Source organism: Mustelus asterias, chromosome 8 (genome assembly GCF_964213995.1).
Source record: "Mustelus asterias chromosome 8, sMusAst1.hap1.1, whole genome shotgun sequence".
Taxonomy (NCBI): domain Eukaryota; kingdom Metazoa; phylum Chordata; class Chondrichthyes; order Carcharhiniformes; family Triakidae; genus Mustelus; species Mustelus asterias.
This window is the reverse complement of record NC_135808.1, coordinates 41,205,498-41,449,290: the sequence shown is the minus strand read 5'-3', so window position 1 is coordinate 41,449,290 and position 243,793 is coordinate 41,205,498. Positions and strand designations below refer to the sequence as shown.

The 243,793-nt window shown below is 46.8% G+C and overlaps 3 protein-coding genes across 3 annotated transcripts; 2 read left to right on the top strand and 1 right to left on the bottom strand.

Annotated features, from left to right (window-relative positions):
• The first annotated feature begins 3,776 nt into the window (after positions 1-3,776).
• Positions 3,777-82,907, top strand: LOC144497107 (antigen peptide transporter 2-like). The gene is made up of 11 exons (XM_078217887.1): positions 3,777-4,553; positions 5,624-5,738; positions 8,338-8,468; positions 26,913-27,118; positions 37,827-38,024; positions 50,137-50,265; positions 51,468-51,659; positions 56,337-56,510; positions 60,259-60,418; positions 75,200-75,336; positions 82,453-82,907. The coding sequence occupies exons 1-11, from the start codon at positions 4,007-4,009 to the stop codon at positions 82,666-82,668; spliced, it is 2,205 nt and encodes a 734-aa protein (XP_078074013.1). The 5' UTR covers positions 3,777-4,006; the 3' UTR covers positions 82,669-82,907.
• A 10,087-nt stretch (positions 82,908-92,994) lies between these two features.
• Positions 92,995-116,771, bottom strand: LOC144497117 (proteasome subunit beta type-9-like). The gene is made up of 7 exons (XM_078217907.1): positions 116,680-116,771; positions 116,388-116,563; positions 107,449-107,516; positions 105,261-105,392; positions 103,083-103,212; positions 96,719-96,860; positions 92,995-93,160 (listed from the first exon to the last, which is right to left on the bottom strand). The coding sequence occupies exons 2-7, from the start codon at positions 116,439-116,441 to the stop codon at positions 93,033-93,035; spliced, it is 654 nt and encodes a 217-aa protein (XP_078074033.1). The 5' UTR covers positions 116,442-116,563; positions 116,680-116,771; the 3' UTR covers positions 92,995-93,032.
• A 36,704-nt stretch (positions 116,772-153,475) lies between these two features.
• Positions 153,476-174,404, top strand: LOC144497872 (proteasome subunit beta type-8-like). The gene is made up of 6 exons (XM_078219309.1): positions 153,476-153,687; positions 155,559-155,703; positions 158,199-158,310; positions 164,143-164,272; positions 166,781-166,985; positions 174,118-174,404. Exons 1-6 carry the CDS (start codon positions 153,544-153,546, stop codon positions 174,216-174,218), a joined length of 837 nt encoding a protein of 278 aa, XP_078075435.1. The 5' UTR covers positions 153,476-153,543; the 3' UTR covers positions 174,219-174,404.
• The last annotated feature ends 69,389 nt before the right edge of the window (positions 174,405-243,793 follow it).

The following is a 243,793-nucleotide window of genomic DNA, read 5'->3' as shown; positions in this document are numbered from 1 at the left end:
ATGTGATTGCACTGGAGAGGGTGCAGAGGAGATTCACCAGGAGGTTGCCAGGGATGGAACATTTGAGTTATGAAAAGAGACTGGATAGGCTGGGGTTGTTTTCTTTAGAGCAGAGAAGACTGAGGTCGGACCTGCTTAAGATGTATAAGATTATGATGGGGTATAGAAAGGTGGGTAGGAAAGCAGCTGTTCCCGTTAGTTAACGGGTTAAGAACGAGGGGGCACAACTTAAAGTCATAAAGTCATAGAGGTTTACAGCATGGAAACAGGCCCTTCGGCCCAACTTGTCCATGCCGCCCTTTTTTTTTTAAAACCCTTAAGCTAATCCCAATTGCCCGCACTTGGCCCATATCCCTCAATAGCCATCTTACCCATGTAACTATCTAAATGCTTTTTAAAAGACAAAATTGTACCCGCCTCTACTACTACCTCTGGCAGCTTGTTCCAGACACTCACCACCCTCTGTGTGAAAGAATTGCCCCTCAGGACACTTTTGTATCGCTCCCCTCTCATCTTAAACCTATGCCCTCTAGTTTTAGACTCCCCTACCTTTGGGAAAATATATTGACTGTCTAGCTGATCTGTGCCCCTCATTATTTTATAGGCCTCTATAAGATCACCCCTCAGCCTCCTGCGCTCCAGAGAAAAAAGTCCCAGTCTATCCAGCCTCTCTTTATAACTCAATCCATCAAGTCCCGGTAGCATCCTAGTAAATCTTTTCTGCACTCTTTCTAGTTTAATAATATCCTTTCTATAATAGGGTGACCAGAATTGCACACAATATTCCAAATGTGGCCTTACCAATGTCTTGTACAACTTCAACAAGACATTCCAACTCCTGTATTCAATGTTCTGACCGATGAAACCAAGCATGCCGAATGCCTTCTTCACCACTCAGTCCACCGGTGACTCCACTTTCAAGGAGCTATAAACATGTACCCCGGGACCTTGGTGAGACCACATTTGGAATATTGTGTGCAGTTCTGGTCACCTCACTATAAGAAGGATGTGGAAGCGCTGGAAAGAGTGCAGAGGAGATTTACCAGGATGCTGCCTGGTTTGGAGGGTAGGTCTTATGAGGAAAGGTTGAGGGAGCTAGGGCTGTTCTCTCTGGAGCGGAGGAGGCTGAGGGGAGACTTAATAGAGGTTTATAAAATGATGAAGGGGATAGAGTGAACGTTCAAAGACTATTTCCTCGGGTGGATGGAGCTATTACAAGGGGGCATAACTATAGGGTTCATGGTGGGAGATATAGGAAGGATATCAGAGGTAGGTTCTTTACTCAGAGAGTGCTTGGGATGTGGAATGGACTGCCTGCAGTGATAGTGGAGTCAGACACTTTAGGAACATTTAAGCGGTATTGGATAGGCACATGGTGCACACCAGGATGATAGGGAGTGGGATAGCTTGATCTTGGTTTCAGATAAAGCTCGGCACAACATCGTGGGCCGTAGGGCCTGTTCTGTGCTGTACTGTTCTATGAGATCCCTTTGTTCTGTAACTCTCCCCAACACCCTACCATTAACTGAGTAAGTCCTGCCCTGTTTCAATCTACCAAAATGCATCACCTCACATTTATCTAAATTAAACTCCATCTGCCATTCGTCAGCCCACTGGCCCAATTGATCAACTTTAAGCTGAGGTGCAGGAGGTTTAGGGGGGATTTGAGGAAATGTTTTTTTCACCCAGTAGGTGGGGAAGTCTGGTAGTAGAAGCAGGAAACCTCACAACCTTTAAAAAGTACATGGATGAGCACTCGAAATGTCATAACATTTAAGGCTATGGGTCAAGTGTTGGAAGTGGGATTAGGTTATATTTAGTACAGCATTGTCAGTGCAGGCTTGATGGGCCGAAAGGCTTCTTCTGTACTGTACGACTATGACTCTACAAATTTAGGATTGATGAACAATCTCTATTTCTATATCTTTTTCATCTCTATATGTTATATATTTCTATTTGGTTGTATGTCATATATATTTTCTATTCTTTCTCTCTGTATATATACTGTTGCATATTTCTAGGATATATATAATCTATCTAAACTGTATATTTATATTTGCTCTGCTTCCTCTATATATAATCCATAATATTTTTCTCTATGTGGGTTCTGTATAATTTATATTTCCTTTAAAAGTTTATTTATTAGTCACAAGTAAAGCTTACATTAACACTGCAATGAAGTTACTGTGTAATTCCCCTAGTCGCCACACTCTGGTGCCTGTTTAGGTCAATGCACCTAACCAGCACGTCTTTCAGAGTGTGGGAGGAAACCAAAGCACTCGGAGCAAACCCATGCAGACACAGGGAGAACGTGCAAACTCCGCAAGACAGTGACCCAAGACGGGAATCGAACCTGGGTCCCTGGCACTGTGAGGCAGCAGTATTAACTACTGTGTCACCGTGCTGCCCCATCTTTCTCTCTATATATAATCTATATCATTGTTTCACTCTATGTGGACTGTATATAATTTATATTTTCTATTATTTATCTTTCTGTATCTCTAAGGTATATTGCTGTTTCTCTCCATCTGGGCTGTATATAATTTATATTTTCTATTATTTCCCTCTATATAAATCTATATTGTTGTACAATCATTTTTATGTGGGCTGTCTATGTATTTATATTTATCTCTCTATATCTAAATATATATATATATACATTTATTTATATTCTCTCTGTATATAATCAATATTGTTTATATTTATCTCTATACTTTCTTCCCCTCTGGGGTGTGTCTCTGTATATAATCTATATATTTATATTTATCTATATTGTCTTTCTGTATATAATCTACATTGAATATATTTTTCTATATGTCTCGGCATATATCTCTATATTCTCTCTCTATATATAATCTGTATAATTTAACTATTGTCTCTATATATGTCATCTATAGATATAATTTATATATATTTATTTTTACTCTATATAATCTATATTATATATACTTATCTATATATCTCAGCATATCATATTTATCTCTATAATTCTCTGTAATCTATATAATTTATATCTGTGTCCCCCCCGTATATAATCTATCCATAATCTCTATACATTGAGGGCCGAAGGGCCTGTACTGCGCTGTAATGTTCTATGTTCTATGAATATATTTATCTACATAATATATTTATCTCTATATTCTCCATATGTAATTTGTATTGTATACATTTATATCTCTGTATATTGTTATGTTTATCTATTCTTTCTGGCTATATGTAATCTGTATTATCTATATATGTATCTATCTCTATACTATTCGTCTCTATATATAAATCAATATTTTATATTCATATTTCTGTATATATTTATCTATACCCTCTCTCTATACGTATTCTATATTTTCTGTACATGATATATTTATCCCAATACTATTTATCTATATATAATCTGTCTGGTACATATTGGTATATATTTTTGTATATATTTATCTATACCCTCTCTCTATATGCTGGGCGGCACGGTAGCACAGTGGTTAGCACTGCTGCTTCACAGCTCCAAGGTCCCGGGTTCGATGCTCGGGTCACTGTCTGTGTGGAGTTTGCACATTCTCCTCGTGTCTGCGTGGGTTTCCTCCGGGTGCTCTGGTTTCCTCCCACAGTCCAAAGATGTGCGGGTTAGGTTGATTGGCCAGGTTAAAAAAAAATTGCCCCTTAGAGTCCTGAGATGCGTAGGTTAGAGGGATTAGCGGGTAAATATGTGGGGGTAGGGCCTGGGTGGGATTGTGGTTGGTGCAGACTCGATGGGCCGAATGGCCTCCTTCTGCACTGTAGGGTTTCTATGATTCTATATTTTCTGTACATGATATATTTATCTCTACTATTTATCTATATATAGAGTAATAGAGGTTTACAGCATGGAATATATATACTCTATATTGTACATATTTGTATATACATTGCTCTGTATATTAATCTACACTTTCTGTCTCTCTGGGCGGGCCTCTCTGGCAGTGAAACTGAAAGCTGTGGCCGGCCTGGGTCACTCTGCTCTGGCTCTTTCAGGAAGATGGTGTCCCGGTCCAGCCGGCTCAGTCAGGGGGTTCCCTCCCCGGCTTCAGAGCGCTGCCCCCGGGCGCTGGCGCTCTCTCTGCTCCCCGCTCTGCTGCACCTGGCGCTGCCGCCGCTGCTGCCGGCTGTCCCGGGGCCGCTGCTGCCGGCTGTGGCGGTGCTCGGGGCCCTGACCCTGGGGCTGCTGCTGGGCCCCCGGCTGGGCTGCCTGCGGGGCCCGGTGCTGCTGTACACGGCCTGCTCCAGCCTACTGCTGCCGCTGCGGCGCCTGGTGCTGGGGGCCCGCGGCCCCGGCCTCTCCTGGCCGCTGCTGCTGCTCTCGCACTCGGCCTCGGGGCTGGCGGCCGGGCTGCTGGAGAGGCTGCTGCCGAGCCCGCGGGGAGAGGGTCCGGGGGAAGAGGCACCGGGCCCGCGGGGAGAGGCACCGGGCCCGGCACGCACCCCCATCCCCGGAGCCACCATCGGCCGCCGCCTCCTCACCCTGTCCCGGCCCGATCTCCTCCCGCTGAGCGGAGCCTTCACCTTCCTCACACTGGCTGTGATCGGTAAGTGGGAGGAGGAGGGGAATCCGGAGTGAAACCAGAGTGAGGGGAGTGTGGAGGGGGAGGGCTGCATGGGTCTGGAGTGAATCTGGAATCCGGGGGGGGGGGGGGGTCTGGAGTGAGGAGAATGCGGAGTAAAGGCTGTGAATCCGGGGGGTGGGATCTTGAGCGTGGGAAACCTGGAATAGGTGGGGAGGGAATCTGGAGTAAGGGGGAGGGAATCTGGAGTAAGGGGAGAGGGAATCCCGAGTGAGGAGAATCAGGCCTAAGGGGGAATGAATTTGGGGTAACGGAGAGGCAATTCACAGCGAGTGGAGAGGTCTGGAGTGAGGGGAATCTGGGGTAAGTGGGAGTGAATCCCGAATGAGGGGATCTGGAATGAAAGGAATTTGGAGTGAGGGGAATCTGGAGTAAGAGGGAGTGAATCCAGATTGAGGGGAGCGGTCTGAAGTGAGAGGAAAACGAGTAAGTGGTGGAGTGAATCCAGAGTGTGGGAAGCAGTTTGGAGTGAGGGGAATCTGGAGTAAGGGGGGAGAAAATCCAGAGCGAGGGAGGGATCTGGAATGAGAAGAATCTGGAGTAAGAGGGGTTTCTAATCTGGAGTGGGAGGGAGAGCCTGGAAAAAGGAGAATCTGGAGTAAGGGGAATCTGGAGTAAGAGGGAAGTGAATCCGGAGCGAGGGGGATGGAGTGAGTGATTGAAACCCGAGTGTGTGAGATGTAGGTTAAAGGAGGAGTGATGATAAAGACGGAGAGCAGGGTATCTGCAAATCAGGGGAGTGAGTGAGAGGTACACCCATTATATAGCAGGGGTAGTAGATGATTCCTCCTTGCCCTCCTACCCTTTTTTTGCCCAACCTCCTTCTCTCCCTCTTTCCCCATTCTGTTTTGCACATACGTCCCTCTCTCCGGATTCACTTCCCTCTTACTCCATTTCACTGACCTATCCTGTTCCCCCTCACTCTGCCCAGTCCATTTCTCTCTTGTTTCTCACCCTCACCTCCCCCATACCATCCTCCCACCATCCCCTCTGTGGTTTAATTTGACGTAATGGCTCTCTTTGTTTGATTCTAGGGGAGATGTTTGTCCCCTATTATGCGGGGAAAGTGATTGATTTGCTCAACTTTCGCTATGACCATCGAGCGTTCCTCATTGCCATATTCTACATGTTTATGACCTCCATGGTAAGGTGAGTGTCCTTTCCTGAGAACCCTACCCCCTTCAGTTTGCCTCCTTCCTTATATCTGATGTGTGTCCCTCTCAGGAATAGGGATGGAGAGCGTCAGAGCAGAGTGGGGTTGGAGTGAGGATTTGATGAAGTTGATTCTTTCATAGGATAAAGATAGCTCGTGGAAGGTGGGTTGGGGGGATGTTAATGTGGGGTGGGTTTGCATTGTAATTGAGATGGGATTATGGTGTGGTTAGGTTGGGGTGAGATTCGGGCAGTGTCTCTCAAGGAATGGCGTATGATAGGGGATGGTCAGGGATAAGGTTTTATTTGTTCATTTAGGAGATGTGGGCTAGGCCAGCATTCATTGCCCATTCCTAATTGCCCTTAAGATGGTGGTGAGCTGCCTCCTTGAACTGCGACAGTCTATGAGGTTGAAGTGCTGTTAAGAAGTTCCAGGCTTTGGACCCAGTGACAGTGAAGGAACAGTGATATATTTCCAAGTCAGAGTGGTGTGGCTTGGAGGGCACTCTCCAGGTGGTGGTGTTCCCAAGTATCTGCTGCTTTTCTCCTTCTGGATGGTAATGGTTGTGAGTTTGGAAGGTGCTGCCGAAGGGACCTTGGTAAGTTCCTGCAGTGCATCTTGGAGATGGTACACACTACTGCCAGTGTTTGTTGCTGATGGAGGGAGTAAATATTTGTGGATGGGGTACTGATCAAGCCAGCTGCTTTGTCCTGAATTGTGTCGAACTTCCTCACTGTTGTTGGAGCTGTACTTATCCAGGCAAGTGGGGAGTATTCCAACACACACCTGACTTGTGCCTTGTCGATGGTGGACAGGCTTTGAAGAATCAGGAGGTGAGTTACTCACCATGAGATTCCTTGACTGCAACTAGCAGAGTGTATTTCCCTCTGATGCTATTGGCTCCTGTTTTGATAAGGCACCTTGAATTGACACACAGTCAAATGCTGCCTTGATGTCAAGGGCTGTCACTCTCATCTCACCTCTAAAATTCAGCTCTTTTGTCCATGTTTGAATCAAGGCTGTAATGGGGAAGCGATAGCCTACTGGTATTATTGCTATTATTGCAGAAACTCAGCTGATGTTCTCAGGACCTGAGTTCAAAACCTGCCACAACAGGTGGTGCAATTTGAACTCAATAAAAAAAAAATCTGGAACTAAGAATCTACTGATGACCATGAAACCATTATCGATTGTCAGGAGAGCCCATCTGGTTCACTAATGTCCTTTAGGGAAGGAAATCTGCCATCCTTACCTGGTCTGACCTACATGTGATTCCAGAGCCACAGCAATGTGGTTGACTCTCAAATGCCCTCCAATGGTAACTAGGGATGGGCAATAAATTCTGGCCGGCCAGCGATGTCCATGTCTCATGAATATTAAAAAAAAATGAGGTCAGGAGCTGAGTGACTCTGGCGGAACCCAAACTGAGCGTTCATATGCAAGGTATTCTTGGAAAAGGATCAGAGGGCACAGATTTAAAGTGATTCACAAAATTAGCAAACATGATGTTGTGTGAAAAAGTTTTTTCTCGTGAGTGGTTCAGGTCTGGAGTGTACCAACTGGAAGTGTGGTGGAGACGGATTCAATTGAGCAATTTGGCAGGGCATTAGGTGATTACTTAAATAAAAACAACGTGTAGGGTATTGGGAAAAGATAGGGGGATGGCACGAAGCCATGATGCTCATTTGGAGAGATGGTGCAGACACGATGGGCTGAATGACCTCCTTCTGCACTTTAACAATTCCATTCATAATTCTAAGTGCACTAGATAGCACTGTTGATGGCCCCTTCTATCACTTTGCTGATGATCAAGAGTAGGCTGATGGGACAGTAATTGGTCTGCTTGGACTTGTCCTGTTTCTTGTGTACAGGACATACCTGGGCAATTCTCCACATTGCCGGGGAGATGCCAGTGTTGTAGCTGTACTGGAAGAGCTTGGCTAGGGGAGTTGCAAATTCTTGAGCACAATCACTATTGCCAGAATATTGTCAAGGCCTCTGCTGTACCCAGTGCCTTTAGCCATTTCTTGATATCGTGTGGAGTGAATCGAATTGGCTGGAGACTGACATCTGAAATGCTGGGGACCTCCAGAGGAGGCTGGGATGGATCATCCACTCAGCATTTCTGGCTGAAAATTAGTGTGAATGTGTCAGCCTTATCTTTTTCACTGATGTATTGGGGAAGGTTGGTGGGTGTCAGGTAAGCTCATGGTCACTCTGTTCTGAATGGTCAGCTGCTTACACTATCGCAATCATGACGTGCTGATACTGATAAGTCAGTTCAGGCAAGAGCTGTGTGAGATCCACCTCAGTTATTACTGACCTTGGACATTCGATAACCCTCGGTCCTGCCCTTTAGTCAGGGAAAGGTTAATCTGACTAGCTGAAACCAGAGCTATGTGCTAGTAGGTTTTGAGGTAAAGATGCTGGAGACTATGGAATATTCCACGTGTACAGACTCTATTTAATAGACCATTCCAGTATTCTGATGGGAAGCTCAAATACAGGAATTCCAGGGGAATGTGCAGAGTCTAGCGCAGGAACTCCTATCCTGCTAACGTTAAACCTTTCTGACTGAGGGAATTGCTCTTCCAGCTCCATCTCAGCAGGTCTCCGGGGAGGACTTTTCATGTTCACAATGTACAGACTCAATAAACGGGTTCGAAATCAGCTCTTCTCTTCCCTGGTACAGCAGGAAATTGGCTTCTTTGAGGCAACTCAAACTGGTAAGGGCAAAAACACAGCCTTTTAATATTCAAACAACTATTCAGGATGAAATCCTAATTCTGTTGGAAACATGAATGTTAGTAAGAGAAATTACAATCGGTTACAGCTATGCTTTAATGTTTTCATCAAATAATAACTGCACTGTAATATTACTGTTCATAATGAACATACTGTAATATTACTGTTTGAGTGAACACACTGTAATATTACTGTTTGTAATAAACACACTGTTATTACTACGCAAAAACAGAAAATGCTGGAAAACTCAGCAGGTCTGACAGCATCTGCAATTTTTGTTTCAGATTCCAGCATCCGCAGTATTTTGCCTTCACACTATTATTACTGTTTATAGAGTCATAGAGGTTTACAGCGTGGAAACAGGCCCTTCGGCCCAACTTGTCCATGCCGCCCCTTTTTTAACCCCTAGTTCCAATTGCCCGTGTTTGGCCCATATCCCTCTATACCCATCTTACCCATGTAACTGTCTAAACGCTTTTTAAAAGACAAAATTGTACGCACCTTTACTACTACTTTTGGCAGCTTGTTCCAGACACTCACCACCCTCTGTGTGAAAAAATTGCCCCTCTGGATCTTTTGTATCTCTCCCCGCTCACCTTAAACCTATGCCCTCTAGTTTTAGACTCCCCTACCTTCGGGAAAGGATATTGACTATCTAACTGATCTACCCCTCATTATTTTATTGATCTCTATAAGATCACTCCTGAGCCTCTTACGCTCCAGAGAAAAAAGTCACAGTCTATCCAGCCTCTTCTTATAACTCAAACCATCAAGTCCCGGTAGCATCCTAGTAAATCTTTTCTGCACTCTTTTTATAGTTTAATAATATCCTTTCTATAATAGGGTGATCAGAATTACATACAGTATTCCAAGTGTGGCCTTACCAATGTCTTGTACAGCTTCAACAAGACGTCCCAACTCCTGTATTCAATGTTCTGACCAATGAAACCAAGCATGCCGAATGCCGCCTTCACCTCTCTGTCCACCTGTGACTCCACTTGCAAGGAGCTATGAACCTGTACCCCTAAATCTCTTTGTTCTGTAACTCTCCCCAATGCCCTACCATTAACTGAGTAAGTCCTGCCTTGGTTTGATCTACAAAATGCATCACCTCGCATTTGTATAAATTAAACTCCATCTGCCATTTGTTTGTAATAAATACACTATAAATATTGCTGTTTATAATTAACATCTTGTAATACTATTGTTTGTAGTTAAAACAGTGCAATATTACTGTTTGTAATGAACACACTAATATTAATGCTTGTAATGCACACTAATATTAGTGCTCGTAATGAATACATAAGGACATAAGAACTAGGAGCAGGAGTAGGCCATCTGGCCCCTCAAGCCTGCTCCGCCATTCAATAAGATCATGGCTGATCTTTTCGTGGACTCAGCGCCACTTACCCGCCCACTCACCGTAACCCTTAATTCCTTTACTGTTCAAAAATTTATCTATCCTTGCCTTAAAAACATTCAATGAGGTAGCCTCAACTGCTTCACTGGGCAGGGAATTCCACAGATTCACAACCCTTTAGAACATAGAAAAGCTACAGCACAAACATACCCTTCGGCCCACAAGTTGCAACGAACATGTCCCTACCTACTAGGCTTACCTATAACCCTCTATCTTACTAACTTCCATGAACTTATCCAAAAGTTTCTTAAAAGACCCTACCGAATCCGCCTCCACCACCACTACTGGCAGCCGATTCCACGCACCCACCACCCTCTGAGTGAAAAACGTACCCCTAACATCTCCTCTGTACCTACTCCCCAGCACCCTAAACCTGTGACCTCTTGTGGCAACCATTTCAGCCCTGGGTAAAAGCCTCTGAGAATCCACTCTGTCAATACCTCTCAACATCTTATACACCTCTATCAGGTCACCTCTCATCCTTCGCCTCCCCAAGGAAAAAAGACCTAGCTCTCTCAACCTATCCTCATAAGGCATGCCACCTAATCCAGGCAACATCCTTGTAAATCTCCTCTGCACCCTTTCTGTGGCTTCCACATCCTTTCTGTAATGAGGCGACCAGAACTGGGCATAGTAATCCAGGTGGGGTCTGACCAGGGTCCTATACAGCTGCAGCATTATCTCCCGATTTCTAAACTCAATTCCTCTATTGATGAAGGCCAGTATTCCATACGCCTTCTTAACCACAGCCTCTACCTGTGATGCTGCTTTGAGCGTTCTCTGAACCCAAACCCCAAAATCCTTCTGATCTTCCACACTGCCAAACGTCTTTCCCTTAATATTATATTCTATTCGACCTGCCAAAATGAACCACCACACACTTATCTGGGTTGAAGTCCATCTGCCACTTCTCTGCCCAGTCTTGCATCTTATCTATGTCTCGTTGCAACTGCTGACATCCCTCTACACTATCCACAACACCACCAACCTTAGTGTCATCAGCAAACTTGCCAACGCATCCTTCCACTTCCTCATCCAGGTCATTTATAAAAATCACAAAGAGCAAGGGTCCCAGAACAGATCCCTGGGGCACTCCACTGGTGACCGACCTCCATGCTGAAAAAGACCCATCTACAACCACTCTTTGCCTTCTGTGGGCAAGCCAGTTCTGAATCCACAAAGCAATGCCCCTTGTATCCCATGCCCCTTCACTTTCTCAATAAGCCTTGCACGGGGCACCTTATCAAACGCCTTGCTGAAATCCATATAAACTACATCTACTGCTTTCCCTCGTCTATGTGTATAGTTACATCTTCAAAAAATTCAATTAGGCTCGTAAGGCATGATCTGCCTTGGACAAAGCCATGCTGAGCCTCTGGCGATGATCTTTGCGTCATGAATGAAGACAGGAGAGGTTCTGGAGGATTGGAGGATTTCGGATGTGGTTCCGTTATTCAAGAAAGGGAGAACAGATAGCCCAGGAAATTATAGACCAGTGAGTCTAACCTCAGTGGTTGGTAAGTTAGAGCATAGAACATAGAAAAGCTACAGCACAAACAGGCCCTTCGGCCCACAAGTTGCGCCGAACAATCTCCTTACCTTCCAGGCTCATCTATAACCCTCTATCTTACTAACCTCCATGAATCTATCCAAAACTCTCTTAAAAGACTCAATCGAATCCGCTTCCACCACCTCTACCGACAGCCGATTCCACGCACCCACCACCCTCTGAGTGAAAAACTTACCCCTAACATCTCCTCTGTACCTACTCCCCAGCACCCTAAACCTGTGACCTCTTGTGACAACCATTTCAGCCCTAGGTAAAAGCCTCTGAGAATCCACTCTTATCAATACCTCTCAACATCTTATATACCTCTATCAGGTCACCTCTCATCCTTTGCCTCTCCAAGGAGAATAGACCTAGCTCTCTCAACCTATCCTCATAAGGCATACCACTTAATCCCGGCAGCATCCTCATAAATCTCCTCTGCACACCCGTTCTATGGCTTCCACATCCTTTCTGTAATGAGGCGACCAGAACTGGGCACAGTACTCCAGGTGGGGTCTGACCAGGGTCCTATACAGCTGCAGCATTATCTCCCGATTTCTAAACTCAATTCGTCTATTGATGAAGGCCAGCATTCCATACGCCTTCTTAACCACAGCCTCTACCTGCGACACTGCTTTGAGCGTCCTATGAACCTGGACCCCAAGATCCCTCTGTTCTTCCACACTGCCAAGTGTCTTACCCTTAATATTATGTTCTTCCATCCTATTCGACCTGCCAAAATGAACCACCACACACTTATCTGGGTTGACGTCCATCTGCCACTTCTCCGCCCAGTCTTGCACCTTATCTATGTCTCGTTGCAACTGCTGACATCCCTCTACACTATCCACAACACCTCCAACCTTTGTGTCATCAGCAAACTTGCCAACCCATCCTTCCATTTCCTCATCAAGGTCATATATAAAAATCACAAAGAGCAAGGGTCCCAGAACAGATCCCTGGGGCACCCCACTGGTGACCGACCTCCACTCTGAAAAAGACCCATCTGCAACCACTCTTTGCCTTCTGTGGGCAAGCCAGTTCTGAATCCACAAAGCAACGTCCCTGTGTATCCCATGCCCCTTCACTTTCTCAATAAGCCTTGCACGGGGCACCTTATCAAACGCCTTGCTGAAATCCATATAAACTACATCTACCGCTCTTCCCTCGTCTATGTGTCTAGTTACATCTTCAAAAAATTCAATTAATTTGTAAGGCATGATCTACCTTGGACAAAGCCGTGCTGGCTATTTCTGATCATCCTATTCCTCTCCAGATGTTCATAAATCCTGCCTCTCAGGATCTTCTCCATCAACTTGAACTGGTTGAAATAGCAGAGGTATTCAATGAATACTTTGCTTCAGTATTCACAGTAGAAAAGGATCTTGGTAGTTGCAGTGCAGCCTTGCAGTGGACTGAGAAGATTGAGCATGTGGACATTAGGGGAGAGGATGCGTTGGAGCTTTTGAAAAGCATCAAGTTAGATAAATCGCTGGAACCGGATGGGATGTACCCCAGGTTACTGTGGGAGGCGAGGGAAGAGATTGCTGAGCCTCTGGCGATGATCTTTGTGTTGTTAATGGAGACGGGAGAGGTTCCGGAGGATTGGAGGATGGTGGAAGTTGTTCCGTTATTCAAGAAAGAGAAGAGATAGCCCAGGAAATTATAGACCGGTGAGTCTAACCTCTGGTAGGTAAGTTGATGGAGAAGATCCTGAGAGGCAGGATTTATGAACATTTGGAAAGGAATAACCCTGACAAATGCGAGGTGATTCATTTTGGTCGGACAAATTTAAATGTGGATTACAGGGTCAAAGGTAGGGTTCTGAAGAATGTGGAGGAACAGAGAGATCTTGGTGTTCATATCCATAGATCTCTGAAGGTTGCCACTCAAGTGGATAGAGCCGTGAAGAAGGCCTATAGTGTGTTGGCGTTCATTAACAGGGGGTTTGAGTATAAGAGCCGTGGAGTTATGCTGCAACTGTACAGGACCTTGGTGAGACCACATTTGGAATATTGTGTGCAGTTCTGGTCACCTCACTACAAGAAGGATGTGGAGACACTGGAAAGAGCGCAAAGGAGATTTACCAGGATGCTGCCTGGTTTGGAGGGTAGGTCTTATGAGGAAAGGTTGAGGGAACTTGGGCTTTTTTCTTTGGAGCGGAGGAGGTTGAGAGGAGACTTGATAGAGGTTTATAAGATGATGAGGGGGATAGATAGAGTGAACGTTCAAAGACTATTTCCTTAGGTGAATGGAGTGGTAACTAGGGGGTTCATGGTGGGAGATATAGGAAGGATGTCCGAGGTAGGTTTTTTACTCAGAGAGTGGTTGGGGTGTGGAATGGACTGCCTGCAGTGATAGTGGAGTCAGAAAGTTTAGGAACATTTAAGAAGCTATTGGATAGGCACATGGAGTACTTTGGGATGATAGGGAGGAAATAGCTTGATCTGGGTTTCAGACAAAGCTCGGCACTACATCGTGGGCCGAAGGGCCTGTTCTGTGCTGTACTGTTCTATGTTCTATGTTCTACAAGAGGTCACAGGTTTAGGGTGCTGGGGAGTAGGTACAGAGGGGATGTTAGGGGTAAGTTTTTCACTCAGAGGGTGGTGGGTGTGTGGAATCGGCTGCCAGTAGTGGTAGTGGAGGCGGATTCGATAGGGTCTTTTAAGAGACTTTTGGATAAGTTCATGGAAGTTAGTAAGATGGAGGGTTATAGGTAAGCCTAGTAGATAGGGACATGTTCGGCGCAACTTGTGGGCCGAAGGGCCTGTTTGTGCTGTAGCTTTTCTATGTTCTATCTTCTCCATCAACTTACCAACCACTGAGGTTAGACTCACTGGTCTATAATTTCCCGGGCTATCTCTTCTCCCTTTCTTGAATAACAGAACCACATCCGCAATCCTCCAATCCTCCGGATCCTCTCCCTTCTCCATTGATGACGCAAAGATCATCGCCAGAGGCTCAGCAATCTCTTCCCTCGCCTCCCACAGTAACCTGGGGTACATCCCATCCAGTCCCGGCGATTTATCTAACTTGATGCTTTTCAAAAGCTCCAACACATCCTCTTTCCTAATGTCCACATGCTCAATCTTCTCAGTCCACTGCAAGGCTGCACTGCAACTACCAAGATTCATTTCCACTGTGAATACTGAAGCAAAGTATTCATTGAGTACCTCTGCCACTTCTACCGGTTCTATACAGACTTTCCCACTGTCACATTTGATAGGTCCTACTGCTTCATATCTTATCCTCTTGCTCTTAACATACTTGTAGAATGCCTTGGGGTTTTCCTTTATCCTGTCTGCCAAGGCCTTCTCATGACCCCTTCTTGCTCTTCTAATTTTCCTCAAGTTCCTTCCTACTAGTCGTATACTCTTCTAGATTACTAACATTACCTAGCTCCCTGAACATTTTGTAGGCTTTTCTTTTCTTCTTGAATAAATTCGTTCCAGCTTTCATGCACCATGGTTCCTGTGACCTACCATAACTCCCCTGTCTCATTGGAATGTTGCTGTGTAGAGCTCCAGACAAATTTTCCTTGTGTGAAGAAGTTCCTCCTCAACTCAGTCCTAAATCTGCTTCCCTTTATTTTGAGGCTATGCCCCCTAGTTCTAGTTTCACCCGTCAGTGGAAAGAACTTCCCTGCTTCTATCTTATCTATTCTCTTCATAATCTTATATGTTTCTATAAGATCTCCCCTCATTCTTCTGAATTCCAATGAATGTAGCCCCAGTCTACTCAGTCTCTCCTCATAAGCCAACCCTCTCCACTCGGGAATCAACCTAGTGAATCTCCTCTGCACCCCCTCCAGTGCCAATATATCCTTTCTCAAGTAAGAAGACCAAAACTGTACACAGTACTCCAGGTGTGGCCTCACCTGCAGCAACATAACCTTGCTGTTTTTAAACTGCATCCCTCTAGCAATGAAGGACAAAATTTCATTTGCCTTCTTAATTATCTGCTGCACCTGCATACCAACTCCTTGAGATTCCTGCACAAGGACACCCAGGTCCCTCTGCACAGCAGCATGCTGCATTTTTTTACCATTTAAATAATAGTCCATTTTGCTGTTATTCCTACTAAAATGGATGACCTCACATTTACCAACATTGTACTCCATCTGCCAGACCCTTGCCCACTCACTTAGACTATCTATATCTCTTTCCAGACTTTGTGTCCTCTGCACACGTTGCTCTGCAACTTATCTTAGTGTCATCTGCAAATTTTGAGATACTATACTATACACAATACTCCAAATCATCTATGTAAATCGTAAACTATTGCAGTCCCAACACTGATCCCTGAGGCACAACACTAGCCAACCAGAAAAACACCCATTTACCCCCACTCTTTGCTTTCTGTTAGTTAACCAATCCTCTATCCATGCTAATACATTACCCGTAACACCGTGCACCTTTATCTTATGTAGCAGTCTTTGGTGCGGCACCTTCTCAAATGCCTTCTGGAAATCCAGATACACCACATCTACAGGTTCCCTATTGTCCACTGCACATGTAACGTTCTCAAAGAATTCCACCAAGCTAGTCAAACATGACCTTCCCTTCATGAACCCATGCTGCGTCTTACCAATGGGACAATTTATATCCAGATGTCGCATCTTCCTTGATGATAGATTCAAGCATTTTCCCTAACTACAGAAGTTAAGCTAACCGGCCTATAGTTACCTGCCTTTTGTCTCCTTTTTTAAACAGTGGCGTCACATTTGCTGTTTTCCAATCTGTGGGAACCACCCCAGAGTCCAGCGAATTTTGGTAAATTACAACTCATGCATTTGCTATTTCTCCCGCCATCTATTTTAGTACTCTGGGATGCATTCCATCAGGACCAGGAGACTTGTCTACCTTTAGCCCCATTAACTTGCCCAACACTACCTCTTTCGTGATAATGATAGTTTCTAGTTTCTCACCTTCCTGTCATCAATTTTTGGCATGTTATTTGTGTCTTCCACTGTGAAGACCGACACAAAATACCTGTTCAATGCCTCAGCCATTTTCACATTTCCAGTTAGTACATCCCCTTCTCATCCTCTAAAGGACCAATGTTTACTTCAGCCACTCGTTTTCATTTCATATATTTGTAGAAACTTTTGCTATCTGTTCTTATATTCTGATCTAATTTACTCTCATAATCCATCTTACTTTTCTTTATACCTTTTTAACAGTGTAGTTTACAGTGTAATACCATTTGTAGTGAATATTATTGTTTGTGATGAACACACTGTAATATTAACATTTGTGATGAACAGTGTAATAATACTCAAAAGAAGCAGAATATTGCAGATGCTGGAAACCTGAAATAAAAACAGGAAATGCTAGGTAAACTCAGTAGGCTTGACAGCATCCATGCTGTAAACCTCTATGACTCTATGAGCATCTGTGCAGAGAAACAGAGTTAATGTTTTGGATCCAAGTAAGTTCTGTGAAAGGGTTATTTGGACCAGTGCTAGGGCTTTGTAAGTTGTGCCTATAAAAACAAGGCCTGGCTCTGAGGAGTGCTTTTCGAGTTGGGTGGAAACAGGGAGTTAGGTGAAATAGGCATCAGAGGCCACAAGGTAGAGTGCTGATTGATTGGTCAGCAAGGGAGAGTGCTGATTGATTGGTCAGCAAGGGAGAGTGCTGATTGATTGGTCAGCAAGGGAGAGTGCTGATTGGTCAGCACGGGAGAGTGCTGATTGGTCAGCACGGGAGAGTGCTGATTGGTCAGCAAGGGAGAGTGCTGATTGGTCAGCAAGGGAGAGTGCTGATTGGTCAGCAAGGGAGAGTGCTGATTGGTCAGTAAGTGCTACCCTTGATTCTCTGAAACTGACAGAGTTCGGATGAAAAACACTTAAAACTGACAGCTCAGGAGGGCTGTGATCTGATTGGCTAACAGGGAGCTGTGGTAAATTTGAAAATCCATTTAAATTACTGGTTAGAAATTGCGTTGAGACTGAGGTAATAAGGAGATATATAATAGAAAAATTTTAAACCCAAATTAAAACCTAATTAAACAAAATAGAGATGGAAGGTCAGGTGATGTATTGTTCATGCAAGTTGGTGGAACCAATTGTGGTTCCCAGTGAGCATGTCTGTAGTAGGTGTTGGTTGGTTGAGGAATTCCGGCTCAGAGTGGATGAGCTGGAGTCTGAGCTTTGGACGCTGCGACACATCAGGGAGGGGGAGAGATACCTGGACACTGTGTTCCAGGAGGCAGTCACACCTCTTAGATTAAATACCTTGAATTCGGCCAGTGGACAGGGACAGGAGGGTGTGGCTGCGAGTGAGGCAGGTAGAGGGATCCAGGAGGTAGGGTTGCAGGAGCCTCAGTCCCTGAACTTGTCCAACAGGTTCGAGATTCTTGCTCCCTGTGTGGATGGGAATGGGTTCTGCAGGGAGGATGAGCAAACTGACAACAGCACCGTGGTACAGGGAGCCGTTCAAAAGAAATGCAGTCATAATTGGGGATAGTATAGTTAGGAACATTGACACAGTTCTCTGTGACCAGGATTGAGAGTCCCAAAGGTTGTGTTGCCTGCCTGGTGCTCGGGTTCGGGATATCTCATCTGGGCTGCAGAGGAACTTGGAATGGGAGGGTAAAGATCCAGTTGTTGTGGTCCACATAGGTACCAATGACATAGGTAGAACAGGAACAAAGATTCTGCTGAGGGAATCGGAACAGCTCGGAGCTAAATTAAAAAGCAGAACCAAAAAGGTAATAATCTCTGGATTATTGCCTGAGCCACGAACTAATTGGCACAGGGTCGATAAGATTAAGGAGGTAAATGTATGGTTCAAAGATTGGTGTGGGAGGAATGGGTTTGAATTTATGGGACATTGGCACCAGTATTGGGGAAGAGGGGACCTGTTCCAATGGGACAGTCTTCATCTGAATCATGCTGGGACCAGAGTCCTGGCGAATCGTATAACTAGGGCTGTAGGTAGGGCTTTAAACTAAATAGTGAGCGGAGGATTCAGTTGTATGGAGAATTAGAAAATCAAAGTTATAGGAGAGGGTACAAGTGCCAGTTAATGATGAGGACTTTCAAATAGTTAAAGGAGCCAAGGGCTCAGGAGAGGTTAATAAAGTTTCAAGACCACATAATAGAGCAGAGTATAGAAGGTGGTAGGAATCTAACCTTAGGCAGAGCAAAAAAGGTGACAAGTATGAGAAGGGAGGTAGTCAATGCAGGACTGAGGGTGTTGTACCTAAATGCGCGCAGTATACAATGTTGTGGGCATCACAAAGGCATGGCTGCAAGGGGATCAGGGCTGGGATCTATCCAAGGATACGTGTCCTATCGAAAGGATAGGCAGATGGGCAAAGGGGGCGGGGTTACATTCTTAGTAAGGAATGAAGTTAAATCAATAGCAAGAAGTGATGTAGGATCAGGAGGCATAGAACCTCTGTGGGTAGAGTTGAGGAATTGTAAAGCTAAAATGACCCTGATGGGAGTTATGTACAGGCCCCCTAGCAGTAGTCAGGATGTGGGGCAGAAAATAAATCAGGAAATAGAAAAGGCATATAAAAAAGGCAATATTGCAATAATCATGGGGGACTTCAATATACAGGTGGACGGGAAAATCAGGCAGGTAGTGGATCCCAAAAAAAGGAATTTGTGGAATATCTAAGAGATGGTTTTTGGAGCAGCTTGTGACAGAGCCTACTCGGGAACAGGCTATTCTGGATTTGATGATTTGCAATGAGGCAGACTTGATTAGGAAACTTAAGGTGTAGGAACCCTTAGGGAGCAGTGACCACAATATGATAGAATTTACCCTGCAGTTTGAGAGGGAGAAGCTGGATTCAGATGTAATAGTATTGCAATTAAATAAAGGTACCTACAAAGACATGAGGGAGTTGATTGGAAAGGGAGCCGAGCAGGGAAGACTGTGGAACAGCAATGGCAGGAGTCTTTGGGGGTTATTCGGGAGGCACAACAGAAATTCATCCCAAGAAGGAGGAAACATGCTAAGGGGAGAATGAGGCATTGATGGCTGGCGAGGGACAGCATAAAAGTATACAAAATGGTGAGGATTAGTGGGAAGGCCAGAGGACTGGGAAACCTTTAAAAGCAAGCAGAGGACAACTAAAAAAGCAATAAGGGGGAGAAGATGAATTATGAGTGTAAGCTAGCTAGCAATATAAAAGAAGATAGGAAGAGTTTTTTTCAATATATAAAAGGTAAGAGAGAGGCAAAAGTAGACATTGGACCACTGGAAAATGAGGCTGGAGAAGTAATAATAGGAAACAAAGAAATGGCAGAGGAACTGAATAGTTACTTTGCATCAGTCTTCACGGTGGAAGACACCAGTGAGATGCCAGAGCTCCAGGAGAATCAGGGGGCACAGGTGAGTGTAGTGGCAATCACTAAGGAGAAGGTTCTGGGGAAACTGAAAGGTCTGAAGGTGGATAAATCACCTGGACCGGATGGACTACACCCCAGGATTCTGAAAGAGATAGCTGAGGAAGTCGTGGAGGCATTGGTGGTGATCTTTCAGGAATCACTGGAGGCAGGGAGGATCCCAGAGGACTGGAAAGCTGCTAATGTAACATTGCTGTTTAAGAAGGGAGGAAGGCAGCAAACGGGAAATTATAGGCCGGTTAGCCTGACTTCAATCATTGGCAAGATTTTAGAGTCCATTATTAAAGATGAGATCACAGAGTACTTGGAAGTGTGTGATAAAATAGGACTGAGTCAGCACAACTTCATCAAGGGGAGGTCATGTCTGACAAATCTGTTAGAGTTCTTTGAGGAGGTAGCAAGGAAGTTAGATAAAGGAGATCCAGTGGATGTGATTTATTTAGATTTTCAGATGGCCTTTGACAAGTTGCTACATAGGAGACTGTTAAATAAGTTAAGTGCCCATGATGTTAATGGAAAGATCCTGGCATGGATAGAGGATTGGCTGACTGGCAGAATGATGTGGAGATACATCGATGACATTTTCTTCCTTTGGACTCATGGTGAACAATCACTGAAACAACTCTATGATGACATCAACAAGTTCCATCCCACCATCAGACTCACCATAGACTACTCTCCGGAATCGGTTGCATTCTTGGACACACGCATCTCCATCAAGGACGGTCACCTCAGCACCTCACTGTACCGCAAGCCCACGGATAACCTCACGATGCTCCACTTCTCCAGCTTCCACCCGAAACACGTTAAAGAAGCCATCCCCTATGGACAAGCCCTCCGTATACACAGGATCTGCTCGGATGAGGAGGATCGCAACAGACACCTCCAGACGCTGAAAGATGCCCTCATAAGAACAGGATATGGCGCTCGACTCATTGATCAACAGTTCCAACGCGCCACAGCGAAAAACCGCACCGACCTCCTCAGAAGACAAACACGGGACACAGTGGACAGAGTACCCTTCGTTGTCCAGTACTTCCCCGGAGCGGAGAAGCTACGGCATCTCCTCCGGAGCCTTCAACATGTCATTGATGAAGACGAACATCTCGTCAAGGCCATCCCCACACCCTCACTTCTTGCCTTCAAACAACCGCACAACCTCAAACAGACCATTGTCCGCAGCAAACTACCCAGCCTTCAGGAGAACAGTGACCATGACACCACACAACCCTGCCACAGCAACCTCTGCAAGACGTGCCGGATCATCGACACAGATGCCATCATCTCACGTGAGAACACCATCCACCAGGTACACGGTACATACTCTTGCAATTCGGCCAACGTTGTCTCCCTGATACGCTGCAAGAAAGGATGTCCCGAGACATGGTACATTGGGGAAACTATGCAGACGCTGCGACAACGGATGAATGAACACCGCTCGACAATCACCAGGCAAGACTGTTCTCTTCCTGTTGGGGAGCACTTCAGCGGTCACGGGCATTCGGCCTCTGATATTCGGGTAAGCGTTCTCCAAGGCAGCCTTTGCGACACACGACAGCGTAGAGTCGCTGAGCAGAAACGGATAGCCAAGTTCCGCACACACGAGGACGGCCTCAACCGGGATATTGGGTTCATGTCACACTATTTGTAACCCCCACAGTTGCGTGGACCTGCAGAGTTTCACTGGCTGTCTTGTCTGGAGACAATACACATCTTTTTAGCCTGTCTTGATGCTCTCTCCACTCACATTGTTTTGTTTCTTAAAGACTTGATTAGTTGTAAGTATTCGCATTCCAACCATTATTCATGTAAATTGAGTTTGTGTCTTTATAAGCTCTGTTTGTGAACAGAATTCCCACTCACCTGAAGAAGGGGCTTGCAGCTCCGAAAGCTTGTGTGGCTTTTGCTACCAAATAAACCTGTTGGACTTTAACCTGGTGTTGTTAAACTTCTTGAGGAAGGAGAAAGCTCGGGTGATGGTGAGCACCCCGGTGGATGTGCCCCTTAATAATAAGTACTCCTGTCTGAGTACTACTGGGGTGGACAGCCCACCTGGGGGAAGCAGCGGTGGCAGTGTCTCTGGAGCTGAGCCTGGCCCAGTAGTGCAAAGGGGTAAGGAAAGGAGGGTAGTGCTAATTGGGGACTCTACGGTGAGAGGGTCAGATAGGCGTTTTTGCGGACACAGACGGGACTCTCGGATGGTGGTTTGCCTCCCTGGTGCAGGGGTCCGGGATGTCTCTGGTCGAGTCCCAGAAATCCTGAAGGGGGAGGGAGAGGAGCCCAAGGTCGTGATGCATATAGGTACTGCTGACATAGGTAGGAAGAGGGAAGGGGTCATGAAAAGAGAATATAGGGAGTTGGGTAGACAGCTGAGAAAGAGGAATGCAAAGGTAGTAATCTCGGGATTGCTGCCTGTGCCGCGGGAGAGTGAGAACAGGAATCGGTGGAGAATTAATGCGTGGCTGAGGGACTGGAGCAAGGGACAAGGATTTGGGTACTTGGATCATTGGGACCTCTTTAGGGGCAGGTGTGACCTGTTTAAAAAAGACGGGTGGCACTTGAATCCCAGGGGGACCAATATCCTGGCGGGAAGGTTGGCTAAGGCTACTGGTGAGACTTTAAACTAGAAAGGTTGGGGGGAGGGAATCGAAATGAGGGGACTGAGAGCGAGGAGGTTAGCTCGCAAACAGATAAGGAATGTAGACAGGGTAAGAGGGAGGTTAGACGAGTGAGGGAGAAGGGAAGTGCTCAGGCTGAAGGTCTGAGATGTGTCTATTTTAATGCCAGGAGTGTAGTGAATAAAGTGGATGAGCTTGGAGCGTGGATTGCTGCTTCGAATTGTGATGTGGTGGCCATTACGGAGACTTGGATGTCTCAGGGACAGGACTGGGTGCTTCAGGTGCCGGGTTTTAGATGTTTCAGGAAGGACAGGGAGGGAGGCAAGAGAGGGAGGGGAGTGGCACTGTTGATCAGGGATAGTGTCACGGCTGTAGAGAAGGTGGACGCCGTGGAGGGACTGACTACGGAATCTCTGTGGGTGGAGGTTAGGAACAGGAAGGGGTCGGTAACTTTGCTGGGTGTTTTCTATAGGCCGCCCAATAGTAACAGAGATGTTGAGGAGCAGATGGGGAAACAGATCCTGGAGAGATGTAGGAATAACAGAGTTGTCGTGATGGGAGATTTTAATTTCCCAAACATAGATTGGAATATCCCTAGGGCTAGGGGTTTGGATGGAGAGGAGTTTGTTAGGTGTGTCCAGGAGAGTTTCCTGACACAGTATGTGGATAAGCCTACTAGAGGAGAGGCTGTTCTTGATCTGGTGCTGGCTAATGAACCTGGACAGGTGGAGGATCTCTCGGTGGGTGAGCATCTTGGGGATAGCGATCATAATTCTATCTCCTTCACGATAGCATTGGAAAGAGATAGGGTCAGGCAGGCTAGGAAAGTGTTTCTCTGGAGTAAAGGGAAATACAGTGTCATCAGGGAGGAAATTAGACGGGTAAATTGGAAGGAGGCATTCTTGGGGAAAAGTACCGAAGGAAAGTGGAGGATTTTCAAGGAATGTTTGTCTGGAGCTCTGCATGACAACGTTCCGATGAGACAGGGGGGTGTTGGTAGGGTACGGGAACCGTGGTGCACGAAGGTTGTGATGAACCTGGTGAATAAGAAAAGAGAGGCGTACAGAAGGTTCAGAGAGCTAGGAGGTGTTAAGGATTTAGAGGAGTATACGCGATGTAGGAAGGAGCTTAAGAAGGAAATTAGGAGAGCGAGAAGGGGTCATGAGAAGACCTTGGCGGGTAAGATTAAGGAGAATCCCAAGGCTTTCTACAAATATGTCAAGAGTAAAAGGATGAGATGTGAAGGCATAGGACCCTTAAAAGGTGAAGGGGGAAAAGTTTGTGCGGAACCGTTAGAAATGGCGGAGCTGCTTAATGAATACTTTACCTCGGTATTCACGGTGGAAAGGGATCTGGGTGGTTGTACTGCTGGATTGCGGAGGACAGAAAGGATCGAGCATGTGGACATAAAGAAAGAGGATGTGTTGGAACTATTGAATGGCATCAAGGTTGGTAAGTCGCCGGGACCGGATGGGATGTACCCCAGGTTACTGTGGGAGGCGAGGGAGGAGATTGCGGAGCCTTTGGCGATGATCTTTGCATCGTCGATGGAGACGGGAGAGGTTCCGGAGGATTGGAGGATTGCGGATGTGGTCCCTATATTCAAGAAAGGGAACAGGGACAGCCCGGGAAATTACCGACCGGTGAGTCTAACCTCAGTGGTTGGTAAGTTGATGGAGAGGATCCTGAGAGACAGGATTTATGATCATCTAGAGAAGTTTAGTATGATCAAAAGTAGTCAGCACGGCTTTGTCAGGGGCAGGTCGTGCCTTACGAGCCTGGTTGAGTTCTTTGAAAATGTGACCAAGCACATTGACGAAGGAAGAGCGGTGGATGTGGTCTATATGGACTTCAGCAAAGCGTTCGATAAGGTCCCCCATGCAAGACTTCTTGAGAAAGTGAGAGGGCATGGGATCCAAGGGGCTGTTGCCTTGTGGATCCAGAACTGGCTTGCCTGCAGAAGGCAGAGAGTGGCTGTGGAGGGGTCTTTCTCTGCATGGAGGTCAGTGACCAGTGGAGTGCCCCAGGGATCTGTTCTGGGACCCTTGCTGTTTGTCATTTTCATAAATGACCTGGATGAGGAAGTGGAGGGATGGGTTGGTAAGTTTGCTGACGACACCAAGGTAGGTGGTGTTGTGGATAGTTTGGAGGGATGTCAGAAGTTGCAGCGAGACATAGATAGAATGCAAGACTGGGCGGAGAAGTGGCAGATGGACTTCAACCCGGATAAGTGTGTGGTGATCCATTTTGGCAGATCCAATGGGATGGAGCAGCAGTATAAAATGAAGGGTACCATTCTTAGCAGTGTAGAGGATCAGAAGGACCTTGGGGTCCGGGTCCATAGGACTCTTAAATCGGCCTCGCAGGTGGAGGATGCGGTCAAGAAGGCGTATGGCGTACTAGCCTTCATTAATCGAGGGATTGAGTTTAGGAGTCGGGAGATAATGCTGCAGCTTTATAGGACCCTGGTTAGACCCCACTTGGAGTACTGCGCGCAGTTCTGGTCACCTCATTACAGGAAAGATGTTGAAGCCATTGAAAGGGTGCAGAGGAGATTTGCAAGGATGTTGCCTGGATTGGGGGGCATGCCTTATGAGGATAGGTTGAGGGAGCTTGGTCTCTTCTCCCTGGAGAGACGAAGGATGAGAGGTGACCTGATAGAGGTTTACAAGATGTTGAGGGGTCTGGATAGGGTGGACTCTCAGAGGCTATTTCCAAGGGCTGAAATGGTTGCTACGAGAGGACACAGGTTTAAGGTGCTGGGGGGTAGGTACAGGGGGGATGTCAGGGGTAAGTTTTTCACTCAGAGGGTGGTGGGTGAGTGGAATCGGCTGACGTCGGTGGTGGTGGAGGCAAACTCGTTGGGGTCTTTTAAGAGACTTCTGGATGAGTACATGGGATTTAATGGGATTGAGGGCTATAGATAGGCCTAGAGGTGGGGATGTGATCGGCGCAACTTGTGGGCCGAAGGGCCTGTTTGTGCTGTGGCTTTCTATGTTCTATGTTCTTACTGTGACTGGCAGAAGGCAGAGAGTGGGGATAAAGGGGTCTTTTTCAGGATGGCAGCCAGTGACGAGTGATGTGCCTCAGGGGTCAGTGCTGGGACCACAACTTTTCACAATATACATTAACGATTTGGAGGAAGGAACTGAAGGCACTGTTACTAAGTTTGCAGATGATACAAAGATATGTAGAGGGACAGGTAGTATTGAGGAAGCAGGAGGGCTGCAGAAGGACTTGGACAGGTTAGGAGAGTGGGCAAAGAAGTGGCAGATGGAATACAATGTGGAAAAGTGTGAGGTTATGCACTTTGGAAGGAGGAATGGAGGCACAGACTATTTTCTAAATGGGAAATGCTTAGGAAATCAGCAACACAAAGGGACTTGGGAGTCCTTGTTCAAAATTCTCTTAAGGTTAACGTGCAGGTTCAGTCGGCAGTTAGGAAGGCAAATGCTATGTTAGCATTCATGTCGAAAGGGTTAGAATACAAGAGCAGGGATGTACGTCTGGGGCTGTCTGAGGCTCTGGTCAGACCCCATTTGGAGTATTGTGAGCAGTTTTGGGCCCCATATCTAAGGAAGGATATACTGGCCTTGGAAAGGGTCCAGTAGAGGTTCACAAGAATGATCCCTGGAATGAAGAGCTTGTCGTATAAGGAACGGTTGGGGATTTGTTGGAGTTTAGAAGGATGAGGGGGGAAGTTATTGAAACTTACAGGATACTGCGAGGCCTGGATAGAGTGGACGTGGAGAGGATATCTCCACTTGTAGGAAAAACTAGAGCCAGAGGGCACAACCTCAGGCTAAAGGGATGATCCTTTAAAACAGAGATGAGGAATTTCTTCAGCCAGAGAGTGGTGAATCTGTGGAACTCTTTGCCGCAGGAGGCTGTGGAGGCCAGGTCATTGAGTGTCTTGAAGACTGAGATAGATAGGTTCTTGATGAATACGAGGATCAGGGGTGATGGGGAAAAGGCAGGAGAAGGGGGGAGGGTGAAAAAGATCAGCCATGATTGAATGGCGGAGCAGACTCGATGGGCCAAGCGGCCTAATTCTGCTCCTATGTCTTATGGTCTTGAAATGTTAACTCTGTTTCTTTCCACAGATCCTCCCGTTGCCAGACCTACTAAGTTTATCCAGCGTTTTCTGTTTTCTTCACTGTAATATTACTATTTGCCCTGAACAGTCTGTAACGTTATGGTTAGGACCACCCTCGTGATGCAGTGGTAGCGCCCCTACCGCTCGACATGAAGCTCCAGGTTCAAGTCTTATGCCAGGACTTGTTGGCCATGGTAGTAGCGTTCAATATACTTCAATGGGCTGATAATCAGTTCAGAAATCCTTTGATCATTTCCTGCACTATTCTCCAAAGGATTAAAAACCATATAGGTCTGAAAATACACTAAACAAACAAACAACTATCCTTGTCAATATTGAACACACAATAATGCATGTTTATATTGTATTTTATCCCACAGGTGATATCACCTCCCGCCTCTCCACTGACACCGCACTCATGAGCCGTTCCATCGCAGCCAATGTGAATATCTTCTTGCGTAGTTTGGTGAAGACAGTCGGGATCCTTTTCTTCATGTTCTCCCTGTCATGGCAGCTCACCTTGTTAATGTTTATCGAGTCTCCTCTCACCATAGTCATTCAGAAGCTTTATAACAAGTATCACATGGTAGGTACACACCCAGCAATGCAACAGGCTGCAGTTACTCCAGGCGCTTTCTTTAGGCTTTTATTAATTTGTTTCTACTTTTAAAGATTGGTGTATCTGGAACATAAAGTCTCTCTATTTCTTTACTACCTTTACCATTGAGTGTATATTTCCCCTCTTTGTTTAGTTTTTTAATGTGCCACTTCAGATTTTGTCCCATCAAATTTCATCTGAAATATATCTGCTGACATAGAACCATAGAATCCCTACAATGCAGAAAGAGGCCATTTGGCCCATCGAGTCTGCACCAACCACAATCACAGCTAGCTCCTATCCCCGTAACCCCACATATTTACTCTGCCAATCCCCATGACACTAGGGTCAATTTAGCATGGCCAATCAATCTAACCCGCACATCTTTGGACTGTGGGAGGAAACCGGAGCACCCAGAGGAAACTCGTGCAGACACGGGGAGAATGTGCAAACTCCAGACAGTGACCCAAGGCCGGGATTGAACCTGGGTCCCTGTGCTAACCACCGTGCCGCCCCAAATCTCTGACTATATTTGTGTCCGTGAGTGTCTCGGTGTGTATCTGTTTGTGTATGTGTCTTTGTGTACCTGTGTCTATGTCCACGTGTGTTTATATGTCTGTATCCATATATGAGTCAATGTATGTGTGTGTCTCTGTGTGCGTCTTGGAAAAGCGTCCTGCAGTCAGCATCGCAGTGATGCAGTCTGGGACAGTGTCCTGCAGTCAGCGTTGCAGTGAAGCAGTCTGGGACAGTGTCCTGCAGTCAGCATCGCAGTGAAGCAGTCTGGGACAGTGTCCTGCAGTCAGCATCGCAGTGAAGCAGTCTGGGACAGTGTCCTGCAGTCAGCGTTGCAGTGATGCAGTCTGGGATAGTGTCCTGCAGTCAGCATCGCAGTGAAGCAGTCTGGGACAGTGTCCTGCAGTCAGCATCGCAGTGATGCAGTCTGGGATAGTGTCCTGCAGTCAGCATTGCAGTGATGCAGTCTGGGACAGTGTCCTGCAGTCAGCGTTGCAGTGAAGCAGTCTGGGACAGTGTCCTGCAGTCAGCATCGCAGTGATGCAGTCTGGGACAATGTCCTGCAGTCAGCATTGCAGTGATGCAGTCTGGGACAGTGTCCTGCAGTCAGCATCGCAGTGAAGCAGTCTGGGACAGTGTCCTGCTGTCAGCATCGCAGTGAAGCAGTCTGGGACAGTGTCCTGCAGTCAGCATTGCAGTGATGCAGTCTGGGACAATGTCCTGCAGTCAGCATCGCAGTGAAGCAGTCTGGGACAGTGTCCTGCAGTCAGCATCGCAGTGATGCAGTCTGGGACAATGTCCTGCAGTCAGCATCGCAGTGAAGCAGTCTGGGACAGTGTCCTGCAGTCAGCATTGCAGTGAAGCAGTCTGGGACAGTGTCCTGCAGTCAGCATCGCAGTGAAGCAGTCTGGGACAGTGTCCTGCAGTCAGCATCGCAGTGATGCAGTCTGGGACAGTGTCCTGCTGTCAGCATTGCAGTGAAGCAGTCTGGGACAGTGTCCTGCAGTCAGCATTGCAGTGAAGCAGTCTGGGACAGTGTCCTGCTGTCAGCATTGCAGTGAAGCAGTCTGGGACAGTGTCCTGCAGTCAGCATTGCAGTGAAGCAGTCTGGGACAGTGTCCTGCAGTCAGCATTGCAGTGAAGCAGTCTGGGACAGTGTCCTGCAGTCAGCATCGCAGTGATGCAGTCTGGGACAGTGTCCTGCTGTCAGCATTGCAGTGAAGCAGTCTGGGACAGTGTCCTGCAGTCAGCATTGCAGTGATGCAGTCTGGGACAGTGTCCTGCAGTCAGCATTGCAGTGAAGCAGTCTGGGACAGTGTCCTGCTGTCAGCATTGCAGTGAAGCAGTCTGGGACAGTGTCCTGCAGTCAGCATTGCAGTGATGCAGTCTGGGACAGTGTCCTGCAGTCAGCATCGCAGTGATGCAGTCTGGGACAGTGTCCTGCTGTCAGCATTGCAGTGATGCAGTCTGGGACAGTGTCCTGCAGTCAGCGTTGCAGTGATGCAGTCTGGGACAGTGTCCTGCAGTCAGCATCGCAGTGATGCAGTCTGGGACAGTGTCCTGCAGTCAGCGTTGCAGTGATGCAGTCTGGGACAGTGTCCTGCAGTCAGCATTGCAGTGATGCAGTCTGGGACAGTGTCCTGCAGTCAGCATCGCAGTGATGCAGTCTGGGACAGTGTCCTGCTGTCAGCATTGCAGTGATGCAGTCTGGGACAGTGTCCTGCAGTCAGCGTTGCAGTGATGCAGTCTGGGACAGTGTCCTGCAGTCAGCATTGCAGTGATGCAGTCTGGGACAGTGTCCTGCAGTCAGCATTGCAGTGATGCAGTCTGGGACAGTGTCCTGCTGTCAGCATCGCAGTGAAGCAGTCTGGGACAGTGTCCTGCAGTCAGCATCGCAGTGATGCAGTCTGGGACAGTGTCCTGCAGTCAGCATTGCAGTGATGCAGTCTGGGACAGTGTCCTGCTGTCAGCATCGCAGTGCAGCAGTCTGGGACAGTGTCCTGCAGTCAGCATCGCAGTGATGCAGTCTGGGACAGTGTCCTGCAGTCAGCATCGCAGTGATGCAGTCTGGGATAGTGTCCTGCAGTCAGCATTGCAGTGAAGCAGTCTGGGACAGTGTCCTGCAGTCAGCATCGCAGTGATGCAGTCTGGGATAGTGTCCTGCAGTCAGCATTGCAGTGAAGCAGTCTGGGACAGTGTCCTGCAGTCAGCATCGCAGTGATGCAGTCTGGGACAATGTCCTGCAGTCAGCATCGCAGTGATGCAGTCTGGGATAGTGTCCTGCAGTCAGCATTGCAGTGAAGCAGTCTGGGACAGTGTCCTGCCGTCAGCATTGCAGTGATGCAGTCTGGGATAGTGTCCTGCAGTCAGCATTGCAGTGATGCAGTCTGAGATAGTGTCCTGCAGTCAGCATTGCAGTGATGCAGTCTGGGACAGTGTCCTGCAGTCAGCATCGCAGTGATGCAGTCTGGGATAGTGTCCTGCAGTCAGCATTGCAGTGAAGCAGTCTGGGACAGTGTCCTGCAGTCAGCATCGCAGTGATGCAGTCTGGGACAATGTCCTGCAGTCAGCATCGCAGTGATGCAGTCTGGGACAATGTCCTGCAGTCAGCATCGCAGTGATGCAGTCTGGGACAGTGTCCTGCAGTCAGCATCGCAGTGATGCAGTCTGGGACAATGTCCTGCAGTCAGCATCGCAGTGATGCAGTCTGGGACAGTGTCCTGCAGTCAGCGTTGCAGTGATGCAGTCTGGGACAGTGTCCTGCAGTCAGCATCGCAGTGAAGCAGTCTGGGACAGTGTCCTGCAGTCAGCATTGCAGTGATGCAGTCTGGGACAATGTCCTGCAGTCAGCATTGCAGTGATGCAGTCTGGGACAGTGTCCTGCAGTCAGCATCGCAGTGAAGCAGTCTGGGACAGTGTCCTGCAGTCAGCATCGCAGTGAAGCAGTCTGGGACAGTGTCCTGCAGTCAGCGTTGCAGTGATGCAGTCTGGGACAGTGTCCTGCAGTCAGCATCGCAGTGAAGCAGTCTGGGACAGTGTCCTGCAGTCAGCATCGCAGTGAAGCAGTCTGGGACAGTGTCCTGCAGTCAGCATCGCAGTGATGCAGTCTGGGACAGTGTCCTGCAGTCAGCGTTGCAGTGATGCAGTCTGGGACAGTGTCCTGCAGTCAGCATCGCAGTGAAGCAGTCTGGGACAGTGTCCTGCAGTCAGCGTTGCAGTGATGCAGTCTGGGACAGTGTCCTGCAGTCAGCATCGCAGTGATGCAGTCTGGGACAGTGTCCTGCAGTCAGCATCGCAGTGATGCAGTCTGGGACAGTGTCCTGCAGTCAGCATCGCAGTGAAGCAGTCTGGGACAGTGTCCTGCAGTCAGCATCGCAGTGATGCAGTCTGGGATAGTGTCCTGCAGTCAGCATCGCAGTGATGCAGTCTGGGACAGTGTCATGCAGTCAGCATCGCAGTGATGCAGTCTGGGACAGTGTCCTGCAGTCAGCATCGCAGTGATGCAGTCTGGGACAGTGTCCTGCAGTCAGCATTGCAGTGATGCAGTCTGGGACAGTGTCCTGCAGTCAGCATCGCAGTGATGCAGTCTGGGACAGTGTCCTGCAGTCAGCGTTGCAGTGAAGCAGTCTGGGACAGTGTCCTGCAGTCAGCATCGCAGTGAAGCAGTCTGGGACAGTGTCCTGCAGTCAGCATCGCAGTGATGCAGTCTGGGACAGTGTCCTGCAGTCAGCATTGCAGTGAAGCAGTCTGGGACAGTGTCCTGCAGTCAGCGTTGCAGTGAAGCAGTCTGGGACAGTGTCCTGCAGTCAGCATCGCAGTGATGCAGTCTGGGACAGTGTCCTGCAGTCAGCATTGAAGTGATGCAGTCTGGGACAGTGTCCTGCAGTCAGCGTTGCAGTGAAGCAGTCTGGGACAGTGTCCTGCAGTCAGCGTTGCAGTGAAGCAGTCTGGGACAGTGTCCTGCAGTCAGCATTGCAGTGATGCAGTCTGGGACAGTGTCCTGCTGTCAGCATTGCAGTGATGCAGTCTGGGACAGTGTCCTGCAGTCAGCATCGCAGTGATGCAGTCTGGGACAGTGTCCTGCAGTCAGCATCGCAGTGATGCAGTCTGGGACAGTGTCCTGCAGTCAGCATTGCAGTGATGCAGTCTGGGACAGTGTCCTGCAGTCAGCATTGCAGTGATGCAGTCTGGGACAGTGTCCTGCAGTCAGCATCGCAGTGATGCAGTCTGGGACAGTGTCCTGCAGTCAGCATCGCAGTGAAGCAGTCTGGGACAGTGTCCTGCAGTCAGCGTTGCAGTGAAGCAGTCTGGGACAGTGTCCTGCAGTCAGCATCGCAGTGATGCAGTCTGGGACAGTGTCCTGCAGTCAGCATTGCAGTGATGCAGTCTGGGACAGTGTCCTGCAGTCAGCATCGCAGTGATGCAGTCTGGGACAGTGTCCTGCAGTCAGCATCGCAGTGATGCAGTCTGGGACAGTGTCCTGCAGTCAGCATTGCAGTGATGCAGTCTGGGACAGTGTCCTGCAGTCAGCATTGCAGTGATGCAGTCTGGGACAGTGTCCTGCTGTCAGCATTGCAGTGATGCAGTCTGGACAGTGTCCTGCAGTCAGCATTGCAGTGATGCAGTCTGGGACAGTGTCCTGCAGTCAGCATCGCAGTGATGCAGTCTGGGACAGTGTCCTGCAGTCAGCATTGCAGTGATGCAGTCTGGGACAGTGTCCTGCAGTCAGCATCGCAGTGATGCAGTCTGGGACAGTGTCCTGCAGTCAGCATCGCAGTGAAGCAGTCTGGGACAGTGTCTTGCAGTCAGCATCGCAGTGAAGCAGTCTGGGACAGTGTCCTGCAGTCAGCATCGCAGTGAAGCAGTCTGGGACAGTGTCCTGCAGTCAGCATCGCAGTGAAGCAGTCTGGGACAGTGTCCTGCAGTCAGCATCGCAGTGAAGCAGTCTGGGATAGTGTTCTGCAGTCAGCATCGCAGTGATGCAGTCTGGGACAGTGTCCTGCAGTCAGTTATTCCGGTAAGAAGGGACAATATCTTGGAAGGGTCTTCAAATGAGGCTTTGCAGATAAAACTTAGGAATAAAACGGGGGCAGTCACATTGCTGGGAGTGTATTTTAGGTCCCCAAAGAGTCTGCGGAAAAGAGGAGCAGATATAGAACAAAGATGAAAGAAAATTACAGCACAGGAACAGGCCCTTCGGCCCTCCAAGCCTGCACCGACCATGCTGCCCGACTGAACTAAAACCCCCGACCCTTCCGGGGACCATATCCCTTTATTCCCATCCTATTCATGTATTTGTCAAGACGCCCCTTAAAAGTCACTACCGTGTCCGCTTCCACTACCTCCCCCGGCAACAAGTTCCAGGCACCCATCACCCTCTGTGTAAAAAAATCTGCCTCGTACATCTCCTTTAAACCTTGCCCCTCGCATCTTAAACCTGTGCCCCCGAGTAATTGACTCTTCCATCCTGGGGAAAAGCTTCTGATTATCCACTCTGTCCATGCCTCTCATAATCTTGTAGACTTCTATCAGGTCAACCCTCAACCTCCGTCGTTCCAGTGAGAACAAACCAAGTTTCTCCAACCTCTCCTCATAGCTAATGCCCTCCATACCAGGCAACGTCCTGGTAAATCTTTTCTGTCCCCTCTCCAAAGCCTCCACATCCTTCTGGTAGTGTGGCGACTATATTGAACACTATATTCCAGCTTAACTAAGGTTCTATAAAGCTGCAACATGACTTGCCAATTTTTAAAATTAATGCCCTGGCTGATGAAGGCAAGCATGCCGTATGCCTTCTTGACTACCTTCTCCACCTGCATTGCCACTTTCAGTGACCTGTGTACGTGTACACCCAGATCCCTTTGCCTATCAATACTCTTAAGGGTTCTGCCATTTACTGTATATTTCCTATCTGTATTAGACCTTCCAAAATGCATTACCTCACATTTGTTCGGATTAAATTCCATCTGCCATCTCTCCGTCCAAGTCTCCAACTGATCTATATCCTGCTGTATCCTCTGATGATCCTCATCGCTATCCGCAAATCCATCAACCTTTGTGTCGTCTGCAAACTTACTAATCAAACCAGTTACATTTTCCTCCAAATCTTTTATATATATTACAAACAGCAAAGGTCCCAGCACTGATCCTGAGGAATGTCACTTGTCACAGCCCTCCATTCAGAAACGCATCCTTCCACTGCTACCCTCTGTCTTCTTTGACTGAGCCAATTTTGTATCCACCTTGCCAGCTCACCTCTGATCCCATGTGACTTCACCTTCTGCACCAGTCTGCCATGAGGGACCTTGTCAAAAGCCTTACTGAAGTCAATTGAGACAACATCCACTGCCCTACCCTCATCAATCATCTTCGTCACTTCCTCGAAAAACTCGATCAAGTTAGTGAGACACGACCCCCCGCTTCACAAAACCATGTTGCCTCTCACTAATACGTCCACTTATTTCTAAGTGGGAGTAAATCCTGTCTCGAAGAATCCTCTCCAATAATTTTCCTACCACTGATGTAAGGCTCACTGGCCTGTAATTACCTGGATTATTCTTGCTACCCTTCTTAAACAAAGGAACAACATTGGCTATTCTCCAATCCTCTGGGACCTCCCCTGTAGCCAGTGAGGATACAAAGATTTCTCTCAAGGCCCCAGCAATTTCCTCCCTTGCCACCCTCAGTATTCTGGGGTATATCCCATCAGGCCCTGGAGACTTGTCTACCTTAATGTTTCTCAAGAACCCCAATACCACCTCCTTTTTGATCTCAATATCTCTTGTTATCCAAGGTTCCCAAAACTTGCCATACTTATCGATACTTATATATAGACAATTCACTGAGGTGTGTAATAATGGGATAATTATATTAGAAGATTTCAATTTCCCACATTAATTTGGCTAGTGATACTGTCAAGGGTTTAGAGGGAGCAGATTTCTTGAAATGTATTGAGGACGGATTTTTACGTCAATATGTAGAAGGTACAACAAGGGACATCGCAGTGCTGGATCTAATTCTGTGAAACAAAGCCAAATAGATGTTTGAGGATGCATTGGGAGAGCATTTTAGTGATAGTGACCACAACACATTATGGTTTAAGTTTGTTATTGAAAATGAAAAAGATGATCTGTTAGAATGGTCTTGGATTGGGGGAAGGCAGATTTTATTAAAATAAGGCAGTATCTGGCCAAAATAGACTGGGAACAGCTTCTTGTAGGAAAGTCTACAGCGGAAAAGTGGGGTGCATTCAAAAAGGAAATGGGGAAAGTACAGGTCCAACATGTTCCCAATAGAGTGAACTGTTGGAGTAACAAGGTCAGAGAACTCTGGATGTCTCGGAATATTCAGGACTGGATAAAGAAGAAAAGAGAGACTTTTAGCAGGTATAAAGGGAGCAAATCAGTGGAGTCCTTAGTGGAGCATAGAAAGTGCAGGATGGATCTAAGAAAGCAGTGAGGAGAGCAAAGAGAGGGGTAGGATTAGGGAGATTCCCAAGATATTCTACAAGTATATTGAGGGGAAGAGGATAAGCAGGGAAAGAGTAGGGCCCATGAGGGACCAAGGGGCCAATCTATGGATGGAGCCAGAGGACATTGGTCGGGTAAAAGCAAATTACTGCGGATGCTGGAATCTGAAACCAAAAGAGAAAATACTGGAAAATCTCAGCAGGTCTGGCAGCATCTGTAAGGAGAGAAAAGAGCTGACGTTTCGAGTCCAGACGACCCTTTGTCACAGCTTTGACAAAGGGCCACCTGGACTCAAAATATCAGCTCTTTTCTCTCCTTACAGATGCTGCCAGACCTGCTGAGATTTTCCAGTATTTTCCCTGACATTGGTTGGGTGTTAAATGAGTACTTCACATTTGTCTTCATTCGTGAAAAGAGGATGTCAGGACAGAATTTGGGGAGACGGACTGTGAAGTCTTGAACAGTTTGACATAGGGACTGTAGAAGTGAACGCATTATTTGGTTTCATAGAACATAGAAAGCCACAGCACAAACAGGCCCTTCGGCCCACAAGTTGCGCTGATCATATCCCTACCTCTAGGCCTATCTATAGCCCTCAATCCCATTAAATCCCATGTACTCATCCAGAAGTCTCTTAAAAGACCCCAACGAGTTTGCCTCCACCACCACCGACGTCAGCCGATTCCACTCACCCACCACCCTCTGAGTGAAAAACTTACCCCTGACATCTCCTCTGTACCTACCCCCCAGCACCTTAAACCTGTGTCCTCTCGTAGCAACCATTTCAGCCCTTGGAAATAGCCTCTGAGAGTCTACCCTATCCAGACCTCTCAACATCTTGTAAACCTCTATCAGGTCACCTCTCATCCTTCGTCTCTCCAGGGAGAAGAGACCAAGCTCCCTCAACCTATCCTCATAAGGCATGCCCCCCAATCCAGGCAACATCCTTGTAAATCTCCTCTGCACCCTTTCAATGGCTTCAACATCTTTCCTGTAATGAGGTGACCAGAACTGCGCGCAGTACTCCAAGTGGGGTCTAACCAGGGTCCTATAAAGCTGCAGCATTATCTCCCGACTCCTAAACTCAATCCCTCGATTAATGAAGGCCAGTACGCCGTATGCCCTCTTGACCGCATCCTCCACCTGCGAGGCCGATTTAAGAGTCCTATGGACCCGGACCCCAAGGTCCTTCTGATCCTCTACACTGCTAAGAATGGTACCCTTCATATTATACTGCTGCTTCATCCCATTGGATCTGCCAAAATGGATCACTACACACTTATCCGGGTTGAAGTCCATCTGCCACTTCTCCGCCCAGTCTTGCATTCTATCTATGTCTCGCTGCAACTTCTGACATCCCTCCAAACTATCCACAACACCACCTACCTTGGTGTCGTCAGCAAACTTACCAACCCATCCCTCCACTTCCTCATCCAGGTCATTTATGAAAATGACAAACAGCAAGGGTCCCAGAACAGATCCCTGGGGCACTCCACTGGTCACTGACCTCCATGCAGAGAAAGACCCCTCCACAGCCACTCTCTGCCTTCTGCAGGCAAGCCAGTTCTGGATCCACAAGGCAACAGCCCCTTGGATCCCATGCCCTCTCACTTTCTCAAGAAGTCTTGCATGGGGGACCTTATCGAACGCCTTACTGAAGTCCATATAGACCACATCCACCGCTCTTCCTTCGTCAATGTGTTTGGTCACATTTTCAAAGAACTCAACCAGGCTCGTAAGGCACGACCTGCCCTTGACAAAGCCGTACTGACTACTTTTGATCATACTAAACTTCTCTAGATGATCATAAATCCTGTCTCTCAGGATCCTCTCCATCAACTTACCAACCACTGAGGTTAGACTCACCGGTCGGTAATTTCCCGGGCTGTCCCTGTTCCCTTTCTTGAATATAGGGACCACATCTGCAATCCTCCAATCCTCCGGAACCTCTCCCGTCTCCATCGACGATGCAAAGATCATCGCCAAAGGCTCCGCAATCTCCTCCCTCGCCTCCCACAGTAACCTGGGGTACATCCCATCCGGTCCCGGCGACTTACCAACCTTGATGCCATTCAATAGTTCCAACACATCCTCTTTCTTTATGTCCACATGCTCGATCCTTTCTGTCCACCGCAAACCAGCAGTACAACCACCCAGATCCCTTTCCACCGTGAATACCGAGGTAAAGTATTCATTAAGCACCTCCGCCATTTCTAACGGTTCCGCACAAACTTTTCCCCCTTCACCTTTTAAGGGTCCTATGCCTTCACATCTCATCCTTTTACTCTTGACATATTTGTAGAAAGCCTTGGGATTCTCCTTAATCTTACCCGCCAAGGTCTTCTCATGACCCCTTCTCGCTCTCCTAATTTCCTTCTTAAGCTCCTTCCTACATCCCGTATACTCCTCTAAATCCTTAACACCTCCTAGCTCTCTGAACCTTCTGTACGCCTCTCTTTTCTTATTCACCAGGTTCATCACAACCTTCGTGCACCACGGTTCCCGTACCCTACCCGTTTCCTTGTGGCTTTGTTAATTTGCACTGCCACTTTGTACATTGTATCTCCAGATCCCCCTCTCTACCTCAACCAAATATTAACTCTTCACACTTAAGTTAGACTGAAATTCACTCACTATTTAGACAGCCTATGATACGTCACGGCCTGTAAGAATTGTGCTGGGAATGATTGTTGTGTTTTGTTTTGGGACAGAAACTGGTTCAGGAGGTGCAGGATTCCATCGCCAAGTCAAACCAACTGGCCGGAGAGATTATTTCAGGGATCAGAATGGTCAGGAGTTTTGCCACTGAGAATGAAGAGTCAGAACTGTTCGAAGAGAAGCTCCAAGCAACTCACCAACTCAAGACCAAACGGGATATTGTTAGAGCGGTGTATCTAGTGTGTCACAGGGTAAGTGACAGGGCAATCCCGCTCGCTGTGTATTTCCCAGCGACTTCACCCAGCAACAATCAGCTCCTAATCTGAGCATTGACCCATGTTGCCTTTATCTCAACACATTAAAATGGTGTATTACTTTAAAACATCAGCATGAAAACTCAGGCACATTGCAGTGAAATGTCTACAGGTGTTCCATAAGACCATAAGACATAGGAGCGGAAGTAAGGCCATTCGGCCCATCGAGTCCACTCCACCATTCAATCATGGTTGATTTCAACTCCATTTACCCGCTCTCTCCCCATAGCCCTTAATTCCTCGAGAAATCAAGAATTTATCAATTTCTGTCTTGAAGACACTTAACGTCTCGGCCTCCACAGCCCTCTGTGGCAATGAATTCCACAGACCTACCACTCTCTGGCTGAAGAAATTTCTCCTCATCTCTGTTCTAAAGTGACTCCCTTTTATTCTAAGGCTGTGCCCCCGCGTCCTAGTCTCCCCTGCTAATGGAAACAACTTCCCTACGTCCATCCTATCTAAGCCGTTCATTATCTTGTAAGTTTCTATTAGATCTCCCCTCAACCTCCTAAACTCCAATGAATACAATCCCACGATCCTCAGACGTTCATCGTATGTCAGGCCTACCATTCCCGGGATCATCCGTGTGAATCTCCGCTGGACCCGCTCCAGTGCCAGTATGTCCTTCCTGAGGTGTGGGGCCCAAAATTGCTCACAGTACTCCAAATGGGGCCTAACCAGTGCTTTATAAAGCCTCAGAAGTACATCCCTGCTTTTGTATTCCAAGCCTTCCGCGTTCACTGTGGCCGGAATATTCCCAAAATTTGTCTGAGTGTCATTTTTGTTGTGAAAATGGGAGTGAATCCGGTCAGCCCTGTCAGTGTAATCTAGACTGGAGTTGTTGGACACTTTGAAAAAAAAGTTTTTTTATGGGACTAATGCAGTTCCTGTGTCGCAGTGTTTGAATTGGCCTCCCTGGGGTTATCTGAGCACTTCAATTAAAGGGGTGCTACATTTAAGCAGCTCCACAGTACTTCCTCAGTCCTGCCAAGAGAATGGCAGCAAGAAAAGCCAGTTCCAAGGTGCACGGTGGGTTCCCTGACATGGATGGTGGATGCTGTGGAGGAGAGGAGGGAAATCATTTACCCGTAGGCAGGCAGGAGATCCTGTGAGTGTCCAGTCCATCAGACTCACCCTTTCCAGACAGCAATGGCAACTCTGCTAGTCAGGATGCATTCAGATTTGCCAGTTCCGTTCCCTCTATGCGATGTTGTCATCTCCGTGCATGTGTTGCCCTCACACTGACGGGACTCAGTAATGATACAGGGAATCCTCTAACTGAACCCCAAGCCCCTCGAGATAGCACCAGGAGAGATGACAGACTCGGAGCATCAGCGCTCTGAAATGAGCCAAGCCACAGGGAGTCTGCGAGCTGCCAGCAGCCAGACATTCACACTGTCTCTGAGGAGTCTCGCAGCCCTTTCCTCACTGCAGGTCTTGATCACCCTCCTACACTGAATGGTCAGTGAGCATTGGTGACTTAACATTAATAGCTCCCTGAGTAGTTCTCCCGAGAGTCCATGGTGCGCAGGAGGGGCACATCCAGAAGGGATATCCAAATGTCCTCTGTAAGTCTGGACCTCCTACAGCTGTGTTGCAATGAGGACACCTCCTACCCACATGTATGTGACCACTGAGGGCTTATTCAGCAGTGACTTGGGTTTCCTGGACGTGTCTGAGGCTCACATTTGGACAGTAAGGTGGGAAATGGGATGGGGAGGGGAATCCAATAGAATCGCTAATGGAGGAGCTGGGAGCCCTGAGGAGAGTTGTTACTGAGGCACCAGGTTTGCCAACCGTCTCTCCAAAAACAGGCTTAGTCCCGGATGGAGCGCTGTGGGCAGCTGGTAGTGCGTCTGTCACTCTCTGTGTACAGGGTGTTGTTCAGTATCTCTGTGCACAGGGTGTTGTTCAAAATCTCCCTTTCTCTGTGTACAGGGTGCTGTTCAGTATCTCTCTCTCTCTCTGTACAGGGTGTTGTTCAGTATCTCTCTCTCTCTCTGTACAGGGTGTTGTTCAGTATCTCTCTCTCTGTGTACAGGGTGTTGTTCAGTATCTCTCTCTCTCTCTGTACAGGGTATTGTTCAGTATCTCTCTGTGTACAGTTTGTTCAGTATCGCTCTCTCTCTCTGTGTACAGGGTGTTGTTCAGTATCTCTCTCTCTCTGTGTACAGGGTGTTGTTCAGTATCTCTCTCTCTCTCTGTGTACAGGGTATTGTTCAGTATCCCTCTCTCCGTGTACAGGGTGTTGTTCAGTATCTCTCTCTCTCTCCGTGTACAGGCTGTTGTTCAGTATCTCTCTCTCTCTCTGTACAGGGTGTTGTTCAGTATCTTTTTCTCTCTGTGTACAGGGTATTGTTCAGTATCTCTCTGTGTACAGTTTGTTCAGTATCTCTCTCTCTCTGTGTACAGTTTGTTCAGTATCTCTCTCTCTCTGTGTACAGTTTGTTCAGTATCTCTCTCTCTCTCTGTGTACAGGGTGTTGTTCAGTATCTCTCTCTCTGTGTACAGTTTGTTCAGTATCTCTCTCTCTCTGTGTACAGGGTGTTGTTCAGTATCTCTCTCTCTCTCTGTGTACAGGGTGTTGTTCAGTATCTCTCTCTCTCTCTGTGTACAGGGTATTGTTCAGTATCCCTCTCTCCGTGTACAGGCTGTTGTTCAGTATCTCTCTCTCTGTGTACAGTTTGTTCAGTATCTCTCTCTCTCTGTGTACAGGTTGTTGTTCAGTATCTTTCTCTCTGTGTACAGTTTATTCAGTATCTCTCTCTCTCTGTGTACAGGGTGTTGTTCAAATCTCTCTCTCTGTACAGGGTGTTGTTCAGTATCTCTCTCTCTCTGTGTACAGGGTGTTGTTCAGTATCTCTCTCTCTCTGTGTACAGGGTGTTGTTCAGTATCTCTCTCTCTCTCTGTGTACAGGGTGTTGTTCAGTATCTCTCTCTCTCTCTGTGTACAGGGTATTGTTCAGTATCCCTCTCTCCGTGTACAGGCTGTTGTTCAGTATCTCTCTCTCTGTGTACAGTTTGTTCAGTATCTCTCTCTCTCTGTGTACAGGTTGTTGTTCAGTATCTTTCTCTCTGTGTACAGTTTATTCAGTATCTCTCTCTCTCTGTGTACAGGGTGTTGTTCAAATCTCTCTCTCTGTACAGGGTGTTGTTCAGTATCTCTCTCTCTCTGTGTACAGGGTGTTGTTCAGTATCTCTCTCTCTCTGTGTACAGGGTGTTGTTCAGTATCTCTCTCTCTCTCTGTGTACAGGGTGTTGTTCAGTATCTCTCTCTCTCTCTGTGTACAGGGTGTTGTTCAGTATCTCTCCCTCTGTGTACAGGGTATTGTTCAGTATCCCTCTCTCCGTGTCCAGGCTGTTGTTCAGTATCTTTTTCTCTCTGTGTACAGGGTATTGTTCAGTATCTCTCTCTCTCTGTGTACAGGGTGTTGTTCAGTATCTCTCTCTCTCTCTGTGTACAGGGTGTTGTTCAGTATCTCTCTCTCTGTGTACAGGGTGTTGTTCAGTATCTCTCTCTCTCTCTCTGTGTACAGGTTATTGTTCAGTATCTTTCTCTCTGTGTACAGTTTATTCAGTATCTCTCTCTGTGTACAGGTTGTTGTTCAGTATCTCTCTCTCTGTACAGGTTGTTGTTCAGTATCTCTCTCTCTGTACAGGTTGTTGTTCAGTATCTTTCTCTCTGTGTACAGTTTATTCAATATCTCTCTCTCTCTCTGTGTACAGGGTGTTGTTCAGTATCTCTCTCTCTGTGTACAGGGTGTTGTTCAGTATCTCTCTCTCTGTGTACAGGGTGTTGTTCAGTATCTCTCTCTCTCTGTGTACAGGTTGTTGTTCAGTATCTCTCTCTCTGTACAGGTTGTTCAGTATCTCTCTCTCTCTGTGTACAGGGTGTTGTTCAGTATCTCTCTCTCTCTCTCTGTGTCCAGGGTGTTGTTCAGTGTCACACTCTCTGTGTACAGGGTGTTGTTCAGTATCTCTCTCTCTCTCTGTGTACAGGGTGTTGTTCAGTATCTTTCTCTCTCTGTGTACAGGGTGTTGTTCAGTATCTTTCTCTCTCTGTGTACAGGGTGTTGTTCAGTATCTCTCTCTCTCTGTACGGGTGTTGTTCAGTATCTCTCTCTCTGTGTACAGGGTGTTGTTCAGTATCTTTCTCTCTCTGTGTACAGGGTGTTGTTCAGTATCTCTCTCTCTCTGTACGGGTGTTGTTCAGTATCTCTCTCTCTGTGTCCAGGGTGTTGTTCAGTATCTTTCTCTCTCTGTGTACAGGTTGTTGTTCAGTATCTCTCTCTCTCTGTGTACAGGGTGTTGTTCAGTATCTCTCTCTCTGTGTACAGGGTGTTGTTCAGTATCTCTCTCTCTGTGTACAGGGTGTTGTTCAGTATCTCTCTCTCTCTGTGTACAGGTTGTTGTTCAGTATCTCTCTCTCTGTACAGGTTGTTCAGTATCTCTCTCTCTCTGTGTACAGGGTGTTGGTCAGTATCTCTCTCTCTCTGTACGGGTGTTGTTCAGTATCTCTCTCTCTGTGTACAGGGTGTTGTTCAGTATCTCTCTCTCTCTGTACGGGTGTTGTTCAGTATCTCTCTCTCTGTGTACAGGGTGTTGTTCAGTATCTCTCTCTCTCTGTGTACAGGGTGTTGTTCAGTATCTTTCTCTCTCTGTGTACAGGGTGTTGTTCAGTATCTTTCTCTCTCTGTGTACAGGGTGTTGTTCAGTATCTCTCTCTCTCTGTACGGGTGTTGTTCAGTATCTCTCTCTCTGTGTACAGGGTGTTGTTCAGTATCTTTCTCTCTCTGTGTACAGGGTGTTGTTCAGTATCTCTCTCTCTCTGTACGGGTGTTGTTCAGTATCTCTCTCTCTGTGTACAGGGTGTTGTTCAGTATCTTTCTCTCTCTGTGTACAGGTTGTTGTTCAGTATCTCTCTCTCTGTGTACAGTTGTTCAGTATCTCTCTCTCTGTACAGGTTGTTGTTCAGTATCTCTCTCTCTCTGTGTACAGGGTGTTATTCAGTATCTCTCTGTGTACAGGGTGGTGTTCAATATCTCTCTCTCTATACAGGGTGTTTTTCAGTATCTCTCTCTCTCTCTCTGTGTACAGGGTGTTGTTCAGTATCTCTCTCTCTCTGTGTACAGTTTGTTCAGTATCTCTCTCTGTGTACAGTTTGTTCAGTATCTCTCTCTCTCTCTGTGTACAGGGTGTTGTTCAGTATCTCTCTCTCTGTGTACAGTTTGTTCAGTATCTCTCTCTGTGTACAGGTTGTTGTTCAGTATCTCTCTCTCTGTACAGGTTGTTGTTCAGTATCTCTCTCTCTGTGTACAGGGTGTTGTTCAGTATCTCTCTCTCTCTGTGTACAGGTTGTTGTTCAGTATCTTTCTCTCTGTGTACAGTTTATTCAGTATCTCTCTCTGTGTACAGGTTGTTGTTCAGTATCTCTCTCTCTGTACAGGTTGTTGTTCAGTATCTCTCTCTCTCTGTGTACAGGTTGTTGTTCAGTATCTTTCTCTCTGTGTACAGTTTATTCAGTATCTCTCTCTCTCTCTCTGTGTACAGTTGTTCAGTATCTCTCTCTCTCTGTACAGTTGTTCAGTATCTCTCTCTCTGTACAGGTTGTTGTTCAGTATCTCTCTCTCTCTGTGTACAGGGTGTTGTTCAGTATCTCTCTCTCTGTGTACAGGGTGTTGTTCAGTATCTCTCTGTGTACAGGGTGGTGTTCAATATCTCTCTCTCTATACAGGGTGTTTTTCAGTATCTCTCTCTCTCTGTGTACAGGGTGTTGTTCAGTATCTCTCTCTCTGTGTACAGGGTGTTGTTCAGTATCTCTCTCTCTCTGTACAGGGTGGTGTTCAATATCTCTCTCTCTACAGGGTGTTTTTCAGTATCTCTCTCTCTCTCTCTGTGCACAGGGTGTTGTTCAGTATCTCTCTGTGTGCAGGGTGTTGTTCAGTATCTCTCTCTGTGTACAGGGTGTTGTTCAGTATCTCTCTCTCTCTGTGTACAGGGTGTTGTTCAGTATCTCTCTCTGTGTACAGGGTGTTGTTCAGTATCTCTCTCTCTCTGTGTACAGTTTGTTCAGTATCTCTCTCTGTGTACAGTTTGTTCAGTATCTCTCTCTCTCTCTGTGTACAGGGTGTTGTTCAGTATCTCTCTCTCTGTGTACAGTTTGTTCAGTATCTCTCTCTCTCTCTCTGTGTACAGGTTGTTGTTCAGTATCTTTCTCTCTGTGTACAGTTTATTCAGTATCTCTCTCTGTGTACAGGTTGTTGTTCAGTATCTCTCTCTCTGTACAGGTTGTTGTTCAGTATCTCTCTCTCTGTGTACAGGGTGTTGTTCAGTATCTCTCTCTCTCTGTGTACAGGTTATTGTTCAGTATCTTTCTCTGTGTACAGTTTATTCAGTATCTCTCTCTGTGTACAGGTTGTTGTTCAGTATCTCTCTCTCTGTACAGGTTGTTGTTCAGTATCTCTCTCTCTCTGTGTACAGGTTGTTGTTCCGTATCTTTCTCTCTGTGTACAGTTTATTCAGTATCTCTCTCTCTCTCTCTCTGTGTACAGGCTGTTGTTCAGTATCTCTCTCTCTGTACAGGTTGTTGTTCAGTATCTCTCTCTCTGTGTACAGGTTGTTGTTCAGTATCTTTCTCTCTGTGTACAGTTTATTCAGTATCTCTCTCTCTCTCTCTGTGTACAGGGTGTTGTTCAGTATCTCTCTCTCTCTGTGTACAGGGTGTTGTTCAGTATCTCTCTCTCTGTGTACAGGGTGTTGTTCAGTATCTCTCTCTCTCTGTGTACAGGTTGTTGTTCAGTATCTCTCTGTACAGGTTGTTCAGTATCTCTCTCTCTGTGTGTACAGGGTGTTGTTCAGTATCTCTCTCTCTCTCTCTCTCTGTGTCCAGGGTGTTGTTCAGTATCACACTCTCTGTGTACAGGGTGTTGTTCAGTATCTCTCTCTCTCTCTGTGTACAGGGTGTTGTTCAGTATCTCTCTCTCTGTGTACAGTTTGTTCAGTATCTCTCTCTCTCTCTCTCTGTGTACAGGGTGTTGTTCAGTATCTCTCTCTCTGTGTACAGGGTGGTGTTCAATATCTCTCTCTCTATACAGGGTGTTTTTCAGTATCTCTCTCTCTCTCTCTCTGTGTACAGGGTGTTGTTCAGTATCTCTCTGTGTGCAGGGTGTTGTTCAGTATCTCTCTCTCTGTGTGCAGGGTGTTGTTCAGTATCTCTCTCTCTGTGTACAGGGTGTTGTTCAGTATCTCTCTGTGTACAGGGTGTTGTTCAGTATCTCTCTCTCTGTGTACAGGGTGTTGTTCAGTATCTCTCTCTCTCTCTCTGTGTACAGGGTGTTGTTCAGTATCTTTCTCTCTCTCTGTGTACAGGGTGTTGTTCAGTATCTCTCTCTCTGTGTACAGTTTGTTCAGTATCTCTCTCTCTCTCTCTCTGTGTACAGGGTGTTGTTCAGTATCTCTCTCTCTGTGTACAGGGTGGTGTTCAATATCTCTCTCTCTATACAGGGTGTTTTTCAGTATCTCTCTCTCTCTCTCTCTCTGTGTACAGGGTGTTGTTCAGTATCTCTCTGTGTGCAGGGTGTTGTTCAGTATCTCTCTCTCTGTGTACAGGGTGTTGTTCAGTATCTCTCTCTCTGTGTACAGGGTGTTGTTCAGTATCTCTCTGTGTACAGGGTGTTGTTCAGTATCTCTCTCTCTGTGTACAGGGTGTTGTTCAGTATCTCTCTCTCTCTGTGTACACGGTGTTGTTCAGTATCTCTCTCTCTGTGTACAGGGTGTTGTTCAGTATCTCTCTCTCTGTGTACAGGGTGTTGTTCAGTATCTCTCTCTCTCTGTGTACAGGTTGTTGTTCAGTATCTCTCTCTCTGTACAGGTTGTTCAGTATCTCTCTCTCTCTGTGTACAGGGTGTTGTTCAGTATCTCTCTCTCTCTCTCTGTGTCCAGGGTGTTGTTCAGTGTCACACTCTCTGTGTACAGGGTGTTGTTCAGTATCTCTCTCTCTCTCTGTGTACAGGGTGTTGTTCAGTATCTTTCTCTCTCTGTGTACAGGGTGTTGTTCAGTATCTTTCTCTCTCTGTGTACAGGGTGTTGTTCAGTATCTCTCTCTCTCTGTACGGGTGTTGTTCAGTATCTCTCTCTCTGTGTACAGGGTGTTGTTCAGTATCTTTCTCTCTCTGTGTACAGGGTGTTGTTCAGTATCTCTCTCTCTCTGTACGGGTGTTGTTCAGTATCTCTCTCTCTGTGTCCAGGGTGTTGTTCAGTATCTTTCTCTCTCTGTGTACAGGTTGTTGTTCAGTATCTCTCTCTCTCTGTGTACAGGGTGTTGTTCAGTATCTCTCTCTCTGTGTACAGGGTGTTGTTCAGTATCTCTCTCTCTGTGTACAGGGTGTTGTTCAGTATCTCTCTCTCTCTGTGTACAGGTTGTTGTTCAGTATCTCTCTCTCTGTACAGGTTGTTCAGTATCTCTCTCTCTCTGTGTACAGGGTGTTGGTCAGTATCTCTCTCTCTCTGTACGGGTGTTGTTCAGTATCTCTCTCTCTGTGTACAGGGTGTTGTTCAGTATCTCTCTCTCTCTGTACGGGTGTTGTTCAGTATCTCTCTCTCTGTGTACAGGGTGTTGTTCAGTATCTCTCTCTCTCTGTGTACAGGGTGTTGTTCAGTATCTTTCTCTCTCTGTGTACAGGGTGTTGTTCAGTATCTTTCTCTCTCTGTGTACAGGGTGTTGTTCAGTATCTCTCTCTCTCTGTACGGGTGTTGTTCAGTATCTCTCTCTCTGTGTACAGGGTGTTGTTCAGTATCTTTCTCTCTCTGTGTACAGGGTGTTGTTCAGTATCTCTCTCTCTCTGTACGGGTGTTGTTCAGTATCTCTCTCTCTGTGTACAGGGTGTTGTTCAGTATCTTTCTCTCTCTGTGTACAGGTTGTTGTTCAGTATCTCTCTCTCTGTGTACAGTTGTTCAGTATCTCTCTCTCTGTACAGGTTGTTGTTCAGTATCTCTCTCTCTCTGTGTACAGGGTGTTATTCAGTATCTCTCTGTGTACAGGGTGGTGTTCAATATCTCTCTCTCTATACAGGGTGTTTTTCAGTATCTCTCTCTCTCTCTCTGTGTACAGGGTGTTGTTCAGTATCTCTCTCTCTCTGTGTACAGTTTGTTCAGTATCTCTCTCTGTGTACAGTTTGTTCAGTATCTCTCTCTCTCTCTGTGTACAGGGTGTTGTTCAGTATCTCTCTCTCTGTGTACAGTTTGTTCAGTATCTCTCTCTGTGTACAGGTTGTTGTTCAGTATCTCTCTCTCTGTACAGGTTGTTGTTCAGTATCTCTCTCTCTGTGTACAGGGTGTTGTTCAGTATCTCTCTCTCTCTGTGTACAGGTTGTTGTTCAGTATCTTTCTCTCTGTGTACAGTTTATTCAGTATCTCTCTCTGTGTACAGGTTGTTGTTCAGTATCTCTCTCTCTGTACAGGTTGTTGTTCAGTATCTCTCTCTCTCTGTGTACAGGTTGTTGTTCAGTATCTTTCTCTCTGTGTACAGTTTATTCAGTATCTCTCTCTCTCTCTCTGTGTACAGTTGTTCAGTATCTCTCTCTCTCTGTACAGTTGTTCAGTATCTCTCTCTCTGTACAGGTTGTTGTTCAGTATCTCTCTCTCTCTGTGTACAGGGTGTTGTTCAGTATCTCTCTCTCTGTGTACAGGGTGTTGTTCAGTATCTCTCTGTGTACAGGGTGGTGTTCAATATCTCTCTCTCTATACAGGGTGTTTTTCAGTATCTCTCTCTCTCTGTGTACAGGGTGTTGTTCAGTATCTCTCTCTCTGTGTACAGGGTGTTGTTCAGTATCTCTCTCTCTCTGTACAGGGTGGTGTTCAATATCTCTCTCTCTACAGGGTGTTTTTCAGTATCTCTCTCTCTCTCTCTGTGCACAGGGTGTTGTTCAGTATCTCTCTGTGTGCAGGGTGTTGTTCAGTATCTCTCTCTGTGTACAGGGTGTTGTTCAGTATCTCTCTCTCTCTGTGTACAGGGTGTTGTTCAGTATCTCTCTCTGTGTACAGGGTGTTGTTCAGTATCTCTCTCTCTCTGTGTACAGTTTGTTCAGTATCTCTCTCTGTGTACAGTTTGTTCAGTATCTCTCTCTCTCTCTGTGTACAGGGTGTTGTTCAGTATCTCTCTCTCTGTGTACAGTTTGTTCAGTATCTCTCTCTCTCTCTCTGTGTACAGGTTGTTGTTCAGTATCTTTCTCTCTGTGTACAGTTTATTCAGTATCTCTCTCTGTGTACAGGTTGTTGTTCAGTATCTCTCTCTCTGTACAGGTTGTTGTTCAGTATCTCTCTCTCTGTGTACAGGGTGTTGTTCAGTATCTCTCTCTCTCTGTGTACAGGTTATTGTTCAGTATCTTTCTCTCTGTGTACAGTTTATTCAGTATCTCTCTCTGTGTACAGGTTGTTGTTCAGTATCTCTCTCTCTGTACAGGTTGTTGTTCAGTATCTCTCTCTCTCTGTGTACAGGTTGTTGTTCCGTATCTTTCTCTCTGTGTACAGTTTATTCAGTATCTCTCTCTCTCTCTCTCTGTGTACAGGCTGTTGTTCAGTATCTCTCTCTCTGTACAGGTTGTTGTTCAGTATCTCTCTCTCTGTGTACAGGTTGTTGTTCAGTATCTTTCTCTCTGTGTACAGTTTATTCAGTATCTCTCTCTCTCTCTGTGTGTACAGGGTGTTGTTCAGTATCTCTCTCTCTCTGTGTACAGGGTGTTGTTCAGTATCTCTCTCTCTGTGTACAGGGTGTTGTTCAGTATCTCTCTCTCTCTGTGTACAGGTTGTTGTTCAGTATCTCTCTGTACAGGTTGTTCAGTATCTCTCTCTCTGTGTGTACAGGGTGTTGTTCAGTATCTCTCTCTCTCTCTCTCTCTGTGTCCAGGGTGTTGTTCAGTATCACACTCTCTGTGTACAGGGTGTTGTTCAGTATCTCTCTCTCTCTCTGTGTACAGGGTGTTGTTCAGTATCTCTCTCTCTGTGTACAGTTTGTTCAGTATCTCTCTCTCTCTCTCTCTGTGTACAGGGTGTTGTTCAGTATCTCTCTCTCTGTGTACAGGGTGGTGTTCAATATCTCTCTCTCTATACAGGGTGTTTTTCAGTATCTCTCTCTCTCTCTCTCTGTGTACAGGGTGTTGTTCAGTATCTCTCTGTGTGCAGGGTGTTGTTCAGTATCTCTCTCTCTGTGTGCAGGGTGTTGTTCAGTATCTCTCTCTCTGTGTACAGGGTGTTGTTCAGTATCTCTCTGTGTACAGGGTGTTGTTCAGTATCTCTCTCTCTGTGTACAGGGTGTTGTTCAGTATCTCTCTCTCTCTCTCTGTGTACAGGGTGTTGTTCAGTATCTTTCTCTCTCTCTGTGTACAGGGTGTTGTTCAGTATCTCTCTCTCTGTGTACAGTTTGTTCAGTATCTCTCTCTCTCTCTCTCTGTGTACAGGGTGTTGTTCAGTATCTCTCTCTCTGTGTACAGGGTGGTGTTCAATATCTCTCTCTCTATACAGGGTGTTTTTCAGTATCTCTCTCTCTCTCTCTCTGTGTACAGGGTGTTGTTCAGTATCTCTCTGTGTGCAGGGTGTTGTTCAGTATCTCTCTCTCTGTGTACAGGGTGTTGTTCAGTATCTCTCTCTCTGTGTACAGGGTGTTGTTCAGTATCTCTCTGTGTACAGGGTGTTGTTCAGTATCTCTCTCTCTCTGTGTACAGGGTGTTGTTCAGTATCTCTCTCTCTCTGTGTACACGGTGTTGTTCAGTATCTCTCTCTCTGTGTACAGGGTGTTGTTCAGTATCTCTCTCTCTGTGTGCAGGGTGTTGTTCAGTATCTCTCTGTGTACAGGGTGTTGTTCAGTATCTCTCTCTCTGTGTACAGGGTGTTGTTCAGTATCTCTCTCTCTCTGTGTACAGGGTGTTGTTCAGTATCTCTCTCTCTGTGTACAGGGTGGTGTTCAATATCTGATCTGTAATCTTTTAGGGATCCACTGTAACATTACCATTAATAACTGGTCCATCCTGATCCTTTTCTCACTATTTCTCTGCAGCATGTACAGCTTGCGATGCAGTTGATGATGTTGTACTGTGGACAGTACCTGATACACACTGGACAGATGAGCAGTGGGAATCTTGTTGCTTTCATAATATATCAGATGGATTTTGGAATGTACGTGCGGGTAAGTGTAACCCCAGTCCCTCCTTTCTCTCTCGTTGTAATGTTGGTCTCTTGATTGAATTGTTTGTGTCCTGCGTTTGTCTCTCAGGTAGTCCTCCAGACTGCTCGCGCTATCCATTCCCTTCTTAACCTCAGCATGTTGATCATAGAATCCTTACAGTGCAGAAGGAGGCCATTTGGCCCATGAAGTCTGCGTTGACCCTCTGAAGAGCATCCCACCTTGGCCCAACCCCCTTCCTCATCCCTGGAACCCAGCGCATCCACCATAGCTAATCCACCTCACCTACACACTAGAGGAAATTTATTTTGACCAATCCACCTAATCTGCACATCTTTTAACTGTGGGAGGAAACCGAAGCACCTGGAAGAAACCCACGCAGACACAGGGAGAACATGTAAACCCCACACCGACCGTTACCCAAGGCAAGAATTGAACCCAGGTCCCTGGCGCTGTGAGGCAGCAGTGCTAACCACTGTTCCTCTGTCGCCCATGGACTGTGGAACACCAAATTACTCCAGAGCTGATGTTGAAGCCTTCAATACGAGCTGGAAATAAATCCAGTTTTCTCTAATGGCATCTTAGCTTTTTTCCATCCCTGTACATTCCCAATCCCATTACCCTTAACCCCATCCGATCTCTCAGAATCCTACCGAATTCCTGTCTGATATGTCCCTGTGCCTTCTCATCCAATACACGCACATTTCCCTGCTGTTGGCGCTGCACCCATCCAGACAAGTGGGAAATATTCCATCACACTCCTGACTTGTGCCTTGTAGACGATGGGCTGGCTCTGGGGAGTCAGGAGTTGAGTTAATCACTGCAGGATTCCTTGCCTTTGACTTACTCTGGTAGCCACAGTATTTACATGGCTACTTGTATGGTCCAGTTCAGTTTCTGGTCAATGGTAACCCCCAGGATACTGATAGTGGGAAGATTCAAAGATGGGAATGCCATAGCATGTCAAGGGGTGATGGTTAGATCCTCCCTTGTTGGAGATGGTCATTGCCTGGCACTTGTGTGACAGGAATGTTTCTGCTACTTGTGCCAAGTGTTTCTGGAATATTTGGATGTTTGTGTTGTCTGTGTTTCCATGTGTTGTTGGTGTGTGTATTTTTCTGTGTTCCCCTGTGTTGTGGAATGCGTATGCACATGTTTTTGTTCTGGTTTTCCCTGATCATGCTGATTTCTCTCAATTTGAACAGAGTTTGGTTCACATGTACTCTGAGATGATTCATTCAGTGGGAGCAGCAGAGAAAGTCTTTGAATATCTAGACCGGAAATCTTCCCATCTTCCCGCTGATGGGAAGTTGAAAGTTGGGAAAATGAAAGGAGATGTGAAATTCCAGAATGTATCCTTCTGCTACCCAACGAGACCTGATGTGCAGGTCTTAAAGGTAAGCTTATAATTGAATTAAACCCAATATATCCCCAAGATCAGTTATTAATGGTAATATTACAGTGGATCCCTAAAAGATTACAGATCAGATATTGACAGTAATTTTGGAATCTGATGAATCTGCATGTCACTGGCTAGATCAGCATTTATTGCCCATCCCTGGTTGCCATTCAGAAGGTGGTGGTGAGTTGCCTTCTTGACCTTCTGCAGTTTATGTGGTGTAGGCATATCCACGATGCTGTTAGGAAGGGAATTCCAGGATTTTGACCCAGTGACAGTGAAGGAACGGCGATATATTTGCAAGTTAGGATGGTGAGCGATTGACTTGGAGGGGAACCTCCAGGTGGTGGTGTTCCCAGTATATGCTGCTCTTATCCTTCTAGATGGAAGTGGTCGTGGGATTGGAAGGTGCTGCCGAAGGAACTTTGGTGAATTTCTGCAGTGTATCTTGTAGATGGTACTCATGGCTGCTAGTGAGTAACTCACCTCCTGGCCCCCCGCAAAGCCTGTTTGTCAGTGGTGGAGGGATTGAATGTTTGTGGAAGGGGTGCCAATCAAGCGGGCTGTGTTGTCCTGGATGGTGTCGAGCTTCTTGTGTTGTTGGAGTTGCACTCATCCAGGCAAGTGGGGAATATTCCATCACGCTCCTGACTTGTGCCATGTAGGTGGTGGACAGGCTTTGGGAGGGTCAGGGGGTGAGTTACTCGCTGCAGGATTTCTCGCCTTTGATCTGCTCTGGTAGCCACAGTATTTATGACTTGTTCAGTTTCTGGTCAATGATAGCCCCCAGGATGTTAATAAGACCATAAGACATAGGAGCGGAAGTAAGGCCATTCGGCCCATCGAGTCCACTCCACCATTCAATCATGGTTGATTTCAACTCCATTTACCCGCTCTCTCCCCATAGCCCTTAATTCCTCGAGAAATCAAGAATTTATCAATTTCTGTCTTGAAGACGCTCAACGTCTCGGCCTCCACAGCCCTCTGTGGCAATGAATTCCACAGACCCACCACTCTCTGGCTGAAGAAATTTCTCCTCCTCTCTGTTCTAAAGTGACTCCCTTTTATTCTAAGGCTAATGGAAGATTCAGTGACAGTAATACCATTGAGAGTCAAGGGGCAATAATTAGATCCCCTGTTGTTCTAGATCATTTCCAGGCACTTGTGTGACATGTATGTTACTTGTTAGCCCAAGCCTGAATTGCTGCATTTGGACATGGACTACTTCAGGACTATCTGAGGTGTCATGAACAGTACTGGACATTTGTGCTGTCATCAGCAAACATCTCCACGTCTGACCTTATAGAAATATAGAGACATTGAAACTAGGAGCAGAAGTCGGCCTTTCGGCCTTCGGCGCCTGCTCCACCATTCATTGTGCTCATGGATAATCCTCTATCTCAACTCCATACTCCTGTATTCTTCCCATACCCCTTGACACCTTTAGAGTCTAGAAATCTATTTCCTCCTCAAATGTAATCAGTGATTTGACCTCTACAGCCATCTGTGGTAGAGAATTCCACAAGTTCGCCACCTCTGAGAAGAAATTTCTGCTAATCTGTGATAAATGGCCTCCCCCGTATACTGTGACCCTTTGTTCTAGACCCTCAGCCAGAGGAAACAACATCCCTGCACCCAGTCTGTCCAGTCCGATCAGAATTTTATATGTTTCAATGTGATCCCCTCTCATTCTTCTGAGCTCCAGTGAATATCGGCCAAATTGATTCAATCTTTCCTCCTACAACAATCCTGTATCCCTGGAATCACTCTGGTGACCCTTCACTGCACTCCCTCAACGGAAAATATATCCTTTCTTAAATGAGACCAAAACTGCAAACAATACTCCAGATGTGGCCTCACCAAGGCTCTGTACAGCTCCAGTAATGATGTGGAGATGCCGGCGTTGGACTGGGGTAAACACAGTAAGAAGTTTAACACCAGGTTAAAGTCCAACAGGTTTATTTGGTAGCAAAAGCCACACAGCTCCAGTAAGACATCCTTGTTCCTATATTCAAGTCCTCTTACAGCGAAGGTCAACATACCGTTTGCCTTGCTAACTGCTTGTTGTGCCTGCATGCCTGCTTTCAATAACTGGTGTACTGGGACACCAAGGTCCCTTTGTACATCAAAATTTCCCAATCCCATTTAAATTATTCTCTGCTATTCTCTTTTTCCTTCCAAAATGGAGAACTCCACATTTATCCTGTTACCTTGCATCTGTCATCAATATTTGACACCAAAACATTGAATGTATTCAACAGGCGGCTAGATATAGCACTTGGGACGAATGGGATCAAAGTTTATGGGAAAAAAGCGGCATTAGGCTATTGGGTTGGATGATCAGTCATGATTGCAATGAATGGCGAGGAGGCTCGAAGGGCCAATTGGCCTCCTGCTCCTATCTTCAATGTTTCTATGTTTCTATGTTTCTGTCATGTATTTGTCCACTAACTCAACTTGTCTAAATCACCTTGAAGCCTTTTAACACCCTCCTCACCACTCACATTTCCACCAAGTTGTATGTTGTCAGAAATGTGGAAATCTTACATTTGATTCCCCCATTCGAATCACTGGTGTATATTGTGAATAGCTGGGGCCCAATCACTAATCCCTGTGGGACCCCACTAGTCACTGCCTGCCGCTTCGAAAAAGACACATTTATTCCTATGATGACCCATCCTCCTGTGATCGAAGAAAGGTCATTGATAAAGATGGTTGGGCCCAGAACATTGTCCCAAGGAACTACTGTCCTGGAGCTGGGATTATTGACCTCCAACCACCACAAACCATCTTTCTATGTGTCAAGTATGACTCCAACCAGTGGGGCATTTTCCGTTTCAATTGATTCCAGTTTTGCTAGGGCTCCTTGATGCCACACTCAGTCGAATGCAGCCTTGATGTCAAGGGCTGTCACTCTCACCTCACCTCTGGAATTCAGCTCTCTTGTCTGTTTGAACCAAGGCTGGAATGAGGTCAGGAGCTGAGTGACCCCGGTGAAACCCAAATGGGGCATCGCTGAGCAGGTTATTGCTGAGCAGGTGCTGCTTGATAGCACTGTTGATGACCCCTTCCATCACTTTACTGATGATTGAGAGTGGACTGGGGCGGTAATTGGCTGGGCTGGATTTGTCCTGCTTTTTGTGTACAGGAGATACCTCGATTTGATTTATTATTGTCACATGTATTAGTATACCGTGAAAAATATTGCTTCTTGCACGCTATACAGACAAAGCATACCATTCATAGAGAAGGAAAGGAGAGTGTGCAGAATGTAGTGTTACAGTCATAGCTAGGGTTTAGAGAAAGATCAACTTAATGTGAGGTAGGTCCATTCAAAAATCTGATGGCAGCAGGGAAGAAACTGTTTTTGAGTCAGTTGGTACTTGTCCTCAGACTTTTGTATCTTTTTCCCGATGGAAGAAGGTGGCAAAGAGTATGTCCGGGGTTGCTTGGGATCCTTGATTATGCTGGCTGCTTTTCCGAGGCAATGGGAAGTGTAGACAGTGTCAATGGATGGGTGGCTGGTTTGAGTGATGGACTGGGCTTCGTTCATGACCCTTTGTAGTTTCTTGCAGTCTTGGACAGAGCAGGAACTATACCAAGCTGTGATACAATCTGGAAGAATGCTTTCTATGGTGCATCTGTAGAAGTTGGTGAGAGTTGTAGTGGACATACCAAATTTCCTTGGTCTCCTGAGAAAGTAGAGGCGTTGGTGGGCTTTCTTAACTATAGCATCGGCATGGAGGGCCGAGGACAGGTGGTTGATGATCTGGATGCCTAAAAACTTGAAGCTCTCGACCGTTTCAACTTCATCCCCATTCCTGGACAATTTTCCACATTGTCAGTAGATGCCAGTGTTGTTACTGTACTGGAAGAGCTTGGCTAGCGTCATGGCATTTCTGGAGCACAAGTCTTCAGTACTATTATTGGAATGTTATCCGGGCCCATTACCTTTGCAGTATCCAGTGTCTCCAACTGTTTCTTGATATCACGTGGAGTGAATCGAATTAGATGGAGACTGGCATCTGCGATGCTGGGGACCATTGGAAGAGGCCGAGATGGATTATCCACATGCCACTTCTGGCTGAAGATTGTGGCAAATGCTTCAGCCTTATCTTTTGTACTGATGTGCTGGGCTCCTCCATCATTGAGGATGGGGATGTTTGTGGAGCCTCCTCCTCCAGTGAATTGTTTAATTGTCCACCGCCACTCATGACTGGATGTGGCAGGACTGCAGAGCTTCGATCTGACCCGTTGGTTGTGGGATCGCATTGCTCTGTCTATCACTTGCTGTTTAAGCTGTTTGGCATGCAAGTAGTCCTGTGTTGTAGCTTCAGGTTGACACCTCATTTTTAGGTACGCTTGGTGCTGCTTCTGGCATGCCCTCCTGCACTCTTCATTGAACAATTCCCTCGGTTTTCCGTGTTTAAGCTGTTGTTGGCCACTTGTCCAAGTCCTCTCCATCCTCCTCCTAGTCTTTTTGTTCCTCACTCACTATCTTAGTCTGAGGAACAAACATTGATCTCCAATCTTTTGTACCAGATTTCAGCCTCCTTCAAGGGATGGATTCACCCCTGAGTGGTGACAAGATGTCTGTCCTTTGCCAGTTACAGACCACGTTTCCTGTCTTGCTTCAAACTGAAGTGCTACTCAAGACTAATTTATTTCTTTTCAGAACGTGTCCTTTGAGCTGAAGTGTGGTGAGATCACAGCCCTGGTCGGCCCCTCTGGTGGGGGGAAGACCACCTGTGTGGCTCTGCTGGAGAGGTTTTATCAACCCCAGTCCGGAGAGATTCTGCTCGACGGAAAACCCATCGAGGAATACGAACACAAATATTATCACAACAAGGTGAGGAACAGAGTGTAATGTACACAGGGACAGAGTGTAATGTACACAGGGACAGAGTGTAATGTACACGGGGACAGAGTGTAACACACACCGGGACGGGGTCTGATATGCACAGGGGGAGTGTGATACGCACTGCGACAGAGTGTGATAGGCACGCACAGGAATAAAGTGCACCGGGTGCAGTATCCCCAGGGACAGAAACAGAGACACACCTCCTTCCATTAAAAGAGTTGTCAGGGAGAAAATCGGACCTCTCGGACAAAGGAGGGGAATTATGCTTAGAACCCAAGGGAATAGGGGAGATCCTAAATGAATACTTCGTATCAGTCTTCACGAAGGAGAGGGACATGTTAACCGGGAGTGTCTCGGAGGGAGGTGTTGACCCGTTAGAGAGAATCTCCATTACAAGGGAGGAAGTGTTAGGTTTTTTAGGGAACATTAAAACTGACAAATCCCCAGGGCCTGATAGCATCTATCCTAGACTGCTCAGGGAGACGAGAGATGAAATTCTGGGCCTCTGACGGAAATCTTTGTTGCTTCTTTGGACACAGGTGAGGTCCCTGAGGATTGGAGGATAGCGAATGTGGTCCCGTTGTTTAAGAAGGGTAGCAGGGATAACCCAGGATATTATAGGCCGGTGAGCTTGACGTCCGTGGTAGGGAAGTTGTTGGAGAGGATTCTTAGAGACGGGATGTATGTGCATTTAGAACGGAACAATCTCATTAGTGACAGACAGCATGGTTTTGTAAGAGGGAGGTCGTGCCTTAAAAATTTGGTGGAGTTTTTTGAGGAAGTGACAAAAACGGTTGATGAAGGAAGGGCCGTGGATGTCGTCTATATGGATTTCAGTAAGGCATTTGACAAAATCCCTCATGGCATGTTGGTTAAGAAGGTTAAGGCACATGGGATACAAGGAGAAGTGGCTGGATGGGTGGAGAACTGGCTTGGCCATAGGAGAGAGAGGGTAGCGGTCGAAGGGTCTTTTTCCAGCTGGAGGTCTGTGACCAGTGGTGTTCCGCAGGGCTCTGTACTGGGACCTCTGCTATTTGTGATATATATAAATGATTTGGAAGAAGGTGTAACTGGTGTTATCAGCAAGTTTGCGGATGACGCGAAGGTGGCTGGACTTGCGGATAGCGATGAGCATTGTCGGGCAATACAGCAGGATATAGATAGGCTGGAAAATTGGGCGGAGAGGTGGCAGATGGAATTTAATCCAGATAAATGCGAAGTGATGCATTTTGGAAGAAATAATGTAGGGAGGAGTTATACAATAAATGGTAGAGCCATCAAGAGTATAGAAACAGAGGGACCTAGGTGTGCAAGTCCACAAATCCTTGAAGGTGGCAACACAGGTGGAGAAGATGGTGAAGAAGGCATATGGTATGCTTGTCTTTATAGGACAGGGTATAGAGTATAAAAGCTGGAGTTTGATGATGCAGCTGTATAGAACGCTGGTTAGGCCACATTTGGAGTACTGCGTCCAGTTCTGGTCACCGCACTACCAGAAGGACGAGGAGGCGTTGGAGAGAGTGCAGAGAAGGTTTACCAGGATGTTGCCTGGTATGGAGGGTCTTAGCTATGAAGAGAGATTGGGTAAACCGGGGTTGTTCTCCCTGGAAAGATGGAGAATGAGGGGAGATCTAATAGAGGTGTACAAGATTATGAAGGGATAGATAGGGTGAACGGTGGGAAGCTTTTTCCCAGATCAGAAGTGACGATCACGAGGGGTCACGGGCTCAAGGTGAGAGGGGCGAAGTATAACTCCGATATTAGAGGGATGTTTTTTACACAGAGGGTGGTGGGGGCCTGGAATGCGCTGCCAAGTAGGGTGGTGGAGGCAGACATGCTGACATCGTTTAAGACTTACCTGGATAGTCACATGAGCAGCCTGGGAATGGAGGGATACAAACGATTGGTCTAGTTGGACCAATGAGCGGCACAGGCTTAGAGGGCCGAAGGGCCTGTTTCCTGTGCCGTGCTGTTCTTTGTTCCTTGTTCTTTGTAAAAAGAAATGAACCAACAATATGAAAAGATGGCTTCATTTTTCAAAATGTCTAGTTTTCACAATATTAGTACTCTATAAGGTGTGTATCTAATTACCTTTAAGCATGCAAACTTAACAATGCTATAGCCCAGTCCAGAGTCCTAACCACTCGCTGTATGAACCTGCCTCCACCACACTCTCAGACAGTGCATTCCAGATCCTGACCCCTCACTGTGTGAAGGGGTTTTTCCTCATGTCTCCATTGCTTCTTTTGCCAACAACCTTAAATCTGTTCCCTCTGATTCTTGACCTTTCCACCAATGGGAACAGTTTCTCTCTATCGACTCAGTTCCGACCTCTCGTGATTTTGAATTCCTCAATCAAATCTGTTCTTGATCTTCTCTTCTCCAAGGTACACAGTCCCAACTTCTCTAATCTATCGACATAACTGAAGTTCCTCATCTGGAACCATTCTCGTGAATCTTTTCTGCATTGCCTTCACACCTTTCTATTTAGATCTCTCTATTACAGAAACACGAGGAAGCTGTTCAGCCCCTTTATGCACGGTCTACTATCAAACTGGATCATATCTGATTCAGGTGTCCACACTATCTACCCATTTTGCTTCCATCCCCCTTGATAAATTAAAATCTATCAATTTCCGACTTTAAATCAACTGACTCCTTCCTCAACAGCCTTAGTGGGGAGAGAGGGTTTCAGATTTTCATTCCACCAGCACTCTTACTTTATTTCTCCCAGTTTCTGACTCACTTGAGTGTGAAGATTCATTTCCCTCAATCTCTCTAATAATTATGGAGCAATCCCTGTGTCAGAAGAAAAGAGCCTTTGTTTTCCAAGTTTCCCATCATGATGCAACTCTGGGGTCTTCTGAGTGAGAAGATCCTGCTCCTTCTCCAGTCTCCCAGATGAGATGTGAAATCTCTGCTCTCTCTCATTCATTTTCTTAATTTATTCATTCATGGGACATGGGCGTTGCTGGCTGGCCAGCATTTATTGCCCATTCCTAGTTGCCGGAGGGCAGTTGAGAGTCAACCACATTGCTGTGGCTCTGGAGTCACATGTAGGCCAGACCAGGTTAGGACAACAGATTTCCTTCCCCAAAGGGCATTAGTAAACCGGATGTATTTTTCCGACAATTGACAATGGTTTCATGGTCATCAGTAGATTCTTAATTCCAGATGTTTTGTGTTGAATTTAAATTCCACCACCTGCCATGGTGGGATTCGAACCCAGGTCCCCAGAACATTAGCTGAGTTTCTGGATTAATAGTCTAGCGATAATACCACGAGGCCATTGCCTCCTATTTTGCCGAAGAGCCGGGGGGTTTATTCCTCAAAGCAACATCACAAACACACTGGTTATCTGGTCAGTGGCACCTTGTTGTTTGTGGGACATTTTTAATGGATACACAGGAGGATGGATGTTATTGACAAGGCCATCAGTTATTATCCATCCCTAATTATCCATAATAACCCTGTGTCAAATCAAGTAAGTTATTTCCTTACATTACAGTATTGACTATACTTCACAACATGCTTTGGGACAATCTGAAATATATTCTTCCTTTCTGTCTATTCATTCCCCTCTCTCTCACATAGTTTCAGCCCAGTGGAGAACAGTTTCAAAGCAATTGCTACCCTCCCCGAATACACTCTCATTGGCACCATTCTGTAACCGTACTGTATTCTGTGAATCTGCTGGTGATTTTGAACTAAGCTGGTGTGTTTTTGTTCTTCCCAGTTGGGTCTAGTAGGCCAGGAGCCTGTGCTGTTCGCACTCTCTATCCAGGAGAATATCTGCTACGGCCTCCCGAAATGTCCAATGAGCTCCGTCATTGCAGCAGCTCAAAGAGCCAATGCCCATGTGTTCATCAAGAGACTGGAGCACGGATACGACACAGGTATCATTGTACACCATCGCATGAGACATAGAATCTGGGAGCATGAGTAGGCCATTCGGCCCTTTGAGCCTGCCCCACCATTCAATATAATCATGGCTGATCCTAATTTCAGTGCCATGTTCCTGCTCTCTCCTCACACCATTAAAATCTAAATCTTTTTCTTGAATACATTCAATGACTTGACCTTCAATGCTTTCTGTGGTAGAGAATTCCAATGGTTCACTACCCCTTGCGTGAAGAAATTTCTCCTCATCTCAGTCCTAAATAGTCTAATCTGTATCCAGAGACTGTGTCCCCTGGTTCTGGGCTCCCCAACCAGGGAAGACATTCTCCCTGCATCAATGTGAGAAAAGCCCCATTAGAATTTTATACTTTTCTCACATCATCCCTGTAGTGCAGAAGGAGGCCATTCAGCCCATCATGTCTGCACCATCTCTTCCCAGGCCCTTTCCGCACCCGATTCCCATAACCCATGCCAATCCACCTAACCTGCACATCTTTGGACGCTTAAGGTGCAATTTAGCATGGCCAATGTACCTAACCTGCACATCTTTGGAGTGCAGGAGGAAACCTGAGCATCTGGGGGAAACCCACGCAGATACGGGGAGAATATGCAAACTCCGCATAGTCACGCAAGGCTAGAATTGAACCCAGGTTCCTGGTACTGTGAGGCAGCAGTGTTAACCACTATGCTGCCTTATGTTTCAATGAGATCCCTCTCATTCTTCTAAATTCCAGTAAATATAGACTGGAAATCGCTGAGGGCAGGGACTCTGGATGGGGAGGAATTTGTAAAATGTGTACAGGAGGGTTCGTTGGAACAATATGTAGACAGCCCGACTAGAGAGGGGGCTATACTGGACCTGGTACTGGGGAATGAGCCCGGTCAGGTCTTCAAAGTTTTGGTAGGGGAACATGTGGCAAATAGTGACCACAATTCTGTTAGCTTTAGGATAGTGATGGAAAAGGATGAGTGGTGTCCCAAGGGTAAGGTGTTGGATTGAGGGAAGGCTAACTTTAGTGGGATTAGGCAGAAATTGGCAGCTCTTGATTGGGAGAGGCTGTTTGAGGGTAAATCCACATCTGGTATGTGGCAGTCTTTTAAGGAACAGTTGTTAGGGCTACAGGACAAGCATGTGCCTGTAAAAAAAGAAGGATAGGAAGGGTAAGATTAGAGAACCGTGGATAACCAGGGAAATTGAGGGACTGGTCAAAAAGAAAAGAGAGGCGTATGTTAGGTCCAATCAGTTAAAAACGGAGGGAGCTCTGGAGGAGTACAAAGAAAGTAGGAAAGTACTCAAACGGGGAATTAGAAGAGCAAAAAGGGGTCACGAAATGTTCTTGGCAGACAGGATTAAGGAGAATCCCAAGGCATTTTATTCATACGTTAGGAACAAAAGGGTTGTTAGGGAAAATATCGGACCTCTCAGGGACAAAAGTGGGGACTTATGCTTGGAGCCCAAAGAAGTAGGGGAGATCCTAAATGAATACTTTGCGTCGGTATTCACAAAGGAGAGGGATGTGTTGACTGGGAGTGTCTCGGAGGGGAGTGTTGAACCGTTGGAGAAAATCTCCATTACAAAGGAGGAAGTGTTAGGTTTGTTAGAGAATATAAAGACTGACAAATCCCCAGGGCCTGATGGAATCTATCCAAGGGAGACGAGAGGTGAAATCGTTGGGCCTCTGACGCAAATCTTTGTCTCGTCACTGGACGCAGGTGAGGTCCCAGAGGATTGGAGGATAGCCAATGTGGTCCCATTATTTAAGAAGGGTAGGAAGGATAACCCGGGTAATTATAGGTCAGTGAGCTTGACGTCCGTGGTGGGGAAGTTGTTGGAGAAGATTCTTAGAGATAGGATGTATGCGCATTTAGAAAAGAATAAACTCATTAACGATAGTCAGCATGGTTTTGTGAGAGGGAGGTCATGCCTCACTAACCTGGTGATGTTTTTTGAAGAAGTGACCAGAATGGTTGACGAAGGAAGGGCCGTGGATGTTGTCTATATGGACTTTAGTAAAGCGTTTGACAAAGTCCCTCATTTTTTTTTTTTTTTTTTTCTTGCTGGTAATGGCTTCAGGGATGGCAGTTCAGGCAGTATGCTGCATCTCCTGTGGGATGTATGTGGTGAGGAAATCCAGTAGTGTTTCAGGAGATTTTAGTTGTAAGAAGTGCATTAGATTGCAGCTTCTGGAGGAGCGTGTAAAGGAGCTGGAAGGGGAGGTAGAGGAACTCCGCATAATTCGGGAGGCGGAGGTGGAAGTTGATAGGAGTTATAGAGAAATAGTAACTCCTAGAAATGAGGCTTGGGTCAATGCCAGGAGGAGGGGTAAGAAGCAATCGGGAAGACAATCCCCTGGGGCGGTTCCCCTCCATAATAGGTTTTCGGTGCTGGAGGCTACAGTTGAGGAGGAATCAACTGAGCATAGAGAGCAGATCTCTGGGGGTGAGCCGAGTGAGAAAGCTCAGGTGGTTAGGGGCTGTAAAAGACTGGGCCTTGTGATTGGGGACTCCACAATTAAGGGGACAGATAGGAGGGTCGGAACTAAAGGTAGGGACTCAGGGTTGGTGTGTTGCCTACCAGGGGCTGGGGTCCGGGATGTGTCTGACAGGGTATTCAGGACTCTTAGGGGGGAGGGAGATAAACCACAAGTTATTGTACATGTGGGGACACACGACATAGGGAGGATAGGGGAAGGGGATATTAGGCAGGGATTTATGGAGTTGGGGTGGAAACTAAAGGCCAAGACTGACAGAGTGGTTATCTCTGGACTCTTGCCTGTACCACGGGATAGTTTAGAGAGGAATAGGGAGAGGGAAGGTTTGAATTCATGGCTGAGGGGATGGTGCAGGAGGGAGGGGTTCAGGTACTTAAGCAATTGGGGCTCGTACTGGGGAAGGTGTGACCTCTATGAGAAGGATGGTCTACACCTTAATCAGAAGGGGACCAATATCCTGGGGGGTAAATTTGCTAAGGCCATGCAGGGAGGTTTAAACTGATTCGGGGGGGGGGAGGGATCCTGAGTAGTGGGGCTGAAAGTGAGGGATGCATGGATGGGGACTGCAATGCACGGCATTGCAGAGGTGGGGTGGAGCAGGGTTTGAAATGTGTATACTTCAATGCCAGGAGTATTCGCAATAAAGTGGGTGAACTTGCAGCGTGGATCAGTACCTGGGACTTCGATGTTGTGGCTATTTCAGAGACATGGATAGAGCAGGGGCAGGAATGGATGCTGCAGGTCCCGGGGTTCAAATGTTTTAGTCGAAGTAGGGAAGGAGGTAGAAGAGGGGGAGGGGTAGCATTATTGGTCAGAGATTGTATCACAGTGTCAGAGAGGAGGTTTGATGAGGACTTATCTGTTGAGGTAGTATGGGCGGAGATTAGAAATAGGAGAGGAGAGGTCACCCTGTTGGGAGTCTTTTATAGACCTCCTAAAAGTTCTAGAGAGGTTGAGGAAAGGATTGCGGAGTCAATCCTGCTTAGGAGTGAAAGTAATAGGGCAATTGTTATGGGGGATTTTAACTTGACTAATATTGACTGGAATTGTTATAGCTCTAGCTCGTTAGAGGGGTCAGTTTTTGTTCAAAGCGTGCAGGAAGGTTTTTTGACTCAGTATGTAGACAGGCCAACTAGAGGTGAGGCTATATTGGATCTGGTGCTGGGAAATGAGCCAGACCAGGTGCTAGACTTGGAAGTTGGTGTGCATTTTGGTGATAGTGACCACAATTCGGTTACGTTCACCTTAGTGATGGAAAGGGATAGGCATGAACCTCGGGCCAGTGGTTTTAGCTGGGGGAAGGGTAATTATGAGGCTATTAGGAGAGAATTAGGAAACATAGGTTGGACTAGGAGATTACAGGGACTGGGAACGTCCGACATGTGGAGTTTTTTCAAGGAGCAGCTACTGCGAGTCTGTGATAGGTATGTCCCTGTCAGGCAAGGAGGAATTGGTAGGGCTAGGGAACCGTGGTGCACCAAAAAAGTTTCTTTGTTGGTTAAAAAGAAAAAGGAGGCTTATGTTCGGATGAGACGTGAGCACTCGGGTAGTGCACTAGAAAGCTTTAGATTGGCTAAGAGGGAGTTGAAGAGCGAGCTTAGAAGGGCTAAAAGGGGACATGAGAAGACTTTGGCGGATAGGGTTAAAGAGAATCCTAAGGCGTTCTATAGGTATGTCAAGAACAGAAGGTTGGTTAGGGCAAGTTTAGGGCCAGTTATAGATGGCAGAGGGAAGTTATGTGTGGAACCGGAGGAGATTGGTGAAGCATTGAACCAATATTTCTCTTCGGTGTTCACGCAAGGGGACATGAATATAGCTGAGGAGGACACTGGGTTGCAAGGGAGTAGAATAGACAGTATTACAGTTGATAAGAAGGATGTGCAGGATATTCTGGAGGGTCTGAAAATAGATAAATCCCCTGGTCCGGATGGGATTTATCCAAGGATTCTCTGGGAGGCAAGAGAAGTGATTGCAGAGCCTCTGGCTCTGATCTTCAGGTCGTCGTTGGCCTCTGGTATAGTACCAGAAGATTGGAGGTTAGCGAATGTTGTCCCATTGTTTAAGAAGGGGAACAGAGACTTCCCCGGGAATTATAGACCGGTGAGTCTCACTTCTGTTGTCGGCAAGATGTTGGAAAAAATTATAAGGGATAGGATTTATAGTTATTTGGAGAGTAATGAATTGATAGGTGATAGTCAGCATGGTTTTGTGGCAGGTAGGTCGTGCCTTACTAACCTTATTGAGTTTTTTGTGAAAGTGACCAAGGAGGTGGATGGGGGCAAGGCAGTGGACGTGGTATATATGGATTTTAGTAAGGCGTTTGATAAGGTTCACCATGGTAGGCTTCTGCAGAAAATGCAGATGTATGGGATTGGGGGTGATCTAGGAAATTGGATCAGGAATTGGCTAGCGGATAGGAAACAGAGGGTGGTGGTTGATAGTAAATATTCATCATGGAGTGCGGTTACAAGTGGTGCACCTCAGGGATCTGTTTTGGGGCCACTGCTGTTTGTAATATTTATTAATGATCTGGATGAGGGTATAGTTGGGTGGATTAGCAAATTTGCTGATGACACCAAAGTCGGTGGTGTGGTAGACAGTGAGGAAGGGTGTCGTAGTTTGCAGGAAGACTTAGACAGGTTGCAAAGTTGGGCCGAGAGGTGGCGGATGGAGTTTAATGCGGAGAAGTGTGAGGTAATTCACTTTGGTAGGAATAACAGATGTGTTGAGTATAGGGCTAACGGGAGGACTTTGAATAGTGTGGAGGAGCAGAGGGATCTAGGTGTATGTGTGCATAGATCCCTGAAAGTTGGGAATCAAGTAGATAAGGTTGTTAAGAAGGCATATGGTGTCTTGGCGTTTATTGGTAGGGGGATTGAATTTAGGAGTCGTAGCGTTATGTTGCAACTGTACACAACTCTGGTGCGGCCGCACTTGGAGTACTGTGTGCAGTTCTGGTCCCCACATTACAGGAAGGATGTGGAGGCTTTGGAGAGGGTGCAGAGGAGGTTTACCAGGATGTTGCCTGGTATGGAGGGGAGATCCTATGAGGAGAGGCTGAGGGATTTGGGATTGTTTTCGCTGGAAAGGCGGCGGCTAAGAGGGGATCTTATTGAAACATATAAGATGATTAGAGGTTTAGATAGGGTGGATAGTGATAGCCTTTTTCCTCTGATGGAGAAATCCAGCACGAGGGGGCATGGCTTTAAATTGAGGGGGGGTAGTTATAGAACCGATGTCAGGGGTAGGTTCTTTACCCAGAGGGTGGTGAGGGATTGGAATGCCCTGCCAGCATCAGTAGTAAATGCGCCTAGTTTGGGGGCGTTTAAGAGATCCTTAGATAGGTTCATGGACGAAAAGAAATTGGTTTAGGTTGGAGGGTCACAGTTTTTTTTTTAACTGGTCGGTGCAACATCGTGGGCCGAAGGGCCTGTTCTGCGCTGTAATGTTCTATGTTCTATGTTCTATGGTAGGCTAGTGAAAAAGATTGGATCTCATGGGATAAAGGGGGAGGTGGCTAGATGGGTGGAGAACTGGCTTGGTCATAGAAGACAGAGGGTGGTAGTGGAAGGGTCTTTTTCCGGCTGGAGGCCTGTGACTAGTGGTGTTCCGCAGGGCTCTGTATTGGGACCTCTGCTGTTTGTGATTTATATAAATGATCTGGAAGAAGGAGTAACTGGGGTGATCAGTAAGTTTGCGGACGACACAAAACTGGCAGGACTTGCAGATAGTGAGGAACATTGTCAGAGGCTACAGAAGGATATAGATAGGCTGGAAATTTGGGCAAAGAAATGGCAGATGGAGTTCAATCCTGATAAATGCGAAGTGATGCATTTTGGTGGGAATAATGTAGGGAGGAGCTACACGATAAATGGAAGAACCATAAAGGGTGTAGAGACGCAGAGGGACCTGGGTGTGCAAGTCCACAGATCTTTGAAGGTGACGTCACAGGTGGAGAAGGTGGTGAAGAAGGCACATGGCATGCTTGCCTTTATAGGACGGGGCATAGAGTATAAAAGTTGGGGTCTGATGTTGCAGATGTATAGAACGTTGGTTCGGCCGCATTTGGAATACTGCGTCCAGTTCTGGTCGCCACACTACCAGAAGGACGTGGAGGCTTTGGAGAGAGTACAGAGGAGGTTTACCAGGATGTTGCCTGGTATGGAGGGGCTTGGTTAAGAGGAGAGATTGGGGAAACTGGGGTTGTTCTCCTTGGAAAGACGGAGGATGAGGGGAGACTTAATAGAGGTGTATAAAATTATGAAAGGCATAGATAGGGTGAACGGTGGGAAGCTTTTCCCCGGGTCGGTGGTGACGTTCACGAGGGGTCATAGGTTCAAGGTGAAGGGGGGGAGGTTTAACACAGATATCAGAAGGACATATTTTACACAGAGGGTCGTGGGGGCCTGGAATGTGTTGCCGGGCAAGGTGGTGGAGGCGGACACACTGGGAACGTTTAAGACTTATCTAGACAGCTATATGAACGGAGTGGGAATGGAGGGATACAAAAGAGTGGTCTAGTTTGGACCAGGGAGCGGCGCGGGCTAATTGTTCTTTGTTTCTCGTTTCAAGTCTTCATTCTATGATCATCTTGCTGGTGCCAGTACAGAGCGAGACTACGGATAGTTGGGAACCTGTCTCGGGGGCAGGGAATTCAGATGGTGTTCGTAAAGCAGAAGTGGAAATGAATAGGGTTGGGAAGCATTTTCTGATCAGGGCCAGTGTGATCTCCTGGACTCGTTTCGATCGCCTCAGGGGGTCGGAGAGGAATTTCCCAGATTTTTTTTCCCCATATTGGCCCTGGGGTTTTCACTCTGGGTTTTCGCCTCTCCCTGGTGATCACATGGTCTGGAATGGGGGGGTGAGGGTGAGTTAATAGGTTGTGATGAACAAAGCATCGTAGCTGTGAGGGACAGCTCGGTGGATAGGATATTAGGATGTAGATAGGCTGGAAAATTGGGCAGGGAGCCTGGATTCAGGATTCAATCCTGGACCGGGGAGTGGCGCGGGCTTGGAGGGCCGAAGGGCCTGTTCTTGTGCTGTATTGTTCTTTGTTCTTTGTTCTTTGTAAATCTAGGCCCAGTTGAACCATTCTGTCCTTATAGGACAGTCCCATCAACCTCATTATAAACCTGGTGAACAGCTGCTGCACTCCCTCTTTGGCAAGTATATGCTTTCTTAGGGAGACCAAAACTGCATTCAATATGACAGATGTGTCTCACCAGGGCCCCGTATAACTGCAGTAAGACATCCCTACTTCTGAACTCTCACCCTTTTGCAATGAAGGCCAACATACTATTTGCTTTCCAAATTGCTTGCTGCACTTGCTCCTCCACTCTCATTGACTAGTGTACAAGGACACCCAGATCTCTGTGCATCTACACTTCCCAATGTATCCCTATTTAATACTCGCTCCGTTTTTTCATACCAAAGTGTATAACTTCATATTTATCCACATTATACTGCATCCACCATGTTTGCTCACTCATTCAAATTGTCTAGATCACCTTGAAGCCTCCTTGCATCTTCCCCAAAACTCTCAATTCCGCCCAGTTTTGTCGTCAGCAAATTGGTTGTCGTTACATTTGGTTCCCTCATCCAGGTGATTTATATATATTGTGAACAGCTGGGGCCCAAGATCTGATCGCTGCGGTAACTCACTAGTCGCTGCCTGCTGCTCAGAAAAAGATCCATTTATTCCCACTTTGTCTTCTGTCTGTCAAGCAATTCTCGACCCATACCAATACACTGCCCATATCATAGAATCATAGAACCCCCACAGTGCAGGACGAGGCCATTTGACCCGTTGTGTCTGCACCGACCACAATCCCACCCAGGCCCTATTCCTGTAAACCCCACATATTTACCCTTCTAATCCCCTGACACAAGGATCAATTTAGCATGGCCAATCAACCTAACCCGCACATCTTTGGACTGTGGGAGGAAACCGGGGGACCCGGAGGAAACCCACGCAGACACGGGGAGAATGTGCAAATTCCGCACAGACAGTGACCCGAGGCCGGAATTGCTGAGGCAACCACTGTGCCACCGTGCCAGCCTGTGTGGTTTAATTTTTCACACTAACCTCAGATGAGGGACCTTATCAAAAGCCTTCTGAAGATCCAATACACTGCATCCTCTATCTAATCTACCAGTTACATCCTCAAAAAACTTCAGTAGATTTGTTAAGCATGAGTTTCCTTTCGTAACCCCATGATGGCTTTGTCCAGTCCCACTAATGCTTTCTGAATGTTCTGTTATCATGTCTTTTATAACAGACTCCAGCATCTTCCCACTACTGATGTCAGGCTCACTGGTCTGTCATTCTCCCTATTGTCTCTCACTCTCTTTTTAAATAGTGGGGTTACATTTGCCACCCTCCAGTCTGTAGGAACAGCTCCAGTCTATAGAATTTTGGAAGATGACCATTAATGCACCCAATAATTCCAGGATCATTTCCTTTAATCCTCTGGGATGCAGATTATCAGGCCCTGGTGATTTATTAGCCTTTAACCACATTAATTTCCCCAGCACCATTTTCTTACTAATACCGATTTCCTTCAGTCTTCCCCCCTCATTAGACCCCTGGTTCCCTAACATTTTTGGGAGGCTTTTGTGCTCTCTTTTGTGAAGACAGAACCAAAGTATGTGTCCAATTCTTCTGTCATTTCTTTGTTGCCCATTATAATTTCCCTGGCTACTGGTTGTAAGGGACCTACATTTGTATTTACTAATCTTTCTCTCTCCACATATTTATAGAAGGTTTTAGAGTCAGTTTCTATGTTCCGACCTTGGGTTCACTGGCTGTGTGGAGTTTACACATTCTCCCCATGTCTGGGTTTCCTCCAGGTGCTCAGGTTTCCTCCCACAGTTCAAAGATGTGTGGGTTAGGTTGATTGGCCATGCTAAATTGATCTTACTGTCAGGGGATTAGCGGAGTAAATATGTGGGTTGCGGGAATAGGGCCTGGGTGGGATTGTGTTCAGTGCAGACTCGATGGGCTGAATGGCCTCCTTCTGCATTGTAGGGATTTTATGATTCTATGACTGCCTGCAAGCCAGTAGTGACATTGGAACTGGCCATTTATAATTGGGGGTGACTCTGAAACTGAGAGTGACTGCTGGTGACTCCAGAACTGGAGTAACCGTGAGTGATCTCCATACCAGGAGTGACTGCGAGTGACCCTGCCACTGCCAGTGACTGACTGACTCCACAGCTGGGCATGACCAAGATGTATGGTCAATAAGCACAATTTCAGGATTATTAATCACCAGAGTATGACCACTTCAGTCACAGAATTATTACAGTGCAGAAGGAGGTCATTTGACCCGTCGTGTCTGCACACTCTCAAAACAAGCATCATGACTTAGTGCCATTTCCCTACCTTTTCCCCAATACCCCTGCTGATGGTTTCTATTCCGATAATCATTGAACACACTCTTGAATGTCGCGACTAAAGCTGCCTCCACCACCCTTCCAGGCAGTGCATTCTACGTCCCGACCACTCGCTGGGGGAAGCAGGTTTTTCTCACGTCAGTTTCTTTTGTAAATCATTTTAAATCTGTGCCCTCTTGTTGATCTTTTTACGAGAGGGAACAGTTTCTCCCTATCTACTCTGTCCAGCCCCCTCATGATTTTGACCATCTCTATCAAATTTCTCCTCAGCTGCCTTCTCTCCCAGGAGAACAATCCCAACCTCTCCAATATATCCTCACAACTGAAGTTTCACTGGAACCATTTTTGTAAACCTCTTCTGCACACTCCAATGCGTTCACATCTTTCCTATAGTGTGGCAGCCAGAACTGTACACAATATTCCAGCTGAGGTCTAACCAGTGTCACATATAAATTCAGCATAACCCCCTTGCTCTTGTACTTTATGTCCCTCTTGATAAAGCTCAGAATACTATATGCTTTATTAACTGCTCTTGCTACCTGTCCTGCCACTTTCAATGATCTGTGTACACATACATCCAAGCCCCTCTGCTCCTGCACCCCTCTTAAGAATGTTCCACCTAATTTTATACTGTCTCTGCATGTTCTTCCTACCAAAATAATCTCCTCACTTAGAACATAGAACATAGAAAAGCTACAGCACAAGTTGCGCCAAACATGTCCCTATCTACTAGGCTTAACTATAACCCTCTATCTTACTAACTTCCATGGACGTATCCAAAAGTCTCTTAAAAGACCCTATCGAATCTGCCTCCACCACCACTATCGGCAGCCGATTCCACGCACCCACCACCCTCTGAGTGAAAAACTTATCCCTAACATCCCCTCTGTACCTACTCCCCAGCACCCTAAACCTGTGACCTTTTGTGGCAACCATTTCAGCCCTGGGTAAAAGCCTCTGAGAATCCACTCTATCAATACCTCTCAACATCTTATACACCTCTATCAGGTCACCTCTCATCCTTCGCCTCTCCAAGAAGAATAGACCTAGCTCTCTCAACCTATCCTCATAAGGCATGCCACCTAATCCAGGCAACATCCTTGTAAATCTGCTCTGCACCTTTTCTGTGGCTTCCACATCCTTTCTGTAATGAGGCGACCAGAACTGGGCACAGTACTCCAGGTGGGGTCTGACCGGGGTCCTATACAGCTGCAGCATTATCTCCCGATTTCTAAACTCAATTCCTCTATTGATGAAGGCCAGTATTCCATACGCCTTCTTAACCACAGCCTCTACCTGTGACGCAGCTTTGAGCGTCCTATGAACCCGGACTCCAAGATCCTTCTGATCTTCCACACTGCCAAGCGTCTTACCCTCAATATTATATTCTTTCATCCTATTCGACCTGCCAAAATGAACCACCACACACTTATCTGGGTTGAAGTCCATCTGCCACTTCTCTGCCCAGTCTTGCATCTTATCTATGTCTCGTTGCAACTGCTGACATCCCTCCACACTATCCACAACACCACCAACCTTAGTGTCATCAGCAAACTTGCCAACCCATCCTTCCACTTCCTCATCCAGGTCATTTATAAAAATCACAAAGAGCAAGGGTCCCAGAACAGATCCCTGGGGCACTCCACTGGTGACCGACCTCCATGCTGAAAAAGACTCATCGACAACCACTCTTTGCCTTCTGTGGGCAAGCCAGTTCTGAATCCACAAAGCAATGTCCCCTTGTATCCCATGCCCCTTTCACTTTCTCAATAAGCCTTGCACAGGGCACCTTATCAAATGCCTTGCTGAAATCCATATAAACTACATCTACCACTCTTCCCTCGCCTGTGTCGAGTTACATCTTCAAAAAATTTAATTAGGCTCGTAAGGCATGATCTGCCTTGGACAAAGCTATGCTGGCTATTTCTGATCATACTATTCCTCTCCAGATGTTCATAAATCCTGCCTCTCAGGATCATCTCCATCAACTTACCAACCACTGAGGTTAGACTCACTGGTCTATAATTTCCCAGGCTGTCTCTTCTCCCTTTCTTGAATAACGGAACCACATCCGCAATCTTCCGGAACTTCTCCCATCTCCATTGATGACGCAAAGATCATCACCAGAGGCTCAGCAATCTCTTCCCTTGTCTCCCACAGTAACCTGGGGTACATCCCATCTGCTCCCGGCCATTTATCTAACTTGATGCTTTTCAAAAACTCCAACACATCCTCTTTCCTAATGTCCACATGCTCAATCTTCTCAGTCCACTGCAAGTCTGCACTGCAACTACAAAGATCCTTTTCCACTGTGAATACTGAAATAAAGTATTCATTGAGTACCTCTGCTATTTCTACCGGTTCTATACAGACTTTCCCACCGTCACATTTGATAGGTCCTAATCCTTCACATTTTATCCTCTTGCTCTTAACATACTTATTAAATGCCTTGGGGATCCTGTCTGCCAAGGACTTCTCATGACCCCTTCTTGCTCTTCTAATTTCCCTCAAGTTCCTTCCTCCTCGTCGTATCCTCTTTTAGATCTCTAACGTTACCCAGCTCCCTGAACCTTTTGTAAGCTTTTCTTCTTGACTAAGTTCGTTACAGCTTTCGTGCACCATGGTTCAAAGAACAAAGAACAGTACAGCACAGGAAACAGGCCCTTCGGTCCTCCAAGCCTGTGCCGCTCCTTGGTCCAACTAGACCAATCGTTTGTATCCCTCCATTCCCAGGCTGCTCATGTGACTATCCAGGTAAGTCTTAAACGATGTCAGCGTGCCTGCCTCCACCACCCTACTTGGCAGCGCATTCCAGGCCCCCACCACCCTCTGTGTAAAAAACGTCCCTCTGATGTCTGAGTTATACTTCGCCCCTCTCAGCTTGAGCCCGTGACCCCTTGTGATCGTCACCTCCGACCTGGGAAAAAGCTTCCCACTGTTCACCCTATCTATACCCTTCATAATCTTGTACACCTCTATTAGATCTCCCCTCATTCTCCGTCTTTCCAAGGAGAACAACCCCAGTCTACCCAATCTCTCCTCATAGCTAAGACCCTCCATACCAGGCAACATCCTGGTAAACCTTCTCTGCACTCTCTCCAACGCCTCCATGTCCTTCTGGTAGTGCGGCGACCAGAACTGGACGCAGTACTCCAAATGTGGCCTAACCAGCGTTCTATACAGCTGCATCATCAGACTCCAGCTTTTATACTCTATACCCCGTCCTATAAAGGCCAGCATACCATATGCCTTCTTCACCACCTTCTCCACCTGTGTTGCCACCTTCAAGGATTTGTGGACTTGCACACCTAGGTCCCTCTGTGTTTCTATACTCCTGATGACCTACCATAACTCCCCTGTCTCATTGGAACGTTGCTGTGCAGGGCTCCAGACAAATTTTCCTTGAAAATTTACCACGTTTCTTCTGTACATTTCCCTGAGAAAACCTCCCAATTTATGCCTCTAATTTCCTGCCTAATAGCCTCATAATTGCCTTTACTCCAAATAAACACTTTCCTAGCTTGACTGATCCTATCTCTCTCCAATGCTAATGTAAAGGAGATAGAGTTATGATCACTATCCCCAAAATGCTCTCCCACTGAGAGATCTGACACCTGCCCAGGTTCATTCCCTAATACCAAATCAAGTACAGCCTCTCCTCTTGTAGGCTTATCCACATACTGTGTCAGGAAGCCCTCCTGAACACACCTAACAAACTCCTCCCCATCTAAACCCCTTAACTCCCTACCTACCTCCCTATATTCTCTCATAACCCCTTCCCCTTTCCTGCCTATGTCAGTGGTACCAGTCTGCACCACGACCTCTGGCTCCTCTCCCTCCCACTTCAGGATTTCTTGGATACGGTCAGAAACATCCCTGATCCTGGCACCAGGGAGGCAAACCACCACCCGCGTTTCTCCACGGGATGGGATGTACCCCAGGTTACTGTGGGAGGTGAGGGAAGAGATTGCTGAACCTCTGGCGATGATCTTTACGTCATCAATGGAGACGGGAGAGGTTCCTGAGGATTGCGGATGTGGTTCCGTTATTCAAGAAAGGGAGAAGAGAGAGCCTGGGAAATTATAGACCAGTGAGTCTAACCTCAGTGGTTGGTAAGTTGATGGAGAAGATCCTGAGAGAAGACAGGCGTTTCTCCACAAAAACGCCTGTCTGACCCCCTCACTGTAGAGTCCCCTATCACCACTGCCTTCCTACTCCTTTCCTTACCCTTCTGTGCTACAAGGCCGGACTCTGCGCCGGAGGCACGACCACTGCTGCTTCCACCAGGTGGGCTGTCCACCCCAACAGTACTCAAACAAGAGTACTTATTTTTAAGGGGCACAATCACTGGGGTACTCTCTACCACCTGACTTTTCCCTTTCCTGACTGTGACCCACTTGCCTGCTTCTTGTGGCTCCGGTGTGACCACCTGCCTAAAACTTCTCCGCATTGAACTTCATCTGTCACCTATCTGCCCAATCCACCAATTTATCTACATCCTTTTGAAGCTCCACGCTGTTATCTTCACAGTTTACAATATTTCCAAATTTTGTGCCATCTGCAAACTTGAAAACTGCATCCTGTACCCCAGATCTAGATCATTAATATATATCACTAACTCCCCCCTCCGTCATCCTGGCTGGGAAATCCCAGCCAATTACTGGTGAGGATTCTAATGGGTTTCTGCTAAGGATACCCAGTTCATTTCTGTGTGGCTTCCAGTGTATTACTGCCAGGGATTGCAGTGAGTTATTGTGGGGGGGGGGGGGGGGGGATTTCGGTGAGTTACTGCCTGGATTTGTGTATTATTGTGGGGTATTGCAGTGTGGATTGTCTCTTCCACCATTGACAGTATTTGACCATCACTGAGGCACATGTTGTTCTGTTCAGATGTAGGCGAGGCAGGTGGACAGCTCTCTGCCGGGGAGAAGCAGAGAATAGCCATCGCCCGGGCACTCATCCGACAGCCACAGATACTCTTGCTGGACGAGGCCACCAGTTCCCTGGACGTGGAGAGTGAGCACACGGTAAGCTGGTCCCTGATTAATAGACACAAAAACAGAAATTGCTGGATAAACTCAGCAGGTCTGACAGCATCAGTGCAGAGAGAAGAAAGAGTTAATGGTTCGCTTCCATATGACTAAAGAGCTAAACAGAGGCAGAATTATGATGGACTTAATACTGTAGAAGAGGGGGTGGAGCAGACTAAGATTAGTGATTGCTGAGAGAGATTGCAACAAAGATGTGTAGGGCACAAGACAGGAAGTGTTAATGGTAGTGTGAAGATGCTAGCAGTAGCATAAAGATATCAGAATATGTTACAGTAAATGGCAGAACCCTTAAGAATATTGATAGGCAGAGGGATCTGGATATACTAGTACACAGGTCACAAAGTGGCAATGCAGGTGGAGAAGGTAGTCAAGAAGACATACGGAATGCTTGCCTTCATCGGCTGGGGCATTGAGTTTAAAAATTGGCAAGTCATGTTGCAGCTTTATCGAACCTTTAGTTAGGCCGCACTTAGAATATAGTGTTCAATTCTGGTCGCCACACCGCCAGAAGGATGTGAAGGCTTTGGAGGGGGTACAGAAAAGATTGACCAGGACATTGCCTGGTATGGTGTGTATTAGCTATGAGGAGAGGTTGGAGAAACTTGGTTTGTTCTCACTGGAACGACGGCGGTTGAGGGGCAACTGATAGAAATCTACAAGATTGAGGGGCATGGACAGAGTGGATAATCAGAAGCTTTTTCCCAGGGTGGAAGAGTCAATTACTAGGGGGCACAGGTTTAAAGTGCGAGGGGCAAGTTTTAAGGGAGATGTACGAGGTAAGTTTTTTAGGGTGGTGGGTCCCTGGAACTCGTGGCCAGGAGAGGTAGCAGAAGCAGATGTGATAGAGTTTTAAGGGGTGTCTGGACAAATACATGAATAGGATGGGAATAGCGGGTATGATCCCCGGAAGGGGAGGGGGTTTTAGTTCAGTCGGGCAGCATGGTTGGTGCAGGTTTGGAGGGCCGAAGGGCTGTAATTTTCTTTGTTCTTTGTTAATGGGAACAGAAAGACCAGTGCTCAGTGAAAGCAAACTTAGGAATCACAATATCATGGCACAGAAGGAGGCCATTTGGCCCATTGAGTCTGCACCGGCTCTCCAAATGAACATCATGACTTAGTGCCATCCCCCTGCCTTTTCCCTGTCCCCCTGTACATTGTTTCTTTTCAAATATGATGTGAAGATGCTGGCATTGGACTGGGGTGGGCACAGTAAGAAGTATCACAACACCAGGTTAAAATCCAAAAGGTTTATTTGGTATCATGAGCTTTCAGAGCACTGCTCCTTAGGTGAGTGGAGAGTTGGGTTCACAAACACAGCATATGTATAGACAGACTCAGTTGCAAGATAATGGTTAGAATGCGAGACTTAACAGGTTATAGAATCATAGAATCCTACAGTGCAGAAAGAGGCCACTCGGCCCATCGAGTCTGCACTGACAACAATCCCACCCAGGCCCTATCCACATATCCCTACATATTTACCCACTAACCCCTCTAACCTATGCATCCCAGGACACTCGGGCAATTTAGAATGGCCAATCAACCTAACCCACACATCTTTGGACTGAGGGGGGAAACCGGAGCACCCGGAGGAAACCCACGTAGACACGGAGAATGTGCAAACTCCACACAGACAGCGACCCGAGCTGGGATTCGAACCCAGGTCCCTGGAGCTGTGAAGCAGCAGTGCAAACCACTGTGCTGCCGTGCCACCCCACGGTAATCAAGTCTTTACAAGTACCGACAATGCGAGTTACACATAGTGTGACATGAACCGCACGCATGAGGATGGCCTCAACTGGGGATCTTGGGTTCATGTCACACTGTGTAACCCCCACCATTTGGCCTGGGCTTGCAAAATCCTACTAACTGTCTTGGCTTGAGACAATTCACACCTCTGGAAGGGTAGAGTGTGGTGGAAATAATTTTTTGAGGTGTGTCTATTTCAATGCCAGGAGTATTGTGGGGAAGGCAGATGAGCTGAAGGCGTGGATAGACACATGGAAATATGACATTATAGCCATTAGTGAAACTTGGCTACAGGAGGGGCAGGACTGGCAGCTCAATGTTCCAGGGTTCCAATGTTTCAGGCGGGATAGAGGCAGAGGGATAAAGGTGGGGGGGTGGCATTGTTGGTCAGGGAAAATGTTACAGCGGTACTCAGGCAGGATAGATTAGGGAGCTTGTCTACAGAGGCCCTATGGGTGGAGCTGAGAAACAGGAAAGGTATGACCACATTAATGGGCTTGTATTATAGACCACCCAATAGTCAGCGAGAATTGGAGGAGCAAATCAGCGGAGAGATAGCTGACAACTGCAAGAAATACAAAGTTGTGATAGTTGGGATTTTAATTTTCCACATATAGATTGGGACTCGCATAATGTTAAAAGGTTTAGACGGGGTAGAGTTTGTAAAATGTGTTCAGGAGAATTTTCTACATCAGTATACAGAGGTGCCAACTAGAGAGGATGCGATATTGGATCTCCTATTGGGAAATGAGTTAGGGCAGGTGATGGATGTGAGTGTGAGGGAACACTTTGGATCCAGTGATCATAATGCCATTAGTTTCAACCTGATCGTGGATAAGGATAGATCTGGTCCTCGGGTTGAAGTTCTGAACTGGATAAAGGCCAAATTTGATGAAATGAGAAGGGATCTGGGAAGTGTGGATTGGCACAGGCTGTTCTCTGGTAAGGATGTAAATGGAAAGTGGGAGGCCTTCAAAGGAGAAATTTTGAGAGTGCAGAGTTTGTATGTTCCTGTCAGGATTAAAGGCAAAGTAAATAGGAATAAGGAACCTTGGTTCTCGAGGGAGATTGTAACACTGATTAAGAGGAAGAGAGAGTTGTATGAAATGTACAGGCAGCAAGGAACACATCAGATGCTCGAGAAGTATAAAAAGTGCAAGAAGCTACTTAAGAGGGAAATCAGGAGGGCTAAAAGAAGACATGAGGTTGCTTTGGCAGACAGAGTGAAGGAAAATCCAAAGAGTCACTGTCTGTGTGGAGTTTGCACATTCTCCTCGTGTCTGCGTGGGTTTCCTCCGGGTGCTCCGGTTTCCTCCCACAGTCCAAAGATGTGCGGGTTAGGTTGATTGGCAAGGTTAAAAATTGCCCCTTAGAGTCCTGAGATGTGTAGGTTAGAGGGATTAGCAGGTAAATATGTGGGGGTAGGGGCTGGGTGGGATTGTGGTCGGTGCAGACTCGATGGGCTGAATGGCCTCCTTCTGCACTGTAGGGTTTCTATGATTTCTATAAGCTTCTATAGGTATGTTAGGAGCAAAAGGATAGCGAGGGATAAAATTGGTCCTCTTGAAGGCCAGAGTGGTACACTGTGTATGGAACCAAAAGAGATGGGGGAGATACTAAATGGTTTTTTTGCATCCGTATTTACTGAGGAAACGGGCATGGAGTCTACGGAAATAGGGCAAACTGGTAGGGAGGCCATGGAACCTTTACAGATTAAAGGGGAGGAGGTGCTCGCTGTCTTGAGGCAAATCAGAGTGGATAAATCCCCAGGACCGGACAGGGTATTCCCACGGACCTTGAGGGAAGCTAGTGTTGAACTTGCAGGGGCCCTGGCAGACATATTTAAAATGTCAGTATTCACGGGGGAGGTGCCGGATGATTGGAGGGTGGCTCATGTTGTTCCGTTGTTTAAAAAAGGTTCCAAAAGAAATCCGGGAAATTATCGGCCAGTAAGTTTGACGTCGGTGGTGGGCAAGTTATTGGAAGGTGTGATAAGGGATAGGATCTACAAATATTTGGATAGACAGGGACTTATTAGGGAGAGTCAACATGGCTTTGTGCGTGGTAGGTCATGTTTGACCAATCTATTAGAGTTTTTCGAGGAGGTTACCAGGAAAGTGGATGAAGGGAAGGCGGTGGATGTTGTCTACCTGGATTTCAGCAAGGCCTTTGACAAGGTCCCTCATGGGAGGTTAGTTAGGAAGGTTCAGTCGCTAGGTATACATGGGGAGGTAGTAAATTGGATAAGACACTGGCTCAATGGAAGAAGCCAGAGAGTGGTTGTGGAGGATTGCTTCTCTGAGTGGAGGCCTGTGACTAGTGGTGTGCCGCAGGGATCGGTGTTGGGTCCATTGTTGTTTGTCATCTATATCAATGATCTGGATGATAATGTGGTCAATTGGATCAGCAAGTTTGCTGATGATACAAAGATTGAAGGTGTAGTGGACAGTGAGGAAGGTTTTCAAAGCTTGCAGAGGGATTTGGACCAACTAGAAAAATGGGCTGAAAAATGGCAAATGGAATATAACGCAGACAAGTGTGAGATATTGCACTTTGGAAGGACAAACCAAAGAAGAACGTACAGGGTAAATGGTAGGACTCTGAAGAGTGCAGTTGAACAGAGGGATCTGGGAATACAGGTACAGAATTCCCTAAAAGTGACGTCACAGGTGGATAGGGTCGTAAAGAGTGCCTTTGGTACATTGGCCTTTATAAATCGGAGTATCGAGTATAAAAGTTGGAGTGTTATGGTAAGGTTATATAAGGCACTGCTGAGGCCGAATTTGGAGTATTGTGTACAGTTTTGGTCACCTAGTTACAGGAAGGATGTAAATAAGATTGAAAGAGTGCAGAGAAGGTTCACAAGGATGTTGCCGGGACTTGAGAAGCTGAGTTACAGAGAGAGATTGAATAGGTTGGGACTTTATTCCCTGGAGTTTAGAAGATTGAGGGGAGATTTGATAGAGGTGTATAAGATTTTGATGGGTATAGATAGAGTGAATGCAAGCAGGCTTTTTCCGCTGAGGCTAGGGGAGAAAAAAACCAGAGGGCATGGGTTAAGGGTGAAAGGAGAAAAGTTTAAAGGGAATATTAGGGGGGGCTTCTTCACGCAGAGAGTGGTGGGAGTGTGGAATGAGCTGCCGGATAAAGTGGTAAATGCGGGGTCACTTTTAACATTTAAGAAAAACTTGGACGGGTTCATGGATGAGAGGGGTGTGGAGGGATATGGTCCTAGTGCAGGTCAGTGGGACTAGGCATAAAATGGTTCGGCACAGACAAGAAGGGCCAAAAGGCCTGTTTCTGAGCTGTAATTTTCTATGGTTCTATGGTTCTTTAACTTGTCATTATCCTTCTCTCCACTCACATTGTCTGTACCTGTAAAGACTTGCAATCCAACCATTATCTTGCAATTGAGTCTGTGTCTATATATGCCCTGTTTGTGACCCCAACTCTCCACTCAGCTGATGAAGGGCAGTGCTCTGAAAGCTCGTGATACCAAATAAACCTGTTGGACTTTAACCTGGTGTTGTGAGACTTCGTACTCCATTCAAATAATCATCTACTCTCCTCTTGAATGCCTCGATTGAACCTGCCTCCACCACACTTTCAGGCAGTGCATTCCAGGCCCAAACCACTCACTGTGTGAAAAAGTTTTTTCTCACATCACATTTGCTTCTTTTGCAAATCAGTTTAAGTCTGTGTTCTCTTGTTCTCGATCATTTTACGAGCAGGAATAGTTTTTCCTCCTCTCTTCTGTCCAGCCCCCTCATGATTTTAAACATTTGGGGTGGCACGGTAGCACAGTGGTTAGTACTGCTGCTTCACAGCTCCAGGGACCTGGGTTCGATTCCCGGCTTGGGTCACTGTCTGTGTGGTTTGCATATTCTCCTCGTGTCTGCGTGGGTTTCCTCCGGGTGCTCCGGTTTCCTCCCACAGTCCAAAAGATGTGCGGGTTAGGTTGATTGGCCATGCTAAAATTGCCCCTTAGTGTCATGGGGTGCGTAGGTTAGAGGGATTAGCGGGTAAAAATATGTAGGGATATGGGGGTAGGGCCTGGGTGGGATTGTGGTCGGTGCAGACTCGATGGGCCGAATGGCCTCTTCCTGCACTGTAGGATTTCTATGATTCTATGACCTCTATCACATCTCCACTCAGCCTCCAACCTCTCTAATCTATCCTCCTAACTGAAGTTTCTCATTCCTGGGACCATTCTTATAAACCTCTTCTGCACTCTCTCCAGTGCGTTCACACCCTTCCTATAGTGTGCCACCCAGAACTGTACACAATATTCCAGCTGAAGTCCAACTAGTTTCTTATAAATTCAGCATAATCTCCTTGTTCTTGTACTCTGTGCCCCTATTAATAAAGCCCAGAATACTATATGCTTTATTATCTGCTCTCTCCATCAATCCTGTCACCTTCAATGGTTTATGCACATATACTCCCAGCTCATGCTGCTCCTGCACACCTTTAAGAATTTTATCCCTTATCGACTTTCCACTTCGTACCAAACTGCATTGCCCCATTGTACTCTGCATTAAACTTCATGTGCCACTTATCTGCCCAATCCACCAACAAATGATGGATGGCCCAATGGGGGAGAGGGAGTAGGTGGGGATTTTCTTTACGACAATTTTGATTAATAGTGTTTTATTGCTGCCATAACAGGGCTTTAATACAATGTCGCAGCGTGTAGATTGCTTGGGTTTATTATTGATGTAACCGAGTGTAACGCGGTGTAATAGAGAACCCGCTGGGGGAGTGCAGGTGGAGAAGACATGACCAGCATTGTCACAGATTGAGTTACATTGATCCAGTGTGTTTAATATGAGGTGTTCAGGAACACCTGAGAATGGGGAGAATCACCAGTTCAAAGTGATTGAAAAGTAAGATTCGGTGCGAAGCAGTATTGCACCCATCAATATCCCTTCGAAGGGCTGAGAGAGGTTAGAATTGCCCCTATTCGTGGGTGGATAATTGTGCCCCAGCATAATTAAGGACCCCTCGCACCCCGACCAGACTCTGTTCCATCTTCTTCCATCGGGATTAAGATACAAAAGTTTGAGATTGCGTACCTACCAACTCAAGAACAGCTTCTTCCGTGCTGCCATCAGACTTTTGAACGGACCTACCTCATGTTAAGTTGATGTTTCTCTGCACCCTAGCTATGACTGTAACGTTACATTCTGCACTCTCACGTTTCCTTCTCTATGAACAGTATGTTTTGTCTGTATAACGCGCAAGAAACAATACTTTTCACTGTATTCTAATACATGTGACAATAAATCAAATCAAAATCGGTGTCACTGTCCACTGTGCTGAAATATTCTGCTCTCTCCCCAGATCCAACAGGCCTTATCCAGGGACACCGGGCAAACCATTCTGGTGATTGCCCATCGGCTGAAGACTGTGGAAAAAGCGGATAAGATCGTTGTGATTGACAATGGGAGGGTGGTGGAAGAGGGAAAACATGAGCAACTAATGAAGCAAGAAGGCTACTATTTCCGCCTGCTGCAGAAACTGTCTCATAGCGGAGAGCAGGACACTGCTGTGTTTTAATCACGCTGGAAGAATAACACTGAGAAGGACAATTTAGAGGACCTCAGTGCCGAGAGAGGAGGATGTTTGAACGAAACCACACCTCTCGCAAATCCATACACCCTTTGTTTTACTGTTTCGTTCCCTTGTGTTTTACTTCTGTACATTTTAAACTGCTGTACATTTCCAACACTGTAAAAGTTTGAAATTAAACATTGAAAATTAAATTGTGTTTGAATTAAAGCACTTGGTATTCCCAATTCACACTCTTTTCTTTAATCTTTGGGAAGAAATATGATGTGGAGATGCCAGTGTTGGACTGGGGTAAGCACAGTAAGAAGTCTCAACACCAGGTTAAAGTCCACCAGGTTTGTTTGGAATTATGAGCTTCTGGAGTGCTGCTCCTTCCTCAGGTGAGTGCCTGACTCATGTGAGCAAGGAGCAGCGCTCCGAAAGCTCATGATTCCACATAAACCTGTCGTACTTTAATCTGGTATTGAGAAACTTCTTATTGGGAAATATGACATTAGTGCCCCACACTATAATTTCAGTGTCACACGATACACGTTTTCATACAGACTCTCACGGTGACTGGGGTCACGCGGTGTGACGCACGGTGACTGGGGTCACGCGGTGTGACGCACGGTGACTGGGGTCACGCGGTGTGACGCACGGTGACTGGGGTCACGCGGTGTGACGCACGGTGACTGGGGTCACGCGGTGTGACGCACGGTGACTGGGGTCACGCGGTGTGACGCACGGTGACTGGGGTCACGCGGTGTGACGCACGGTGACTGGGGTCACGCGGTGTGACGCACGGTGACTGGGGTCACGCGGTGTGACGCACGGTGACTGGGGTCACGCGGTGTGACGCACGGTGACTGGGGTCACGCGGTGTGACGCACGGTGACTGGGGTCACGCGGTGTGACGCACGGTGACTGGGGTCACGCGGTGTGACGCACGGTGACTGGGGTCACGCGGTGTGACGCACGGTGACTGGGGTCACGCGGTGTGACGCACGGTGACTGGGGTCACGCGGTGTGACGCACGGTGACTGGGGTCACGCGGTGTGACGCACGGTGACTGGGGTCACGCGGTGTGACGCACGGTGACTGGGGTCACGCGGTGTGAGGCACGGTGACTGGGGTCACGCGGTGTGACGCACGGTGACTGGGGTCACGAGGTGTGACGCACGGTGACTGGGGTCACGCGGTGTGACGCACGGTGACTGGGGTCACGCGGTGTGACGCACGGTGACTGGGGTCACGCGGTGTGACGCACGGTGACTGGGGTCACGCGGTGTGACGCACGGTGACTGGGGTCACGCGGTGTGACGCACGGTGACTGGGGTCACGCGGTGTGACGCACGGTGACTGATTACTGATAAGGTTAGATGGAGTTACGGGAATAAAGCAGGGGAGAAACCTGGGTAAGATTCCGAGTCGGTGATGATTGATGGGCTCAATGACCTCTTCTGCACTGTCGGGGTTTTATGAACAGTTGGATTCTCTCTCCTCCATTCTCTCTCTCTCTCTGACCTGCCCCCACTCTCTGTAATCCTCCACCTCTCTCTGCGATGTTACACTCAGCCTCTTCCTGATAAACATTCCCTGGTATTTCCCCTGCATTAAATGGATTTCACTTTCATAATAAGGTCAATCAAACAAAAGGAGGGGGACTAGGCCATTTAGTCCATCGACCTGCTTCACATTGTCAGATCATATCTGATCCACTCCACTTGTCTACCTCCCCTCTGGAACGCCTGATTGAATTTGTTACAAAACAGTCAAACTCAGCATTGAGTATATTCAATGATCCCGTCCCCTCTGATCTATGGGACAAAGAATTCAGAGATTGACAACTACCTGAGAGAAATGATTGCCAGTCCCAGTGTGGGGAACCCCCTTCCCCCAGTATGTGTGTGGGGAACCCCCCCTTCCCCCAGTCTGTGTGTGGGGAACCCCCCCTTCCCCCAGTCTGTGTGTGGGGAACCCCCCCTTCCCCCAGTCTGTGTGTGGGGAACCCCCCCTTCCCCCAGTCTGTGTGTGGGGAACCCCCCCTTCCCCCAGTCTGTGTGTGGGGAACCTCCCCTTCCCCCAGTCTGTGTGTGGGGAACCCCCCCTTCCCCCAGTCTGTGTGTGGGGAACCCCCCCTTCCCCCAGTCTGTGTGTGGGGAACCCCCCCCCTTCCCCCAGTCTGTGTGTGGGGAACCCCCCCTTCCCCCAGTCTGTGTGTGGGGAACCCCCCCTTCCCCCAGTCTGTGTGTGGGGACCACCCCTTCCCCCAGTCTCTGTTTGGGAACCCTCTCTCTTTCGCATGGAGACCCCCCCCTCCCTGAATTCCTCCTTCCCATAGCCTGACCAGTTATTTCTGGGATGTTACTCGTGCCCTCTATAGTGAAGGCTGATGAAAAATCCCTGTTTAATTCCTGCGCCACAACCATGCTTTCCATTACCAATTTCCCAGATGCAATCTCCTCTCAAAAAACTGGGATATGTTCTTTCTGGACCGGATCTCCACATCACATTAAACATTGCCAGATTTCTGTACCTTACCTAGTGTTCTGACAATCACCTCATTTATCGTTGCTTTGGTAAATATACATGTTTTTTTTATTTGTCCATGGAATGAGTGTGTCATTGGCTAGGCCCATCCCTAATTGCCTCTTGAGAATGTGTTGATGAATTGGCTTCTTGAGCTGCTGCAGTCCCTGGGGTGTAGGTACACCCATTGTGCTGTTAGGGAGGGAGTTCCAGTATTTTGACCCAGCAGCGGTGAAGGAATGGTGATATATTTCCAAGTCAGGATGGTGAGTGACTTAGAGGTGAATCTCCAGGTCGTGTTCCCAGGTATCTGCTGCTCTTCTAAATGGTAGTGGGCTTGGAAGATGCTGCCGAAGGAATCTTGGTGAGTTCTTGCAGTGCATCTTGTAGACGGTGCTCACGGCTGGCGCTGTGCATCAAAGTGGTGGAGGAGTTGAATGTTTGTCGAAGGGATGGCTGCTTTGTCCTGGATTGTGTTGAGCTTCATGTGTGTTGTTGCAAGTGGAGAGTATTCCATTACACTCCTGACTTGTGCCTTGTAGATGGTGGACAGGCTTTGGGGAGTCAGGAGATGAGTTACGTTGCAGAAATCCCAGCCTCTTATGTGCTTGTAGCCATATGGCTGGATCAGCTCAGTTTCGGATCAATGGTAACCCCCAGGTGTATTCAATGATGGTAAAGTTATTGAATATCACGGGGTGATGGTTAGATCCTCTCTTGTTGCAGACGATCATGTTTTGGTAATTGGTAAAAAATTGATGAAAAGCGCTCCTTTAGGACCTATAGCCCGAGCCCTGCATTCACCAATAGATCCTCATTTGTACTTGAATTTGTTCCACCATTCTCCTGACAATCTCTGACTGGTGATGGAAATGTAGAAGAGCTTTATATTTCCAATGGCTACAGCCTGAGGGTATTGGGAGTGAGAGTGGATGTAGGTGTTGTGGGGTAGATGGGTGGGGGTGTAGGTGTGAGTGGGGGAGGGGGAGCGTGGGTGGGGGTGTGGATGGGGGGAATCCACTGTCACAGGCTCGGGGGATGAGAGTATTTTGGGACATTTCGATGTTTGGAGCATTTTCCATTAATGGAGCCTTCAGGCTGCCAGTTAACTGCAAACCACAGACTGTGAGAAAAACAACACAAAACAGAAAGTAAAAGAGTTCTCACTTTGGAAACTGCAGCAACAAACTGAACATTGCGGCAGTAACAAACCACAGACTAACAAATGCTCAGAAAAATCACAGAGAGCAAAGATCAGGAAAGGTCAAGAGTTTGTAAAAATAATATAAAGATGTTTGAAGATGATGTGCAGCAAATATCGAAATGAAAGTTTAAAAATAGAGGAGGAATTTCTTGGGTATTTACTCCTTCCTCAGAGCAGAAAGCTGATCAATCTACACACTGAACTCGAGCCCATAATTATCAGTGTTGTTTAGGGGAATTCTGCTGCAATGAAATAAAATCTTTAATAACTTTCGTATCAGTTTCTGTTGCTGCTGTTGGCATTAGTAATTGGGCAATTTTCCCCAAATGGATAAGAATCTGACAAAATTGTTCTTGTAGCTTCCGGCTGGCCCTGATGTTGTGTTTGAGACAACACACAGTTTGTTCATTACAAAGAGTAATATTCATATTATAGAATCACATAGTGCAGAAGAGGCCCTTCAGCCCATCAAGTCTGCACCGACACACAAGAAACACCTGACCTCCCACCTAATCATATCTATCATCACTTGGCCCATAGCCTTGAATGTTATGATGGGCCAAGTGCTTATCCAGGTACTTTTTAAAGGATGAGGCAACCTGCCTCTACCACCCTCCAAGGCAGCGCATTCCAGACTGTCATCACCCTCTGGGTAAAAATTATTATCCTCACATCCCCCCCAAAACCACCTCCAGGTCACTTTGAACCTATGTCCCCTTTTGACTGACCCTTCAACTAAGGAGAACAGCTGCTTCTGATCCACTCTGTCCATGTCCCACATAATCTTGTACACCTCAATCAGCTCATCCCTCAGTCTTCTCTGTTCAATGTGTTCATTGAGAATCCATTGTGGGGACCCCCTCTCCACAAGGCTCTCTCTGTGTGGGGACCCCACTCTTCCAGACACACACTCTGTGTGGGGACCTTATTCTCTCTGAGGTTCTCTCTGTGTGGAATCCTCTCCCCACCAGTCTGTGTTTGGGGTCTCCTTTCCTGCCAGGTTTGATTTACAGCTCTAGTCCCTGGTGTGTGTGTGTGTGAGAGAGATACTGAGTATCTCATTCTCTGCAGATATTAATTACCTTAATTGCCACACTCTGATTAGCCCCGAGGGTATCTTCTATCTCTGGATTGTAGCTTGTGTCTCTGACTGTAGGAATAGACACAATGACTTGTTCATCGTCTCTGCCATTTCCTCATTCCTTGTGATGATGTCTCCTGCCTCCAGCCTCTATGCACAGCCCCTTGCACTGACGCATAGAAGGAGGCCATTCAACCATCATGTTGATGCTGGCTGTCATCAAGAATAACTCACTCTACCATACTCCCCCTGCCTTTACCCTGCAATGTTTTACTGTGGATATATAGTTACCCAGTTCTCTTTTGAAAGCATGAATTGAATCTGCTTCCATCACACTCATGAGTAGTGCATTCCAGACATCACTTCTGCATCTTTTGCCAATCATTATAAGTTAGTGCCCTCTCCTTCTTACACCATCCAGTAATCACAGAATTGTTATCATGCTGAAGGAGGCCATTCAGTCCATCGTGTCTGCACTGGCTCTTCGATGAGACTTTAATGTCATTCCCTTGCCTTTTCCCCGTACCTCTGCACATTGTTTCTATTCAAATAATCATCTAATGTCCTCTTGAATGTCTCGATTGAAGCTGCCTCCACCACACTTCCAGACATGAGCCAGTCGCTGGGGGAGAAAGTTTCTTCTCACATCTCATTTACTTCTTTTATAAATTACTTTAAATCTGTGCCTTCTTGTTACTGATTATTTTATGAGGTGGAACAGTTTCTCTCTACCTACTCTGTCCAGTCTCCTCATGATTTAGAACATCTCTATCAAATCTCCTATCTGCCCCTTCTCTTCAAGGAGAACATTCCCAAACCTCTCCAATCTATCCTCATAACTGAAGTTTCTCATCCCTGGGACCATTCTTGTAAACCTCTTCTGCACTCTCTCCAATTTGTTCACATCCTTCCTATAGAGTGGCACCCAGAACTGTACACAATACTCTAGTTGAGGTCTAACTAGTACCTTCATAATCATAGAAACCCTACAGTGCAGAAGGAGGCCATTCGGCCCATCGAGTCTGCACCGACCACAATCCCACCCAGGCCCTACCCCCACATATTTTACCCACTAATCCCTCTAACCTACGCATCCCAGGACTCTAAGGGGCAATTTTTTTAACCTGGCCAATCAACCTAACCCGCACATCTTTGGACTGTGGGAGGAAACCGGAGCACCCGGAGGAAACCCACGCAGACACGAGGAGAATGTGCAAACTCCACACAGACAGTGACCCGAGCCGGGAATCGAACCCGGGACCCTGGAGCTGTGAAGCAGCAGTGCTAGCCACTGTGCTACCGTGCCGCCCTGTACCTTGTATAAGTTCAGTATCACCTCCTTGCTCTTGTACTCTGTGCCCCTATTAATAAAGCCCAGAATATTACATGCTTTATTAACTCTTCTCCTATCCTGGCAACTTTAATGGTCAATGTACATTTACACCCAACTCCCTCTGCTCCTGTACCCATCTTTCTGGGAATTTCTTCTCTGTGTGCTGTTTGAGTTGATTACTGAACTGTTAGAATGTTCAACACGCACCAGAATAAATTTTAAAATCCCACTGTCTGACATGGAGAGGACATTGTGTTTTCCCTGGGAGAAATTTGGATGGACATTGGAAGGTGTGGACATAATACTCCAGCAGAGACTGAACCAGAGTTTATCGAGGTGTCTCATAACCTCCTTTTTGTACTCTGTGTCTCTATAATTCCCAGAATCTTGTGTGCTTTATGAACCATTCTTTCAACCTGTCAATGATTTCTCCCCCTGCTCCTGAAGCCCCTTTACAATAAGATTGGGGTGTTTATCTCTCTCTCCCTCCCACTATCAGTCCTGTCCTGTCTCTCTATTCGCCAGCCACTGTAGATCCTCCTCTCTGCACAGGGGGCGGCAGAGGTTGTTCCTTTGCTCGGCTGACTGGAAGCAACCTGAATTCTCAGACTCTGCCCAGCAACAGATGATTCACACCAGCTCTTTATTCTCAATGGTCTATCTCTCTCGTGAGAACACCATCCACCAGGTACACGGTATATACTCTTGCAACTCGGCCAACGTTGTCTACCTGACACGCTGCAAGAAAGGATGTCCCGAGGCATGGTACATTGGGGAGACCATGCAGACGCTACGACAATGGATGAATGAACACCGCTCGACAATCACCAGGCTAGAGTGTTCTCTTCCTGTTGGGGAACACTTCAGCGGTCACAGGCATTCAGCCTCTGATCTTCGGGTAAGCGTTCTCCAAGGCGGCCTTCACGGCACATGACAACGCAGAGTCGCTGAGCAGAGACTGATAGCCAAGTTCCGCACACATGAGGACGGCCTCAACCGGGATCTTGGGTTCATGTCACACTATCTGTAATCCCCACGACTTGCCTGGTCTTGCAAAATCTCACTAACTGTCCTGTCTGGAGACAATACACATCTCTTTAACCTGTGCTTAACCCTCTCTCCACTCACATTGTCTGCACCTGTAAAGACTCGCATTCCAACCATTATTTTGTAAATTGAGTTTGTGTCTTTATGTGCCCTATTTGTGAACAGAACTCCAACTTACCTGACGAAGGAGCAGCGCTCCGAAAGCTAGTGGCTTTTGTTACCAAATAAACCTGTTTGACTTTAACCTGGTGTTTGTGAGACTTCTTACTGTCTCTCTGTCAGTGCTGGATTGAGCTGCACGAACTGTGTGTATCAGGGGGTTGTGAGCTGTTGGTGCAGACTCAATGGGCCGAATGGCCTCTTTCTGCACTGCAGGGATTCTATGGTTCTCTTGTTTTTACTTTCAGATGGCTGTTTACCTGCTGTGGGCACACTTTTTGTTGCTCTTCTTGCCACATTGCCACTCTCTCTGGCACAGTGAGACAGACTCTCCCATCATTAAATCTCTCCTGGCATCCACCCTGTAACACACCCTCCCAGCTCTCCTGTCCCCCCACTCCCCAACTTGCTTCACATCTATAACCTGTCTTAGCTTTCTCCCAGTCCCAATGATAGGTCACAGACCTGGAAATGTTAACTCTACTTCCCTTTCTCTCCAGGTGCTGACAGACTGGGTGAGCATACCCAGTGATTTCAGCAGCCCCCTGACACCAGCCGTTCTCTGGCTAACTCCGACATAGCCAGGAGATGAGGTGTGTCAACCGAGGTATCGTTCCTCGTGTGTGCCTGCTGGCACAGTGAGCAGCAGGCTATTCGACTGCAGATGAATCGCAGAGCAGCCTGAACCCCTCTCTGGAACAACCCTGAAGTACACACTTAGCCCGTGCAGCAGGAGGTGAATCAGGATGTGGCACCAGTCAGCTGATAATGGGGAACATTGACAATCGTTTTCTCCAGAGACTGGGATACGGGGGAATGGTGGGCATGTTGGGGGGAAGCACAGGGAGCGATTAGAAGGTCACAAGGTCAAAAGAAATAGGAGCAGGAGCGGGCCAGTCAGTCCATCAAGCCTGCCCTGCCACTCAGTAAGATCATGGGTGATTTGATTGTGGCCTTAATTTCCTTTTTCTGCCATCCCCGCCCCATGAACATTCATAGGATAGAATCCCTACATTACAGAAGGAGGCCATTCAGCCCATCGAGTCTACACCGACTGCAATCCCACTCAGGCCCCAATCCCGCAACCCCACACATTTACCCTGCTGATTCCCCGACACTAGGGTCAATTTAGCACGGCCAATCAATGTAGCCCACACATTTTTGGTCTGTGGGAGGAAACCTGAGCACCCGGAGGAAACCCACGCAGACACGGGGAGAGCGTGCAAACTCCACACAGACAGTGACCGAAGCTGGAATTGAACTTGGGTCCCTGGTGCTGTGAGGTGGCAGTGCTAACCACTGCGCCACTGTGCCGCCCCAACATTGACACCTTTGTCAAGTGGGGGCGGCGATTAAACATAGAAAAATAAACATAGAATCCTGCAGTGCAGAAGGAGGCCATTCAGCCCATCGAGTCTGTACCGACTACAATATCACCTAGGCCCTATCCCCATTACACCATGCATTTACCCTAGCTAGTCCCCGACACTAAAGGGCAATTTAGCATAGCCAATCCACCTAACCCACACATCTTTGGACTGTGGGAGGAAACCGGAGCACCCGGAGGAAACCCACGCAGAGACAAAGAACAAAGAACAAAGTAAATTAAAACACAGGAACAGGCCCTCCAAGCCTGCACCGACCATGCTGCCCGACTGAACTAAAACCCCTACCCTTCCTGGGACCATATCCCTCTATTCCCATCCTATTCATGTATTTGTCAAGATGTCCCTTAAAAGTCACTACCGTATCCGCTTCCACTACCTCTCCCGGCAACGAGTTCCAGGCACCCACTACTCTCTGTGTAAAACATCTGCCTCGTATATCTCCTTTAAACCTTGCCCCTCACACCTTAAACCTATGCCCCCTAGTAATTAACTCTTCCACCCCGGGAAAAGGCTTCCCACGGGGAGAACGTGCAAACTCCACACAGACAGTGACCCAACCGGAAATTGAACCCAGGTCCCTGGCGCTGTGAGGCAACAGTGCTAACCACTGTGCCACCATGTCACCGATTGCAGGACTCAATAAAATTATACAGCGCAGTTCTCAATAGAATGATACATAAGAACTAGGAGCAGGAGTAGGCCATCTGGCCCCTCGAGTCTGCTCCGCCATTCAATAAGATCATGGCTGATCTTTTTGTGGACTCAGTCCACCTACCCGCCCGCTCACCATAACCCTTAATTCCTTTACTGTTCAAAAATTCATCTATCCTTGCCTTAAAAACATTCAATGAGGTAGCCTCAACTGCTTCACTGGACAGGGAATTCCACAGATTCATAACCCTTTGTGTGAAGAGGTTCCTCCTCAACTCAGTCCTAAATCTGCTTCCCCTTATTTTGAGGCTATGCCCCCTAGTTCTAGTTTCACCCGTCAGTGGAAAGAGCTTCCCTGCTTCTATCTTATCTATTTCCTTCATAATCTTATATGTTTCTATAAGATCTCCCCTCAATTCTTCTGAATTCCAATGTGTATAGCCCCAGTCTACTCAGTCTCTCCTCATAAGCCAACACTCTCAACTCCGGAATCAACCTAGTGAATCTCCTCTGCACTCCCTCCAGTTCCAGTATATCCTTTCTCAAGTGAGGAGACCAAAACTGTACACAGTACTCCAGGTGTGGCCTCACCAGCACCTTATACAGCTGCAACATACGGCGCAGAATGAGGCTATTTGCCCATCAGACTGTGTTGGCTCTTTGAAGGAGCGAGCCAACTAGTCCCACTCTGCCTGGCTTTCCCTTTTATGGATTGCTCAGTCTGAGTCCTCCACCCTCTCAGACACCTCAAATCCACGGTCTTTCCACTGAGTGGCAAAATGAAAACCAACTGTGTCCTAAGTGATGTTTGGGCAGTGGGTCGAGTGGTGATGTCCTGACTTTATGATCTCGCTTTCCACCAGTAATCTTAGCAAATTCTGATTTCAGTGATGATTCCATGCTTGCATTAACGCACTGAGTGAGGACACTGGGCTTTCAGTGTGGAAACAATTTATTGCAAAATGAAAACACATGCAGTCACTCATCGTGGAACTGAGGTAACTCATTGCCCAGAATGACTTTGTGCTCTGTTCCTTTCTCTGTAATCGTCGTGAGGTACACAACTCCCCCACTGGAACCATCTCTCCCAATGGCCAGGGCAATAGCTGTAACACAAAGAGGAAGAGAGAATAATCAGTGAGGTTCCTGCACTCCAGAGCATCAACACTGGACAGAAGCGTCTGCACAAACATACAGCATTGTTCCCCATTGGCCCACAGCCTCTCTCCCTGACACAGATCATGGAGAGATACTCTCTGCTACTGAGGAGGGTGAGGGGACTATCTGCTCCCTGAGTCATAAGAGTTTTACAGCACAGAAAAAAGCCCTTCTGCACATCATGTCCTGAGGATTCCTAGTTGTCCTTCAGAAGATGGTGGTGAGTTCCTTCTTGAACCGCTTCAGTCCCTGAGGTGTAGTTACACCCATAGTGCTGTTAGGGAGGGAATTCCAGGATTTTGACCCAGCGACAGTGAAGGAACAGCAATATTTATCCAAGTCAGGATAATGAGTGGCTTGGAGGGGAACTTGCAGGTGGTGGTGTTCCCCAGGTATCTGCTGCTCTTGTCCTTCTCGATGATTGTGATTTTGTGTTTGGAAGGTGCTGCATAAGGATCTTTGGTGAATTGCTGCAGAACATCTTGTAGATAGTACACACTGTTGCTACCGAGCATCGGTGGTGGAGGGATTGAATATTTGTGGATGTGGTGCCAATCAAGTGTGCTGCTTTGTCCTGGATGTTGTTGAGCTTCTTGAGTGTTGCTGAAGCTGCACTCATCAAAGCAAGTGGGGAGTATTCCATCACACTCCCGACGTGTGTCTTGTAGATGGAGGGCAGACTTTGGGGCGTTACGAGATGAGTTACTCGCCACAGGATTCCTCGTCTCTGACCTCCCCTGCTAGCCACTGTGTTTATATGGCTAGGCCGAAGGCCGTGCTGGTTAGGTGCATTGGCCATGCTAAATTCTCCCTCAGTGTACCCAAACGGACGCTGGAGTGTGACGACTCGGGGATTTTCACAGTAATCTCTTTGCAGTGGTAATGTAAGCCTATTTGTGACACTAATAAATAAACTAAACTAAAACAATGCCTTCTCCAAGAATATAATTCATTACATAAGACCATAAGACATAGGAGCGGAAGTAAGGCCATTCGGCCCATCGAGTCCACTCCACCATTCAATCATGGTTGATTTCAACTCCATTTACCCGCTCTCTCCCCATAGCCCTTAATTCCTCGAGAAATCAAGAATTTATCAATTTCTGTCTTGAAGACGCTCAACGTCTCGGCCTCCACAGCCCTCTGTGGCAATGAATTCCACAGACCCACCACTCTCTGGCTGAAGAAATTTCTCCTCATCTCTGTTCTAAAGTGACTCCCTTTTATTCTAAGGCTGTGCCCCCGCGTCCTAGTCTCCCCTGTTAATGGAAACAACTTCCCTACGTCCATCCTATCTAAGCCGTTCATTATTGGGGTTACCTTGGGGTTACCATTGACCAGAAACTCAACTGGACTCGCCACATAAACACAGTGGCTTCAAGAGCAGGTCAGAGGCGAGGAATACTGCGGCAAGTAACTCACCTCCTGACTCTACAAAATCTATCCATTATCTACAAAGCACAAGTTAGGAGTGTGATAGAATACTCCCTCGATGAGTGCAGCTCCAACAGCACTCAAGAAGCTTGACACCATCTAGGACAAAGCAGCCACTTGAATGGCACCACATCCACAAACTGGGGATGGGCAATAAATTCTGATGTGGAGATGCTGGTGTTGGACTGGAGTAAGCACAGTAAGAAGTCTCACAACACCAGGTTAAAGTCCAACGGGTTTATTTGGTAGCACAAGCCACTAGCTTTCGGAGCACTGCCCCTTCATCAGGTGAGTGGGAGTTGTGTTCACAAACAGGGCATATATAGACACAAACTCAATTTACAAGATAATGGTTGGAATGCGAGTTTTTACAAGTAATCAAGACTTAAAGGTACAGACAATGTGAGTGGAGAGAGGGTTAAGCACAGGTTAAAGAGATGTATGTTGTCTCCAGCCAGGACAGTTAGTGAGATTTTGCAAGCCCAGGCAAGTCGTGGAGGTTACAGATAGTGTGACATGAACCCAAGACCCCAGTTGAGGCTGTCCTCATGTGTGCGGAACTTGACTATCAGTCTCTGCTCAGCGATTCTGCGCTGTTGTGTGTCGTGAAGGCCGCCTTGGAGAACGCTTACCCAAAGATCAGAGGATGAATGCCCGTGACTGCTGAAGTGCTCCCCAACAGGAAGAGAACACTCCTGCCTGGTGATTGTCGAGCGGTGTTCATTCATCCGTTGTCGTAGCGTCTGCATGGTCTCCCCAATGTACAATGCCTCGGGACATCCTTTCCTGCAGCGTATCAGGTAGATAACATTGGCCGAATTGCAAGAGTATGTACCGTGTACCTTCAACCATCCACCAGGTTCTCCAAGGCAGCCTTCACGACACACGACAACGCAGAGTCACTGAGCAGAGACTGATAGCCAAGTTCCGCACACATGAGGACGGCCTCAACCGGGATCTTGGGTTCATGGCACACGATCTGTAACCCCCACGACTTGCCTGGGCTTGCAAAATCTCACTAACTGTCCTATCTGGAGACAAGACACATCTCTTTAACCTGTGCTTAACCCTCTCGCCGCTCACAATGTCTGTACCTTTAAGACTTGATTACCTGTAAAGACTCGCATTCCAACCATTATTTTGTAAATTGAGTTTGTGTCTTTATATGCCCCGTTTGTGAACACAACTCCCACTCACCTGATGAAGGGGCAGCGCACTGAAAGCTAGTGGCTTGTGCTACCAAATAAACCTGTTGGACTTTAACCTGATTTTGTGACAATAAATTCTGGCCAGCTAGTGACACCCACATCCCGTGAATGGGATGCCTGTCCCTTTTCATTTCTGTTGAAGGGTCATATAGAGTAGAAAGATTAAATCTGTTTCTTTCTCCACACATGCTGATTTTTCAGCTTTTTCTTTTTCTATTTTAGATTTCCAACATCCACAATTTTTTGCTTTTATTTCAATATTCCCATGGCTTTTGAGTGTTATTTCAGACTGTGGCTTTTAAAATGGGAGAAGGATTCATTCAATCCACAATGGAGGTGGCCCAGAGGAGGGGGTTTACTGGATTGATACCTGGAATGAACAGGTTGTCTTATGAGGATAGGTTGGACAGACAGGGCTTGTTCCCACTGGAGTTTAGAAGAGTGAGGGGTGACTTGATCGAAGTATGTAAGATCCTGAACAGTATTGAGAAGGTGGATGTGGAAAGAATTTTCCTCTTGTGGAAGAGTCCAAAACCAGAGGACAGTGTTTTAAAATGAGGACTATCCTTATAGGACAGAGATGAGAAGAATTTTTTCTCTGAGCATTGTGAGGCTTTGGAACTCTCTGCCTTAGAAGGCAGTGGATATGTGGGGTTACTGAACAGTTTTAACGCAGAGGTAGATAGATTCCAGTTAGGTTATTGGGGCTTGATGGGAATGTGGAACTCAACACAAAAAAATCAGCCATGATCTTACAGAATGGCAGAGCAGGTTCAAGGGGCTGAGTGGCCTCCTCCTGCTCTAAATTTGTATGTTGGTAAATGATTTTGTCAACTAAGCTCCCACCAGGCCACATGTCCTCACCATTGGTTACAAACTGCAAGCACTCGTCTTTGCTCATTCCAGCCTTATAAGCAGCATCAACATATCCATAAATATAGACGCTCCCGGAGCCCCCGATAGAGAAAGGCTGTCGGACCAGCATTCCTCCCAGAGTGGCGTAGACCTGGATAAAGAATATACACAGCACAGCTTAACAATTATTCCAAATATCCAGATTAGTGAATGACTAAACGTGTCTGACAAACTGGGGTGATTACTGTTCTGTAAAGGAAACTGATGAGCGTAATGGAGCTGGTGTGGGACAGGTGAACTTTGACAGGTTGATGAGCCACACGAGAGCCCACACAATTGCTGGAACAGGAACAACATGGATACCATGTGACAGGACACAGAGAACATATGAACATATAAATTAGGTGCAGAAGACGGCCATTTGCCCCTTGAGCCTGCTCGACCATTCAATGCAATCATTACTGATTTGATTGTGACCTCAACCCCACATTCTTGCCTACCCCCAGTAACCCTTCACCCTCGTGCAAAGAAGGTTCACCAGGATACTGCCTGGTCTCGAGGGTATTGACTATGAGGAGAGGTTGAATAAACTAATGTTTTCACTGGAAAGACAGAGGCTGAGGGGAGACCTTATAGAGGTCTACAAAATTATGAGAGGCATAGTGAGGGTGGATAGTCAGAGGCTTTTTCCCAGGGTGGAAGTGTCAATTACAAGGGGGCACATGTTCAAGGTGAGCGGAGAAAAGTTTAGGGGAGATGTGCGGGGAAGTTTTTCACGCAGAGTGGTGGGTGCCTGGAATGCGCTGCCAGACCAGGTGGTGGACACAGGCACATTAGCAACATTTAAGAGGCATCTGGATGGGTACATGAATAGGGAGGGAATAGAGGGATGCGTACTGAGTAAGTGCAAAAGGTTTTTTTTAGCTTAGTTAGGGCATCATGATCGGCACAGGCTTGGAGGGCTGAAGGGCCTGTTCCTGTGCCGTACTTTTCTTTGTTCTTTGTTAATCAAGAATCTATCTAGCTCTGCCTTGAAAATATTCAAAGACTCTACTTCTGCAGCCGTTGAGGAAGAGAGTTCCAGAGACTCACCACCCTCTGAGAGGAACAATTCTCCTCATCTCCACCTTAAATGAGCGACCCTTTATTTTTAACATGTGACCCCCTAGTTCTAGATTCTCCCATAAGAGGAAACATTCTCTCCACGTCCACCCTGTCACTAACCCTCAGATACTCTTCTAAACTCTAATGGATACAAACCTAACCTCTCCAACCTTTCCTTATAAGAAAACACCCCCATTCCTGGTATTAGACTGGTAAGCCTTCTCTGAACTGCTTCTAATGCATTTACATCTTTCCTTAAATAAGGAGATCAATGGTGCACACAGTACTCCAGATGTGGTCTTATCAATGCCTTGTACAACTGAAGCATAACCTCCCTACTTTTGTAATCAATTCCCCTCACAATAAATGATAATGTCTATTCATTTTCCTAATTACTTGCTGTACAGTATACCACTCTTTTGTGATTCATGCACTAGGGCACCCAGATCCTTCTGCATCTCAGAGTTCTGCAATCCCTCACCATTTAGATAATAAGCTTCTTTTTTATTCATCCTGCCAAAACAGACAATTTCACATCTGCCCACATTATACTCCATTTACCAGATTTCTGGCCACTCAATTAATCTATTTATGTCCCCTTTAACTCCCTTACTTCCTTTATTTACTTTCCTCTATTTTTCTATCATCAGCAAATTCATCAACCATACCTTGAATCCCTTCATCCAAGTCATTTATATAAATTGTAAACAGTTGAGGCCCCAGCACTGATCCCTGTGGCACACCACATCCTGCTCACCAGAAAAAGACCCATTTGCAAACAGTTGTTTATCAACCTGAAGGAAGGTTGGGATTCCCCCGGGGTGAGCCTTGGGTCCCCTGACTGCTCATGACACACATTGATGACCGATCCTTTACTGTATGAGGGATTATTTCAAAATCTGGGGATGATGCCAAACTTGTTATTGCAAAGTGTGCAGAGGATAGTGCAGAGAACTTCAAAAAGGATGTCGAGAGGCTGCTGGAATGAGTGGGTGAAATTAAACTCAGAGAAGTGGGGATTGAGAGAGTTTGGAAGGAATACGGAGGAGAGGCAATTGAAGATAAAAAGAAGCTTCAGGAGCAGGGAATCCTGGGAGTATATGTGGAGAAATCAAACTGACAGGTTGAGAGGGTGGTTAATAAAGCACACGGGATTCTGGACTTTATTGCGGAGGCATAGTGGTCACCACTGCTGCCTCACAGTGCCAGGGACCTGGGTTCGATTCCGGCCTTGGGTGACTGTGTGGAATTTCCACATTCTCCCCGTGTCTGCGTGGGTTTCCTCTGGGTGCACCAGTTTCCTCCCATAGTCCAAAGATGTGCAGGTTAGGTTGAATGGCCATGCTCAATTGCCCTTTATTGTCCCTTCATAGAAAACATAGAAACTCTACAGTACAGAAAGAGGCCATTCGGCCCATCGAGTCTGCACTGACCACAATCCCACCCAGGCCCTACCCCCATATCCCTACATATTTACCCACTAATCCCTCTAACCTACGCATCTCAGGACACTAAGGGGCAATTTTTAACCTGGCCAATCAACCTAACCCGCACATCTTTGGACTGTGGGAGGAAACCGGAACACCCGGAGGAAACCCATGCAGACACGAGGAGAATGTGCAAACTCCACACAGACAGTGACCCAAGCTGGGAATCGAACCTAGGTCCCTGGAGCTGTGAAGCAGCAGTGCTAACCACTGTGCTACCGTGCCGCCCATCCTTAGGTTAGGTGGATCAACTATTGTAAATGTGTGGGGTTATGGGGATCGGGTTGGGAGAGCGGGCCTGGGTAAGATGCTCTGTCGGAAGTCGGCGCAGAGACGATGGATTGAATGGCCTCCTTCTGCACTAGAGATTCTATGGTTCGAATGCAAACAAAGGGTGGGATTTTACAGTCTTATTGTGATGGGGGTGGGGTCTGAATACGTGGCCAGCTGTTCAAATGTCCATTGACTTCAGCGGGACTGGAAAATTGCACCCATAGTGTACAAAATCAAGGAAGTGATGAGAGGCTTGTCGGAAACACTGACACTGCCTCAGTTGGAGAGTTGAATAACTAACTAGCGATTGGGCTACACAGTCCCCTGATACATTCTGTATGGAGGGAATTGTCTGATTGAAAATCCTGATTGCTCTCAAAATCATCAGATCTGACAAAATCAGAAATCACAAAAGTAATAAGTCCTCGGAGGCAGAAGTGCCTTCAAGAAAATCCCTTTATCCCGGAAAGGGAAGAGAGGGGTTAGGAGAGCGATAGTGGTGGGGGATGCGTCAGTTAGAGGGACAGACAGGCGATTCTGTGGGGGCGAACGGGACTCCAGGATGGTAGTCTGCCTACCTGGTGCTGGGGTCACGGATGTCTCCGAGCGGATAGGAGGCATTTTAAAAGGGGAAGATAAAGAAACGGATGTCATTATACACATTGGTGGAAATGACGTAGATAGGAAGAGTAGGGGGGTCCTAAGGGAGCAATTCAGGGAGTTGGGAAATAGGTTAAAAAGTAGGGTCACTAGGGTGGCCATCTCTGGGCTGCTCCCAATGCCTCGTGCCAGTGAGGATAAGAATAGGGAGTTGGTTCAAATGAATGCCTGGCTAAAGGACTGGTCCAGGAGGGAGGGCTTTATTTTCATAGACCAATGGGAGGTTTTCAGGAGAGGATGGCACCTGTACAAGAGGGAGGGGTCACAACTAAGTTGGAAGGGCACAAATATCCTGGCTGGGAGCTTTGCTAATGCAGTTCGGGGGGGTTTAAACTAGTGTGGCAGGGGGGTGGGGATCAAACTATTAGGTCTATAAGTGTGGTGGCTGGGGACGAGCTTGGGGCTGGGACAAGGCTGGCAAAGAAGAAGAGCACTATGGGGGAGGACGACCTCACTGAGCCTGGGGGTCTGGAGTGCTTATACTTCAATGCAAGGAGCGTAGCAGGTAAAACAGACGAACTTGGGGCCTTAATGCGCACGAGGAATTTGGATGTGGTTGCGGTGACGGAAACTTGGTTGAAAGAGGGACAGGACTGGCAGCTGAATATTCCAGGGTACAAGTGTTTTAGGCGAGACAGAGGAGGGGCCAAAAGAGGTGGGGGAGTAGCGGTATTGGTTGGAGAGCATATTACAGCGGTGCAGAGGGAGGACAATTCGGAGGAGTCGTGTAGCGAGTCACTCTGGGTGGAGCTTAGAAACAGGAAAGGCGCAGTCACTATGTTGGGGGTGTACTACAGGCCCCCCAACAGCCCAAGGGAAGTGGAAGAATGGATATGTCAGGAGATACTGGATAGGTGCAGGAAATATAGGGTTGTTGTAGTGGGAGACTTCAATTTCCCTGGTATAGACTGGAAATCGCTGAGGGCAGGGACTCTGGATGGTGAGGCATTTGTAAAATGTGTACAGGAGGGTTCGTTGGAACAATATGTGGACAGCCCAACTAGAGAGGGGGCTATACTGGACCTGGTGCTGGGGAATGAACCCGGTCAGGTCTTCAAAGTTTTGGTCGGGGAACATGTGGCAAATAGTGACCACAATTCTGTTAGCTTTAGGATAGTGATGGAAAAGGATGAGTGGTGTCCCAAGGGTAAGGTGTTGGATTGGGGGAAGGCTAACTTTATTGGGATCAGGCAGAAATTGGCAGCTCTTGATTGGGAGAGGCTGTTTGAGGGTAAATCCACATCTGGTATGTGGCAGTCTTTTAAGGAATGGTTGTTAGGGCTACAGGACAAGCATGTGCCTGTAAAAAAGAAGGATAGGAAGGGTAGGATTAGAGAACCGTGGATAACCAGGGAAATTGAGGGACTGGTCAAAAGGAAAAGAGAGGCGTATGTTAGGTCCAAGCAGCTAAAAACGGAGGGAGCTCTGGAAGAGTATAATGAAAGTAGGAAAATACTCAAACGGGGAATTAGAAGAGCAAAAAGGGGTCACGAAATGTTCTTGGCAGACAGGATTAAGGAGAATCCCAAGGCATTTTATTCATACGTTAGGAACAAAAGGGTTGTAAGGGAAAAAATCGGACCTCTCAGGGACAAAAGTGGGGACTTATGCTTGGAGCCCAAAGAGGTAGGGGAGATCCTAAATGAATACTTTGCGTCGGTATTGCCGGGCAAGGTGGTGGAGGCGGACACACTGGGAACGTTTAAGACTTATCTAGACAGCTATATGAACGGAGTGGGAATGGAGGGATACAAAAGAGTGATCTAGTTTGGACCAGGGAGCGGCGCGGGCTAATTGTTCCTGGTTTCTCGTTTCAAGGCTTCATTCTACGATCATCTTGCTGGTGCCAGTACAGAGTGAGACTGCGGATAGTTGGGAACCTGTCTCGGGGGCAGGGGATTCATATGGTGTTCGTGGGAGTGGAAATGACTAGGGTTGGGAAGCATTTTCCAATCGGGGCCATTGTGATCTCCTGGACTCGTTTCGATCGCCTCAGGGGGTCGGAGAGGAATTTCCCAGATTTTTTTTTCCCCATATTGGCCCTGGGGTTTTTCACTCTGGGTTTTCGCCTCTCCCTGGAGATCACATGGTCTGGAATGGGGGGGTGGGGGTAAGTTAATAGGTTGTAATGAACAAAGCATCGTAGCTGTGAGGGACAGCTCGGTGGATAGGATATTGGTATGTAGATAGGCTGGAAAATTGGGTGGGGATCCTGGATTCAGGATTCAATCCTGGACCGGGGAGCGGCGCGGGCTTGGAGGGCCGAAGGGCCTGTTCCTGTGCTGTATTGTTCTTTGTTCTTTGTTCTTTGTTTATTTACAAGTCTGACAACAGCATACAGAGTGCTTTCAGTTAGCAGGAGGCCCAGAGGAACTGACACTCCTGGTTAAGTACAAAACAAGAGGCTTCCTAATTCCCCATCAATTAGGCCGGCTGTCCATATTTGAAAAGGCCCACCTCGTTGCCGGATTAAAATTGTTACAACAGACCACCAACTATGACCAAAAGGCTTCTGAGTCTGATTGAGGTGCCCAACACCAACACCCATTTCCAGGAATGACCTCTCACACCCTGCATAATTTCTGAGGCACATTCTCTGGCAATGCGGCACAGGGTCAAACCAAAATCCTGGTCATTGTCACGGCGTAGACACAAACCCCAGTTTCTTTAGCCTCCAGACAGGGAGGAGTGAAGAAACACTCAGACCTGGACTGGGGTGTATATTACAAACATATCAATCAGAAATCACGGTAGAGATAGGGTGGGATTTATCACAAAGATTTGTGTTAAGAGCTGCTCTAAACGGTAAACACAGACTGCCAGTGTAATTGCAGTTAATGGACAGGTACCTGGCCTTTTAGCTTCCTGTCCCAGCCAGCTACGATCAGGTGAGCTGATAACTCCTCCTTATACTTGTAGCTGATGTTTTTGACCATGGTGGCAGCCGCTTGAACCAATGGAGCATCTTCAATTTCAACACTGATTGACAGAAATGTGAAAACCGCGTTAGATTAAACACAATCATCTGTTCACCGTCTCTGCGAGCGTTACACTCCCCCGGTGTGTCCCACATTACAGTCCCACATTTCGACTAGGCAAGCAGTCAAAGACTCTAACCCCTGTGGATACAAACCAGAATCTATACATTGTCCAAGGTCACACTTTTATATTGGTTTTTCGGCTGTCAGTACAATGTTACACTGCCACCTGTACAGATAGGTAAGATACGCAGTGTGAGTAATCTGTACAGATAGGTAAGATACGCAGTGTGAGTAATCTGTACAGATAGGTAAGATACGCAGTGTGAGTAATCTGTACAGATAGGTAAGATACGCAGTGTGAGTAATCTGTACAGATAGGTAAGATACGCAGTGTGAGTAATCTGTACAGATAGGTAAGATACGCAGTGTGAGTAATCTGTACAGATAGGTAAGATACGCAGTGTGAGTAATCTGTACAGATAGGTAAGATACGCAGTGTGAGTAATCTGTACAGATAGGTAAGATACGCAGTGTGAGTAATCTGTACAGATAGGTAAGATACGCAGTGTGAGTAATCTGTACAGATAGGTAAGATACGCAGTGTGAGTAATCTGTACAGATAGGTAAGATACGCAGTGCGAGTAATCTGTACAGATAGGTAAGATACGCAGTGCGAGTAATCTGTACAGATAGGTAAGATACGCAGTGCGAGTAATCTGTACAGATAGGTAAGATACGCAGTGCGAGTAATCTGTACAGATAGGTAAGATACGCAGTGCGAGTAATCTGTACAGATAGGTAAGATACGCAGTGCGAGTAATCTGTACAGATAGGTAAGATACGCAGTGTGAGTAATCTGTACAGATAGGTAAGATACGCAGTGTGAGTAATCTGTACAGATAGGTAAGATACGCAGTGTGAGTAATCTGTACAGATAGGTAAGATACGCAGTGTGAGTAATCTGTACAGATAGGTAAGATACGCAGTGTGAGTAATCTGTACAGATAGGTAAGATACGCAGTGTGAGTAATCTGTACAGATAGGTAAGATACGCAGTGTGAGTAATCTGTACAGATAGGTAAGATACGCAGTGTGAGTAATCTGTACAGATAGGTAAGATACGCAGTGTGAGTAATCTGTACAGATAGGTAAGATACGCAGTGTGAGTAATCTGTACAGATAGGTAAGATACGCAGTGTGAGTAATCTGTACAGATAGGTAAGATACGCAGTGTGAGTAATCTGTACAGATAGGTAAGATACGCAGTGTGAGTAATCTGTACAGATAGGTAAGATACGCAGTGTGAGTAATCTGTACAGATAGGTAAGATACGCAGTGTGAGTAATCTGTACAGATAGGTAAGATACGCAGTGTGAGTAATCTGTACAGATAGGTAAGATACGCAGTGTGAGTAATCTGTACAGATAGGTAAGATACGCAGTGTGAGTAATCTGCTGACTGTCAGTGGATTCCTCTACGTCAGGGCCTATCAACAGATAACTGGATCTGTACAGCATCCTGCAACTGGAGAGGAACTTAGACCTCTGCTGGTCCCAGTGGGGAGTGTCTGCTGGTCCCAGTGGGGAATCTCTGCTGATTGCTGTGGAGAGTGTCCACTGGTCCAAGTGGGCAGTGTCTGCTGGTCCCAATGGGCAGTGTCTGCTGGTTCCAGTGGGCAGTGTCTGCTGGTTCCAGTGGGCAGTGTCTGCTGGTTCCAGTGGGCAGTGTCTGCTGGTCCCAGTGGTGAATCTCTGCTGGTTCAAGTGAGGACTATGTGCCAGTCCAAGTAGGCAGTGTCTACTGGTCCCAGTGGGGAGTGCCCTGCTGATCCCAGCAGGGAGTGTCTGCTGGTTGAAGCCATTTCTCCAGCTGGAGCCCCCTATACTATTCCTTGCAGTTAATCCAGTGATAAGAGAAATGTGGGTCTTGTCCTGTGATTTGTGGTTGGACCCGCTCTGTGTTCAAAGCAATGCCTCAGCACATTCCACCTACCATTTTCCCTGCTGATTTGGGGCGAATCTGTTGGAGAGAGACTGAGCTGCTTACCTGTGTAATTCCAGCTGGTAATTAACAATGTCAGCTATGGCCTGAGCATCAGCTGCTGAACCAGACAAGGCGCAGTAAATCCGTTCATGGAGCGGGGACAACTTGTTCATCACTCGGTTACATACCGATTGCCTACAGATACACAGGAAACATCATTAAGCCTCTTCCCCCTGAAACAGCGACTGCAAATAGCACAGAATGAAACTGCAGGTCCTCGATACTGTATTGTGAAACATACTGATTCCTGACTGATTCCTGGGATGGTGGGACTGACGTATGAAGATTGAATTGGTTAGGATTGTATTTGATGGAGTTTAGAGGAACGAGGGGGATCTCTGAGATACCTATAAAATTCTAACAGGACTAGACAGGATAGATGCAGGAAGGATGTTCTTAATGGTGGGGGTGTCCAGAACCAGGGGTCACAGCCTGAGGATATGGGGTTGATGGTTTAGGACAGTGAAGGTATGAATGGCTAGGCCATTTGCAATTGCTGTTCACCATCCACTCCACGGAGTTGGGGAGTGGGGAAGGGCATGGGGGTAACAGGAAAACAAGAGCACTACTTCCCGCTCTATCCAGGAATTGCAGAGTTTTGACAATAAGGGAAACCATTAAACTACAGAGCCAGGAGACAGGCCAAAGGAAGAGTGTAGAATCTCACCAAGGTTGAGATAATTAGGAATGGTTGATTCATCAACACCAGGCTGATTGTCATACAGTGAGAGAAAACCGAAGGAGGCCTTTTGGCCCATCGGGGCAGCACGGTGGCACAGTAGTTAGCACTGCTGCCTCACAGCACCAGGGACATGGGTTCAATTCCAGCCTCGGGTCACTGCCTGTATGGAGTTTACACATTCTCCCCATGTCTGCTTGGGCTTCCTCCGGGTGCTCCGGTTTCCTCCTACTGTCCAAAGATGCACGGTGGCACAGTGGTTAGCACTGCTGCCTCACAGTGCAAGGGATCCGGGTTCGATTCCTGACTTGGCTCACCGTCTGTGTGGAGTTTGTGCATTCGCGTGGGTTTCTTCTGGATGCTCCAGTTTCCTCCCACAGTCCAAAGATGTGTGCGGGTAGGTGGATTGGCCATGCTAAATTACCCATTAGTGTCAGGGGGACTAGTTAAGGTAAATGCATGTGGTTTTTGGGATAGGGGCTGGGTGGGATTGTGGTCAGTGCAGACTCGAGGGGCCGATTGGCCTCCTTCTGCACTGCAGGATTCTTTGTCTATGTGCGGGTTAGGTGATTGGCCATGCTAAATTGACCCTAGTGTCAGGCGGATTAGCAGGGTAAATTTGTGGGGTTGTTGGGATAGGGCCTGGGTGGGATTGTGGTCGGTGCAGACTTGATGGGCCAAATGGCCTCATTCTGCGCTGTAGGGATTCTATAGATTCTATGTATCTGTGTCTGCCCTTTAAAAGGGCTGCCTTCAATCCCACTACCCTGCTCTTTCATCATTATCCTGTGACACTTTCCTTATTCAGTCTAATTCTCTGCAAAAGTTAGAATTCAATCTGCTCCCACAGCCCTTTAAGACATAGAAGCAGAATTAGGCCATTTGGCCCATCGAGTCTCTGGAGTTTAGAAGAATGAGAGATGATTTCATTGAATTCTGAGGGGGATTGATAGGGTGGATGTTGAGGGATTGTTTCCACTGGCGGGTAATCTAAAACATGAGGGCACAGTCTCAGGATAAGGGGCCAATTATTTACGATTGAGATGAGGAGAAATTATTTCACTCAAAGGTTGTGAAATTTTGGAGTTCTCTACCCTTGGGGGGGGGGGGGGGGGGGATGGTGGGGTGGGGGGAAAGCTCCATCACGTGAGACTGGGATAGACAGATTTTTGCTCAACATGGAGTGAGGGATGTGGGGAGGGAGTGGGAAAATGGGGTTGGGCCTGGGATCAGCCATGATCGTATGAAATAGGCCCAATGGTCTGTTCCTGCTCCTGTGCCTTGTGTTCCTGTGTATGAGTTAGCAGAACTCCACCTGTCTTTGTGGGCTGATATCGATCCTTTGATCACCATCACTATTTGTGGGACTTTTCTGTGCACATTGGCTGATATGTTGGAGCCTACTCATTGGCTGTGAACCACTTTGTGTAAGGTGCTATACAAGTCCAGAGACAGACAATTTGAACAGAAGGACAGAGTAATGATGAGAGAATCAATGCAGTAAAATCTTACCCGGCAGAAACGCGGGAATCGGAGCCAATGATCACTCCGCCATCAAACTCGACTGCAATGATGGTGGTCTGGAACAAAGACATTTCAAAAAGGTTAATCAATTTGGAGCCACAACAGGATTGGAGCTCGTCTACTGATAATGCTAATATACGTTTTAGAGATATAGTGATAACGTCACTGGGCTAGTAATCCAGAAATCCAGACTAATGCTCTGGAGACATGGATTCAAATCCCGCCATGGTACTTGGTGGAATTTTAATTCAGTTAAAATAATTAAAAGTTAGTCTCAGTAATGGTGAACATGAAACCATTGTCGACTGTTGTAAAAACCTAATATGTCCCTTTAGGGAAGGAAATCTGTAGTCCTTACCCGGTCTGGTCTACATGTGATTCCAGACACACAGCAGTGTGGTTGATTCCTTAACTGCCTCTCTGAAATGGTGTGGCAAACCACTTGGTTCAAGGACATTCATGGTGGGTAACAAATGTTGACCTTGCCAGGCGACATCCACATCCCATGGAAGAATGAATGATAAAAGGTGTCACATGTAGTGTGAAAAATTAAATTATCTGATTGATGTAAAAAGCTCCCATGGCACTATTTGAAGATCATAAGATATCAGAGCAGAAATAGGCAATTCGGTCCATCGAGTCTGGTCCATCATTCAATGAGATCCTGACTGATCTGATGTGATCATCTTCAATTCCATCTTGTCCCCATGACCTGTGATTCCCTTACTGATTAATAATCTGTCTGGTTCAGTAGCACCACTGAGCATAGTTAATGGCCCACCATATACAGCCCTTTGCAGTAAAGAATTCCACAGATTTACCACCCTCTGAGAGAAGAGTCTGAAAGGGTAACCCCCTTACTCTGAGATTATGGATCCTAGACTGTCCTACAAGGGGAAACAACCTCGCAGCCTGTGAAACCCCCGGAGAATCCTATATGTCTCAGTGAGATCACATCTCATTCTTCTAAACCCCAATGAATACAGGCCCAACCTACTCAACCTCTCCTCAAAAGAACATCCCTCCATACGCGGGATCAACCTAGTGAACATTCTCTGGACTGCCTCCAATGCCAGGGGTGTGTCAGGGAGTTCACCTCGATATCTCAGCCAATTTGTACCCCTCAGCCAACATCTGGACATTGTTGCATTACTATTGGTGGGATCTTGCTGTGCTCCATTCATGGAATTAAGTAAGATTGGTTAAGCCAGAGATCAGTGTTCGTGTGTATGAGCTAGCAGAACTCCGCCTATCTTTGTGGCCAATGACTTCTCCAGCTTGTAGAGCTGGAGAGAGGCTAACCTCAGGGATCAGTGCTGGGTCCACTATTATTTGTCATTTATATTAATGATTTGGATGAGAACATTTATAGGATTTATAATCACCTAGAAAGGAATAATTTGATTAGGGATAGTCAGCACGGTTTTGTGAAGGGTAGGTCATGCCTCACAAACATTCTTGAGTTCTTTGAGAAGGTGACCAAAGAGGTGGATGAGGGTAAAGCAGTTGATGTGGTGTACATGGATTTCAGCAAAGCGTTTGATAAGGTTCCCCATGGTAAGCTTTTGCAGAAAATACGGACATATGGGATTGAGGGTGATTTAGTGGTTTGGATCAGGAATTGGCTAGCTGTAAGAAAACAGAGGGTGGTGGTTGATGGGAAATATTCATCCTGGAGTTCAGTTACTAGTGGTGTACCACAAGGATCTGTTTTGGGGCCACTGCTGTTTGTCATTTTTATTAATGACCTGGATGAGGGCGTAGAAGGATGGATTAGTAAATTTGTGGATGACACTAAAGTCAGTGGAGTTGTAGACAGTGCAGAGAGAAGTGGCAGGTTACAGAGGGACATAGATAAGCTGCAGAGCTGGGCTGAGAGGTGGCAAATGGAGTTTAATGCGGAAAAGTGTGAGGTGGTTCACTTTGGAAGGAGTAAAGGAATACAGAGTACTGGACTAATGGTAAGATACTTGGTAGTGTGGATGAACAGAGGGATCTGGGTGTCCATGTGCATAGATCCCTGAAAGTTGGCACCCAGGTTGATAGGGTTGTTAAGAAGGCGTACGGTGTGTTAGCTTTTATTGGTAGAGGGATTGAGTTTCGGAGCCAGGAGGTCATGATGCAGCTGTACAAAACTCTGGTGCGGCCGCACTTGGAGTATTGCGTACAGTTCTGGTTGCCGCATTATAGGAAAGATGTGGAAGTGTTGGAAAGTGTGCAGAGGAGATTTACCAGGATGTTGCCTGGTATGTTGGGAAGATCGTATGAGGAAAGGCTGAGGGACTTGAGGTTGTTTTCATTAGAGAGAAGAAGGTTAAGAGGTGACTTAATAGAGGCACACACGATGATCAGAGGATTAGATAGGGTGGATAGTGAGAGCCTTTTTCCTCGGATGGCTAACACGAGGGGACATAGCTTTAAATTGAGGAGTGAGAGATATAGGACAGATGTTAGAGGTATATATTTCCTGCCAAATCTACTTAACCCTTGCTCCCCTTGTGTCAATCAAAATTCTTAAGGGGGTGGAGGAGCAGAGGGAGCTGGGTTTATATTTGCATAAACAATTGAAGGTTGCAGGACAGGTGGAGAGAGCAGATAATAAAGTATATAGTAGTCTGGGCTTTATAATAGGGGCTCAGAGTACAAGAGCAAGAAGGTTATGCTGAACTTACACAAGATACTAGTTAGACCTCAGCTGGTGTATAGTCCTGGGTGTCACACTACATAAAGGATGTGAACACATTGCAGAGAGTGCAGAAGACGTTTATAAGAATAGTTCCAATGATGAGAAACTTCAGTTATGAGGATAGATTGGAGTGGTTAGCACTGCTGCCTCACAGCGCCAGGAACCCAGGTTTGATTCCCTGCTTGTGTCACTGCCTGTGTGGAGTTTGCACATTCTCCTCGTGTCTGCGTGGGTTTCCTCCGGGTGCTCCGGTTTCCTCCCACAGTCCAAAGATGAGCGAGTTAGGATGAATGGTCATGCTAAATTGCCCCTTAGTGTCAGAGGGACTAGCTAGGGTAAATGCATGGGGTTATGGGGATAGGGTCTGGGTGGGATTGTGGTCAGTGTAGACTCGATGGGCTGAATGGCCTCCTTCTGCACTGTAGGATTCTCTGATTCTCGGCTGGAACTGTTCTCCTTGGAGAGAAGAATGCTGAGAGGTGATATGATAGAGGTGTTCAAAATCATGAGGGTGCTGGACAGAGTAAATAGGGAGAAACTGTTCCCTCTTGCCAAATGATCAAGAATGAGAGAACACAGATTGAAAGTGATTTGCAAAAGAAGCAAATGTGACATGAGAAAAAACGTTTTCCTCCAGCGAGTGGTTGGGGTCTGGAATGTTCTGCCTGGAAATGTGGTGGAGGCAGCTTCAGTTGAGGCATTCAAGAAGACATTTGATGATTATTTGAATAGAAATAATGGGTAATGGGAAAAGCACAGGAATGGCACTAAGTCATAATGCTCATTTGGACACAATGGGCCAAATGGCCTCCTTCTGCACCGTAACAATTCTGTGATTCTGTGAGGAAACTGAATTATAACTCAGCCTTGAAAATATTCAAGGATCCAGTCTCCACTGCGCTCTGGGGAAGAGCATTCCACTGATTATTGACTCTGAGTGCAGAAATGCCCCCTCATCTCAATCCTAAATGGGAAAGTCCCTTATTTTAAAACTGTCCCCCCTATTGTTCTAGATTCTCTCCTGTGAGAGGAAACATCCTCTAGGTAACTACCCTGTCAAGTCACCTTCCGAATTCAAAATGTCCAATGGACTCGATCTTTCCTCTTAAGACACACCCATTCATCCCAAGAATCAGCCGAGTGAACCATCTCTCAACTGCTTCCAATACAAGTGTAATTCTCCTTTAATAAGGATTCTAAGCTACGGAATCAAGAGAGAGAGAGAGAGAGACAGACCTGCAGAAACAGAACCCTTGGCTGACAGGTTAAGGCAAACAATACACCCATTGGCGGACAGCACGGTGGCTAACATTGCCTCACAGCAGCAGGGACCCAGGTTCAATTCTAGGCCTTGGGTGACTGTATGAGTTTGCACATGCTCCCCGTGTCTGCATGGGTTTACTCCGGGTGCTCCGGTTTCCTCCCACAATCCAAAGATGTGCAAGTTAGGTGGATTGGTCATGCTATATTGCCCATTAGTGTCCCAAGATGTGTAGATTAGGGGAATTAGCTGGGTAAATACGTGGGGTTTCAGAGCTAGGGCCAGGATAAGATCCTCTGTCGGAGAGGTGATGGGGACTCGATGGGCCAAATGGCCTCCTCCTACACAGTAAGGGTTCTATGATTTGGAGAGTTGGTGCAGACTTGATGGACTGAATGGCCTCCATCTGCACTGTAGGGATGAGATCCCATGTGCTGAATAAAATTTGATCACTTCATTTATTTCTGATGGTTTGGGAATTTTATCTATCGGTGGGGGAAATGTGCAGAACTTTCACTTCTGAAACAAAACATGGAAGTGTTTGGAGTGGGATTTATAATCAATGTCCACCAACCCCCACCACCCACTACCCCCCATCCCCCCCCCTCAATCCTCCATTATTGGTAATCTTTAGCACAACTGCAAGCAGAAAGTAAATGAGTTAGCGAATGAAGACCACAATTTAACATGAACACACAGAGCATCATGGCAATGGTTCCACAACGCAAAATAAAACCATTTTTCTCCAGAACTTCAATATTCTGCTCCGGGGTTTAAGTTGGGATGTGTCAGAGAAATACTGTACAGAATCAAGATTCCTTTATAGCCTGATATAGTCACACCGACAGAGTATCATACCATACTGAAAATTCCCCAGGCACCACCATTACAGTTCCTCGGTATGTCCTGTCTCACTGGCAGCACAGACCCAGCAGAGGTGGCAACACAGTGATGTTCGGTCAGAAGGGAGTTGCCCTGGGAGTCCTCAACATCAACTCTGAACGCCATGAAGTCTCTGAAGGTGGCTCAGGTTAAACATGGACAAGGAAACCTCCTGTGGACTAAAGGGCACACTCTCAGAATAAAGGAGTACTAATTTAAGGCTGAGATGAGGAGGAATTTCTACTCTCAGAGGGTTGTGAGTCTTTGGAACTCTTTGCCACAGAGAGTTATGGGGCAGAGTCATTGTGTATATTTAAGTCTGAGATAGATAGATTTTTGATCAGTAAGGGAATCAAGGATCACGGGGAAAGGATAGGAAAGTGGACGTGAGGAATTTGTCGGATCAGCCATGATCCTATTGAGTGGCAGAGCAGGCTCAAAAGGTCGAATGGCTTACTCCCATTTCTATTTCTTATGGTTTTATGGTCTCAGCTGATGAACCAGTTCTCCTCCATGTTGAACAGCACTGAGGGTGACAAGGGTGAAGAATGTACTCTGGTGGGATTAATGGTCCATCACCAAGTGTGGCTTGGTGGTACCACCACAGGCCGAGCTGGCCTGGTGCTAAAGGACATAACTGGGACTGCAGCAGATAGTGAGGAAACTAACAAGAGGTGAAAACATACTCAACCTCATCCTCACTAACCTGCCTGCTGCAGATGCATCTGTCAAATGACAGCATCAGTAGGAGTGACCACCTCACAGTCCTTGTGGAGACCAAGTCCCAGTCCATTCTTCATGTTGAGGGTACCTTCCATTGTGTTGTGTGGCATTACCACCATGCTAAATGGGATAGATTTTGAACAGATCTAGCAACTCAAAACTGGGCATCCATGAGGTGTTGTGTGCCATCAACAGCAGTGGGACTGTACTACAGCACGATCTGCAACCTCATGGCCTGGCCCGGCATCCCCCACGCAACCATTACCATCAAACCAGTGATCAACCCTGGTTTAATGGAAAGTGCAGGAGGACATTGGGCCGCACGGTAGCACAGTGGTTAGCACTGCTGCTTCACAGCTCCAGGGTCCTGGGTTCGATTCCCAGCTCGGGTCACTGTCTATGTGGAGTTTGCACATTCTCCTCGTGTCTGCGTGGGTTTCCTCCGGGTGCTCCGGTTTCCTCCCACAGTCCAAAGATGTGTGGGTTAGGTTGATTGGCCAGGTTAAAAATTGCCCCTTAGAGTCCTGAGATGCGTAGGTTAGAGGGATTAGCGGGTAAATATGTGGGGGTAGGGCCTGGGTGGGATTGTGGTCGGTGCAGACTCGATGGGCCGAATGGCCTCCTTCTGCACTGTAGGGTTTCTATGATTTCTATGCTTTCTTTGACATGCCAGGAGTAGCACCAGGCATACCTAAGAGCATTGAGCACACCAGGCATACCTAAAAATGTGGCAGCAATCAACCTGGTGAAGCTACCAAACAGAACTACCTGCATTCAAACAGCAGAAGCAGCAAGTAATAGACAAAGCAAAGCGATCCCACAACCAATGGATCAGATCTAAGCTCTCCAGCCCTGCCACATCCAGTCATGAATGGTGGTGGACAATTAAACAATTCACTGAATGAGGAGGCTCCACAAACATCCCCATCCCCAGTGATGGAGGAGCCCAGCAGATCAGTACAAAAGATAAGGCCAAAGCATTCGTAGCAATCTTCAGCTAGATGTGCCGAGTGGATGATCCATCTCGGCTCCTCCAGTGGTCCCCAGCATCTCAGATGCCAGTCTCCAACCAATTCAATTCGCTCCACGTGATATCAAGAAACAGTTGGAGGCACTGGATACTGCAACGGTAATGGGCCTTGATAACATTCCCACAAGAGTGCTGAAGACTTGTGCTCCAGAACTTGCCGCTCCCCCAGTCAAGCTCTTCTAGTACAGTTACAACACTGGCATCTACCTGGCAATGTGAAAATTTGCCCAGGGTATTTCCTGTACACAAAAAGCGGGACAAATCCAACCCGACCAATTACCGCCCCATCTGTCCACTCTCGATCATCAGTCAAGTGATGGAAGGGGTCATCAACCATGTTATCAAGCAGCACCTGCTCAGCAATAACCTGCTCAGTGACGCCCAGTTTGGGTTTCGCCAGGGTCACTCAGCTCCTGACCTCATTACAGCCTTGGTTCAATCATGAACAAAAGAGCTGAATTCCAGAGGTGAGGTGAGAGTGACAGCCCTTGACATCAAGGCTGCATTCGACTGAGTGTGGCATCAAGGAGCCCTAGCAAAACTGGAATCATTGCAACTCCGTTATTGGAGTCATACCTGGCACAAAGGAAGATGGTTGTTGTTGTTGGAGCACAGTCATCTCAGCTCCAGGACATCACTGCAGATGTTTTTATTTCTTCATGGGACAAATGCTTATTGCCCATTCCAGAGGGCATTTAAGAGCCAACCACACACTACTGTGGGTCTGGAGTCACAAGTAAGTTTTAAGTTTATTTATTAGTGTTACAAGTAGACTTACATTAACACTGCAATGAAGTTTTTGATTTGATTTAATTTGATTTAATTAGATTTATTATTGTCACATGTATTAACATACAGTGAAAAGTATTGTTTCCTGAATTGTAATGAAGTATTGTTACTGTGAAAATCCCCTAGTAGCCACATTCCGGCGCCTGTTCGGGTACACTGAGGGAGAATTTAGCATGGCCAATACACCTAACCAGCACATCTTTCGGACTGTGGGAGGAAACCGGAGTACCCGGAGGAAACCCATGCACACATGGGAAGAATGTGCAGACTCCACACAGATAGTGACTAAAGCCGCAAATCAAACCCAGGTCCCTGGCACTGTGAGACAGTAGGGCCAACCACTGTGCCACCGTGCAGACCAGACCATGTAAGTATATTTAAATTTCACCACGTACCATGGTGGGATTTGAACCCTGGTCCCAGAACATTGCCCTGGGTCTCTGGATTACTAGTCCACCGACAATACCACTACATCACTGTCTCCCCCCCATAGTGTCCTTGGCCCAACCATCTTCAGTTGCTTTATCAATGGCCTTCCTTCCATCATAAGGTCAGAATTGGTGACTGCACAATGTTCAGCACCATTCGCAACTCCTCAAGATACTGAAACAGTCCATGTCCAAATGCAGCAAGGCCTGGACAATATCCAGGCTTGGGCTGACAAGTGGCAAGCAACATTAGTACTGGAATATCCATACTGTGGCTGTGTACTGTGGCTACCAGAGCAGGTCAAAGGCTAGGAATCCTGACTCTCCAAGTCCTGTCCACCATCTACAAGGCACAAATCAGGAGTGTGATGGAATATTCTCCACTTGCCCGAATGGGTGCAGCTCCAACAACACTCAAGAAGCTCAACACCATCCAGGACAAAGCAGCCCTGATTCATTGCTACCCTTTCCACAAACATTCACTCCATCCACCACCGATGTACAGTGGCAGCCATGTATACCATCTACAAGATGTACTCATCAACATTCCTTAGGCAGCACCTCCCAAACCCATGACCACTACCATTGAGAAGGACAAGGGCAGCTGATAGCTGGGAACACCACCACCTGGAGGTTCCCTTCAAAGCCACACCATCCTGAAAATATATCATCGTTCCTTCACTGTCACTGGGTCAAAATCCTGGAACTCCCTCCCTAACTGCAGTGTGGGTGTACCTACACCACATGGACGGCAATGGTTCAAGAAGGCAGTTCAGTGCCGCCTGCTTGAGAGGCAATTAGGGGTGGGTAATAAAGATAATAAATAAATCACCGAGCCAGTGATGGCCACATCCAGTGAATGCATTAAGTAAAGTCTCCATTTGCAGTGTTAACTCTGCTGTGTTAGGTAATAGGAGCTGCTCACACACCCTGCACCCACCACATAGTAATTCCACCTGGTGTGGAACAGTGTCCCCAGTGCCCACTGCACCCAAAATTCTGCAATTCCTCATTGGGGGGAATTCCACAGGGATATTCTAGCCGGTGGGGAGGGTTTTCAGTTCCCGATTACTGTGTGTGTGCTGCAGGCTGTGAGGCGCCTGATTCGACCTGTGCAAGCTCACTTACCCCTGTTCTGACTTCTGCTGAGGTGTAGCCCAGGTTCTCAGGATGATGGGGCATCTTCTCGATCCTCACTCACTCCTCCCGCTGAAATCTGGGACCTGTACCCTGGGAAGATGAGGCTGTACTCGGAGCGTGAATGGAAAGCTGCTACAGCTTCGAGTCCTTCAGAGGGGTGCTTCCTGGTGAGAATGAAAGAGAAACTAAATCTTAAGTGTTTAACCGAATAATTTGATTGCTTTCTATAAACAATGGCAAAACAATTTTTGAGAGACTGATAAATCATTTAATCTAAAACCTTTAATTAACCCTCAGGAAATTTTAGTCAGACTGATTTCTATCACTCTTAATGAGCCAGACATTCATTTATCACTGAATCTATTCGACTGAAACCGGCTATGTGAATTTCACAAGCTCCTGGGTTTGAATTTTGAACCTCACACCCCATCTTGTGGTCAGGGCCAGTCTAACAGACATGTTTCGGATCAGGGCGGCAGCTCGGTGTAAGGCAATCAGCACTGAGCTTTGAGGCTGTGTCACTTGTTGGGAGGCAGTCAGACTCGGTGAAGCTTTGTTTCTGATCTTTCCCACTGCCAGCTTCTGCTCACAAGGTGCAGGGGCCTCACACAGAGGCTGCCTGTTGAAGCAGGCCAACAGATAAACACACTGTTACTGAGGCCAAACACACCCCAACCAGGGGTGGGAGGCAAAGGGCCCAAGCAAATGTCTTCATAGAATCTACAGTAGGAGGAGGCCCATCGAGTCTGCACCAACTACCATTCCACCCAGGCCCTATCCCCGTAACCCCACATATTTACCCTCCTAATCCCCCTGACACTAAGGGACATTTTAGCATGGCCAATCAACCTAACCCACACATCTTTGGACTGTGGGAGGAAACTGGAGCACCCGGAGGAAACCCACGCAGACACGGGGAGAACGTGCTGACTCAACACAGACAGTCAACCGATGCTGGAATTGAACCCGGGTCCCTGGCGCTGTGAGGCAGCAATGCTAACCTCTGTGCCACCATGCCACCCTAAATGTCCTCTCAAACAGGAAGCCCCTGCACTGAGACTGTCTGAGAATGGACACCTTTGTGATCTCGCATGACAAACACAACTCAAAAAATGCCAGACAAAGCACTTCAGATTATAAAAATTAAACTCAGAACAGAAATACTCAGCACACACCAAACTCAGGACAGAAATAAATTAAACTCAGTAAGGAAATATGCAGAGGGTTCAACTCCAGCCAAAGAGCACAGAGATGATGGGTGAATGGGAATTGGTGCAAATTAGCAGAGTCAAGTTTTTGGCTGAGTGTTCAGGAAGTGTAAGGTTAAAGGCTACTTACAAGAACATTGCAAGAGTCACGTCTGGAGGTCACAGCAACAGAAGACTTGATCATTTTCCTGGTTGTGGAAACATTTTACAGAACAGGGCAGGTTGTCTTTATATTCATTTACAGGATGTGGGTGTTGCTGGCTAGGCTCCAATTTATTGCCCATCCTTGGGTGCGCTTCAGAAGATGGTAGTGAGCTGCCTTTTTGAATCGCTGCAGTCCATGAGGTGTAGGTACATCCACAGTGCTATTAGGGAGGGAATTCCAGGATTTTGACCCAGTGACAGTGAAGAAATGGTGATATATTTCCAAGTCAGGATGGTGAGTGCATTGGAGGGGAACTTCCATTTTGTGGTGTTCCCAGGTATCTGCTGCTCTTGTCCTTCTAGAGGGTCGTGGCTGTGGGTTTGGAAGGTGCTGCCTAAGGAGCTTTGGTGAGTTATTACAGTGCATCTTGTAGATGGTACACACGGCTGTCACTGTGCATCAGTGGAGGAATGATTGAATGCGGGTGGAAAGGGTAGGAATAAAGCGGGCTGCTTTGTCCTGGATGGTGTTGAGCTTCTTGAGTGTTGTTGGAGCTCCACCAATTCAGACAAGTGGGGACTATTCCATCACACTCCTGACTTGTGCCTTGTCGGTGCTGGACAGGATCATAGAAATCATAAAAATCATAGAAACCCTACAGTACAGAAAGAGGCCATTTGGCCCATCGAGTCTGCACTGACCACAATCCTACCCAGGCCCTACCCCCATATCCCTACATATTTTACCCACTAATCCCTCTAATCTACGCATCCCAGGACACTAAGGGGCAATTTTAGCATGGCCAATCAACCTAACCCGCACATCTTTGGACTGTGGGAGGAAACCGGAGCACCCAAAGGAAACCCATGCAGACACAAGGAGAATGTGCAAACTCCACACAGACATTGACCCAAGCCGTGGGATGTGGGGAATCAGGAGGTAAGTTAGTCGCCACAAGATTCTTAATCTTTGACCTGCTCTTGTAGCCACTGTAATCGTATGGCTAGTCCAGTTCAGTTTCTGGTCTGTTGTAACCCTCAGGATGTTATGATCCACATATCCCTTAATTCTCCTAATAGCCAATAAGCTACCAACCTCAACCTGAACTCTGGGACTGAGCACCCCTGTAACTCTCTGGGGGAGGGAATTACCCTTGAGGAAAGAAATTTCTCTTCATCTCAGTCCTAAATGATCGGCCCCTCATCCTGTGAATGTGCCCCTGAATTCTAGATCCCCCAGCCTGAGGGAAACAACCCCTCAGTGTCAATCCTGTTCAGCTCCTTCTGAATCTTGCATATTTCAATGAGATCACCTCTCATTCCTCTGAGCTCCAGAGAATATAAACCAAGTCTACTCAATCTTTTCTCATCGGACACTTCTCTGAACCCGAGAGAAGCTCAGAAAGAGGCCATACAGCCCAAGAAACATAGAAACATAGAAACCCTACAGTACAGAAGGAGGCCATTCGGCCCATCGAGTCTGCACCGACCACAATCCCACCCAGGCCCTACGCCCACATATTTTACCCGCTAATCCCTCTAACCTACGCATCCCAGGACTCTAAGGGACAATTTTTAACCTGGCCAATCAACCTAACCCGCACATCTTTGGACTGTGGGAGGAAACCGGAGCGCCCGGAGGAAACCCACGCAGACACGAGGAGAATGTGCAAACTCCACACAGACAGTGACCCGAGCCGGGAATCGAACCCGGGACCCTGGAGCTGTGAAGCAGCAGTGCTAACCACTGTGCTACCGTGCCGCCCTACTGTGCTACCGTGCCGCCCAAGGTATCTGCTCTGGCCAAAAAGACAATAAAGAAACTAGCTGCTAATTTTAATCCTATTTTCCAGCACCTGGTCCATAGCTTTGCAGGTTCCAGCATTTCAGATGCAAATCCAGCTACCTTTTAAATGAGTTGAGCATTTCAGCCTCAACCAGTCACTGACCACCCTGGGGGCAAAAATGTTTTTCCTCATGTCCCCCCTAATCCTTCCACCAATCATCTTAAACCTCTGCCCTTGGTAATTGACCCCTTAGTCAGGGGAAACAAGTCTTTCCTGTCTCGGCTGTCTTGGCCCCTCATTATTTTGTGCACCTCAATTAGGTCACCCCTCAGCTGCCTCTGTTCTAAGGAAAACAACCCCAGCCTCTCCAATCTCTCCTCATAGCTGCAATTTTCAAGTCCTGGCAACATTTTTGTAAATCTCCTCTGCACTCACTTCAGAGCAATTATGTCCTTCCTTTAAATGTGGTGATCCCAGGAATCTGTTGAGTGAATCTTTATTGCACTCTCTCTAGGGCAAGAGTGTCCCTCCTTAGATAAAGAGACCAAAACTGCACACAGTACTCCAGGTGAGGGCTCACTAATGCCCTGTATAATTGTGGTAAAACCTGTGGGTGGCTTGGTGGCACAATGGTTAGCACTGTTGTCTCACAGCACCAGGGACTTGGGTTCAATTCTGGCCTTGGGTGATCGTCTGTGTGGAGTTTGCATGTTCTCCCTGTGTCTGTGTGGGTTTCCTCCGGGTGCTCCAGTTTCCTCCCACAGTCCAAAGATGTGCAGATTAGGTGGATAAGCCATAGTAAATGCGCGGGCTATGGGATAGGGTGCAGAGGTGAACCTGGGTGGGATGCTGTCATAGAATCATAGAATCATAGAAACCCTACAGGACAGAAAGAGGCCATTCGGCCCGTCGAGTCTGCACCGACCACAATTCCACCCAGGCCCTACTCCCATATTCCTACATATTTTACCCACTAATCCCTCTAATCTACGCATCTTAAGACACTAAGGGGCAATTTTAGCATGGCCAATCAACCTAACCCGCACATCTTTGGACAAAAGGGTCCTTTTGTCTCTCTGTTGGAGAGTCGGTGCAGACTCGATGGGTTGAATGGTCTCTTTCTGCATTGCAGGGATTCGATGATTCTATAATTTCTTTGCTTTTATAGAGTCTTAGAGTCATAGAGGTTTACAGCATCAAAACAGGCCCTTCGACCCAACTCGTCCATGCCGCCCTTTTTTTTAACCCCTAAGCTGGTCCCAATTGCCCGCATTTGGCCCATATCCCTCTATACCCATCTTACTCATGTAACTGTCTATTTCCTTTTTAAAAGAGAAATTTGTACCCACCTCTACTACTCCCTCTGGCAGCTTGTTCCAGACACTCACCACCCTCTGTGTGAAAAAACTGCCCCTCTGGACCCTTTTGAATCTCTTCCCCTCTGACCTTAAATCTATGCCCTCTAGTTTCAGACTCCCCTATCTTTAGGAAAAGACATTGACTATCTAACTGATCTATGCCCCTCATTATTTTATAGACCTCTATACGATCACCCGTAAGCCTTCTATGCTCCAGAGAAAAAAGGTCGCAGTCTATCCAGCCTATCCTTATAACTCAAACCATCAAGTCCCGGTAGCATCCTAGTAAATCTTTTCTGCACTCTTTGTAGTTTAATAATATCCTTTCTATAATAGGGTGACTAGAACTGTACACAGTATTCCAAGTGTGGCCTTACTAATGTCTTGTACAACTTCAACAAGATGTCAGCTCCTGTATTCAATGTTCTGACCAATGAAGCCAAGCATGCTGAATGCCTTCTTCACCACTCTGTACACCTGTGACTCCACTTTCAAGGAGCTATGAATCTTTACCCCTAGATCTCTTTGTTCTATAACTCTCCCCTTCGCCCTACCATTTACTGAGTAAGACCTGCCCTGGTTCGATCTACCAAAATGCATAACCTCGCATTTATCTAAATTAAACTCCATCTGCCATTCGTCAGCCCACTGGCCCAATTGGTCAAGATCCCGTTGCAATCCTAGACAACCTTCTTCACTCTTCACTATATCACATCTGTCATATAGACCAACATACCACTTACCTTCTTAATTACTCATACCAACACATAAATTAGGAGCAGGAATAGGCCACTCAGCCTCTCAAACCTGCTCTGTCATTGATGCGATCATGGCTGATTTGATTATAACCTCAACCCCACATTCCTGTTTATCCCCATAACCTTTCACCCCTTTGTTAATCAAGAATCAATCCAGCTCTGCCTTAAAATATTTAAAGATTCTGCTTCCTCTGCCTTTTGAGGAAGAGAGTTCCAGACACTCTCCACCCTCTGAGAGAAAACAATTCTCCACATCTCTGACTTAAACGAGCGACCCCTAATTTTTAAGCAGTGACCCCTAGTTCTAATCAGCAAATTTAGCAACTATACCTTCAGTCTATTAAACCGTGTCATTGATCTGAATTGTAAAAAAGTTGAGGTCCCAGCATTGATTCCTGTGGCACATCACTCATCACATCCTGTGTGCTAACTTTCTATGTTTCCTGTTTAAGGACACCCAACACTATAACCAACATACCCGAGTTAATCCTCATTCAAAAAATATTCCTGGTTTGGATCTTTCTGTGATTGTGGCTGATGTCATGGCTTTCCCCATTGCATAGTGTCTATCATCTACTGTGGTGAACCATCGTTGGTTCCCACTGGATAGTACTGAGCCAGGGCTGGCCAGCACTACAGGAATGTATATAGGTTACTGTGGGATTGTACTAATGTTGCTGTTGGGTTAGGGTGGGATTGATACACCTGTGTTTGTTACTGTTGTGGCACATCCCAGTCGGGCTCCGCCTCCTGGGAGAGGTATAAGACTCCCTGCTCGGACGGGACCCCTTCAGTCTGGGATAGTGTGTTAAAGTTCTGATAGCTCCATTGTTAGTTAATAAAAGCCTTCTTTTACTGAAGCTTCGAGCCTCGTGTCCAATTGATGCGCATCAAGGTCGAATAGTTCGGATGGGGCAGTTTTTGTGCAGTGTGTGCAGGAGGGGTTCCTGACACAATATGTGGATAAGCCGACAAGAGGTGGGGCCACATTGGATTTGGTAATGGGAAATGAACCGGGCCAAGTGTTGGATTTGGTTGTGGGAGAGCACTTTGGAGATAGTGACCACAATTCGGTGTCTTTTGTTATTGCAATGGAGAGGGAGAGGGCCATGCGGCAGGGCATAGTTTACAATTGGGGGAGAGGTAATTATGATGCAATCAGGCGGGAATTAGGAAGCATAGGATGGGAACAAAAATTGTCAGGGAAAGGCACTAATGAAAAGTGGAACTTTTTCAAGGAACAAATACTGCGTGTCCTTGATAGATATGTCCCTGCCAGGCAGAGAGGAAATGGCCGAGTGAGGGAACCATGGTTCACAAAAGAGGTGGAATGTCTTGTCAAGAGGAAGAAGGAAGCGTATGTAAGGTTGAGAAAACAAGATTCAGTTGGCTCGATGGAGGGTTACAAGTTAGCAAGAAATGAGCTGAAAAAGGGGCTGAGGAGAGCTAGGAGGGGGCATGAGAAGTCCTTGGCGGGTCGGATCAAGGAAAACCCCAAGGCTTTTTACTCTTATGTGAGGAATAAAAGAATGACCAGGGTGAGGCTGGGGCCGGTCAAGGACGGCAGTGGGAATTTCTGCATGGAGTCAGAAGAGATAGGAGAGGTGATGAATGAATACTTTTCTTCGGTGTTCACCAAGGAGAGGGACCATGTTTTTGAGGAAGAGAGGGTGTCACAGGCTGATAGGCTGGAGGAAGTAGATGTTCGGAGGGAAGATGTACTAGCAATTTTGAAGAAACTGAAAGTTGATAAGTCCCCTGGGCCTGATGACATATATCCTAGGAGTCTTTGGGAGGCAAGGGATGAGATAGCAGAGCCTTTGGCATTGATCTTTGCATCCTCACTGTCCACGGGGGTGGTGCCAGAGGACTGGAGAGTGGCGAATGTGGTTCCTCTGTTTAAGAAAGGGAATAGAAATGACCCTGGTAATTATAGGCCGGTTAGTCCTACTTCGGTGGTCGGTAAGTTGCTGGAAAAGGTCCTCAGGGATAGGATTTACGACCATTTAGAAAGATACACCTTAATCCGGGATAGTCAGCACGGATTTGTGAAGGGCAAGTCTTGCCTCACAAATTTGATGGAATTTTTTGAGGAGGTAACTAAGTATGTAGATGAAGGTAGTGCAGTTGATGTCATATACATGGATTTTAGTAAGGCGTTTGATAAAGTCCCCCAAGGTCGGCTTATGAAGAAAGTAAGGATGTGTGGGATAGAGGGAAGTTTGGCCGATTGGATAGGTAACTGGCTATCTAACAGAAGACAGAGGGTGGTGGTGGATGGAAAATATTCAGACTGGAAACCGGTTACCAGCGGAGTGCCACAGGGATCAGTGCTTGGTCCTCTGCTATTTGTCATTTTTATAAATGACTTGGAGGAGGGGGCTGAAGGGTGGATCAGTAAATTTGCTGATGACACCAAGATTGGTGGAGTAGTGGATGAGGTGGAGGGCTGTTGTAGGCTGCAAAGAGATATAGATAGGATGCAGAGCTGGGCTGAAAAATGGCAAATGGAGTTTAACCCTGACAAATGCGAGGTGATTCATTTTGGTAGGACAAATTTAAATGTGGATTACAGGGTCAAAGGTAGGGTTCTGAAGAATGTGGAGGAACAGAGAGACCTTGGGGTTCATATCCATAGATCTCTGAAGGTTGCCACTCAAGTGGATAGAGCCGTGAAGAAGGCCTATAGTGTGTTGGCATTCATTAACAGGGGGTTTGAGTTTAAGAGCCGTGGGGTTATGCTGCAACTGTACAGGACCTTGGTGAGACCACATTTGGAATATTGTGTGCAGTTCTGGTCACCTCACTATAAGAAGGATGTGGAGACACTGGAAAGAGTGCAAAGGAGATTTACCAGGATGCTGCCTGGTTTGGAGGGTAGGAATATGGAGGAAAGGTTGAGGGAACTTGGGCTTTTCTCTTTGGAGCGGAGGAGGTTGAGAGGAGACTTGATAGAGGTTTATAAGATGTTGAGGGGGATAGATAGAGTGAACGTTCAAAGACTATTTCCTCGGGTGAATGGAGTGGTAACTAGGGGGCATAACTATGGGGTTCATGGTGGGAGATATAGGAAAGATGTCCGAGGTAGGTTTTTTACTCAGAGAGTGGTTGGGGTGTGGAATGGACTGCCTGCAGTGATAGTGGAGTCAGAAACTTTAGGAACATTTAAGAAGCTATTGGATAGGCACATGGAGTACTTCGGGATGATAGGGAGGAAATAGCTTGATTTGGGTTTCAGACAAAGCTCGGCACAACATCGTGGGCCGAAGGGCCTGTTCTGTGCTGTACTGTTCTATGTTCTATGTAGTCAGCCATCCTGACCTGTTCCCCACACCCGGGGACATACACTCCGATAGTATGTATGTCTGCAACAGTTTAACAGACTTCATGCCCCTATGGGAAGCTAGGGGATTCATATCTGCAGGTGGGAAACCTCTACCATCAGCCCCACTGTTAAGATTTATTTTCCAGGTTGCCCAAGACCGGGAGTATGGCATAATTAAAGTAAAGGCCCACCACCGCACCTCCCCACTTGGGAACATAAGGGCGGATGAATTAGCCAAACAGGGTGCTAGAGACGGGGAATTTTGGCAACCAATAGTTACAGAGCGAATTGAAGCTGTGACTGTTAGCCAGACCAAGGTTGAAGACCTAAAACAAGCCCAGAGCAGTGACCAGGACCTGAAACAAATTCAGGAAGGGGCAAACCCCGCCTCCTTTGAAAAATGGCGAGACGCAACATCGGTACAGGGTGGGCTTGTCCTTAAGGACGGCCTATATGTGGTCCCAACCAGGGACCGTAACCAAATCATTTTCCAAACCCACGATGTCCAGGGCCATCAAGGGGCAGGAACCACAAGTGAGCGAATCAAAGGATTGTGTTCGTGGCCAAACCTAGAACAGGATGTGCTGCATTACATCGATAATTGTATCATCTGTGCACAGAACAATCCTGATAAATTTGCCCACAAAGGGGAACTGAGGCAGACTCACCCTGTGGAAGGTCCCTGGACAAATCTCCAGATTGACTATATTGGTCCCCTACCGCCCGGAGTGGGAGGTTACAAATACATCCTGGTCATCGTAGACACTTTTAGTAAATGGGTGGAAGCTTTTCCAACGCGCACTAACACAGCCAAGGTCACGGCTGACATCCTAGTGCAGCACATATTCACTAGGTGGGGCCTTCCCCGCAGCATCAACTCGGACCAGGGCACTCACTTCACTGCCCAGGTAATGCAACGCGTAATGGAATTGTTCGGGATAAAGCAATAATTCCACATTGCTTACCACCCCCAATCTAGCGGTGTAGGAGAGAGGATGAACCGTACCGTCAAAGACATGATCCGTAAGACCGTTCAGCAGAACAATCACTCCTGGAACAAAGTCCTTCCCTTCATATTAATGATAGTGCGCAATTCCGTATCTAGTTCCACTGGATTCAAAGAACAAAGAACAATACAGCACAGGAACAGGCCCTTCGGCCCTCCAAGCCCGTGCTGCTCCCTGGTCCAAACTAGACCATTCTTTTGTATCCCTCCATTCCCACTCCGTTCATATGGCTATCTAGATAAGTCTTAAACATTCCCAGGGTGTCCGCCTCCACCACCTTGCTTGGCAGCGCATTCCAGGCCCCCACCACTCTCTGTGTAAAATATGTCCTTCTGATATCTGTGTTAAACCTCCCCCCCTTCACCTTGAACCTATGACCCCTCGTGAACATCACCATCGACCTGGGGAAAAGCTTCCCACCGTTCACCCTATCTATGCCTTTCATAATTTTATACACCTCTATTAAGTCTCCCCTCATCCTCTGTCTTTCCAGGGAGAACAACCCCAGTTTACCCAATCTCTCCTCATAACTAAGCCCCTCCATACCAGGCAACATCCTGGTAAACCTCCTGTGTACTCTCTCCAAAGCCTCCACGTCTTTCTGGTAGTGTGGCGACCAGAACTGGATGCAGTATTCCAAATGCGGCCGAACCAACGTTCTATACATCTGCAACATCAGACCCCAACTTTTATACTCTATGCCCCGTCCTATAAAGGCAAGCATGCCATATGCCTTCTTCACCACCTTCTCCACCTGTGACGTCACCTTCAAGGATCTGTGGACTTGCACACCCAGGTCCCTCTGTGTATCTACACCCTTTATGGTTCTGCCATTTATCGTATAGCTCATCCCTACATTATTTCTACCAACATTCATCACTTCGCATTTATCAGGATTGAACTCCATCTGCCATTTCTTTGCCCAAATTTCCAGCCTATCTATATCCTTCTGTAGCCTCTGACAATGCTCCTCACTATCTGCAAGTCCTGCCAATTTTGTGTCGTCCGCAAACTTACTGATCACCCCAGTTACACCTTCTTCCAGATCGTTTATATAAATCACAAACAGCAGAGGTCCCAATACAGAGCCCTGCGGAACACCACTAGTCACAGGCCTTCAGCCGGAAAAAGACCCTTCCACTACCACCCTCTGTCTTCTGTGACCAAGCCAGTTCTCCACCCATCTAGCTACCTCCCCCTTTATCCCATGAGATCCAACCTTTTTCACCAGCCTACCATGAGGGACTTTGTCAAACGCTTTACTAAAGTCCATATAGACGACATCCACGGCCCTTCCCTCGTCAACCATTCTAGTCACTTCTTCAAAAAATTCCACCAGCTTAGTGAGGCATGACCTCCCTCTCACAAAACCATGCTGACTATCGTTAATGAGTTTATTCCTTTCTAAGTGCGCATACATCCTATCTCTAAGAATCTTCTCCAACAACTTCCCCACCACGGATGTCAAGCTCACCGACCTATAATTACCTGGGTTATCCTTTCTACCCTTACAAAGAAAGTAGGAAAGTACTCAAACGGGGAATTAGAAGAGCAAAAAGGGGTCACGAAATGTTCTTGGCAGACAGGATTAAGGAGAATCCCAAGACATTTTATTCATACGTTAGGAACAAAAGGGTTGTTAGGGAAAAAATCGGACCTCTCAGGGACAAAAGTGGGGACTTATGCTTGGAGCCCAAAGAAGTAGGGGAGATCCTAAATGAATACGTTGCGTCGGTATTCACAAAGGAGAGGGATGTGTTGACTGGGAGTGTCTCGGAGGGGAGTGTTGAACCGTTGGAGAAAATCTCCATTACAAAGGAGGAAGTGTTAGGTTTGTTAGAGAATATAAAGACTGACAAATCCCCAGGGCCTGATGGAATCTATCCAAGGCTGCTCAGGGAGACGAGAGGTGAAATCGTTGGGCCTCTGACGCAAATCTTTGTCTCGTCACTGGACGCAGGTGAGGTCCCAGAGGATTGGAGGATAGCTAATGTGGTCCCGTTATTTAAGAAGGGTAGGAAGGATAACCCGGGTAATTATAGGCCGGTGAGCTTGACGTCCGTGGTGGGGAAGTTGTTGGAGAAGATTCTTAGAGATAGGATGTATGCGCATTTAGAAAGGAATAAACTCATTAACGATAGTCAGCATGGTTTTGTGAGAGGGAGGTCATGCCTCACTAACCTGGTGGTGTTTTTTGAAGAAGTGACCAGAATGGTTGACGAAGGAAGGGCCGTGGATGTTGTCTATATGGACTTTAGTAAAGCGTTTGACAAAGTCCCTCATGGTAGGCTAGTGAAAAAGGTTGGATCTCATGGGATAAAGGGGGAGGTGGCTAGATGGGTGGAGAACTGGCTTGGTCACAGAAGACAGAGGGTGGTAGTAGAAGGGTCTTTTTCCAGCTGGAGGCCTGTGACTAGTGGTGTTCCGCAGGGCTCTGTATTGGGACCTCTGCTGTTTGTGATTTATATAAATGATCTGGAAGAAGGAGTAACTGGGGTGATCAGTAAGTTTGCGGATGACACAAAACTGGCAGGACTTGCAGATAGTGAGGAACATTGTCAGAGGCTACAGAAGGATATAGATAGGCTGGAAATTTGGGCAAAGAAATGGCAGATGGAGTTCAATCCTGATAAATGCGAAGTGATGCATTTTGGTGGGAATAATGTAGGGAGGAGCTACATGATAAATGGAAGAACCATAAAGGGTGTAGAGACGCAGAGGGACCTGGGTGTGCAAGTCCACAGATCTTTGAAGGTGACGTCACAGGTGGAGAAGGTGGTGAAGAAGGCATATGGCATGCTTGCCTTTATAGGACGGGGCATAGAGTATAAAAGTTGGGGTCTGATGTTGCAGATGTATAGAACGTTGGTTCGGCCGCATTTGGAATACTGCATCCAGTCTGGTCGCCACACTACCAGAAGGACGTGGAGGCTTTGGAGAGAGTACAGAGGAGGTTTACCAGGATGTTGCCTGGTATGGAGGGGCTTGGTTAAGAGGAGAGATTGGGGAAACTGGGGTTGTTCTCCTTGGAAAGACGGAGGATGAGGGGAGACTTAATAGAGGTGTATAAAATTATGAAAGGCATAGATAGGGTGAACGGTGGGAAGCTTTTCCCCGGGTTGGTGGTGACGTTCACGAGGGGTCATAGGTTCAAGGTGAAGGGGGGGAGGTTTAACACAGATATCAGAAGGACATATTTTACACAGAGGGTCGTGGGGGCCTGGAATGTGTTGCCGGGCAAGGTGGTGGAGGCGGACACACTGGGAACGTTTAAGACTTATCTAGACAACTATATGAACGGAGTGGGAATGGAGGGATACAAAAGAGTGGTCTAGTTTGGACCAGGGAGCGGCGCGGGCTAATTGTTCTTTGTTTCTCGTTTCAAGTCTTCATTCTATGATCATCTTGCTGGTGCCAGTACAGAGCGAGACTGCGGATAGTTGGGAACCTGTCTCGGGGGCAGGGAATTCAGATGGTGTTCGTAAAGCAGAAGTGGAAATGAATAGGGTTGGGAAGCATTTTCTGATCAGGGCCAGTGTGATCTCCTGGACTCGTTTCGATCGCCTCAGGGGGTCGGAGAGGAATTTCCCAGATTTTTTTTTCCCCATATTGGCCGTGGGGTTTTCACTCTGGGTTTTCGCCTCTCCCTGGAGATCACATGGTCTGGAATGGGGGGGTGGGGGTGAGTTAATAGGTTGTGATGAACAAAGCATCGTAGCTGTGAGGGACAGCTCGGTGGATAGGATATTAGGATGTAGATAGGCTGCAAAATTGGGCGGGGATCCTGGATTCAGGATTCAATCCTGGACCGGGGAGCGGCGCGAGCTTGGAGTGCCGAAGGGCCTGTTCCTGTGCTGTATTGTTCTTTGTTCTTTGTTCTTAAATAACGGGACCACATTAGCTATCCTCCAATCCTCTGGGACCTCACCAGTGTCCAGTGACGAGACAAAGATTTGCGTCAGAGGCCCAGCGATTTCATCTCTCGTCTCCCTGAGCAGCCTTGGATAGATTCCATCAGGCCCTGGGGATTTGTCAGTCTTTATATTCTCTAACAAACCTAACACGTCCTCCCTTGTAATGGAGATTTTCTCCAACGGTTCAACACTCCCCTCTGAGACACTCCCAGTCAACACATCCCTCTCCTTTGTGAATACCGACACAAAGTATTCATTTAGGATCTCCCCTACTTCTTTGGGCTCCAAGCATAATTCCCCACTTTTGTCCCTGAGAGGTTCGATTTTTTTCCCTGACAACGCTTTTGTTCCTAATGTATGAATAAAATGCCTTGGGATTCTCCTTAATCCTGTCTGCCAAGGACATTTCGTAACCCCTTTTTGCTCTTCTAATTCCCCGTTCACCCCCCATGTCCTCATGACCGGGCGACCTATGCGAGGAATTGAACCTTTACTCGGGCTGGATCTTCCGGGCCCGAAGTCACTGCCCACACCCATGAAAATGCCGTGAGAGCCATCCTAGAAAACATACAGGCCGCACAATAGGCTGCAGCCGTTAAGATAGGCAAACGGAAGCAGCAAAGTAAGGCCTATTTTGATGGGAAGGTAAAACCCATCGAATATGAGGTTGGGCAACAGATAATGCTCAGAGTCTTCCAGCCTGGAACGTTCTTCTCCCCCAAATATGCCGGACCCTATCCAGTGGTAGATAAGGCCAGCCCCTCGGTATACAAGGTCATGGTAAACCACAAGAAAGCCGGGTGGTATCATGTGAACCAAATGAAGGCATTCGGCTCCCAGCAAAATTTTCACCAATACCATGTCACCCTGGAAGGAGCCTTTGAGTCACAAGGAAGCCCCAACCCTCACCCCACAGCACCGGACCTAAACCACGCTCCACAACCTGTACCCCAGGTTATCAACCCTCACCCAGTATCCCCAGGACCAGCACACGCACCCTCGGTTCCCGCCCCAATTTACAGGGCTTCAGGAATAAAACCTCGGCCCAGGGGACCCCGACGGAAAGGATGGGGAACCCGCAAACCTTACCTCCTATGGCGCCCCTGGTACTGGGACTCCCAGAACCGTTTGACCCGGCGCTCACTACCAGAGGTGGTAATGCAGTGGGTACCTGGCAGCCAAAGCCCACCCACATAGGTTCCCTCCACTAGGAAAGAATCAGGACATCACAGTCCAGATTGTAAATAGCTTTATCCATCCACTCCACACATCACCCAATTGAAAAGGGTTTCTTATCTGCCCACATTATACTGCGTCATAATCTTCCGACACACCACAGTTTGGTTGTGGGATGAAGAATCTATTGTTATACTGTGCCATAGTCCTCCAACAACAAGGACACCTGCCACATACCCAACATTTTATTTTCACGCTCTGTAAACTCCTTGCCCCACTCAACCCCATTAACACTGATTGCCGACCAACCCTTCGTGTGACACTATTGGGCCTTTATTATTCATTCACTTATTCCTTTGGGTTTTTTTTGAAAAAAAGAGGGGAGTCATACGACATTCGAGTAAAGAAAAGGAAAAGAGAATCAGGTATTAATAAGAATTAACAGGTGCTACCTTGATCTCCCCCAGAATGAACTACATATTTCTCTGCTATCTGGGACTCCTCGTCTCAGACCGAACCACAGACACCACATCAACCAAAGACCAGAAGATCAGCCTACGATACCCCGGATATATGTGGTTCACCCCACGCCCGATGGAAGTACACTCGTCAGAGGTCAACCTTTTGGCACCCCTTAGAAACTTTCTGGAAGGGGACTACAGAACAATATCTAAAGAACGTAAACTCTTGCAGAATAAAAGACTTGATTTAAATGCAGCAAAAACAAGACTGAAGAAGGCAAAGGTCTCAGAGGCCCGTTCAGCAGCAGAACAGGAAATGTGAATTACACAAAGTGAATTTGATCGCCAGGCAGAGATCACAAGAGTTTTGCTCGAAGGAATTGCAGTACACATGCTCATCACCTTCATTGCCTGCATGACTATGTTGATGCCCAGTTGTCCTACTATGCTCAGTGTTACCAGTATATGGTTGATTTACAGAAGCAACTTGGAAGTTTTCCAACCATGTTTTCTTCCAACAACAATCAGACTGCTCCGGCTGCCCTATCGTCCTAAGGAATTTCTGCAAAAACTTGGACTTGGCAAGGGCCATCCGACATCGGGAGAGGCTCTACAATCAAGAGCCTTGATACTCTCCCATATTGCTTTGTTTTGTATATACCCGATTGATGTATTGTTTCTTCTGGTTTTTAAAAATTATTTCACTTCATTTAAATTTGTTGGTACTATTGTGGGTTAGGGATGATACTGTCAACCCCAGATTCGGGGTACTTGCTTGTTGAGATGGTTTGCTGAGAATTGTGTGATCCGGTTCGCTGACGCTCATTGGATCAAGAGGAGGGAATGTGGTGATATAAACAGGGCCTAGTTTTAAGGCTGATAAAATTGGATATCCTAAATTAAAGAATTGGGCATATTAAAATCAAACACAGCCAAACCTCAGGCAGGCCAATTGTACAAATACACAAACGTGTCTGCGCCTGACCCATCAACCACCCATCAAAGGTCGTTACAATCTATCGAGACTTAGCAGGAGATCATTGCACCTCATTGAAATGCACTGGTCTATTGTTAGAAGCCCAGATTGGGCCAGAATTTCTGTCACCAAGAGTTCCTGTAGATACGGTACGGTATCCTGGGCGGCACGGTAGCACAGTGGTTAGCACTGCTGCTTCACAGCTCCAGGGTCCCGGGTTCGATTCCCGGCTCGGGTCACTGTCTGTGTGGAGTTTGCACATTCTCCTCGTGTCTGCGTGGGTTTCCTCCGGGTGCTCCGGTTTCCTCCCACAGGCCAAAGATGTGCGGGTTAGGTTGATTGGCCAGGTTAAAATTGCCCCTGAGATGTGTAGGTTAGAAGGATTAGCGGGTAAATATGTGGGGGTAGGGCCTGGGTGGGATTGTGGTCGGTGCAGACTCGATGGGCCGAATGGCCTCCTTCTGCACTGTAGGGTTTCTATGATTTCTATGATTTCTATACCTTATCTGATAACAGGTTACATGTAAGCAACAGCATGGAGATGGACACCTGGGGGCGGACCCCGGTGTCCTGTCAGGCAGACATCAAGAAACCCACTGGGTATTGGAACCCCCTCCTGGAACCTCATTGGCCGGAAGCCAGAGAAGTTTCTGGAAAGGCAAGCAGGCAGGGGGATAAAGGAACACATTTTCAGACAGACCAGCAGTGAAGACTTGACGAGGGAAGCAGTCTTGACCATTCGGAAGACTGACCAGAGAAGGAAGGAAGGAAGAAGCTGCCATCGAAACTCACCTTCGTGACGACGGACCAGAGGGACTCAGAGAATCGAGCCTGCAGTTTAACCAAACCATCTTTACAGGTAGTATACTTGAATCTGGGGTATCCTCTTGTTTTATGTGGGTAATTTAAGGGTTAATAGTGTTGTTATTAATAAACTTGTTGAACCTTTACTTGTGTTTGTCCTTTGTCCATCTTGCAAATAAGGACACCGGGGTAAAACCTTGGAGTAAGCAAACTGGTCGAAAGTATCTGAGAATTAACAGGTACAACAATGTTCCCGATGTTGTGGAAGTCCAGAAATAGGGGTCACAGACTGAGAATAAGGGCAAGCCACTCAGGACTGAGGTGAGGAAGAAATTCCTCACTCAGAGAGTTCATAGAATCATAGAATCCCTACAGTACAGAAAGAGACCATTTGGCCCATCAAGTCTGTAACGACAACAATCCCACCCTATCCCCGTAACTCCACATATTTACCCTGCTAATCCCCCTGAAACTAGGGTCAATTTAGCATGGCCAATCACCTAACCCGCACATCTTTGGACTGTAGGAGGAAACCGGAGCACCCGGAGGAAGCCCATGCAGACACGGGGAGAATGTGCAAACTCCACACAGACAGTGACCCAAGCTGGGAATCGAACCCGTGACCTTGGTGCTCTGAGGCAGCAGTGCTAACCACTGTGCTACCGTGCCGCCCGTTGTTAACCTGTGGAATTCTTTATCACAGAAAGCTGTTGGGGCCAGTTCATTCGATATGTTCAAGAGGGAGCTGGACGTGGCCCTTGCGGCTAAAGGGATCAAGGAGTCTGGAGAGAAAGCAGGAGTGGAATACTGAAAGTGCATGAATAGCCATGTTCATATTGAATGGTGGTGCAGGTTTGAAGGGCCAAATGGCCTACTCCTGTAGCTATTTTCTATGTTTCTATGAGAGAGAGAAGAACTGGGAGAAAGAAAGAGAGAAGAAACAAATGGTGGTGGGGGGAGAAAAGGACAAACTGGTATAGCGAAAAACTGGGTGCGAGAATGTCAGAGAAACTGGGAGAGAGAGAGAGAGGAAGAAAAGTGGGAAGAGATAGAAAAGAACAGATTGGAAAGAGGGAGAGGGAGAGACTGAGAGAGAGGAAGAGAGAGAGAAAGAGAAACTGGGAGAGTGAGAGAAACTGTGAGAGGAAGAGAGAGAGAGAAAGACGAACTGGGAGAGTGAGAAAAACAGAGAGAGAGATAAACTGGGAGAGAGAAATACAAACGAGGTGGGGGGAGGGGGAGAGAAAGACAAACTGGTATAGAGGAAAACTGGGAAAGAGAAACTGGGAAAAAGAGTGAAAGAAACTTGGAGTGAGCGAGAGAGAGAAAGAAAAAGAGAGAGAAACTGGGAAAGAGGGAAACACAATCTGGGGGAGAGAAAGATTTAAAAGCAAAATACTGTAGATGCTGGAATCAGAAACAAAAACAAAAAATGCTGGAAAATCTCAGCAGGTCTGACAGCATCTGTGGAGAGAGTAGGGCCAATCAATTTTGAGTCAGGATGACCCTTTGATTTTCCAGCATTTTCTGTTTATATGTGGGGGAGAAAGAGAAACTGGGAGAGAGAGCAAGACAAACTAAGAGAGAGATAGAAAGACTAGGAGAGCGAGAGAGAGAGGGAGAGAGATACTGGGAGGTAGAAACTGGGAGAGAGAGAGAGAGAGGAACTGAGAGATAAAGAAATTGAAAGAGAGAGAGAGAATGCAAAACTTGGAACAGTGTGATAGAGAAAGACAAACTGAGAGAGAGAAATGCTGAGGGGAGAGAGAGAGAACCACATATAGACTTGGAGCAGGGCTACTGACTGGGAATATAGGATTAGGAAAGGGACTCGAAACTGACATGCAGAATCATAGAAACCCTACAGTGCAGAAGGAGGCCATTCAGCCCATCGAGTCTGCACCGACCACAATCCCACCCAGGCCCTACCCCCACATATTTTACCCGCTAATCCCTCTAACCTACGCATCTCAGGGGCAATTTTAACCTGGCCAATCAACCTAACCCGCACATCTTTGGACTGTGGGAGGAAACCGGAGCACCCGGAGGAAACCCACGCAGACACGAGGAGAATGTGCAAACTCCACACAGACAGTGACCCGAGCCAGGAATCGAACCCGGGACCCTGGAGCTGTGAAGCAGCAGTGCTAACCACTGTGCTATCGTGCGCGAAGTTCATGTTTCCTCACCCTGTGATCATAGTTCAGCCATAAATGCAAATTCCACTGGAAAAGTTGATGAAATCTATCTCAATTCTATTCTGAGTTCAGTGCTGGAGATGCTCACACCCTGTATTGCACAGCTTCTGGACTGAATCCAATAGCTACCAGAAGACCGCGAGAAAATTCTCAAAAGTCATTCAGATTTCAAATAGACAAAATTTTCATTGTGCTTAATTGAAACAGTAACATGTCTTTAATAGAGCGTAAAATATAAACAGCCAATGAGAACTCAGTGTTTTATATATATCATCAGTATCTGGTTAAACTCTCTCTAGTAAGAAGTTTAACAACACCAGGTTAAAGTCCAACAGGTTTATTTGGTAGCAAAGGCCGCACCTTTTGGTATCTTGTCTGCTTTCTTGCATCTTTGTAGAAATTTGATGTCTGTGTCGATATGCATGATCTTCTTGGAGATCCTTTCCACTTGGAGCCGGCAGTTTGCGGTGTCGATGGTAGTCATGATGTGGAGATGCCAGCGTTGGACTGGGGTAAACACAGTAAGAAGTTTAACACCAGGTTAAAGTCCAACAGGTTTATTTGGTAGCAAAAGCCACACATCATAAACTCTCTCTATGCAGGTTACCTTCAGGTAACTGATTGAAACACTGTCTGTCCAATAGGAAACACCAACATTATATACAGTTTAAATTACAATTCAGCATATACCTCCAGGAGTCAGCTGTAAAGGAACAGTGCTTTTATTGCACAACATCAAGTAAACAAAAATCACAAGGCTGTGGTAAATACAATAGGTCCCAATCGGACTAAAAGAAACAGACCGCCTCGGGGCCTGCTTTAATTCTTCCACTTCAACTCGGGAAGTGAAGGCTTATCCTGATCCCGATGCACCTGCCCATTAGTAACTCTGCTGGGGCTAATCCTGTCATTATGCATGGCATCATCCTGTAATTGAAAAGAAATGGTGTCATTTTAGAGCCTACAGACTGCCTGGTATGTTTCTTCATTCCCCTTTCAAAGACTTGGACTGCTCGTTCCGCTCATCTGTTTGATTTGATTTAATTTATTATTGTCACATGTATTAACATACAGTGAAAAGTATTGTTTCTTGCGCACTATACAGACAAAGCATGCCGTTCATAGAGAAGGAAACGAGAGAGTGCAAAATGTAGTGTTACAGTCATAGCTAGGGTGTAGAGAAAGATCAACTTAATGTAAGGTAAGTCCATTCAAAAGTCACACAGCAGCAGGGAAGAAGCTGCTCTTGAGTCGGTTGGTACGTGACCTCAGACTGTTGTATCTTTTTTCCAAAAGAAGAAGGTGGAAGAGAGAATTTCCGGGGTGCATGGGGTCATTAATTCTGCTGGCTGCTGCTGGCTGAAGTTCCCGATATAAGGTAGAGGACGAGGGTTGAAAGGGGGTGGTGTTTAGTGAAGTTAAGTGTGATAGGACTGTGTAAAAGTAAGAATTTACGTTGTGCCGATAGTGTTTCCTCCCATAGAAAATAGTTTAAAGTATAAGCTTTATTATTGTATGGTGTGGTGTTGGGAAGGTTGATTTGCTGTTTGAATAAATTATTGTAACTTTGAAACCCGTTTGGAGCTCGTCTTGCTTTTCTGTTCTCTCATCGTGTACTCTGGCGGGGTCACAATTTCAAGAGCTCTCACCGTAAATCCGGAGTCTAGAACCAAGGGTGATCTGAGCGCCTCGAAAACGCTCACTCGGGGGAAACGACTGGTCAGAGATAAACAGTGCTGTTTCCCTCTTTCTCTCTCTCGTGGAAACTACCTGAGTGAGGTGGTTACAGGGTGGCCGTTTGCTCCACCAACGAGAGAGAGAGAATCACCCAGGCGTTGGTGGTGGTCAGGATACCTGGTGTGGAATAAGGTCCAGGTCACTGGTTAGGTATAAACAGTGAGCCTGGCCCAGCGCTCTCTCTCCGGCGGAAACTGTCCCAGTGCGGCATTCCTCGGTTTTGAAGTTTCAGAGCCCGCTGGAAAGAGACCCCACAGGTACTGCTGCACACCGATACCAGCCTGTGCGTGGAGTAAAGGAAACAGACCCGCGACTAACCCCATGCTGTACCTATCCTGGGAATGTTTGATGGGGTAACCAGTTTGCCCCCCAGTCCAACGCCAGCATCTCCACATAATGTTTGATGGGGACAGTGTAGAGGGAGCCTTACTATGTATCTAACCCCGTGCTGTACCTTCCTGGACGTGTTTGACCGGACAGTGTAGACGGAGCTTTACTATGTATCTAACCCCATGCTATACCTGCCCTGGAAGTGTTTGCCGGGGCCAGTGTCATCAGTTTAAATCATAGAATCATAGAAACCCTACAGCACAGAAAGAGGCCACTCGGCCCATCGAGTCTGCACCGACCACAATCCCACCCAGGCCCTACCCCCATATCCCTACATATTTTACCCATTAATCCCTCTAACCTACACATCTCAGGACACTAAAGGGCAATTTTAGCATGGCCAATCAACCTAACCCGCACATCTTTGGACTGTGTAGAAGGAGCTTTACTATGAATCTAACTCCGTGCTGGGTGTGCTTGACAGCGACAGTTAGAGGGAGATTTACTCCATATCTAACCTTGTGAAGTATGGGTCCTGGCCATGTATGATGCTGTCATTCTACAAGGAGCTTTCGTCTATATCTGACATCATGCAGTACCTGTCCTGTCATAAAGTCATAAAGGTATACAGAGATGAAAAGGGCCTTCAGCCCATCCAATCTGCACTGACAATAACTGCCACTAAAGGCACACCATCATCCCGGTACCTAAGAAAAGCCAAACAGCGTGCCTTAATGACTATCGGCCGGTGGCTCTGACATCCATCATTATGAAGCGTTTCAAAAGGCTAGTTATGGCACGAATCAATTCCAGCCTCCCGGACTACCTGGATCCACTACAATTTGCCGACCGCCGCAACAAGTCCACAGCAGATGCCATCTGCCTGACCCTGCACTCAACCCTGGAACACCTAGATAACAAGAACACCTATGTCAAACTCCTATTTATTGATTATAGCTCAGCCTTCAACACTACTATTCCCAAAAAACTCATCTCCAAACTCCGTGGCCTGGGCCTCGGCACCTCCCTCTGCGACTGAACTTCCTAACTCACAGACCACAATCAGTAAGGATAGGCAACAACACCTCCTCCATGATCATCCTCAACACCGGTGCCCCACAAGGCTGTGTTCTCAGCCCCCTACTATACTCCTTATACACCTATGACTCTGTGGCCAAATTCCCCTCCAATTCAATTTTCAAGTTTGCTGACGACATCACCATTGTGGGTTGGATCTCAAACAATGATGAGACAGAGTACAGGAATGAGATAGAGAACCTGGTGAACTGGAGCAGCAACAATAATCTCTCCCTCAATGTCAACAAAACAAGGAAATTGTCATCAACTTCGGGAAGCATAAAGGAGAACATGCCCCTGTCGACATCAATGGGGATGAAGTAGAAAGAGTCGAGAGCTTCAAGTTTTTAGCTGTCCAGATCACCAACAACATGTCCTGGTCCCCCCATGCCGACACTATAGTTACAAAAGCCCAACAATGCCTCTACTTTCTTAGAAGACAAAGGAAATGTCAGCTACGACTCTCACCAACTTTTACAGATGCACCACAGAAAGCATTCTTTCTGGTTGTATCACAGCTTGGTATGGCTCCTGCTCTGCCCAAGACCACAAGGAACTACAAAAGGTCATGAATGTAGCCCAATCCATCACACAAACCAGCCTCCCATCCATTGACTCTGTCTACACTTCCCGCTGCCTCGGCAAAGCAGCCAGCATAATTAACGCACCCCAGACATTCTCTCTTCCACCTTCTTCTGTCGGGAAAAAGATACAAAAGTCTGAGGTCACGTACTATTCGAATCAAGAACAGCTTCTTCCCTGCTGCTGTCAGACTTTTGAATGGACCTACCTCGCGTTAAGTTGATATTTCTCTGCACACTAGCTATGACTGTGACACTACATTCTACACACTCCCCTTTCCTTCTCGGTGAACAGTATGCTTTGCCTATATAGCATGCAAGAAACAATACTTTTCACTGTATACTAATACATGTGACAATGATAAATAAATAAAAAACTTTCCTGCACTTATCCCATATCCTTGAGTGTTCTGATATTTCAAGTGCTCATCCGACTACTTTTAAAGGTTGTATGGTTTCTGGCCTTGACTACCTTCCCAAGCAGTGCATCTCAGATTCCCACCACCCTCTGAGTGAAAAATGCTTTTCTCAAATCAACTCTGAATCTTCTGCTCCTTACCCTAAAACTATGTCCCCTTGACATTGACCCCTCAACCAAGGGGAACAGCTGCTCCTTAATCACCCTGTCCATACCCCTCATAATCTTATACACTTCAATCATGTTCGCCCTTAGCTTTCTGTGCCCTGAGAAAACAATCCAAGCTTATCCTGTCTCTCCTTATAGCTCAAATGCTCCATCCCAGGCAACATCCTGGTGAATCGCCTCTGTACCCCCTCTAGTGTTATCACATCTTTCCTATAGTAAAGTGACCAGAACTGCATACAGTACTCCAGCTGTGGCCTAACCAATGCTCTACCTCCCAGCTCTGATACTCTATGCCTACTGATAAAAGCAAGTCTTAACTAGCCTATTGGAGGGATACAAAAGAATGGTCTAGTTTGGACCAGGGAGCGGCGCGGGCTTGGAGGGCCGAAGGGCCTGTTCCTGTGCTGTATTGTTCTTTGTTCTGTTGTTCTTATTCAAGGGTTCTGTCGACTTCAGGGATCTGTGAATAATTACCCCAAGATCTTTCTGTTCCTCTGAGCCACCCAGTGTCCTGCCATTCATTAAATACTCCCTTGTCTTGTTTCTTCTTCCAAAGTGCATCACCTCGCACTTATCAGGGTTAAATACCATCTGCCACTGCTCTGCCCATCTGACCAACACATCTATATCTTCCTGTAATCTACAACCTTCTTCTTCACTATTAACCACCCTGCCAATCTTAGTGTCATCTGCAAACTTGCTTAACATTCCTCCCACATTTTCAACAATATAATTTATGTACATAACAAACAATATGGGTCCTAGCACTGATCCTTGTAGTACGTCACTGGTCATCCGCCTCCAGTCACTCGGACAGCCTTCTACCACTACCCTTTGTGTCCTAATACTAAGAAAATTTCCGATCCATCTCACCAAGTTTTCTTGAATTTCATGTCTACTCAATCAATCTCCCATGTGGGACCTTGTCAAAAGCTTTGCTAAAATCCATATAAACTACATCAATTGAATTTCCCTTATCCATAATTTGATCATATTTTCAGAAAATTCTAACAAATTTGTTAGGCATGACCTACCTCTGACAAAGCCAAAGTGTTTTATGGGGACAGTTTAGAGGGAGCTTTGCTCTGTATATAACCTGCACTGTCCTTGCCCTGGGAATGTTTGACGTGGACAGTGTGGAGGGAGCTTTACTCCATACCTAACCCTGTGCTGTATGTGTCCTGGGAGTGTTTGTCGACTTGACATGTATGCCCAAGCCGTCAGGAGGTGCGTCAACACCAAATTCATCAGCTGCACTCACAAGACAGCACCGAACATCACCCAAGCACAACACAACGCCATCCGCGCTCTCAAGACCAACCGCAACATTGTCATCAAACCAGCAGACAAAGGAGGGGCCATCGTCATACTGAACAGAACGGATTACTGCAAAGAAGTGTACTGACAACTAAACAACGAGGAACACTACAGACAGTTACCTGCAGATCCGACCAAAGAACACACCCGTCAACTCAACACTCTGATCAAGACCTTTTGATCCGGACCTTCAGAGCACCCTCCGTGCTCTCATCCCACGTACTCCCCGTGTTGGAGATCTCTACTGCCTCCCAAAGATACACAAGGCAAAAACACCCGGCCGTCCCATCGTATCGGGCAATGGGACCCTGTGCGAGAACCTCTCCGGCTATGTCGAGGGCATCCTGAAACCCATTGTACAAAGAACCCCCAGCTTTTGTCGCGACACGACGGACTTCCTACAGAAACTCGGCACACATGGAGCAGTTGAACCAGGAGCACTCCTCGTCACAATGGATGTCTCGGCACTCTACACCAGCATCCCCCATGACGATGGCATTGCTGCAACAGCCTCAGTGCTCAACGCCGACAACTGCCAATTTTCAGATGCAATTTTACAACTCATCCGCTTCATCCTGGACCACAATATCTTCACCTTCAACAACCAGTTCTTCATCCAGACACACGGAACAGCCATGGGGACCAAATTCACACCTCAATATGCCAACACCTTCATCCACAGATTCGAACAAGACTTCTTCACCGCACAGGACCTTCAACCGATGCTATACACTAGATACATCGATGACATTTTCTTCCTTTGGACTCATGGTGAGCAATCACTGAAACAACTCTATGATGACATCAACAAGTTCCATCCCACCATCAGACTCACCATGGACTACTCTCCGGAATCAGTTGCATTCTTGGACACACGCATCTCCATTAAGGACGGTCACCTCAGCACCTCACTGTACCGCAAGCCCACGGATAACCTCACGATGCTCCACTTCTCCAGCTTCCACCCTAAACACATTAAAGAAGCCATTCCCGACGGACAAGCCCTCCTTATACACAGGATCTGCTCAGATGAGGAGAATCGCAACAGATACCTCCAGACGCTGAAAGATGCCCTCATAAGAACAGGATATGGCGCTCGACTCATCGATCGACAGTTCCGACGCGCCACAGCGAAAAACCGCACCGACCTCCTCAGAAGACAAACACAGGACACGGTGGACAGAGTACCCTTCGTCGTCCAGTCCTTCCCCGGAGCGGAGAAGCTATGGCATCTCCTCCGGAGCCTTCAACATGTCATTATGAAGACGAACATCTCGCCAAGGCCATCCCCACACCCCCACTTCTTGCCTTCAAACAACCGCACAACCTCAAACAGACCATTGTCCGCAGCAAACTATTCAGCCTTCAGGAGAACAGTGACCACGACACCACACAACCCAGCCGCAGCAACCTCTGCAAGACGTGCCGGATCATTGACACGAATGCCATCATCTCACATGAGAACACCATCCACCAGGTACACGGTACATACTCTTGCAACTCGGTCAACATTGTCTACCTGATACGCTGCAGGAAAGGATGTCCCGAGGCATGGTACATTGGGAAAACCTTGCAGACGCTGCGACAACGGATGAATGAACACCCCAACCGACAATCACCAGGCAAGACTGTTCTCTTCCTGTTTGGGAGCACTTCAGCGGTCACGGGCATTCGGCCTCTGATACTCAGGTAAGCGTTCTCCAAGGTGGTCTTCACGACACACGACGGCGCAGAGTCGCTGAGCAGAGACTGATAGCCAAGTTCTGCACACATGAGGACGGCCTCAACCGGGATATTGGGTTCATGTCACACTATCTGTAATTCCCACAGCTTGCCTGGACCTTCAGAGTCTCACTGGCTCTCCTGTCTGGAGACAATACATATCTCTTTAACCTGTCTTAATGCTCTCTCCACTCACATTGTTTGTATCTTAAAGACTTGGTTAGCTGTAAGTATTCGCATTCCAACCATTATTCTGTAAATTGAGTTTGTGTCTTTATATGTCCTGTTTGTGAACAGAATTCCCACTCACCTGAAGAAGGGGCTTAAGGCTCCGAAAGCTTGTGGCTTTTGCTACCAAATAAACCTGTTGGACTTTAACCTGGTGTTGTTAAACTTCTTACTGTGTTTCCCCCAGTCCAACGCCGGCATCTCCACATCGTGTTTGTTGCGGACAGTGTAGAGGGAGCTTTACTCTGTATCTACCCTGTGCTGTATATGTCCTGGGAGTGTTTGCGGGGGACAGTGTCGAGGGAGCTTTACTCTGTATCTAGTCCTGTGCTGTATGTGTCCTGGGAGTGTTTGCTGGGGACAGTGCAGGGGGAGTTTACTCTGTATCTAACCCCAGGCTGCCCCTGTCCTGGGAGTGTTTGATGGGGACAGTATGGAGGGGCTTTACTCAGTCTCTAACCCCGTGATGTACCTTTCCAGAGAATGTTTGAACATGTCTTGTTGATGTTTTCTTGAGCTGATTATGAACAAACAATCTGGAAGTTAAAGGTACAGAATTGATCAAAAATTCTTTCCATCAGATGGAATGATAAAGTTTGCTTTGGAAATTTGAACTGTATATAATGTTGGCGTTTCCTATTGGACAGTGTTTCAATCAGTTACCTGAAGGTAACCTGCATAGAGAGAGTTTACCCAGATACTGATGATATATATTAAATAGTGAGTTCTCATTGGCTGTTTATATTTTACTCTCTGAAAGAGGAATTGCTAACTGTTTCAATTAAACACAGTGAAAATTTTGTCTCTTTGAAATCTAGATGACTTTTGAGAATATTCTCACGGTCTTCAAACCCCAGCGTGTGTTAGCTACTGGGTTCAGTCCGGAAGCTGGGCATTCAGGGGTGTGAGTATCTCCAGGAGTGAGCATAGGAACATAGGACAGAGGAGCTGGAGAATGCCATTTGACCTTTCGAGCCATGACTGATCTGGATGTGGTCTCAGCTCCATTTTGCTGTCTGCCCCCTCACTCACCACCTCCCCACCCCCATAACTCGACTCCCTTATCTATTAGATATGTATCTATCTCAGCCTTCAATTTATTTGATGATCCAGCCTCTACTGCTCCCTGGTGTTTTCACGGACTAACAACTCTCTGAGAGAAATAAAGTCTCTGCATTTCCATGTTAAAAGAGAGAGATCTCTTATTCTTAAATGTCTCTTGGTTCTCCAAAGTGTAGAGCAAAGAACAGTACAGCGCAGGAACAGGCTCTTGAGCTACACTGGCATAAGACACCTTTCTAAACTAAAGGGCCGGAATTTTACCGGCATCCACCCCGATTCCGGGGCAGACGAGGCTCGGAGAATGGCATTCTCCATTGGCCTTGGGCAGGATCGTACGGACCGCAGGCGGACGTGCTGTAAAAATTCCGCCCATGATGTTTTGTCTCTATGCGGTCCATATCCCTCTATTCTCCACTTATTCACGTATCTGTCAAAATGCTTTTTAAACGTTGCTGTTTAATCTGCTTCTACCACCTCCTCTGGCAGAACATTCCAGGCACTTACTGTCCTCTGTGTAAAAAAACTTGCTCCTTTTACCTTAAACCTATGTCCCCTAGTAATTGATATCACTGCCCTGGGAAAAAGACTACAGCTGGACCTCTATAATTTTGTAAACTTCTATCAGGTCGCCCCCTCAGCCTCCAACGTTCTAGTAAAAACAGACCAAGTTTGTCCAATCTCTCCTTGCCAGGCAACATCCTGGTAAACATTTTCTGTACCCTTGCCAAAGCCTCCACATCCTTCTGGTAGTGTGGCAACCAAAACTGCATGCAGTATTTCAAATACGGCCTAACTAATTTTCTGTGCAGCTGCAACTTAACTTGCCAATTTGTATACTGTATGCCTCCACCGATGAAGGCAAGGATGCCATATGCCTTGTTGACCACCTTATCCACTTGTGTTGCCACGTTCGGGGAACTATGGACGTGTATACCTAGATCCCTCTGTATGTTAATGCTTCGAAGGGTTCTTTTCAAAATGCATCACCTCATTTATCTGGATTAAATTCCATCTGCCATTTCACCGCCCAAGTATCCAGTCTATCTATATCTTGCTGTATCATCTGGCAATCCTCCTCATTTTCCGCAGTTCCCCCTATCTTTGTGTCATCCACAAACTTACTAATCAGAGCACCTAACGTTCTCCTCCAAATCATTTATATACATTATAAACAACAGGGGTCCCCTACGCCGTTTTGAGCAAGAGGTCAGCGACCTCTTAAAATTCAACAGTAAAATTCCTAGAAAGGAATAAACTCATTAACGATAGTCAGCATGGTTTTGTGAGAGGGAGGTCATGCCTCACTAACCTGGAAGAGTTTTTTGAAGAAGTGACCAGAATGGTTGATGAAGGAAGGGCCGTGGATGTTGTCTATATGGACTTTAGTAAAGCGTTTGACAAAGTCCCTCATGGTAGGCCGGTGAAAAAGGTTGGATCTCATGGGATAAAGGGGGAGGTGGCTCGATGGGTGGAGAACTGGCTTGGTCACAGAAGACAGAGGGTGGTAGTGGAAGGGTCTTTTTCCAGCTGGAGGCCTGTGACTAATGGTGTTCCGCAGGGCTCTGTATTGGGACCTCTGCTGTTTGTGAATTATATAAACGATCTGGAAGAAGGTGTGACTTGGGTGATCAGTAAGTTTGCGGACGACACAAAATTGGCAGGACTTGCAGATAGTGAGGAGCATTGTCAGAAGCTACAGAAGGATATAGATAGGCTGGAAATTTGGGCAAAGAAATGGCAGATGGAGTTCAATCCTGATGAATGCAAAGTGATGCATTTTGGTAGAAATAATGGAGGGAGGAGCTATACGATAAATGGCAGAACCATAAAGGGTGTAGATACGCAGAGGGACTGGGTGTGCAAGTCCACAGATCCTTGAAGGTGACGTCACAGGTGGAGAAGGTGGTGAAGAAGGCATATGGCATGCTTGCCTTTATAGGCCGGGGCATAGAGTATAAAAGTTGGGGTCTGATGTTGCAGCTGTATAGAACGTTGGTTCGGCCCCATTTGGAATACTGCGTCCAGTTCTGGTCGCCACACTACCAGAAGGACATGGAGGCTTTGGAGAGAGTACAGAGGAGGTTTACCAGGATGTTGCCTGGTATGGAGGGGCTTAGTTATGAGGAGAGATTGGGTAAACTGGGGTTGTTCTCCCTGGAAAGACGGAGGATGAGGGGAGACTTAATAGAGGTGTATAAAATTATGAAAGGCATAGATAGGGTGAACGGTGGGAAGCTTTTCCCCAGGTCGGTGGTGACGTTCACGAGGGGTCATAGGTTCAAGGTGAAGGGGGGGAGGTTTAACACAGATATCAGAAGGACATATTTTACACAGAGGGTGGTGGGGGCCTGGAATGCGCTGCCAGGCAAGGTGGTGGAGGCGGACACACTGGGAACGTTTAAGACTTATCTAGACAGCTATATGAACGGAGTGGGAATGGAGGGAGACAAAAGGATGGTCTAGTTTGGACCAGGGAGTGGCACGGGCTTGGAGGGCCGAAGGGCCTGTTCCTGTGCTGTATTGTTCTTTGTTCTTTGACAGCATGCCCTCCACCCTGGAAGCCCTGCATGAACCTGTATCTGGGGTCACCATTGAAGATGTCAGAGCAGCCTTCTCGAAGGTCAGTCCACGGAAAGCAACTGGACCAGATGGGGTACCCGGACGAGCACTCAGATCCTGGGTGGAGCTGGCGGGGTATTCGCAGACAGCTTCTCTTTACACCAACCTGAGGTCTCTATCTGCTTCAAGAAGACGACCATCATTCCAGTACCAAAGAAAAGCCAAGCAGCGTGCCTTAATCCATCTTTATTAAAGGCTTTGAAAGGCTAGTCATGGAACTTGCCTGGTCTCCCAGATTGCGTGGACCCACGACAGTTCACCTATCGCTGCAACAGGTCCACAGCAGACACCATCTCCCTGGTCCTGCACTCAACCCTGGAACACCTAGATAACAAAGACACTTATGTCAGACTCCTATTTATTGACCACAGCTCAGCCTTCAACAACACTATTCCTACGAAACTCATCTCCAAACCCCATGGCCTGGGGCTCAGCTCCTCCCTCTGTAACTGGATCCCGAACTTCGTAACCCACAGATCGCAATCAGAAAGGATAGGCAACAACACCTCCTCCACAATCCTCCTCAACACCGGTGCCCCACAAGGCTGTGTGCTAACACTACTATTGTGGGCTGGATCTCAAACAATGATGAGACAGAGTAGAGGAATGAGATGGAGAATGTGGTGAACTAGTGCAGCGACAATAACGGGGACGAGGTAGTAATGGTTGAGAACTTCAAGTTTTTAGGTCTCCAGATCACCAACAACCTGTCCTGGTCACTCCATGCCGACACTATAGTTAAGAAAGCCCACCAACGCTTCAACTTTCTCAGAAGACTAAGGAAATTTGGCGACTTTCACCAACTTCTACAGATACTCCATAGAAAGCAACCTTTCTGGTTTTATCACAGCTTGGTGTGGCTCCTGCTCTGCCCAAGACCACAAGAAACTACAAAGGGTTGTGAACAAAGCCCAGTCCATCACGCAAATCAGCCTCCCATCCATTGACTCTGTCTACACTTCCCGCTGCCTCGGAAAAGCAGCCAGCAGAATTAAGGACCACATGCACCCTGGACATACTCTCTTCCACCTTCTTCCATTGGGAAAAAGATACAAAAGTCTGAGGACAGGTACCAACCGACCCAAGAACAGCTTCTTTCCTGCTGCTGTCAGACTTTTGAATGGACCTACCTCACAAAACTTGATCTTTCTCTGCACCCGAGCTATGACTGTAACACTACATTCTGCTGTTGTACTGTTAATTCTCAGATACTTTCGACCAGTTTGCTTACTCCAAGGTTTTACCCTGGTGTCCTTATTTGCAAGGTGGACAAAGGACAAACACAAGTAAAAGGTTCAACAAGTTTATTAATAACAACACTATTAACCCTTAAATTACCCACATAAAACACGAGGATACCCCAGATTCAAGTATACTACCCGCAAAGATAGTTTGGTTAAACTGCAGGCCTGATTATCTGAGTCCCTCTGGTCCGTCGTCACGAAGGTGAGTCTCGATGGCAGCTTCTTCCTTCCTTCTTTCTCTGGTCAGTCTTCCGGATGGTCAAGGTCGTCTCCCTCGTCGAGTCTTCGCTCCTGTGTGCCTCAAAGTGTGTCCCTTTATCCCCCAGCCTGCTTGCCTTTCCAGAAACTTCTCTGGCTTCCGGCCAATGAGGTCCCAGGAGGGGTTCCAATACCCAGTGGGTTTCTTGATGTCTGCCTGACAGGACACCAGGGTCCGCCCCCAGGTATCCATCTCCATGTTGTTGCTTACATGTAACCTGTTATCAGATAAGGTAACTGCAGGAACTCTCGGTGACAGAAAGTCTGGCCCAATCTGGGCTTCTAACAATAGGCCGGTGCATTTCAATGGTGTGCAGTGATCTCCTGCTAAGTATCAGTAGAGTGCAGCGACCTTTGATGGGTGATTGATGGGTCAGGCCCAGACATGTTTGTGTATTTGGACAATTGGCCTGCCCGAGGTTTGACTGTGTTTGATTTTAATATGCCCAATTCTTTAATTTAGGATATCCAATTTTATCAGCCTTAAAACTAGGCCCTGTTTATATTACCACACTGCACTCTCTCCTTTCCTTCTCTATGAACGGGATGTTTTGTCTGTATAGTGCGCAAGAAACATGTATGCTAATAATGTGACAAAAATAAATCAAATCAAATCAACCCTCGCATCCAAGTGTGAACCCTCAGAATCCTCGAATCCAGTATGATCCCTCAGTCTTCCCTATTCCAGTGTGATTCCTCAGTCCCCTGTCCCAGTGTGATTCCTCAGTCCCCTGTCCCAGTGTGATTCCTCAGTCCCCTGTCCCAGTGTGATTCCTCAGTCCCCTGTCCCAGTGCGATCCCTCAGTCCCCTGTCCCAGTGCAATCCCTCAGTCCCCTGTCCCAGTGTGAACCCTCAGTCCCCTGTCCCAGTGTGATCCCTCAGTCCCCTGTCCCAGTGTGATTCCTCAGTCCCCTGTCCCAGTGCGATCCCTCAGTCCCCTGTCCCAGTGCAATCCCTCAGTCCCCTGTCCCAGTGTGAACCCTCAGTCCCCTGTCCCAGTGTGATCCCTCAGTCCCCTGTCCCAGTGTGATTCCTCAGTCCCCTGTCCCAGTGTGATTCCTCAGTCCCCTGTCCCAGTGTGATTCCTCAGTCCCCTGTCCCAGTGCGATCCCTCAGTCCCCTGTCCCAGTGCAATCCCTCAGTCCCCTGTCCCAGTGTGAACCCTCAGTCCCCTGTCCCAGTGTGATCCCTCAGTCCCCTGTCCCAGTGTGATTCCTCAGTCCCCTGTCCCAGTGCAATCCCTCAGTCCCCTGTCCCAGTGCAATCCCTCAGTCCCCTGTCCCAGTGTGAACCCTCAGTCCCCTGTCCCAGTGCAATCCCTCAGTCCCCTGTCCCAGTGTGATCCCTCAGTCCCCTGTCCCAGTGTGAACCATGATGTGGAGATGCAGGCATTGGACTGGGGTAAACACAACAAGAAGTCTCACAACACCAGGTTAAAGTCCAACAGGTTTATTTGGTAGCACAAGCCACTGACTTTCAGAGCGCTGCTCCTTCGTCAGGTAAGTAGGAGTTCTGTTCACAAACAGGGCACATAAAGACACAAACGCAATTTACAAAATAATGGTTGGAATGCGCAAATGTATGTGTGAACCCTCAGTCCCCTGTCCCAAAGTGATCCCTCAATTCTCATCCCAGTGTGAACCCTCAACCCTCATCCCAGTGTGAGCCCTCAATCTTAGTCCCAGTGTGAACCCTCAGTCCCCTGTCCCAGTGTGATCCTTCAGTCCCCTGTCCCAGTGTGATCCCTCAATCCCCTGTCCCAGTGTGAACCCTCAGTCCCCTGTCCCAGTGTGAACCCTCAGTCCCCTGTCCCAGTGTGAACCCTCAGTCCCCTGTCCCAGTGTGATCCCTCAGTCCCCTGTCCCAGTGCGATCCCTCAGTCCCCTGTCCCACTGTGAACCCCCAGTCCCCTGTCCCAGTGTGAACCCTCAGTCCCCTGTCCCAGTGTGATCCCTCAATCCCCTGTCCCAGTGTGATCCCTCAGTCCCCTGTCCCAGTGTGAACCCTCAGTCCCCTGTCCCAGTGTGAACCCCCAGTCCCCTGTCCCAGTGTGAACCCTCAGTCCCCTGTCCCAGTGTGATCCTTCAGTCCCCTGTCCCAGTGTGAGCCCTCAGTCCCCTGTCCCAGTGTGAACCCTCAGTCCCCTGTCCCAGTGTGATCCCTCAGTCCCCTGTCCCACTGTGATCCCTCAGTCCCCTGTCCCAGTGTGATCCTTCAGTCCCCTGTCCCAGTGTGATCCTTCAGTCCCCTGTCCCAGTGTGAACCCTCAGTCCCCTGTCCCAGTGTGATCCCTCAGTCCCCTGTCCCAGTGTGAACCCTCAGTCCCCTGTCCCAGTGTGAACCCCCAGTCCCCTGTCCCAGTGTGATCCTTCAGTCCCCTGTCCCAGTGTGAACCCTCAGTCCCCTGTCCCAGTGTGAACCCTCAGTCCCCTGTCCCAGTGTGATCCTTCAGTCCCCTGTCCCAGTGTGAACCCTCAGTCCCCTGTCCCACTGTGATCCCTCAGTCCCCTGTCCCACTGTGATCCCTCAGTCCCCTGTCCCAGTGTGATCCTTCAGTCCCCTGTCCCAGTGTGATCCTTCAGTCCCCTGTCCCAGTGTGAACCCTCAGTCCCCTGTCCCAGTGTGAACCCCCAGTCCCCTGTCCCAGTGTGATCCTTCAGTCCCCTGTCCCAGTGTGATCCCTCAGTCCCCTGTCCCAGTGTGAACCCTCAGTCCCCTGTCCCAGTGTGATCCCTCAGTCCCCTGTCCCAGTGTGATCCTTCAGTCCCCTGTCCCAGTGTGAACCCTCAGTCCCCTGTCCCAGTGTGTTCCCTCAGTCCCCTGTCCCAGTGTGAACCCCCAGTCCCCTGTCCCAGTGTGAACCCTCAGTCCCCTGTCCCAGTGTGTTCCCTCAGTCCCCTGTCCCAGTGTGAACCCCCAGTCCCCTGTCCCAGTGTGAACCCTCAGTCCCCTGTCCCAGTGTGTTCCCTCAGTCCCCTGTCCCAGTGTGATCCCTCAGTCCCCTGTCCCAGTGTGATCCCTCAGTCCCCTGTCCCAGTGTGAACCCCCAGTCCCCTGTCCCAGTGTGAACCCTCAGTCCCCTGTCCCAGTGTGAACCCTCAGTCCCCTGTCCCAGTGTGAACACTCAGTCCCCTGTCCCAGTGTGATCCCTCAGTCCCCTGTCCCAGTGTGATCCCTCAGTCCCCTGTCCCAGTGTGTTCCCTCAATCCCCTGTCCCAGTGTGATCCCTCAGTCCCCTGTCCCAGTGTGAACCCCCAGTCCCCTGTCCCAGTGTGAACCCTCAGTCCCCTGTCCCAGTGTGAACCCTCAGTCCCCTGTCCCAGTGTGAACCCTCAGTCCCCTGTCCCAGTGTGAACACTCAGTCCCCTGTCCCAGTGTGATCCCTCAGTCCCCTGTCCCAGTGTGATCCTTCAGTCCCCTGTCCCAGTGTGATCCCTCAGTCCCCTGTCGCAGTGTGATCCCTCAGTCCCCTGTCCCAGTGTGAACCCTCAGTCCCCTGTCCCAGTGTGATCCCTCAGTCCCCTGTCCCAGTGTGATCCCTCAGTCCCCTGTCCCAGTGTAATCCCTCAGTCCCCTGTCCCAGTGTGATCCCTCAGTCCCCTGTCCCAGTGTGAACCCTCAGTCCCCTGTCCCAGTGTGAGCCTTCAGTCCCCTGCGCCAGTGTGAACCCTCAGTCCCCTGTCCCAGTGTGAACCCTCAGTCCCCAGTCCCAGTGTGATCCCTCAGTCCCGTCCCAGTGTGATCTCTCAGTCCCCTGTCCCAGTGTGAACCCTCAGTCCCCTGTCCCAGTGTGAACCCTCAGTCCCCTGTCCCAGTGTGATCCCTCAGTCCCCTGTCCCAGTGTGAACCCTCAGTCCCCTGTCCCAGTGTGAACACTCAGTTCCGTGTCCCAGTGTGATCCCTCAGTCCCCTGTCCCAGTGTGATCCCTCAGTCCCCTGTCCCAGTGTGATCCCTCAGTCCCCTGTCCCAGTGTGATCCCTCAGTCCCCTGTCCCAGTGTGATCCCTCAGTCCCCTGTCCCAGTGTGAACCCTCAATCCCCTGTCGCAGTGTGATCCCTCAGCCCCCTGTCCCAGTGTGAACCCTCAGTCCCCTGTCCCAGTGTGAACCCTCAATCCCCTGTCGCAGTGTGATCCCTCAGCCCCCTGTCCCAGTGTGATCCCTCAGTCCCCTGTCCCAGTGTGATCCCTCAGTCCCCTGTCCCAGTGTGAACCCTCAGTCCCCTGTCCCAGTGTGAACCCTCAGTCCCCTGTCCCAGTGTGAACCCTCAGTTCCGTGTCCCAGTGTGAACCCTCAGTCCCTCAGTCCCCTGTCCCAGTGTGAACCCTCAGTTTCGTGTCCCAGTGTGATCCCTCAGTCCCCTGTCCCAGTGTGATCCCACAGTCCCCTGTCCCAGTGTGATCCCTCAGTTCCGTGTCCCAGTGTAAACCCTCAGTCCCTCAGTCCCCTGTCCCAGTGTGAACCCTCAGTTTCGTGTCCCAGTGTGATCCCTCAGTCCCCTGTCCCAGTGTGAACCCTCAGTCCCCTGTCCCAGTGTGATCCCTCAGTCCCCTGTCCCAGTGTGATCCCTCAGTCCCCTGTCCCAGTGTGAACCCTCAGTCCCCTGTCCCAGTGTGATCCCTCAGTCCCCTGTCCCAGTGTGAGCCCTCAGTCCCCTGTCCCAGTGTGAACCCTCAGTCCCCTGTCCCAGTGCGATCCCTCAGTCCCCTGTCCCATTGTGAACCCTCAGTCCCCTGTCCCAGTGTGAACACTCAGTTCCGTGTCCCAGTGTGAACCCTCAGTCCCCTGTCCCAGTGTGAACCCTCAGTCCCCTGTCCCAGTGTGAACCCTCAGTCCCCTGTCCCAGTGTGAACCCTCAGTCCCCTGTCCCAGTGTGAACCCTCAGTCCCCTGTCCCAGTGCGATCCCTCAGTCCCCTGTCCCATTGTGAACCCTCAGTCCCCTGTCCCAGTGTGAACACTCAGTTCCGTGTCCCAGTGTGATCCCCCAGTCCCCTGTCCCAGTGTGATCCCTCAGTCCCCTGTCCCAGTGTGAACCCCCAGTCCCCTGTCCCAGTGTGAACCCTCAGTCCCCTGTCCCAGTGTGATCCCTCAGTCCCCTGTCCCAGTGTGAACACTCAGTCCCCTGTCCCAGTGTGAACACTCAGTCCCCTGTCCCAGTGTGAACCCTCAGTTCCCTTTCCGGCTTGATGTTCAGTTTCACTTGCTGTGATCTGAAATTACTTTCGGTTCCACTTTCAGCGCTTGCTTGAGGAAGAGATCGTCGGTCATGGCGCTCGTGGACGTGTGCGGGTTTCAGGACTGGAATCAGGAAGAATTCCCCCTCGGGATACGGAAACGGTTTCTGGATAAAGGACATGACTTTACTTTCGGTGTCAGGAACCGGGAGTTATCCGTGCCGCTGGGTCTGGATGTGAGTAATTGGAGTTTGACATTGGCTGAACCGGTCCCGCGCTGTTCGGTCCTGTCCCAGTCTGTGTAAATCCCAATAGAAAACTGTACATCAGAAAGAGAATGAGCAAAGGCAGTGAGAAACCCAGAGAGCCATTGGCTGGGGAAATCTGAGTGAGAGATAGTCCTGGGGTAGTTAGAACTGTATGAAAAAGAGACAGAAATGTGGGCGTTAAAGAGAGAGAGGACTAAGTGTGGAAGTGAGAGAAAGCTGCGAGTATAAAAGAGGGGGAGAGGGGGCTATGTAAGTAGGAAAGCGGTTGTGAGAGAGGGAGACAGTGAAGATGAGATTGTAGGTTGTTGTGTGTGAGGCTTCTACCTTTGCCTAATATTGTGTAACTAGGAATGTTATGTTTATGAAACATCTCTGTCATTACCATCATATTTAATCATTCATGTGACGCCCTTTTTACCGCCCCGAAGCGGGCAGAGGTGGACAAGGGCGGGATTTTACAGTTTCGGGACGACCGAGGTCGTAAAATCCCGCCGGTGTCTACAGCTCACCAGCTCTATGTACCAGACTGTATACATGTTTCTATGTTCGTAAACCTATCTTAATCGGTCTTGGATTTTCTCCCTGTTGATCCGCCCTATTCCTGGACTATCCAATATTCCAACACTCCATCTCTCCCAGTCCTTCCGGGAATTCTGTCTGTGAATTCGGATGCTTCATTCACCTGATTCGCACTGCCCAATGAATTTAAACTCTCTCCCTCAGCGCTAGTTAACTTCCCCGTGAGGAGCCTGATTCAAGCTATAATAAGATACAACCAGTCCATCTCGCACCAGGGACGACCCTCCAGCTGTAGAACAGGTCTCAATGCCCCAGAAAGGTGAAACCCGCCCTCCGACATCATTTCGCCAGGCATGCATTAACCTGCCTCACCCCGTTATTTCAACACTCACTAATTTCGGCACTGGAAAGTAATCCAGACATTACGACATTTTAGCTTCTTGCTAAGATCCTGGAACTCTGCAAGATCTTAATTCAATACTTACCCACCGTCCCATTTTCATCGCGACCTCTGGAGTTTCCTGTCTGCACCTCAGCATAAAGTGTTAATTCCTCATTTTGGGTGATAACCTCATTGGTGTCAATTATTATGTGGCAATCGGGTGCATGCATTTATAATATTTAATATTTTTAGTTTAATTCATATTTCAATGATATAATCAGCCACTCTTTAAACGCAGGTTACTTCATATTATTTGCACGATTAAATAGGTGGGGAGAGTTCGGGCTGGGGAGACTGTACATGGGGCAGTGAGAGGGGATTAAGTGGGTGAACAGAAGCATAAGAATTAGTTGCCCCTAGAGCCTGTTCCACCATTCAACAGGGTCAAGGCTGATCTGTTCTCAACTCCACTTTGCTCTCTGCCCCCATAACTCCCTTGTTAATCAGAAATCTATCTAATTCCGCCTTTAACATCTTCAATGATCCAGCTCCCCTACTGCTCTTTGGGACAGAGAATTCCAACCCTTGGAGAGAAAAATATTTCTCCTCATCTCAATCTTAAATGAGGGACCTCCCCCCTCCAGTGAGGTGTGGATTCTCCATTACATGAGGCTATGATAGACAGATTTCTGATCTCTCAGGGAATTAAGTGATATCGTGAGTTATTCTTGTCTTTTTGTGTGTTCCTAAAATGATGTTGAAGTAAAATTACCTTATGAACTGAACAACATTATAATTGGTGCAGACTGGCAAACAATAATTATAATATTTGCATCTATTTCTTTATCTAATTATTGCTTTGACAACAACAGTCAATACTTTAGGCTGTCCATTATAAAGCATTGTAAGTCATTATATTCACATTACATTCCTTCAGCCAGTGGAATTCCTGAAGCCATACAGTGAAGGTGAAGAAGCGGTGAGAATAAATCTTCAACATGGAACAACCACTTTGGCCTTTAAGTTTGAGCATGGTGTGATTGTAGCAGTGGACTCCAGAGCATCTGCAGGGAATTACCTTGGTGAGTCAATTTCCAAAGAAGCATTTCCAATTTTCTCTAAAAACATGCAAGAGAGAATATGTAGATGAAATAGATACAGTGATTTAACACAGCCTCTTTATGAAGTCTGCGTCTTCATTGAAAATATCTTCTAATGTATCTATATAATGTTTAATAGATTAAAATTCTTGCACGTGGCATGCATTTCCTGCTCACATTAGTTAATTTCCAGTATTGTTATTTTATGTCAACATTTGATACCTGTAAAACCCAAAGCCTCAAAGTCCTGACCAATCCTCATAGAGTGGGGGACAGGGAGGGTAAGGGATAAGGGACGAGAAGGTCTATGATGTTGTTCCTGTTCCACAATCCCCAGGCCAATGTCTCTGATTTAATGGGAAGTGGTGGTGTAGTGGCATTGTCGCAGGACTAGTAATCCTGAGACTCAGAGTAATGCTCTAGAGACCTGAGTTCAAATCCTACCACAACAGATGGCGACAGATGGTAAAAATCTGAATTTAAAAGTCTAATGATGACCATGAAACAATTGTTGATTGTCATAAAAACCTATCTAGTTCATTAATGTCCTTGCTTTTGAAGTTCATCATTTTGGGAACATTCCCACACAATAAACTCTGTCCAGGTACAAGTGCCAGACCCAGGAAATGAAATCTGCCATTCTTACCCAGTCTGGCCTATATGTGACTCCAGACCCACTGAAAGACTCACCTCCATCTTCAACTATCAACCCCCAACAACAAATTCACCCATGGCCCTTCCAACCTTACCCACAACGCAACACCACATCTCCCAACTAGCTTCCTCACACCAATAGTGAGTGCAAGGAGACTGTGGCCTCACTCTAACCCTAGCCCCCTATCTTACCAACTGTCTTTCTGTCCTCTCCATCATCCTATCCATTTTTTTCCATTCCCTCCAAACAACTAACTGCCCTGGAACCCATATTGCTTTATATTGTTAGCAGTACCTTCGCATGAGGTATTTTTCCCCTTCCCCTTCAATATGCCAACCCCTTAAGAAATCACCCTTGACCCTCACTACTCTTGAAAACTACATTCCACCTGCTATCTCCCTTTCCCTCCAAATTGAATGTACTACAACCTTGCAAATCCATTCCCATCTTCCCCAGAACTTGAAGTTTATTTCCTCTTATCAAGTTTCAGCCTCCATCACAATACAAAAGCAGCTCTTATCAAAGTTACAAACCACATCTTATGTGATTGTGACATTTCCTCCTCACCCTCTCACCCTGTCTGCAGCCTTTGACATGTTGACCACACCATCCTCCTCCAACACCTCTCCATTGTTTTCCAGCTGGGTGGGACTGCTCTCCCCTGCTTCCATTCTTATCCAGCCTGTTACAGACAGAGAATCACTGACAATGGCTTCTCTTGCTGTTTCTGCACTGTTACCTCTGGAGTTCCCCACGGATCTATCCTTTGCCTCTCATCTACATGCTGCCACACAGCGACATCATCCAAGTACAAAATGTTAGTTTCCACATGTACACTGACAACACTTATTTTGTTTACAGTCATTCAATGATATTGCCATCACTGAATCCCCCACTATCAACATCTTGGGGGTTACTATTGACCAGAAACTGAATTGGACTAGCCATATAAATACTGTGGCTACAAGAGCAGGCCAAAGGCTAGGAATACTGCAGCAAGTAACTCACCTCCTGACTCCCCAAAGCCTGTTCGTGCTCTACAAGGCACAATTCAGGAGTGATGGAATACTCCCCACTTGTCTGGATGGGTGCAACTCCAACAACACTCAAGAAGCTTGACACCATCCAGGTCAAAGCAACCCATTTGATTGCCTTCTCTTTCACAACATTCAATCTCTCCATCACTGATGAACACTGGCAGCTGTGCAAAATGCACTGCAGGAACTCACCAAGGTTCAATAGCACTTTCACAACCACGACCATTTAGAAGGATAGGAGCAGCCGATACCTGGAAACATCACCACCTGGATGTTTCCCTCCAAGTCCCTCATCATCCTGACTTGGAAATATATCACCATTCCTTCACTGTCACTGGGTCAAAATCCTGGAACTCCCTCCCTACCAGCTCTGTGGGTGTACCTACACCTCAGGGACTGCAGTGGTTCAAGAAGGCAGCTCGTCACCACCTTCTCAAAGGGCAATTGACGATGGGCAATAAATGCTGGACTAGCTAGCCACACCCACATCCCATGAATGAATTAAAAAAACAAGTGTAGTGCATCACAGACAGCAAAATGACTGCTTCTCCAAGTCCCCCAGCAAGTATTGTCACGATATTGTGATTCCTCGGGTTGAATTCCCTGTCTGCGCCGGTATAAATGCTGGAAATCCCCACTGACGGTCAATGGGTCTTCACATTTTCCAAAACCCGCCGCTACAATTGCAGCGGCTGGCGAAGTGGGAGAATTCCGGCGCTCCTCTGTCCGAAACCTAACTACAAAAACACATTGATGTAAGTGTTAACTATTGTGTATTCCAATAGCTTCTGTGGATGCAAACAAGGTGATTGAAATAAACCCTTACTTGCTGGGCACCATGTCGGGAAGTGCTGCTGATTGCCAATACTGGGAGAGATTGCTGGCCAAGCAGTGCAGGTATGACCATGAATGTCTCACTTTTCACACTTTTTCTATAACCTCTAAATATCTATTATATATTAAAAATATAAAACTGACTTTGACACCAACGTTATCAGATCAGCCACATGTTATATACTTCTTTGCCCACTTACATTTCTTTTGAAGTTAATGGGAATGAAAATCTGACAAAGGTGCACAATTGGTGATTGGTCTGATAGCACCCTGCCAATACTGCTCCACATGGGTAATGTTATGAAAATCAGTCACTTACATACTGTAATAACTGTCACTGGCTGTAATTAAACATACACTTAGCAGCAAACTAAGGGGGGTTCACCACAAATTCAAAAGATTCCAGTTCAAAGCTCAATACAGATGATCAGCCCCTAATGGAATTTCAAAAACTCTTTGAATATCTGCAGCTTAACTTCTAAATGTATCTATACCATTTGCCTTATCAGATTAATCCTGTATCCAAAGTGACAGCATGCCAAGTGACAATTTCTATCCTGGTTATAACTATCAGGAAAGATTGAACAGGCTGGATCTGTTTCCCCCAGTAAAGGTAAGACTAGGAGAATCGTAGAGTCCTATAGTGCAAAGGAGGCCATTCGGCCCATCGAGTCTGCACTGACGACAATCCCACCCAAGCCCTATCCCCATTACCCCATGCATTTACCCTAAGCTAGTCCCCCTGACACTAAGACACAATTTAGCATGGCCAATTCACCTAATCCGCACATCTTTGGACTGTGGGAGGAAACCGGAGCACCCGGAGGAAACCCACGCAGACACGGGGAGAATGTGCAAACTCCACACAGAAAGTGACCCAAGCTGGGAATCGAACCCGGGTCCCTGGCGCTGTGAGGCAGCAGTGCTAACCACTGTGCCGAGAAGGCTGGATAGAAATCTTCAAAATGATGAAGGAGGTTTAACTGGGTAGACAGAGCAGATGTTTTCACTTGTGGGCGAGACCAGATCTAATGGCCATAAATATAAGCGGCGAACTGCCTAAGAGAATGTCCTTTGCTCATTTCTCCAGGTCTTGTGGTCTTGTGCTTTCCTCCAGTTGCTCATAGGAACCTCCCATTTTTAAACTTCAATGAGCAACAAGACTACATGAAGATGGTTTTCTCTTGTCTTCCATATGTATGCTTAAAGGGAACACAATTCCTCTTTCTTCCGCCATTGTCATTGCCATTGCCCCCAAGGTTCTCGTTCTTCCACCATCACCACCGAAGATTTACTGGTTCTGCCATATTATGAAGTCTCACAACACCAGGTTAAAGTCCAACAGGTTTATTTGGTAGCACAAGCTTTCAGACTCTTGCTTCTTCTTCAGGTGCGTGAAGAGTTGTGTTCACAAACAGGACATGTATAGACACAGACTCAATTTACAAGATAATGGTTGGAATGCGAATCTTTACAGGTACAATGTGAGTGGAGAGAGGGTTAAGCACAGGTTAAAGAGGTGTGTATTGTCTCCAGCCAGGACAGTTAGTGAGATTTTGCAAGCCCAGGCAAGTCGTGGGGGTTACAGATCGTGTGCCATGAACCCAAGATCCCGGTTGAGGCCGTCCTCATGTGTGCGGAACTTGGCTATCAGTTTTTGCTCAGCGATTCTGCGTTGTTGTGTGTCATTGAGGCCGCCTTGGAGAATGCTTACCTGAAGATCAGAGGCTGAATGCCCTTGACTGCTGAAGTGTTCCCCGACAGGAAAGGAACACGCTTGCCTGATGATTGTCGAGCGGTGTTCATTCATCCATTGTCGTAGTGTCTGCATGGTCTCCCCAATGTACCATGCCTCGGGACATCCTTTCCTGCAGCGTATCAGGTAGACAACATTGGCTGAGTCAAAGAGTATGTCCCATGTACCTGATGGATGGTGTTCTCATGTGAGATGATGACATCCGTGTCGATGATCCGGCATGTCTTGCAGAGGTTGCTGTGGCAGGGTTGTGTGGTGTCGTGGTCACGGGTACACGGTACACGGTACATACTCTTGCGACTCGGCCAACAATATCTTAATCCTCTCTCCACTCACATTGTCTGTACCTGTAAAGACTCGCATTCCAACAATTATCTTGTAAATTGAGTCAGTATCTATATATGCCCTGTTTGTGAACACAACTCTTCACTTACCTGAAGAAGGAGCAAGACTCTGGAAGCTTGTGCTACCAAATAAACCTGTTGGACTTTAACCTGGTGTTGTGAGACTTCTTACTGTGCTTACCCAGTCCGACGCCAGCATCTCCACATGTCTGCCATGGTTCCTAACCCTGAGCATGGGACACTTACCTGGGTCTGGGTTCGACTCGCAAAACAACAAGGATAACCATCTGCTGAGGTCTCAAATGACCCTGCCACTGTAAAATATTGTACATCACTGGTAAATCCAACAAGAATTCAGGGGGAACATCTTTATCCAGAGAGTTTTTAGTTTATTTATTAGTGTCACAAGTAGGCTTACATTAACATTGCAATGAAGTTACTGTGAAAATCCCCTGGTCGCCACACTCCGGCGCTTGTTCGGGTACACTGAGGAAGAATTTAACATGGGCAATGCAACTAACAATCACATCTTTCGGACTGTGGGAGAAAACCGGAGCATCCGGAGGAAACCCACGCAGACACGGGGAGAACATGCAGACTTTGCACAGACAGTAGCCCAAACCGGGTCCCTGGTGCTGTGAGGCAGCAGTGCTAACCACTGTGCCATGCCACCATTTTAGAATTCACCACTACAGAGTTATGAGGCAAATGGTATAAATATATTTAAAGGGAAGTGAGAAATGCACTGGATTTCTACCACCTGCTGGCCACAGAATCGGAGCGAGCAAGAGGCGGACAACAGAAATGTCAGTTTACCTCAGGTGCGGATTTCCGGACTCGCTCGAGTGAGGCCATAAAATCCCGCTGAAGGTTTGAGTGAAGGGAGAAGGATATATTGCTGAGATTATTAGAAGTGTGGGAGAAGGCTCATACAGAACATAAAGATGGACATGGATCTGTGCCCTATTCTGTGTTTCAGACACTACATTATTCTAAGCAATTAAGCAGTCCTGGCTTGGGTCACTGTCTGCGCGGGTTTCCTCCGGGTGCTCCGGTTTCCTCCCACAGTCCAAAAGATGTGCGGGTTAGGTTGATTGGCCATGCTAAAATTGCCCCTTAGTGTCATGGGATATGTAGATTAGAGGGATTAGCGGGTAAAATATGTAGGGATATGGGAGAAGGGCCTGGGTGGGATTATGGTCGGTGCAGACTCGATGGGCCAAATGGCCTCTTTCTGTACTGTAGGGTTTCTATGATTTCTATGTGTTGCTTTTCAACAGCGCAGTCCCACATTGAGCACTGTCCAGTGCAGTCCCACATTGAGCACTGTGTCCAGTGTAGTCCCACATTGAGCACTGTGTCCAGTGCAGTCCCACATTGAGCACTGTGTCCAGTGCAGTCCCACATTGGGCACTGTGTCCAGTGCAGTCCCACATTGGGCACTGTGTCCAGTGCAGTCCCACATTGAGCACTGTCTAGTGCAGTCCCACATTGAGCACTGTGTCCAGTGTAGTCCCACATTGAGCACTGTGTCCAGTGTAGTCCCACATTGAGCACTGTGTCCAGTGCAGTCCCACATTGAGCACTGTGTCCCATGTAGTCCCACATTGAGCACTGTGTCCAGTGCAGTCCCACATTGAGCACTGTGTCCAGTGCAGTCCCACATTGAGCACTGTGTCCAGTGCAGTCCCACATTGAGCACTGTGTCCAGTGCAGTCCCACATTGAGCACTGTGTCCAGTGCAGTCCCACATTGAGCACTGTGTCCAGTGTAGTCCCACATTGAGCACTGTGTCCAGTGCAGTCCCACATTGAGCACTGTGTCCAGTGCAGTCCCACATTGAGCACTGTGTCCAGTGCAGTCCCACATTGAGCACTGTGTCCAGTGCAGTCCCACATTGAGCACTGTGTCCAGTGCAGTCCCACATTGAGCACTGTGTCCAGTGCAGTCCCACATTGAGCACTGTGTCCAGTGCAGTCCCACATTGGGCACTGTGTCCAGTGCAGTCCCACATTGGGCACTGTGTCCAGTGCAGTCCCACATTGAGCACTGTCTAGTGCAGTCCCACATTGAGCACTGTGTCCAGTGTAGTCCCACATTGAGCACTGTGTCCAGTGCAGTCCCACATTGAGCACTGTGTCCAGTGCAGTCCCACATTGGGCACTGTGTCCAGTGCAGTCCCACATTGGGCACTGTGTCCAGTGCAGTCCCACATTGAGCACTGTCTAGTGCAGTCCCACATTGAGCACTGTGTCCAGTGTAGTCCCACATTGAGCACTGTGTCCAGTGTAGTCCCACATTGAGCACTGTGTCCAGTGCAGTCCCACATTGAGCACTGTGTCCCATGTAGTCCCACATTGAGCACTGTGTCCAGTGCAGTCCCACATTGAGCACTGTGTCCAGTGCAGTCCCACATTGAGCACTGTGTCCAGTGCAGTCCCACATTGAGCACTGTGTCCAGTGCAGTCCCACATTGAGCACTGTGTCCAGTGCAGTCCCACATTGAGCACTGTGTCCAGTGTAGTCCCACATTGAGCACTGTGTCCAGTGCAGTCCCACATTGAGCACTGTGTCCAGTGCAGTCCCACATTGAGCACTGTGTCCAGTGCAGTCCCACATTGAGCACTGTGTCCAGTGCAGTCCCACATTGAGCACTGTGTCCAGTGCAGTCCCACATTGAGCACTGTGTCCAGTGCAGTCCCACATTGAGCACTGTGTCCAGTGCAGTCCCACATTGAGCACTGTGTCCAGTGCAGTCCCACATTGAGCACTGTGTCCAGTGCAGTCCCACATTGAGCACTGTGTCCAGTGCAGTCCCACATTGAGCACTGTGTCCAGTGCAGTCCCACATTGAGCACTGTGTCCAGTGCAGTCCCACATTGAGCACTGTGTCCAGTGCAGTCCCACATTGGGCACTGTGTCCAGTCAGTCCTACATTGGGCACTGTGTCCGTTCAAGCATAGAATATGCATGAGGACTGATAAATGGATCAGTGTCTGATGAAGACATGGGATGTTCAACATAGGAGGGATGATTTTGGAGAAAGTTATGAAATCTGTGTCTGAGAGGTGGTCCTATAGAATGTGTAAGACATTTATCTCTGATGTGATGTCATACAGGTGTATATAATTGCTCAGTAAATCAATGTAATTAACCCAGAACCATTGATTAAACTGTAGCATAGGACAAAGTGCCATAGAATCAACCCATAAAGCGACATTTTAGGTCTCTCAGCAAATACTTAATGTGGAAAATAATCAACACTTGGAATAAACTCTGGGCAGAACAATGGGGCAAAGAAACCTGGTACCATTTGAGAAAGACTTAGAGATTTTTAAAAGTTTATTTATTAGTGTCACAAGTAGGCTTGCATTAACACTACAATGAAGTTACTGTGAAAATCCTCTAGTTGCCACATTCCAGCGACTGTTCAGGTACATTGAGGGAGAATTTAGCATGGCCAATACACCTAAACAGCACATTTTTCAGATTGTGGGAGGAAACCAGAGCACCTGGAGTAAACCCACGCAGACACGGGGAGACTGTACAAACTCCACATAGACAGTGACCCAAGCTGGGAATCGAACTTGGATCCCTGATGCTCTGAGGCAGCATTGCTAACCACTATGCCACCCCGTGACACCGTGCTGCCCCTTGAATGCTCCAATGGGTTTGCTTGGAGGACTGAATGGAGGTGAACAAAATGTACTCCCTCCTCAGTAATTAACCTCTGATCACATTCAACCAATATTTTTTTAATGTTCTAACATTCATATGGAAATGTTATTTCAACAGGTTGTACAAACTGCGAAATAAACAGCGCATCTCAGTATCAGCTGCTTCCAAACTGCTGAGTAATATGATGTGTGAATACAGAGGGATGGGTCTGTCAATGGGGAGCATGATCTGTGGCTGGGATAAGAAGGTACAGTATCAAATGACAGCCCAATTCTATCACGCAAAGCTTTGCAGTTTAGACATTTCAAAATTATTTGATGAAATTCCACTCAGAAAATCAAAGCTATGATCAGAAATTGGCTGAAAGTTAGAAAGAACTAATTTATCTTCAGAATGTAGGGTTAATTTGGTTGATGTCAATTTTATCTCAATGGCCAATCCTATTCCAGATTGGCACTACATTGCAAGACTGAGGGAATACTGCATTGACAATGGTGCAAAATTATAGTCATAAAGTCATAAGAGTTTTACAGCACAGAAAGAGGCCCTTCAGCCCATTGTGTCTACACCAGCCATCAAACACTAATCCCACTTCTCAGAACTTGGTCTGTAGCCTTGTATCGTATGGCATTTCAAGTGCTCATCTAAATGCTTCTTAAATTGTGAGGGTTCCCATTTCTCCTACCCTTTCAGGCAGTGAGACCCAGATTCTCACCACCCTTTGGGTGAAAACGATTTTCCTAAAATTCCCCTCTGAATCTCCTGCTCCTTATCTTAAATCTATGCCCCCAAGTTATTGATGCCTGTACTAAGGGGAATAGTTTCTTCCTATCTACCCTACCTATGTCCCTCATCATTTTGTATACCTCAATCAGGTTCCCCCCTCAGCCTTCTCAGCTCTAAGGTAAACAGTCTATCCAGCCGTTCATCATAGGTGAAACACTACAGCCCAGGCAACATCCTGTTAAATCTCGTCTGCACCCTTTCCAGTGCAATCACATCCTTCCTCGAGTATGTGACGAGAACTGCACACAGTGCTCGAGCTGTGGCCTGACGAGTGTTATACAGCTCCATCATAACCTCCCAATTCTTATATTCTATGCCTCAGCTAATAAAGAAAGGAATCCCATATGCACCTGATCTATCTGTCCAATTGTCTTCAGGGATCTTTGAACTTTTACCCTAAGGTCCCTCTGGTCCTCTGTATTTCCTCACATCCTACCATTCATTGTGCATTCCCTTGCCTTGATAGTCCTCCTAAAATGCATCATTCTACACTGTTCAGGGTTAAATCCATTTGCCACTGTTCCGCCCAACTAACCAGCCCATCTTTTGGATGAACTGTTACATCGAGGCACTATCTGCCTCTCAGGCAAATGTAAGATCCCACAAGATTACTTGAAGGAACACAGGAGAGTTCTTTCTGGTATTCTGTGTTGTATTTATCCCTCAGCCAACACCTAAAACAGATTATCTGGTCATTACCATATTGTTGTTTGTGGGAGCTTGCTATGTACAAGTTTGCTGTTTTATCGAAACTCTAACAGCAACTACTCTTCAAAAATGTTTTCAATGGTTGTGTAGTGCTTTGGGATGTTCTGAGGTTATGAAACATAGAAACATAGAAAATAGGAGCATAAGTAGGCTATTTGGCCCTTCGAGCCTGCTCTTCCCTTCATTTTGATCATGGCTAATCATCCAACTCAGCAGCCTAATCCCAGCTGCCCCCATATCCTTTGATCCCCTTCACCCCAAGTACCGTATCAAACTCCTTGAAAATATACAATGTTTTGGTCTCAACTGCTTTCTGTGGTAGCGAATTCCACAGAGTCACCACTCTCTGGGTGAAGACGTTTCTCCTCATCTCAGTCTTAAAAGGTTTACGCTGTATCCTTGGACTGTGACCCCAGGTTCTAGACTTGCCCACCATTGGGAACATCCTTCCTGCATCTCCCCTGTCTAGTCAAAGAACAAAAAAAATTACAGCACAGGAACAGGCCCTTCGGCTCTCCAAGCCTGCACCGACCATGCTGCCTGACTGAACTAAAACCCCCTACCCTTCCGGGGACCATATCCCTCCACTCCCATCTTATTCATGTATTTGTCAAGACACCCTTAAAAGTCACTATTGTATCTGCTTCCACTACCTCCCCCGGCAGCGAGTTCCAGGCACCCACCACCCTCTGTGTAAAAAAAAACTTGCCTCGTACATCTCCTTTAAACCTTGCCCCTCGCACCTTAAACCTGTGCCCCCTAGTAATTGACTGTTCCACCCTGGGAAACCGCTTCTGACTATCCACTCTGTCCATACCCTGTCCTGTTAGAATTTTAAAGGTTTCTATGATATTCCCCTCATTCTTCTAAACTCCAGCGAATATAATCCTAACCGACTCAATCCCTCATCATACATCAGTCCTGCCAGAAATCAGTCTGGTAAACTTTCTCTGCACTCCTCTAGAGCAAGAACATTCTTCCTCAGATATGGAGGCCCAAACTGCACACAATATTCCAGGTGTGGCCTCACAAAGGCCCTGTATAATTGCAGCAAGACGTCGCTGCTCCTGCACTCAAATGAAATGAAAGGTGCTGTATAAATGGAAAATGTTCTACAAGAAAGCAACATTAACATTAGTGCTAAAATAAACCATACTTATTCTTCAAATATCTGATGTAGATTAATTTCATGCTGTTCATCTGGGTTTTTGATAGCTAAATTGCCAATCATTTGTTTTTCTTAATGTGATTTATTAAATAGGGGCCAGGACTGTACTATGTGGATGACAATGGGACCAGGCTCTCTGGGAACATGTTCTCGACTGGATGTGGCAATTGTTACGCCTATGGTGTTGTTGACAGTGGCTACAGATATGACCTGGGAGTGGAAGACGCATGTGACCTGGCACGTCGTGCTATTTACCACGCCACTCACCGTGATGCATACACTGGAGGCTTTGTCAACAGTAAGACTCTCCCTTTAAATGAAAAATACTGCAATTTATTCTGTTGTGGTGAAATAGGATCTGGAGCATTCTTGCCACATTTTCTGGTTTCTGCATTCAAATGTTCGTTCAGATCCAGCATCTCTTCCATAAGTGGACCTAATTTTCTCAAAATGTATCATCTACCTCATTGCAATTTGCTTCAGTCTAGAAAGAATTAGAGGCTTTGCCATGTGTCTTGTACAACACATGAGGCAGGCAATTGGTTACATCTTTTCCCATGGTTAGTCTTTCCTGGAACAATAAGTCGTCTCAAAACACCAGGTTAAAGTCCAACAGGTTTATTTGGTAGCACAAGCTTTCGGAGCACTGCCCCTTCATCAGGTGAGTGAAGAGTTCAGTTTACAAACAGGGCATATATAGACACAAACTCAATTTACAAGATAATGGTTGGAATGCGAGTCTTAGCAATCAAGTCTTAAAGGTACAGACAATGTGAGTGGAGAGAGGGTTAAGCACAGGTTAAAGAGATGTGTATCGTCTCCAGCCGGGACAGTTAGTGAGATTTTGCAAGCCCAGGCAAGTCGTGGGGGTTACAGATAGTGTGACATGAACCCAAGATCCCGGTTGAGACCGTCCTCATGTGTGCGGAACTTGGCTATCAGTTTCTGCTCAGCGACTCTGCGTTGTTGTGTGTCGTGAAGGCCGCCTTGGAGAACACTTACCCGAAGATCAGAGGCTGAATGCCCTTGACTGCTGAAGTGTTCCCCGACAGGAAGGGAACACTCCTGCCTGGTGATTGTCAAGCAGTGTCCATTCATTTGTTGTCATAGCATCTGCATGGTCTCCCCAATGTACCATGCCTCGGGACATCCTTTCCTGCAGCGTATCAGGTAGACAACGTTGGCCGAGTTGCAAGAGTATGTCCCATGTACCTGGTCGTTGGTGTTCTCATGTGAGATGATGGCATCCGTGTCAATGATCCGGCACTTCTTGCAGAGGTTGCTGTGGCAGGGTTGTGTGGTGTCGTGGTCACTGTTCTCCTGAAGGCTGGGTAGCTTGCTGTGTACAATGATCTGTTTCAGGTTGCGCGGTTGTTTGAAGGCAAGTAGTGGAGGTGTGGGGATGGCCTTGGCAAGATGTTCATCTTCATCGATCACATGTTGAAGGCTCCAGAGAAGATGTTGTAGCTTCCCCGCTCCGGGGAAGTACTGGACGACGAAGGTACTCTGTCCGCCGTGTCCCGTGTTTGTCTTCTGAGGAGGTCGGTGCGGTTTTTCACTGTGGCGCGTCGGAACTGTCGATCGATGAGTTGAGCCCCATATCCTGTTCTTATGAGGGCATCTTTCAGCATCTGCAGGTGACTGTTGCGATCCTCCTCATCCGAGCAGATCCTGTGTATACGGAGGGCTTGTCCGTAGGGGATGGCTTCTTTAACGTGTTTAGGGTGGAAGCTGGAGAAGTGGAGCATCGTGAGGTTATCCTTGGGCTTGTGGTACAGTGAAGTGCTGAGGTGACCGCCCTTGATGGAAATGCGTGTGTCCAAGAATGCAACCGATTCTGGAGAGTTGTCCATGGCGAGTCTGATGGTGGGATGGAACTTGTTGATGTCATCATATAGTTGTTTCAGTGATTGTTTACCATGAGTCCAAAGGAAGAAAATGTCATCAATGTATCTTGTGAAGGTCCTGTGCGGTGAAGAAGTCTTGTTCAAACCTGTGCATGAACATGTTGGCATATTGAGGTCCCCATGGCTGTTCCATGTGTCTGGATGAAGAACTGGTTGTTGAAGGTGAAGACGTTGTGGTCCAGGATGAAGCGAATGAGTTGTAGAATTGCGACTGGAAATTGGCAGTTGTTGGCGTTGAGTACTGAGGCAGTTGCAGCAATGCCGTCATTGTGGGGGATGCTGGTGTAGGGTGCCAAGACATCCATTGTGACGAGGAGTGCTCCTGGTTCAACTGCTCCATGGGTGCTGAGTTTCTATAAGAAGTCCGTAGTGTCACGACAAAAGCTGGGGGTTCTTTGTACGATGGGTTTCAGGATGCCCTCGATGTAACCAGAGAGGTTCTCGCACAGGGTCCCATTGCCTGATACGATGGGACAGCCCAGCTGTGTTGGCCTTGTGTATTTTCGGGAGGCAGTTGAGATCTCCAACACGGGGAGTACGTGGGATGAGAGCACAGAGGGTGCTCTGAAGGTCCGGATCGAAAGTCTTGATCAGTCTATTGAGTTGGCGGGTGTGTTCTTTGGCTGGATCTGTGGGTAACTGTCTGTAGTGTTCTTCATTGTTCAGTTGTCGGTACACTTCTTTGCAATAATCCATTCTGTTCAGTATGACAGTGGCTCCTCCTTTGTCTGGTGATTTGATGACAATGTTGAGGTTGGTCTTGAGAGCGTGGATGGCGTTGCGTTGTGCTTGGGTGACATTCGGGGCTGTCTTGAATGTGGCTGATGAATCTGGCATTGACGCACCTCCTGACGGCTTGGGAATACATGTCAAGTCGAGGGCAGCGGCCTTCCGGAGGAGTCCAATTCGACTCTTTCCTCTTTCGGTTGCTGCACCACGGATCTCTCTATCGGCTGTTCCGGTTCATTGGCTGTCTCATTGTGTTCACTGTTGGCCTCTTGGGGTTTGTGGAAGAACTCCCTCAGCCTCATTCGCCTGATGAATTCCTCAGTGTCTGCTGCGAGACTGATGGGGTCTATTTTGGTGGTGGGGCAGAAATTGAGCCCTCGGCTGAGAACTTTGATTTCATCTGGTTGAAGTGCGTAGTCCGACAAGTTGACAATGGACTTCCCTGCAGTGGTACTGTTTTCTATTGTGGTACCGGGGGAGGCTTGGTTGCTGCTGGTGGTGATGCCAAGTTTCTCAAGTTTCCTGTTCTTGGTGTGCATGTAGATGGTGTAGTTCCGTTGTCTCGTCTGCTTGGTAGTGTTTCGCAGCTGGTCTGCGTCCAGAGCGCAAGTTGAGAATATGGACTTTATCTTGGTTGCCAGGTTGCGGCGTCTGCTGTCGAGCTGGTGTGTGAGGTGGTTGAGGAGTGCGAGAGAGGTGCAACAGCAAAGTCTCTCAGCGTAGTCTGTGTACAGGTCACCAGCCTATTGCCAGAGTGTGCATTTTAAAAAGTATATCAGCAACAACTCTTAAAGGATGTAAAGCAGAACTCCTAAAAGCAGCTGCGCCATTGTTTATCTGACTAATCAGACCACGATACGTGCACTATGTAATTTTTCCTTTTCAAAGTTCAAAATTCAAAGTTATTGAATCATACAAAGAACCACTTGGCCCATTGCATTCATTCAAGCTGTTTGGCTGTCCAGTTAAGGCCAGTGCCCTGCTTAATCCAAAAAGCAATGCAGCTTTTTTCCTGTATGTATCCAAATTCCTTTTGAAACTTCCTATCACCTTTTCAAGTCAGTGCATTTCAGATCAGAATGACTTTCTGTGAAGAAAAAAGAATTCCTTCTCGTCTCCTCCTCTGGTTTCTTTTTGCTAATTACCTTGTTTGGAATTTTACATTGCTCAGGCAGGTGCGCGCTCCACCCAAAAGTGCACAAAATCACACGAAAAGACGTTGTTCACTCATCCGAATGTTGTCATGCATCCAGGAACATTGCAGCCGGCGGGAGAGTAGGAAGTGCACCCACTGACAATCAATTTTTTTCCTCAGAGCTGTGGAAACGAGTCTTTAAATATTTTTAACACTGAGTTAGATAGATGCTTAATTAACAAGGAAGTCAAAGGTTAATGGGGTAGGAAGGAATGTGGGTTTGAGGTTTCAATCAGATCAGCCATGACTACTACTCCTCCATGTTTGTGTCATTTTGAACACCTCGATAAAATCTCGATAAAATAGACGGAGGATGAGGGGTGACCTAATAGAGGTGTATAAAATTATGAAAGGCATAGATAGGGTGAACGGTGGGAAACTATCCCAGGTCAGTGGTGACGTTCACGAGGGGTCATAGGTTCAAGGTGAGGGGGGGAGGTTTAACACAGATATCAGAAGGACATATTTTACACAGAGGGTGGTGGGGGCCTGGAATGCGCTGCCAGGCAAGGTGGTGGAGGTGGACACACTGGGAACGTTTAAGACTTATCTAGATAGCCACATCAATGGAGTGGGAATGGAGGGATACAAAAGAATGGTCTAGTTTGGACCAGGGAGCGGCGTGGGCTTGGAGGGCTGAAGGACCTGTTCCTGCGCTGTATTGTTCTTTGTTCTCTTTGTTCTTTGTTCTCTTAACTTCTCATCTCTAAGAAGAACCGTCCTGACTTCTTAAGTCTCCCAATTAACTGAAATCGCTCAAGCCTGATGTTATTTATTGAATGTCCACTGTACCCTCTCCAATGTCTTGACATCCTGCCTCTTGTGTGGTGCCCAGAATTGGACACAGTATTACAGGTGGCATCTCGCCACTGTTGTCCAGAGCTTCAGCATTTTAATTTTAATGCCAACAATCCCAGATGCCTTTTTAAACAGTTTTTTATCAACTTGGCTGTCACTTTCCAAGATTTGGGGACCCCCGGTCACTCTTCTCCTCCATCCCCTTTAAACTGTAACATTTGTTTTGTATAGGGAGCAGTGGTTTTTCAAAAAATCAATTTAAGGAATGTGGGAGTCGCTGGCTAGACCAGCATTTATTGCCCATCCCTAGTTGCCACTTCAGAAGGCGGTGGTGAGCTGCCTTCTTGAACCTCTGTAGGTACACCCACAATGCTGTTATGGAGGGAGTTCCAGGATTTTGACCCAGTGACAGTGAAGGAACGGGGATATATTTCCAAGTCAAGATGGTGAGTGACTTGGAGGGGAACCTCCAGGTAGTAGTGTTCCACTGTATTTGCTGCTCTTTTCTTTCTATATGGTGGAGGTCGTGGGCTTGGAAGGTGCTGCCTAAGCAACCTTTATGAGTGCCTGCCATGCATCTTATAGATGGCACTCACGGTTGCCACTGGGCGTCAGTGGGGGAGTGAGTGAATATTTGTGGAAGGGGTAGCAATCATGCGGGCTTTGTCCTGTATGGAGTTAAGCTTCTTGAGTGTTCTTGGAGCTCCACTCATCCAGGCAAGTGGAGAGTATTCCATCACACTCCTGACTTGTGTCTTGTAGATGGCAAACAGGCTTTCGGGAGTCTGGAGATGAGTTACTCAGCACAGGATTCCTAGCCCTTGATCAGCTCTGGTAGCCACAATTTATGGCTAGTCCGGTTGAGTTTCTGGTCAATGGTAACCTCTGGATGTTGATAGAGGGGGATTCCCATGATGGTAATTACATGGCACAGTGGTATTGCCACTGTAATCCAGAGACCCAGGGCAATACTCTGGGGACCCAAGTTCAAATCCCACCACGCAGATGATGAAATTTGAATTCCAATAAAAATCTGGAATTAGAAGTCTACTGATGACCATGAAACCATTGTTGGTTGTTGGAAAAACCCATCAGGTTCATTAATGTCCTTTAGGGAAGGAAATCTGCCATACTTACCTGGTCTGGCCTACATGTGACTCCAGAGCCACAGCAATGTGGTTGATTCTTGGATGGCCCAGCAAACCATTCAGTTCAAGGGCTATTAGGGATGAGCAATAAATTCTGACCCAGCCAGCAACACCCACATCCCATGAAAGAATTAAAAATTGCATCTTCTCATTCTTCCCACCGAAATGAATCACTTCACACTTCCCTGTGTTGAATTTTACAGACCGATTTTCCCACAAAAAAGCTAAGTGCCCAACAGGCAGGAAAATGGGAGATTTTCCCACCTGTTTTTTGGGTGCACTCTGTGCTTCATAGAGTTCGCCAGGGGATTCACACCTGTGATGGGGGTTGGGGGGCGGTGGAGGAGGCAGGGCCTAACCCTACCTGAGAGGCCGGCATGAGCGCGCTGAGCGGGCCACTGTCAGGTATGGTGATTGGCGCATGCGCACTGGCCCCACTGGACACCCCCCCTCCTCCCCACACCCCCCATTGCAGGCCTCTCGATCACCAGCCTTCCGACGTCATCCTCAACCCCCCTCCTGATCGACTGCTTCCCCGATTGCTTCCCATAACACTGCCCACTCCCTCAGTCGGTGGGCAGTGCCAGGGTGCTGGCTGGCACTGCCCCAGGGGCACCCTCCCCACCTCCCCCCGACCTCCAGGGGGGACCCTCAATGCCTCTGTCCCCACTAGCAAGGTGTTAATGCATGGTCCCCTTTGATGAGGACCAGCTTTAATCCCCACTGTTGGGAACCTCTCCTGGCCCAGGGGGGAAATCATTACTGAGCTAGATAATGCCGTACCGGGATCACGAACTGGAATTCCCATATGGTAATCAAACAAGGCCAATTATATTTTTTAAAATGGCCTGGGAATGTCGCAGTTGGCTGGATGCTGGCCGTGACTCCCCCTACAGGACTCCCTGTACTCTAGCAGCGCAGTGGGCCAGGAAAACCACACCCCATGTGTCTTCCCATTCCACCAGTTGTCTATGTCCTCTTGAAATCTGTACTATCCTCATTGTTGTTCACTATCTTTCAAGAATTGTTTCATCGGCAAATTTTTAAATTATACCCTCGATATCAAAGTGCAAAAAGTGATCCGAATATCGACCCCTGGGGAACCAAATGCTTCATTTATTTACTGCCCTTTAATCCCATGATCTTCAATCTTGATAATAATCTATCAAGTGAATCTTGTTTTATTTGTTCATGGGATGTGGGTGTTGCTGGATGGGCGAACGTTTATTGCCCATCCCTAATTGCCCATCTCTAATTGCCCTTGAACTGAGTGGCTTGCTAGATCAGTTCAGAGGGCATTTTAAGAGTTAACCACTCTAGAGTTACATGTCAGCCAGACCGGGTAAGAACAGCAAATTTCCTTCCCTAAAGGACATTGGTGAATAGGTTTTTACAAAATAGTTTCATGGTCATCATTAAACTTCTAAATTCCAGATTTTTATTGAATTCAAATTTCACGACCTCTGGATTAATAGTCCAGTGATGATACCACCACGTCACCACCTCCCCTTAAAAATTCATCAAAAGCCTTTTGAAAGTCCACCTACACAACATCATGTGTTTAACTCTTATCAACCTTTATTTTCCTGATAAGCACAGAACTATTAATCAAATAAAGGAGTGTATTTATGAATCTAATTTTTTGTTCTTCAGTGTATCACATGCGTGAAGATGGGTGGATCAAAGTGTCCAAGGATAATGTTGGTGAGCTTCACTATAAGTATGCAGCAGAGAAACAGAATCTGGCCCAGTGAGGGGTCAACAATGGAAGTTGGCCTGTTTCAACGCTGTCTCATCTCACTCAAATCCACAACATATACCAGTCAAAAGGATAAATGGTGTGCTGTATTTTCCCGTATCACAAAGCAAATAAACTCTTTTGAAATGACATTCTCTGTCAGACTGAAACCACTGAGTGTAATAAAAATTGAATCAACTTTTTTCCTTTTGTCACCTTGGTTTTGAATCAATCCTTTGCCTCAAGTCTCTCTTGTGATTCACAGACATATTGGAGGCAGTTTTAAGACCGCTGAATGAGAGATGAGGGTTGAATTCTTTAAAAAAAAACCAGAACGACGAGCCTAACTAATTGTGAATGTGCTCGTTTTGGGATTAACCATGGGGGGGTGAGAGCTCAGGAGAGTTGTCTGGCCTCTGGCTTAATTTATCTTGGTTCTGAGAGGAAATTACCAACTGGGTTGTGCCATGTGCGCGCATCTCCGAGCGCCAGATATCTGGCCCGGTTGGGACAATGCTAGAAACCAGCGGGACCAGCAAGTAAGTCATTTTAATCTAATTTTAACATTATTTGAATGTCATTCACCAGTACTGATGTCTCCGGGCCCTATAGCTTCTCCCACCCCGCTAGTACAATTTCACTCTGGTGAGGTTGAGGGTAGCTCCCCACTTCGGAGAACTAGCAGGAGATCCCGCTGGAGTGAAGGGGAGGCAATCGGGGCCTCCCAGGGGGTCGGGCGGCAGGGGGGGTGGTGCCCCCTGGGCATGGGCATCCTGGTAATGCCAGCCTGTGCCCCCTGGCACTGCCCAAGGGGCAAAGTGCCCATGCCTAGGAGGCACCTTGGCACTGCTCAAGAAGCATTGGGTAGTGCCCTGGGGGCAGGGCCTAGGGACGACGGGTGGGTGTTCCCGCCGCCACTCTGCCATTGGGATCATTCAGGGGATTGTCACTGCTGGTGGGGGGGAGGGGGGCGGTGCAGGAGATCGGGGCACTCTGGGCCGGGGAGAGAGGGTGAGGCGAGGGCGGGGTGTTTGTGGGAGCCACGATCGGGCCGTGCAGGGGGGGGTTGGAGGGGCAGCATTGCGGGGATCCCGGGCTGGCCAGCAAAATGCAGGCTGCCAGTTCGGGGCCACTGAGCATGTGCAGAGTTCCGGAACTGTCAGACTCTGGCGTGAATAGGCCCAGCCCCTGAGCTGTTAATGATATTCACAGTTGTGACCTCTGCAATGCACAGAGCATGAAAGATTTGAGTATGAACTCCCACTGAAAAAAAATCATGAATTACACCAGTTTTCCCATGAATTCAGCACTTTGAACTTTTTTGGGAGAATCGCCCCCAATGGTTCTTACCCTGTTTATATCAGAGGGTGTACCCTCTAAATACTGCAGTTTCAGGCCACAGGACATTTATGTGTTTGGTTTCTTCTTGAATACATGACTGCTGACAGCACTATCTGAAGAACCTATGAACGAGTGGGGTTTTTCGTCATTCTTTTTTTTTCATTAATGTTGCCCATCGCTGATTGCCCTTGAACTGAGGGAGTTTCTGTCTGCCCTGGTTCTGGACATCAGACAAGAGGCAAATCAGAGGCAATGGAGTTAGCTGAGTTACATGATGTTGGGATCAAGCTGAGTGTCGTCGACACACAAGTGGAAAATGATGGGCAAAGTTTCCAGCACTGCCAGCCACTGGGATCATCCAGTCCTGCCGAAAGTCAATGGACTTTCGGCTTTCCCACCACATTTCCCACAGTGCATCCCGTCATGCAGGACCGGAAAATCCTGACCAATAATTTTTCAGATGTTATCGCCGAGGGGCACCATGTAGATGAGAAATAGTGGTGCTCAAAGACAGACCTTGTAGGAAACCAGAGGTAACAGTGCAGAAACAACACGAGAAGCCATTGTCAGTGATTCTCTGTCTGTAACAGGCTGGATAAGAATGGAAGCAGGGGAGAGCAGCTGGAAAACAGTGGAGAGGTGTTGGAGGAGGATAGTGTGGTCAACATGTCAAAGGGTGAGGAGGGAATGTTTACCCTTGTTACAGTCACTCAGGATGTGGTTTGTAACTTTGATGAGGACAGTTTCAGTGTGTGGCTGGGTGGAAATCAAATTGAATATATTCAAATGTGTAAGCTGAGCATGGATTTGGGATGTAACAACCTGTTCAAAGATTTAGGAGAGGAAAATTGGATGTTGGCAATTGGACGGTAGTTTGACAGGACAGAGGAAAGATGGTGGTCTGTTTGAGGAGAGAGGTAATGAAGGCAGTATTGAAGGAGAGAACGTACCCAAGGAGTACCCTCAGGCAGCACATTCCAGATCCTAATCACCCTCTTTTTGAACCCGCCTCCACCACACTCTCAGACAGTGCATTCCAGATCCTAACTACTCACTGTGTGAAGAAGTTTTTGCTCATGTCTCCATTGCTTCTTTTTCCAATTACCTCTGATTCTCAATCCTTCCACCAATTGGAACAATTTCTCCCCATCTTCCCTGTCCAGACTTCTCATGATTTTGAAAATCTTTATCAAAGTCTCCTCTCAATCTTCTCTTCTCCAACGAGAACAGCCCAACCTCTCCAATCTGTCCACTTAACTGAAGTTCCCCATTTCTGGAACCAATCCCATGAATATTTTCTGCACTCTCTCGAACATCTTCACATCCATCTTATAGTGTGGTGCTCAGAACTGGACACAATACTCCAGTTGGATTTGAACCACTGTTTTATGTGGGTTTGATGTGGAGATGCCAGCGTTGGACTGGGGTAAGCACAGTAAGAAGTCTCACAAACACCAGGTTAAAGTTCAACAGGTTTATTTGGTAGCACAAGCTTTCTGAGTGTCACTCCTTCTTCAGGTGAGTGAAGAGTTGTGTCTTCACTCACCTCTTCACTCACCTGAAGGAGTGACACTCCAAAAGCTTGTGCTACCAAATAAACCTGTTGGACTTCAATCTGGTGTTGTGAGACTTCTTTATATGGGTTTAACATCAGTTCCTTGTTTTTGTACCCAATGCTCCTATTGATAAAGCCGAGGATACCATGTGCTTTATTAACCACTCTCTCAACCTGTCCTGCCACCTTCATTGATTTATGTACATATACTCCCAGTTCCCCTTCTCCTGCGCCCCTTTAGAATTGTCCCCTTTATTTTCTATTGTCTCTCTGTATCCTTCCTACCAAAATGAATCACTTCACACTTCTCTGCATTGAATTTCATCTGCCATTTAACTGTCCATTTCACTAACCTATGCCCTTTTGAAGTTCTACATTGTCCTCACAATTTACAATATTTCCGAGTTTTGTGTCATTTGCAAATATGTGCCTTGTAGATGGTGGAAAGGCTTTGGGGAGTCAGGAGGTGAGTTAGTCGCTGCAGGATTCCTAGCCTAGTAGCCACAGTATTTATATGGCTAGTCCCGTTCAGTTTCTGGTCAATGGTAACCGCGAGGATGTTGATAATGAGGGATTCAGTGATGGTAATGACATTGAATGTCATGAGGCCAGAGTTAGATCCTCTCTTGTTGGAGATGGTCATTGTTTGGCATTTGTGTGGCGTGAATGTTACTTGCCACTTGTCATAGAAATCATAGAAACCCTACAGTGCAGAAAGAGGCCATTTGGCTCATCAAGTCTGCACCGACTACAATCCCACCCAGGCCCTACCCCCATATCCCTACATGTTTTACCCGCTAATCCCTCTAACCTACGCATCTCAGGACACTAAGGGGCAATTTTTTAGCATGGCCAATCAACCTAACCCGCACATCTTTGGACTGTGGGAGGAAACCGGAGCACCCGGAGGAAACCCACGCAGACACGAGGAGAATGTGCAAACTCCACACAGACAGTGACCCAAGCCGGGAATCGAACCCAGGTCCCTGGAGCTGTGAAGCAGCAGTGCTAACCACTGTGCTATCGTGCCGCCCTTGGGCTGACAAGGCTTGTCAGCCCAAGCCTGGATATTGTTTAGGTCGTGTTGCATTTGGTCATGAACTGCTTCATATCTGAGGAGTTGTGAATGGTGCTGCACATTGTGCAATCATCGGCGAACATCCCCATTTCTGACTTTATGATGGAAAGAAGGTTATTATTGAAGCAGCTGAAGATGGTTGGGCCTAGGACACTATCCTGAGGAACTCCTGCAGTGATGTCCTGGAGCTGAGATAATTGACTTTCAATCACCACAACCATCTTCCTTTGTGCCAAGTTTGACTCCAACGAGTGGAGGGTTTTCCCCACGATTCCCATTGACTCCAATGATACCATGAGACTTCATAGGATCTGGAGATAATGTTGAGGACACCCTGCATCATTTGGCTTTTCTGTAGTGTTTTTTAAATTATTTTATGGGATGTGGGTGTCGTTGGCTGGATCAGCATTTATTACCCATCCCTATTCACCCTGGAAGGGGCAGTTAAGCATCAACCACATTTCTGTGGGTCTGGAGTCGCATGTAGGCCAGACCAGGACAGGATGGCAGAATACATTCCCTAATGGACATTAGTGAACCAAATGGTTTTTTTTACAACAATCGACAATGGTTTCAACAATCAGGCTTTTAATTCCAGATTTTTATTGAACTCAAATTTCATAATTTCCCCTGGTGGGATTTGAACTTGGATCTCCAGAACATTACGCTGGATCTCGGGATTACAGTGACAATTCCACTCTGTACTGGGACCTCTGCTATTTGTGATATATATATAAATGATTTGGAAGAAGGTGTAACTGGTGTTATCAGCAAGTTTGCGGATGACACGAAGATGGCTGGACTTGCAGATAGCGATGAACATTGTTGGACAATACAGCAGAATATAGATAGGCTGGAAAATTGGGCGGAGAAATGGCAGATGGAATTTAATCCAGATCAATGCGAAGTGATGCATTTTGGAAGAACTAATGTAGGGGGGAGTTATACAATAAATGGCAGAGCCATCAAGAGTATGGAAACACAGAGGGACCTAGGTGTGCAAGTCCACAAATCCTTGAAGGTGGCAGCACAGGTGGAGAAGGTGGTGAAGAAGGCATATGGTATGCTTGCCTTTATAGGACAGGGTATAGAGTATAAAAGCTGGAGTCTGATGTTGCAGCTGTATAGAACGCTGGTTAGGCCACATTTGGAGTACTGCATCCAGTTCTGGTCGCCGCACTACCAGAAGGACGTGGAGGCTTTAGAGAGAGTGCAGAGAAGGTTTACCAGGATGTTGCCTGGTATGGAGGGTCTTGACTATGAGGAGAGATTGGGTAAACTGGGCTTGTTCTCCCCGGAAAGACGGAGAATGAGGGGAGACCTAATAGAGGTGTACAAAATTATGAAGGGTATAGATAGGGTGAACAGTGGGAAGCTTTTTCCCAGGTCGGAGGTGACGATCACGAGGGGCCACAGGCTCAAGGTGAGAGGGGCGAGGTATAACTCAGATATCAGAGGGACGTTTTTTACACAGAGAGTGGTGGGGGCCTGGAATGCGTTGCCAAGTAGGGTGGTGGAGGCAGGCACGCTGACATCGTTTAAGACTTACATGGATGGTCACATGAGCAGTTTGGGAATGGAGGGATACAAACGAATGGTCTAGTTGGACCAATGAGCGGCACAGGCTTGGAGGGCCGAAGGGCCTGTTTCCTGTGCCGTACCGTTCTTTGTTCTAGGCCACTGTCTCCCCTAAACCACTGAATAACTGGCTAGGCCATTTCATTGGGCAGTTAAGAGTCAGCCAGACCTAGAGTCACATGTTGTCCAGTACAGGTAAGGATGGCAAATTTGCTCCCCGAAAGGACAATAGTGGGCTTTTATAATAATCCAGTAATTTTGTGATCATTTTAAGGAGGCCAGGGCAGGAATTCTTTGACATCACCTCCGGCCGGGATTATCCAGTCCTGCTGCTATGGATGGAGTTTTGGCTGAGCAGCAAATTCTCCGTTTTGCTGGCAGCAGTCGTGGGATGTGAACGACTGGAGAATTCCAGTCCAGATTTTTATTCTATCTTTATTAATTAATTGAATTTAAATTCCAGCAGCTGACATGGGGTGGGGTTTGAACACACGGCTCAAGAGCAATAGCCTGGGTCTTTATCGTTCAGTGACATTATTTATCACTGTCACGATACACCACTCTGAGACCATCCATTCATTGATGATTTGTATATTTCTAACACTTGTCACAATTATTTTAATCGATGCTCCTCTCGCTCCACTCCAGGATTTAAGGAGGTTGGTGAAAAGATGGCCTGTGCCTCTGCAATTTCAACCCTCAATACTCTAATTAAATGATTGGCAGTGCTCAAAGGTCACCCAGTCTGATAAAATACAGACTGGGTGACCTTTGAGCACTGCCAACCATTTAATTACCTCCTCTTTAATTCTATTGTATCCAATTTCTCTACTACTGTGGGGGTAGGGCCTGGGTGGGATTGTGGTCGGTGCAGACTCGATGGGCCGAATGGCCTCCTTCTGCACTGTAGGGTTTCTATGATTCTATGATACTTCTTACTTCACTGTGACATTGGCAGCAGTATCTTCTCCAGTAAAGACCAATGCCAAGTATTCATTTTGTAACTCAGACACGCCTCTGATTCCAAAAGATGTGGGCTGGAATTTTACCACCCCGCCTGCCACGGGAATCGGAGCGGCAAAGGGTGGAACATGGAAAGGTCTGTTGACCTCGGGCTGGATTTTACGGTTTCAGGACGAATGGGGCTGTAAAATCCCACACATTATCTTTTCAGTTCGTAACCAGACCCAGCCAATTTTTGACTGTCCATTTGCTACTTCTGTTTACATAAGATTATGTTAGCGAATAATCTATTTTCATATACTCTCTTTCCTCCTCGCATTTCCTTTCTTTGATCTCCTCTGTACTTTCTATATTCAGCACGATTTTCGGCTGAATTATAAAATTATTTTCACTACATTTTTAACCACACAGCTTAGCTTTGGATGTTGTCTTGGGAAGGTGTCCATTTTATACCCAAACTATCTGCTTTTTGAAAGCCTCCTGTTGTAAGCTGTATAAATGAAGTCTTTGTAGTCTTAGGTTGTTCAACAGTAAGTAATCATTAACTAATTGACCAATGATGGGCAACCTAGGCTAGTGAGTGGGCTGCATGAGTGGCTCTCCTTCATCTAAGTGGGTCACAAGATTGGAATCTGGTTTGATCACTAACCATGACTTCATGAATAAGATGAAATACATTTAATACACACTGGATATTTCATAACGTTATAGAAAATGCATAATCATTTATATATTAATATATTATATTGATATGTTTAGTACAGTAATATATTTATATATTAATAAAGCTGTCATCAACTGAGGGGCTGAAGGAAATTAACATTAGTAGAGAAATGATCTTGGGAAATTGATGGGATTGAAGGTGGATACATCTCCAGGTCCTGATAATCTTCATGCCAGAGTACTTAAGGAAGTGTCCCTGGAAATAGTAGATCCGTTGGTGGTTATTTTCCAAAATTCTTTGGACCCTGAATTGATTCCTACAGATTGGAGGGTAGCTAATGTAAACCCGCTATTCACAAAGGGAGGTAGAGAGAAAACAGGGAGCAATAGACCACTGAGCCTAACGCTGGTACTGGGGAAGTTGCTCGAGTCTATTACCAAGAATTTCATAACTCAGCATTTGGAAGGCAGTGGTATAATCAGACAAAGTCAGCATGGATTTACATGAGGGAAATCATGCTTGACGAATCTATTGGAATTCTTTGAGGATGTAACGAGTAGAGCTGACCGAGGAGAACCAGTGGATGTGCTTTATTAAGACTTTCAGAAGTCGAATCCCGGCTTGGGTCGCTGTCTGTGTGGAGTTTCCACATTCTCCCTGTGTCTGTGTGGGTTTCCTCCGGGTGCTCCGGTTTCCTCCCACAGTCCAAAGATGTGCGGGTCAGGTTGATTGGCCATCCTAAATTGCCCCTTAGTGTCCTGGGATGCATAGGTTAGAGGGATTAGTGGGTAAATATGTAGGGATATGTGGATAGGGCCTGGGTGGGATTGTGGTTGGTGCAGACTCGATAGGCCGAATGGCCTCTTTCTGCACTGTCGGATTCTATGATTCTTTTGACAAGGCCTCACATAACAGATTACTATGTAAAGTTAAAGCACAGTTAAAGTTAAAGATTGCAGGTAATTTCTTGAGATGGATAGAAAACTGGTGAGCGGATAGGAAGCAAAGCATAAATGGTCTCTTTCTGATTGACAGTAAGTGACTAATGGGGTTCCACAGGGATCTGTGCTAGGACCCCAACTGTTCACATTATATATTAATGATTTTGAAGAGGGAACTGAATGTATTATCTCCAAATTTGCAGATGATATGAAGTTGAGTGGGAAGGTGAGCTGTGAAGAAGATGCAGAGATGCTTCAACGTGATTTGTACAGGTGTGTGTGTGGGCATCTGTATGGAAGATGCAGTATAAAGTGGATAAATGTGAGGTAATGCACTTTGGCAGCAATAATAGGGAGACAGAGCATTACTTGAATGGGTGTAAACTGAGAGAGGTGGATACTCAGTGAGACCTTGGAGTCGTCGTGCATCAGTCACTGAAAGTAAGCATGCAGATACAGCAGGCTGTAAGGGAGACAAATGGTATGTTGGCCTTCATAGCGAGAGGATTTGAGTATAGGGATAGGGATGTTTTGCTGCAATAGTGTGTTGATGAGATCACACCTGGAGTATTATGTGCGGTTTAGTGTCCTTATCTGAGGAAGGATGTGCTTGCTATAGAGGGAGTACAGTGAAGGTTTACCAGGCTGATTCCTGGGATGGCAGGTCTGTCATATGAGGAGAGACTAAGTTGGTTAGGATTATATTCACTGGAGTTTCGAAGAGTGAGAGGAAATGTCATGGAAACTTATAAAATTCTAACAGGTTAGAAAGGGTCAATTCAGAAAGAATGTCCCCAATGGTGGCGGAGTCCAGAACCCGGGGTCATAGTTTGAGGATAAGGGGTAAACCTTTTAGAACTGAGGTGAGGAGAAATTTCTCCACCCAGAGGGTGAATGTGTGGAATTCACTACCACAGACAGTAGTTGAGGCCAACGCGTTGTCTGATTTCAAGAAAAAATGAGATGTAGCTCTTGGGATAAAGGGATCAAGGGATATGGGCGGGGGGAGGGGGGCAGGGAGGGTGCGGGGGTGGGGGGGGGGGAGGGGGGGGAAGGGGGATCAGGATTTTGAATTTTTGATCAGCCATGATAGTTTCTATGTTTCTCAATGGGAAAAATAGAATAAATATTTACACTTTGCACACAGAGGGAGCACATGGCTCTCACAGTCAATGTTGTGAGCAATCAGCATGCACCTAACTTCACTTGTCCTTACTTTATTTGCATATGACTTCAGTCATACCGATAGGAAAAAACACTATGCAGACGGGTTAATCAGCGGAATGTACAACCCTGCGTGTGGGCAATGTTAACAAAATGTCTCATAGGCCGCACTCAGAACCCAGGTAGGCTGCATGTGACCCCCAGGCTGCCCACCACTGTATTAGAAATTATAGTAAGAAGTTTAACAACACCAGGTTAAAGCCCAACAGGTTTATTTGGTAGCAAAAGCCACACAAGCTTTCGGAGCTTCAAGCCCCTTCTTCAGGTGAGTGGGAATTCTGTTCACAAACAGGGCATATAAAGACACAGACTCAATTTACATGAATAATGGTTGGAATGCGAATACTTACAGCTAATCAAGTCTTTAAGATACAAACAACGTGAGTGGAGAGAGCATCGAGACAGGCTAAAAAGATGTGTATTGTCTCCAGACAAGACAGCCAGTGAAACTCTGCAGGTCCAGGCAAGCTGTGGGGGCTACAAATAGTGTGACATGAACCCAATATCCCGGTTGAGGCCGTCCTCGTGTGTGCGGAACTTGGCTATCAGTTTCTGCAGTAAGAAGTTTAACAACACCAGGTTAAAGTCCAACAGGTTTATTTGGTAGCAAAAGCCACACAAGCTTTCGGAGCTCTAAGCCCCTTCTTCAGGTGAGTGGGAATTCTGTTCACAAACAGAGCTTATAAAGACACAGACTCAATTTACATGAATAATGGTTGGAATGCGAATACTTACAACTAATCAAGTCTTTAAGAAATGAAACAATGTGAGTGGAGAGAGCATCAAGACAGGCTAAAAAGATGTGTATTGTCTCCAGACAAGACAGCCAGTGAAACTCTGCAGGTCCACGCAACTGTGGGAGTTACAAATAGTGTGACATGAACCCAATATCCCGGTTGAGGCCATCCTCGTGTGTGCGGAACTTGGCTATCAGTTTCTGCTCAGCGACTCTGCTCAGCGACTCTGCGCCGTCATGTGTCGTGAAGGCTGCCTTGGAGAACGCTTACCCGAATATCAGATGCCGAATGCCTGTGACCGCTGAAGTGCTCCCCAACAGGAAGAGAACAGTCTTGCCTGGTGATTGTCGAGCGGTGTTCATTCATTCGTTGTCGCAGCGTCTGCATAGTTTCCCCAATGTACCATGCCTCGGGACATCCTTTCTTGCAGCGTATCAGGTAGACAACGTTGGCCGAGTCGCAAGAGTATGTACCGTGTACCTGGTGGATGGTGTTCTCACGTGAGATGATGGCATCCATGTCGATGATCCGGCACGTCTTGCAGAGGTTGCTGTGGCAGGGTTGTGTGGTGTCGTGGTCACTGTTCTCCTGAAGGCTGGGTAGTTTGCTGCAGACAATGGTCTGTTTGAGGTTGTGCAGTTGTTTGAAGGCAAGAAGTGGGAGTGTGGGGAAGGCCATGGCGAGATGTTCGTCTTCATCAATGACATGTTGAAGGCTCCGGAGGAGATGCCGTAGCTTCTCCGCTCCGGGGAAGTACTGGACGATGAAGGGTACTCTGTCCACTGTGTCCCGTGTTTGTCTTCTGAGGAGGTCTGTGTGGTTTTTCGCTGTGGCGCGTTGGAACTGTTGATCAATGAGTCAAAGAACAAAGAACAATACAGCACAGGAACACGCCCTTCGGCCCTCCAAGCCCGCGCCGCTCCCTGGTCCAAACTAGGCCATTCTTTTGTATCCCTCCATTCCCACTCCGTTCATAAGGCTGTCTAGATAAGTCTTAAACGTTCCCAGTGTGTCCGCCTCCACCACCTTGCCTGGCAGTGCATTCCAGGCCCCCACCACCCTCTGTGTAAAATATGTCCTTCTGATATCTGTGTTAAACCTCCCCCCCTTCACCTTGAACCTATGACCCCTCGTGAACGTCACCACCGACCTGGGGAAAAGCTTCCCACCGTTCACCCTATCTATGTCTTTCATAATTTTATACACCTCTATTAAGTCTCCCCTCATCCTCCGTCTTTCCAGGGAGAACAACCCCAGTTTACCCAATCTCTCCTCATAACTAAGCCCCTCCATACCAGGCAACATCCTGGTAAACCTCCTCTGTACTCTCTCCAAAGCCTCCACGTCCTTCTGGTAGTGTGGCGAGTCGAGCGCTATATCCTGTTCTTATGAGGGCATTTTTCAGCATCTGGAGGTGTCTGTTGCGATCCTCCTTATCCGAGCAGATCCTGTGTATGCGGAGGGCTTGTCCGTAGGGGATGGCTTCTTTAACGTGTTTAGGGTGGAAGCTGGAGAAGTGGAGCATCGTGAGGTTATCCGTGGGCTTGCGGTACAGTGAGGTGCTGAGGTGACCGTCCTTAATGGAGATGCGTGTGTCCAAGAATGCAACCGATTCCGGAGAGCAGTCCATGGTGAGTCTGATGGTGGGATGGAACTTGGTGATATCATCATAGAGTTGTTTCAGTGATTGTTCACCATGAGTCCAAAGGAAGAAAATGTCATCGATGTATCTAGTGTATAGCATCGGTTGAAGGTCCTGTGCGGCGAAGAAGTCTTGTTCAAACCTGTGCATGAAGATGTTGGCATATTGAGGTACGAATCTGGTCCCCATGGCTGTTCCGTGTGTCTGGATGAAGAACTGGTTGTTGAAGGTGAAGATATTGTGGTCCAGGATGAAGCGGATGAGTTGTAAATTTGCATCTGGAAACTGGCAGTTGTCGGCGTTGAGCACTGAGGCCGTTGCAGCAATGCCATCGTCGTGGGGGATGCTGGTGTAGAGTGCCGAGACATCCATTGTGACGAGGAGTGCTCCTGGTTCAACTGCTCCATGTGTGCCGGGTTTCTGTAGGACGTCCGTAGTGTCACGACAAAAGCTGGGGGTTCTTTGTACAATGGGTTTCAGGATGCCCTCGACATAGCCGGAGAGGTTCTCGCACAGGGTCCCATTGCCCGATATGATGGGACGGCCGGGTGTGTTTGCCTTGTGTATCTTTGGGAGGCAGTAGAGATCTCCAACGCGGGGAGTACGTGGGATGAGAGCACGGAGGGTGCTCTGAAGGTCCGGATCAAAGGTCTTGATCAGAGTGTTGAGTTGACGGGTGTGTTCTTTGGTTGGATCTGCAGGTAACTGTCTGTAGTGTTCCTCGTTGTTCAGTTGTTGGTACACTTCTTTGCAGTAATCCGTTCTGTTCAATATGACGATGGCCCCTCCTTTGTCTGCTGGTTTGATGACAATGTTGCGGTTGATCTTGAGAGCGCGGATGGCATTGCGTTGTGCTTGGGTGATGTTCGGGGCTGTCTTGTGAGTGCGGCTGATGAATTTGGTGTTGACGCATCTCCTGATGGCTTGGGCATACATGTCAAGTCGAGGGCAGCGGCCTTCTGGAGGAGTCCAATTCGACTCTTTCCTCTTCGGATGCACTGCGGATCTCTCTTCAGCTGTTCCGGTTCATTGGCTGTCTCATTGTGTTCGCTGTTGCCTCTTGGGGTTTGTGGAAGAACTCCCGCAGCCTCATTTGCCTGATGAATTCCTCTGCGTCTGCTGCGAGACTGATGGGGTCTATTTTGGTGGTGGGGCAAAAATTAAGCCCTCGGCTGAGAACTTCGATTTCATCTGGTTGTAGTGTGTAGTCGGACAAGTTGACAATGGACTTCCCTGCAGTGGTACTGTTTTCTACTGTGGTACCGGGGGAGGCTTGGTTGCTGCTGGTGGTGGTCCATAGCTTGCCTGGACCTGCAGAGTTTCACTGGCTGTCTTGTCTGGAGACAATACACATCTTTTTAGCCTGTCTTGATGCTCTCTCCACTCATGTTGTTTGTATCTTAAAGACTTGATTAGTTGTAAGTATTCGCATTCCAACCATTATTCATGTAAATTGAGTCTGTGTCTTTATATGCCCTGTTTGTGAACAGAATTCCCACTCACCTGAAGAAGGGGCTTGGAGCTCCGAAAGCTTGTGTGGCTTTTGCTACCAAATAAACCTGTTGGACTTTAACCTGGTGTTGTTAAACTTCTTACTGTGTTTACCCCAGTCCAACGCCGGCATCTCTACATTGAAATTATATGCATAGGTATGGTAAAGGGTCTAATCTAGCAGCAGTCTCCATGCTTGCTTCTGAACCCGGCCTCTAGATATGTATCATGTGATCCCTTACATCACTGTGTGGGTGATACTGTACTCAGTCCCACACTAATCCTTTGTGTGTCGGACCCTAATATCACACCTCCTCCTAAGTCTTTATCCAATGTATTTGTAAGTTATTCCAGTTTGCCCCTTGTATTTACATTGTTATTACTACCCCATCACCCAACTCGGGTCTTGGAGTTCATAGGTTCAGGTGGTCCGGAGCCCTTATTTCCCTACCATATCGCATTCGCAATACCGTTGGAGGTTCTGTCGCTGCAGGTAAACTCTGTTGATTTGGAGACGTTCTTCAAACTGGACGTTTTCCTCTATGTCTCTACACTGTACTGTGGGAACAGGCAGTCCAGGGGTGAGGAGGGGACTCCTCCTGTTTCCCCTGACTCTACCCTCTGGGGTGCCAACCAGGTAGGACCGAGGTTGGTGAATATCTTTCTTGATGATATTACCCTCTATCTCATGATCTTTAATCCATCCTTGGCATCCTTTTGTAGTGTGGCAAGTGTCTGGTGTGGTACTTTTTATTGTAGGTGGGAGCCTGTAGGACTGCTCTCTTGCTTGGCCATGATGTGGAGATGCCGGCGTTGGACTGGGGTAAACACAGTAAGAATTTTAACAACACCAGGTTAAAGTCCAACGGGTTTATTTGGTAGCAAATACCATTAGCTTTCGGAGCGCTGCTCCTTCGTCCTCTTGCTTGGCCACCAGTGTTGTGAGCAATGGTGGATGCCAGCACACTCATCATGCATTTGTTCCTGGTGAACCTGTTGGAGTTTACTTGTGGTTACTGGTAGTTGTCTCCTGGTCAATTGGGAGAATGCTTCCAGCTCTGTGAAGAGACTGCCATTCTGTTTTGTTGGAAGGGCTAGGAAATAACTGTTTGTCATTTTCTGGTGTTTATCTTGGACATATGCCATCTTGCAGGAGAGCCTCATGAGGCAGAGGTGGAACCTCTGGATTCTGGGAGGCACCTTAGCAACTGCCACCAAATATATTAATAAGAAATGGTCTGTTTTGATTGTAATCTTGAGGCTGATGATGTAGTCTGCCCATGCGACTTTTCTATGATGGTGTATCCTTGTCTCCGTGTCTGTCGGCCCACTGGAAGGATAGTACACTGGCCAGCAACTTTCATCCAGTTGTTCCTAGAATGGAATGGCTCCAAGGCCTATGGATGAAGCATCCATTGCTATGGTATCGGGCAGGGTAGTCAAAATGTCAGCACAGAGCATCGCCTTGATAAGTTTGAAGGTTTGCTCTTGATGTGACTCCCAGCACCGGGCCTTGTCTTTCCTAAGCAAATGCCTCAAAACTTCTGTGACCTGGGCTGAATTTGGTAAACGTTTTGCCAGCTGGTTCAGCTTCTCCAAGAATTGCAGGAGGTCTGGAATCATGGAACTCACTAAAAGATTTAGTTTTCTGTGGGCCATCTTAATGCTTTTCTTGCTGACAATGTGGCCCAGGAATTAAATTGATGTTTCGAGAACTCACGTTTCTCATTCAGTGTCAACCTTTGCACCCTGCCGGTTCTCTAAGACTGCTGTGAGTTCCTCCACTGTCGTGGCATGAACAAATACATTATCCATGTGACAGATGGTCCCGTCGATCCTGCAAGATAGTCAGCATCACGCATTGAACTATTTCAACTGACGTGATTCCAAATGACAAGTGGTTGAAGCAGAATCTGCCGAACGGGATAATGAATGTGGTCATGCAGCATCTAGGGAAAGATGTCAAAAGCCACTGTTGGCATCAAGTTTTTAAAACACCATGCTCTTCAAGGATTTAGTCAGGCTTTCGTCCACTGAGGACATGGGATGTGGTTTGCTTTATTGAACTGTGTTATGTCGATGCAAATATGGATGGACCTATTTTGGTTTTGGAATAGGGTCCATCCCAGAATACCATGACATTGGTTGCGTGACTGGGGAGATTATTCTCATGCTCGTCACCTTGTCCACCTGTTGCTGGATTTGAATCACCATTGAATGTCAAAGGGCGAGGGTTAGATTCTCTCTTGTTCGGGATGGTCATTGCCTGGCACTTGTCTGGCACAAATATTCCTTATCACTTGTCACCCTAAGCCTGGAAATTGTCGTCTGCTATTCCTCCAACTATTTAATCCCTGATTAGCTCAGATTTCAGGTCACAGCAAATCACAGCTTTCAATCATTCTGTACAGATCGTTACTGAAGGAGATGACAGGTTCTCCTGGCTGCTGGGAACATTTATTGAATTGAGCCTTTTCAAGGATTCCGTTACCTCTGAGGTTAAAATAATTTTATAGCATCATCAAATTTTGCAGGAGCTTTATGGATTCTTTGTCCAGCAATAACATCATCTGCTACTAAACCTACAGAGTAAAGCAGTGTGTTAACTTGTCCAGCTTCCAGGTGGGAGTCTCTGCCCCCCACCACTTCTCCTGCCTCCCCACCTCTCTCTCCACATCACATGGCAAGTTTCTTGCGCGGGATGTGGTCCACCATTAGTCAGCAGTGGGACCTTCTGCTCCCGCCAGGTGGGATTTCACATTGAATCCACCCCCTGTTGCCAGGTAGAGCCCAAACATCACTCCCACTGTCTTTTTAATCTAAGGAATCCTTTTCTCTAAAGTCTCCAACCTTGTGATTTAAGTCAAAATTGAGCTGAAGGAGTAGATTTTTGATCCATAGAATCCCTGCAGTGCAGAAAGAAGCCATTTGGCCCATTGAGTCTGCACTGACTCTCCAGAAGAGCGTCCCACCATGGCCCTCCCCTCACCCTATCCCTGTAAGCTTGTGCATTTAACATGGTCAATCCATCTAACCAGAACATCTTTGGAGTGTGGGAGGAAACTGGAGCAAAGCCATGCTGACACAGCTGGCCAATGGTGGGCCATCTCCCACCGTGAGAAACATGCAGTGAGGAGGGCCAGAGAAATGTGCCCAGAAACAGGACAAGTTAATGCATTGTTTTAATCTATGATTAAATTGGATGTTTCAACCGGAAATAAAGAAACATCAAAACGAGGAATAGGAGTAGGCCATTCAGCCCTTTGATCCTGCTCCACCAATTAATATGATCATGGCTGATCCTCTATCTCAAGGCCATACTCCCGCTCTCGCCACATACCCCTTGCTGAGATCCAAGGTAATGCTATACATGTTGACCACTGTATTTGGAAGGATCGTTTGAGGCTTCAAATATTGGCTTGTCGCTGACATCTGAGGTAAGGTTAAAATTCAGGGGTGATGCCAGGAGACACTTGTTCACACAGAGGGGAGTGAAAATCTGAACTCTCTCCCTGCAGAAGGCAGTTGATCGGTGTCAATTAAAATGTTCATAATTGAGATTGAGTGTTGTGATAACCAGCAGAAAAGGATTTAACAGTATTTGATTGGTTGTAAAGCTCTTTGGGATGTGGTACGGATGAGCACAGCGCTATAGAAATGCAACTCTTCCTCTCTCTGCTCTCACTCTCTGACATTGTGAAAGAGGTTGTTAAGCTTCGAGTCCCAGAATAGAACTAACCTATCTCAATCTAATCTACCCAGTAACAGGGGATGAAATGACACAGAGCAGCCTGATTGGTGTATTTCAGGCAGTGTTTAGCAGAGAATGTGGAGAATGGACAGGAAGGGGATGGAAATCAAACCAGTTTAGCACAGGGGGAATTCCAGGGAATGTGTGCCAGGAAGAGGCTGAGTGGAAAATCCCGGAGAGAGGTGGAGAATAAACAGAAAGTGGGGCACGTCAGTGACAGAGAGAGAGTAAAAGTGTTTAACTGGGGAATGAGACAGGGTGAGAAAGATCAGCATTAATCCCCTCACCCTGTGAGAGAGACACTCTCTGTAAGAGTCTGCTCTTACTGTCACTCAGCAACTCGCACACACACATACACACACCAACAACACACAGGGCTGGAGCCGTGAAAACACAGTAAGAAGTCTCACAACACCAGGTTAAAGTCCAACGGGTTTATTTGGCTGCACAAGCCACAAGCGTTCGGAATGCTGCTGAAGGAGCAGCGTTCCGAAAGCTAGTGGCTTTTGCAGCCAAATGTGGGGCAGCACGGTAGCACAGTGGTTAGCACTGCTGCTTCACAGCTCCAGGGACCTGGGTTCGATTCCCGGCTTGGGTCACTGTCTGTGTGGAGTTTGCACATTCTCCTCGTGTCTGCGTGGGTTTCCTCCGCGTGCTCCGGTTTCCTCCCACAGTCCAAAGATGTGTGGGTTAGGTTGATTGGCCATGCTAAAATTGCCCCTTAGTGTCCTGGGATGCGTAGGTTAGAGGGATTAGTGGGTAAAATATGTAGGGATATGGGGGTAGGGCCTGGGTGGGATTGCGGTCGGTGCAGACTCGATGGGCCGAATGGCCTCTTTCTGTACTGTAGGGTTTCTATGATTTCTATGATTTCTATGATTAACCTGGTGTTGTGAGACTTCTTACTGTGCTTACCCCAGTCCAACGCCGGCATCTCCACATCATGGCTGTGAAAACACCCAGGAGTGCAGAGGAACCTCCACACACTGAGAGACAGGGGAGAGGGGGGGGGTCACCACACACTGAGAGACTGGGGGGGAGGGGGTCACCACACACTGAGAGACTGGGGGAGAGGGGGGGGTCACCACGTATTGAGAGATTGGGGGAGAAAGGAGGTCACCACACACTGAGTGACTGGGAGAGAGGGGGGTTACTACACACTGAGAGACTGGGGGAGAGGGGGGGTCATCACACACTGAGAGACTGGGGGAGAGGCCCAGTCCATCACGCAAAGCAGCCTCCCATCCATTGACTCTGTCTGCACTTCCCGCTGCCTCGGCAAAGCAGCCAGCATAATTAAGGACCCCACGTACCCCGGACTCTTCCACCTTCTTTTGCTGGGATAAAGATACGAATGTCTGAGGTCACGTACCAACCGACCCAAGAACAGCTTCTTCCCTGCTGCTGTCAGACTTTTGAATGGACCTGCATTGTATTAAGTTGATGTTTCTCTACACTCTAGCTATGACTGTAACACTACATTCTGCACTCTCGCCTTTCCTTCTCTATGAACGGTATGCTTTGTCTGTATAGCGCGCAAGAAACAATACTTTTCACTGTATGTTAATTCATGTGACAATAATAAATCAAATCAAATCAAATCAAGAAGTGATTGTGGGTTTGGAAGGTGCTGTCTAAAGAATCTTGATGAGTTCCTGCAGCGTATCTTGTCGATGGTACACACTGCTGCTACTGAGCGTCGGTGGTGGTGGGAGTGGATGTTTGTGGAGGGAGTAGCAATCAAGCAGGGCTGCTTTGGTGTTGAGCTTCTTGAGTGTTGTTGGAGTTGCACTCATCCAGACAAATGAAGAGTATTCCATCATACTCCTGATCGTCCACTCGGCACTTCTGACTGAAGATTGTTGTGAATGCTTCAGCCTTATCTCTTGCACTGATCTCCTCCATCACTGAGAATGGGGATTTTGTGGAGCCTCTTCCACTATTCACAGTTAGATGTGGCAGGGCTGCAGAGCTTGGATCAGAAACATTGTTTGTTGAATCACTTATTTCTGTCTATTACTTACTGTTTATGCTGTTTGGCATGCAAGTAATCCTGTTTGGAGATACACCAGGTTGACTCCTTATTTTTAGGTATGCTTTGTGCTGCTCCTGGCATTTCCTCTTGCACTCTTCATTGATCCAGGGTTGACCTCTTGGCTTGGTGGTAATGGTAGTGTAATGACTTCAACAAGACTCATAAGGTTGGTCTCTTGGAGTATGAGTCCCCTGATTGAGGTTATAATTGCCTGCTACCAGGACCTTCTCAAAGTCTGGAACATGGTCGCCTCGCGACGCAGCTCTCCCCCGTCTGTAGTAGCAGCTCTCGTTCGAGAGCTGCTGCTCAGGAATCCGCTCCTCCACCCATATAACTTCCAGCAGCTGGCGGAGAGGAGGACCGTGGATGCCGGGGTGACCAGGATAGGGGACGTGATGGGTGGCGGAGGAGTGGGCTGCATGACATCTCATGAGCTTGCTGAGCGTGCAGGGATGGGCATCCAGTGCGCAGCCAATGCCATCCAAGACCTTAGAATGGTTGTGCTCGGACTCAAGGGCACACGTGGTCTCAAGGAGGTGCAGTGGTATCCCGTCAGAGTGCACCACTGCTTGGACAGAATTTCACATTGGCCCCAAACTTAGACCCCTCCTCCTGGGTCAGGGGCCCACAGCTTGAGCCACCTCGCGGAAATGCTGTCCGTGCCCTTTGTTATTGCAAGGAGGCGTTTCCTGTACGGGCTGCTGATGCACACCTTCCACCACCACTTCCTCGCCCAGATACACCTTGGCGGGCCTTGTTGCTGCTGGGCGGCGGAGGTCCCCAGTGGATCCCTCTACGGAGGGATCTCCCCCAACTATCTTGAAGACCTGGGATGGAGGGTGGTGCTGCACAATAAAAGGTTAAACTGGTTCACGGACTCCCAACCGATTTGCCCTTTTTGCAACCTTTTTGAGTCCATGGATCATGTCTATGTTGAATATTATAGGCTGCACAACCATTTTTGTTTCCTCAAAAACCTTTTGTTGATGTCTTGTTTACACTTCAGTCCCACGCTCCTGACCTACAGACACCCGGTGCAGAGGGGACGGAGAAGGTGAAGGACCTCCTCGTGAACCTGCTCCTGGGCCTGGCAAAACCTGCCGGAAACAGGTCCAGGGAACCAAGAGGTCATCTGACCTGACTGTCTGTCCCTCTACCATGGTTACATTTGCAGCCGGGTGTCCCTGGAGAGGGAGCATGCAGTGTCCGAGGACACCATTAATGCCTTACGTGCCTGTTGGGCACCATAAGGACTGGGGTGTATTATTGACCCTTTAATCACATTTTAATTTGATGTTTCAAGTTTCCATTCCACTTTGTCCTTTGTTTCGGGCAGTTCCCTTCCTTTAGGGAGCTGCCCCTTTTAATTTGTCCCTTCATTGTTTTGATTTAGTTTATTTGGTTGACCAAAAAGAGCAGTTAAATTGCCTGCCTAATCAGGGAGCCTCACCTGTATATAAAACTGGGAGTGTCAGGTCTTTTGGCACTCTGGGTTCTGACTGTGTACCTGAAGCAATTGAGGAGTGGAATAGGGTTTGTAAATAAAGGAAATCTGGTGAAGGGACATCAGTTTCTGAGGAGTTATTTCAGAGTGAGTGGGGGAGATGCTGATTAATGAGGTTACAGATTGTGGCTGAGTTCAATCCTGCTGATGCGGATGCCCCACTGTGCCCCATAGATGCACAGTTTTGAGTTGCCCGATCTGTTCAAACTCTATCGCAATTAGCACAACGGTAGTGCCACACCACACAATGGAGGGAATCCTCAATGTTAAGACAGGACTTTGTCTCCACAAGGACTGTGCAGTGGTCACTCCTACCAAAGCTGTTGTGGACAGATGCATCTGTGGCAGGCAGGTTGGTGAGGATGAGGTCAAGTATGTTTTTTCCCTCTTGTTGGTTCCCTCACCCCTGCCACAGCCCCAGTCTAGCAGTTCAGTCCTTTAGCACCCAGCTTGGTCTGTGGTGGTACAACTGAGCCAGTCTTGGTGATGGACATTGAAGTCTCCCACCCAGAGCACATTCTGTGCCCTTGTCACGCTTAGCACTTCCCTGAAGTGGCGCTCAACATGGAGGAGAGCTAGTTCATCAACTGTGGAGGGGTAGTATGTGGAAATCAGCAGCAGATTTCCTTCCCAAGATTCTTCATGGGGTACAAAGTCAATTTTTGGGACTCCCAGGGAAGCAGGACATAACCAGGAAATTTGATGGTGGTGTCTGGGACATTATCTGCATGATGTGACTATGTCAGGCTGCTGCTTGACTAGCCTGTGAGACAGCTCTCCCAATTTGGCACAAGCCCCAGGTGTTAGTAAGGAAGACTTTGCTGGTCTATGCTGGGTGGTTTGACCAGTTCCATTCCTTATCAACTTATTTCTGTCATAGTTTGGACCTTTTCAGGGGTGTTTAAGAGTCAACCACATTGCTGTGGATCTGGAGTCACATGCAGGCCAGCTATGGATGGCAGATTTCTTCCGTAAAAAGATATTAATTAACCTGGCCATTTTTATGGCAATGCTTTCATGGTCACTGTTACTGAGATTAGCTTTAAATGCAGATTTATTAATAGAATTTACATTGCACCAACTACTGTGGTAGGAGTTCAACCCGCATCTTCAAAGTATCAATCTGGGTCACTGGGCTCCGAGTTCAGTGACATTACCACTACACAACCACCAATGTGTGGGGTCAGTTACTCTCGCTTGGTCTGCCCACAGCTTGAACCTTTGTGTAGATGGTGTGTGTGTAAGATGTTGAGCGTTAGTAAAAGCAGACTCTGACACAGAGATCACGATGTGGAGATGCCGGCGTTGGACTGGGGTGAACACAGTTAGAAGTCTCACAACACCAGGTTAAAGGTTTATTTGGTAGCAAATACCATAATCTTTCGGAGCTCTGCTCCTTTGTCAGATGGAGTGGAAATGAGAGATCACCAGCAGTGGTGCAAGAGTATTAGGGTGCGTCTGGTGAACCTTCAGCCTTGTGCTCCCCCTCCACCCCCACAGTTAACTTTTGAAAATGAATCTTGTGCATTAGAATGTTTCTATGCTTATAATTACAGATTTATTTAACGGGCAATTTAAAACATTATGATACTGATTATTTTACATTTTTCACAGGATGTGAATGAGAGGAAGTGCACATTACAACGTGTAACATTGCTCACATGCTGTAATACTCTGTCTTCTCACAACAGTTACTAGATTCTTTTATGTACAATCTACACTATCAATAATCATTACATTAGAGAGTGTTAGATTAAATTAGGTTCTTTGATATTGTTTGCTGGTTCACAGTTTTGCAAGAGTAAAAGCTTATCTCTAATGGTGGGTATTGAGTATGTGTGTAAGGAGCTACGTCACAGTAAATTCACCCAATGAGACAAGATGACTGAGGGTATCATCTGTAGCTGTAGCTAAGTCTTTTCTGCAGGTTTTGATATTCAGCCTTTTAATTGATCACAATTTTACTCTTCAATAACCAGGCCAAGTCACAGAGTTCTCTTAAACAGCTGTTTTAATCAAGCTATATAGCTCAGATCCTGGAAAGTCACAGCTCACAGTCGGTAACTAGCCAGGGTGCAGGATCAGAATACACAGGCAATTATAGTTTCAAATTTGATTACAAATAATTAGCATATAACAGTCACATTTTAGAAGTTATCTCTATCCACTCAGTTATTGATAAGGTTACATCATTTAGATATTTCGACCAATCACAATAACCTCACACTTGCTTCGTTATAATACCTAATTGGCATGAAGACTTAATACTTCATTGTTACAAGTTATTATGGTCTCAGCTTGCGTCTGTGTATATCTCTCCCTTTTCCTAGCTCCAGATGTCCAATTTAATGCATTTTCTCAGACTAATGGCCTTGGTGCTTATCTGTGAAGACTTTTATAAGAAAGTCTTTTTCATAGGCTTATGTGATTTTTAAACCTGTGAGATTATTAACCTTTTCAGTTTTGGTCTTATTTTTAACATTGGTAAATAGTTAGTCCCTCAATAAATGTGTTTTCAATGAGGATCATGGCCTCCTGCAAAGTCTCTTCTAGACTAAGAAGCTAACAATCCTGAGATCAAACCACAATAACATTGTGGCAGCAGTGACTACTCACACAAACAAACAGTAGAAAATGGTGAGAAAAGCCTCCAGTCAAACCCATCACCGTGTATCTCAATAGGTGGAGGACTTTGAAGCCAATCCTCAGCAACAAATAACCAGGGCAGCCCAGTAATTGGAAGACTCATAGCAAGGGAAAAGTCAACCTCAAACCCAGGTGAGAAATGGTTACTACTTTGCCCCTACTTTCAAAATATAGAGAGCCCAAAATATAGAGAGCCTCCTCCTCTAACCAAAAAAAAGTCACTGGGAGGACCACAAGCAGGAGATAGGTGAGTTGAGATTTTTTTTATCCTTTTACCTGTATAAGGGCAGTATGACAGGGCAGTGGTATGCTCCTCCTGCCAGATGTGGGAAATTAGGGAGCAATCTAGTCTCCCTGATAACTTTGTCTGCAGAAAGTGTGTCCAGTTGCAGCTCCTCACAGGCCACATTGTTCGGTTAGAGCAGCAGCTGGATGCACTGCGGTGCATACAGGGGACAGAGAGTGTGATAGACACTAGTTACAGGGAGGTTGTCACACCACGGGTTCAGTCAGGTAGATGGGTGACTGCCAAGAGAGGCAGGCAGGTAGTACAGGAGTCCTGTGGATATTCCATTTTCAAACAGGTATATCGTTTTGGATACTGTTGAGGGGGATAGCCTGTCAGGGGGAGATACCAGCAGCAGCCAGGCCTGTGGCACCACAGCTGGTTCTGCTGTAGAGCAGGGTCGGGCAAAGAGCAAGCGAGCAGTAGTAATAGGGGACTCGCTAGTTAGAGACATAGACAGGTGTTTCTGTGGCCGCAACCGAGACTCCAGGATGGTGTGTTGCCTCCCTGGTGCCAGGGTCATGGACGTCTCTGAGCGATTGCAGGACATTCTTAAGGGGGAGGGTGAGCAGCCGGAGATCATTGTACATATTGGTACCAACGACATAAGTGGGAAAAGGGATGAGGTCCTGAAGTGTGAATATAGAGAGTTAGGCAGAAGGCTAAAGTGCAGGACCTCGAAGGTAGTAATCTTTGGACTACTACCGGTGCCACGTGCTAGTGAGAGTAGGGATAGGAAGATTAGGCAGATGAATGTGTGGCTTGGGAGCTGGTGCAGGGGGCAGGGATTTAGATTTTTGGATGATTGGGAACTCTTCTGGGGAAGTGGTGACCTGTTCAAGAGGGACGGGTTACACCTGAACTGGAGGGGGACTGATATCCTGGCAGGGAGATTTGCTGGAGCCACTCGGGGGGATTTAAACTAGTTTGGCAGGGGGATGGGACCCAAAGCAGTAGGGAGACAGAAGGGAAGGTTGAGGACAGCTCAGAAGTTAAAGAGAGCACATTAAATGGTAAAGGCAATGTTAGTAATCCTAGTCATGATGTGGAGATGCCAGCCTTGGACTGGGGTAAAGACAGTAAGAAGTCTCACAACACCAGGTTAAAGTCCAACAGGGTTATTTGGTAGCAAAAGCCACTAGCTTTCGGAGCGCTGTCCCTTCGTCAGGGGAGTGGGAATTCTGTTCACAAACAGGGCATATAAAGACACAAACTCAATTTACAAAATAATGATTGGATTGTGAATCTTTACAAGTAATCAAGTCTTAAAGGTACAGACAATGTGAGTGGAGAGAGGGTTAAGCACAGGTTAAAGAGATGTGTATTGTCTCCAGACAGGACAGTTAGTGAGATTGTGCAAGCCCAGGCAAATCGTGGGGGTTACAGATAGTGTGACATGAACCCAAGATCCCGGTTGAGGCCGTCCTCATGTGTGCGGAACCTGGCTATCAGTTTCTGCTCTCTCGATGCTACGACAACGGATGAATGAACACCGCTCGACAATCACCAGGCAAGAGTGTTCTCTCCCTGTCGGGGAACACTTCAGTGGTCACGGGCATTCGGCCTCTGATCTTCGGGTAAGCGTTCTCCAAGGCAGCCTTCATGATACACGACAACGCAGAGTCGCACTATCTGTAACCCCCACAACTTGCCTGGGCTTGCAAAATATCACTAACTGTCCTGTCTGGAGACAATACACATCCCTTTAACCTGTGCTTAACGCTCTCTCCACTCACATTGTCTGTACCTTTAAGACTTGATTACCTGTAAAGACTCACATTCCAATCATTATTTTGTAAATTGAGTTTGTGTCTTTATATGCCATGTTTTGAATCAAACTCCCACTCACCTGACGAAGGAGCAGCACTCCGAAAGCTTGTGTGGCTTTTGCTACCAAATAAACCTGTTGGACTTTAACCTGGTGTTGTGAGACCTCTTACTGAGTAATCCTAGTACCAGACAGATCAGGCAAAAGCAGAACAGAGAGCAAGGGAATTCCAGATTAAACTGCATTTATTTCAATGCAAGAGGCCTGATTGGCAAGGCAGATGAACTCAGGACGTGGATGGTACATGGGACTGGGATATTATAGCAATTATTGAAACATGGCTAAGCGAAGGACAAGACAGGCAGCTCAGTGTTCCAGGGTACAGATGTTATAGGAAAGTTAGAACAGGAGGTAAGAGAGGAGGGGAGTTGCACTTTTAATTAAGGAAAACATCATGGCAGTATTGAGAGGGGAAAAAATCCGAGGGTTCATCCACTGAGTCTATATGGGTAGAACTGAGAAATAAGAAGGGAGAAATCACTTTGATAGGGTTGTACTATAGGCCCCCAAATAGTCGGCAGAAAATTGAGGAGCAAATAGGAAGGAGATTACAGATAGCTCCAGGAAAAATAGGGTGGTAACAGTAGGGGATTTTAACTTTCCCAACATTGACTGGGACAGCCATAGTATTAAAGGGTTGGATAGAGAGAAATTTGTTGAGTGTATTCAGGAGGAATTTCTCATTCAGTATGTGGATGGCCCGACTAGAGAGGGGCAAAACTTGACCTCCTCTTGGGAAATAAGGAAGGGCAGGTGACAGAAGTGTTAGTGAGGGATCACTTTGGGACCAGTGACCATTATTCCATTAGTTTTAAGGTAGCTATGGAGAATGATAGGTCTGGCCCAAAAGTTAAAATTCTAAATTGGGGCAAGGCCAATTTTGATGGTATCAGGCAGGAACTTTCAACAGTTAATTGGGGGAGTCTGTGGGAAGGGAAAGGGACTTCTGGTATGTGGGAGGCTTTCAAAAATGTGTTAACCAGGGTTCAGGGTAAACACATTCCTCTTGGAATGAAGGGCAAGGCTGGCAGAGGTCGGGAACTCTGGATGACTCGGGATATTGAGGCCCTGGTCAAGAAGAAGAAGGAGGCACATGACATGCATAGGCAGCTGGGATCAAGTGTATCGCTTGAAGAGTATAGAGGGTGTAGGAGTAGAGTTAGAGAAATCAGGAGGGCAAAAAGGGGAAACGAGATTATTTTGGCAGATAAGGCAAAGGAGAATCTAAAGAGCTTCTACAAATACATAAAGGGCAAAAGAGTAACTAGGGAGAGAATAGGACCTCTTAAGGATCGACAAGGTCATCTATGTGTGGATCCACAAGAGATGGGTGAGATCCTAACTGAATATTTCTCATCAGTATTCACTGTTGAGAAAAGCATGGATATTAGGGAACTTGGGGAAATAAATAGTGATGTTTTGAGGAGTGTACATATAACAGAGAAGGAGGTGCTGGAAGTCTTAAAGCGCATCAAGATAGATAAATCCCCAGGACCTGATGAAGTGTATCCCAGGACACTGTGGGAGGCTGGGGAGGAAATTGCGGGTTCCCTAGCAGAGATATTTGAATCATCAATAGTCATGGTGAGGTGCCTGTAGATTGGAGGGTAGCAAATGTTGTGCCTTTGTTTAAAAAGGGCTGCAGGGAAAAGCCTGGGAACTGCAGGCCGGTGAGGCTCACATCTATAGTGGGTAAATTGTTGGAAGGTATTTTGAGAGACAGGATCTACAGGCATTTAGAGACGCAAGGACTGATTAGGGACAGTCAGCATGGCTTTGTGAGTGGAAAATCATGTCTCACAAATTTGATTGAGTTTTTTGAAGGGGTAACCAAGAAGGTAGATGAGGGCAGTGCAGTTGATGTTGTCTACATGGACTTTAGCAAGGCCTTTGACAAGGTCGCATGGTAGGTTGTTGCATAACGTTAAATCTCACGGAATCCAGGGTGAGGTAGCCAAATGGATACAAAATTAGCTTGATGACAGAGGGTAGTTGTGGAGGGTTGTTTTTCAAACTGGAGGCCTTTGACCAGCGGTGTGCCTCAGGAATTGGTGCTGGGTCCACTGTTATTTGTCATTTATATTAATGATTTGGATGAGACTGTAGGGGGCATGGTTAGTAAGTTTGTAGGTGACACCAAATTGGTGGCATAGCGGACAGTGAAGAAGGTTATCTAGGATTGCAACGGGATCTTGATCAATTGGGCCAGTGGGCTGGCGAATGGCAGATGGAGTTTAATTTAGATAAATGCAAGGTGATGCATTTTAGTAGATTGAACCAGGGCAGGGCTTACTCAGTTAATGGTAGGGCATTGGGGAGAGTTATAGAATAAAGAGATCTAGGGGTAGAGGTTCATAGCTCCTTGAAAGTGGAGTCACTGGTGGACAAAGTGATGAAGAAGGCATTCGGCATGCTTGGTTTCATTGGTCAGAACATTGAATACAGGAGTTGGGACATCTTGTTCAAGTTGTACAAGACATTGGTAAGGCCACACTTGGAATACTGTGTACAGTTCTGGTCACCCTATTATAGAAAGGATATTATACTAGAAAGAGTGCAGAAAAGATTTACCAGATGCTACCAGGACTTGATGGTTTGAGTTATAAGGAGAAGCTGGATAGACTGGGACTTTTTTCTCTGGAGCTTAGGAGGCTAAGGGGTGATCTTATAGAGGTCTATAAAATAATGAGGGGCATAGATCAGCTAGATGGTCAATATCTTTTCCCAATGGTCGGAGAGTCTAAAACTAGAGGGCATAGGTTTAAGGTGAGAGGGGAGAGATACAAAAGGGTCCAGAGGGGCAACTGTTTCACACAGTGGGTGGTGAGTATCTGGAACGAGCTGCCAGAGGAAGTAGTAGAGGCGGGTACAATTTTGTCTTTTAAAAGCGTTTCGACAGTTACATGTGGAAGATGGATATAGAGGGATGTGGCCCAAACGCGGGCAATTGGGACTAGCTTAGGGGTGAAAAAAAGCAGCATGGACAAGTGGGGCCAAAGGGCCTGTATCCATGCTGTAAACCTCTGACTCTATGACAAGCTGGCCAATACAAAATTGGAGAAGACATTTTACCTAGTACCGCAATGTCTCAGGTCTCGCATGTCAAGTGAACAAAGATCAAGGTAGTACTTTGTCTGCTATGCTTCCAAAAGTGTATAACAATGTGCTCACTGGACATGGAGGTGAACAAAGACAAAGGCGTCATTGGAGCATTAAATTCATACTTTAGTCTTTGTAAAAATATTGTAATTGAGAGAGCAAAGTTTAATCAATGCAGAGTGAAGGGATTGACTCCTTCATGAACAAATTGTACCATCTTGCCAAAAGTGATGAGTATGCAACACTAAAAGATGACCTGATCAGAGATAGAGATGAGAGCTTCTCTGACTCCTTACAATCTCAGGAAGATTTAAATTTAAGCAATATGGTCCAGCTGGCCAGACAGGCTGAAGAGTAGAGGCAGGATCAGGGTTTTGTCAGAGATGTGAGGGAAATTTCTCAAGAACAGCCATTTTTCAATGTCCCCGTTGAAATGGGATGAAGGTCAATGGGTGTGAAGAATGCTCTGCAAGGACTGCACAGTGCCATGGGTGTGGCCAGTTCAGCCATTTTAAACTGTTCTGCTGTTCCTGAAAATCTGTACCTACAAGACAGAAGGACACACTGGTTAAAGGAACCCCCATTCATGAAATTCCAGACCTTAAAGACCAAATAAACAACTTCCTGGGGGAACTAAAGGAAAATACAAACCAGTACTGGAGTGCTGACCTTTATGTAAATAGGCTTCTGAGTAAATTGAAGCCAGACACAGGAGCTGGTGTATTAGTGTTATCGGACATGGTTCAATCAAGTGGCGTTACAATCATTCTCTATTCAACTCCAAGGTCCAAAGGGATCAAATTAAATGTTCAAGGCCTGCTGGAGATAACACTAAACTACAAAGATAGAATAATTGCTGAAATTGATGAAGTCTGTGCTTTCCCGAGTAGAAAGGCCGTACAGCTCTAAACATGCTTCTAAAGGTGAGGTCATGATAAAAACAGGAAAATGAATCTAGGTGGGAATTCCCCCATTTATCACAGGTTTGGTAAACCGTAGCACTGGAAAGGCCCTGGGGAGCTCCAGCGAGTGTCTCTCTCACAGGGTTAGGTGATTAATGCTGATCTTTCTCACCCTGTCTCATTCCCCAGTTAAACACTTTTACTCTCTCTCTGTCCCTGACCTGCCCCACTTTCTGTTTATTCTCCACCTCTCTCCGGGATTTTCCACTCAGCCTCTTCCGGGCACACATTCCCTGGAATTCCCCCTGTGTTAAACTGGTTTGATTTCCATCCCCTTCCTGTCCATTCTCCACATTCAAACCCACTAAACTCTTGTTAAACACAGCCTGAAACACAGCAATCAGGCTGCTCTGTGTCAATTCATCACCTGTTACTGGGTAGATTAGATTGAGACATTAGTTATATTCTGGGACTCTTTCACAATAAGAAGTTTAACAACACCAGGTTAAAGTCCAACAGGTTTATTTGGTAGCAAAAGCCACACAAAAGCTACCAAATAAACCTTTAACCTGGTGTTGTTAAACTTCTTACTGTGTTTACCCCAGTCCAACGCCGGCATCTCCACATCACTCTTTCACAATGTCAGAGAGAGGAAGTTACATTTACGTAGCACCGTGTTCATCCCCAACACATCCCAAAGAGCTTTACAACCAATCAAATACTGTTAGAAACATCACAGCCTGTTTGCTCACAGCACGATCCCACAGACAGAAAATAATTATCAGTTGGTCACGCTTGAATAATCCCTCTCCCCGGATTCTGCCAATTGCCAACTCTCTGCTCCAAACTCTTCAGGAAATTCTGCGTCCTTCTCCCAAGCTAATTAACCACTCAATCCTCAAACCCTCACGCTGTCACTCCCTCAATCCCTCCCCCAGAATGTGAATCTCTTTTTCTTCCCCTCCCCCAGGCTCAGGGATTCCTGGAAAGTGACAACAATTCCGGGAAACTCCCGGTCAGGGCGGGAGCAGTTGGGAACCGTTCCCGTCCTGAGATAAACCAATGAGAATCAACAGCCGGTGTGAATCATCTGTTGCCGGGCAGAGTCTGAGAATTCAGGTTGCTTCCAGTCAGCCCAGCAGAGCAACAGCCTCTGCCGCCCCCTGTGGAGAAAGGAGGATCTGCAGTGGCAGGAGTATGAAAGAGACAGGACTGGGCTGATAGTGGGATGGAGCGAGAGCTCCCCACTCATTCTAAAAGGGCTTCAGGAGCAGAAATCATTGACAGGTTGAGATGAGAGATCGTACAACACCAGGTTAGTGGAGTGACTTCACCTGATGAAAGAGCAGCACTCTGAAAGCTTGTGATTTCAAAACAACCTGTTGGACTATAGAATCATAGAAACCCTACAGCACAGAAAAGAGGCCATTCGGCCCATTGAGTCTGCACCGACCACAATCCCACCCAGGCCCTACCCCCATACCCCTACATATTTTACCCACTAATCCCTTTAACCTACGCATCCCAAGACACTAAGGGCAATTTTAGCATGGCCAATCAACCTAACCCGCACATCTTTGGACAGTGGGAGGAAACTGGAGCACCCAGAGGAAACCCAGACAGACACGAGGAGAATGTGCAAACTCCACACAGACTGTGACCCAAGCCGGGAATCGAACCCAGGTCCCTGGAGCTGTGGAGCAGCAGTGCTAACCACTGCGCTACCGTGCCACCCAAGCTGGTGTCGTGTGACCTCTCATCTTGTCCAGCCCAATCCAACACTGGAATCTCCACATCATTGACAGATTGAGAGTGCGGTTAATAAGGCACATGGGACTCTGGGATTTATAGAGTCACTGAGTACAAAAATAGGATATGAGAAACATAGAATCCTACAGTGCAGAAGGAGGCCATTCAGCCCATTGAATCTGCACCAACAACAATCCCACCATAGAAATCATAGAAATCATAGAAACCCTACAGTGCAGAAGGAGGCCATTCGGCCCATCGAGTCTGCACCGACCACAATCCCACCCAGGCCCTACCCCCACATATTTACCTGCTAATCCCTCTAAACTACACATCCCAGGACTCTAAGGGGCAATTTTTAACCTGGCCAATCAACCTAACCCGCACATCTTTGGACTGTGGGAGGAAACCGGAGCACCCGGAGGAAACCCACGCAGACACGAGGAGAATGTGCAGACTCTGCACAGACAGTCACCCAAGGCCGGAATTGAACCCAAGTCCCTGGTGCTGTGCGGCAGCAGTGCTAACCGCCGTGCCACCATGCCCACCTAGAATATAGAAATATAGAAAATAGAAGCAGGAGTAGGCCATTTGGCCCTTCAAGCCTGCTTCACCATTCATTTTGATCATGGCTGAATATCAAATTCAATATCTTGACCCCATTTTCCCCCCATGCCCCTTGATCCCTTTCGCCCCAAGAGGTATATCTAATTTCTTCCTGAAATCAATACAATGTTTTGGCCTCAAATACTTTTTGTTGTAGTGAATTCCATACATTCACCACTCTCTGGGTGAAAAAAAATTCTCCTCACCTCAGTTGTAAACACTAGTTCAGTCTCAGCTGGAGTATTGTGTCCACACCTTCCAAACATCTGTCCAAGTTTTTCCCAGGGAAAACACAATGTCCTCTCGTGTCAAACAGTGGGATTTTAAAATTCTCCCAGTGTAATTAGAAATTTATAATGATACAAGCTGAACTTTCTAACAGTTAGGTAATCAACTTGGACAGCATAAAGGGAAGCAATTCTTATCTCCCTGGTGGCCAGGGACTTCAACCAGGCCAAGCTCAAGAGCGTCCTATCAAGATACCACCAACACATCTCCTGTTCCACCAGAGGCCCAAACATCCTAGACTACTGCTACACAAATATCAAACAGACCTAGCACCCTATCGCCCACCCACACTTTGGCAAATCAGACCACAAGGCTGTGCTCCTGCTCCCGGCTTCCAAGCAAAAACTGAAGTGGGAGAATCCGTCAAAGAAAGTTGTGCAATGTTGATCTGAGGGGATGATCTCCTCGGATGATTTCCTATGGGACTGCCTAGAGTCAGTGGACTGGTCAGTATTTATAAACTCTGCGACCAGCCTCAACCAGTACGCTACTACAGTAACTGACATCATCAGTAAGTGTGTAGAAGACTGTGTGCCAAAGAAGCAAATCCGCTTGTTTCCCACCCAGAAACCATAGATGAACAGGGATATCCACTGCTTGCTGAAGTCCAGGTCTGAAGCGTTCAAGTCAGGCGAACTTGACCTATACAAGAAAGCCTTTGGCTTTGATCTTTGGCTCCTCACTGTCCACGGGGGTGGTGCCAGAGGACTGGAGAGTGACGAATGTTGTTCCTCTGTTTAAGAAAGGGAATAGAAATGACCCTGGTAATTATAGACCGGTTAGTCTTACTTCGGTGGTTGGTAAATTGATGGAAAAGGTCCTTAGGGATGGGATTTACGACCATTTAGAAAGATGCGGATTAATCCGGGATAGTCAGCACGGATTCGTGAAGGGCAAGTCGTGCCTCTCAAATTTGATTGAATTTTTTGAGGAGGTAACTGATTGAATTTTTTGAGGAGGTAACTAAGTGTGTTGATGAAGGTAGGGCAGTTGATACATGGATTTTAGTAAGGCGTTTTAATAAGGTCCCCCATGGTCGGCTTATGATGAAAGTAAGGAGGTGTGGGATAGAGGGAAAGTTGGCCGATTGGATAGGTATCTGGCTACCTGATCGAAGACAGAGGGTGGTGGATGGAAAATTTTCGGACTGGAGGCAGGTTGCTAGCGGAGTGCCACAGGGATCAGTGCTTGGTCCTCTGCTCTTTGTGATTTTTATTAATGACTTAGAGGAGGGGGCTGAAGGGTGGATCAGTAAATTTGCTGATGACACCAAGATTGGTGGAGTAGTGGATGAGGTGGAGGGCTGTTGTAGGCTGCAAAGAGACATAGATAGGATGCAAAGCTGGGCTGAAAAATGGCAAATGGAGTTTAACCCTGATAAATGTGAGGTGATTCATTTTGGTAGGACTAATTTAAATGTGGATTACAGGGTCAAAGGTAGGGTTCTGAAGACTGTGGAGGAACAGAGAGATCTTGGGGTCCATATCCACAGATCTCTAAAAGGTTGCCACTCAAGTGGATAGAGCTGTGAAGAAGGCCTATAGTGTGTTAGCTTTTATTAACAGGGGGTTGGAGTTTAAGAGCCGTGGGGTTATGCTGCAACTGTACAGGACCTTGGTGAGACCACATTTGGAATATTGTGTGCAGTTCTGGTCACCTCACTATAAGAAGGATGTGGAAGCGCTGGAAAGAATGCAGAGGAGATTTACCAGGATGCTGCCTGGTTTGGAGGGTACGTCTTATGAGGAAAGGTTGAGGGAGCTAGGGCTGTTCTCTCTGGAGCGGAGGAGGCTGAGGGGAGACTTAATAGAGGTTTATAAAATGATGAAGGGGATAGATAGAGTGAACGTTCAAAGACTATTTCCTCAGGTGGATGGAGTTATTACAAGGGGGCATAACTATAGGGTTCATGGTGGGAGATATAGGAAGGATATCAGAGGTAGGTTCTTTACTCAGAGAGTGGTTGGGGTGTGGAATGGACTGCCTGCAGTAATAGTGGAGTCAGACACGTTAGGAACATTTAAGCGGTTATTGGATAGGCACATGGAGCACACCAGGATGATAGGGAGTGGGATAGCTTGATCTTGGTTTCAGATAAAGCTCGGCACAACATCGTGGGCCGAAGGGCCTGTTCTGTGCTGTACTGTTCTATGTTCTATGATGTAAGGAGATCCATTAATGATGCTAAAACACAGTATCGGACCAAGCTAGACTCCCAGGCAAGCCACACGGACACCCGCCGACCATGGCAAGGTCTGCAAGATATAACAGGCTATAAGATGAAGGCATGTAAAATCGCCAGCACCAACACATCCCTCCCTGATGAGCTCAATGCATTTTAGGCCTGTTTTGAGCAAGAGGTCTGTGAGAGCATGCCCTCCACCCTGGAAGCCTCAGATGAACCTATATCCTAGGTCACCATTGCAGATGTCAGAGCAGCTTTCTTGATGGTCAATCCACAAAAAGCGACTGGCCCGGATGGGGTACCTGGGCGTGCACTCAGATCCTGCGCGGATCAGCTGGCGGGGGTATTCACAGACATCTTCAACCTCTCTTTACAACAATCTGAGATCCCTATCTGCTTCAAGAAGACGGCAATCATCCCGGTACCAAAGAAAAGCCAAGCAGCCTTAATGACTATTGTCTGGTGGCTCTGACATCTATCATTATGAAGTGCTTTGAAAGGCGAGTCATGGCACAAATCAATTCCGGCCTCCTGGACTGCCTGGGTCCATTACAGTTTGCCTACCACCACAACAGGTCCACAGCAGACGCCATCTCCCTGGCCCTCCACTCAACCCTGGAACACCTAGATAACAAAGACATCTATGTCAGACTCCTATTTGCTGACTACAGCTCAGCCTTCAACACCATTATTCTGATGAAACCCATCTCCAAACTCTGTGGCCTGGGGCCCTGCTCTTCCCACTGCGGCTGGATCCTGAACTACCTAACCCACAGATCGCAATCAGTAAGGATAGGCAACAACACCTCCTCCACGATCATCCTCAACACCGGTGCCCCACAAGGCTGTGTCTTCAGCCCCTTACTGTACTCCTTATACATCTATGACTGTGCGGCCAAATTCCCCTCCAACTCGATTTTCAAGTTTGCTGATGACACCACCGTAAGAACATAAGAACATAAGAAATAGGAGCAGGAGTAGGCCATCTAGCCCCTCGAGCCTGCCCCGCCATTCAATAAGATCACTGCTGATCTGAAGTGGATCAGTTCCACTTACCCCCCTGATCCTAGTAACCCCTAATTCCCTTACCGATCAGGAATCCATCCATCCGTGATTTAAACATATTCAACGAGGTAGCCTCCACCACTTCAGTGGGCAGAGAATTCCAGAGATTCACCACCCTCTGAGAGAAGAAGTTCCTCCTCAACTCTGTCCTAAATTGACCCCCCTTTATTTTGAGGCTGTGCCCTCTAGTTCTAGCTTCCTTTCTAAGTGGAAAGAATCTCTCCATCTCTACCCTATCCAACCCCTTCATTATCTTATAGGTCTCTATAAGATACCCCCTCAGCCTTCTAAATTCCAACGAGTACAAACCCAATCTGTTCAGTCTCTCCTCATAATCAACACCCCTCATCTCTGGTATCAACCTGGTGAACCTTCTCTGCACTCCCTCCAAGACCAATATATCCTTCCGCAAATAAGGGGACCAATACTGCACACAGTATTCCAGCTGCGGCCTAACCAATGCCCTGTACAGATGCAGCAAGACATCTCTGCTTTTATATTCTATCCCCCTTGCGATTTGGCCAACATCCCATTTGCCTTCTTGATCACCTGTTGCACCTGCAGACTGGGTTTTTGTGTTTCATGCACAAGGACCCCCAGGCCCCTTTGCACAGTAGCATGTTGTAACTTCTTTCCATTCAGATAATAATCCAATTTGCTATTATTTCCTCCAAAGTGAATAACCTCACATTTGTCAACGTTATAATCCATCTGGCAGATCCTCGCCCACTCACTCAGCCTGTCCAAATCTACGCCCTCCACACAATTCACTTTTCCACTTATCTTTGTGTCGTCTGCAAACTTTGTTACCCTACACTCAGTCCCCTCCTCCAGATCGTCGATATAAATGGTAAATAGTTGAGGCCCCAGTACCGATCCCTGCGGCACACCACTAGTTACCATCTGCCAACCAGAAAAGCACCCATTTATTCCGACACTCTGCTTCCTGTCGGATAGCCAATCCCCATACCATGCTAACACCCTACCCCCAACTCCGTGTGACCCAATCTTCTTCAGCAACCTTTTGTGAGGCACCTTATCAAACGCCTTTTGTAAATCCAAAAACACCGCATCCACCAGTACCCCTCCGTCAACCGCACTAGTCACATCTTCATAAAAATCCAACAAGTTCGTCAAGCACGACTTTCCCCTCATGAATCCATGCTGCGTCTGCTTAATCGAACCATTCTTATCCAGATGGCCTGCTATTTCTTCTTTAATGATGGATCCCAGCATTTTCCCAACTACAGACGTTAAGCTAACCAACCTGTAGTTACCTGCCTTTTGTCTATTTCCTTTTTTAAACAGCGGCGTAACATTAGCCGTTTTCCAATCCGCCGGCACTACCCCAGAATCCAACAAATTTTGATAAATAACCACTAACGCATCCGCTATTACCTCTGACATTTCTTTCAGTACCCTGGGATGCATTCCATCCGGCCCGGGGACTTGTCCACCTTCAGTCCCGTTAGTCTACCAAGCACTGCCTCCCTGGTAACATTAATTGTATTGAGTACCTCTCCTCCTACCAACCCTCTATCGTTAATATTCGGTAAACTATTTGTGTCTTCCACCGTGAAGACCGACACAAAAAACTTCTTTAAAGTTTCAGCCATTTCCTCATTTCCCACTATTAAATCCCCCCTCTCGTCCTCCAAGGGTCCAACATTCACTCTTGCCATTCTATTCCTTTTTATATATTTGTAAAAGCTTTTACTATCATTTTTTTATATTTAGAGCTAGCCTAGCTTCATAACCTATCTTTCCTTTCTTTATCGCTTTATCGTAGTGGGTCTCATCGCAAACAATGATGAGACGGAGTACAGGAAAGGGATACAGAATCTGGTGAACTGGTGTGACGCCAATAATCTCTCCCTCAATGTCAGCAAAATGCAGGAGATAGTCATCGACTTCATAGTGGAGGACATGCCTGGGGATTGTGCCATGGGGACCAAATTCGCATCTCAATAAGTTAACATCTTCATGCGCAGGTTCGAACAAGACTTCTTCGCTGCACAGGACCTTCAACCGATGCTATACACTAGATACATCGATGACATTTTCTTCCTTGGGACTCATGGTGAACAATCACTGAAACAACTATATGATGACATCATCAAGTTCCATCCCACCATCAGACTCACCATGGACTACTCTCCGGAATCGGTTGCATTCTTGGACACACGCATCTCCATTAAGGACGGTCACCTCAGCACTTCACTGGACCGCAAGCCCATGGATAACCTCACGATGCTCCACTTCTCCAGCTTCCACCCTAAACACGTTAAAGAAGCCATCCCCTACGGACAAGCCCTCCGTATACACAGGATCTGCTCGGATGAGGAGGATCGCAACAGATACCTCCAGATGCTGAAAGATGCCCTCATAAGATCAGGATATGGCGCTCGACTCATCGATCGACAGTTCAGATGTGCCACAGTGAAAAACCGCACCGATCTCCTCAGAAGACAAACACGGGTCATGGTGGACAGAGTACCCTTCGTTGTCCAGTACTTCCCTGGAGCGGAGAAGCTACGGCATCTCCTCCGGAGCCTTCAACATGTCATTGATGAAGATGAACATCTCACCAAGGCCACCTCCACACCCCCACTTCTTGCCTTCAAACAACCGCACAACCTCAAACAGACCATTGTCTGCAGCAAATTACCCAGCCTTGAGGAGAACAGTGACCACGACACCACACAACCCTGCCACAGCAACCTCTGCAAGATGTGCCAGATCATCGACACGGATGCCATCGTCTCACGTGAGAACACCATCCACCAGGTACATGGTACTCGGCCAACGTTGTCTATCTGAAGAATATGCTTCTATTGCAGAAACTTTAGCACAGATTCACTAGATTGTCCCTGCGATCAGAGAGTTATCTTTTGTTACAATGAAGAGGTAGTCCCCCTTTAAGACATAACGCCAAATCCCCCAAAGAGGAATACCTCACCTCGTAATCTGTAAAAAGTGTGTGGGAAGGTGTGAACTGTCCTTTAGTAACGTTTAGTGGGTAACTAACAGAAATACCTGACACTCACTTTAAAATGAACATTTAACTATTTATTTATTTAACTAACAGGGAACTTTAACTAAACATGTAACATACTGAATAAAATAGGATTCCACTGGAATGCTATTCAAATTCATTAACCAAAAATATAATAATCGAACTCCGTCACTCTCAAAAAATACAATTGGGTTTTGTGGCTTTCGGAAACTTTTGGAGTTCTTCTGTGGATTCCCTCTGTCTGTAAGTTATTTTAAATTTTGTACCTTTCGCTGGTTAGAAGGCAGGATGTTGAGCTGCTCTCGCCCTCTAGACTTGAGAAGTGGCAGTGGTTAACTGATTGTTCTCTATGCACTCATTTTTATATGTGTGATGACCTATCAATTTTCCTACAATAGGACTTGTCTGCTGTTGTCCACAACATCAATTCAAATCTTATAGGTTTTTGGGTGGCTGAATGCTTGCTTTAAATTGATTGGGCAAAATTCAAACATTCAAATGCCTGAAGCCTGTTAGCAAGGCTCTATTGTAAACCATGCTCTATTGCTTTGGATACAAATGTTTTAGTCGAGGACTTTGGATGTGCTTTGCATTTTACCTCCAAGTACTGAAACAAAACCAGCTTTTAAAGGGACCACACAATGTTTTGTCCTTCTAACATTTTCATTACATCCTGTACGTCTTTATAAACTCAACGTCACAATACTTTTGATTGGCTGAGTAAATTGGATCAAAATTCTTTAGAGTTTAGAATAATGAGAGGTGATTTTATTGAAACATGCAAGATTCTGAAAGAGCTTGACAGGGTTGACACTGTTTCCATTGGCTGCAGAATCTAAAACATGGGGTCACAGTCTCAGGATAAGTGTATAATTATCAAGGATTGAGATTAGGAGAAATTTTTTCACCAAAAGGATTGTGAATCTTTGAAATTCTCTATGTTAAAGAGCTGTGGAAGCTTAGTTGTTACATAGTGTGGCTGAATGGTCTGCAGAGATTTAACTTTTACAAAGCTGAAAAATCTTCAATCAAGCAAACCTGATTTTTGGTTAAAATTGTTTTTTTCACTATGCTGGGATTTCTTGTGGCCAGATGGGCCTGGAACTTATCAAAGGACACAAGGTGTCAGATGTAACAGATTGTCTTTGACAGGGAGGAGTTCTTTACAGACTTTTGGAGCCAGTATTCCTTATCTGGGCATTGGAATATAAACAATATTCACTCAAGGGGCCAAGATATGGTGGGGTCTTGAGTGACCAATAAGACTTCTGGCTCTATTTGATTGGCCTAATTGAACAATGCAATTGGGGTCTTTGATAAGTTCATTGGCTGGTTACCAAGGAACATTTGGAGTTTAACTATGCTGACACAAAGAGCTTGTTCAGAAGGGAGTTTGAAGAACCCAGGGCCATGCTCACAAGGAGAGATGACATCTAGAAGAAGAAGAGAACAAAGGACTGATTCCATGTGACAACAAAACCCTGGCTGGGTTTTAATTGCAAGTGGGAATCAACTTACGCATTACAAGAATTTATTGTTGTTTAAGTAGCTACAGAATAAAGGAAATTGTGTTGAAGTATTTAGTGTCGACTTTGTGTCTTTATTTGCTGCAGAGGTTAACACACAGAGGTTTGTATAACAATAGAAACATAGAGTAGGTGCAGGAGTAGGCCCTTCAGCCCTTTGAGCCTGTTCCACCATTCACTATGATCATGGCTGATCATAAAATTCAATATCCTGATCCTGTCTTTCTCCCCATACCCTTTGATCCCTTTAGCCCCAAGAGCTATATCTAATTCCTTCTTGAAATCAGATAACAACTTTCTGTGGTAGTGAATTCCACACATTCACCATTATCTGGGTGAAGAAATTTCTCCTCACCTCAGTCCAAAAAGGTCCCTTATCCTCAAACTATGACCACTAGTTCTGGACTCCTCCACCATCTGGAATGTTCTTTCTGAATCTACCATGTCTAACTCTGTTCGGATTTTATAAGTTTCTATAAAATCCCTGTCACTCTTCTAAACTCCAGTGAATATAATCCTAACCGACTTAGTCTCTCCTCAGATGACAGACCTGCCATCCCAGGAGTCAACCTGGTAAACCTTTAGAAATATAGAACCTATCATGGCTGATCATCAAATTCAATATCCTGATCCCCCTCCCCCCGCCCCGCCCATATCCCTTGATCCCTTTAGCCCAAGAGCTACATCTCATTTTTTCTTGAAATCAGACAACGTTTTGGCCTCAACTACTGTCTGTGGTAGTGAATTCCACACATTCACCCTCTGGGTGAAGAAATTTCTCCTCACCTCAGTTCTAAAAGGTTTACCCCTTATCCTCAAACTATGACCCCGGGTTCTGAACTCCGCCACCATTGGGGACATTCTTTCTGAATCTACCCTTTCTAAAACTGTTAGAATTTTATAAGTTTCTATGACATTTCCTCTCACTCTTCTAAACTCCAGTGAATATAATCCTAACCAACTTAGTCTCTCCTCATATGACAGACCTGCCATCCCAGAATCAGCCTACTATACCTCCGTTGCACTTCCTCTATATCAAGGACATCCTTCCTCAGATAAGGACACTAAACGGCACATAATACTCCAGGTGTGGCCTCACCAATGCCTCATACAATTGCAGCAAAACATGCCTACCCCTATACTCAAATTCTCTCGCTATGAAGACCAACATACCATTTGCCTTCTTTATTGCCTGCTGTACCTGCACACTTACTTTCAGTCACTGATGCACGAGGACTCCAAGGTCTTGCTGAGTATCCACCTCTCTCAATTTACACCCATTCAAGTAATAATCTGTCTTCCTATTATTGCTACCAAAGTGGATAACCTCACATTTATCCACATTATACTGCATCTTCCATACAGATGCCCACACACAGCCTGACCAAATCATGCTGAAGTATCTCTGCATCCTCCTCACAGCTCACCCTCCCACCCAACTTTGATTGGACTTGATTTGATTTAATATTGTCACATGTATTAGTATACAGTGAAAAATATTGTTTCTTGCGCGCTATACAGACAAAGCATACCTTTCATAGAGAAGGAAACGAGAGAGTGCAGAATGTAATGTTACAATCATAGCCAGGGTATACAGAAAGATCAACTTAATGCAAGGTAGGTCCATTCAAAAGTCTCACAGCAGCAGGGAAGAAGCTGCTCTTGAGTCGGTTGGTGCATGACCTCAGACTTTTGTATTTTTTCCCAATGGAAGAAGGTGGTGCATGGGGTCCTTGGTTATGCTGGCTGTTTTGCCGAGGCAGCAGGAAGTGTAGACAGAGTCAGTGGATAGGAGGCTGGTTTGCGTGATGGATTGGGCTACATTCACGACCTTTTGTAGTTTCTTGTGATCTTGGGCAGAGCAGGAGCCATACCAAGCTGTGATACAACCAGAAAGAATGTTTTCTTTGGCATATCTGTAGAAGTTGGTGAGACCATAACTGACATGCCAAATTTCCTTAGTCTTCTGAGAAAGTAGAGGCATTAGTGGGCTTTCTTAACTATAGTGCCAGCATGCGGGGACTAGGACAGGTTGTTGGTGATCTGGATACCTAAAAACTTGAAGCTCTCGAACCTTTCTACTTCATGCCCATTGATGTAGACAGGGGCATGTTCTCCTTTACGCTTCCTGAAGTCGGTGACAATCTCCTTCATTCTGTTGACATTGAGGGAGAGATTATTGTTGCCGCACCAATTCACCAGATTCTCCTATCACATTCCTTCCTGTACTCTGTCTCGTCATTGTCTGCGATCCAACCCACTACGGTGGTGTCATCAGCAAACTTGAAAATCAAGTTGGAGGGGAATTTAGCCACACAGTCATAGGTGTACAACGAGTATAGTAGGGGGCTGAAGACACAGCCTTGGGGGGCACCGGTGTTGAGGATGATCATTGAAGAGCTTTTGATGCCTATCCTTACTGATTGAGATCTGTGCGTAAGGAAGTTCAGGATCCAGTTGCAGAGGGAGGTGCCGAGGCCCAGGCCATGGAATTTGGAGATGAGTTTTGTAGGAATAATGGTGTTGAAGGCTGAGCTGTAGTTAATAAAGAGGAGTCTGACATAGGTGTCTTTGTATTTTTAGTGTTCCAGGGTTGAGTGCAGGGCCAGGGAGATGGAGTCTGCTGTGGACCTGTTGCAGCAGTAGGCAAACTGTAATGGACAAAGGCAGGCTGGGAGGCTGGAATTGATTCATGCTATGACTAGCCTTTCGAAGCACTTTGTATCATCTGCAAATTTGGAGATAATACCCTGGTCCAAATCATTAATATATATTGTGAACAGTTGGGGTCCTGGCACAGATCCCTGCGGAAGCCCACTAATCACTGACTGCCAATCAGAAAAAGACCCATTTATTCCAACCCTTTGTTTCCCATCTGCTAACCAGCTTTCTGTCCATCTCAAGATATTTCCTGCAATCCCATGTGCTTTAACTTTACATAGTAATCTGCTATGTGAGACTTTATCAAAAGCGTTCTGAAAGTCTAAATAAACCACATCCACTGGTTATCCTTGGTCACCTCTACTAGTTACATCCTCCAAGAATTCCAATAACTTTGTTAAGCATGATTTCTCCTTTGTGAATCCATGCTGACTTTATCTGATTGTACCACTGCCTTCCAAATACCGAGTTATGAAATCCTTGATAATGGACTCGAGCAACCTCCCCAGTACTGACGTTAGGGTCACTGGCTCCCTTTTCGCTCTCTACTCCTCCTTTTTGAATAGCAGGCTTACATTAGTTACCCTCCAATCTTTAGGAACCATTCCAGAGTCCAAAGACTTTTGGAAAATGGCCACCAATTGATCTACTATATCCAGGACCACTTCCTTAAGTACTCTGGGATGAAGACTATCAGGACTATCTGACAGGAAGCAGAGAGTCGGAATAAATGGGTGCTTTTCTGGTTGGCAGATGGTAACTAGTGGCGTGCCGCAGGGATCGGTACTGGGGCCTCAACTATTTACCATTTATATCGACGATCTGGAGGAGGGGACTGAGTGTAGGGTAACAAAGTTTGCAGACGACACAAAGATAAGTGGAAAAGTGAATCGGTGGAGGGCGTAGAAGGTCTGCAGAGAGATTTGGACAGGCTGAGTGAGTGGGCGAGGATCTGGCAGATGGAGTATAACATTGACAAATGTGAGGTTATTCACTTTGGAGGAAATAATAGCAAATTGGATTATTATCTAAATGGAAAAAAATTACAACATGCTACTGTGCAAAGGGACCTGGGGGTCCTTGTGCATGAGACGCAAAAACCCAGTCTGCAGGTGCAACAGGTGATCAAGAAGGCAAATGGGATGTTGGCCTATATCGCAAGGGGGATAGAATATAAAAGCAGAGATGTCTTGCTGCATCTGTACAGGGCACTGGTGAGGCCGCAGCTGGAATACTGTGCGCAGTATTGGTCCCCTTATTTGCAGAAGGATATATTGGCATTGGAGGGAGTGCAGAGAAGGTTCACCAGGTTGATACCAGAGATGAGGGGTGTTGATTATGAGGAGAGACTGAGCAGATTGGGTTTGTACTCGTTGGAATTTAGAAGGCTGAGGGGGTATCTTATAGAGACCTATAAGATAATGAAGGGGCTGGATAGGGTAGAGGTGGAGAGATTCTTTCCACTTAGAAAGGAAGCTAGAACTAGAGGGCACAGCCTCAAAATAAAGGGGGGTCAGTTTAGGACAGAGTTGAGGAGGAACTTCTTCTCTCAGAGGGTGGTGAATCTCTGGAATTCTCTGCCCACTGAAGTGGTGGAGGCTACCTCGTTGAATATGTTTAAATCACGGATAGATGGATTCCTGATCGCTAAGGGAATTAGGGGTTTTAGGGATCAGGCGGGTAAGTGGAACTGATCCACTTCAGATCAGCCATGATCTTATTGAATGGCGGGGCAGGCTCGAGGGGCTAGATGGCCTACTCCTGCTCCTATTTCTTATGTTCTTATGACTTGGAAATTTATCTGCCTTCAATCCCATTAATTTCCCCAAAACCATTTCTGTACTAATACTGATTTCCTTCAGCTCCTCACTAAAACATATTTCTCTCAGCACTTCCGTCTTCCTTTGTGAAGACAGAAGCAAAGTACGAATTTAGTTCCTCAGCCATTTCTTTATTCCCCATTATGAATTCTCCTGTTTCTGACCATAAGGGCATTCATTTTTGTCAATCTTTTTCTCTTTACGTACCTATAGACGCAGCCCACTTGATTGGCACCCCATTCACTACTTTAAACATTTACTCCCTCCACCATTGATGTACAGTTGCATCAATGTGCACTAAAAACAAGATGCATTGCAGCAACTCACCAAGGCTCCTTCAACAGTACCTTCCAAATCCATAGCCTCTACCTCAGTAGGGTCCGTTTATTCCTTTGAACAGATGAAAGGACAGCACTTGGTACGATTTTTCTTTTATTGAACAGAACTTAAAGAAAATTAAATCATTACAGCAGCGAAAAGAAAAAACAAAGCAAACTTGGAGAGACTGGCTTTTACTGTCAGCTGCTGTACTGATCACACTGAACTGGATCTTGAAAACAAACTGCACACGCACACTCTGAAACCAAAACATATTTCAACCCTTATCTCGTTACTGGAAATGTTTGCCGCAAGATGTCTCTGTCTATAGAAACAAGCCTTGCAGCTGCTGTTGTTTGCCTGAATTGTGTACTCTTCAGGAATGCAGTCAATTCTTAGCTAACCCGGCATGCCTTCTGAGTTTTAGTTAAGTTAGCCGTCAATTTTTTAAGCTTAGCAGAGTTAGTTGCATAGGCAGAAATATCTTAAAATGAAGACTTTGCATGGATGAAGTCTTTGCATAGACTGAAGCAAACAGTGCTAAGCATACATAGGATCACTCAACCATCTAGAAGGACATGTACATCAGATGCATGGGAACACCACCAAGGGATGAGACCACCATGGGAACACCAAGTTCTCCTCCAAGCCGCACACCATCCTGACTTGCAAATATATCGCTCACTATTCCTTCACTGTTGCTGGGTCAAAATCCTTCCTAATAGCATTGTGGGTAACCATACACCCCAGGGACTGCAGGGCTTCAAGAAGGTAGCTCAAGGGAAATTATGAAGAGGTAATAAATGCTGGCTCACCATTAATGCCCACGTGTCCATGAATGATTTTTAAAAAAGCTTCCCTACATTGTCTCAATATTGGAAGTGACATTCCTATCATGAAATCAAGATTGCATTCCAAATCCCTCAGAACTGAATCCGTTCAGTCACTGTATAATTACACTCTGCGTTCTTTCACCTTTGTTTGTCTTCAGTTTGGGATGTTTGAATTATAAGGAGAGGCTGAATAGTCTGTGACACTTTTCCCTGCAGTGTAGGAGGATGAGGGGGTCATATAAACATAGAAACTAGGAGCAGGAGTAGGCCATTTGGCCCTTCTAGTCTGCTCCACCATTCATCTTGATCATGGCTGATTATCGAATTCAATATCCTGATACCCCCCTTCCTCCCATATCCCTTGATCCCTTTAGTCCCAAGAGCTATATCTAATTTCTTCTTGAAATAAAATCATCGAGTCATAGGCATTTATAGCATGGAAACAGGCTCTTCAGCCCAACTTGTCCATGCTATCCCTTTTTTTAACCCCAAAACTAATCCCAATTGCCCGCGTTTGGCCCATATCCCTCCATACCCATTTTACCCATTTCTAACCTGTCTAAACGCTTTTTAAAAGACAAAATTGTATCCATCTATTCTACCACCTCTGGCAGCTTGTTCCAGACACTCACCACCCTCTGTGTCAAAAAATTGCCCCTCTGGACTGTTTTGTATCTCTCCCCTCTCACCTTAAGCCCTCTAGCTTTAGACTCCCCTACCTTTGGAAAAAGGATATTGACTATCTACGTTGTCTATGCCCCTCATTATTTTATAGACCTCTATAAGATCATCCCTCAGCTTCCTACGCTCGAGAGAAAAAAGTCCCAGTCTATCCAGCCTCTCCTTATAACTCAAACCATCAAGTCCCGGTAGCATCCTAGTAATTTTTTTCTGTACTCTTTCTAGTTTAATAATATCCTTTCTATAATAGGGTGACCAGAACTGTACACAGTATTCCAAGTGTGGCCTTACCAATGTTTCGTACAACTTCAACAATATGTCCCAATTTCTGTATTCAATGTTCTGACCAATGAAACCAAGCATGCCGAATGCCTTCTTCACCACTCTGTCCACCTGTGATTCCACTTTCAAGAAGCTATGAACCTGTACCCCTAGATCTCTTTGTTTTATAACTCTCCCCAACACCCTACCATTAACTGAATAAGTCCTATCCTGGTTCGATCGACCAAAATGCATCATCTCGCATTTATCTAAATTAAACTCCATTTGCCATTCGTCAGCCCATTGGCCCAATTGAGCAAGATCCTGTTGCAATCTGAGATAGTCTTCTTCACTGTCCACTATGCCATCAATCTTGGTGTCATCTGCAAACTTACTAACCATGCCTACTAAATTCTCATGCAAATCATTAATATAAATGACAAATAACAGTGGTCCCAACACCAATCCCTGAGGCACACTGCTGGTCACAGGCCTCCAGTTTGAAAAACAAATCTCTTCAACCACCCTCTGGCTTCTGTCGTCAAGCCAATTTTGTATCCATTTGGCTGCCTCACCCTGGATTCCGTGAGATTTAACCTTATGCAACAACCTACAACGCGATACCTTATCAAAGGCCTTGCTAAAGTCCATGTAGACAACATCAACTGCACTGCCCTCATCTACCTTCTTGGTTACCCCTTCAAAAAACTCAATCAAATTTGTGAGACATGATTTTCCACTCGCAAAGCCATGCTGACTGCCCCTAATCAGTCTTTGCATTTTAAATGCCTGTAGATCCTGTCTCTCAAAGTACCTTCAAACAACTTACCCACTACTGTGACGCTTACCCATTTCTGTGAGGCTCACCAGCCTGTAGTTCCCAGGCTTTTCTCTGCAGCCCCTTTTAAACAAAGGCACAACATTTGCCACCTTCCAATCTTCAGGCTCCTCACCTGTGACTATCGATGATTCAAATATCTCTGCTAGGGGACCCGCAGTTTCCTCCCTAGCCTCCCACAGTGTCCTGGGATACACTTCACCAGGTCTCGGGGATTTATCTACCTTGATGCGCTTTAAGACTTCTCTGTTATTTGTACAATCCTCAAGACATCACTATTTATTTCACCAAGTTCCCTAACATCCTTGCTTTTCTCAACAATACTGATGAGAAATATTCAGTTAGGATCTCACCCATCTCTTGTGGATCCACACATAGATGACCTTGCTGATCCTTAAGAGGCCCTACTCTCTCCCTAGTTACTTTTTTGTCCTTTATGTTTTTATAGAAGCTCTTTGGATTCTCCTTTGCCTTATCTGCCAAAATAATCTCATTTCCCCTTTTTGCCCTCCTGATTTCTCTCTTAACTCTACTCCTACACCCTCTATACTCTTCAAGGGATACACTTGATCCCAGCTGCCTATGCATGTCATGTGCCTCCTTCTTCTTCTTGACCAGGGCCTCAATATCCCGAGTCATCCAAGGTTCCCTACTTCTATCAGCCTTGACCTTCACTCTAATAGGAATGTGCTTACTCTGAACGCTGGTTAACACACTTTTGAAAGCCTCCCACATACCAGAAGTCCCTTTCCCATCCCACAGACTCCCCCAATTAACCGTTGAAAGTTCCTGCCTGATACCGTCAAAATTGGCCTTGCCCCAATTTAGAATTTTAACTTTTGGGTCAGACCTATCATTCTCCATAGCTACCTTAAAACTAATGGAATAATGGTCACTGGTCCCAAAGTGATCCCTCACTAACACTTCTGACACCTGCCCTTCCTTATTTCCCAAGAGGAGGTCAAGTTTTGCCTCGTCTCTAGTCGGGCCATCCACATACTGAATGAGAAATTCCTCCTGAATACACGCAACAAATTTCTCTCTATCCAAGTCTCTAATACTATGGCTGTCCCAGTCAATGTTGGGAAAGTTAAAATCCCTTACTATTTCCACTCTATTTTTCTTGGAGCTATCTGTAATCTCCTTACCTATTTGCTCCTCAATTTCCCACCGACTATTTGGGGGCCTATAGTACAACCCTGTTAAAGTAATTTCCCCCTTTTTATTTCTCAGTCCTACCCATATAGACTCAGTGGGCGAACCCTCGGATATATCCCCTCTCAATACTGCCGTGATGTTTGCCTTAATCAAAAGTGCAACTCCCCCTCCTCTCTTACCTCCTGCTCTATCTTTCCCAAAGCATCTGTACCTTGGAACATTGAGCTGTCAGTCCTGTCCTTCGCTGAGCCATGCTTCAGTAATTGCTATAATATCCCAGTCCCATGTACCATCCATGCCCTGAGTTTATCTGCTTTGCCAATCAGGCCTCTTGCATTGAAATAAATGGCGTTTAACCTGGAATTCCCTTGCTCTCTGTCTTGCTTTTGCCTGATCTGTCTGGTACTAGGATTACTAACATTGCCTTTACTATTTAATGTGCTCTCTTTAAGTTCTGAGCTGTCCTCAACCTTCCCTTCTGTCTCCCTACTGCTTTGGATCCCACCCCCTGCCAAACTAGTTTAAACCCTCCCAAGTGGTTCCAGCAAATCACCGCACCAGGATATCAGTCCCCCTCCAGTTCAGGTGTAACCCGTCCCTCTTGAACAGGTCACCCTTTCCCCAGAAGATATCCCAATGATCCAAAAATCTAAATCCCTGCCCCCTGCACCAGCTCTCAAGCCACGCATTCATCTGCCTAATCTTCCTATTCCTACTCTCACGAGCGCGTGGCACCGGTAGTCGTCCTGAAATTATTACTTTCGAGGTCCTGCACTTTAGCCTTCTGCCTAACTCTCTATATTCACACTTCAGGACCTCATCCCTTTTCCCACCTATGTCATTGGTACCAATATGTACAACGACCTCTGGCTGCTCAGCCTTCCCTTTAAGAATATCCTGCAACCGCTCAGAGACATTCTTGACCCTGGCACCAGGGAGGCAACACACAAAGTCTGTGCCTCTAACTAGTGAGTCCCCTCTTACTACTGCTCACTTGCTCTTTGCCTGACCCTGCTCTACAGCAGAACCAGGTGTGGTGCTACAGGCCTGGCTGCTGCTGGTATCTCCCCCTGACAGGCTATCCCCCTCAACAGTATCCAAAATGGTATACCTGTTTGAAAGTGGAATAGCCACAGGAGATTCCTGCACGACCTGCCTGCCTCTCCTGGCGGTCACCCATCTACCTGACTGAATCTGTGGTATGGCAACCTCTCTGTAACTAGTGTCTATCTCTGTCCCCTGTATGCTCCGCAGTGCATCCAGCTGCTGCCCTAACCGAACAATGCGGTCTGTGAGGAGCTGCAGCTGGACACACTTCCTGCAGACAAAGTTCTCAGGGAGATGAGATTTCTCCCTAATTTCCCACATCTGGCAGAAGGCGTATACCACTGCCCTCGCTGCCATACTGCCCTTATACAGGTAAAAGGATAAAATAATTTTAACTCATCTTTCCCCTGCTTGCGGTCCCCCCAGTGACTTTTTTTTTGGTTAGAGGCGGGGGTAGGGAGGGAAATACTGAAGTAGTCTTTGGGGTTTAACTGTCCCTTTACAACAGCTCCTCCACAAACCACCTTCTGGTAGCAGTGATTGCGTCTGTGCAAATCTTACCTGAAACAGTCAATCAGCGTCGCCGCTCTTCTACCCTCACGTGGACACTTGACTTAACACAAAGACGGAGGGTGTCTTCCAGAGGTTCACCATCTGGTAGCAGTCATTGCGCCTGTCCAAATCTTACCTGAAACAGCCAATCAGCGTCACCGCTCTGCTGCCCTCACGTGGACACTTGCCTTCACATGAAGATGGAGGGTGTCTTCCGGAGGTCCACCTTCTGGTAGCAGTGACTGCACCTATGCAAATCTTACCTGAAACAGCCAATGTTTTGGCCTCAACTACATTCTGTGGTAGTGAATTCCACACTTCACCATCCTCTGGGTAAAGAAATGTCTCCTCACCTCAGCTCTAAAAGATGCTTATCCTCCGATGACGTCTAGTTCTGGATACCCCCACCATTGGGAACATTCTTTCTAAATCTACCCTGATGTAGGAGGGGGGGCTAAATTAGACTAATAAAACACACATTCATGGTTTTAAGAACACTAACACAATATTGATTTAAGAGCGAATGATCTTAGACTATAGACAGCTGACAAGAGGCTGTCACTATAAAAGATAGCTCTAACTAAATAACAAGTATTTTTCATTTAACATGTGTATTTTGAATTTATAAAATGGATGCAGTTTGCTTTTAGAATACATTTTGTAAAACTCCAGCCAACAGCAAGATGCAGCAAGGTTTGATGGGATGAGGTAGTAGACTGAGCCTGCATTCTGTAGGACAGTGGTTTCACTGAATGCGGCCACTTTATCAGCAGTTGTCGGGAACAAAATGGCTACCATTGCCAGTTTGAGCTGATCTATGTCCCTCTTTATTTTATAAAATCACCCCTAAGTCTCCTACGCTCCAGGGAAAAAAGTCCTAGTGTATCCAGCCCCTCCTTATAACTCAATCCATCAAGTCCCGCTAGCATCCTAATAAATCTTTTCTGCACTCTTTGTAGTTTAATAATATCCTTTCTATAATAGGGTGACCAGAACTGTACACAGTATTTCAAGTGTGGCCTCTGATGCACCATTGATTGCGCAAAGACTCGTTGTTGCGAAATAACAGGCTTTTATTAACGAAAGAACTGGAGCGCACCCGAACTGACAGCTAATCCGAACTGAGGCAAAAGGGGCGGAGAGCAGTCACCTTTATACCCAGAGAAGGGCGGAGCCCCGGATTGAGGCAGCAGGGGCGTGTCCAGGCATATCACATAACAGACAATACTATAGTCGTTCACCACATTCACCCCCTGTTTAAAAAAGGTTCGGCGGGGGCGAGGTGGTGGAACAACAGTCACAGAGTTACAAGTTCAGTCTCTCCGGGGGCTTGATCTGCCGCTGCGACTGCCGCAGTGTCGGCCGTGATGCCGGTTCCGGAGACCGCGGTGATGAGTCAGACGCCAGTCCATAATCGGTGAAATCGTCCGTCGCGCCTTCAGACTGCCGGGTGTGTGGAGGCTGCTCCTGGGGCTCAGGCGTGCCGTACACGGGGGCTAGATGAGCATGCTGCGACCCTGGTGCATCATGGACGACGTTGGGAGCTGGGGGTGAGGGGCCGTGGGATGTAGTACCTGCGGGTGCCAGGTCGCAAATGGAGACCGTGTCCTCCTGCCCATCGTGATATGCCACATAGGCGTATTGGGGGTTGGTGTGGAGGAGTTGGACCATTTCGACCAGGGGGTCCGATTTATGGGTCCGCACGTGCTTCCAGAGCAGGACAGGGCCTGGGGACATCAGCCACGACGGTAGTGAGGTCCCCGAGGAGGACTTCCTGGGGAAAACAAACATCCGTTCATGAGGGGTAGCATTGGTAGCCGTGCACGGTAGTGACCTAATTGAGTGTAGCGCATCAGGGAGGACCTCTTGCCAGCGGGAGACTGGAAGACCCTTAGACTGGAGAGCTAATAAAATGGCCTTCCAGACTGTCGCATTCTCCCTCTCTACCTGTCCATTCCCCCTGGGGTTGTAGCTGGTGGTCCTACTCGAGGCTAAACCTTTGGAAAGCAGGTACTGGTGCAACTCGTCACTCATAAAAGAGGAACCCCGGTCGCTATGAATATAGCTGGGGAAACCAAACAGGGTGAAGAGGCTGTGCAGGGCCCTGACGACTGTGGCCGAGGTCATATCTGGGCAGGGAATAGCGAAGGGGAACCGCGAATACTCATCGATGATGTTGAGGAAACATATGTTGCGGTCAGAAGAGGGGAGGGGGCCTTTGAAGTCAACGCTTAGGCGTTCGAAAGGGTGGGTGGCTTTGATGAGGTGCACTCTGTCTGGCCGATAGAAGTGCAGCTTGCACTCCGCGCAGACGTGGCAGTGCCGGGTTACAGACCTGACTTCCTCAATGGAATAGGGCAGGTTCCGGGCCTTGATGAAGTGGAAGAACCTGGTCACCCCTGGGTGGCAGAGGTCGTCGTGGAGAGTCTGTAACCGGTCTAGGTTCACGCTGGCACAGGTCCCCCGGGACAGGGCGTCTGGACGTTCATTGAGCTTCCCAGGCCGGTATAAAATGTTGTAATTGTAGGTGGAGAGCACGATCCTCCACCTCAAAATCTTATCGTTCTTGATTTTGCCCCACTGCGCGTTACTGAACATAAAGGCAACGGACCGTTGGTCCGTGAGCAGGGTGAACCGTTTGCCAGCTAAGTCGTGGTGCCAGTGTCGCACAGCCTCCATGATGGCTTGTGCCTCTTTTTCGACAGAGGAGTGTCGAATTTCAGGGCCCTGGAGGGTGCGCGAGCAGAAGGCCACGGGTCTGCCCGCCTGGTTAAGAGTGGCAGCTAGGGCAAAATCAGACGCATCGCTCTCCACCTGGAATGGGATGGATTCGTCTACAGCGTGCATCGTGGCCTTCGCGATATCCATTTTGATACGGTCAAAGGCCAGCCAAGCCTCCGCTGCTGGGGGAAAAGATGTGGATTTGATGAGCGGATGGGCTTTGTCCGCATAATTGGGGACCCACTGGGCGTAGTACGAGAAGAAGCCCAGGCATCTCCTCAGTGCTTTGAGGCTGGTGGGGAGGGGAAGTTCCAGGAGGGGACGCATGTGGTCGGGGTCGGGGGCCAATGACCCCGTTCCCCACAACACAACCAAAGATGGCGAGGCGGCATATTTACTGTTTTCTCTATGACCTCGCTACCAGGGTGGTCCCTCTGACAGATCTAAGCAAACCTCAGGAGCTGAACATATACCAGAGGATTTTGGGATAGAAACATAGAAGATAGGGATGTGCTCGGCACAACTTGTGGGCCGAAGGGCCTGTTTGTGCTGTGGTTTTTCTATGTTTCTATGTTTCTATAGGAGCAGGAGGAGGCCATTTGGCCTTTCGAGCCTGCTGCGCCATTCATTACGATTATGGCTGATCATCCAACTCAATAGACTAATCCTGCTTTCTCTCCATAACCTTTGATCCCATTCACCCCAAGTGCTAGTAATGAATTCCACAGGCTCAGTTGCTCCATGGTGTTGCTCCATAGGTTGGAAAGAGTATTTGGGAATCTCCAGGTTCCTTGTGCTCAGAAACATTATTGATCATTCCTTGTTTCTCTCAGGAGTTCATTCTCTGGGTGGATGTATTGGCTGCTAGATTTGGGTAGAATTTATCCCAGATTAGCAAAGGATGAGCGTCAAATAATATCCTGACGAGACATACACCAGCTCGTGAAAATGTCAACGTTACAATCGACAAGGCGTGTTTAACAAACAAATGGGCAGTGGAGATGTGGAAACAAATATGTCAGAGGGAGAATTATCTAGCTGGTACTGGATCACACTCCTCTAGAAGTGATTGTTGGGTGTATTAGGGAAGAATAGAACAAAGAACAAAGAAAATTACAGCACAGGAACAGGCCCTTCAGCTCTCCAAGCCTGCACTGACCATGCTGCCTGACTTAACTAAAACCCCCTACCCTTCCAGGGACCATATCCCTCTATTCCCATCCTATTCATGTACTTGTCAAGACGCCCCTTAAAAGTCACTATTGTACCCGCTTCCACTATCTCTCCCAGCAACGAGTTCCAGGCACCCACCACCCTCTGTGTAAAAAATCTGCCTCGTACATCTCCTTTAAATCTTGCCCCTCGCACCTTAAACCTGTGCCCCCTAGTAATTGACTCTTCCACCCTGGGAAAAAGCTTCTGACTACCCACTCTGTCCATGCTTCTCATAATCTTGTAGACTGCTATCAGGTCGCCCCTCAACCTCCGTCGCTCCAGTGAGAACAAACCAGGTTTCTCCAACCTCTCCTCATAACTAATACCTTCCATACTAGGCAACATCCTGGTAAATCTTTTCTGTATCCTCACCAAAGCCTCCACATCCTTCTGGTAGTGTGGCGACCAGAATTGAACACTATATTCCAAGTGTGGCCTAACTAAGGTTCTATAAAGCTGTAACATGACTTGCCAATTTTTAAACTCAATGTCCTGGTCGACGAAGGCAAGCATGCCGTATGCCTTCTTAACCACCTTCTCCACTTGCATTGCCACTTTCAGTGACCTGTGTACCTGTACACCCAGATCTCTCTGCCTATCAATACTCTTAAGGGTTCCGCTATTTACTGTATATTTCCTATCTGTATTAGACCTTCCAAAATGCATTACCTCACATTTGTCCGGATTAAACTCCATCTGTCATCTCTCCGTCCAAGTCTCCAACCGATCTATATCCTGCTGTATCCTCTGATGCTCCTCATCGCTACCCGCAAATCCACCAAACTTTGTGTCATCTGCAAAATTACTAATCAAACCAGTTACATTTTCCTCCAAATCATTTATATATTACAAATAGCAAAGGTCCCAGCACTGATCCTGAGGAATGCCACTTGTCACAGCCCTCCATTTAGAAACGCACCCTTCCAATATCCTCTGTCTTCTTTGACCGAGCCAGTTTTGTATCCACCTTGCCAGCTCACCTCTGATCCCATGTGACTTCAACTTCTGCAGCAGTCTGCCATTAGGGACTTTGTCAAAGGCCTTACTGAAGTCCATGTAGACAACATCCACTACCCTACTCTCATCAATCATCTTCATCACTTCCTCGAAAAACTCGATCAAGTTAGTGAGACACGACCTCCCCTTCACAAAACCATGTTGCTTCTCACTAATACGTCCACTTATTTCCAAGTGGGAATAAATCCCGTCTCGAAGAATCCTCTCCAATAATTTCCCTACCACTGATGTAAGGCTCACTGGCCTGTAATTGCCTGGATTATTCTTGCTACCCTTCTTAAACAGAGGAACAACATTGGCTATTCTCCAATCCTCTGGGACCACCCTGTCCTGGCTGGAGACAATACACATCTCTTTAATCTGTGCTTAACCCTTCCTCCACTCACATTGTCTGTACCTTTAAGACTTGATCACCTGTAAAGACTCGCATTCCAACCATAATTTTGTAAATTGAGTTTGTGTCTTTATATGCCCTGTTTGTGAACTGAAATCCCACTCACGTGATGAAGGAGCAGCATTCCGAAAGCTAGAGTCTTTTGCTACCAAATAAACCTGTTGGACTTTAACCTGGTTTTGTGAGACTTCTTACTGTGACCTCCCTTGTAGCCAGTGAGGATACAAAGATTTCACTCAAGGCCCCAGCAATTTCCTCCCTTGCCTCTCTCAGTATTCTGGGGTATATCCCATCAGGCCCTGGGGACTTGTCTATCTTAATGTTTCTCAAGAACCCCAATACTTCCGCCTTTTTGATCTCGACATGACTCAAGCTATCCACACATCCTTTTCCAGACTCATCATCCACCAAGTCCTTCTCTTTGGTGAATACTGACACAAAGTACTCATTTAATACCTCGCCCATTTCCTCTGGCTCCAAGCATAGATTCCCTCTCTTGTCCTTGAGTGGGCCAACCCTCTTCCTGGCTACCCTCTTGTTCTTTATATATGTATAGAAAGCCTTGGGATTTTCCTTCTTCCTGCTGGCCAATACTTTTTCATGACCCCTTTTAGCCCTCCTTACTCCTTGCTTAAGTTTCTTTCTACTTTCCTTATATTCCACACTTGCTTCATGTGTTCCCAGCCTCCTAGCTTTGACAAATGCTTCCTTTTTCTCTTTGACTAGGCTCACAATATCTCTTGTTATCCAAGGTTCCCAAAACTTGCCATACTTATCCTTCATCCTTTCAGGAATGTGCCGGTCCTGAATCCCTATCAACTTACACTTGAAAGCCTGCCAGATGTTGATTTGCCCTCAAACATCTGCCCCCAATCTACATTCTTCAGTTCCTGCCTAATGTTGTTGCAATTAGCCTTCCTCCAGTTTAGCACCTTAACTTGAGGACTACACGTATCTTTATCCATCAATACCTTAAAGCTTACTGAATTGTGGTCACTGTTCCCGAACTGCTCCCCTACTGAAACATTGACCACCTAGCCAGGTTCATTCCCCAATACCAGGTCCAGTATGGCCCATTCCATAGTTGGACTATCTACATACTGTTTCAAGAAGCCCTCCTGGATGCTCTTTACAAACTCTGCCCCATCCACGCCACTAGCATTAAATGAGTCCCAGTCAATATAGAGGAAGTTAAAATCTCCCACCACAACAACCCTGTTACTTTTACACCTTGCCAAAATCTGCCTACATATCTGTTCCTCTATCTCCCACTGGCAGTTGGGTGGCCTATAGTAAATCTCCAACATTGTGACTCCACCCTTCCTATTCCTGAGCTCTACCCATATTGCCTCGCTGTATGAGCCCTCCGAGGTGTCCTCCCGGAGTACAGCTGTGATATTCTCTTTAACCAGTAGTGCAACTCCCCCACCCCTTTTACATCCCCCTTTATCCCGCCTGAAAACATCTGTATCCTGGAATGTTAAGCTGCCAATCCTGTCCTTCCTTTAACCAACTCTCTGTAATGGCAACAACATCATAGTTCCTCGTACTAATCCAAGCTCTAAGTTCATCTGCCTTACCTGTTAAACTTCTCGCATTGAAACAAATGCACTTCAGTCCACCAGACCCTCTTTGATTAGCAATCCCATTCTGCCTGCTGTTTCTCTGAGTCTTACTGGCCCTACTCTCTGGTTCCCCTTCAGCTAATTCCCCTTTGCTTTGGTTCCCATCCCCCTGCCAAACTAGTTTAAATCCTCCTGTGTGACACTAGCAAACCTCCCAGCCAGAATATTTATGCCCTTCCAGTTTAGAGGCAACCCATCCTTCTTCTACAGGTCCCATCTGCCCGGAAGAGACCCCAATGGTCCAGATATCTGAAACCCTCCCTCCTACACCAGCTGTTTAGCCACGTGTTGAGCTGCATTATCTTCCTATTCCTAGCCTCACTAGCACGTGACACAGGGAATAATCCTGAGATTACAACCCTCGAGATCCTGCTTTTTAACTTTCTACCTAACGCCCTAAACTGCTGCTGCAGCTCCTACTTATGTCATTCGTACCAATATGTACCACAATCTCTGGCTGTTCACCCTCTCCCTTCAGAATGCTTTCTGTCCGTTCAGAGACATCCTGGACCCTGGCACCAGGGAGGCAGCATACCATCCTGGAGTCTCTTTCACATCCCCAGAAGCGCCTATCTGCACCCCTCACTATAGAGTCCTCTATAACTATTGCTCGAGTCCTCTTTGTCCCTCCCTGCTTAATAACAGAGCCAGCCATGGTGCCACTGCTCTGGCTGCTGCTGCTGTTATCCCCTGATAGCCCATCTCCCCCAACAGTATCCAAAACGGTATACTTGCTAGAGAGGGGGATGACCACAGGGGATTCCTGCACTGGCTGCCTGTCCTTCTAGTTGTCACCCATCTATCTGCCTGCACCTTCAGTGCGACCATGTCTCTAATGCTCCATCTGTGATCCAACTGCGCCCCTTCATGCTCCTAAGTGATCCACTCTGCTCCATCTGTAGAAGCTACAATTGGGTCCACTTCCTGCAGACGTAGTCATTCTGAGATGCTGGAAGCGTCACGGATCCCTCCACATCTCACACGTGCAGCACTTATGCCACAATCATTAACCCAATTTCATAAATATTTGAGAAAATTTATAACTCTTATCTTCACTTTTACCTTCTCACAGTGGACTTTTTTTTTTGGTCAGAGGAGGAGGGAGGGAAACACTAATGTAGTGTTCGGGTTTACCACTCCTTGACACCAGATCTTCCGCTTCCCACTTCTTGGTAGATGTTGCTGGAACCCGGTGGAGGACCCCTTGTGTTCGTAACCTCCGACCTGGGAGAAAGCTTCCCACTGTTCACTCTATCTATGCCCTTCATAATTTTATACACCTCTATTAGGTCGCCCTCATCCTCCATCTTTCCAGAGAGAACAACCCCAGTTTACCCAATCTCTCCTTATAGCTAAGACCCTCCATACCAGGCAACATCCTGGTAAACCTTCTCTGCACTCTCTCCAAAGCCTCCACGTCCTTCTGGTAGTGTGGCGACCAGAACTGGACGCAGTTCCAAATGTGGCCTAACCAACGTTCTATACAGCTGCAACATCGTATGCCAACCTTTATATTCTATGCCCCGTCCAATAAAGGCAAGCATGCCATATGCCTTCTTCACCACCCTCTCCACCTGTGTTGCCACCTTTAAGGATCTGTGGACTTGTACACCCAGGTCCCTCTGTGTGTCTATACTCCTGATGGTTCTGCCATTTATTGTATAGCTCCCCCTTACATTAGATCTACCGAAATGCATCACATCGCATTTATCTGGATTAAATTCCATCTGCCATTTCTCCGCCCAATGTTCCAGCCTATCTATATCCTGCTGTATTCTCTGACAATGTTCATCACCATCCGTAACTCCAGCAATCTTCGTGTCGTCTGCAAACTTACTGAAAACACCAGCTACATCTTCCTCCAAATCATTTATATATATCACAAACAGCAGAGGTCCCAGTACAGAGCCCTGCAGAACACCACTAGTCACAGACCTCCAACCGGAAAAAGACCCCTCCACTGATACCCTCTGTCTTCTTTGGCTATGCCAGTTCTCCACCCATCTAGCAAGCTCACCTTTTATCCCATGAGATTTAACCTTTTGCATGCCATGAGGGACCTTGTCAAACGCTTTACTAAAATCCATATAGACGACATCCATGGCCCTTCCCCCGTCAATCATTTTTGTCACCTCCTCAAAAATCTCAACCAAATTTTTGAGGCATGACTTCCCTCGTACAAAACCATGCTGTCTATCGCTAATGAGATTATTCAGTTCTAAATGCGCATATATCCTATCTCTAAGAATCTTCTCCAACAACTTCCCTACCACGGACGTCAAGCTCACCGGCCTATAATTACCCGGGCTATCCTTGCTACCCTTCTTAAATAACGGGACCACATTTGCTATCCTCCAATCCACTGGGACCTCACCTGTGTCCAGTGAAGAGACAAAGATTTCTGTTAGAGGCCCAGCAATTTCATCTCTTGCCTCCCTGAGGAGTCTAGGATAGATGTTATCTGGCCCTGGGGATTTGTCTGTCTTAATGTTTCCTAAAAAAACCTAACACTTCTTCCCTTGTAATTGAGATTTTTCCTAACGGGTCAACACATCTCTCTGAGACACTACCAGTCAACATGTCCCTCTCCTTTGTGAATACTGATGCAAAGTATTCGTTTAGGGTCTCTCCTACTTCCTTTGGTTCTAAACATAATTCCCCTCCTTTGTCCCTGAGAGGTCAGATTCGTTCCCTAAAAACCTTCTTGTACCTAACGTATGTATAAAATGCCTTAGGATTTTCCTTAATCCTGTCTGCCAAGGACATTTCATGACCCCTTTTTGCCCTTCTAACTCCCTGTTTGAGTTCTTTTCTACTTTCTCTGTATTCCTCCAGTGCTCCAACTGTTTTTAGCTGCCTGGACCTCATGTATGTCTCTTTTTTCTTTTTGATTAGACCCACAATTTCACTGGTTATCCACGGCTCTTGAATCCTACCTTTCCTATCCTTCCTCTTTAAGGGCACATGCCTGTCCTGCAGTCCTATCAACTGCTCCTTAAAAGACTCCCACATGCCAGATGTGGATTTACCCTCGAACAGCCTCTCCCAATCAACAGCCACCAAATCCTGCCTAATCCGGCTGTAGTTAGCGTTCCCCCAATTCAGTACCTTACCCATAGTACAAAACTCATCTTTTTCCATTACTATCCTAAAGTTTACAGAATTGTGGTCACTATTTGCCACATGTTCCCCTACTGCAACTTTGATGACCTGACCGGGCTCATTCCCCAGTACTAGGTCCCGTATAGCCCCCTCTCTAGTTGGACTGTCAACATATTGTTCCAAAGAACCTTCCTCTACGCTTTTTATAAATTCTTCCCCGTGCAGGCCCCCAGCCCGAAGTGATTTCCAGTCTATACAAGGGAAATTAAAATCTCCCACTACAACAACCTTATTTTTTCTGCACCTGTCCAGAATCTCCTTACATATCCGTTCCTCAACTTCCCATGGGCTGTTGGGAGGCCTGTAGTATACCCCCAGCATAGTGACTGCGCCCTTCCTGTTTCTGAGCTCCACTCATAGTGACTCGTTACCTGACCCTTCCATATTGTCCACCCTCTGTACCGCTGTAATATGCTCCCTAACCAGCATTGCTACTCCCCCACCTCTCCTCGCCCCTCCTCTGTCTCGCCTAAAACACTTTCCCCCAGAATATTCAGCTGCCAGTCCTGTCCTTCTTTTAACCAAGTCTCCGTCACTGCAACCACATCCAAGTTCCGCGCAAGCATTAAGGCTCTAAGCTTATCTGTCTTGCCCGTGACGCTCCTTGCATTGAAGCAGATGCACTCCAGACCTCCAGGCCCACTGAGGTCATCCTCCCCCAGAATGCCCTTCCTCTTAGATAGCCTTGTATTTGCTGCATCAGAATTGCTGCATCAGAATTGCTGCATAAGAAAGAACATCCTATTAAAATAGGCATTTACTACTTACAACCCCCACCCATCAGAACATAAGCATAATGTCTTTAGGATACGCCATTTGTTAGCGCAAAAGAGAACATTATCACGTACTCAGCTAGACTCGCACCCCAGCCGGGCTCAGCAAGCAGGAGCCTGTGCTTAACCTGTTTAGGTGAATGGATGAATGAACACCGCTCGACAATCACCAAGCAAGACTGTTCTCTTCCTGTTGGGGAGCACTTCAGCGGTCACGGGCATTCGGCCTCTGATATTCGGGTAAGCGTTCTCCAAGGTGGCCTTCACGACACACGATGGTGCAGAGTCGCTGAGCAGAGACTGATAGCCAAGTTCCGCACACATGAGGACGGCCTCAACCGGGATATTGGGTTCATGTCACACTATCTGTAATCCCCACAGCTTGCCTGGGCTTGCAGACTCTCACTGGCTGTCCTGTCTGGAGACAATACACATCTCTTTAACCTGTCTTAATGCTCTCTTCACTCACATTGTTTGTACCTTTACGACTTGATTAGCTGTAAGTATTCACATTCCAACCATTATTCTGTAAAATGAGTTTGTGTCTTTATATGCCCTGTTTGTGAACAGAATTCCCACTCACCTGAAGAAGGGGCTTAGAGCTCCGAAAGCTTGTGGCTTGTGCTACCAAATAAACCTGTTGGACTTTAACCTGGTGTTGTTAAACTTCTTACTGTGTTTACCCCAGTCCAACACCAGCATCTCCACATCATGTTAACCTGTTTTGTCAGTTTGCTCCCATGAGCTGTTTCTCTGCCGTTCTTGCAAGCCCAATAGTTCACCTTGCCCTCTACAGTGGACATTAACTCTTTAATATCTCAGAGGGGCAGGGGGAACATGGAGCAGAAAGTGAGAGAGGAGTGACAGCAAAGTTTTGAGAGATCTGTGTGTGTGATAACTTGTTAAAAGATGAGAGTGACCAATGCTTAAGAGTATAACTTTTGATAACTTTTCTTATGTGAGGAATAAAAGAATGACCAGGGTGAGGTTAGGGCCGGTCAAGGACAGTAGAGGAACTTGTGTGGAGTCAGTAGAGATAGGAGAGTTGATGAATGAATACTTTTCTTCAGTGTTCACCAAGGAGAGGGGCCATGTTTTTGAGGAAGAGAAGGTGGTACAGGCTAATAGGCTGGAGGAAGTAGATGTTCGGAGGGAGGATGTACTAGCAGTTTTGAATAAACTGAAGGTCGATAAGTCCCCTGACCCTGATTAAATATATCCTAGGATTCTTTGGGAGGCAAGGGATGAGATTACAGAGCCTTTGGCTTTGATCTTTGGGTCCTCACTGTCCACAGGGATGGTGCCAGAGAACTGGAGAGTGGCGCATGTTGTTCCTCTGTTTAAGAAAGGGAATAGAAATGATCCTGGTAATTATAGGCCGGTTAGTCTTACTTCGGTGGTTGGTAAGTTGATGGAAAAGGTCCTTAGGGATGGGATTTACGACCATTTAGAAAGATGTGGATTAATCTGGGATAGTCACCACGGATTCGTGAAGGACAAGTCGTGCCTCACAAATTTGATAGATTTTTTTGAGGAGGTAACTAAGTGTGTTGATGAAGGTAGGGCAGTTGATGTCATATACATGGATTTTAGTAAAGTGTTTGATAAGGTCCCCCATGGTCGGCTTATGATGAAAGTAAGGAGGTGTGGGATAGAGGGAAAGTTGGCCGATTGGATAGGTAACTGGCTATCTGATCAAAGACAGAGGATGGTGGTGGATGGAAAATTTTCGGATTGGAGGCAGGTTGCTAGCGGAGTGCCACAGGGATCAGTGCTTGGTCATCTGCTATTTGTGATTTTTATTAATGACTTAGAGGAGGGGGCTGAAGGGTGGATCAGTAAATTTGCTGATGACACCAAGATTGGTGGAGTAGTGGATGAGGTGGAGGGCTGTTGTAGACTGCAAAGAGACATAGATAGGATGCAAAGCTGGGCTGAAAAATGGCAGATGGAGTTTAACCCTGATAAATGTGAGGTGATTCATTTTGGTAGGACAAATTTAAATGTGGATTACAGGGTCAAAGGTAGGGTTCTGAAGACTGTGGAGGAACAGAGAGATCTTGGGGTCCATATCCACAGATCTCTGAAGGTTGCCACTCAAGTGGATAGAGCTGTGAAGAAGGCCTCTAGTGTGTTAGCTTTTATTAAGAGCCGTGGGGTTATGCTGCAACTGTACAGGACCTTGGTAGACCACATTTGGAATATTGTGTGCAGTTCTGGTCACCTCACTATAAGAAGGATGTGGAAGCGCTGGAAAGAGTGCAAAGGAGATTTACCAGGATGCTGCCTGGTTTGGAGGGTAGGTCTTATGAGGAAAGGTTGAGGGAGCTAGGGCTGTTCTCTCTGGAGCGGAGGAGGCTGAGGGGAGACTTAATAGAGGTTTATAAAATGATGAAGGGAATGGATAGAGTGAACGTTCAAAGACTATTTCTTTGGTTGTAGATGGTTGTTTTTAGAGGATGGTTGTGGAGGGTTGTTTTTCAAACTGGAGGCCTGTGACCAGCGGTGTGCCTCAGGGTTGAGTGCTGGGTCCACCGTTATTTGTCATTTATATTAATGATTTGGATTAGAATATAGGAGGCATGATTAGTAAGTTTACAGATGACACCAAGATTGGTGGCATAGTGGACAGTGAAGAAAGTTATCCCCGATTGCAATGGGATCTTGATCAATTGGGCCAGTGGATTGACGAATGGCAGATGGAGTTTAATTTAGATAAATGCGAGGTGATGCATTTTGGTCGATTGAACCAGGGCAGGACTTACTCAGTTAATGGTAGGGCGTTGGGGAGAGTTACAGAACAAAGAGATCTAGGGGTACATGTCCATAGCTCCTTGAAAGTGGAGTCACAGGTGGACAGAGTGGTGAAGAAGGCATTCAGCATGCTTGGTTTCATCGGTCAGAACATTGAATACAGGAGTTAGGACGTCTTGTTGAAATTGTACAAGACATTGGTAGGGCCACATTTGGAATGCTGTGTCCAGTTCTGGTCACCCTGTTATAGAAAGGATATTATTAAACTAGAAAGAGTGCAGAAAAGATTTACTAGAATGCTACCGGGACTTGATGGTTTGAGTTATAAGGAGAAGCTGGATAGACTGGGACTTTTTTCTCTCGAGCGTAGGAAGCTGAGGGATGATCTTATAGAGGTCTATAAAATAATGAGGGGCATAGACAACGTAGATAGTGAATATCTTTTCCCAAAGGTAGGGGAGTCTAAAACGAGAGGGCATAGGTTTAAGGTGAGAGGGGAGAGATACAAAAGTGTCCAGAGGGGCAATTTTTTCACTCAGAGGGTGGTGAGTGTCTGGAACAAGCTGCCAGAGGAAGTAGTAGAGGGTGGGTACAATTTTGTCTTTTAAAAAGCGTTTAGACAGTTACATGAGTAAGATGGGTATAGAGGGATATGGGCCAAATGCGGGCAATTGGGATTAGCTTAGGGGTTTAAAAAAAAAGGGCGGCATGGACAAGTTGGGCCGAAGGGCCTGTTTCCATGCTGTAAACCTCTATGACTATGACTATGACTATTTCCTCGGGTGGATGGAGCTATTACAAGGGGGCATGGTGGGAGATATTGGAAGGATGTCCAAGGCAGGTTCTTTACTCAGAGAGTGGTTGGGGTGTGGAATGGACTGCCTGCAGTGATAGTGGAGTCTGACACTTTAGGAACATTTAAGCGGTTATTGGATAGGCACATGGAGCACACCAGGATGATAGGGAGTGGGATCGCTTGATCTTGGTTTCAGATAAAGCTCGGCACAACATCATGGGCCGAAGGGCCTGTTCTGTGCTGTACTGTTCTATGTTCTATGTTCTATAATAAGTCATAGAATCATAGCAAGTTTAGAGCACAGAAAGAGGCCACTTGGCCCATCTTGTCTGCTCCAGCTGAAAAACCTAATCCCACTTTCCAGCATGTGCTCCATTGTCCTGCAGGTTACAGCACCTGAAGCGCAAATCCAGACACCTTTTAAATGAGTTGAATGTTCCTGCCTCTACTACCATTTTAGGGAGTGAGTTCCAGAGCTTTGCTACTCTCTGTGTGAAAACATTTCCCTTCATGTCCCTTCTCATCTTCTTACCAATCACTTTAAATCAATGTTCCCGAGACACTGACTTCTCTGCTAAAGTAAAGAGGCCCTTCCAATCCATTCTTTCCAGGTCCAATACAACTTGAACATCTCAGCCTCCTGTATGCCAAGGAGAAATCAGCTCATCAGGATAAAGGGAAGAAACCTGTTTCATTGGAGGGAGAAGTTTGGAGAGGATGGTGAGATGGTTTTATTTATTCATTCATGGGATGTGGGCGTCAGTGGCTGGGCCAGCATTTGTTGCCCATCCCTAGTTGCCTTTGGAGTCAGTGGCTTGCTCGGCCATTTCAGAGGGCAGTTAAAAGTCAACCACAAGGGTCACGTGATGCGAGCACAGGAATATCGTGTTTCTGTGAACTATGGTGTTGCTCATTTTCTAATCCTTTCATCTTGATGCACGCTCATAATTGATTTATCCTGGAGTGTATACTCAGTGCTATGTCCTTGGAACATTTTTAGTGAAGTTTTTATGACAAAATGCAGAGGAGTGTTAAGAAAATCCTCGATAAAAAGGGGCAGCTGTGGGTATGTGGAATGGAGCTGCGCCTTCAGCATCGCAACCTGGTTGGGAAGCAGGCACTGGGTCTCGTGCTCTAGAAGGCGTTGGAGGAGATGACAGCAAACATTATCAAAGTTATAGGTGACAAACTCAGTGTTTTGACATTAATGCTCATTCGGATGAACTGCAGAATACTGGCAAGAGGCTCAGTGAGCAGGAAATAGAATCCTTAATGCCAAAAGTGCTGCTTCTTTAATCGAGGCTCAGCTGCAATCCTTAGAGAATCAGCTGCATTGTCTGTCAAATTTGCTGATGGATCTGGAAAATCAGGGCTGGAAGAAGAATATCTGCGGGATTGGTTTTGCAGAGGGAGCTGAGGGTAAACCCCCGGTTAAATTTATTTTCAAATGCTGGCTGCCACATTCCCTTAACCGCGACACGAAGGCAGGGCGGATCAAGTTCGAAGGAACACATCGTATCCTATCCTTGAGGCGCAGGGACAACCAATGTCCACAGCCAATTTGTCTAAACACTTTTGGAATCCAGTACGGCCTGCAACGCACAGCACTGTGGCACAGTGATTGGGGCGGCACGGTGCTACAGTGGTTAGCACTGCTGCCTCACAGCGCAAGAACCTGGGTTCAATTTCGGCCTCGGGTGACTGTGTGGAGTTTGCACATTCTTCTCGTGTCTGCATGGGTTTCCTCCGGGTGCTCCAGTTTCCTACCTAAGTCCAAAGATATGCAGGTTAGGTTGTTTGGCCATGGTAAATTGTCCCGACTATCAGGTTAGCAGGGTAAATGTGCGGGGTTGCGGGAATAGGGCCTGGGTGGGATTGTGGTCAGTGCAGACTCGATGGGCCGAACAGCTTCCTTCTATGGATTCTATGATCCTACTGTCCTGAGGGTCACTCTCGAAGGGTCTGTTATTACGTTCAACAATCCTGCTGCGACTTTGGCTTTTTTAGAATCTGTGAAAGGCATTAATTTGAAATTGTGATCTGCAACTCCTTGTTAATCCTGGAATTAACCCTGTAATTATATCCTTGTGTTGATCCCAAATTGTGCTTTTTCATATTGATTGGGGCAATCCTGTAACATACCGCATAGTATGTTGCCTGCCCAGTGCCAGGGTGAGGGACATCTCTGACCAGCTTCAAAGCATATTGGAGTGGGAGGGGGAGGATCCAGTTGTTCTGGTCCACGTTGGGAGAAACAACATAGGCAAGACTAGGAGGACCTGTTTGGTGACTATCAAGCACTAGGAACTAAATTAAAGAACAGGTCCTCAAGGGTTATAATTTCTGGATTACTACCCGAGTCACATGGAAATTGGCAGAGGGTTGAGCAAATTAGGGAAGTTAACACGTGGCTAACGGAATGGTATGGGAAAGAGAGGTTCCATTTCATGGGGCATTGGCATCAGCATTGGAACAGGAGGGATCTGTACCGTTGGGACTGTCTTCACCAGAACCGATCTGGGACCAGTGTTCTGGTGAAATGGATAAATAGGGTGGTCACAAGGACTTTAAACTAGCAATTTGGGGGGGAAGGGAAGAGTAAAACTACAGGAAATATAAGGGTTAATGGAAAGCAAAGCAGCAGGTTAGCATGTGGGGAGAAGGTTCCAACTACATCAAAAATCAGGAAAAAAGTTAAAAGGAAGGAGAACTCAGGAGATGTTGTTAATGGAAGTGTTAGAATTCAAAAAGAAGGTACGAGAACTAGCAGAAGGGCACTTTATCTGAATTCTCATAGCATTCGAAACAAGGTAAATGAGTTGACGGCACAAATCATCGCAAATGAGTATGATTTGGTGGCCATTACAGAGACATGGTTGCAGGATGGTCATGGCTGGGAGTTAAATATCCAGAGGTATCAGAAAGTTCAGAGGGACAGACAGGAAGGTAAGGGAGGTGGTGTAGCTGTGATATTTAAGGATGACATCAGGGCAGTAGTGAGAGATGATGTAGGTTCTATGGAAAAGAGGATTAAATCCATTTGGGTGGAAATTAGAAATAATGAGAAAAAGTCACTGATAGACGTAATCTATAGGCCGACAAATAATAACATCAGAGTGGGGTGAGAAATAAACAAAGAAATAACTGATGCATGTAAAACTGGTACAGCAATTATCATGGGGGATTTGAATCTACACGTCAATTGGTCAAACCAGGTAGGTCAAGGCAGCCTTGAGGAGGAGCTCATAGAATGTATCCACGATAGCTTCCTTGAACAGTATATAATGGAGCCTACGAGGGAGCTAGCTATCCTATGGTCCTATGTAATGAGACAGGACTAATCAATGATCTTACAGTTAGGGATCCTCTCGGAAGAAGCGATCACAGTATGGTTGAATTTAAAATACAGATGGAGCGTGAGAAGGTAAAATCCAACACCAGTATCTTGTGCTTAAACAAAGGAGACAACAATGGGATGAGGGAGGCGTTGGCTATGGTAGACTGAGAGCAAACACTTTATGGTGGGAAAATTGAGGAACAGTGGAGGACTTTCAAAGTGATCTTTCACAGTGCTCAGCAAAAGTAAATACCAGTGATAAGGAAGGACTGTAGAAAAAGAGATAATTAGCCATGGATATCTAAGGAAATAAAGGAGGGTATCAAATTGAAAGAAAATGCATACAAAGTGGCAAAGATTAGTGGGAAATGAGAGGATTGGGAAATTTTTAAAGGTCAACAGAAAGCCACGAAAAAAACTATAAAGAAAAGTAAGATGGATTATGAGAGTAAACTAGCTCAAAATATAAAAACAGATAGCAAAAGTTTCTACAAATATATGAAACAAAAAAGAATGGCTAAAGTAAACCTTGGTCCTTTAGAGGATGAGACGGGGGATGTAATAACTGGAAATGAGAAAATGGCTGAGACATTGAACAGGTATTTTGTGTCGGTCTTCACAGTGGAAGACACAAATAACATGCCAAAAATTGACGACAAGGCGACTATGGCAGGTGAGAACCTAAAAACTATTATCACTAAAGACATGGTGTTTGGCAAGTTAATGGGGCTAAAAGTAGACAAGTCTCCTGGCCCTGATGGAATGCATCCCAGAGTACTAAAAGAGATGGCGGGGGAAATAGCAAATGCACTCGTGGTAATTTATCAAAATTCACTGGACTCTGGGGTGGTTCCCACAGATTGGAAAACAGCAAATGTGACGCCACTATTTAAAAGAGGAGGTAGACAAAAGGCGGGTAACTATAGGCTGGTTAGCTTAACTTCTGTAGTAGGGAAAATGCTTGAATCCATCATCAAGGAAGAAATAGCGAGACATTTGGATATCAATTGTTCCACTGGGAAGACGCAGCATGGATTCACGAAGGGCAGGTCATGTTTGACTAATTTGGTGGAATTCTTTGGAAACATTACATGCGCAGTGGACAATGGGGAACCTGTGGATGTGGTGCATCTGGATTTCCGAAGGCATTTGACAAGGTGCCGCACCAAAGATGGCTGCATAAGATAAAGGTGCACGGTGTTACGGGTAATGTATTAGCATGGATAGAGGATTGGTTAACTAACAGAAAACAAAGAGTGGGGGTAAATGGGTGTTTTTCTGGTTGGCAATCAGTGACTAGTGGTGTGCCTCAGGGATCAGTGTTGGGACCGCAATTGTTTACAATTTATATAGATGATTTGGAGTTGGGGACCAAGTGTTGTGTGTCAAAATTCACAGATGACACTAAGATGAGTGGCAGAGCAAAGTGTGCAGAGGATGCTGAAAGTCTGCAAAGGGATATAGATAATCTAAGTGAGTGGGCGAGGGTCTGGCAGATGGAGTACAATGTTGGTAAACGTGAGGTCATCCATTTTGGTAGGAATAACAGCAAAATTGACTTATTTACATGGTAAAAAATTGCAGCGTGCTGCTGTGCAGAGGGACCTGGGTGTCCTTGTGCATGAATCACAAAAAGTTGGTTTGCAGGTGCAGCAGGTAATTAAGGCAAATTGAATTTTGTCCTTCATTGCTGGAGGGATGGAGTTTAAAAACAGCGAGGTTATGTTGCAGCTGTATAAGGTGTTGGTGGGGCCACACCTGGAGTACTTTGTACAGTTTTGGTCTCCTTCCTTGAGGAAAGGATATACTGGCACTGGAGAGGGTACAGAGGAGATTCACGAGGTTGATTCCAGAGTTGAGAGGGTTGGCTTATGAGGAGAGATTGAGTAGACTGGGGCTATACTCACTGGAATTTAGAAGAATGAGGG

Excerpts from the sequence above, each read along its gene's own strand:
- LOC144497107 (XM_078217887.1), top strand. The coding sequence starts at position 4,007 with ATGGTGTCCCGGTCCAGCCGGCTCAGTCAGGGGGTTCCCTCCCCGGCT. Across the intron at positions 50,266-51,467 it reads ATTTTGGAATGTACGTGCGG|AGTTTGGTTCACATGTACTC; the intron begins GTAAGTGTAACC and ends CAATTTGAACAG. Across the intron at positions 51,660-56,336 it reads CTGATGTGCAGGTCTTAAAG|AACGTGTCCTTTGAGCTGAA; the intron begins GTAAGCTTATAA and ends ATTTCTTTTCAG.
- LOC144497117 (XM_078217907.1), bottom strand. The coding sequence starts at position 116,441 with ATGCCCCATCATCCTGAGAACCTGGGCTACACCTCAGCAGAAGTCAGA. Across the intron at positions 103,213-105,260 it reads TACCAGCTGGAATTACACAG|TGTTGAAATTGAAGATGCTC; the intron begins GTAAGCAGCTCA and ends TCTGTCAATCAG. Across the intron at positions 93,161-96,718 it reads CTTGCAGTTTGTAACCAATG|CTATTGCCCTGGCCATTGGG; the intron begins GTGAGGACATGT and ends TTTGTGTTACAG.
- LOC144497872 (XM_078219309.1), top strand. The coding sequence starts at position 153,544 with ATGGCGCTCGTGGACGTGTGCGGGTTTCAGGACTGGAATCAGGAAGAA. Across the intron at positions 155,704-158,198 it reads ATCTGCAGGGAATTACCTTG|CTTCTGTGGATGCAAACAAG; the intron begins GTGAGTCAATTT and ends GTATTCCAATAG. Across the intron at positions 164,273-166,780 it reads TCTGTGGCTGGGATAAGAAG|GGGCCAGGACTGTACTATGT; the intron begins GTACAGTATCAA and ends TTTATTAAATAG.